This window comes from Rhipicephalus sanguineus, chromosome 8 (assembly GCF_013339695.2).
Source record: "Rhipicephalus sanguineus isolate Rsan-2018 chromosome 8, BIME_Rsan_1.4, whole genome shotgun sequence".
Classification (NCBI taxonomy): domain Eukaryota; kingdom Metazoa; phylum Arthropoda; class Arachnida; order Ixodida; family Ixodidae; genus Rhipicephalus; species Rhipicephalus sanguineus.
The window spans coordinates 21,816,398-22,104,755 of record NC_051183.1 but is presented as its reverse complement, the minus strand read 5'-3'; the positions used below and the strand labels follow the sequence as shown (position 1 = coordinate 22,104,755).

Below are 288,358 nucleotides of genomic sequence, written 5' to 3'. Positions count from 1 at the left end.
AGACGACCTGAAGGGTCCTTCAAGTTAGCTAGCCAACATAAGGCGTGATGGTCACTGACAACTTTGAAGGGCCTGCCATAGAGGTAGGGGCGAAACTTTGACGTAGCCCAGATGATGGCGAGGCATTCCCTTTCTGTTGTGGAATAGTTGGCTTCTGCCTTGGATAATGACCGGCTAGCATAACTGATAACCCTTTCAAGCCCGTCCGTCTTTTGCACAAGGACGGCACCGAGTCCTACGCTGCTTGCGTCGGTGTGTATTTCAGTATCGGCGCAATCGTCGAAATGCGCAAGTATGGGTGGCGTCTGCAGGCGTCGTTTAAGTTCCTCAAATGCTTGCACTTGCTCCGGTTCCCACCTGAATTCCACGTTAGTCTTCGTGAGAAGCGTGAGTGGTTCGGCGATGCGTGAAAAGCTTTTGACGAAGCGTCTGTAATAGGCGCATAAGCCGAGAAATCGGCGGACGGCCTTCTTGTCGGTGGGAGGCGCGAAGTCGGCGATGGCCGCTGTTTTCCGCGGGTCTGGGCGCACTCCAGACTTGCTGATCACATGACCGAGAAACAGGAGCTCGTCGTATGCGAATCGGCACTTTTCTGGCTTCAGGGTCAGTCCAGAGGTCTTGATTGCTTGAAGTACTGCCTCAAGCCGCCGGAGATGCTCGTCGAAGGTCGAGGAAAACACGACGACGTCGTCCAAATACACAAGGCACGTCTGCCACTTCAATCCAGCCAGTACGGTGTCCATGACGCGCTGGAACGTCGCAGGTGCCGCGCAAAGACCGAAAGGCATGACCTTGAACTCAAAGAGGCCGTCGGGTGTTATAAAAGCGGTCTTTTCTCGGTCTCTTTCATCTACTTCGATCTGCCAATAGCCGGTCTTGAGGTCCATCGACGAAAAGTACGTTGCGTTGTGAAGTCGATCCAGGGTGTCGTCTATCCGTGGGAGGGGGTACACGTCCTTCTTCGTGATTTTATTCAGGCGCCGATAATCAACGCAGAAGCGCAGTGTCCCGTCCTTCTTCTTCACTAATACCACGGGTGACGCCCACGGACTCTTTGAAGGCTGGATGATATCGTCGCGTAGCATTTCGTCGACTTGTTTCTTTATGGCCTCACGTTCTCGCGTCGAAACTCTGTAGGGGCTCTGTCGGAGTGGTCGAGAATTTTCTTCTGTTATAATGCGGTGCTTAGCAAGGGGCGTTTGTCGGACCCGCGAGGACGACGAGAAACAGTGCTTGTATTGCAGGAGCAGGGTTTTGAGCTGGTCTTGCTTGACCTTCGGAAGGCTCGGGTTGACGTCAAAATCCGGTTCGGGACCTCTATTCGTCGAAGCAGGTTCGGCAGCATCGAAGAGGGCGAAAGCATCGCTGGCGGCTACACATTCGTCGATGTAGGCAACCGTCGTACCCATGTTGAGGTGCCTATATTCGTGGCTGAAGTTTGTCAGCAGTACCTTTGCTTTACCGTCATGCAGCTCGGCGATACCTCTTGCGACGCAAATTTGACGATTCAGGAGTAGTTGCTGATCGCCATCGATTACGCCTTCAAGGTTTGCAGGTTTTTCAGTGCCGACGGAAATAATGACGCTGGAGCGCGGCGGAACGGTCACCTGCTCTTCTATCACATTCAGTGCATGGTTCCCTGGCGTCGGGTGGGGCGGGAGCGCTTTGTCTGAGGTTAGTGTTATCGACTCAGACCTCAGGTCGATAACGGCGCCGTGGTCACTTAGGAAGTCCATTCCGAGTATCACATCCCTGGAGCAGTTTTGTAGGATTACAAAGCTCGCAGGATAAGTGTGGTTATTGATGGTGACTCTCGCCGTGCAGACACCAATCGGTGTTATCAGGTGGCCTCCAGCTGTCCGGATTTCGGGTCCACTCCAAGCGGTCTTTACTTTCTTCAGCTTGGTGGCGAATGGCCCACTGACGACGGAATAGTCGGCTCCGGTGTCGACGAGAGCTGTGATGCTGTGGCCGTCGATAAGGACATCGAGGTCGCTAGTTCGTCGTCTTGCGTTGCGGTTAGGTCGTGGCGTCGGATCACGGCTTCGTCGATTTGTCCCGCTGTTTCTACGTTGCGTCGTCAGGTTTTCTTCGGGCCGCGAAGTTTCGTCGTGAGGGCTCCGTCCGGTTTGCGTCGTGTTCTGAAGGTCTCGTCGCGTTGTCGTCGTCGGCGGCCGCGGAGGATCTTCGGCATTTCGTCGTACAGCAACCGCACCTCCATCGGTTGCTGCCCTTAGTTTCCCGGATACGGGCTAGGCGACCGGCCCCGGTTTGGGCCAGTGTACTGCCGGCGGTGCGGTGACATGTAGCGGCCGGGCGACGGCGAGCGGGAAGCTCGTCGTTCTTCCCACTGTGTTCCGGTGAGGTAGTCGTCGATGTCGCGAGGCCGTTCGCCTGGCTGCGGGCGCGGCGCGTTAACGGCGAATCCGCGTAGCCCCATCTGTCGATACTGGCATCGGCGGTATGTGTGGCCGGCTTCCCCGCAGTGATAGCAGAGCGGCCGGTTGTCAGGGGCACGCCAAACGTCGGTCTTTCGGGGGGCGCAGCGTTGTCCTGTCGGCGGGCGGTATGGCGTCGGTGGTGGTGGCGGCGGTGCCTGGCGGCGGAACTGCTGCGGCGACGCGGCGTCTTGACGTGGGCGAGGGGGTGGGGCGTTGCGTCGGGCTGCAGCAGCATAGCTCATTGCTTCCGGCTGAGCCTGCGGTGCTTCGGGAATTCCAAGCGATTGCCGGACTTCCTCGCGGACAACGTCGGCGATTGAATGCACTTGATGCTGCGGCGAAGGTAACAGTTTGCGCAGCTCTTCCCTCACAATCGCTCTGATGGTGTCACGCAGGTCATCAGACTGCAGCGCCTGAACCTCCCCGTAGGTCGTCGTAGGAATGCGGCGGTTGTACTGCCTAGTGCGGATTTCTAGTGCCTTTTCGATTGTGGTGGCCTCTGAAAGGAATTCCGAGACCGTCTTCGGCGGGTTGCGCACAAGTCCGGCGAAGAGTTCTTCCTTCACTCCCCGCATCAGGAAGCGAACTTTCTTTTCTTCGGACATGGCTGGATCGGCATGGCGGAATAGTCGAGTCATTTCTTCGGTGTACAGTCCGACGTTTTCATTGGGGAGCTGTACACGGGTCTCGAGAAGGGTTTCAGCCCTTTCTTTCCGGATGACGCTCGTGAAGGTGTTGAGAAATCCGGTGCGGAAGAGGTCCCATGATGTTAGCGTGGACACTCGGTTCTCGAACCAGGTCCTTGCGCCATCTTGAAGGGCAAAGTAGACGTGGCGTAGCTTCTCGTCGCAGTCCCAGTTGTTGAACGTGGAGACTCGGTCGTATGCCTCCAGCCAGCTTTCTGGATCCTCGCATGGTGATCCGCGGAATGTCGGCGGCTTCCTCGGTTGATGCATGACGACCGTTGTAGGCGCCACAGCGGTTGTCATTGTGGCTGTTGTCTTCTTCGTTGTGATGCTGGTCTTGTCCGGTAGGGGTCCGTATTGTGGGGGTAGTCCTTCCAGTCTGCGGCTGGCTCGACTGCCGCTGATGGTGTCGGTGTCTTCTTCGCGACGTGGGCTGGGTTCAAGGCTTGTCGGGGGCGTCCGGAACATGAACGAGCAGCACCTCCACCAGATGTCACGTGGTCGTGACGTCGACGAAGAAAGCAGTCGGCGTTTGCAGAATGAAACTGTTTATTTGGCCGAACTTGTGGCCGGGAAAATGAGAACTAGAACTACAGCAATACACGCTGTACAATGATAGCGGCGAACAGGGCGTCGTCCGTCGATCAACTGACAAGCGGCGAAGTGCGTCGGCTTTTATACAGGTGCTATCGAACTTTCCAGCGATATCGCTGTTGGCGGCGTTATCTCTCGACAAAGCTGGAACATTCACGTGCGGCGCGCAATCTTAACGGATTGTTCCAAAACTATCGCGAAGCTTCCTACACATCACGGCGAGGCCTGCGCAGCGCGTTGCCCACAGTCTTTGTGGGTGAAGCTTGAACTCATGAAATATAAGACTTGCGGCAATATGCACGCACACGACATACAAACACACGCACGAACATAATAAAGTATGATCGACTCCCCACCCCATGATAAAAATTTCTGCCTACGCTACTGATATGTTGCAAACAAACAACAAATACGGAGCTGGGATTATGAGACAGATCACGACTGCTTATTTGTGTATGAGGGGGGGGGGGGGCAGAGGGGGGATGTTCTTGCGGTGGTCTGTAGGAACATTTCAGGGTGCTAGATGACGATACTCAGAGATAATAGCCACTATTTCACTCTCTTCAAAGAAAGAACATCAGCTTATCAATATGCGAGTTACATTTTGACGACATAAAGAATCACGGTGACAAATTCACGGATCAAATTTTATTCGAGAAAGATCGTTTGAGGTACTAGATGCTTGAACAAGACAAGAGAACATGACTACGGAACATTCCCTACGGGAGGGTGATGATGAGAAAGCGGGATTATTCTTGATGCCAGCATAGAGCAAGCTTTCATAAGTAAAGTTTTTCATCACGGATGTAACCGAGCCGCGTAAGTGCTGTCGCCGTTCATTCCTTCACTGAAACTCTTGATGTACCTCCGAAGAAGGTCAGCGTAGGGATATCCAGGTCATTTCAAATGACTCAAAGAGGCCTATCAATAACTTTCCGAACGCGGACGAAAATTGCCTTTGCCGCTGCATAGTGTAGGCGGTGCATACTTTGGCGCGCGTCCTACGGTTTCCGAAGTACTCATTTCTTGCGGGACTGCTGTCTAGTGGAGCGGGCGCGCATTGTATAACAAGTAGGTCAAGGCGATTGCACGGGCGTCTCGCCGCCATTCATCAGATGGACGACGGACAGGACGGCAATAGGCTCGACGGCTTGTGTTGGGAGGCGGTAGTCAGTGTGCTAGGCCTGAGCGTTTTAGGGGTCGTCTACAGTGGTGGTGTGCGCGTGAGACGCTTAGCACGAATGGACCGACGCCTCCGCAGAGGTGTACGTGGCCAGGACAGACCACCCAGGATGCAGCCTTTCAAGAGCAGCGTCTAACATGCGCTGTGGTAGGGAAAGGTGTATAAGGACGCGCCCATATATGTGCTGCAAGTGTATAGGGCGTGCCCGTAGCCCTAAACTGAGCCACCTGCATGACCTCCCAAATTAGTGTATATCTGTCATGTTCGTGTTTTCAGTAATACACAGGCACACGCATACTTCTGTCAGCTATGACGGACCCGCCACGATGGTCTAGTGGATACGGTGTTCGACTGCTGACCCGAAGGTCGCAGGATCGAATCCCGGCCGCAGTGGCCGCATTTTCAACGGGAGCGAAAAAACTTGAGGCCCGTGTACTTAGCTTTAGGTGCGCGTTAAATAACCCCAGGTGGTCGAAATTTCCTGAGGCCCCCACTACGCCGTCCCACATAATCATATCGTGGTTTTGGGACGTTAAACCCCAGCAATTATTATTAGTCAGCTGTGACGGACAGGCCATTAATCTCAGGTATAATATTGGATTATACAATACATTGAAGTGTATACAAGAATGTATACCTAGGGCAAGTACTAACACGAGAGCCCAACCACGAAAAGGAAATTCACCGAAGAATAAAAATGGACTGGAGCTCATTTGGCAGCCACTCCAAAATAATGTCAGGGAATCTGTCACTGTCATTAAAGCGGAAATCATACAATCACTGCATACTGCCACTTCTAACGTATGGGGTTGAAACATAGAGCATAACAAAGCAACTAGAGAAAACGTTTAGGGCCACGTAGCGTGCAATGGAGCGTAGCATGATAGTAGTAACATTAAGAGATCGGATGACGGCGGAGTGGTTAAGGGGACAAACAGGGGTAGGAAATATTCTAGTTGACATCAAGCGAAATAAGTGGACCACACCACTGGCCACATAATTCGTAGGGCAGACAACCGATGGACAGTAAGAGCAACAGAAGGGTTAAAAGGGATGGGAGATGAAGGTGAGAAAGGCAAAGAGTTAGACGGAGCGACGAAATTAAGAAGTTCGCAGGGATAAAATACAATCAGCTCGTACAGCAAAGACTAAACTGACGATTATTGCGAGAGGCCGCCGTCCTGTACTGGACTAAAACAGGCTGAGAATGATGGTCATGATGGTCAGGCTGATGATGAATATATGCGCACGTGCGTGCAGGTCACATTAGAGTTCAGGTCACGTGACAGTGAGCTTGAGGGGGGGACGGCGGATTGACGAGAAGATGCATGTATAAGTGCACTGCCTGTAACTGACGAAACATTGATGTGTGTCCATGGTGTTAATGGCTGTCGCATTGATTCCTACTCGCAGGTGGTCGGAGTGAACCAGCTGACGCTACACCTGCCAAGCGAGTACACCAGTCTACCTGGGGGCGAGCTGAGGGTCGACTACTCGCCGCCTGTCGGCGACCCGGGCCCCAACTTCACGTTCCCGGCCACGGACTCCGTAGAGGGCGTTCCCATCGACGGCGTGCTGCCGGGCACGGACTACAACTTCCAGCTCTACCTCAGCAACGGCACCGTTAACAACCACCGGCTGTGGACGAGCGTTATAGAGACCGGTGCGTTTGCGTAAAGCCTTTTTTCTTTTACAGTGACGCTGCATATAACTAGGCCATTCTTAACTCCGAGAACAGCTACCTACTCAACAGCATATCATCACCATGATGAACGGCATCTACCTTCAAAATAAAACAAAAATGCTACTATGGCCACCCAGACTGAGCTCAAACGTCCGCTGGCGAAATGGGCAAATTGGTTGACGTGACTGCCGCCCTGAGAGTATTAAGAAATATGAACATATCGTTACTACGCGAGCAGAGTTGCCTAGTGAACAATTACCCATTCCATAGAAAACGTCTAGCATGTAAGTGCCACAGACATTGGCAAAGCTAACTGCTCACCACTGGTCCACCAAAAAAAAAGGAAAAATTAATTGAATAAATGTGTGAATAATGAGATGTATGTATACATAAATAACCTTCGCGCTGCACTTCTGGCCACGAAAATCGATGTGGAAATGCTTTAATGGAGCATATGCTCAATTCAAAAATTAGAAATGTGTAACTAAATTAATTAATAAATCCGTGAGCTACACAGCTTCTCTGGTCATCAATCTTCGCGGAGTGGAATGGCTGGCTCATGAATTTTTCGCTCAAGTTATTCGGTGAACATTTTTTGATGGATATGACAAATCGTTTCTATAAAAGCCTGCGAGGTCGAATGATGTTCCTGAAAGAGTGTCGTTGCAGTTCACACGTTTACAGCACGAAGTTACAAAGTGAAATGTGTAAGGATTTTCAGAAAGATGGCTTCTTAGTTGATGAAATCTTCGCCTTGCCCGGGATTCGAACCTAGGACCAACGCCATTCCGGCACTGTCGACCGACGGGTTCCAATGTCGGATCAGCCGGACGATCTTTTCAACTGGGCAACTTTCTTTTTCTCGGAGACATTCATATGAATTTTGTGAATTCATCCACAGTGTTTAAAATTCCGGCGATATTGCAGAAAACTAATTTTGCGGAATTGGTTAGTTATGTGAAAAATTTTATTACTATTATGAAACGCTTGGAACTATTGGCCTGCATCGGAAGTGTTGCAGTAATGAGATACTTGACTTCATACACGAAGCAAATTTTTATATGTATTTTTGAATCAATAATTATTATGCCTAAAGCCAGACTTTTGAAAATAAAAGAAAAAAGTGTTGCAGTAGCTTTCATCGACTCGTTTGTTCGTTCATTCGGTTTATGGTCACTCATAAACCTTATGTCGGCGTGTTGGCCCGAGCTGCATCAACTGTGTACAGTATGCTACTGCGAATATATACGTGGGATTCTGACTTGTGAAGCGTTGTTGCCAAATTAGTTCTTTGTTGATATTTTAGGACTGTACGACAGCTGCCTTTTCTGCCGGACTGCGGGAATCAAGCTCTCTTTCAGGATGGTGAACGCTTCCAGCAAGAGTTTCTTGTACCATTTAAACAAACTTTAGCAACAAAAAACAATCGCCCAAGTGCTTCTTAAGTCATCTAATTGCCGGTTATGACTCTCAGTGCTTGTTTATGGACTTTTTTTCACATGCTATAAACTGAAACATTTAGTAGCGATCTTAGCATATACAGATGTTTAAAGCAGGGGCTTCACCCTTTAGATAAGATCAGTGAGAGTGATTGAGGACAGACTCGCTAGAGATGGCCTTTAAATACTACGCACTTTCATTTTCTACACATACTTTTCATCCAAACGTGTTTTGGCCCATGCATATATTTTTATATCCTTTAGAACGGCTGGGAGAGGATTTAGATCAGCAGCATGGGCGAATGTCATTTCTCATTATGTAATTTGGATTTCTAACGTGTTCAAAGACATAGAGTTCTTACCAGATATAGTATGTTCACCGCTTGAAACGCCGCTAACTATTAATCAGCAAACAATTTTTCTTTCCCTGCGTTAACATTGAGGGGTTGATAAGGTGTGTGGATGTGTGGTGTGTTGTGGTTGTTGGTGGTTTGATGGTGGTTGGCTATCCTGAACACAGATCCCTCGTTATCCCTCAACTTATGTTCATCCTTTTTGACCCACATGCTACGCTCATCTGCACGCTTGGTTTAGGCTTCTACCTCGCACGCTTCCTTTCTCTACCTTTTCTTCATTTCCCAATGTGTGCAGTGTGCTCCTAACACTAGGTAAAAAAAAATGCGTCGCATTTCCTGGCATCACATGCCCCGTTACAAAAGTAAGTATAATATGAATCGTGGGGCGATATACATGACTTCGCTATTGATGCGAAGAATGTTTAGTCACAACGCACATACACTATATATCTTATGTGCGCCAGCTTGTTTTGGACGCCCTAGAGTTGCACGCAGTACTTCAACACCAAAAAACTGTACAGACGTACAACGTGTGCTTACACGAGTCTTCAATCCTTAAGATTTCGTAAATGTTACACACCGTATTGTACTTGCGTGAAGTGGAATAATTTTCACAACCTTTTTAAGTCTTTTTTTTTTGTTAGCTGTTTGATATCGTCTGGAGAGGATCAGAGAATAACATGCGAAAGAACTTCGCTTACTATAGACACCTTAGAAATTTTGTTATCGTTCATACTGTGCAACTTCTCGCAGTGAGGACTTATGTTCGTAGTCTCATGATCTTCATCCGGCTTACCAAGCCGCGTTTATACGCTCCACGTACACTATAAAAAAAGGGATACTTTTACTTTTTTTGTTCGTCCTTCTTGGCTACGTATGGGACTTTCTTTAAAGAGTGAAAGAAGAGAATTTAGGGGCTCGGTTTTCTTTGTTGGACACAGCGCCAAGGGAGGTATCGGGGACGTTATTTGTAGTCTTTTAACTGTATATTAGTAATTAGGATATAAATGTGAAGAAAGCAGTACTCACATGAAGCTGAGCAGCCCTCACTCTTTTATCAGAGAGATTATATGCCTAGTTTTCAAAACGAAACCCGAAAAAGCTATATATCTAGATAAGGATATTTCTCCCACCGTCCAACATTTTTAAAGAGGCATGTTAACTTTCTTTTGGTTCTCACGACTCTCCGACGAGAGTGTAATAATTCTCCAAAGAGAGTTCACGTGTCTTTTAAGGAGAGTCATATACGTGTCACGCCAAGACTCACTAAAAAAAGAGTCAAAATACTCTCTTTTTTGTTAGAATGTACTTCCAGTACCAAACAAAAAGGCAGAAGGGACAATGGAAGTATGGAAGCATGGTGAGATGAAAAATTCGTGAACGCGGGGTCTCGCTTGAGTCAACGTTTCGACAAGCGGAAGTTGAAGCCTTGAAGAAGGCAAGTCCGCTTGTCGAAATGTTGGCCTCAGCGACACTCCGTGTTCACGAATTTTTCATCTATCCAGTGCCAAACAACTAACATTAATCTAGCAGTACTCACTCTTTTATCACGGAGATTATATACCTAGTTTTAAAAACGAAACCTGAAAAATCTGTATAATTTAGATAAGGAACATACTGCTCACACCGTCCAACATATTTTTTCTCTCTTTCTCTTTTTTCTTTGTTTTCTCGCTCTCCTCGCTGGCCTGCACAGGGCAACCCAATTACCGAGCCCCTCTCCCGGCCCTCAACTACCCAGGCTACCAGCCCAGGCATGCGGTACAGGCGGCGCCACCTCCTTCCTCCCTCTATCCCAGTCACTACCACCAACCACCACTCGCCAACACATCACCAATCCCTCCACAACAACCACCACCACAACTACCTCCTCCACTGTACCCTGTCTACAACCCACTGGCCTCCACGGCTGGCCGATGCACGGGGCCATTGCCCGAACCTGGGTGTACCACACCAAGCACACGTGCTCATCCACGATCCCTCCCAGTGCCGTTGCCCGCCCGAGCCGCACTCACGTCCGATGACATCTTCGCTGGTACGATAAGAGAGAATGAGATGGGAGGGAGGGATGGGATAAAATGAGGAAACACTTGTAGAAAGGCGTTAATTGTGCGACAAACCAATTAGCTCAGCCAAGCGCTGAGTACTAAGTCCACTGGCGTCAACAGCTGGTGTAACAACCGCTGCTTTACTAAACGTGTTATTCCTGGTACAATGCTTGAAATATGAAGAAAGAACAGAGAAGAGACAGAGGAGCGCCAGAGAGAGATCACACGTCTTTTTAAAGAGAGTAATATACGTTGCCAGTCAAGACTCACGAAAGAGAGCCAGAATGCTCTTGTTTTTCTTCCTAGAATGTACTTCCAGTGCCCAACAACAAACGTGAAGCGCTCCTCTGTCTCATATCTCTCCTTTTTTCTTGTTTCAAGCATTGCACCAAGGATAACATGTTTAACAAACATAGGCACCAACTCGGCCAGGAACAAGTTTCTCTAAAGAATCCCTGGTTTACTCATGCGGGGGCTTTACCAGAGGACGGAAATTTTCCGTAGTTCTACCAGTCTGTCCTGTCAGATCGAAATGCGCACGAAATACGGTACCGTGCCGATATTGAACAGGTAACGACGGTACTTGGCCAGCAATGCGCGAACTCGAGACTGTTCTAAATGTCGTGCACCTTACGAGTCAAATGCACTCGACATACCGTTTCCACATTGTTCCATACAAAGACTACGTACTTAGCAGCAGATTTAATTAGAGTAATAAAGCAAAATTTATAAATACTGCCCATTCGTTCTAAATGACATACCGAAGCTCAACGACAGAAGATAGATTACAACAAGAACATAGCCTAAATCACATTTACATTCGCACTTAAAGCCTCACATTGAACATAAAGCCTCACATTGAACATTCGGATAAGTCGCTGAAAAAAATACTAAAAAGAGACACCTTTTTAAGGGAACATGTTCTGTCTAATTGACTATATAACTTTTAACCCTGTACTACTACGTTTTCATAAAATAACCAGTTTATTGGTGTATTGGGTATTTTCCTGCATAACACTAGAAATCTTGGTGCCAGCATGAAGGTTTCTATTTTAATACACCTCTGTGTGCAACGTAATCATAGGTCAAGAGGGGACAAAGAGGAGCCTTAGCCTTTTTAAAGCCAAGATTTCCTGCAGGAAACGTGTCTTCGTTGGGTCTTCACGAACACAGGTCTTCTCTACGAAACTTAGGCTCCAGGCTGAGGCTTTTCTTTTTCGAACACTGTTGATCACTTGAAGTCTTCATCTTTCTGTGAGATTTTTCGGAGAATAACAAGACGCAGTACACCCAGGAAAGGACAGGCGAATGGCAGGTGTACTGCGTCTTCTTATTCCACGAAGCATGCACCAACTAGCCCAACAACAATGTTTATTGAGAGATTTTGTCTCATTCGGGTCACTAACGTAACACCTAGCTGTATAATAAAGTTCACGTTGGTTAAACACTTTAATAGAGACCAGACCTGGTACGCTCTGACACTTTCGAGCTGCTCGTTTTCCCAGTGACCTTATAGGAGGATAGCATTTCTCCAGGTAAGTTTAATCTGTTAGTTCATTACAAATGTGTGACCTAAAATCAATGTGTGTCGAGAACAGCCCCGGTCATGTTACGAAACTTTTCATGGGGTTCTTATACCATTGTCATGTGCACAAGCGTACGCAGGGTTCCCAATTAGGGATTAAGGGAGGAGGGGGGGACAAAGGTTAATACCAGCGCCTCCCCCCTTTGGTCGAGTCCCATAGACACTATGCTTCACAGAGACCTGCCTTTGGTCCCTGGCTTTCCGGGATTACAGGTGGGAAGTGAACAGTTCTTCGAATGCAACACCACGGGCCGCCATTATCGTCAGAAACCTGCGTGGCCAAACCCCTGCTCTTTAAACAATTAAGGGGCAGGTACGACCGAGTAAAACAATGGGGCACCATTTGCGCCCCCCTTAGACGATTAGGGGCGGGGGGGGGGAGCTGCCCTCCTTGTGCGCACGCCTAGGTCACGTGGTCCACACTGTGCCCTGCTGATCGCGGATCAAGCCCGATCAGCATCAAATTTCTCAACAGCGATTGGCTCCCTTCTGCGGCTTGCGTAAGAGATCCAGTCACGATCGTGAAATTCGATCAGGCTCCGGCCCGATTGCATAGGTCGGCAAAAAAAGTGTAGCTTACTCAGACTCACTCGAGAAATGTATTTTGCGCTTAGAGCTCACTCGGACTCAGACTCACCAAAGTTCTGCCTCAACCGGAGTCGCTCGGACTCCTTCACTAAAAATTTTTGTCAACCCCTTTCACTTGGACTCAAACTCACTAAAACATTTCTCACTGGACTCACACAGACTTATACTCGCGGCTCGATATGAGTCTGAGGGAGTCAACTCATGGGTGAGCTTGCTGACCTATGCCTGATTGCGATCAGAAGTGAACTTGCCACACGGGTATTTGACGAACCTGCACGTTTAGTTCGTAGGCCGAATCGATTAACGCCGTGTTTGGTTATTTGATTGGGCCTGTGCTTTTGCAGAGCCGGACCCGCCCACTAACCTTTCCATCAAGATTGACACGGGCAAGGTGGCACACGTCTACTGGCAACCACCGGCCGAAGGCAAGATCACCGGATACCGGCTCGCCATCTCTCCGCTCTCGGACCAGGACGAGGCACCCGAGCGCAGCGTTCACTTGAACGACGAGAACCCCCCTTACACCCTCAGGGACCTCACCCCAGGAGGCACCTACCAGCTGCAACTGTTCAGCGTCTATAAATCCCGCGAGTCGCAGCAATCGGCCTCTTCAAACTTCACCACAAGTACGTATTCTTTATTGACCCGTCATGTATACACTGCTGTGTAGTGATACTTACTAGTCACTTCATTTTCTTATAGCTCCGCCCAGAGCCATCGCTGTCCCTCCCACATAGAATATGCATAAATGCTCCACCCAATAGCGCTTATTCACTTTCGTGACGTCAAGCACTTCTCGAGTGTTTCAGATAGTTGAGTTCCCGGTACAGACAAACGATTGTGTTGCTGGTTTTTGGTCGCAAATTTGAATGTCCTGTCAAATTTCGTCAGGGATCCTTACATCGGTGTTCAGCCAAATAAATGTTAAGGTAGTAAATACGAACCTCTAACTCTTAGTTTGTGTACAGTATTTACATTAGCCGAGAAAAAGTAGTTACGGATCGCGCGGAAACCAGCTAGCACAACTGTCTTTCACAGGTGAAGGTCAGGCGTTGCGGCTGTTCATTGGGCGAAGCGCACTTTTTTTTTTTTTTTGTCTTGTAACCGCCTATAGACGGCTTGCGGATGTTACGTAAGTGCTGTGAATACAAAAACATTACGATTCAGCAAAAAAATTTGCAGGTGGGCTTTTCTGCAAGCTTTTTTTTTAAACCATGGAGAAACTCTCGTTCACAGACCGCTTTTCTCGCTCTTTGTACGTTTCTCTCTCCAATTCCCAGTGAGAGGGGTCACCACGCGCATGCTGGGAAAGGTGGTAATTATGAGGCATAACAAGTCTGTATAGTAATTCTTGAAGAGCATTTGTGGAGTTAGCTTTCTGTCACTAGATTCGGTTGGAGGGGAAAGCACAATGCCAGAGAAGAGTTGTCTGTGAACGAGAGTCTTTGGTTAGAAAAGAACATTGCAGCAAAACCGACTTACAAATTTTTCGTGAATCGTCAGCTGAAGACATTGTTCACGACATCATTCCCGTACTCTGACAAAAATTTGGAGGCACAAAGGAACGAGGACAAGAAATGACAGGACTGGTGCCTCGTTCCTTTGTGCCTCCAAATTTTGGCAGACCATACACCAACTAGCCCAAGAACGCGTTTTCACAATTCCCTTAGCCCACCAACAATGCCAAAACATAAGCATTTTCAATAAAATTCACATTGATTCATGTGTTAATTCATGCTTTTCTTTCCAGAACCCAATGCCCCTGGCCGTTTCATAGTGTGGTTCCGAAATGAAACTACACTCTTGGTGCTGTGGCAGCCGCCCTACCCCTCTGGCATTTTCGATCAGTATTTGGTGAGTGAGCTAGTGCCTTTAGGTACGAACAGTAACTGGTCGCTATGTTGTGCAATAGCTGTAAACGTAGTGGGCTTATGTTTAATGAAATCGCACAGGTAAGCATCACGCCAGAGGATGCGTCTCAGTCCATCCTCTACGTCGACAAAGAAGGTGAGCCACCCGGTCCGGCACAAGCCCCCTTCTATGGTCTCGTGCCTGGTAGGGCATACAACATCTCGGTGCAGACCATCAGCCAGACGCAGATCAGCGCACCCACAGAGGCGCAGTACAGAACCGGTGAGTGGTTCGTCACCGGAGGACTCTTAGTGCTCGTCGAAAACGCCCTCGTCAAGTTGAAAACGAAAGTCATGCATATCTGGAATTGGTTTGTCACAACTCTGTCTGGTGTAACATATTGTCGTGAGAGGAAATGACAAACAGTCAACTCAGAGCGAAACCCTTTTTTTTTCCCTTTCGGCCACAGCAGCCACGAACATCTTCCTAATCAACCTCTACCGCCTTATGAGCGTCGCATTACCCTCTACCCACAAAAAACAAAACAAAAAGCAGGCATTGTCTTGATGAAGCAGCTCTAAAGAAGAGTGAGAGCTAGCGCCACAAAACTTAGCGACGGATTAAACAGTACAAGGCGAAAACAAAAGATTCGAGAAAAGGAAGGACAATGGGGCTGAGGGCAGGCTCTGCACTACAGAGTTTGCAACTTGCATTCAGCTATGAGTGGTACGGCTTCATCCTGGGGACGTTACAGCTCTGTGGTGTATGTTGTATCGGCAATATCCTAACACGGTTCGTTTAACTCAGACTTTCTATTTTGCGACACCTACTTCATTTTCCTGGATGATGTCTCGGTTCTGCAACTGGGGATTTACTTGCATTAACATTGTACTCAATCATGACAGTGCTATTGGAGAGTACAATGCAAGGTCCTCTATGTAAGGGTGTGCTAAAACGTTCCATACGCTGACACTCAATCCCGAAACTTCTCACTTCATGTCTTCGAATGCCTATAGTCCTAGACTCCTAGCTGTCCAAATAAAGCAGAAGTTCAAGGCAAGATGGCAGCTTGAAGCGATGAAAAATCCTTGGAGAGGGGGTGGGACTGTAGGCAACGTTTCGGCAAGTAGTCTTGTCTTCAAGCCAGCAGCTTTCTGCCTTGAAGAAAGACAAGACCCCCTGTCAAAACGTTGACTCCAGCAACACCCCGTGTTCAAGGATCTTTCATTCATTCACATTTGTTTCAGACAACCAGTATACATAGTTGCCTAGGGGATCGGCGTAAAGGCACAGAAAGCCTGAAAAGGCGCCGATGACCCGAGTACACACATACGGAAAACCAGCCATACATGACAAAATGAATATAAACATAGATCGGAAAAGCGAACACATCGCGATTTTTCCAGAAGTCAATAACCAATGAAGAGTGCTATCAAAAATGTCACAAAGGTATTAGATTTGATAAAAATTTTGCCAGCATTGTTATCAAACGGTATTCTTGGTTACATGTTTCTTGTATTTGCGCGTTTGTGAAAAATTCTTCGTGCAGAAATGACTGTTGCAAGTAAAGTGCGGCTCTATAGAGACAATTTACAAGTGACTTATGATCGGCTGGGACAACATCTTATCGAACTTTTATGTTATGTTTGCACATTTCATTTATGTGAATACTTGTGTTTTATAAACTTTTGAGTTGAGTGCACGTTTTTTTTTTTTATTGAAGACCTGGGCCTGAGCGCGTTAATGTTCTACCATGTATCTTTGTACAGCTTTGTGCTTGTTCTCTACTTTGCGACGGCAACTATTACGCAATGGAAGAGGAGTAGCTGGCGTCAAGCATTGCCACGAACATTTAAAGGAGCACTGACACAAAATTTCGAAGGCGACATAACCTGTGGGATGGATTTGTGTGGACACACACGCATAATCTACGAAATATCAACGGATAATATAGCCTAGAACATATTTAAAATCACGTTTAAAGTGCGCGTCGCGCCACTGCACGCGAAACGTGCGCCTTTGGTGTTCTTGTAAACAACCAACCGCCACCTGCGTCACGAGTTTGCGTTGGCTGCTACGATTGTTGCGGGCGCTCTCTCCCAGCAGACCTTTTCAACGGAAAGAAGGGGAGACTTGCACGGGAGTACAAAAGCTGGTGTCCTCGCCTCGGCAGTGCGTCTTGGAGGGGTCACGCATATTTACAACGTCTCAGAGGGCATTGTAGCAGCACTATAGTGAACTAGAATATACTCTAGTTCACTATAAGCAGCACCCAGGAAGCCTTCGTTGAAAATAGTTGTCGACGCGGTGCTCATATGCACGCGGTTTTGTGTGCTCACGTAGCCACTCTGGGTCCCGCCTCCCTCGGCGCTCTCTGAAACCGAAACTGCGACTGGGCGCTATAAAACCGTCTTCAAATAATTAACGGTCGCGCGCTCGAGCAAACGAGCTTTACAGCCGTGATAAGCGGGTCGTTAGCTACTTATCGCAACAAAAAATTTTGGTGTCAGTGCTCCTTTAATATCTATGCGTTTAACAAAGGATACATTTAACTTTATACGTTTAATAAAATAAGTGTGCCAGTTATTACATGTAATAAACGTCCTAGCTTTAATGTTATCTCTTTCTTTCTTTCTTTTTACACCTACTCAGTTCCCCTCCCCCCATCCAACGTGACCTTCAACAAGGAGAAGGTGACCTCCAGGTCGTTCGAAGTGTCCTGGTCCCCTCCCAAGTCGTTCTCCGAGTTCGACCGCTACCAGGTAGCCCTGAGCATGCAGCACTCGCTCAGGCAGATTGTGGGCAGAGATGAGGAGCGCGTGGCCAACTTCGACCAAGACCTGGAACCCGGCCGCACCTACGAGGTCATGGTCAAGACGGTCAGCGGTAATGTGGCCAGCTGGCCTGTCATGGGAAACGTCACCACTCGTAAGTATAGCTACTTGAATGGACACTAAAGTGGAACGATGAGTCTGTTTATACTGATAAATTATACTCGGAAAACTCTACTGTCCTTAATTTCACCATCACAGGCTCAATAATACAAGAGAAAATCCAGATCAAGGTCTCATTTTTAAACTTCGCGCCGAAATCTCCGCGCGTGACGTCATGTAGTTCAAAGTGTATTTTCCGTATTTTAGCGACATTGGCCCAACAAAATTTCCTGAAACTTGGTATGTTAAGTCTATAGCCCCCTCAGAGGACACTGCACTTCATTTTTACTTATTAATAACTACGTAGGTCCTAATAGACGCCGTCAAAATCTATGACGTCACGGCGTTTGGTGCGGGGATTTCAAGATGGCGTCGCCGCACGCATTTCTTTTTGCGCGTTTTCTCACTTACCAAGCGTGTTCTCGCAGCAAGCGTGGTGACTTTGGTATTGTGAAAGATTAATTTATTAATACGAGAAGCATCGTTTTTTTTTTTCCTCTTCAGTGTCCCTTTAACTCGATCCTAGACTTCTAGCTAGTTAATTGTTCGGCACGGAAGTGTCGCTCGGCTCAAATTTTCGCCCGTCAAAACATTACCTACTTTCTCTAATGATTGTCTTATTAAAATACAAGAAGTATGAAATTAATAAGCAATAAATAAATTAATAATAAACTTCACAACAATGACGTTTAAGTGAAGCACTTGTTCTAGCTCAACTACTTGCTCGATGTAAGAACATGGTCACTACAGTGCATTCTGTTACTTTCTGACACGAAGGAGTTATTAAATGTAACCGGTTTTGCGAAATACAATTGCAACATGCTTTAACTTATGATCGCCCAGTCCGCCGGCTTATTTGCTTGTCTATTCTTACAATTTTCTTCAGTCAAATTTTTCATGTTTACTTTCCTCCCTGATCGCAGAATATTTACGATCTTCCTGAAGTTCACTGCTAAGCCAAGCTTTCCTTGAAATTTTATCACTTAGAACGCTGCTCAACGCGACAGGGCGACGTGTGTATTCCAAAACTTGGTGAGGCAAAAAACAAAACTATGTTTCATTCAAATACAGTGAAACTGTGATATACTGAATATGGATATAACAAATAATCGGTTGCGAAGAAGTAATGATAATAATCTTGCCATTATACAGTAAGACTTGTTGCTGGGCGAGCTTTATTGACATCAAATGGATACATATTAGCAGCAAACTAGGAAACAGACTCAACGAAGAAGTAGGAGCCTAATCGCCCAGCAACAAGTATTACTCAGCATTAATACAGTGTTGCGAATATACGTTCATAAGGAATTTCCGTATATAATGAAGTCATTCTTATGTCCGACCGCTGCTTCGCTATGAGGTTTGACTCTACCAATACGATATGCATAAGTGTCAAGTACGAATGAAACAAACCAGTAAAGGTTATGAACTGAGCTAGCTAGTTTTAAGTGTGTTACGCTGTTAGGAAACATTCAGTCGAAACCAGCTAGCTGTTTAAAAGGATGAACGCTTTATTCAAAGACACGAATACACGCAGTGAAATTCCTCACTTAACAGTGAAGCAGTGACTAAAATGAATTGGCTAAAATTAGTTAAAAAAAGTTATTTAACGACCTTGACTGTGAGTCACTTTAGGCAAGACTCGATAGGACTTCTTGGCTAGCACAGCTGTTTCATGAAGTCTTGCGCATGATGCAGATCCTTTGCCTGTGGAGGATTTGAATGCAACCTACGGTGATGCTGGTGAAATCCTGGTGCGATGGAAACCTAATAATGCAAGCCTTCAGGATGCCTACATGGTGAGTCCTAGAGATGCAGTGGCGTCAGACACTGCAGTCATAATTTCGAAACTTGTTTTTTAAATCTGTAACTGATCTGAAAACGTTTCCATTCGGTGCAAAAGTAGAAACATTCGTAATTTCTTGTTGCCTTCGGCAGTGGCTCTTATGAATATTTCATTAGCGCTCGGTACACACGTACATGATAACTTGCCGCGGACAGAACTTCATTGTCATAACAACGTAACAACAATAAATTTTTATCATAATGATAAAAATCTATTACTGGTATTATTACGTAAAAGAGAAGTGCTTGTCCGATTAAGGTTCAGTAAAACGTCCAACTCAACGTGCAGGTGGAACAAACAAAGGTTCACAATTCGTTTTTCTCTGTAGGTTCGTTTATTAAGGTTCAGTAAAACGTCCAACTCAACGTGCAGGTGGAACAAACAAAGGTTCACAATTCGTTTTTCTCTGTAGGTTCGTTACAATGAACTGGAGTCCTTCAACAGCGACAGTCTGGAGACAGTGAAGAACAACTCAGTTCTGCTGAAGGGCCTTTTGCAAGGCCGCAACTACTCCATCAGCGTTGTCGCCGTCAGCAAGGGTGTACCGAGCAAGCCAGTCTTCACGTACCAGTCGACACGTAAGTCCACGATGACGTCACTTGTATGAATCAATCAGTCAAATTTTATTTTTGCCGTAGACAGCACATTGCTGCAGCGAAAGTAGTAGGCCAAAGGATAACAGCTGGATTTCTACGTTTCAGGCGGTTTTGTACCTTTTATATGTTTCAAACGACAGAGTTTATGAGTGCCGTAACCTACTGCTAATAGTAATCTTGATACTTGCGATTGTTTTAAACCTTTGTGATATTGAACAATTCGTGAAAAAATAAACATTCACGGTCTACCAAACATTGCTCGTTGCAAATGGTAAGCTTGGCGCTCTTGCTAACTCAAGCTAACTATGAAAAAATGCTGAACTTTCGCTTTTGCTTAACATCAATTTTGATCGAATTTAGTGAAAGGAATGCTGATAAAAAGGATTTAATTACTTCATTCTAATTTATATCAATAGCAGCTTCTGAGGCAGAGTTTTCTGTAAGGGCCTTCTGCTGTCTTTTGCCGTACGCAATCCGCCGCAGTGACTCGCACTACCCTGTGTAAATTATCCTTCGTAATGTTTGTACTTGAAGCAGAACTAAAGATGATATTCATGTTGTGGTTGTTGTTTCAAAAATTCTTGACGAGAGAGGAACAACATCGCTTATTACATCTTAAAGGGAAAAGGAGCTGCTACAAGAAGGCGAGGGAGGTTATCCTACCCGCGGTAGACCTCTTCTATCACCTAAGGATGGCAGCCTGAAATTCGGGTTTGCAGCTGCGCATGGTAGCCTCCCTGTGCTCCAGGATACATAAAACTCTACAAAGGTTAGGGGGAGGCGAGTGGTCTTTGCATTGCCACATAATGTGGTTTAGGTCCGTTCTACTAGCAGGACAAAACTTGCAGGCTAAGCTAGGGTATATTTCCATGGAACACAAAACCTCTATAAAACATCTCTAAAACGTTTTACAGAGGTTTTTGTGTTTCAGGGGTTCCCGCGTGCATTTGCTGACGTAAGGCAGGGCAGAGAAAAACTCGAGTTTCTAGTTTACGCCGTAGCACTTCGCGTGTGCGTGACGACCGACGCGTTAAATGTGGGAGGGTTCCACGACCTCGGCGGTAATGCCCGCAAATGTTGGGATATGTAAGTAATCTGCATTTGGTGGTTTATGCTGAAGGGTCATTACTGGCGTCTGAACCGCCCCCTAAACTAGCCTACGCTCGGTTCGTGAAAACTCGAGCACTTGCGTGGGCCGTTTTATTGCCGATGAGGCCAGCGTGAGCAGGTGACCAGGTTAAACCTGCAGAAGCTCGGATGGCGGCGCATTACAGGATATAATGGTTATAGGGCTGTCCTGCAAACCATACCCGCTCCGAGGTTTTGAGTGGAAGTTAGGCCCACTCAAAACCTCGGAGTTAGTTTTGAGTGGGAGTTAGAAGAATGGGGGAGGGGGGGGGGCTCTAGCCCCCCTCCCCCTTCTTCCGAAATATTGATGGAGGGAGTGTTTTACCGCAAATAAATAATGACAATAGGTGTTTTTCTCAAATAGTCAAGGTTTTCAGCAAGTGCCCCCCCCCCCGAAAAAAGTTCCTGGCTACGGGCCTGATGGGTGTTTTTCAGTCACTTGCTATCACAGAGAGGGTTTGAACAGCAAGTTTTACCAGATGATACGATATCGTCACTCCTTCATCGCAGGTCCGGCGTCTCCTGTGATCGAGGCGCTGGAGCCGGTTGGTCAGCACATGAACGTTTCGTGGAAGTCTGACGTGACGAGCCGCCAGGACTCTTTTGCGGTCGTCTACGTGCGTAACGACACCGGCGAGCGGCGCCAGGAGGACACGCGCCAGAACTGGCTCCTGCTCAACAACCTGTACCCGGGCGCCAGCTACCAGATCCGCGTGTACGCCGTCAGCCACGGCCTCTGGTCCGAGCCGCACTCGTACTACCAGACAGTCGGTGAGTTCTTGTCGCTGTTAAAGCCGAACTCAAGCGGGTCTGTTAATGTACGCAGCATATATAGCGAAGGAGGATGAGGAGGAGGAGAGAGGGTAAACGAACAGTATAGCCATGTATAGGGAGCTTGCACGAACGGCGGCGACGCTATGCACTCTGGGTAGGCAGCCATTTTTTTGTCATAGCCGACCGCGGAGTGCAGTGGCGCAGTCGTGTTTGCAAGCGTTGGCGTAGCTAGCAGGTGTGATCAAGAGCGAGCGCGACGCAAATTCAACTCCAAGAAGCGTCGTGCACGATGTCAGCTACACTGGAAGACTACACCCCAACGCTGTGCCGAAAAGACCGCGAGCGGTACGAAGAAAAGACGAGACTCTACGGGCTGCACCCATTCACGCTCCGTCGGACGACTGTGTAAGCGATGTGGACTTGTGGCCGCGCGTCGACATCGCCGATATTCACGAATTTCTCGTTTTGAGGACGAGTTTTATTACCGGGGAACAGCTGAAGTCGAGAAAGGCCCTCGAGGGCCACAGTTACGAGTGGCTGGGAGCCATGGGCGAAGAAAGTCGCCGCCGACACCGTGATCGTCGTCACTCAAGTAAGACATGTTAATTATTTGACTTTTTCGTAGGTGCTAATGCTGTGATTCGACCAGTTCAATAAGCGTACTGTTTTACACACATGTTTTGCTTCCTTGTTCTTGCCTCGATGCTCCTCTGAGATTTCTCATTTACGCCAAGTGTAGCGTAAATTTAACGGCACCTTCCCGTAAGCTCTTGGTGAGTAGGGGTTAATGCGGATCTGTCGTAAAGCCGACGCAAGTCAGCGCAGAGAAATAAACATCAGCACCTACGAAAAAGTCAAATAATTAACACGTCTTACTTGAGTGACGACGATCACGGTGTCGGCGGCGACTTTCTTCGCCCACGGCTCCCAGCGACTCCTAAAGTGGCCCTCGAGGGCCTTTCACGACTTCAGCTGTTCCCCGGTAATAAACCTCGTCCTCAAAACGAGAAATTCGTGAACATCGGAGATGTCGACGCGCGGCCACAAGTTCACATCGCTTACACAGTCGTCCGACGGAGCGTGTATGAGTGCAACCCGCAGAGTCTCGTCTTTTCTTCCTACCGCTCGCGGTCTTTTTGGCACAACGTTGCGGTGTAGTCTTCCAGTGTAGCTGGCATCGTGCACGACGCTCCTTGGAGTTGAATTAGCGTCGCGCTCGCTCTTGATCACACCTGCAAGCTACGCCAACGCTCGCAAACACGACTGCGCCACTGAACTCCGCGGTCGGCTCTGACAAAAAAATGGCTGCCTACCCAGAGTGCATAGCGTCGCCGCCGTTCGTGCAAGCTCCCTATAGTATAACATATCAAGGGGTGGAAAAGGGAAGTGAGGATGAGGACGAGATTTGAGATTTGGTTTATTTCACCAAAACTGATACATTTGTAACAAAGATGAAGAAGAAGAAAAAAAAGGAATTATGGGGAAATGAGGAGGAAGGAGAGTATGGCATAGTACAGCGGAGACGAGTTCGAGGTTAGAGACATGCAGGTCGTCAAGCGGAGAGGAGGTTCCTTCCGCGCTATGCCATGCCCGTCTTCGCCTTTCTCTGCATCCCTTTGCATTTCATCACTGAGGCTTCCTCTCAGTCGCGCTGTATATTGGCCTTTACGACGTTAAGTAACTTAAAGCCACGCATAATTTTTTTTTATGAATGTGTTTAAGTAGATGTTTACACCGGCTACTCTTTTCCTTTGACTTTCGATATAAAGAGGAGCGGTCTAGGAATAACAAATGACTCGACAAAGCAGTAAAACGCCCAGAAACTTTTTTCAGTAGTCCCTCAATTTCGACACGAGCTGTAAGTGCCGATTCCGAATTCGTTAGTCACGACACCGAAATGCTAGAAAGTCAATGACACAAAAGACAAAACATACACAGAGGCATGGTTACAATATGCAATACGCTACTATTAGGGAACTACAATGGATATGCACGAAGACACTTGATTGGCCGCGAGATCGACCTATAAGAGCCAGCACCGCGGCTGCGTTACTGTGCATACGTCGACCGTGCGGGGCGTAGAAGTGTACGGGGCTGCTCTTTCTATATCGTCATTCTGCACTGCGTAAGTGTCGAAAACGTTTCCATTTCCTATAGGAAGTACTGTTCGCTTCCGCAATGCCACACATATTGCACAGAGCCAGAGATAAGCTTTCATACCAGTCCTGGCGACGCGCAACAACGCCGATAGGGGCTTATCAGGTGTAGGAACGGCAAGGCGCTTTCCGATGGTGCGCAGAAAGCTCTTCGATCACGGTGGGTTCAAACGTTCGCTGGCAGAAAGTCTTGATGCTCATTCAAGTATGCTAACACGTTTATCACTCTTAGTCTGTGCATTCATGCTTCTTGCATGCGTAGTTTCTGCGCGCTGCGTGCGTGAACACCATTGCAGTCCGCGAAAGATCATGGCGGCTTGGCCAGGCTTGCCAGTCATGATTTGCTTGTGCTTTTGCGTACTTCCGAAAGTAAATGATCCCACTCTCCATGTTTCGAATTTGTTCTAGACCCTTCGTGCGCCACATTCGCAGTGAATGCAACGTTTTTCGCGCTACATGCGAGTCCTTTCAAGAGAGCGTCACCAAGCCTTGCTGTAGATTGCGCGTTTTTTGTCGTGCTTACTCAACTACCAGAAAATCGTTCTCGGTGTTCCGAAGTATAAATATGAGCTCCGAAACTCGTCCAGTTTGTGCATGATCTCGTACAGAGTGAAAAATGTCGTTCCGCGAGCCGGAAACGGACGGACCGTGTAAGAGATGAACAAATACGCGCGAGCGAATTTATCGCCACTGCTCGTGCTGATATATTTGTTCTCTGAATCTTTTAAATGGATATTCCAGAAATTATTGAGGCCTGATATACTAGTTGAAGTTACCGTAGCGTATATTTGATTAACAGAAGCTGCATCGCAAGGTGCGATACAACAAGTTGCTGTACGAACGGCGACCAACCATACCCGAACAACTTGAGGTTTTATTAGCATCCTGCAGGGCATGATCAGTTCAATTCTGCTGTTTTTTTTCTCGTCAGTCAACTTGACGTAGACTTCATTGGGTTTTTGCTAAGCCCCGAACGCTGGAGCATGAATGCGATAACGTGCGCGGCATCGTCAGAGCAGCACGTAGAAGAGACGACACTGAATTCAGTGATGTGGCCCGTCGCAACAACTTTGTCGCCATCGACGATAAACGCACGTTTACGTGACACACTCCCCAACGTGAGCCAGAATTGTGTTCAGAGTCAAGGGCACTGTGATACCGATTTATATATGTTAGTCTCAACACGTTGAAAAGAAACAAGCGTACGTATGCGGTGCGGTCGCATTAAACAAATGCTTTTCGCACTGATACTCAAAAAAGCGACTCACTTTACGAACTTTCATTGCAAAAAGGAAAGAATGAGTTTATTCAAAGTCGATCAAATCATCCCCGTCAACTTACATCGTGAATTCTCGAACAACAAGCACAACACACGCTGCTGCTGGAGCGGCGGCGGGCCACCGGCATCCACACTTCGGGGCTTCGTCCGTTCGCCGCTAGGTGCCGACTCTGTTCGATCTCGAGGCCAGTAGGCTATTTACTTTTCCGTGTTTTCTTTTTTGTTCTTTGGTGTATAACGTCGTCTTCTTCCGTGAAGTATGCACCAACTAGCCCAACCACAAGTTTTACTGACATTTCGATTATCTGTGGCATCATATTACGTCATAATAGGCTGATGCTGAAAATATCTTTGCTTTCTTCTGTACGTCTCCCATATGGTATTTTATTATTCTCAGTTCCTTCTTTCTAAAACGGCCTATCGTGTTTTTTTAATGAATTATTGAACACAGTATGTTCAACTAAGTGGTCTTGATTGTGTGTTCGCTTGCATTAGTTTTGACGTCGCGCAGGCGTCGACATCATTTCACAAGCCATCCAGTGTATTGTTGGAGTGTTTAGTACAAAGGCCTTTTAGATACAACTTAGAAGGACAGGACACACATGAGTGCTTGTGTGTGCCCCTTAGTTATCTTGTCTATAAAATGTTTATGCGATAAATAAAGAACACATCGCACCAAAAAGGCCAGATGTCAACCCTTGCTTAGTTAATTTCCTTGTACGGTTAACCAGTGGTCAGTTACTAGTTAGGAGCAAATATATAATGTTGCATTGCGTAACTAATCCTACTGCTTTGACATTTGCAGCCCCTAGGCCTCCACAAAACCTGCAGATAGCGAAGGCTAGCAACTCAACCGTAATACTCACGTGGAATGCCCCAGCGAACTCCTTGGTTGACCATTATGCTGTCCGGTATCGTCCTATTGAATCTACGTACTGGAGGGAATTCGGTAAGTAAAGCACTGAATCAGCTCTTGCGAGAAGTGAAGCATACGTGGTAAAAATATTTTTCTCTTAGCTTCATGTGCGGCTATAATATTATTTGGTATTTCTTACCAAATTCTTCGTGGTACATTCTTATTGTATGGAATTCATGGTTTTGTTGTGCACATTGTAAAGTTGCTATACAATTGTAGATGTAAAAACCGAATTTAGATATAACCACCACGCAAGAACAACAGACCATGAAGCCAAGAAAGGCACGAGGAAAGGTTATTAGAACTTACTGAGAATTTACGGTTTTTAACTAGAAATGTCAATTGAGCCAGTGTCTCGGCCGCAGCACCTCTCTTTGTCAGGACGACAACTCTTTGATGAAAATGAATCCCGTTGTCATAACGTTGCCTCCACCAACATTTCATCTTCAACAGCCCATCACTTCGAACATCCATATTGCCCGGAATTTCTTTCTTCAGATAGTTATATCCAATATTTCTATGTATAAGTGTTCATTATCTCTAGGTGCGACAAAGGGAAAGTGGCCCAGCCAATAAAAAATAGCAGTGCCTACATATGCAAGCCGTTGAGAATTCTCCTGTAGATAGCTGTCTTCACTGAATCCTGTATATCTGTCCCAAGGCACCCGACCACACAGTTGTCATTCTCAGTGGGTTCTCATCTGCAATAAAAAGAACAACAGTTTATTTGTTTTCTTTCGCTTCTGTGTCTCTTTTCCTCCAGGCGTTGTCAACTCAACGTCAGCTGAAATCGACGACCTGATTGCCGGGGAACGATATGTAGTCCGCGTGGCGACAGTCAGTAACAAGGTGGAAAGCACCGACGCTCAAGACGTGGAACAAACGCTGTGTAAGTGTGCTTCATTGCTAATTTATTAGATGCGAAGCATCTTATGGCGGAGTTCAATCCGGTGGTGGTGTGCGGCGTGACCACCCTTACTGCGCATGTGCGAACCCTCTCCACACACCTCCTCTCCACTCCCCCTTTCACGCGCCTCATTCCCTCCTGTGACGAGTAGGCAGCAGCGACGCCTCCGTCGTCTGGACGTGGCACGAGCGGCCGATGGCCGCCTCTGCTTCTGTGGCTCTAGACGCGGGGCGCTCGTGCTCTCCTTCCCTCACTGAAGAATCCCACCACGACACCAATTGCAGAGAGGCAGACGCGCATGATCTTGTGACTTTGCGGGAGTCGAATACCTCGGAAGCCGGCATTTCTACGCAGCGGGAGCTGGATGTAGACTAGAAGACAGTGTTGATTCTACGCCAGAGGAAGGCACAGGCTCTAAGACGCAAGAAAAAAAATTACTCCATCTCCCGCTCAAGCTAACCATCTCCCCGCTGCTTCGCATCCACACATGGTTCGCTTTAGCGGGAAATGGTGTAATTTTTTTTTATACGGAAGTCCAAAAAATTTTACAAAATCTACAATACTCCAGTTAGGAAGATTTCCAGTATTTAAGTGCAGCTTTACCTTGTACATGCTATAGTTGTATGCAAAAAATATTAGCGAACTCTAATACGATCTCGTTGACCTGTGTGCTCAAGAAACACATGTATTGGCCAGTTTAACTATTTCTGTATTATTATGTTGTTTTCAGTTGGCCAGCTATTATGTGCACTACTTCCAAATGAATAGTAGCACACAACTTGGTATTTATTTAAATAAATTGAGATGATTTAGAGTACTGCGCACTCTACAACGTGAAAGAGAAAGTGGTCTATCGATCGCATAGTGGCTCAGATGTAATGCAAAGAAAACTTTCTCTAGAAACTATTGATTGACGCAAAGAAAACAATTATTCAGCAAGCATTGATATGACACTTTCATTTGGACATCTGCGTGTGCACACTACTTCATGACATTCGAGTCCGTGCAAGATTCGTTACACTTCTCTTTCCATAGTAAGCTAGGCATTTTGTACTGATGTACTGTGGCATGTCTGACGTCCCTTACTGGAAATGTTTTTCAGATCCGAACTCCATCAAACACGTAACTCACTTCCTCGACTCCCAAAACATCACCTTCGAGTGGACGGCACCTCCAGGACGTGTAGATTACTACATCATCGTTTATAACCCTCTCAATGACCAGAAGAAGCAGAAATCGCAGCAGGTAAGTGTCCTGTTTAAACTTTTACTAGGAGTAATTTTTACATTGATTGGTTATGTTAATGAATCCATAATACTAGCGACACACACTACAGCCATTGTGTAGTCTGTATTGTGTATTCCCTGTTATTATGGATTTAAGTCAGTATCGACTAGCCGAACTAAATGCATTGACTTGTTATGTTAAAGTTTCTTGGCCATGGGCTTAATATTTCGTCATGTGAGACACTTCCATGGGAAAAGCATCTTGCACTATAAAGAACAATGGTTCAATTGTATGTATTAGCCAGATTTAAGCTATCTCTTGACATCCAACATGTTTTCGAGTGAGTGTAGATGCTTCAATGCTTTAACAAATGAAAAATTTTGAAGTTTGTAGATATCTTGCTGCAATCAAAATGGTGTTATGGTTTGCCAACTTTATTGAAAGTACACAGCAACATTTTATTGTTGATATTTTCTCGAGCTTTGTCGGGCACCATGAATAACTGCTTGCATTTATAACGTCTACGTTTCAGGTTCCAGCTAACTCAACGCGTCCAGGAGACAACGTAAACGTCATCATCGAAAACCTGAAGCCCGGAGAGTTGTACTCCTTTCGCCTTTACGCCGTCAGCCATGACGTCAGGAGTGAAGGTTTCGGCGTCCAGACGAGAACCAGTGAGCACTGTTCTCTCCCTTTCGCGTTTTCTTCCTTCCATTTTTATTCTTTCTTGGCCAATGTATAATGTGTCCGTAGCATGTGGATGTTTTGCTCATGCCGAAATATAAATGTCTCAGACTTGTGGACGAGCGAGAGATAGTTTTATTCTATCAATTGTCCCAGAAGTACGCCGGCTAATAGCTAATACTTACGCCAAGATTGATATCTGCGTTTTGTCTAGTTCGATAGGGATCTCACTTGCCTCAAAATGGAGCTTGACAGATTTTTCCGTAATACCAAACTTATATGTTCTACACTGATATAGAGTCTCCAAGATGCAAAGCTCTGTGCAAGAAATAATACAAGACTTAAAGTTGCGATTTTGGTATACTGGAGTAAAATTTCAATGGCGTATAACTCACCAAACCACTGACTTATTCACTTATGCACATATCACACTCTCATTAGCTCAAAATCAAGGCGAACAACTTGCTCCAATTTTCGAACGGAGTCCCTGCGCTTCAGACAGGTCTAAGTACCAACCAGCCCAGTTCAGCACACTAGAGCTCCAATTTTTCTGCAATAGAACATTCCTTGGGCGTTGCAGAGTTTAATGAACAGTCAGAACAGTAAAGTATACTGTTGCGATTATACAGTTAAACGGCAATACAAAGAACTTCAACACAATGAAATTCTCGATAAGGAAGCACTTTAGTTTTTCTAATTTCGTTTCCACAGAACACCATATATATGAAACCTCAATATAACGAAACCTGTTTATCCGCGATTTCAAGTTTCAATATAACGTAGTAAGCTGCCGATTTTACCGACCCTCATATCTGGTTTTAGGTAAAAATATTCCTGAATCTCAAATCTGTTATTTTTGGGCAAATGTTACGGTTTGCATTCACTGTGTTTTTGTCCTCGGCTTGCATTTTTGCAATAACCGTATAAATTTTGGCCCAACATAGCAGTGAAATATATAATCTTCGTAACTGTTCGATGTTAAATATTTTTTTGCTATGAACATCTTTCGTGGCTTGATTAGTTCTCCTAGTCTTTGTACTCTCATGATACTGAATACTTTGCAAACTTGAATGCTTCCGGTGCCGTGTAACGCCTGCCAGGGTGCTCTTTAAGCTGTTTCATTGCAGCTTTCTGCCTAAGCAGGTAGCCAGACTATTCCGGTCAAATTAAGCCAATTTTAATTTGAATGCCAGCGGGTAATTGATGATTTGCGAAGTAACTCGCAATAAAAAAAAACATACTATACGTTTCAGTTCTGAAAGCGTTGTCTTTTTAGCACTCTCCCAGTCGCACTTTTTTAACAGTGCGATGATTTCTAATTTGAGATTTAAAAATATGTGTCGATACTGAAAGCAATTAAGTTTCACTGAGTGTTTAAGTCACGTGACTTCAACTACCGTATTGACCTGGATGCTACCAGCGTGGGATAGTGGGGACTATATGTAGCTAGTACTATGTTGGCTAAATAATGGCTAATGTTGGGCAATCATTATTGTTAACGCCAGCATTGTCTTCATTCAACTTCAGTCCAATAATTGAGCTGTCTCCCGGTGTTCTTTCTTTTTCATTCTAGTGCCTGTCATCGACTCTGTCATCAACATTGTCGCTGACGAACACGAGACTCAAACCCTGGGCATCAAGTACACGCCGACTCCTCAGCGGCACGTGGTCTTTGACCGGTACCGGTTCCAGCTTAGCGATACCGGTATACCGGCGCAGGAGAAGCTGTCGAACGACACCAACCGGCTGGTGCTCTTCGACCATCTCGTTCCCGGAAGACTCTACAACATCAGCATTTGGACCATCAGCGGCGGAGTCTACAGCGTGCCCATCTACCGACACACCAGGCTGTGTGAGTTGCATTATGGTGTTCGTGTTCACAGGCGTGCGCCTGGTTCTTCATGAGAGGAGGCGAAGTCTCACTGCATCTCCTCCTCCCCCCTGTTGGTCGAGTCTTAAACTAAGCAAGCTTTACAAGGAATGCAACAGTGAAAGTGCAGCGATTACGTACTTGTGACGTCGGCCTGCCTTACGTCCCCCGCCTTTCCGAGGCCAGAGGTGGGTAATGAATAATGAGGTTGAAAGCTGGGCCAGTTGGTGACTGCTCATCACACCGTATGGTGAAGTAACGCACTTTTAACGAGAACAAAGGGGACAAGAAAGACATGACACTCGCCACACTCGCAATTAAATTTATTAGATGCGAAGTATCTTAAGGCGGAGCTCAATCCGATGGTGGTGGGTGGCGGTGGTGTGCGGCGTGACCACCCTTACTGCGCATGCGCATACCCTCTCCACACGCCTCCTCTCCACTCACCCTCCCCACTTCCCCTCTCCCCTACCCTCTCCCCTTCCCCTCTCCCATACCCTCCCCCTTTCCACTCTTCCTCTGAAACGCGGGCTAGACATGCCGAAATTCTCTCCTGCGCAACGCCACGATGAGCTCGAGCGCATGCGTGTCCCCTCCCCTTCTCTCTCCTCTCCTACGCTGCCCCCCTCTCGCCCGCCTGTCGACCGCGTTCCCCGCTCGCCCTGTGAGAATTAACGGCCAGGCTAGATGGAAGATACGTACGACGCGCGTAGCGTCCCTCTTCGCGTTCCACGAAGCGAGGTCGGTAGCATGCCCAACGAACGCCAACGGAACGCGATCGTGCAAGTGCTCCGGCTTCACATCGCCTCATGGTCCCCTTTAGCGGGAGAGGGTGTAATTTTTTTACTCTATCAAGAATATGTTAGAATAGAATGTTAGTTTCTCTATGAATATGCGTGTAAAATCTGGTCAATGTCAACTAAGAGACTTGCATGCTTGTTTCGTTCACCAATTCTTATTTAAAAAACTGAGAGTCGATCTTCAGTGAGACTGGGAAAATTTGTCCGAAGGGTGTGGTGTCCACCATTTCTCACCCACCTGGTTACTCCAGGTAGATATGAAAAATGAAGTAGTGTAAGCAGTGCGCGACAGATAAGGAACTCTCTGGCCCTTACCAAAAAACACCATGCATAATCGTAATAGCAGACACAGGACATTCACAATGCTCGGCGAACTAGTATTTTACTAGTGGCAAGAGCAACGAGTGGCACTTTATTTTTCTCTCCCAAGCATTTCCGGTCGAGCACTTACTTCCGTTTTTCCGAATATTAATAAGAGTTCCTCTAAAAATAGAAATCGATGGTTCTGATACAAGTTAAGAGTTACATTGGATTTGCATGGTATCGGAGCCTAACTTTACTTTATATAAGAGCTAAATAACTGTCAGAATAAAAAATGACAATCAATTGATGGAGTTCATTGAAAGACTGTCAGCAGCTGTGATCGTTGCTACACCTGGCGGAGCAGATCTCAACCACGCGCTTCTTTCAACGTGGCCTCCGAGGTCCGCCTCGGCTGTGTGACAAAACACACAGTTAACCCAAATACCAGAGCGCACGAACGCCGACATGCTAGTGTCAATGCCAGACATCTAAGTCAAGAATTAGAGTCGCCTCCAGATTTCTTGCAACTACTGCCTCTAGTGATTGTACAAAAGTGCTGATGATTCGTGGGATGCAAGAGACAGCGTTAGTCCATGGCTCATTTTCGTTTCACGCTCTGTTCTCCTTGCGCGCACAGTCCCGGACCCGGTGAAGGAGATCAAGGCGCTCACGGTGACGGACACGGCCATCTCGCTGGTCTGGGAAAGCGCCACGGGCGATCGCGACGGCTACGAGGTGCAGTACCTCGACCACCGAGGCGTCCTCGTGCAGAACTTTACGCTGGCCGAGCGCATCTCGTACGAGCACCTGCGGCCGCACCACAACTACACGTTCGTGGTGGCCGTGATGAGCGGATACGACACGTCCACCGTGCGCCGCAGTCTGCCCGTGTCCCGCACCTTCCAGACCCTAGAGTCCGGTATGTATCTGCATTTAATGCATTAGCATGATGAGATAAACGCCATGGCGAAACGAGAAGCATATGAGAGGTGGTGGTGTTAACATTATTGAGAACTCGGGCAAATTCGTGGCGTTGGCCTAGGCCGCCCCCAAGGAAGTCTGGAGGGTATGTCTTCTTGCCGCCTCACGGGTTTGCTGGATGGCCCATAGTTTGATCTTGACGGTTCGAGCTGCGCAGAACGGCTGTCCGCCGCGCCGCACCTTCATCCGGGGAGACAGCCTTTAATATGCCTATAACCTCACATTCCCAGACAATGTGTCTAAGAGATGCAAGAACCCAGCCGTACAGATTGGAGTTATCTTCTGAAGGGCTGTCTGGATATGTCCTCCTGAAATGAACGGGGCTGGGAAAAGTCTGCATTTGTAATTGCCTCCAGTCTACTGCTTGGGCACTGTCAAGGTTTTGTCTAAAACTTTGTGAAGCCCGCCGCATCCATGGTAATAACAGCACTGCCTGAAGTGTGCTTGTTCCTGACCATAGGGTAACACATGTTATACCGTTTTTAATGCATTAGCATTAAGAGAAGCAAAATGAAGAAAAGAAACGGTGTGCGAGTGTGAAGCCTGCTGTATGAAGCCTACTGTACTAACTCGCGTGATGCCGGCACTATTTGGTGTTTGCTAGTGTTAGCTGATTCTAATCCTGTATATTACTGTTCTTAATGCACTAGCGTTAGAATTAAAAATGAAAAAAAAAATAGTGCAGGAGTCTGTCTGAAGCAGGCGGTGCCGAGACAACCGTATTTTCTTGCATAAAATTAGCGCTCGCTAATGTTAATTAACCATTGCCTATTATTGGCTAATATTAACTAATATTGACTACATTTGATTATCGGAGTAATTATCAAGGCATAAAGATCATGATTCTCATAGGCTGATCTCGTTCAAATAAATTTCAGTGCCAGGGAAGGTCCAGAACTTCCAACCATTCGAGCTGAAACCGAGCGAAATCGTGCTGCAGTGGTCGCTTCCATCCAGCGAGCAGAACGGCGTGCTGACGGGCTTCAAAATCACTTACTACATGAAGGTGAGCGGTTGCTGTGATTAATGCTCTGTATATAATACATAATGATTAATGATATGCGTATACGAATGACTACGCATATATATATATATATATATATATATATATATATATATATATATATATATATATATATATATATATATATATACTATATATATATATATAATATACTATATATAATATATATAATATATAATATACTATATAATATATAGTATATATATATATATATACTATGCAGATACATAGCGCTTACGGCTATGTACAGTCAACCACAAAACTTTGTGGACCATGCGAGCGCGTGGCCAAGAGCCTCTTCGCTACATTTCGGCTACGTGAGCGGCGATCGACAGCAGCACAACGCCAAGACGCATCCAACCCTAAATCGATGGCCTGACTACTTTCCCGCTGGGTACAAATATTAACGCGATAGCGTTAAAGAGCTCGTTTCGCAGAAATTCTGGTGTCAGTGTCGGCGTCGTTGGTTGTGCGTGAAAAATCATCTTGTCCGTGACCGAAAAATCGAGAATGATGCAAAAAAATTAATAATAAAAATATTAAGTTGGAGTGAGAATTGAACCCAGGCCGACTGCGTGACAAGCAGGTGTTCTACCACGTAGCCTTCCTATTGCTTGAAACTGCTTCGGAAAAAAATATGAAAGCCATGTAGTGACAGGAGTCTTATTAACGCATGTAACACTGCGTGGCGGAAGCGTAGAATCGCGCCAGGCGTCAAAACATGTGAATTGCGCAATGAGTGGCTGTTCTGAAAGCCCACCCATTACAAAGCGCTCAGACATATTTAATCATCACCAGCTGCAAAAGCATCAACAAAATGAGCAGCTGCGTAGGTTCGCGTCTTGCCTTACGGACGCGTAATGGGCCCTTCGCTGATTCGCAAAAGGAAGAATTATGGTACTTGCAGTAGGCATGCTAGGATAGTTTCAAACGGCCAATGTTTACGCGCGCATTCGTTCGTTTCCTTACAGCACGGTTGAGGCATGCACCGAGAGCCGAAGCTAGGCTAGCAATTGAGAAGGCGATGCGCACGGGGCCCGATTATGCTATCGCGGTCTACTCTTGAAGGCGCAGCTCAAGCAGCCACCACGGTCCTTCCACATTTTAACGCTACGCGCTCTTTAGCAGCGTACTATTGGCGTAGTGGCAAGCACGAACAGTGGCAAGCATTGGCGTAGTGGCAAACGCGAACAGTGGCAAGCATTAGAAATCGTGTAGTGTGTGCCCTCCAGTCATCACCGTTGACAGGCGCGCATCAAGCCTGTTTGGCAGCACTGCGCATGTCCATGGTGATGACTGGACGGCGTGCACTATATCATTGCTAATGCTTGACGCTGTTCGCGTTTCATATGAGGCCGATAGTATGTCTATCTCGAGAGCAGTCTATCAGAATAACTGTCATCAGTCACAATCTTGCTCAAAAAGTGATATCTTCCTAATGGCACACCGTTCGAAGCACGCCGCGATAGCTTTGATTCTGCTATCAAAATAGAAGTGTGGGGCTCATACCGCAGTTTAACATTTTGCGTGAAAACAACGAGCAATACGCTATTCACTGGTACAATTGATGCACCAGTGAATAGCAAGAAGACCCGTTGCCGGCCCAGCGCTGCGGTCGACGGTATGGGGCGTCGCTAGGTGGTGCGGACAGGCAGTTTGGCACGCGCTCGCGTGGTCCATAAACTTTTGTGGTCGACAGTACGTATATAAACAGTGTTAACATAAAACACTCGATGAAACATTCATTACTGATGTAGTTGGTTTTGCGTGATTCAAGGTCTAACCGTGCAATTTCTTAGCATATCGTGAGGAACCCGTTAGAGACGAGTGAAGGGCTACGCCCTTGATAAGTTACTGCTTAAAGTACCACTTATAGCCAGGAAATTAGAACATAGTTCTCGTTTCCTGGTTGTGTCTAGCATATTAGGATCTGGCCGAGAGTGTTCGTGCATATTGCCAAATGGAATTATTCCATTCGCTGCATTGTATATCTCTGTGGAGAATGTAATGTAAATGCACTCAGTGACTGTTTTTTGTACTTGTACAATTACCAAAATGAGACAGTTATTACATCATCATTCCAGTCACCAACATTTTAAAAAAGCTATTGTATATCACTGATATGTTTTTTTTTTTTGCAATCTGTACAAGTCTATGAAATAACAATCTAATTTGGGCATTATAAATGTGATTTGTGCTACTACTGCCAGCATCATTAGCATGAATGGCATGAAATATAACACAGGGGTTTTTATTGTCGTTGTTCTTTTTTTTTCAGGGTTCCTTGACCTATCGCCACAAACTCTTTGAACCGACTGAAACAAAAGGAGTCATCTCTAACCTCATACCTGGACGAACCTACGTGTTTGAGGTAAAGATAATATATATGTTGAAAGCTCTGCAGAAAACGAACTCAGGCATGCGAGGATTAACAAACTATGAAGGAAGCTTCAAAATGCGAAAAGAGTGCTTTCATACGAAGTATAGAGCTCAACCTATTAAGAATTACCGAAGGGGGCATGAAACAACCATTCGTAAACGCTGCATGGCTGCTGAATGCACATCAGAGAACCTTAAAATTTAAGGCACATATTTTAATTAAATATGTTAGCCTGAAATAAATCATCACATAGTTTTTTTTTCTTTCACTGCACAATATTTAATGACTGCCAAAGTGTCATGTTGAATAACACATTTACTTGCATCACAACCAGGATTTTTCAACTGCGAACTTTTTTCTCAATCACTCGTACAAATTCGCCGTGCCTGGCTTGTTCTTTTAAATCGTCCCGAATAAATAAATCTGGAATCTGTAGCCATCATTACCACCATTCATATGTTCAAATACGCTTACCATTCCAGATTCAAGCACACACGAAAATTGGCCCTGGGGGAAAAGGAAGATGGGAGGAGACTATGCCTATCTGGGGTAAGTGATAACAAAGGCATTCTTAAAGGGATACTGGCACCAATTTTCGAAGCTGACTTTACTTTGCCATACAGATTTCTTGTATACAGAGACGGCGCTGACGAAGTGTGAAGCTCAGGAAATGGTGATGAGATATGTTATTGTGACACTGAAAGTCACTTTTCGCATAGGGCACCTGCTAGCATCGACAGTCGTGATGTCAGTTTACGGTATTAACTCTGGCGACTTCCCGCACCAGCATGGCTAGTTGTGAGGATGTGAGGTCCCAAGATATAGAAAATCGCAGCTCGTGCGTCGCCAAGGAAGAGGCCGTGGATACCTTGTGCAAGCACATGACGAGAAGCTCATACCGTATAGTGACATCGGGGTACATTACAGGAACCGAAACCAGCTTTTAAAAACATGTTGTAATTAATTTTTCAGGGTGCACACGCGCTTACCGGTACAATTTTTAGGCGTTTGGGGGCGCGGACTTTCATTTGACGTAAGAAAACGACAACAGAACTTTTGTGCCGGTACCCCTTAAAGCAAATACCGAACCATGTCAGCACCGAAGGTAACCGTGTCCTTTACATTGCAGCCCCACCAAAGCCAAGCGATTCAGTCTTTCCGAAGTCGCTAACCCACACGGCAACAACCATCCGGGTGAGCTTTCGCAAGAACTTCTTCGCCAACAGCCACGGTCCGATTCACGCCTACACGCTCATCGTGGCTGAAGACGTGTCGAAAGATGCAACCAGTGCTAGTCTGCCAACGTGGTCTGAAGTGCAGAGCTTCCATAGTTGGCCTCCGTACCAGGTAAGAGTCAGTAATTAAATGTCTAGAAGTTCAGCGGAAGATGTAAGCTTGAAGAGATGAAAAGTTTTTCAACACCGGGTGTCGCTAGAGTCAACGTTTCGAGAAGTGGTCTTTTCTTCTTCGAGGCAGTTGTTGCCTTGAAGACAAGACCACTTGTTGAAATGTTGGCTCCAGGGACACCCTGCAGTTCAAGAATTTTTCATCAAATCAAATTTTTACCGTTTCTTTAAGAAGACATCTTCCTTTCTTTTTCTTTCTTTCTTTCTTTCTTCTTTCTTTCTTTCTTTCTTTCTTTCTTCCTTCCTTCCTTCCTTCCTTCCTTCCTTCCTTCCTTCCTTCCTTCTTCTTTCTTTCTTCTTTCTTTCTTTCTTTCTTTCTTTCTTTCTTTCTTTCTCTGGTACCTCGGAGGTCCGGCATAAAGCAATGTATACGGGGTGAGCATATGAACAGCATTTCTAGATATCAATTTGTTTACTAACAGCTGTGAGCGCGTTATCATGAATGCAACAACTGGCGCATCGGGTCACATTACATGAACTTTCTTGCATATCACATCCATGCAAACGGTGGTAATTTCGCTAGAAAACCGCGTCGCTCTAATGCGCCAGACAAGGCGAGATTCAGACTATTAAGCCGACTTTCGCAGTGCATGTAAATGCGGTCGCGCCGCATTAGGGGTACAGGGGTACGGAGCGTCGCGCTGGGCGGCGCTCCGTACCCCTAACGTTTCGAACGGGAAGGCAACGTTGCGGCAACGTTGCGTCAACAACTGGTGCTACAGGGTCGCGACAGGCTTACATTGGTAACCGATCGGTATGCAGGTGACAGAGCCGTACTACCCATTCAATGGCACCCTCACCGAGGATTTCGTGATTGGATCCGAAGACTGCAAGGGAGACAAGGGCTACTGCAACGGGCCCCTGAAGCCTGGATCGACATACAGGGTCAAAGTTCGTGCCTACACCGCGCCGGACAAGTTCACGGACACTGTCTACTCGTACCCAATCCAAACAGGTGAGATCCCAAATCTGTGTGGAAAGTGGAAGTACCCTAACGACTAGGGGAATGCGGAGAAGATTAGAAATGGCCTGTCCTTTGTTGGAACTAAGCAGTCATCCCTGCAAAAAACATTTGAACGCATATCATGGGGATTATGAATCTTCCAGGAATATCAATCCCGATTGTTGACTGCCTGATAGGCTGTAGCGTTGGGATAGTCGCGACTGTGGTTTATATTCCTCTTCCTTTTGAGTGAGTTGTAAATGCGGTGCTGGAGATATGTGCTACAGCACAATTACCTGTGTGTTTCCTTGACCACTTTCTGCATGATAATTTCAACATGTACGTTATTTGTAAATACCGTCCAACACGCTCTACTTTAAAAGGAGTTACTGGTGCTGTTTATAAGTATACCTACATAAATTAATAAATAAAGAAAATAAATGTGTAAATGAGTATGTTGTCTAATTATAATACATGGATGCAGGCCTTGGTTTCACATATATGAAAAAGAATATATCACATTTAAAATAATTACGCATTCTTCAAATTTCATCTAAATATTCAGATGCTAAATATTGGCCAATCTCCCAGAGTGGGTGTGTGCCATAGTTTTGAGGAAGTGAACAGCCTTCAGTAAGCTGCGGGTATGAGCCATGTTTGGAGGCCACAATGACAACAATAACCTGCAACTTCTTTGTTGCTGCCCTTGTTCTTTCTTTTCCTAGATCCGGACAACACTCCCCTGATTGTTGGCATCCTCGTCCCCCTCTCATTGTTGGTTATCCTTGCCATCCTACTGGTTGTCCTAAGGCGACGGCGACTAGGACCTTTCGCACCCCACTCCAGAGGCGACCCGCATTCCAAGGACCACGACATCGTGTCTATAGCTGAGAGCGAAATGGCAAGTAGCACATCGTTATAAGAACATGGGGTAGAAAAATTCTGAAACTTAGCTCTAATTTAAGTTAGATGCTTGCTGAACGAACCAGTGACACTTTTCAAGTGCCCTTGGCCTTCCATTAGTTATACGTAACCAGTGAGAACAGTTGCCTGGTCCCCTCATCGGTTTACATCCATAGGACTTCTTACAGTTTGTGGAGTAATCTTTGTGCCCAGATGTATATACATATATCTTGTATACATATATCTTCGTAGAGTACTGAGTACTTTACGAAGATATATAAAATTTAGAAGTAAAATTTTCCAGAACTCGCGATATCAACTCCCTAACTTCCTTGGAAAACAATCAAATTCTTTTTTTACCCATGAAAAATTATGTAGACCACAGCAGGCAGCATCAAAATCTATGATGCCATGGCGAGTGGGTGCGGAACTTGAAGAGCAAAGTGAGGTATTGGGCTAGTTGGTTTTTCATGATTATAAAAATTGCACAACAGTTACTGCGAAATACGAAGTTAGGGGGGAGACACAAAACCACTTTCTGGTTTCGTGCCTCCTCCCTAACTTTGTATTTCGCAGTAACTGTAGCGCAGTTTTTTATAATCATGAACTTGTGTGTCATACTTCTATTTTCTTTTTGTGCGTTTTCTCGCTTACCCAGCGTCTGCTCGCAGCAAGAGTGGAGTTTTGGCATTGGGGAAGGGTAATTTATTAAATTCAAGCTTCATTCTAATGAAGTCACATCTGATCCGAAAATAAATTCGTAGTATACATAAATGCGTTATAAAAGTATATTCTTAATGCTATTAACCGCTGGGCTGCACCTAAATGCCTTCTCTATAACCGATAGTTCGTTATATCAAAGTTCATGGTGTAGAGGTCTGACTGATACGAGTTAAACCGTTGTTCGCTTTAGTACACGTTTAACGAGTACATGAAGCCCACGGTGATCACAAAAACTCACAAGGGTATCTTATGCATTCGCCAAAGACGACTCGAAGGCGAAAGCCATCTTCTACTTCTTCTTATCAGTCAATGTACTGACTCTCCCCCACCCCCTCCGAAAGCTGCAATGCAAAATTATGGTTTCGCATTGCCTTCAAAAACGGAGGAATTCCAAACTTTCTGCATCTTATGTGGTTTTGCACTGTCTCCGTGATCGGTCCACCTTTTACAAAGCAACGATGTAATGTGACGACGTGATCACGTGACGTCACGTTATGTGACGATGTGATGTCACAAATTTGGGGATTTGTGACATCATGGTGACGTCATATGGTGACAATGTGATCATGTGATGATTTCTTTTTTTTTTTGCATTTACACGCCGACGCCGCTAGACGACGGTCACTCTTCACGTTTCATGAGGCATCCAAGGCCTTCGCCTTAATACCTATACGTATTCTGGATACAGGTGACCAGTCGTCCCGTGAAGCTGAAGGACTTCCTCGAGCACTACCGCATCATGTCGGCCGACTCGGACTTCCGCTTCTCCGAGGAGTTCGAGCTGCTCAAGCACGTCGGCCGAGACAAGCCGTGCGGTGCAGCCGACTTGCCCGTGAACCGGCCCAAGAACCGGTTCACCAACATCCTACCGTACGACCACTCTCGCGTCAAGCTACTCCCTACCGATGACGAGGACGGATCGGACTACATCAACGCCAACTACATTCCAGTGAGCTTTTCCTTCACTACTGCCATTACAGCGACGCTGTATATGGACTAGGTTCTTGCCCACCACGTCCGCGAACAAAACGACTGCGTAGAAAACAGTTTTCGAGACCCTTCATCCCCATAGCCAGCGCCGTTGACTCTTTCACAAGTGTCGCGATACTCGGCGGCGGCACTTCCCACCAATCGTTGTGCACTTTTGTGATCGTGACGTAGAGATGTCGCTAACGCTATTACCAGCAGTTGCCCTTTGGTCTCGCTATGGGACGGACGCGTGTCGTTCGCTCGGAGGAACAAGAACTGGAGTTAGCGCAATACAGCGTGCCACTATGATTAACGCCGAGTTTTACGCTGTGCAGTAAAATAAATCAGTCTTTTGAGAGTTTAACAGCCAAGCTGTACATGGCTAGGTTCTGGCGGAACGCGTCCGCGGAAGCATAGAATAACAGTTTTCGGCGCCCCTCGCCACCGCCGATACTACATTCGCAAGTGTCGCGATACTCGGCGGTGGCACTTCCCACGAATCGTTGTGTCCCTTTGTGATCGTGACGTAGAGATCGCGCTAGCTTTGTTATCAGCAGTTCTGTGGAATCGCTATGGAACGAATGCGCGTCGTTTACTCAGAGGAAGAACGGGAATTGAACGGCCAGACAGCGCTAGCAGACCCTTTCATTCTACAGACACTGCTCAGAAGTAGATTAGGGATGATGATGGATGTATACAAATGTGAAAGATGAAGATATCTTCCCTATAGCTTTGTTCAGCTTTCCTTGTCGGTGCCTTTCTCTATTGCTTAATTAATCTTTCTTTTTTTTCCGCCTCTACTACCCGTCACGCAGGGCTTCAACTCTCCCCGCGAGTTCATCGTGACCCAGGGCCCTCTGCACAGCACTCGCGACGACATGTGGCGCATGGTGTGGGAGCAGAACTGTCGTGCCATCGTCATGCTGACGCGGTGCATCGAGAAAGGGCGCGAGAAGTGCGACCACTACTGGCCTTTCGACACGCAGCCCGTATACTACGGTGACATACAGGTCACCATCCTCAACGAGTCGCAGTACCCCGACTGGACCATCTCGGAATTCAAGGTTTCCCGGGTGAGCAAGGATTCAATTTTAACAGCAGAGCTGTTTCAGCTTTTCGTTCCGCCGGTTCGCGTGACCAGAAAACTAAGCTGAGCCTAGCGCGCGCAACGCAATAACTTGGCCGGCACGCGCTCTCTTCGCCCTCTTCTTCTTCTGAGGATTGACTATAAATAACGAGTTTGCTCTTGGCGACGCACATTCCAGAAATCAGGATACTGATAGTGCATTTTTTTCTGTATCGCCTGGTAATTTGGTGGATAATAAGTCCTGTGGCCACACACCAATTGAGGTTGACGCGATGAATGTGCAATGTAGGCGTTTCTTCAACGCGTGTGCCTTCTGAAGAAAACAAGAGAGAATCACAGAGCAAGCAAACGTCATGTAAAATTGTTATTGATGTTAACCGTCTGTGATAAATAAATTTTTCTAAACACATAAACGGAAGAAAAAGGGGAGAGTCAGATAGGAAGAAGAAGAAGAGCCTTGCTAATTAAAATATTTCTCATTAAAACCGTGCTAATTAGAACCATGCTAATGAAGGTCTTGCTAATAATCTAGGTCAGCCAGGAGCTCCGCTGTAATTCCAGCCTTGTAACACTAGTGCAAGCAGCCCACATTTTTTGATATTATCGGCGATAGCGATTATATGGACGCTCCAGGCGCATTTTCGCCGTCGGTGTAGCCATGAGGTTCCGTAAAAAGTTCAAGGACGATAACATCGTCCCGCACATCGTATGTTCTATGTGCGAGTGAAAGCGTGCGGTGGCAGCCTACAATGGAGGCTCAAGCGGAGAGGAAATGCTGCCGGCCGTCTTCCATCGCACAAAAGGCCTATGGGGGGTCCCAGAGGGTGGATGCGTGGCTCCGGCAGCAAGCTGCGAGCTTTGATCGGCCGCGAGGTGGTCGCGCGCGCCCAATTTTGACAGGGATCAGCACACGGCTCATACCGATGTACGTTATGTGTTCTCAGCGCCCAGTTTGCGGTGAAGCGGTAGACAGCACGAAGGCCGCTTCTCTCGCTGCATCAGCCGCGTTCCGTTACGCCAGCGTTTTGTTGAGTTACGTCAGGTCGGATGCAAAAGGAGTCAGCTGCTAGCCTTACTTCGTATAACATTTCGAATTGTGGCTGTCGCATTTATTGCTTCGCCCTTGCGGCAAAACTGTAACATTTTTGTCCACATATTTGTTATAATACGCATGTCTGGGCCTGTGCGGATATTCGAGTGCTTCGAATATTCGAATGAATATTATAGTATTTGAAACTGGCGAATAAACGTATTTTGCTGCATGTAACCCACCTGGAAAGGCAGTTTCAAAGCAGCTTGAAGCCGCTATGCTGTGAAACTAACTATTCAGGGGAAACCCGCACGGCCGCGAAGTTATGCTCTGTAATTTAGTGCCCATATTACGTGCACACAGGACTATTTTTATTTTTAGCGCTATAGCTCCGTTCTTCTCGGTACAAACCCAGAAAACAACTTTGTGCATGCTGTTGACCTTGAAGTTCAGCCGACGTGCATGCGTTTGACCTCGATGCTCAGCCGGATGCAACAAGACATTTTCGTGTTGGGATAAGGTTTGACTATTGAACATATAAGGCAAATGCATCAACGTAACTGGAATGTAAAGCAAACTGCTAGTGATGTTTTATGTGTAATACTAGCGAGCTTGAATAACCTTTAAAGTTTGTAGGACTCCGCAAGTTGGCAGTCAGCCTTTTGAAACAGTGAAAGGATGTCATACATGTCATAATACAGAGTTACGTGTTAGAACATGTACTTCAGTGCTCATACTGTTTTGAGCTGCTGCATTCTGGATTTATCGCTAAAGATCGCTGAGTATTTCGTGTTTTCTTTACAGGGAGACCAATCCCGAATAGTCAGACACTTTCACTTCACAACGTGGCCGGACTTCGGAGTGCCCGACCCTCCGCAAACGCTGGTGAAATTTGTCCGAGCATTCAGGGAGCGGGTCATCCCTGACACCAAGCCCATCGTAGTCCACTGCAGGTGATGGATACTTCTGGGTGACAAATTGATTGCTCAAGCGTTTCTTGATTGTGTCAGAAAACTGTTGTGTAGAAATAATTTTCCACATCCGTTATTGCCTTAGTGTGTTATGCCAATTAGTAGTTATCTGACTGATCAAAATTTCTTATAAATTTCTTAGCCGCCTCCACCAAATTTTTTTACCTGCCCTCTTTTTTCCCCCCTCCCAAGAGTAAACACAGTCAAAACACAATGCATAAGTTCCCTGCCTCTGGCCCCCCCCCCCCCCCCCCCCCCCCCCCATACTTCCACCATATGGACTCACTTGTCGTGGGTACTTCCCAGTAAAAATATCCCGGTACCACCCCTGCTTAAATTTTTAAAAATGCCGCCACCTCCCCGAAGGGAATCGTGAGGAAATGCGAATGCATTTCTTGCGCCTAGAGAGGGTACCGTTGCCGTCAGACATTCGCCTTCACCGACTTCTGCCATAGCCTTGAGAGGCGCCCAGCCAGCGAATGGTCGAGAGTGAGACGCGAGCGGACGGGAGAGTGGGGCGCCAGCGTTCTCGGCTTCGGCGTTGGCGTTTCACAGCGGCGTCTTCGAGCACACATTTCCGGATGTTCTTGACAGGCGCCCAGCCAGCGAACGGTCGAGAGTGAGGCGCGAGCGGACGGGAGAGTGGGGCGCAGGGAGGAGAGAGAGCGAACGGCGAGACAAGTAGCGGCGAAGCACTGCACCTACCCTCTCCTACACTCTCTCGCACCACATGCTCCGGTTGCTAGGGGCGAGGATAAGTGCGCGCGCCCGCAGCTGTTGCTATGGGAGAGGGCGCCGCGGACAACGCCGGATGCCTTACATAGCCCGACTAAGAAATGCATTCGCATTTAAAAAAAAGAAGTGTGATGATTGGTTGATGCATGTGTGGAACGTTTAAGGGAACTAAGAACCATGGCAGGTGAATAAACATACCACTGATTCAAGCTGACATTCCCGTTCACAACACCTCTTTTTCTGCAGTGCCGGTGTCGGTCGTTCCGGCACGTTTATTGCGCTGGACCGAATTCTACAAGGCCTGCGCAAGTACGACTCGGTGGACATCTTCGGAATTGTCTACGAAATGCGTCGCGAGCGGGTCTGGATGGTCCAGAATGAGGTAAGGGGGCCCTTGTCATAGGCTTTTTCATTGCAGGGTAACATGATACTTGTAGCTTTTAAATCATAAATACCAGCAGAACAGGCTAATGTAAAGAATTTGAATGCTTACTGCAAACTGCACTGACACAGTGGTCACGTATTCCCGGATCTTTCATCCAAAAAATGTCCTGTTTAGTAAACATGGGTTCAGGTACATTAATTTCCCGTTTCTTTCGTTTGTCTTCCTGGAAGTTTAAGTAAAAAAGAAAACTGTGGCAGTATTTACGTTGACTGCTGCATAACGCCACTAAACACAATAAAAGTGTCTGTTGAGTGGTGTTGTTTTTACAACGGGTGGCAAAATTGCATGTCACATTTCACCACCATTTGGCCAGGTGGCTAATGCCACTTGAGAAACTACATGTGCCAGTCCACTAATATATCGTTGTATGCGGAGCTTTTTGCCAAGTAACAATAATCCGTCACAATGCTTCCTTGCGTTTCCCTTCTTGAAAGCTGTGCATTCGCTACTTTTCTGTCGTGTTTCTTGCATTTTCTTGCTTGAGCAGCATTTGTACCTACAGACTATGACTGTTGCAGCTAAGAGTGCGGCAATTAAGAGACAATGTGCAAGTGCCTAATGATCTACTGTGAGAGTGTCTTGGCAAATTTTTACGTTATGTGTGGACATTTTGTTTGTGGGAATATTTGTGTTTTGTGAAATATTCTGTTGAGTGAACGTTTATTTCTATTGAAATACAATGAAACCTCGATATAGCGGACACGGATATAACGAAATATCGGTTATAACGAAGTACATGAAGAATAGTCTTGCAATAAATGAGGTGTTAGGAATATACATTTATAACGAATTTTCGGATATAACGAAGTTATTTTCGTGTAATATGTAACTTCGTCATTATGAGGACTGAGTGTACTGTGACTAAGTGCGTCAGTGCTCGTCCAGTGCCTATTTGTATAGTTTTGTGACTGTCCACTACTTTTCGACAATTGTTACGCAAGAGAAGAGAAGTAGCCAGTGCCACACATAAGCACGAACCTCTCCTTAAATACATTTATTAAAAAAGAAAGAATGCGATGTCATGTTCATAGCACAGGCCGTGCGCCACCGAAAAGCACCGGACTAGAATTAAAGAAAACAGTGATTCTTGAAACTGTTTAGTTGAACGCTTACTGGTTGAGAATGGCTCTTCTGTCTAATAATTAGAGAACGGTCCGGTCTGTATTCGCATAACAGCTAAGTGAAAGAATGGCAATGTTTTGCGTTGTCACTTTGCAGCAACAGTACATCTGCATCCATCAGTGCCTGATGTGCGTTCTTGAAGGAAAAGAAGACGTTTTAGACTCTCCACGACCCGAAGCGCATGACAACCAAGGTTTTGAGGGTAAGTAATTTGCGGCATACTCAAGCATGCAAATTGAATATTGTAAGGAGGTTTCGAGTGCAGCATATCTGCACATAAAGTGGGTTATAAAAGTTGTACAGGTTTCTTTACCTTGCATGTCATGCTTAGCAAATAAGCATAACAAATAGGAATTACTGAAGTGTCATTTTCCTGGTATAATTTGTGCTGCACAGATGGTAGCTCACGCAAGAAGCGTTACAAAAGAAGCATCGTCATGAAAAGTTAGCACAATGTCAAAGTAGTTGGTGCTCACATGTATAAGTAGTAAAACCTTGTTAACATACACAAACAAAACGTTGCTTTGTCTTCTTTCAAACCAAGATGAAAATAACCTCAGCGTTGCCGTGTAAATATGTTCGTTGGCTCCACAATATTGTAGAGCATGTTACTGTTCGACAGAGCTGCCAATGTATGACTGTTCTGACGTCCTAGCAGAAAATTCGTAATTAAAAATCTTGCTATTTAAACTTCGTAGTGTCAGGTATTCACTACGGGGATTCGTACAAAATTTAGTTCTCTCTCCTGTTTTTACTAACTGGTGGCACGTAGTAATGCCTGTTTTATTGTGAATTTGTGCTATGCTACGAACTTTAGTACCGGGCTGTCGTGACGGGCACCAAAATATATCTACTAGCCTGTTCAGTTCTCTAGGTTGATGCTATTTCAGATATATGGGCAATGCAATGGGCAGGGTTTTACATGATAACGAGAATGAGAAGCCATGAGCACAAAGAAATAATTTGCATAATTGGGGATTTGGAAGTTGTACACGTGCACCGCGTAGTACGAGTTTTAAAATATTATTAGTGTACTGCCTCCAATGTTTTTTTTATTGAGCTATAAAATTACTCACGAAATAATGCTAGCATTATGAATTTAGACTTTTGATTATTTTAGTCTCTTGCTGCAAGAAGCAATCTTCCTTTATTAACCCCTGTGTGACATTGTCAGATTACTTATGTCCCTGTTTACAATTTTACTGCATTGCTTACTGACAGTGTGTGCTGCTTACAGCGAAACTGACCAAATTATGAAGTGACTTGTGTGAGCCACACCTCTACACAGTCACATTGGAAGTATACAAGCGGGTTTCCATCAGCGAGAAGACGAACGGAATGTTTCATGCATAACATGACGGTTTAACATGCACTAAGAGCACAGCATGGGCCAACAGTTCACTGATGTTCCATATTGCTACAAATTCTGGAATAGCTTTAAGAAAATAGCTTCATCTAGGGGCTGGTTGTTGTGGGTCGTGGTGTGTACCCTCACCACAGTTGATATTTCTTGTCTAAAGCATCTGAGACACCGCGATCTTCTCCAGAAGCAACTGCCAAAAACTTTCTGCCGCTAGAATATGACATATTGTATGCACTAATGCGTTAAGGTTATGATCACATCTAAAAATACTTGCTCAAAGCCCTGTACATCTCAGTGTGACAAACAACGTAACATACACCCAAAGGAATTAAATACATAATTGCTGAAAACGTGGTCAATTGGTTGTCAACGCCATTCAAGAACTTGTGTCTTTACTTTTTTTTTGATAATCATAGGTATAACCAGCCTTTTAGCACCTTGCGCAGCATCTTTTAAGCATGAATTTCACCTAACTTAGCAATACTGGCACCCAAATAATCGTTTTCAAGGCCTTCTAGATTTAACCTAAAAGAATAGCTAAACAATGTACTATAGTTCCTAAGCCAGAATTCTTTTTCTCTACTGTGTGTTAAATGGGCACAATTAGGCAATAGGGGACGGGACCTCTTACATATAGTTTCTTTCCCAATTTTCAAGCAAGCACTGTGCATTTCTGGGAAAGTGAGAATTTACATATTTAAATCAGCTGCATACGTACTTAGGTGCTGTGATGTTATTTCTCTCTCTCTCTTTCTCTCTCTCTATTTTCAGCCCGAAGCTATTAGCCCGCCGCTCTGTAGCTCTGCAAAACACGGTATCTATTCTGGCAATCTTTCTAGACTGCCACCTCCCAAACGACCTGCAAGCTTAGTTTCCCATACCTGCATCCCAAAACATGCTCGAATCCGGGTGTCACATTCCAAACTCATCTCTCTGGCAATGCTTTCAGGCTCTTACACTTTTGAGGGATGTAATGTATGAGTTTATTCTTCGTTGTGACATCGGTTATTTCATGTTGTCACGGCATCCCTGCTGCCCACTCTGTTTAATATTAAGTAATATTTACAACTTTTATTGAATAACGAGAATTTAACAACCACGTGACATGTGCACCTGTCTCTGAGATATCTATTCCATATCGACTTGTGTAAGTTTAGCCGAGTGGTTTGTGCATTGAAGAATGCAGTGTGCCTGAAAATTGTCGTCCGCAGTGTAGTTTTCAGCGTAGCGCTCGGGACCAAGATCAGGGAATATATTTCGTCACAACATTCGTTTGCTAGAGGTTTGGGAGCATACTGCTCGATAAAATAAGCCTGCAGGAAAGTCCACTGTTATCCACTTTTTCACATCATATCAGGTGCGTCGACAACATGTCTTGAGTAATGTCACAACATTGATTAATGCCCGTTATTGTGAAATTGGACGCTGTGGGAATGTCACGCTTAAGTATCGCCAGAGAGAATGTGCTGCAATATGACCCCAGATTCTCCCCCTTACATCTCCATGACCTGAATCGTATCAAGTGAAGCATGATGCAAGATGCCTGCTTGAGTTGCACTGTGACCGCTGGCTGAAGTTTAGTTTGCTTAAAATATATTTATTAAGTATACGTTTGATGTAATATCATCATTCACCGAAGTAGTCATGAACATGGATAGAAGAGGGCAAGACAGATCACGCACATGTAGACTTTCAGCTCAGTTTATTTTTAGCATTACCTAAGTGTGGCACTATTCAATATTTCTGGCACATCTAAATGCCAAATTATCTTTTGTCAATCATCACAGGAGTGGTGTTGCCAGTACGTTGACGTCATTTGAGTGTACACATCATTCCCTAAGTACGCTACACATAACACTGCTTAACAGCATTAAGGCCTTGTGACAATGTCACTATCTTCGCAATTATGCAAAATATAGACCACACATTCTCAGTAGAGCGGGTCCATTCACTACAGCGATATCATTTAATATATGTAGAACGTGCGTTATACCAGAGCATTATATATCGCAATGGATCGTAAACAGAAATGTGCTAATGTGTCACAGCAGTATTACAAACCATTTAGGTAACAAATATGTAGATCACTCATTTGGACAGTATTGATGTGTCGCAATATTTTCATACACAACTCACATAAGCGGTGCAGACCAGACATCTAAAACAGAGGTATAAATAGGAGCATGGTTAGTGTACGAGGTGCGCATACTATGAAGGCTGATATTTCATTGCCTTCATTACATAAACCACTGCAAGAAAAATGATCAAGTAAAGAATTTATACAATGCCCCGTATCTTTATTTTGTGAGGTGTTTTTTCTTATACTCTATTTATGACACTCAAGCCATACTAATTTTTAGTTTGATGATTCTGTAAGGGTTTATAACTAAAATCATATACAGGGGCTCTCAGAGACCAAGATCCTAGCTGATTCCTCTCCCAAAGCAATTATTTTTTTACTGCATGGCAAAAGTTGGCATAATCCTATCTATATGCCCTTGTGCGCTTGCCTGTTGGATATTTCATGTTGTGGCTGTACACCCTTGCATGGATTTGCATTTGGGACTCTGCGGCATGTGCCACTTCTTATGCTTGTTTTTTTTTTTGCTTTCATGTTTCTCTCACTTTTGCGATACTGTGAAGTTCACTTATAGCAGCGCAAACTATAACAGTAACCTGTTTATCATAGCGATAAGGTGTCTCTTGATTATAATATCAGCATATTTCTGTACAGTCAAATATCAATGTAATGAAGTTCCTTCCAACACCAAAAATACCTGATTATTTCGCTTCACTCTGTTATCACGGAGAAACATTTGGTTCACATCATTGCATAACCTATTTCACTGTATCCAGTAATTCGTTATATCAGTGTTTTATGTGGATGATTGCCTGTACTCCTAAGCGAAGAAAATTATCTATATGTATTGTCAGGGTGTACATAGTTGTTATGATTGCATTTTTCATAGCTCTCATTTTCAATGTCTCTGGACTACACAGTATCTTCTTATACCCCAATAGAATTCATCGTTGCCTTTTCTGCACTCCCTATTTTTTGCAGTGTCTGGCAGTTTCTACATTTTATGTGTCTTCATTTTACCATGCAAATATTGATGGCTGGCAAATTTTCTTGGAACGCACACAGAAAAACTTTTGTTCCAATAATGATGCATGTATGACACTAAGATCAATGACAGCATAACCTTTCGCGGCTATAAATGTTCGTGACATTCTGCTTGATGTTCTTTATGTTTCATAGCTAGATTTTATTGCACATGTCATCTATTCAAATAGTTGCAATGTTTCAAAAAACAATGTAAGCATTGGTAACTGCAACATGTCCATTTAAAAATAACATGCACTGTCCATTAAATGCAAATCCATTGGCATGTAGTAGCGATGAAAATAATTATTAAAAATATGGCTGTATCACTTGCTTTCTTATTACACGACCTGGAAACCTTTGTAATATAACTTGCAAGTAATTTTCATTTATAGTGTTCTCCATCGCAGCTCCAAGTTCTTCCCACATAATTTATTTACTGCGTCATAATTAGCGCACTCGCAAATGGCACAGTTTGTCATTTATAATCCTTTTTTTTTTGCCTAGAGAAAGTTAACAAAACGAAAGTTTCACTTCATGTTTGCATTTTGCTTCTTTCGGCAGATGACGAAGGGATAGCCGAATCTGGAATATGACTTCCCTAAAGCGCCGCCCTCCTCACGATTCCCACAAAGCGACTTGTTCGTGCGATCTACGCAAGCCAAGACGACGTTGTTTCCTCATAGACTTCACTCACTTCCTGGCCTATAGACCCTTGGCTGCCATATTGCAGTCGACTCGGGAGCAATAATGACCACTCCCTCGTCCTTCCGTTAATTATTCCCGAAGATGTGTTCGTTAGTTTGTATCCAAGCCAAGGACAAACAAAAAGCCAAACAGTGCTGTGTGTGGTACAGACTGCAAAGAGACCCACATTTTTTTTTCAGCGCTGTGACTTTGGAGGTGGCGTCGAAAAAGGAAAAAAAACTTCGCACTACCCTTCGAGGCGGAACTTTTTTGTGCTTGTGTTCGAGTGTGTGCGTGTAAATACAACGAGTAATTTATCGCTAAACTTTATCTATGACGTGCCAGAACTTTGCGTGCATATAACAGTATTGTGTGCGGGACCCTCTGTGAATGCTGAAGGCAACTGGAATGCCAACAGGTTACGTGGACGAGTGTCGAGATACTCAAGGCTTCTAAAGACCGCCTAAAAATCTTCTAAAAACATTGACACTTTTGCAAGTGCCGTTTACTGCAGTGTTCGAAATGTTAAGACGAGAACAGCACCATGACAAATTAAAAATGTTATCCTCGTTAATATACCATCCTATAAATCTCGTTTGGTGAAATTACTGTCGGTTCCTTCGAACAATTACACGTGCGCAGGTGCGTAACGCAACGCTCTTTATGGTACCGTAATTTAACTGAATGCTCAGACATTGTGTTCATTATAAGTATTATAAGTTATGAATTTTTTTAGTGAGTAGTACTACGATCTAAGAAATCATGCGTTCATGCACAGCTTTTCAATATGCCTAATTCAAACCATCATTTCAAGAGGAACATCAACTTATAGGAAACATAGAGCTTCACCTAAACATAGCATTAAGAGCTGCAGAGGCTTTTTGAAGACAGTACTTACACCTGCAGCCACTAATATTGGTTCCTTCTTTATGACGTTTAATAGTTACATGACGTAAAGTTTGCCACAGACACATCTATAACCACAGAGTGTTTATATGTAAAATTTTCACACATTGTTACACGGTTGTACAACACCGTACAATGAGATCAAGCGCACGGCTGACTTTAAACATGGCATCATAATAATAGCTTCTAAAAGAAGCTCTAATGGAACGGTTGTCAGCATTGGTACATATATGATTTAATATTAGCTGCTCAAAAGTCTAAGATACGAAGCAATGCTCAAAGGAGACAACGTTACTTATTTCATGCAGTCTCTCCTTACTGAACTTAAGTTCAGCTTAAAATATTTTTGATCAGTATCTTTTTTTGTGCATTGCAATTAACTGACGGCAATTACAATCAATTAACGAGAACAATGTAATGTTGGGTTATCTTTTTGCATTTATGATCGTACCCAGCTGTTAAAAGATGTCAATCTCAGAAGTGTGTTCTAGCCATGGCATACCAACTGGTGGCCTGCTAAAGTTTTCGACTTTTTGTACTGAAATGGTCTTTTTAACGCAATATTTCATGCGTTTGCTTACAGTATAACAAGTGGGCAGTAACTTAGTGATAGGAGGTAGGCTCTTGTACAACCTCGAGTAATAAGAGACAGCATGACACCCGTTTTCTTGTAAAACGACTGTACGTGCTTCCAACGTCACAAATCATGTTAATTAACATATCAAGAATACATAATGAGCTTATGTAATATCTACAATAGACTTGCATGACTATAATAGGCTAGCTGTTCGGAATGCCGTGTTTTCACGTGTACAAAAATACCTTGTATATAATCCCAGGCTCGTATTGCAACAACTAAAGAAAAGGATCTGTAATTAAGCCTGCGTAGATTTGATTTCAACGATCACGCAAGATCAAAAACGTTCAACTTTTTTGAAAAAGCAGTGCTGCAAAAGTGCTGCCGCGAGATAACTTATGTGACTTGTTAAATAAAAATAGATGGTATGAAGAAACGGTAGAATCAAGTGCATATGCTAGTAACTGCTTGAAATTGTAATATCTCAATATCAAACAGCAGGCTTTGATATTGTGAACAGCAACAGCTACACCCACGCATGTGGCCTCGTCTCGTGCGTGCAATATTTTAATGTCTAAGCAACATATAGGATATATTTGCATGTCGTTCTGTTAGCTAGTAAACAAAAATGCAGTAGACAGTTGTCTGCCAACTTTTCTTAACCACAGTTATCCATTTATATGTAGTAGCCATAAGTAAATTTGGGAATAAAACTAAGAATGGCGGAACTAGAATGATGATATAGCACCAGTGATTGCACTGTTGAACCAGCGTTTTTGAAACGAGGCTAAAGTTAGCGCAGCTTCTGATACTATTCAGGTTATTTTATTTTTTCTTCCATTCAGAAGGAATATTGAAGATTTTTTTTTACCTCTGAGAGCCACAACTTTCATTAGAGAAGGAAAGCAATGAGAGTAGCTTGTAGGTTATCCCAAAGTTACGCATGTGTACCTAATGTTAAATAGCCCAGCCTCTATTAATCATCTATATACTGATGAGCCTATGGCAAAGCTGTTCGCTTAGGTATGTGCTTTTCTGTTGAGCCTGATGAGCCTATGGCAAAGCTGTTCGCTTAGGTATGTGCTTTTCTGTTGAGCCTCGAAGAAACACAGCATTCCTCTCTGAAATGTACAAAAAATATCATGTTCCCCTTGTATTTTTTTCTTCGCGAGCCAAGTTTCCCATTTTCTATATAAGTTACAACTCTTCCTTTATCTCAGTTTTGCTGCTCTTTTGCCCAGCAGTTTAGGTTAATATTTTTTTTCCTGATGTTTTTCACATCTTCTTCATTATAGGTTCTCAGTGAGTTGATCAGAGGTGATGCACGTTGTCGAAGATATTTGATTTGCTAAATGTTTTTAAGAGAGCTAGAAGTGAACATTTAGGTCAAAAAGATAGCTGACATTCTGTTTTTTTTAGGCTGTTAGAAATGCTTCATATACTATACAGTGTAAGTGTTAATTACAGAAAAAATGCAAAACTTCAGTGAGTTGCTCTGGGGTGAGGCACTGTATCGCGGAAACTTGATTTGTCATATCTTCTTAGAAGAGCTACAAGGGAGCATTAAAGTCTAAAGATAGCTGATATTCTGTTTTCAAGCTGTTAGAAATGTTGTATTAGTATGTACACAGTGTCATAGTTTATTAAGGCGACATCTCGTGAAGCTTATATTTTGCTCTATAGGTCTGGCTATGTACTCTAGCATCAGTGCAGCCTAAAGTGAGCCTGAAGGTGTTAGATTATATCGCACAGACACTTGTGCTTTTCGCTGGCAGGTAAGGTGGCGATGCAAAGCGGCAATAACAGCCACTGTTGTCTCTCATTAGATCCGATAACACGTGTTCATTGCTGTCCCAATAGATCAGTTGTTTACCAATTAAAAGTGATTGCTTTACTAGCTACATTTTCCCTCTAACGCTGTATAATTCAAAGACCTCGGACAAGTCAAGCTTCTTACTTTCAAGGGTTAAGCAGCGTGGCTGAAAATGTCGGAAGTAAAGGCACGTGTTGACAGTATGGGAAATGTGAGATTATGAATAAGCTTGATGGGCGAGTCTATGTGAATACTGACAAGTGTTGATTCAGATCTCCTCCAATAACTCCATCGTAAAAGCTTACAATGTTCTAATCACTCAGTTCAGTGACTCAGTCATTGGAGCCTAATGTGACTCCAGTGACTTTGTGAAACTCAGGAATGCTCAGTTGATTTCTGATATACAGTAAGCTTCGTTCTTATGGCAAGTACGTAACTGCTAATAATGTCAATTTAATTATGCTTCTTTTACATTACTAGATGAACACAAAAGAAGCACATCAGGCTGGCATGGGGCATCATGCGCTGTCATATATGCCTTCATACCATAATTAAGCTCTAGCTTTTATGCAAATCACTACTGAATGTTCCATTTAACGATGGGTTACGCGGTACAGTTGGTTCTGCGCATGTCTGTTCAAATGGACATAACCAACGGAACTTCTTAGCGCATGTTATCTACATTTTCAGATGATTCAAACTAAGACCTGTAGTCTTTGTAAGTTCTGATTAAGTTGTGAGTAAACTGTATTTACACATAGCGGCACAATTTAACCGAAGTTCGCTTATTGTCTTCCAATTAAAAAGTGAACAACACTTTTGGTTCTACACATGCTATAAGCTCATTTGCAATATTGCCAAGCGATGCTAGTTATAGATAAGCTTAGAAATAGGAGTAGGTCTTAAAATATGTGCAACCTATTAAATGTGCGCATTTTTCCTTTGAGCGGTTCACATCACTGTACTGGATCCAAGTAAAATTTATAGCTGCAGTGTTTAAAGTAGTGTAAGAATGTACGAGCTTAGAGAGATTGCAAGTGCTTGTCTTTAGAAAAGGGCGGCTTTGAAATATTAGTTTTCATAGCGCCTTGCTAGAGTGTCGTGGGCTCCAAAATATGCCGAGATATACTACGCCACATTTGAGCGCAGCTGCAAGCACATGTTACTTACTCTATTGAGGACGTGCTTAAGAGACCACGATATGTAAAAGTGAACTCCAGAAATTAGCTGGGAACCACCTTTATAGCCACTTCGTTGCACCGGTTTTGTCTAAATATATTTATATTGAAATGCACAAGAATTTTGTTGCAAATATTGGTACCAAATTTGCAATTACCTTAATTACTCTCTTCAGCCTTTTGTGCCAAATTCTCATTTGTATATTACAGAATGTTTGCTTTGCATTCCAGACGATAATGCCTGACGTTAGCGACAATACTGAGGAAATAGCGGATATGGCATCACTGATGCCGAACTTTCACTGAAGCTCGTTTGTACTCAGTGCAGCAGTTTTCGCAAAAGTTTTGTGAGATGCCTTCCTTTTCTTTGACTGATTATGCAGAAGGTATGCTTGCGCTGCTGACCAATGATTAGAAGAATGACTTGTAATGAGTCACTGAGTGTTGTCATATTTACGATTACCAAGTTTTCGAATGATGTCAAAGAGCATTTAATTGAGAGCCAATTGTCAAGTGCCAACACTACCTGTTACTGTAACGGCTGAAAGCTCAGACCTTTTTTGTCATATGAAAACTAGACAGAGTTTAGAGGCAGGTTAGACGAAGCTAATGGCAGAGTAGTTTAGCGTGTGTCATTAGATGAGTGCTGAAACGAAACACTAAGATGTACGCGTGACACTTCTTACAGCTTTCACTTCTTTGTAGTCACAGTTGAAGGACTATGAAGCAAACTGTTTTATTCCCATTGTTCGTGTTTCAAATGTAGCACTAAAAAATGTTGACTATTTTTGTTAAGTTTTAAGCCTTGTTTACCCTCAGTTCGCCTTTTCCATTCATTTGCGGAGTACACTTGCTGGCTCCTTCATTTCTTCTGTAAATTTCACCCAGTTGACCTCTGTGAAGATGAAGTTTAAGATTTGATACTGCCCATTAATCGTTGAATACTTTGACTAGCGAATGCAAGTATACGTGATGGGAATGAATGAATGAACAATAAAAGTGAACTGCTGAGTTAGACTTGAGTGTGCAATTGCTTCGCATAAGGATCAGCAAAATATGAACATTCCAAGCACGAGATCATTCAATTTCCTCGCCTTGCCACGTGCACGTCCGCCAATGACAGTGCACAGCGTCAGCTACGTGGCACGAAGTTCGTGCCTTCGAATGCCACTTGATTGTATTGCCCTCCGCGAATCTAGCGTCAAAGTATTTATCAATGATCGAGAAAAGATTGTCTTCCTAAACATACGTTTTCAGCGGCCTTTCGGAGAGCATAAATGAAACTGCGATTGCCAGAGGTGACAGAAGAGTGGAAAAATGGTGGCGGAAAACTGGGGAATACATGGAACAAAAGCACTTCACAGTAACAGCAGGAAAAAGGAGGGATTCAGAATTGATAACTCATTATAGTAGAAATTACTGATTGCAACGGTATCCAAAACCGTCTTGCATAAGCCGGCTGATGTCGATGACGATGGTGATGATATCTTACTCCTAGTCCGGCCCGTAGCCCGAGGGGGGGGGAGGCTAGGGCCCCCCCCTCCCGAAATTTCGGTGAAGTATGTGTTTTTACCAAAAATAAATAAGAAAACTAGGTGTTTTTCTGAAAAAGTCAAGGTTTTCAGCATGTGAACACCCCCCCCCCCCCCAAAAAAAAAAAAAAAAAAACATTCCTGGCTACGGGCCTGCTCCTAGTGGGTTGCACGTCTCCGCCCACTTCACTCCACCCCATGGTTACAGAGAGGAGAAAACTTGATGCTTTTTTTTTGCTATAGTTGGTTACTAATACACCTAAGAAAACTCGCAGCATTCGCCCAAGATGACTCGAAGATGAAAGCAAGCTTTTTCTTCTCAGTCAATTTTATTGATCCCACCCAGCTCCCCAAAAGCTTTCTGCACCTTGCGTGGTTTCGCACTGCCTCCGTTATTAGAGGCATTACACGTGAGGCCGCCGATCCCGGAGGCATCACGTGCCTCCGGGATCGGCCCACCTATGTCCGAGCGAGTATGTCGTGAGATGACGTCATCAGACGACGTCAACTTATACGTCAGAGTGACGTCGTGACGAAGTCACATTTTTTGTGATTGTAGCGACATGATAACGTCATCGCATGATGATTTTTTGCATCACTCGTGTAGACGCCGACGTCGGACTCGCGGAAAATCGTCAGGACTTGTGAAATGTCGAAGATGCCGATGGTCAATTTTCGCGTTTGATGAGGCATCTGGGGCTTTCGCCTTAAAAAGAAATTGGCGGCACTAGCCATTGCCTTGATTCGATGGGGACGCTCCCTAAAGCCCAACCATCTATCTTAGTCGAACGGCTGGGCAGGAAGTGTAGGGACGGCGGATGTACTTGGACGACAGCAGGGTTGTGCTCTCTGTTATCTTTATTTCCCACTTCCCCTTCCCTTGAGATGGCGCCGTGCTCCCTAATTGGGCCGCAAAATTACGCGTTATTTCCATAATAAACCCCTACTCTCTAAGACCGCCATTGGGTTCGAGTCGCCGCCGCGTTTGAAATCGGGTCGGCGTCGGCGCGGCCGACTCTTGCGTTGCAGCATACGCGTCTCGTGGTTCCAGTGTTAGGGTTCGCGTGGTTTTCACGTTCCAAATCACCTGTCACGGCCGCTCAGTAAAAAAAAAAAAAAAAAAAAAAAATTGCAGTGGCTTAGCTCGGTTATGCCAGGATATACGTAGCGTTAGCAAAGGTTCAGCTGATTGTTCTTAACTTTCCAGATTATCTAGGATTATTAGCCTTCTGTTCATTCTTCGTACGCTGAACCGCTAATTGCCAGGCAACTGCTTCGGGATCCGATGAGATAAGCTTCTCGGCTCTTCTGCGCCGTTGAGCAGCATTTGCGCTCACCTTCTCCCTGGCGTTACCCACCTGCAAACGCCAGTCAGAGGCGCTATCACGCGGCCCTAGCGCTGTGTCAGACAGCGACTGCACAGCGAAGGCGTATAGCTGCACGCGCGCTGGCGCCAGTTTGTCTACCATGGCTACGACGTCACTCCTCTCGAATGCGCAACCAGCAGCGGCGAGTCGCGCGCGGTGGCGGAGAGCGGTGAGCCAGCTGTGTGACATTACTGAACCTTGCGCATGCGCAGCACGGCTCATGAGGATCCACGCGAAATCGGCTCCGGATAGGCAAGTGTAGCTAACGCTACAAAACTCTTCTTATCGAGCGGCCGTGCACCTTCACATCGTTTATCAGTATTTTGAACGCAGCAGGTATCCAGCTCTCTTATCACGCCAGTGTCGTTATCGGGCGAAAGGTGCATGACGGAGAATAGCACAGCGCGCGAACATGGGAAAAAATGGTAGAGTAGAAAAAATAGCGCAGCTGATTATACCTGGTCAGGTTGTAGGGCATTCTTGGACACATGTTCAAGGTGATTTGGCTTCACGGTGTTCTGATTAGGCTCGTACTTATCGTTTTCTTCCCAAATATATATTTTGCTCTTCTGCTAAATAAAGGTCAGTTGGAAGTCACCGCTAAGACTTCCCCTTCCCCCCGAATTTTTTTTCGGTTTTGCATGCTTACATACACGCACACATACAAACACACGCACGTGCACACACAACGTTGGTTGAACCGCCTCCCCCTCCCTCCCCCCCAAAAAAAAATTATGACTGCGCTCGTGTTAGCAGGGGCAGGTTAAAGAGTTAACTTTCAGCGAACAAGTCAGAGTGTTTTTTTAAGTGCGTATCACTTTAGGTGCGTATCACTTTGAACCGCCTCCCCTTCCCTCCCCCCCCCCCCCCAAAAAAAAAAAATTATGACTGCGCTCGTGTTAGCAGGGGCCGTGGGGGCCGGTTTTTCGTCCTTCCATACATATCCCATGCGGCGTGGTCACGCTCACAATCAAGTGGTTGATACAGGCCTAAAACAATGCTAGCAATGCTCAAAACCAGATTAAAATAAACGAACGAGGTCTAAAATAATACAATTAGCAGAAAAAACCAAGAAGTAATCGCAATAATTAACTTAAAACTGCTAAAAGCTATTCGGAAGCATGCGGTTGTCTCCTGCGCCTCTCAAGAGAGGGCGCCACTACTTCGCAGAGTGCGCGATTTCTTCTGTCGCCGGCGTTCCTACGGCTCTACATCTGAATGGGGAAAACACCTTGACGGAAGTCGCTGCAGACGACATGTGTTTTAACTGCCATAACAAGCAGGAAGTCGGTAAAGCGCATCAAAGAGTAGCGCGTGTGTCGCACGGCGAGCTTCTACTCGTGCCGGGGAAACTCTACATGCTCACCTGAAGTGTTGACGTCATCGACGGTTTGGTAAGTGTAGCAGTGGGAACTCTACGAACGGGAATCGCTGGGTGCCCGTGCTACGCGTTTTCTCAGGTTTCACAGAAGTGGAGCCACATTTAGCGCAGGATTTAGAACTACACCCATCGCTGCGTAAGAACGGCATTTTTTTTTCGTCGGTAATTCTTTGCCGGAGCTTCCTCTCCAGCATTTATTTATTTAATCTTTTTTAAACCTCCTTGTTCCAGCTTAGCATCATTTCTGCAGAAAACATATAAAAAAAACACGATTTTGACACATGACACCACGATCTCTTGCCGGCTCTTATGACCACGACAAGAGCCGTTCTGGCGAAAGGCCAATATAGTCTCGAGAAAAGGACAGCGTGGCTGAAACGTTGGCACCGTGGCAATGTTACGCAATCGACGCACGCTAAAAAACGAGTGAACGATAGCTCTTCGGTAGAGAACAGGCTTTCCGTGAAAGTGGTGAAACGGGGGCGGTCGTCCGGCGCCGTGGCTTAGTTGGTTAAAGCGCCTGTCTAGTAAACAGGAGATCGTGGGTTCGAATCCCACCGGTGCCTCGTTGTGTTCTTTCTTTTTTTATATATACAAGCAGTTTTGCTATTACATTTCTGCAAATTTCTATATATTTTACGTTTTTTTTGGTAGCTTTAGGAGGAGGCCCGCATGAGTCCATTTCAAGCCATTTTTCGGTAAAGTGGGGCGCCGCGGTACCGACTGAACAAGCGCTACTAACGACTTTGAACATTTATTGGAAAACACTGCCACAGCTTGACAATATGCGCACGAGCGCAACATCTTCGCATGGCAACATTACATGCTTTACGTTGTCATGAGGGTTTATCACGCCTGCCTCTGTTTTTTTTTTTTTTTGCGCTGTCACCGAGGTTTTGCGTCCATGCGCATATTGTCCAACTGTGGCGATGTTTTCCAATAAATGTTCACACTTGTTAGTAGTGCTTCCCCGCCTGTCTTGCTTTTTTTGTCCCGTCATTTGCGCTTCCCACCAAACACGCATAACCAACTGGCCCAAAATTTTACTCGTTTCAATCAATAAATCAATCTAATTTTTATTGACAAATCAAAGAAAAGATTACAAGATATCTGGAACGTTAGCCTTCATTGGCTAGTGATCGGTCCATATCGGAGTACATAAAAGCAGATTATCAGAGCACATATAACAATAAACACATATATACACACTTATTTATGCATATACCTATTCACATATGTACATACATACATATATACATAAGCGCATGTATATATGTATATTTAAAATCCTAGCCATTTGTATGAGCTAAAACTTCAAAAGCAGGTCAATGTCAAACCGCTATGGAGGTGCGCACCAAAAAGCTTGCGCTGTGGCTTTGTCATCAGACTGTACTATCATTACAATCAGCATAACCATCACCACATTCTTGTTTGCATATGCAGGACGATGGATTCTCCGAGCGATCACCAATTGCCTGTCTTAGTCTAAAAAAAAAGAGTCATTTAGCTCTTTTCGGCGAGTCGTGACTTGCCGCACATATAACTCCTTCTAGAGATACACGTTGGCTCTTATTTAGGGTTTATTATACTCCCTTAGGAGTGTTCGCGAGGCGCATCTCTCCAAAAGAGAGGATAGTTGTGCCATACACTCTAAGAAAAAACAGGTATTTGGGGAGTATTTATGCCACACAACTTTAATCGTCATCTGGCTGGCTCGCGTTTCCTTTCTTGAAAAGCCGGCTGTCGCCGCTTTCCTATCAAGAACCCTGTGTCACGCTGATAGCGCGCACGCCGGTGATAACGCAAGGAAAGCACGCGATGTAGATGACGATTACAGTTGTGTGGCGAAAATACTCTCCATATACTCGTTTTCTTCTTAGAGTGCACTCTAAGAAAAAAGGTGTCTTCTTTGCTACAGATGTGACTCTCCCATGTATAACTCCCTTTAGAGAGGCACGCTGACTCTCTTTAGGAGAGTTGTGGCATGTATGAACCTCTTTAAAAAGGCACGCTGACTCTCCTTTGGAGAGTCGTGCGTCCCGCGACACTCCTAAAGAGAGTAAACGTGACTCTCTAAAGAGAGTTATACATAGGAGAGTCACATGCGTAGTAAAGAAGAGTCAAATGACACCTTTTTTTCTTAGAGTGTGTACACAAATTTTTCGATTGCCTGAATAACGAAAAGGATGTGATCGGTTGTTGAACAACCCTTACTGAACCTTCTCTCTCAAGTCCTTTCTCTTAATCAATTGAAATGCATCCTCTATTCTAATAAGCGCTCAGGTTGATGTTAGTGGTGGTCTGTGTTTCCTTTTTTCCTACACCGTTTCGCTGTACTATATCAACGAGATTAGCAACTGGTCCAGTCACACAAATTGCTAACCTTACGTCCCAACCAAAGCTTATCCCAGTTAAATGTCTTTTTATATATATTGTAGACTTCCGAGACATTTGTTCCAACATTAACGAGGTAATCAAGACAGAACGTAGGCTTGGCTATGCTGGTAATCCGTTTTACTATTTTAGCGTACTGTTAAACAAAACAGAAAACTTACAGAACTTACAACAGAGGAAAACAGAACTTACAACATATGATTTATTTCAGTTAGCGTCACAGCAATAAATAGGCTGAAAGGAAGCGCACGCAGGCGCGTTTGTAAAAAGAAAAGAAAAGGAGAATTTGCAAACACGTGTACATCTTGAATTACAGATTGCTGACAGTGGATTTTAGATAATATGTCAGTAGGCGAGATGATGAGGCCTGAAGATTTGTCCTCGATTTGTCATTTAAACGAGCATTATTATTTTTTAAAGTAACTAAGCACTACTACCTTGGCAGGTGAATCTACTCTCCCCCACACGGTAAACTAAACGGAGTAAAGGCTATCACACTGCGCATGCTTCAGACAGGATCGTATCCAAACTTGGCTTTCTTTCACTGCATCAGTCCACGCGGCTTTAGTCCTTGCTGCCCGAGCTGTGGACAGAGAAGTGCCGCAGCAGTGGCGCAAATCTAGAAAAATCACAAGGGGGGGGGGGGGGGGGGTATATCTTGCCATGGCAGCCGTTTTGTTTTTATAAATATGGGTTTTATTTGTAATCAGATAAGAAAATGAAAATCACTCATCAGAACAAAATAAGCTTCAGAAGGGTGTCCTGAGTGTTTTTTTTCCGCTGCAAAGAACAAAAAAAAAACGAGCATTATTATTTTTAAATAACTTGATCATAGTTAAGTAATCGGATTTAAACTTTATCGGTCGTGGCTTCCGCCTAATGGTCGATATGAATACATAACGGTAGATGATCGGAAATTCTCGTTTACTATGCATCTTAAAGCCCAGAATAAAACATTTGCGGCGCATCAGCCCGTAGCATTTCAGAAGGCTCGCGTCCTACGCTGCCTCTTGAAACGAAAAGTGGCTTTCACTTTTGAACTTCGTGCCTGCTCCTTGGAAGGGCTTCAGGCTTCAGAGTCGGTTTTACGGAGAGTGTCAGTGTGTTTACGGAGAGCGTCACTGTCAAGCAATTTAAATGTGATGTTTGAAAGATAAACCTCAAGGTGGGTATAGGGGGGACACTTGCAAGGGGTGTCCTCCGCAGCCTCTGGAGAAAGCGCGAAAAACTACAACACACAACAGTTTGTCTGTGTTGCGGTTCTTTTTTTCGCACTTTCTTCAAAGATGAATTTGCACCAACTCGCCCAACTGTCCCTGTTACGTCAAGTATGGGCTGTCCAGAGCGCCCACGCTGCGGCGGTGAGGCTGGGCGTCCTCGACCCAACATGGAGGAGGCTCGGACTTCATCACATCCCTGAAAAGGGGGGCATCACAGCCTCTCAGGATCATCCATATCTTCCTTATCTATCTATCTATCTATCTATCTATCTATCTATCTATCTATCTATCTATCTATCTATCTATCTATCTATCTATCTATCTATCTATCTATCTATCTATCTATCTATCTATCTATCTATCTATCTATCTATCTATCTATCTATCTGTCTGTCTGTCTGTCTGTCTGTCTGTCTGTCTGTCTGTCTGTCTGTCTGTCTGTCTGTCTGTCTGTCTGTCTGTCTGTCTGTCTGTCTGTCTGTCTGTCTGTCTGTTTATATATTCACAGAGACTAAATTTTAATGGTGCGGCCTTACAGCATAGAAGCAAGGCTTCTAGTAAAAATACGACGCGATGTAGTCCCTTCCTTCTGCTTCGATTTCATCTTCGCCAAGTTTTGTGGAGGGAAATCCGGTTCCAGCGCAACCGCGACCCAGGCGCATCATCTGGATCAGTATGGTTGTGTGCATAAAGACGGCGCCGGCGAGCTGGAAGGAATAATTGATTGACATCAGTATGATTAATTAATAATAAAGATTACTTTACATATCATACGCTCATTGACATATTGTCACGTGGTCGTGACGGTGAAGTACGCAGAATACAAGCTGGTGCGGATGAAAACTCCTTATTGGGCGAACTTGTGCGCATCAAACGAAAAGTCAAACTACAAGCAATAAATGGTGTACACTGATAGCGGTGATCGCAGGCGTCGGCCGTCAGAAAGTATGATCTTTGGCGGAACGGGTCGTATTTTATAGACCAGATTATTTCTACTTTCGCACTGACGTCTAGGGCAAGCATAGGTAACATTGACCCAGCTATCACCAGTCATCGCGGCCAGCGCTGTAGGGTTTACGGGCTTGGTCACGTTATAAGTGATGGCGAGCCAGCACTCACGGCCAGCACAGCCAGCATGCGACAAGGACAGGCCGGGCATTATCGTGGTCGTCCGTTCCACGTGATCAGCAGCCCCCCACGAAAGATGGCTGCCCCCTGCAAGCGATTAAAATTCTGGTCTGTACAGAAACCATCGAACCTTCCATTGTTATCGATGGTGCTCGCGTAAGCTCTCGAATAAACTTGGCTGTTCTCGTTCTGCGCGTAATCTTAAAGGGGTGCATGATCACCCAATAGTTTGTGGTTTTCAGCGAAAAATAAAAGTAGAGGGTCTATTGTACCTGTATATATACAAAAAATGGACTGTAAAGGAATATTTCAGCGCAAAATGAGCCCTATAGAAGTCATCCGCTATAAACTCCGCCCAACGACGACGACCGCCATTTTGGCATGGTGTGTGTGACGTCATGTGCTGCATGGAGCGGAGCCGTGGTCTTCTACCAAAGATTCAGCCGCTGCAAATCGTTCAATTTCAATATCAAAGCTGAAGAAAACTGAAATAGCTCGATTGCACGCTCAGCTGACATCGGAAAAAGAATGTTTTGCCGGAAGTCGGACACTGGCACAGCAAGCATGCTTGTTACGTCACGGCTCGCGGGTGCGCTAGTGTTGCCCGGCCCTACGGCCGCTCGCGTGCTTATAAGAATATTCAAGCATAAATTAAGCGCTCTACCAATTGTGCTAAAATTTCGCCAGCCTGTTTGCGAACGCGCAAACCCACATAGTGCAGATACCCCCCCCCCCCTTTTTTTTTTCCACCGCAGCGCCTTCGGTGCATTTGAAAGTGGAATAAACGTGGTTTCATTCATTCATTCATTCATTCATTCATTCATTCATTCATTCAGATTATGATCGAAAATGGGGTAACATGGCTCCTTTAACAGAGCAATCTCAAACAATCGCGAAGCCTCCCGGACATTGCTGCGCGGCCAACGCTGAGCGGTGTTAGCAATTTTGTGGGCGAAACCCTATCCCATCAGAATGAACATATAAGGGTGCGTGGCAATATATGATCAGCGGGGCGACACTTTACCTAGTAAGCTACCACGGAGGACGGTGCTTATAGATCAAGTTACCTTGGACAGTAGAGACACCTTCAAGTCGAAAAATCCGCTTGCTGTGAACAGGAACTCCTTGCTGTTTAATGATAGCAGAAATGTCTGGAACTAAAGAGAAGGGGGAAAAAAAAAACTTAAACGGACCCACCGCAATCGTTGAAGTCTATGGGAAATATATGGGAAACAGAAATTTGTTTGAATTATTCCTATTGCCCGTCGATTATCACCTAGTGAAGCGAACAATTCATTTATCGTGTATGGCCTTCTTTTCGCTGTGTTGTGTACACTAAGCTCTAGCGCCCCGCCACTATCTCGCCATACCAATCGCAGCATGAATGAATAAATAAATAAATAAATAAATAAATAAATACGTCTCAATATCACCATTGAAAGACACGACCCACCACTAGCGGCGATGTGTAGTTCAATCAATCAATCAATCAATCAATCAATCAATCAATCAATCAATCAATCAATCAAATCAGATATACTTATTTCTCCATGACAAATATGGAAAGGACGGTAGTAAACTGCGGCTTCAAAACGAAGCTTTCTGGTTACCTTCAGATTGTTTAGTTGTTATTACCTTCCATTACTTCGTTATTACCTTAATTGTTTGAGAGTACAGAGTATTACTTTTTCATTACGTTGTGATTGATCAATTGCGATATCACTCCCACTATTAGCAGCATGTAATCTCATTCAATATATGCGTTTGTGCACCGCAACGGGCTTTGATTTCTATACCTCTTTCTATACCTCTTTCTATACCTCTTCTACACCCCCTCTTCAATGATTAAAAATCCTTGAAGAGGAGGTGTCGCTGGAACAAACATTTCGGCAAGTGGTCTTATCTTCTTCAAGGCAGCAGCTGATTTTTTTATCTGCGTGCATCTGTACGCTTCGCTCACACGCTCCAATTGGCAAAAAAAGGAGGAGAGAGAAAGTGCTACACAAGGCTCCCAGTGACATATACTTCCATGAGGTGTCGTATATGTCCATTCTGGAGGTTTAGCCAGCACTTTAACCCAAAACTAGAGGCTCATTTTGGGCACCTTTCTGCTACACAACACTAATCATATCATCTATCTTCTGGGCATTTTTATTAATAAGGCGAAAGCCTTAATTGCCTAAATTTACCAGCGTCCCGCATCGCCGCTTCTCGTCGGCGGCGTCCACACGAGTGATGCAAAAAAATCATCATCACACGATGACGTCAACATGTCACAGATTGCCAAAATTTGTGACGTCACGTGACTTACAGGGACACTAAAGACAAATAACAATTTATGTCAGAGTGAAAGCTCAATGTATGACAACGTCTAAAACGGCAATATTATCAACAGCAGTGCCCTACTTACCGAGAAATTAAGCTGTATCACACGATGAGCGCCACGAGCGGGACATTTTGGAAATGATCCCGATGACGTGAGAGAGTCCGACTACAATTATTCACTCGTAATCAAACTGGCTGCAATAAAAAAGAACCTTCCGTGCATCAAGAGGCGTAATAAAATGCTGCTTGTTGGTTTCTGTTTGATTCGTGGAAAAAAAGAACTTCTTTGGCGTTGCCATGGGGAACGGCGCGCGTGGTTCAAAGGTTCCGTTTTCGCCGAGCTGCGCTTCGCCCGGCACCCTGCTTCGCTCACGCGGTCGCGTCTCAGGGGTAGTTTCGGTATCGCGTACTGCCACGTGTATTTTGCGCGCTCGTGAAAGTCGCTCCGAAGAAAGTTCGACAAAATGCCGCATGCATGTTATGTTGCCGGATGCCCGAATGGTGCACGCCGCCAGTGCGCGCCACTGATCTCTGTGGTGCACGCCGCCGCGCAGTAAAGGAGGGCAACGTTGGGCACGGCAACAGTGACGTGAGAAAGACCCTTTCAGGCGGGTGATTTGAAGTGCGCTAACGCGATGCGGACCACTAAAACGTCATTTTATTTCAAAATAAGCACTTCCTTGGCACAAAAGTAGCACTACGAGGTTTCTGGACCGCTATTTCAACAATCAACGTCGACTTAATATTTGCCTTTAGTGTCCCTTTAAGTTTGCTGCCTAGGTGCGGCTCCGGATACTCCGCTTCTCTTACATATTAATTTACATGATGAAGTTGTGAATGACCACGAAAATGTTCACTCACAGAAGCAAAGTTCACACGTCTTAAAGAATGTTCACACGTCAACAATGTTCACGCGTCTTAAATGGTCACACCCTTGCGTTATCGCCGCGCACCCTGTACAGTCGCGCGCGATTTGAAGGTTATCGCGCGAGCGTCGACCAAGAACTACAACAGCGCCATGGTCCAGAATCCTGTTTCGAGGAGAGGGAAGTATCAGGCGAGCTGCACTCACTCTCTTTAAGCTGTGATCACTCCCGTCTGAGGAAGGCGCATTTTCACTTCATTTCTTCTTTTTTTTTTATGACGACGCCATATATTTTGTGCAACTTAGTAAGTCGTTCGAATGACGCAGTGCCAATCAAGAGCTTTACCATATCTTTCCCATCAGTTTCGTTATAGTCCGCAGAAATAAGAGCCAACAAAGTACACGCTCGATCGCAATGAATGCAAAGCTTAATATAGAGAGAAAGGGTGGATAGTTTGTCAAAGGGGCAATTGCGGTAGCATGGAAGATCCAGGAATAGAAGAGTGCGTAATCTGGCACCGTTCCGCAGCGTGCCGCTATAGGCCCCTGGGATGATATATGCATGACGGTCGACGCTCGCGCGATAACCTTCAAATCGCGCTCGACTGTACTTTTCGGTCACGAACGGCGTGCAGCTATCAGCGTTATATAGCAGTCTTTATAAGAAAGTAGCGCGAGCTTGCAGTTTCAGAACAAGGAAATGCAAGAGGGCCAGATTACGATCATTGTTGCGTGGCAGAAAGACGCCCCAAATCTGACAAAGCGAATCTGACACCCCGTCTGACAAAGCGAAGACAATCTGACACAACCAGTGGCCCACAGCGAATGCCTAAATCACGTGACGTGACGCGCAAACATAAGGCTGTTCGACACATAACGAACAATTGCATTTATTGGTAAGGTGCTTCTTACTAAGAACTGCCTACTGCGATACCTCTTTCCTTGATCGTGGGCACACGAGACCGCTTTCCACGTATGAGTCGATGTTGTATTTGAGTTTCTCCACCTGAAAATAAAGATAAAAGAAATGCTAGGGCCATTATGGCACTACGCAACATGGCATCATATAATGACGCCATCACACGACATCGTCGCTTGCTGAAAGGCGGTCTGATCTCGGAGGCAGTGTAAAACCATGTGCACACTGTACAGAAATACTTATCTTTCAGTCAGTGTTCATGCAAGTTCGCGTTTTTCTCCCAATGAGGGAACAATAAAGTGAAACACTAAGTTACCTTACACCGACTAATTATTCTATGACAATTCTATTACTCTTCATTTCGTCACCATAGGTTGTTCATTAAAAGATCAAACTAAGGCCAAAGCTTCATTTTTAAATTTCTCGTTTAAACCTCAGCACCTGAACGGCAGTATGTCGTCACCAATTTCGCATTTCTGCCGAAGTGTATTTAGCAACTTTAGGTTAATTATTGTTTGTACTTCTGGGTTATTTTTCGTAATTATATTATTTTAGACCTCGTTCGTTTATTTTAAGCCGGTTTTAAGCATCGCTAGCCTTGTTTTAGGCCTGTATTGACCTCTTGATTCTGAGCGTGATTAAGCCACATGCGATATATCGATGAACGACAAGCCGGGCCCCCTAAAAGGGACCCTGCAACACTTTTTCAGCATGGTCAGAAAACGCTGCCGATCGGTAGTCGAGGCTCCTAAGAATACGCGAGCCAAACATTATAGCGCAGCACGGGCCCTGGAATTTACAAGTAACTCTCAAAGTCAGCTAGAAATCGCTCTCTCTAGAGGACGCCTGAAGGACGGCAATCACCAGCTCGGACCGGGAGGTCCAAATCCCGGCTGTCCAGAGGGCCCGCAATTTGGCGGAGGGGCTCGCTCTTCCTGTCCCCACGTGGGTGCGGCCCGCAGCCGACCCTCCCTCTTGAGGGGAATCGGCTCCTCAGGACAATTCATAAATAAAGTTCATTGACTGACTGACTGTCTCTCGACAAATGATGCCACAAACCCAAATGGCCGCGCCATAAACCCAAACTCCACAGCCATTGGCTGATCTGAGCATCTTGAGCTGCATAGTTACTGCGGTGGCCGCGGGATGCCGTCACGTGCCCGCGCTCGCACTCGTGATCACACTGAAAGTAAACCGCGCGTTCGAAGAAAAAAAGGAAAAGAAAGTGCTGAAAGCGATGACGCGCGTTGACGAAAGGACGCACCTTCTTGTCCCCTTGTCGTCCGCCTCCCCGCGTAGCTTTCAGCGCGCTCGCTGGTACGGAAAGGAGAGAGATAGCTCCTGGAGCGTGCGACAGATCCCTGTAACTCTTCTCGTTCTTGACGAATTCTAAAATTTTTTGCGGCAGTCGACTTGTGAGCCGATAAGCTTTTTTTGGTGAAGCCATTCGACGATTAATTGCAAAAGTGCTGCAGGGCCCCTTCGAAAGAAGATGATGGCTTTCGCCTTCGAGGCGCGCCTCAATGGAATGTGAAAGGAACCATGTGAGTTTCTTTGTCGCACTGATTCCCGGTGCAGGTGTGGCACGCCAACTCTGACGAACAGATCAGCACCTGCTTGGCGATGTCATCCGAGCTCCAAGTGGCCACGAACAGAACGACACCGGCGAGTGCCGAGCGTACCAGCGCCTGCGCCACGACAAGCATGCTGTGTGCTTGGCCGGCCAGCAGAATGTACAGCGCGGTGCACATGCCCAGGGAGTCGCTGGAGAACTGCGCCAGCAGTCCTGGCTGGAGGGAGCCGTTCCAGGCACGCAGGATGCGTCGCAACTCCGATAGGTCGCGTCGCGTCGCCCCCAACATTTCGGACGTGAAGAGCGGCCTCTGCGGGACCCCGGTGACGCGATTGCTTCCTCTGTGCTGCCTCTGCGCAGCTAAAACGGAAGAATTATAAGGTAAGGCGTTTGTGCATGTGGCTGTGCATGGTACCTCAGAAATTATAGCGCACTAAAACTCGAGACCAGATGAAGACAGGACATGCTCTATACACTCAACAAAGGTTTTATTGCAGAGCCTGAGCATATATAAACACGTGCCACAGTGTCTTCCTCTTTTAATCAGACAGTTCCGTATCGCCGAGACAAAAAGATTACTAGAGACATTGTAGAGGCATCTGAGATAGCCAGGGCAGTAAATGAATGTGTCAGCATACCGCCTGCTCTTTTATCTAAGAAAAGATTGAATTTTCGGCTTCGACGACACGTGTCCATTTACATTTTTTTCTTTCTGCCAGTTGTTCCCTTTTGCAGTTTCAGATGCGTGTTTATGTATGCTCAAGATCTGCAATAGACCATTTGTTGAAATTCAGTAGTAAGAAGAGCCGAGCTATAGCTGGTATGAACGCATTGTGTAATATAGCTCAAAAACACGCAGGCACACAGGCAAGTGAGACGACACCAAGGAGGTTCTATAGAACCTCTGGAGTGGCAGTCCCGGCCGCCGCCAACGGGAGCAAGTGAAGCCGCCGGCGGCCATGTAGCTAGAGGAAAAACAGGGCGCGACCGCCATAGACGGCAATGGAATACGCGCGGCGCGCGCGTTGGTTTGCAGTCCCACAATCAAAAAATGAGATGGAAACTGCTTTAAAGTTACACCCACGAACAGTTGTCTCTTCTTGTTTATGAAACAAATTATCTCATACACCCATTGTCAGCTGCAGACTTTCAGAATAATCTGTATTGTCGAAGGGGTGCTTCGTATATCGAGCGCGCTGGCGCACTGTAATTACATATGTGTTACTAGGAACTGGGTTTTTGTGATGTAACGGCGTCAGTGTTCAAGGGGTAACCACAAGCTAACGTGGAACGCACTTATTCTCTTTACATAAGCACACATCCATCACGCGAACATTTGGCCAGAAGGAGGATTCGCAAGCATTAACCTACGTGGGCGACGTGTGCCATCACGGCAAGCGCAGCACGCACAGCTTCGAAACGAGCACGGTTATTTTTCTTACACCGTGGAAACGAGGTAGCTCGACCTCTCAGACTAGACGCATAAAAAAGTAAAGCAGCCGCGTCCTTCGGTGTTTCGGTTTCGGTTTGGTCGGATTTCAAAAGAGTTACATCTTGCTTTTGCCGCAATTTCTTCTTTTCGTAACTATTTGTGTTGAAGCTACGTCAAGGAGGTAGAAACTAACAGGCTTTTGTAGATGCGCTGGGAAAGCAGGAAAAATTGTAGGTACACTGCCAGGCCGTCTGCCCCGTTCTGTCGAAGCAGCATTCTGCGAAGTGAATAGAGCAGAGGTGGTTGGTTGGTTGGTTGGTTGTTCCTTGGCAACCTGGCGCAACCCACCGCGGGGTATCGGCCATGAAACGGGCGGCACCTTATTTTAGAGATAAAATTGTTTTACATGGAGCAGAGCTGGTCGAGCTGGTCACCGTCCTTAGCTCTCTAACCACTTCTTCGACCGGCACGTTCCCAGGTAGAACGCTGCGCGCAGTCTTTTGGAAACATGTAACACGGATAATCACGTCATGGAATGTTGCGTTTGCCAATTCCTCGATAAACATGCATCAAATTCGATATCCATGCACCGGATAAATATGCATGCACGCCGTCAGTCTTGACTTGCAAGAAAACACCAGAAAGCTCGGAATTCTAAGGGTGTTCAGACTTCCTACTCGTACCAATAATGCTCGGTACGTCCAGCTAGACTGCACCCACTTCGTGTATACACTTAAAAATCACGTACAACGTCGTGTCAGCGAACATTTAAAGCGTAAAATTTTCGTCGTTACAACTGCACGCATGTATTACATGTATGCGCACCTTTCAAATTGTTTCCAGTTTAACAGCATGCACGAAAAACAGACAATCGTCAGCGAACGAAGTGAGGACACTTACACGTGAAAAGTGATCCCAGGCGTCTTCTTATTGCGATTTGTGCAGCCATAAGCGACGCACGAAGTCGCCATGGCCTAGTAGAATGTTTAACTGCTTTACAAAAGCATGCCACCGTCCCCAAAGACAACTGCGACGGCGGGTCAACGGAGCGCACTCCATCGTCTGCTTCCGAGTTTTTCCTTTTGCAATATGGCGGCGACCGGCTTCACTTACGGGGGCGCCACTTCCACTCCAGAAGAAATAGTATATAACCTCCTTGGACGACACAGGCGTGAACTTTCGACTGACGTTTATTTTTCGGAAAGACAACATCTACGCATACAACTGGTCATGTGCAATAACTCCGTCCAACAGCAAAACATAATCTACATTTCAACGTCAGTTGAAAGTTCGCGCCTCTGTCGTCTTACCTATCCCTGTCCCTGTGTGTTTTTGCGCTATTACACAATGCTTTGTTGAAAGCAAGCGCCCGTCCTGTGTTCATCTCGTCTCGTGTTCATTTAGTACGCTATGGTTTCTGAAGTACGAGAAACGGAAGGGGCGTCGCAGTGCGCTCAAAATATCTTGTGGTTAATGTAGTCCTAATGTAGTTATTGGGTAGATCTTGGTGTAGTTCTAAAACCCGCACTAAATCATGCGTCAATGTCGTTCTTCTGTAGGCCGTGGTATAGTTCTGAATCCGGTGCCTAATGCAGCTCCGCTACCATGAAACCTGAGGAAGTGCGTAGCGCGGGCAACCCAGCGATTCCCTTGGCGATCGCGCGCCTGTCGAGGCGGTGGCGCCCTCTCTTGCGGGGCGCGGGTATCAGCCGGATGCTTCAGAAGTGTTTTTCGCGATTTGAGGTGAAATATTGCGATTAATTCTTGGTTATTTCTGTATTTTATAGTTAATTAGGCCTTGTTAGTTTATTTTGCACTGGTTTTGAGCATTGTTAGACCTGTTTTGTGCCTGCATTAGCTTGACCACTGCGTGACCATACGACGTACGATGGTGGACGACCAGCCGGGCCCCCAAAGTGCTCCGCACTTAAAAGTCACAGTTCCGCCGCAAGGTTGAAGCAATGAATGGTGGTGGTGGTGGTGCAACTTTCATTTCCCAAAAACGGGTCCTGAAAGACACCCGGCTGAAAGCTAGGTGTAGAGGGCACCTCCCACGTTGGGGTAAAGAGCCTTAGGGTCTATGTTGTGATAGCAACAAATTATTATGTTATAAGAGGAAAGGCTAACAGCTCACTCCTTTAGCAAACACCGCCGCTGTAGCGAGCGAAGTGACCTTCGCGCGGTCTATGACTTCAACGCAAGCTTTTCGATGAAGCTGCACGTACGAAGCTATTGCCATCTGTTGATCTCCCTCAAGAGATAAACGCGCGAGCATGGGCGACCACGTCCTGTAAGTCAAAGTACGAGGCCACGTTCGCAGCAAATGACTGCGTTAAATGAATTCGCTTGCCTTTAGCTTCGACGACCGAGCATTACGGATAACTTAGCGAAGTTTCTCAGATCGCTTCCAATTTCGAACGCTCCTTGTTGTTGTTGTTGTTGGGGTTTAACGTCCCGAAACCACGACCTCATTATGAGAGACGTCGTGGAGGGCTTCAGAAAATTCGACCACCTGCGGGTCTTTAACGTGCAGCTAAATCTAAGTACACGGGCCTAAAGCATTTTCGCATCCGTGGAAAATGCGGCCGCCGCGGCCGGGATAATTTCAAACGTTTCTAGGCCTAAAAGATCGGTGTAAACTAAAGTCCCTAGATTTTTTCCTTTTTACTTAAGTACCGACAACTGCCTCCTTTCCCAGCCCTCTCTCACGCGCAGCTGGCGTCTGCCGCCATTTTCTCCCTAACTTGGAACATTTACAAAGCCATATGCGTCTAAGTTATAGTCTAAGTACATTAGCCACGCATCTTTCAGCGGACAATATGCTAACGCGACGCGCCTTTCTCCTCCCGTCAACCCCCTGTCATTAGTGAAAGGTGGACGCGTTTCACCGGATGCTTGAAAAGCATTAGGAAGAACATGGCTACCGAAAACGAGCGTTAGCCAATGAGATTCATCGGCGGCGCTTCATTGGTTGTCGGTACTTAAGAAAGAACAGGGAAAAATCTACAGGGAAAACACTAGGGACTTTAGTGTAAACAAATCTGCAACACATAAATTTTCGCTTTTGGTTCATATTTATTTATCTTTATTATTTCTAAAAAAAGTAGTAATATTGCTGCATGCAGGGATACAGGCGAGCATTTCCAGATTTTTTTCTTTTCCATTTTTTAACGTATTCGTCCAACGCTAGCTGACGCCGCTGTCACAGCTTGGGCACGTAAACACTATCCCGCTGTACAAAAACGCCAGGCCTCCACGGAAAGCGCAGCACAGTCGCAGCGAAAGCTGGAACAGCGGCATTTCTAGAGCCCGTTGTAAACTCTCTTGGCGCTACTAATACAAGTACACTAGCAAGGTAGCCACTACGCCATAAATCATAATTTTTGTGACGTTGGGTAGCATCGACTACGCCATTATTCGTCATTCTGCGGAGTGGCGATGTACCAGCTACACATCTGTAAGGCATTATGCGCACTTTGTTGATGCGACGACTGATGCATGAAGAATTATGGCTGAGCCCATTATAATGGGTTGGAAGCTTTAAACGACCCATTAGTTACATAATTCGCGTTGTGTGACGCCCGGTCTCTATTTCACTTTCCCACCAAGCTATATAACATACGTTGACGCGAGAAAAAGAGAGAGAGAAAGAACTTTATTGAAACTCTGAGGAAATGGATCATGGGCTCATGGGCTTCCTTGGCAACCAATACAAGTGCACTTGCGAGGAACCCACTACGTTATAAATCATCATAATATTTGTGAGGTAGGGAAGCAGCCCCTGTGCCATTTTTCGTCATTCTGCGGAGAACTGTGGTACGCGCTAAACACCTCTAAGGCATTATGCGAACTTTGTTGATGCTGTGCATTGTAGCGAGGACAGTCGCAGAAGATGTGCTGTAGTGTCTCCTCGCTACCAGGTACAGTGGTCACAAAACGGGTTGTCCGCTATTTCGATTCGAAACGAGAATGACTTTGTGAAAGCCAGAGAAATCACTCGCAGTCGCTCTTGCTCGTATAGATCCCAGACCGATGACGGCAGAAACCATTCTGGAATGTCGTTTTGAGAGGTCATCGCGGGCGAAGGCGACGAAGGTAGTGCTCAACTAACTTCTTGAAGGCCTCAGACTTGCACCGGCGGTTATAGACTAACGACGTTAGCATGACTGTGAGGTGCGTGCGACTTTTTGTGCGCGCGTGCTCTCCTTCTCTCCCTCTCTCTATCTTTATATCGCCCCATCCCTTCCCCCAGTGTAGGGTAGCATACCGGTCCTTCTAGACTGGTTAACATCCCTGCCTTTCCTTTCTATCATATTCGTTCCTTCCTTGTTGATGCTGTGCCTGATGACGATGAAGAATTTTGCAAGAGCCATTTTGTAATGGGCTGGAAGCATTCAACAATCCACTCGTTGTGTATTCGCATTGTGTGATGCCTAGTTACAGAATTCGCGTCGTGTGACGCCTGGTTCTTATTTTACTGTTCTACCACGCTATATTACACATGTTAATGTGGTTCCTTCCCGACATGAAGCCTGTAGGGTCTTTTTGCAAAGGAATTTCAGGTACCGGCGTGGTTCTGTGGTAGAATATTGGGCTCCACGCAGAGGGCGAAGGTTCGAGGCCCGTTCCATGCTGGATATTTTTTTTCTTATTTCGTTTTTTCTTTTTCTTATTTCGCGCGATAGTGGTTACGGACACAGGAGGCGGCGGCGGCGGACTATACGGCGCCAAAAAACGGCCGTTGAAATGATCCCATAACAGCTTTCGCTGTAAAACTCGCTGTCCACAATGAATGTATGCGGCGCATGGTAACGCAATGCCCTTAACGCCCGCTATTACGCTCACGCTAAAATAAAATTATCCGATGAGAAAATAAGCGTAGTCAGTGGTATACTGAATAACAAAGCTTCGTGTGTCGAAGAGCGCAATCCTGATCGGCGTAATACTTTATGCTCTGCGATATCACTCCGTGCCAATTTCTGCGCCCTTAAACTGCGACAATGTTTGGAAATATTCTATTTACGTATATCTTGAACGTTCATCCAATTTGAATAAAAAAGAGTTCTGGCTCATTTCAAACAAGAAAGGTAAGGCCTTTGGAAATCTTCAATTTTTTCGATTTTGTGAAGTTCTCTACAATTTAGACAAAATTGGTACTTTCGCTGTTTTTCACCGAAATGGTAAGTTTTTGAAAGTCTTGATTTTTTCGACTTTTCAAAGTGTAGTCACATATTGATGAATTCGATATTGGGAAACTTTCGGCCTAAATGCAAGCCGATAACCTTCGGAAATCCTGTACATTTTTTATTTTCCGAAGTTATGTCGCGTTTTCATTCATTTGATGTTGAAACCGTTTCGAGCCTAAAGGGCAAGCCTATAGCCTTCGGAAATCCTGTATTTTTAGATGTTGAAGTTTCGTCAAATTCTAATGAACTCGATTTTGGGACAATTTTCAGCCTAAATGGTAAGCCTTTGTTAATCTTGTATTTTTTTTATTTTTCAAGGCTTCGTCGCTTTCACGTGAACTCCATTTTGGGACCATTTTCAACCTATAAATTGCGAGCCTATATATAGCCTTTGGAAATCTTTCTCTTTTCTTTTATTTCTCAAAGTATTGGCCTAAACGGCAATTTTTTTTTTTATATCTGAATGTTTCGTCAAAATTTAATGATCTACATGGTGCGGGTGTATTTTTAGCCAAAAACGTAAAGCTATAGGCTACCTATTTATAATTTTTCCAGTTTTCAATGCTTTGCACAATTTTCAAAAAACTTCTTTGGCGTCTAATTTTCACCAAAACGTTAGGCTATATGGTTCCCTTTTTGGTCGAAAATGCTTCCATGATTTCTTTATTGAATTGCAACGATATTATAAAATAGAAAAATACACGGTTTATAGTGGCTATAGCCTTCATCATGAATAACACCAACATATTTTCAAATGTTACGTGTACCGAGGCTTGCACTAACAACCCTAACATTAAATTTTACGATTATGGGCTGCAATAATGTACAGTGGCGTCCACTCTTAGGGTGAACACGGCTCAGCGTGACTGCGCTCTGCGGAGCGCCAGTGCATCCAGCGCGGCCGCGCATCAAGGCGCAGTGGCGCAGGCGCACGAGAACCCACAGGAGCGACTACATCGCATCGTCTGCTGCCGGGCTGGCCGGTGCTGGCACGCCCGCGATTGTTTCGCTGTAGTACAGCAAGAGCAGTGGGTTCCCGTGCGCATGCGCAGTTTCGCATGCGCACGGGAACCCACGCTGAGCCGAATACGGCTCAGCGTGGCCACGCTGAGCCGTATTCTGTACAATTGGCGTCAAACGAAACCCGAACAGCGGCAAGAGTTCGCAATGATACAGTGCGCGCCGTCCTGTCATCACCATTGACAGGCGCGCACATCCGGTTTGGCCGCACTGCGCATATGCACGCCTGCCCATGGTGATAAGTGGACGCCGCGCACTATACCACTGCGAAGTCTTGCCGCTGTTCGGGTTTCATTTGACGCCGACAGTACAGACCAACTTGTAAGCACCCTTCGCAGTGTTGTTCCAGTGGCTGAGTGGCTAAGGCGTTAAGCTCCTAACTGATAGGGCGGTGGTTCGAATCCCACTGCGGGCATCGCTGTCAGAAAGGTAAGGCAGCAACACTCAGAATTCATAATTTCATCATGGATGCGACTGCGGCCGTAGGTTATCCTGGATTAAGGGACCCTCTCACCGAGGGGTGACCCTGAGATTGCACCGTCAGAACACTCTTTCGGAAATGAACATTCGTTTCTTTCAATAAATTCTTTTTGCGCTTCGTCGCATTCTCATGCAACAGATATCTTGCGTGTTATTTACTTGAGCCCTCACCGCAGCGGTGGCGAAACGCTTGGGCGTCAGCTTCCGCTACGGGAGGTGCTGGGTTCGATCCCCAGTGCCGGCCGCCCACCCAGCGGTTTCAAATGGGTACAACCGGGCTTCGTAGTGGCGTTACAGTGCCGCTGTGGTGCGGAGCTTAAGACGGTTGGAGGATCCGAACCCGCTGCACGGGACCAAGGGTAGCTTCCCGTGCAGCGAACCGGGGGTCCTCTTTTTCTTTTTTCATTGAAGAATTTCGCAAAAAAAAAAAAAAAACGACGACGTTTTTCAGCCCAGGCCGAGCCGAGATCTCCACAGCACGTAAGAGACGGTCTGTGCGATATTGCAGCGTTTGCTGACAAATACCATGGTGGGCGTGTCAGTGCGGGCCTCGATGGACCCATCAGAACATCACTTTATACTCAGCGACAACGGCAGTGCGATACGAAGCGCCAGCGTACGAGGTGCGAACTGCGCTTTAGGCATTGTAACCACATCATTGTGTAAACTTTTTTTTCTTCGCAGCGGTACCGCCAGCAGGATTCGAACCTGCGCCCCTTTGGTTGTGAGCTGAACAACTTACCAGCTCGGCTACAACAACCACACAGGAAACGGCTTTTAGAAGTTGCTCTGCACATTACTTTAGCGCATGCGTGAAGAAAAATGCTGCGCTTGCGAATCATCCTTAGCCAAGTTAACAGGTTCACAAGCAAGTTCTGTTGTCATTTGTGACCAGAAAAGTAGCGCTATAGCCTCCTGAAATCTTTAATTTCTAGATTTCTAGATCTACAATCTAGAAAGTTTCTAGATTTCTTAAACTTTTGTCGCGTTCAGATGCAATTGATTTTGTGCATATTTTTGACTCAAAAGGTAAATCTAAGGCCTTTGGAAATCTCGAATTTCTGGAATTTTAAACGTTTCGCCGCATTTTGACGAAATGGATTTTAGGTTATAAGAATTTAGGCGTTGTCTAGTTGGTTTGTAACAAGAAATTATTCAGCGCACAAAAGGAAGGTCCAGATGAGTGACATAAATACACGACGAGCGCTGACTTTCGACTGAACACTTCCTCACAGAATGCGAGACATACCTGCTGTAGGAGCCACGCCCCCACTAGCTCGCTTGATAGCACCACGTGATGCGTACTAGTGATTCGCGTGTCCCATCCCGTGCCCTTAAAATGCGTACGCCTTGACGCATCTACGGGAGATGATCGTCTGGCTGCAACAACAACCGCACGCTGCCTGGAGCTCCAGCTCGCCTGCCTCTCGCTTCATGCCGACCCTGCCTTGGGCGCCTTCGGTCGTCGTGCTGACGTGTGAGCGTTCAATAAATCGTTGCCCGTTGTTCTGTGCAGTCTACTTCTGCCTTGGGGTTAACTTGCGACGGGATACAGCCAGCCCAATACCCGCAATGTGTGCCGTGACGCTGATGGCATGCTGTAACGGCTACTTCTTTCTAGTTTAAGAAAATATGACTCTATGATTACGCGTCAGAGCTTATCATGCGCCCGTCGAAAAAGTGTGGTTGTACATGGAAAGCATCATTGCATTCGCACAGTTTGCAATAAAAAAGAACTCGCCACGAGATTCGCTCGTAATATCCAGTTTGTGATGACGTGCGCGCTGCTAGCTCTTTTCCATAACACCATGTTTTCATATTGGCCGCATTGTATCTTTCAACGCAGAATTATGGAGGCACATATTATTAACCTTTGCGCAAGTACTGTGAGTACGCCATGATATAACAACTGAAGAACGAACTTATTTTTTACACAATTCGCCTGATTTTCGGATGGTGTGTGCACATATATAAACGAAACATTTTCTAAAACTAAACGTCATCAGTGTAACGTCAGGGCTCGTACCTTTTTTGTATCTCTCTTGTCGTCCTTGTGTTTTGGTACTGCACAATTTCGTCGCTAATATTACTCTATTTTCACTGAAAATAGTAAACGTATAACCGTTAGAAATTTTGTATTTCTCGATTTGTCAGAGTTTAGTGAAATTCTCACGAACCTCATTTTGACACCATTTCCAGCCTAAATGGCAAGCCTTTAATGTTGCATTTTTCTATTTTTCAAAGTTTCGTCAAAATTTCACTATCTATATGTTGTGTGTGTAATTTTAACCAAAAAAGTAAAGCTTAGCTTAGTTATTCTAGAGTTTTTCGACTTGGCAATGCTTTGTAGCTGTTTCATCCAATTTATTTGAGGGGTGATTTTCACTAATAGTAACACTGACGGCTTCCCTTTTTAGTGAAAAATGCTTTCGTGATTTGTTTTATTGAACTGCAACGATATTTTAAAGAAACATAGAAATAAAGACTTATAAAGGCCTGCACTGTGAATGGCACAAGCATGTTTTTCGAAGTGGTACGTGTACCGAGGCATGCACTAACAACCCTAGCATTGAATTTTACGATTATGGGCTGCAATAATGTACAGACCAACTTGTAAGCACTCATTGCTGTGCCGTTCCAGTGGCTTAGTGGCTAAGGCATTAAGCTCCTGACCGAGAAGGCGGTGGTTCGAATCCCGGTGCGGGCATCGCTATCAGAAAGGTAAGGCTATCAGCCTCGGAATTCTTAATGGATGCGACTGCGGCGAGAGGGTTCCTAGAGTAAGGGACTCTCCCACGAGGGGTGACCCTGAGATTGCACCGTCAGAACACTCTTTCGGAAGTGAACATTCCTTTCTTTCAATAAATTCTTTTTGCGCTTCGTCGCATTCTCATGCAACAGATATCTTGCGTGTTATTTACTTGAGCCCTCAGCGCAGCGGTGGCGAAACGCTTGGGCGTCAGCTTCCGCTACGGGAGGTACTGGGTTCGATCCCCAGTGCCGGCCGCCCACCCAGCGGTTTCAAATGGGTACAACCGGGCTTCGTAGTGGTGTTGCAGTGCCGCTGTGGTGCGGAGCTTAAGACGGTTGGAGGATCCGAACCCGCTGCACGGGACCAAGGGTAGCTTCCCGTTCAGCGAACCGGGGGTCCTCTTTTTTTTTTTTTTTCATTGAAGGCGAAATTTCACAAAAAAAAAAAAAAACCAACGACGTTTCTCAGCCCAGGCCGAGCCGAACCGAACCGAACCGAGATCTCTACAGCACATAAGAGTCGGTCTGTGCGATATTGCAGCGTTTGCTGACAAATACCATGGTGGGCGTGTCAGTGCGGGCCTCGATGGAACCATCAGAACATCACTTTATACTCAGCAACAACGGCAGTGCGATACGAAGCGCCAGTGTACGAGGTGCGAACTGCGCTTTAGGCATTGTAACCACATCATTGTGTGAACTTTTTTTTTTTTTCGCAGCGGTGCCGCCAGCAGGATTCGAACCTGCGCCCCTTTGGTTGTGAGCTGAACACCTTACCAGCTCGGCTACAACAACCACACAGGAAACGGCTTTTAAATGTTGCCCTGCACATTACTTTAGCTCATGCGTGAAGAAAAATGCTGCGCTTGCGAATCATCCTTAGCCAAGTTAACAGGTTCACAAACAAGTTCTGCTGTCATTTGTGACCAGAAAGGTAGCGCTATAGCCTCATGAAATCTTTAATTTCTAGATTTCTAGATCTCGAATCAAGAAAGTTTCTAGATTTCTTAAACTTTCGTCGCGTTCAGATGCAATTGATTTTGTGCATATTTTTGACTCAAACGGTAAATCTAAGGCCTTTGGAAATCTTGAATTTCTGGAATTTTAAACGTTTCGCCGCATTTTGACGAAATGGATTTTATGTTATAAGAATTTAGGCGTTGTCTAGTTGGTTTGTAACAAGAAATTATTCAGCGCACAAAAGGAAGGTCTAGATGAGTGACATAAATACACGACGAGCGCTGACTTTCGACTGAACACTTCCTCACAGAATGAGAGATATACCTGCTGTAGGAGCCACGCCCCCACTAGCTCGCTTGATAGCACCACGTGATGCGTACTAGTGATTCGCGTGTCCCATCCGGTGCCCTTAAAATGCGTACGCCTTGACGCATCTATATACGGGAGAGGATCGTCCTGCTGCAACAACAGCCGCACGCTGCCTGGAGCTCCAGCTCGCCTGCCTCTCGCTTCATGCCGACCCTGCGTTGCGCGCCTTCGGTCGTCGTGCTGACGTGTGAGCGTTCAATAAATCGTTGCCCGCTGTTCTGTGCAGTCCACTTCTGCCTTGGGGTTAACTTGCGACGGGATACAGCCAGCCCAATACCCGCAATGTGTGCCGTGACGCTGATGGCATGCTGTAACGGCTACTTCTTTCTAGTTTAAGAAAATATGACTCTATGATTACGCGTCAGAGCTTATCATGCGCCCGTCGAAAAAGTGTGGTTGTACATGGAAAGCATCATTCCATTCGCACAGTTTGCAATAAAAAAGAACTCGCCACGAGATTCGCTCGTAATATGCAGTTTGTGATGACGTGCGCGCTGCTAGCTCTTTTCCATAACACCATGTTTTCATATTGGCCGCATTGTATCTTTCAACGCAGAATTATAGAGGCGCATATTATTAACCTTTGCGCAAGTACTGTGAGTACGCCATGATATAACAACTGAAGAACGAACTTATTTTTTACACAATTCGCCTGATTTTCGGATGGTGTGTGCACATTTATAAACGAAACATTTTCTAAAAATAAACGTCCTCAGTGTAACGTCAGGGCTCGTACCTTTTTTGTATCTCTCTTGTTGTCCTTGTGTTTTGGTACTGCACAATTTCCTCGCTAATATTACTCTATTTTCACTGAAAATAGTAAACGTATAACCCTTAGAAATCTTGTATTTCTCGATTTGTCAGAGTTTAGTGAAATTCTCACGAACCTCATTTTGACACCATTTCCAGCCCAAATGGCAAGCCTTTAATGTTGCATTTTTCCATTTTTCAAAGTTTCGTCAAAATTTCACTATCTATATGTTGTGTGTGTAATTTTAACCAAAAAAGTAAAGCTTAGCTTAGTTATTCTAGAGTTTTTCGACTTGGCAATGCTTTGTAGCTGTTTCATACAATTTATTTCAGGGGGATTTTCACTAATAGTAACGCTGAAGGCTTCTCTTTTTAGTGAAAAATGCTTTCGTGATTTGTTTTATTGAACTGCAACGATATTTTAAAGAAACATAGAAATAAAGGCTTATAAGGGCCTTCACTGTGAATGGCACAGGCATGTTTTTCGAAGTGGTACGTGTACCGAGGCATGCACTAACAACCCTAGCATTAAATTTTACGATTATGGGCTGCAATAATGTACAGACCAACTTGTAAGCATTCATTGCTGTGCCGTTCCAGTGGCTTAGTGGCTAAGACATTAAGCTCCTGACCGAGAAGGCGGTGGTTCGAATCCCGGTGCGGGCATCGCTATCAGAAAGGTAAGGCTATCAGCCTCGGAATTCTTAATGGATGCGACTGCGGAGAGAGGTTTCCTAGAATAAGGGACTCTCCCATCGAGGGGTGACCCTGAGAATGCACCGTCAGAACACTCTTTCGGAAATGAACATTCGTTTCTTTCAATAAATTCTTTTTGCGCTTCGTCGCATTCTCATGCAACAGATATCTTGCGTGTTATTTACTTGTGCCTTTACCGCAGCGGTGGCGAAGCGCTTGGGCGTCAGCTTCCGCTACGGGAGGTGCTGGGTTCGATCCCCAGTGCCGGCCGCCCACCCAGCGGTTCCAACTGGGTACAACCGGGCTTCGTAGTGGTGTTACAGTGCCGCTGTGGTGCGGAGCTTAAGACGGTTGGAGGATTCGAACCCGCTGCACGGGACCAAGGGTAGCTTCCCGTGCAGCGAACCGGGGGTCCTCTTTTTTTTTTTCATTACGAAATTTCACAAAAAAAAAAAAAAATACGACGCCGTTTTTCAGGCCAGACCGAGCCGAGATCTCTACAGCACGTGAGAGTCGGTCTGTGCGATAATGCAGCGTTTGCTGACAAATGCAATGGTGGGCGTGTCAGTGCGGGCCTCGATGGACCCATCGGAACATCACTTTATACTCAGCAACAACGGCAGTGCGATACGAAGCGCCAGTGTACGAGGTGCGAACTGCAATTTAGGCATTGTAACCACATCATTGTGTGAACTTTTTTTTTTTTCGCAGCGGTGCCGCCAGCAGGATTCGAAGCTGCGCCCCTTTGGTTGTGAGCTGAACACCTTACCAGCTCGGCTACAACAACCACACAGGAAACGGCTTTTAAATGTTGCCCTGCACATTACTTTAGCTCATGCGTGAAGAAAAATGCTGCGCTTGCGAATCATCCTTAGCCAAGTTAACAGGTTCACAAACAAGTTCTGCTGTCATTTGTGACCAGAAAGGTAGCGCTATAGCCTCATGAAATCTTTAATTTCTAGATTTCTAGATCGAGAATCTAGAAAGTTTCTAGATTTCTTATACTTTCGTCGCGTTCAGATGCAATTGATTTTGTGCATATTTTTGACTCAAAAGGTAAATCTAAGGCCTTTGGAAATCTCGAATTTCTGGAATTTTAAACGTTTCGCCGCATTTTGGCGAAATGGATTTTAGGTTATAAGAATTTAGGCGTTGTCTAGTTCGTTCGTAACCAGAAATTATTCAGCGTCAAAGGGAAGGACTAGACGAGTGACATAATATCGGGACGAGCGCTGACTTTCGACTGAACATTTTCTCGCAGAATGCGAGATATATTTGCTGTAGGAGCCACGCCCCCACTAGCTCGCTTGATAGCACCACGTGATGCGTACTAGTGATTCGCGTGTCCCATCCCGTGCCCTTAAAATGCGTACGCCTTGCCGCATCCCAGGGAGATGACCGTCTGGCTGCAACAACAACCACACGCTGCCTGGAGCTCCAGCTCGCCTGCCTCTCGCTTCATGCCGACCCTGCCTTGCGCGCCTTCGGTCGTCGTGCTGACGTGTGAGCGTTCAATAAATCGTTGCCCGCTGTTCTGTGCAGTCCACTTCTGCCTTGGGGTTAACTTGCGACGGGATACAGCCAGCCCAATACCCGCAATGTGTGCCGTGACGCTGATGGCATGCTGTAACGGCTACTTCTGTCTAGTTTAAGAAAATATAACTCTATGATTACGCGTCAGAGCTTATCATGCGCCCGTCGAAAAAGTGTGCTTGTACATGGAAAGCATCAGTGCATTCGCACAGTTTGCAATAAAAAAGAACTCGCCACGAGATTCGCTCGTAATATCCAGTTTGTGATGACGTGCGCGCTGCTAGCTCTTTTCCATAAAACCATGTTTTCATATTGGCCGCATTGTATCTTTCAACGCAGAATTATAGAGGCACATATTATTAACCTTTACTCAAGTACTGTGAGTACGCCATGATATAACAACTGAAGAACGAACTAATTTTTTACACAATTCGCCTGATTTTCGGATGGTGTGTGCACATATATAAACGAAACATTTTCTAAAACTAAACGTCCTCAGTGTAACGTCAGGGCTCGTACCTTTTTTGTATCTCTCTTGTCGTCCTTGTGTTTTGGTACTGCACAATTTCCTCGCTAATATTACTCTATTTTCACTGAATATAGTAAACGTATATATCTTAGAAATCTTGTATTTCTCGATTTGTCAGTGTTTAGTGAAATTCTCGCGAACCTCATTTTGACACCATTTCCAGCCTAAGTGGCAAGCCTTTAATGTTGCATTTTTCCATTTTTCAAAGTGTCGTCAAAATTTCACTATCTATATGTTGTGTGTAATTTTAACCAAAAAAGTAAAGCTTAGCTTAGTTATTCTAGAGTTTTTCGACTTGGCAATGCTTTGTAGCTGTTTCATACAATTTATTTCAGGGGTAATTTTCACCAATAGTAACGCTGAAGGCTTCCCTTTTTAGTGAAAAATGCTTTCGTGATTTGTTTTATTGAACTGCAACGATATTTTAAAGAAACATAGAAATAAAGACTTATAAGGGCCTTCACTGTGAATGGCACAAGCATGTTTTTCGAAGTGGTACGTGTACCGAGGCATGCACTAACAACCCTAGCATTGAATTTTACGATTATGGGCTGCAATAATGTACAGACCAACTTGTAAGCACTCATTGCTGTGCCGTTCCAGTGGCTTAGTGGCTAAGGCATTAAGCTCCTGACCGAGAAGGCGGTGGTTCGAATCCCGGTGCGGGCATCGCTATCAGAAAGGTAAGGCTATCACCCCTGGGAATTCTTAATGGATGCGACTGCGGAGAGAGGGTTCCTAGAATAAGGGACTCTCCCATCGAGGGGTGACCCTGAGATTGCACCGTCAGAACACTCTTTCGGAAATGAACATTCGTTTCTTTCAATAAATTCTTTCTGCGCTTCGTCGCATTCTCATGCAACAGATATCTTGCGTGTTATTTACTTGTGCCCGTACCGCAGCGGTGGCGAAGCGCTTGGGCGCCAGCTTCCGCTACGGGAGGTACTGGGTTCGATCCCCCAGTGCCGGCCGCCCACCCAGCGGTTTCAAATGGGTACAACCGGGCTTCGTAGTGGTGTTACAGTGCCGCTATGGTGCGGAGCTTAAGACGGTTGGAGAATTCGAACCCGCTGCACGGGACCAAGGGTAGCTTCCCGTGCAGCGAACCGGGGGTCCTCTTTTTTTTTTCATTGAAGACGAAATTTCAGAAAAAAAAACGACGCCGTTTTTCAGGCCAGGCCGAGCCGAGATCTCTACAGCACATAAGGGTCGGTCTGTGCGATATTGCAGCGTTTGCTGACAAATGCAATGGTGGGCGTGTCAGTGCGGGCCTCGATGGACCCATCAGAATATCACTTTATACTCAGCAACAACGGCAGTGCGATACGAAGCACCAGTGTACGAGGTGCGAACTGCGCTTTAGGCACTGTAACCACATCATTGTGTGAACTTTTTTTTTTCGCAGCGGTGCCGCCAGCAGGATTCGAACCTGCGCCCCTTTGGTTGTGAGCTGAACACCTTACCAGCTCGGCTACAACAACCACACAGGAAACGGCTTTTAGAAGTTGCTCTGCACATTACTTTAGCGCATGCGTGAAGAAAAATGCTGCGCTTGCGAATCATCGGCAAATGCACAGCTTCACAAACAAATTCCGGTGTCATATTTTTCGGGATTGTTAACGTGTTCTGGATTTTTAGTGATTTTTATTATGAACATAAGCTGTCACTTGATCACAGGGGTGAAGCAGCAATGAATGTCCGCGATGTGTCAAGATAGCTCAAATAACCCGACAAAAACGCCATCTCCTTTTCAAGAAGATCGATTGACGGCTAGCTAACGCACGCATTCTCTTTTTTTTTTCTTCTTCATGAAAGCTTCGTAGATTCAGCGCTCGATTCGATTTGGATATCGTGTCACGGCCCGCAGTTTAAGAGTTGCCATAAATTGGCGCTCAGTCGTTCGTCAGCACTTGTGTTGTTTATTCTAAAAAGACAGGGCTTGCAAACACGGACACAAGAAAGAAGTCAGGACACCACAAACGCCGACTTTTTTCCGTTTTCGCGTTGTTTTCATCGCAGTAACGGAGAAAAGGCTTTCCTTCGACGATGACACACGTTTATTTAAATTAAAGACGGGTCGGCTGGAGTTTCCAAGTGGTGCTGTACTAACAGACCTCTCACTGTTGTATTTGTGTATACGTGACATTATTTAATATGTGCACAGTTTGTTTCAGTTTGTTGTTTACTTAATTTGGGTGGTTCTCAATATACATAGATGAATATGTGTTTTAGTTGAGATGTGCAAAATGTATATGCTGTTCTTCCTTGTTTTGTTTGTTTTTGTTTATGTACAAACTACATGTACAATAAAACTTTCCCTTTCGTTCGTCGCTGAAAGCTATCGCTTTAGTCTGCCCCTACTGAGATGGTGGTCGCGGCCGCCATCTTAGGGTGCGTACGTTTTACTCTTGAGGCATACTGTCCACTGCAGTAATTCTTAAGCATCCTCGTGTTTTTCACAGCTTACCGACAATCTCCATGTTTGCTCGAATGAGGCGGATGTGGGCGCTGAGCCAGCGACCTACAAGGGTTGCGCAGATGGCCGGAGCACCGGACCAGACGGTTGCAACGGACACGATGGCCAAGATGGCGGTGAAGCGAGCCACACCGGAAGGCTCGTCGAGCCCGGAGATAGTCATCACCAGGAAGTAGACCTTCATGGCGATCTGGCCCACGATGAAGACTACCACTGCCACGTAGGTCCGGCGAAGACGTCGCTCGTACAGTTCCGGCAGGCGTCGTCCGGGCCTGTAGGATGACTTAGAGCGGAGACTACATGTATTAATGTGAATCGGTTCTGCGGAATTCCGCAAGGTGACGAAAGGGTTAACAAAGGTAAATGGACAACCACCCGTATGTAGCACGAAACCACCATTGACATCCTACCATCACTGCCATGGTGGCTAAACGATCGCAGCGCCAGAGTTCCCTGTAGATATTGTAGAAACTATGCTTGATACGCCCATTAAAGAGACCTATCCGTAAAGTTACCACCTAATTGGGGCGGCAATAAATACGTAACTGCACAATACTTCCTCGACTGAATTCCGAAAATATGAATGACATGGTGCACTTTGTCCACACATATAAATGCACGAAAACTGTGCTGTGGGTTTTCAAAGCCAAAGCTTCCGATGGCTCATAGAGCGGAAAAGGCCGGCGTCTGTCTCCTTAAAAAGGTGCCTGAATTCTCATTGGCTGCGAGGCCACGACACGTGAGCGCTTGGAGAAAAGCGCTATCCCCCCAGCCCCCCCCCCCCCCCCCCCGGTGAGCACGCCTATATATGACCATGCAGTTACGGGCCTCAAACTAAAGCGCTTCTAGTGAGAGTGCTCCCATTCACAGCGTATGACGAGAGCACCTGCTATATTCCTCAACAACCTTCCTCACCTTCTCTCGGCCAGCTTCGTCCAGCGGCAAACGGCGACGCGGTTTCTCAAGTTCGAAGCGGGCACTCTTCACCAAGGCCCGCTCGATTGTGGGCGCATTGAAGAACGCCGGCCCGACCACGCTCGTCAGCTGGACGATGTACATGAAGCAAGCGATGGCCAGGATCTCTGACATGATGGAGCCGTCGACGAGGAAGCGCACGATGTTGATCACCGCGGTAGTCCACAAAGCCGACAGGACGAACCCGCTGAAGGCGATGTACCAGCAGGAGCACCGGTTGGCCTCCAGCTGAGATGGGTCGTCGGCGAACAGACCTTCCACGAAGCAGCAACCCAGGACGCGTAGCAGCTTCAGATACTGCCGCACCACGGCGCTGCCTTCTTGAGTGTCTCGCCAGGCTTGCACGACTGTGACGGACTTCATGCCCGCGGCTGAGTTCATGGCGAGTGTTGGTGATTCTGCTGAGGAAGAAACAGGGGGTTCGGCATGTACGATAGATGTATCTCGAAGAGGACACCTCAGCCGATATGCACACAGGGAAAGGGGATGAAAAGAGGGCAGACAGAAGGAAAGAGTGGCGAGGCCACCAGCACTGCCCGAGCATCAAGCAAGGAAAGATGGAGAGAGTGGAAGGAGGGGATAGGCAAGGCGAACCAGACGAGCGTTCGGTTTGCTTCCCCACACTACGCGAAGATCCTTAAGGAAGAAAAACGGGACTTCTGGTTCATGGTGCTGGCGAAAAGATTTGAAGATCCCAATGACTGATAAACATAGGCGTGCGCAGGGCCAAGTTTCCCCGCTGCGCACCCCCCTCCCCCTTTTAGTTGAGTCCGAAAGAACACAAGCTTTGCAGAAGTGTTGAAAGGCGGGCTAGTTGGTATAGGTTCATACTGGAATATTGGCAGCGCAAACTGCGCTTGTTTGTGTTCCCCTTCTGTGTCCCGTTAGTTTGCGCTGCCAATATTCCAGTATGAACACAAGCTTTGCCATGGATGCAAAAATAAAAATGAAGCAATGACCTACTTCTCACAACGGCCTGCCTTTGGTCCCCGACTTTCCTGGAAGGGGGGGGGGGGCTAGAGGTACTGGCAAGTAAAAAGCTCCTACAATGCAACATCAGGGGGTCCTCGGCTGCCATTGTAACAAAAACTACATGGCCATAGCCTTGCACTTTATAACAATTACGGGACAGGCCCTACTGAGTAAAGGTATGGGGCAGCCTCGGTGCCCCACTTTGACAATAAGAGGGGCGGTGGGGAGTCACCACTCACCCCCCCTCCCCCAATCCATAGAAAGTGTTCGGCTCTAGTCCACCAAGCAAGCAGTCCTACTAAACAGGACATGGGCGTGCGTAGGGTTTACCTTCACTATTAGGGTGGAGTCAAGTTTCACAGCCATGACCCCCCTAAATTGGTGTAGTCCGAAAGAAAACAAGATTCGCAACAGATGCAAAAATGAAAATGAAGCGATCGCATACCTCCTACAGCAGCCTGCCTCTGATCCCCGGCTTTCCGTGGTTGTGGTGGGAAGTCAAAAATTCTTATAATGCAACATCGAGGGTCCTTGTCCGCCTTTAACGTTAAAGACCAGGATGGCCGTAACATTGCACTTAAGTATGACGACACTGGTCCGAGACCAATGTCGGTATAAAGGGCAGACATGACAAGCGTTATGTCATGAAACGCAGTTCGATGGTGGAGGAGCAGGGCCCATATTCACACAAAACCATCGTGCACTAAAACTTTTTGCTAGAGAATATTTCATCCAATCACGATGCAGACATATAAAAACGCACTTACAAAAGAGAAGTTTTGGGAATTCGTCTCTAGAAAAACAGCCCCCCGCAATGTCCCACGTAGTAGACAATGACGGCAGGACTAACCAAGAACGACGCGACGAGTCAGTCCGGGAGCAGGAATCTAATCGCAGAGTAAGTCCAGGACCAGGATCTAATCGAAAACTAACGAATATATTGAGAGCGATGTACTGTAACAAGGTTTAACAGTTTGCCGAGCTATGTAGCTTTGTATGCCTTACCCTGCCGCGTGGTATGGCAGCTCTGAACGCAGCGCTTGTATTATCGCTGACGAAAGTATTCACACCCTTTTCTATTCTCGCTTTCGTTTTGTTTATGTTGCTATTCGAATATACAAATGATATTTTCCGAATTCCCGGCACGAATGCCGTTCACCATTGCCTGACGTATTGAGCGAAGGTGTGACCGTTTGATCTGCTCGCAAACGCCCCGGAAAGCGCTTCGCCATTGTTTGCATGAGCGGACGCAAAAAAAAAAAGTTATTTACATTTCAAAGTTCGACCAGTAAAGGAATGCCATTGATCATGAGTCATTTTTAGAACTTTTCTTGGCTGTAAAGTCTGAATCACACTTGTCTACAGCAGTCGAGCGCGTGGCTCTGGACGCTGGCAATGTAGGTAGCTGCTATCAATTGCATTAGCTACAAGCTTTCGTTCATGCTTGAATTAAAGCACGATGACTGAGCATGCTATATGACTATGTTTCGTATCATTACGGTGTCGGTTTCTGCATAATTTTGCAAAAAAAAAAAAAGAACGGTGGCTGAATTCGTGGCCGACTGGCTGCTCTACAAGTGTGATTTAGACTGTACTGCTGGAAGCTTTGTAGCATTAAAGTGCATTTTGAAGCTTTGCGCCTTTGAAGCGGACAAATTCGATGAACAAACTAAGTTCATGGTACATGTGAAGTCCTTGCAATGTCTGCGATGTTTCTCAAAGTCTTAATCGGGCATTCATACTATGTTGTGGAAGACTGCAAACTCATCAATTCTGCCTACTATAGCATATTTCGTATGTGCTTTAACGCACCTATTTTATTCGCTTTAGATGCATTGTCAGCTTTCATTTACACAGTTGCGATGCTATCTTCGATTGATGAGCATAGTTTCGTTTCTAAAGACCTCAAATTTCTGACTTATTTATGGAAGATTCGCTTCCCAAATAAAAAGCTCTAATTTAAATTCTGAAGTCACTATACTCTAACCTTTCATGTTGCATCCAACAAACCTTGGCAAATGTGGCGACGTTAATGAGAAAAAGAGCATCTGCATGGTTTCCCATGTGTATGGATAAGAAACGCTCTTACCCGTAACAAACTAGCCCCCCGCCAATGTCGTCCTGAATGTTAAGTCCAACGTGTGCGGAGCTTCCCTAGACATAACTTAAGTGGGTACTGCGCCGTCAGCATTTGTGAAAATTGTCATCTACGTGTTCAATAGACAATTGTGTCGTCACACAGAAAAAGAGAGCTCGTTAACACAGAATAATTTAAATACCATGCGAGACAACACAATAATGCACGTGTAGGTTTAACTATGCAAGCATCCCACGTAATGTTAATGTTGATCTCTGTGCTTCGATCAAGAAAAAAAAAAGAATTCAGGAGTCCTTTTGCTATCGGGAAAATTGGCAGCTTTTCTTCTGCGTGCCTGACGAGCTACTTTTATTTATTCATTTATTTATTGTTTATCCACTGCCATATTGAATTCAAAATAGAAAGAATTTTGTTATAGGTGCCGCATATTTCTCAAAATGGAGGCACCAAGCTATCATGAGAACGCAACTGAAACAAATTACGGACTTAATTCAAGATGTGGGCAGATTAGCTATTCGTGTCTTAATAATTCAGAATAAAAAATGGCGATCTCAACTAGGTGTGAGTTGTAAATGATTCACTTCCCTTGATTATATGGTTAATGTTTTGATGATATATTTGAAAAAAAAAATAATGAGCGTAAAAATAACCTACTCTCTGGAGTTCCCAAGCTTTAACTCAGAAATAAAAGCGGGGTGAGTTCATTGTTTGAAAAGAGATGAAAGCTGCTTACAGCTAGTACAATATAAACAACAATAAGCACACGATGTTTCTTATGGTGACAAAGTGCTCACACACGCACAAAGAGCGCTAATCTAAAAGGAATCTTGAACAAAAAATGCTGCATGGAGTACATGAAAGAATCTATGCAGTTGCACTCAACGTGAAAGCTGTGGGAAGCGCGGAGTAGCGATTCGCCTGCCCTCCGGCGGCGCTGCTGGCGTTCCAAACGTGCACCCTGCTCGGCGTCCATGGCGGGAAAGGAAACCCTCATTTGTGATGCAGTGGCGCCCTCTCCCCTCCCCCTTCTTCTCACGCTCACTTCCCTTTCCCATCCCCTTTCTATAGGTACAATATAAGGCTATGCTATACTTTACTCTCCCCCTCCTTCTTTCGCTCATCCTCACTTCCGTTTCCAACACCTTGTTACACTATAGGGGAGAAGGTAAAGTATAGCATAGCTATGCTATACTTTACCTTCTCCCTTCCTCCTTTCCCTCCCCCTCAGGCCACGCCCGTGATCAGACGTAGGGCCCGGGAAGGTAGTGTGGTCGAGTGTCATTTTGTGCTCTTTATCCCATGGCAGAAAAACAATTTGAAGCGGGGGGGGGGGGGGGGCACGGGCCAGGTGTGCCACCCGCTGGCTATATACGCCACTGCCCTATGGGCTTCCCAAGCAAGGCTTAGCGGCGCTGCTGCTCTTGACAGGCAGCGCCATCTCTGGCATAACAATTCAAACTGGGTGCCAACAACGCGCGCTTAGGCTTCCCAAGCAACGCTTAGCGGCGCTGCTGCTCTTGACAGGCAGCGCCATCTCTGGCAGAAAAAAGAGAAACTGGGGTGTAAGCAGCGAGCGTTTTCCCTTCTCTCCACCGCGTTGCCGCTCGTTTCTGTGCACGTGCAGAGCTCTCGCGGCGCCTCACAATGTACCGCCTGCAGTGCGGGTTCAAAAAGATCTCACAGCAGGACAAACACTTCCGAAAAGCGAACTTGATAAAAGGAGAAAGGCTCGTCAATCACGTTAACGGTGAAGAGCAGACGATCGACGACAACGACGCCCGACTCAAAGCGAAATGCATTTCCTCTCATTCTGTCATGTTAAAGATGAATAATGGTCTACATGCACTCCAAAAAGAAGCCGTACACGCTATGGATGTTCTGCGGTGTGGACTACGAATCATATGATTGTTGTTTTGATATGGCATGCTTAACAGTAGCAGCCGTGTACTTTCGTGAACAAATGTTTGCGGCGTGCGAAAAAAAGAAATTACACGGCCATGGCACTGTTTCCTGAGAAGGTTACAGTCAAGTCCTCCGTGCCGCTGGAGAATCACCCGCCGATTAAGACGAGAGGCAGCTAGCTGAGCTTTAACCACTGTGAAGCAAGATGAACTGCTCGCCTAGTTTTTTCGGCTCTCCCGTCATGCTTGCACTCTCTTTTTATGAGGATATCGACTTGACAGGCAATGCATATAAAACCTGCTGCGCGAACGCGGCTAGAGAATCGCACAAAGTCAGAAGGTGGTTACTGCAAGGTTGCAATTGCAAAGCATGTATTAAGTGCCAGTTATTATTTATCGGCTTAAATATCACCCTAATGAAGTGACAAAAACAATGCAAACCTGCAGAACGATGTCAAAGCTTGCTGAAAAGGCATAGACGTCCGTTCGGGCGTGATAAAGCAGCCGTCCCGACGCGTGAATTGCAGGCGCCAAACTTCTGACAATGTGCCGAGTTCAATTGAATTCAACCAACTGCGCAACGCTTGGTATAACGCGAGTGTGAACGTTCAACAACGACGGGTAGGTCTCACGAACACGGCGAATCAAAACACAATGTTGTTTCACCTACAACCACAACTGGACTTTTACAATGCGAGCAGACAGCGAGTAATCATTATACTGTAGTCGCTGCGTGCATGCGCCGAGTTACGTACTGATTCATGTAGTCGAAACGAATGAAAGCGATGAACTCGGACAGCCAAAATAGAAGGCGAGACAGCGCTGTCAGCTATCCACGCTTGCCGCCTTTATTTCTCGTGCGACATGCCCGAGAACCGATACAGTTTCACACGTGAATCGCGTGCCTTGGTGTTGTCTGCACTGTTGTGGCAGGCCACGACACAGCAATACTTCGGACCTCGCTTGCGCTTCCGCGGGATCGCTTCTACCAACGTGGAAATGCAGCGTCGAACTGCAGCCACAAACAGGAAGTTTCTGGATATTTTTGGGAAAGTACCGTCTTTCTTTTAACCGAGCCGCCACGCCGAGCACCCTCCTCTTCCGCCTTCCACCTCCCCACTTCACGGGCCGTCGCCCGGAAAACCCGCGCGAACCTTTCTTTTTTTTCTGATGTTTTAATTTTTTGCCGAACCCGGCTCTCGCCACGATCTATATCAAGAATGCCATGTCACTGAATGAACGTTGCGCACGCTATCAGCGTGACATCGCATTCTCGATAGGAAAGTGGCGCGAGCCGGGTTATGGGGCCGGCTCCCGCACGGTGGCCGTTTGGGAGAGGATATAGATAAGGTTTGGACACTTGGGAGAGGAGGATCGGACACTTTGGAGAGGATATGGAGGAGAGTGTCGCTACTTTCTTATATTAAGGGACTTCAGGCTGAGCCGGCCGCGCGTGCACCTAGTTGCACCAGAGCTTCTTTCCAGAGCCGCAGCGCGGCGCTGTCGTCGCGCCGCAAACTTGAGCTTGGGTTCCCTATTAGACATCCGCGGGCCGCGTGTTTGAGACCCCTGCTATACAAGATCTTGCCTGGGCGTGACGCCATACATGGCTGTGCTATACTTTACCCTCTCCCCTGCCCCTTTCCCTCCTCCTCACCCTCACTTTTCTTAACCATCCCCTGCGTGACGCCAAGTGATGACATATGAGATGACAGCATACGACAGCCAGGGTCCCTAAGTGCTCCGCACTTAAAAAATGTTGTGACTGAACGCGGTTATACGAAGTTTCAACTATGATATCCTTAACCCCCGTTTGTTCCCTGACCCACTCTGCTCTCTTCCTGTTTCTTAAGGTTACACCTATCTTGTTACACCTTAAGGTTGAAATCAAGAAGAAATGGATAGGGGCCGGGCACGTAGCACGTCGGCAGGATAACCGGTGATCATTAAGGGTAACTGACTGGATTCCAAGAGATGGCAAACGCGTGAGGGGGAGACAGAAAATTAGGTGGGTAGATGAGATTAAGTTTGTAGGTATAACGTGGCAGCAGAAAGCACAGGACCGGGTTGATTAGCGGAATATGGGTATATGGGAGAGGCCTTTGCCCTGCAGTGGGCGTAGACAGGCTGATGATGATGATAATGATACGAAGTTTGTCGAGCGAGAGCTCGGTTTTGCTTGCTTTGGACGACCCCAATTCTTCTTCCTTCATGCATGGCTCTGGCAAAGCACGGCTGACAGACAGCCAGTTTTGTAACAGCAGCTACCACATCTACAATTACAGCACACAGACGCTGCTCGCCGCTGTCGGTGCGATCGCGCAGTGAACTTGGATGCAATCAGCGCCTCTGGCGGTAGCGGCACCAACGACTAAGCTTGAGCCACGGCCGCCTGGATCGGGACGCGCGGCCTTTTGGCCAGTGTCGCGACGACACGCGAGGCGCGTTGAACTGAGCACGTGATAAGGCGCTGATACGGGGTACTATTCTGGACATTGTAAAATTCTGCCATTGGTGAACTCTGATTGGCCCGGAGGGCCGCTACGGCCTACGTGACTGGCTTAAATTGCCGCCATTACGAAATGTGACAATATGGCGGAGTTTGACAGTGTCCAGAATAGCACCCATGGTGGAGAAACATCGGCGAGAACTTGTCCCCATCTCGCGGGTGATGTGTAAACATTTATCGGCGGCGCCGACGCAGCTCGGAGACGCTGCCACGACCTTGACTGGACCTGAAGGTCAGAGACACGGAACGAGGCGTTGTCTGGGTTTTTACCAAAAATTACGCATGCCTGAATTCATGCATATGGTGTAAAATTCAGCCAAAAATCCAACTGACATGTTCGAAAATGATCTAGAAAAAATTTTCCTTCGGTGCAAACTACTGCCTAACAATAATATTAACGAAATGAATGAAAAAGAAACAGTGACAAAAGAAAATTTTGGATTGACAACTATTTATTTACTTGGCACTCTTCTGTACAAAGTGTGTTTATGCAATCCCTGTTGCTTTACAAGTTGAACATTCTAACAAACACACGAAACTATACAAATAGTAATTGTACACTGTGAACAGATATATAAAGCCTGCCTTAAAAAGCACAGTGCTTCAGCAGGGGTCTTAAGTGTGCAACTCGCAATTATTTTATGTGCTTGCCATGGAAATGCACGACAAATCACAGGTTAGTGCAAATACAGATTGCACAGCAGCGTACAGCGCCACTGGTACATGTTTCGGAGACACAGTTCATGTGCACCTTATGCATAGTCAGGGGGTGTATTGAATGCACTCGTTTCAGCATTTTTACAGCCAAAGACCACAAAGTCACAGGACTGATAAAATATTGGCACTGGTTGTCGGGTATGAGGTTCATCGCCACTATATACAAAGTGCATTGTCATGTAGCGTATTACTTATTCGCTGCCTGTTTTATCCCTCATTCACAACGTCAGTACAAGGAGTTCTGAAACAGTAAATATTATGTAGTGAGCACAAAAACTGCGGTATCCTGTGAGCCCCAGTGAACTTAGGCCATGTCCCAATACAACACATAATCTTCATAGACAGCTGAGTAGACAGAGGTAATCTTGTCATTATTTAAATTCTGTTGAAGTCAGCAGAAAACAAGACAGTCACACAAAGACAGCACTGAAGTTGGAAATTATTTCCAAACATGATGACAGCCTACCACTATAATGCTCGCAAACTTCACACAAAGATTGCCTCCTAAGCCCGAGAAAACTCAGTCACTTTTTTATGTTCCTAACGTAACTTACATGGTGCATTCAATAGATTTCTGCAAAAAAAAGTTATAAGATAGCGGCAATATGGGTTTTTCTAGGGTTTTTCTTGTCAATCCAAGGTGGTATCAAGTCAAAGAGATGTTTTCCAAATGCACCCAACTACCTGTGCTCGAAGCCACCAACTTAGACTGTCAGCAAGAGCGGCCAGAATTGGGATACACATTTAGCATATTCCTTGACTGGGAAGCCAAGTTGCACGCACAGTAACAATATTCGTACTGTTTGAAAGACGTCAAGAGAGTCATGTTCAACCAGTGATTAAGCAGAAGTAGCAATCAGGGAAGCATCTGAGCTACCAGCCGCCACTTTTGATTTAATAACATTGTGGTATTTATTGTTGTGCATTACTCCACACCGTTTGAATTGCGGATTAGGCATGCCATTTTCTCATAAATACAAGGATGTCTCTCTATAGATTTGTGTGTTCTTGGCTCTAGTGGCTGCTATCCAGAAGATTTTGTAAACCTTCTCGCTTGATTTATGCAATGTGAAATTATGAAAAATATACAGGGTGCAGTGAAGAGATGGCTTAAAATTGATATATGTGTATGAAGTGTTTGTCCTGTTGTTTGGCCATGGGGAAACCACTCACAAACAAGTGAATATCAGTGTCAGTATGCGCCTCCAATAGTGCAGATGGTACACAGTTGACATCACAAAACAATGAATAATGACAACTCGTTCCTAGCCTATGGAAAATATTATGCCAGTTAAACCAGCCAGTCTCATACAAATTGTGCCGGAATTGCCCATATTTCCTCGAATTAGGTTGGCTTACTAGGCAAAAGCTTATGCAAGAATCACTACACAAATTTGTTGACCTGACCTATCTAATTTCATGCACTCGAAACAGTAACACACAAAAGAAAACAGTACCAACATAGTTCATGATGCCCAATGACACAATTTGTAGGCCATTTCTCATAGAACTACTAATACCATCTGGCCCAGTGAAACATTGAAGTATATTCTTGAGGCCCTAAGCAAACCACACATTTAAAATATGTGGGAGATGGCTAGCAATGAACACAGTAGCCTTCACTGTGTTTGCTGCATCAGGCAACGGGCGCAGTTTACACTGTCGGAACTGTACACAACGCTAACAGTCAATGAGCTAAGGACAAGAACATCCATTTTCCATACATACAATCAATGAATAATGAGTGCTTTTAATGAATTGAAAATGAACTGCCTTGTTCTGGTAATACGTCAAGTTTATTTTGTGCCACAAAGCATCAATGAAAAGATTACCATGGAGTACACTTCAGCTGCCTGTACGAAAACAAAAAGCGGCCTAGCAGTGAAAAGTACATGATTGACATTTTATGTTTTGCATGAAGTGTATGAATAATTAATATGCATGTCAATTAGCTCACGAATCAGCACACTGTTTGACCTGTTTAAGTTATGCACTCATATTTTGAGTATCACCAGAGGCAAAGCTATTCATTTTTTGCCATTCAATACGTAGTTCAAAGGAAAACATATGCTTTCGCTACATTACAGAAGATAAACAGGTCAAACAAACTATTGAAACAGCTCATGTTACTGATGACAGTTTAGCTGCAATCACATTTTCGATCATGAGATTATGTCATCCCTGCTGTGAGCAAATTATTTGCTCTGTACATTTCAGCAAAATTAACACCGTCTTATAGTGTTTGGCGAGGAGAAAGGAAATGACACAATTTAAACTGCTGTGTTAAACATGACAGCCGCATCACAAGATGGCATACACAAAGCTTCAAAGTTGAAGCAATAAACGCAGACAAAAGATGCTCACATGAGTGTTGGCGCATTAGACAAGGATCAACGTGATATTCAACAACAAATTATTATATGGCCTCAGGATAGTGTATAACTACGCACTTATTATAGACGCCAAGTAATGAAAATTATAACATGGTGATGTTAAAGTTGCGTAAGAACTTTCAGTAGTGGAGCATGTTTGCATTAGCCACCGTAAATTGCAAAGGAGCATGCATTCATCACCACAAAGCAGGCTTAGGGTGAGGTGCAATGTTTAGAAAGGGAACGAGCGAGATCAAACACAGTATAATTACACAATGGCACATAGTGTAAACGTAAAAGATAATTACCATGTGTTCACAGTTGGCACGACAAATATCAATTACCCAACATGCAGGCTTTCGTTGCAATCCATCGTCACTGCTTTGACAGCAGTAGAACTGTCATCAGCAGTACAAAACAGGCCTTGACCGAACTGTATTAATACGTGGTACAATGGAACATAAAATGATGATAGGAAAACATGCAATGCGGTGTAATAGAGTGCTTAATAAATGTTGGCCAAGTGCAGGAGATATGTCAAACTGACCTCGAATATATCTATGTGCCCCTAACGAGCACTACGGGTATTTGTTCTTGCACGCGCTGCTGCCCAGTCGCACGAAACTTTGCATCTCGTCAGTGAACATGCTGCTTCATACTCTCGCAATGTACAGGATAAACTGCTTCTACACAAACCTGCAAAATTAAGGACAAAAGAAAGAACCAAGACAGACCTTTTTTCGACTGCAGATCTCCTTTTTTACGATATGAGTTTCCTTTGCAGCTTTGTGCTACCGTCAGGTGGGAGCTAACTTCCATCTCTCATTTTTCACAATGTGCTGCAAATTCTTAAACATTACACTAAAGATTCACAGTTCTGGAGAGCTTTAATAGACCATGACCTCACCAGCAAAATCAGTAAAATATTAAAGGAGACTTGTGATAGCTTTTCTTCAAAACTGAGAACACACGTATGCCTTTTATTGAAGATGTCCCCATAAAAAATTTTTTAAACATGAGCTGATAATTGAATAGGGATATAAAGGGCATAATGTTTTCGTTGCACATTCCACTATGTTTCCTTTCAGTTGTCGTAGCATCGATAGCAATGCTCTACCTACTGCTCCTTACTTTTCATTTCGCAACCCCTCGAAGTAATGTAAGCAGGGCTATTGCCAGGAATTATTTTTAGGATATGTTTCGCAAGGACAGTGGCAGCCATGTTTGAAAGTCTTTTCAGAGAAAACTAATGTTCATGTATGAAACAAACACATCACTCACATGATAGGGTCAACATACAATATGTATATACCGAGAGGTATGTATAGTATGATAGCTTATTATATGAAAGTTCTGCTGAGCAGTACATCGGCGCTGCAATGATTAAAATCCTAGCCCACCCATGGTTGCATGCCCGTAAAATTTGAGTGCGATAATAGTTCCAAGAGCGATAGAGAAGTGGCAACAGGATAGGTTGATACATATTAACGATCGCAACAACCGGCTTGTCAGAAGTCTTGAGATGCACACACGTTTATGTTGGGAAGAAATTTAGCACGAACATTATGAGCAGTGCAGCACATAACGTTAAGACAGCACTGTATACAGATCAAGGACGTTTCTATCCCGGCCGAGGCAGTCACATTTCGATGAAGGCGAAATACTAAAAGCCTGTGTGTGCTCAGATTTAGGTGCACATTTAAGGGACACTAAAGAGCAAAACGATTTTTCTCGCATTAGTAAAGTAGCTTCCACGATACCAAAAACACCACGCTTGCTGCGACGAGACGCTTAATAAGCGAGAAAACGCGCAAAAAGAAAATACAGGTGGTGACGCCACCTTGGAATTCTCGCACCATTTGCCGTGACGTCCCATATTTTTGACGGCGCCTGCTTGGGCCTACGTAGTTCCTAATCGGTTAAATCGAAGTACATTGTGCTCTGAGGGGACCAGAGACTTGACATAACGAGTTTGTGGAAATTTCGTCGAGCCAGTGGTGCCAAAATACGTTAAATGCTCTTTGAAACCTTTTACGTCACAAATTACAAAGTTTGGCGCGAAATTTAAAAATGAAACTTTGAAGTTGGTTTTCTCCTCTAATAATAAACCTATCTATGGTGGTGAAATAAACTACACAAGAGTTCTCCGAGCACACTTGATCAATCTAAACCAATTCATTGTTTCTCTTTAGTGTCCCTTTAAATCCCAGGTGGTCGAAATTTCCAGCGCCCTTCAATACGGTGTGCCTCGTATTCATATGATGGTTTTGGCACATAGAAACCCAGGTATTAGTATTAGATCATGGATGTTTTCTTACTGCATTCAAAAAGTGTCACAGTTCTCCGATAATCGATTTGACAATTATTCTCTGGGCAGCAGCGCAACACTTGTTGCCCCCTAAAAACGTTTACAAAGGTGAACAACATGAACGCCATGCTACAATCATGAACAATTAGATGCGATCTGCGCAAAACATGATTAGGCCAGTGAAACTGTACGGAGAGATGTTCCATTCCCAAGTTAACCTCATCTGGTAACGCATGGCTTGACTCGGGTGCCAAGATGTGCAGTTAGGACTTTTCTGTGCTTAGAAATATACTATAGAGCGATGATATGTTGAATTTTTATGCAGTTATGTGCAACAGGCTTTCTGGTCAGCAACCATTTGTTTTTTATGTTTCAATTTACACTGACGGCACTTACGTGTACGACAATGTGCTGCTCATCAAGGCAAACTCTTTGTCTTCAAAATTTAAGCGCACATATGTTGTATTCAGGGTTTGAAAAAGAATGCATGGCAGAGGATAAGTGCACAAATGTTAATGGAAAGCCTACCTCGATGTATAATTTAAAATATGGGGAAATGGCGTCATCAGGGTTCAGTCCGTTGACTGTCCCATAATCAGACAAATGACACCAACAACCAGCAAAAGCTAACCACTGATATTATAAGAATCTTACAAAGCTGTCTCTTAAGGTACGCAGCCACCTTTTATGTAAACCTTACCTAAGTAAAATAAATGTAAGTGGTAGTTACAGCTATTGAATGAAAGTGTAAAGTCTGCATTATCAAAAAATTTGAAAGGTTTAGAACATTTAATAGTTATTTACCATCTCTATAAACCTGGTGTTTGCAAGTGAGCAGTGACTGCTTGCACAAGTCCAATTAGCCATTCATGCTGTGATATGTCCCCAGGAGGCTGAATAGTTTGAATGAACAGAAATCTTTGGCCTAGTTACTGCTATTAGAAAATTTTAAAATGTGACAATGTCAGCCAACAAGACCTTAGGACTTGCTTGAATCAATTAAAAGTAAGCATAAATCAACCTCGCTTGGATTATTGCCACAAGCTTTGAATTGTCATGCCCAAGGGCTCTGAGATTTTATCAATGCAAGCAAAGTAAGCATGATGATAAAATGGAAAGTACAGCAATAACAAATGCAAGGATGATGGCAAGCAGTTAATGATTACGTCTATAGAGAATGTGGGGCATTCAAAGCGTAGTCGGCCCCGCCGCGGTGGTCTAGTGGTTGTGGTGCTCGACTGCTGACCCGAAGGTCGCGGGATCGAATCCCGGCCGCGGCGGCTGCATTTTCGATGGAGGCGAAAATGTTTGAGGCCCGTGTACTTAGATTTAGGTGCACGTTAAAGAACCCCAGGTGGTCGAAATTACCGGAGCCCTCCACTACGGCGTCTCTCATAATCATATGGTGGTTTTGGGACGTTAAACCCCAGATATTATTATTAAAGCGTAGTCAGAAAGTATAAGCGTGCACTTTGTCATGAGAAGAGCTGAGCAAGTCTTCTATGTTCGATTAACTAGTATTACAACAAACGAGAGTTCACAACAGTAGCTCAGTATTACTTGGAAACAGATTCTAAACAGTCACAGTCTGGCCTGACAGGGAAAGCACCCACACCGACAGCAATGCATTAAACATTCGTGGATCAAAAACAAGGAGGCCTATATATTGGAGTAAATATTCACCGATTAATTAACAAGCATGTTAAATTAATGAACATGCCTGCGTGCAAGCAAACAGGAAGACACAAACACATCGAAACCAATGACTTCAGTGACGAATTTACAACACTTGCATGACGAACAGCGTAAACAAAAGCGAGCAAACTCACTGCATCACTTCCCACTTCCTTTTGAGATAACGCGACCTACAGCAATAGGAGCGTTAAGACGGCACGCACATAACAACCAGACGCCTCGGCTTGCTCAGCATTTGCACCCACCACCATCTTTTACGAGCATCACTGCACAGAGCAATGGCACAGCTAAGTCATTGTTCCGTGCAGTGGTGGTGCAGCCACTGCACACAACTGCACAAAAAGAAGGCTCCATAGAACAATGTTCTGTGGAGCCATCCATTGCTCCATTGAGTAATGGCAGAGCAATGCACAACTGCTCCATGGCCAGGTTATTACTATGCAGTGGGAATGTCCGGCAAGGCTATTGCTCTGTGCGGTGTTCTAGGCTAAGCTGAGAAGAGAAGACACATGCTCTATATAACTGTCTACTACTATTACTATCACAATAAAGTAGACATTCCAAATAAGCTGCATATGGTGAGCAGTGCAACACTGCCATGAAAATGTCCCAATGCCATGCCGAAAGTGTTTCTGACTGTGTAAAAGCTTACCCATTGTGATCCTCAAACAGTCGCCAACATACATTGACTAGAACTTCACCTGCTTGTGTACACCAAGAAAGCTTATTGAAAAATTCTTGCGCATCTTCACAATTATGCTGGACCCTGCATATATATCATCTGCATCCCAAATTACAACCACTGGAAAAGGATGTCCTCAGTTATAAACCGCGTAAAACATAGGACAGGAAAATGGCAATATGAATTACAGAGTACTCATGAATATCTCATACAGTATCATGTTTCAAATTAGAGGAGAATATTGAAACTGGAAACATTGTGTAATATATGTAGAAGAGATAACCATCCTGTTAGTATTACACCAATAAGAGAACATGTGCCATGGGAGAGGAAACACCATCGAGACTGGCAGTGCAAACATTATTTGTGCGAAAAGGTGATGAGCATATACTTAGAAAACTTTTAGTTACATGTACAGTTGGACATGGAGCGGAGGTCAAACGGACATTGTCAGGAAAGGCTCTGCCAGCCTCGCAGGCTTATTGATGAGAATGACGACCTACACAAATGATCACATACAACAATGCTGGAACCTTGACAAAATGAATTCAGCGCAGCTGGGAGTGAAAATGAACCTTAAAAATGAATTTCATTTTGTACATTCAGCCACTTTCGCTGCTGTTACGTGCAGTTAAACGTTATGGCAATGCAAACTTCGCCTCTGGGTACGTCTTCGCAGCAATGCCTAGCGTACTCCCACAAAGTCCCATTTATAGTACGTACAACGTGCAGTTTTAGTGTCTACAGTCAAACCTCAATATACTGAATATGGATATAACAAACGATCAGTTATAATGAAATCATTAAATAATAGTCATGCAATAAATCCAGTGTTACGAATATATGTCTATAACAAATTTTTGGATATAGTGAATAAATTTTTGTGCTAGATGTGGCTTTGTTAGAGATTTGTGTGTGGATAAATTTCAGCAAATTTTCGCACGGGCCAAAAGCACTAAATATGTATATAGGGGTGTCCCTTTGTAATGCACGCAATGGTGACATCACAAAGCAAAAATGAATTGTACTTTATGAGTCGCTGCGTATAAGTAAATGAGAGGGGACATTCTGTGACAGGATTTGAGAGGAGGTACATTATGCATAAACTTGTCCGATTGTTGAAGCAAATAAAAGTGCTTACCTTCTGACACAACTCACACTGGTCAAGTTTGCAACTATGGCAATCATTGCCTACAAATAACGAATCTGCACCTGTCGTCTTGCGTAAATGGCCAACATTTGCAACAGCATTCAACATACATATTTGCGACATCAAAAATTTGTAACGTGCCCAAGAGGTGTGGCTTAAGCATGATCTCCCTGTACAATAGCGCCTTTCATCTTGTAACTCTTGGCCTGCAGCTCTTTGTCATGGTCAACCGATACAATACACGGACTGCACATACATGTAATGATAAAAATGCTGGGCTATAGCAGACCATTAACACAAAACACTTCTAGCCATTTACTTATAACGGCAATGTTGAATCCCAATTCGCAGTTATCCCCTGTAAACATCAGTTCATTATTTGATTGAATGATCAGGTTTGATGATCCAAAGCGGCATCTGCGCTACGAGATACACTGTACAGTAAAGGGGTTGCAACGTCCATACTCTTTAACATGCGCATAAACGTAAGCAAACGTAAGCACATGACTTTTTTTGCATCCCTCAACAGCAGAATGTGTCCGCAAGAATCAGATTCTTTACCCAACACAGCGTCAATCCATCCAAGCGAATGAACATCATAGTTCAGCAATGTTCTAGTAAACTTCTCGTGACATCCTGCCCATAAGTAATGCTAGTTTAGCATGATTTCAGACTGCAATTCCCAACTGGTGTGTGGGTATCGCATAGTGATACTTCGAACCAGGCTCTAAACCTGTTGCTAATAAATAGTCCATTAGGGCTGGACAAATAAATAGTAGGTGCATGAACATACGCTGTGTTACATAACAATCAACAAACTTAACCCGTACCCCTTCTCACATCTGCTGTAGAAGCCTGCCTGCAGTGAATCTGTCGTTGAATGAAGCCTTCATTCATCACTCCACCAATGAAAAACGCCGGTTGATCACGCACACCATCCGCTCATATCTCCAGGCACCAACAGGTTCAACAAACTTTGTAGCTTGACGGCTGCACCAAGCAACAACTGAGCATCCTCCTGAGCTTAGCGGGACCCAGAAATAAAAAGGGTGCCGCAGTAATCACAGCCATCGCGCGTACGGAGAGTTCCAGTCTCGCTCGAACACCAAGTTCAGCTGCTCCGTTATTGGCTGGGACAAAGTCTCGTTTCCCGACTGGTCCATAACGAGACCGACACCGCCGGTGTTGATGAAATAGTCGGGCGTCCAGTTTGACGTGCCTGCAGATGAGATTGTGGACAGAATTGTTACACTACATGCTGACTACGTGGGGTGTACCAAACGTTTCTGGTGAAAATGTGCAAAAAAGAACAGCTTCAAAATGTCTAGTGGTAAAAGTTCTGCCAATTTGGATGTGTCTAAAAAAATTGCTGTTTCACAAGAAAAGAAAAGAATGGACAGCGATAGCAATGTAATGGATAACTACACAATGCAAGGTTATCCGTAATATGTATTGCCGTAAACATTAGCTTACTGATTAAATTACAATACACACTCAGTAAATGGGAATTTCTTAAACGAAATTGGCCACCTAAATGGAATAACTGCCTCTGATATGATTGGCTTCATGCTTGAATGCTGCACCCCTGTTCTCATTTCAGTAACTGGAACTACTGTTAAATGGAACACATTTTTCTGGTTCCTTCAGGTTCCATTTAGCGAGATTACTGTAGTAAACAGGCTTTCAAGCATACAAATACAGACAGGAAAAGACCTCACTCGATCGCCACATGCACATATTATCAAGATAAGCAGTCTACTAAACTGAGATGAGCGAACACGTTGCGTAGCGTCTCGTTTTAACGCCTCTCCAAAGCTTGAGGTTATGCGGTATCCAAAGCTACGTGCACAAAAAGACGGAACACATCAAGCTACCAGACATCTTGACTTGCGAATCCTTTTGTACCCACCACAGATTACCTCCACGATAAAAGCGCATGTGTGACCTACACGCTCGGCAACACGGAGAAGGAGACGTACACTCTCTGCATGACCCCATAATACTCAAATACAAAAAAGACGCGTACCATCGAGGAAGAATTTTAAGACAGAACTGAAAAGGGCGTCACTTAGGTACGCATCTTTTTGGTATTTCAGTAAGCATGTACCAACTAACCCAACAACAAGTTTTCCTACCCCATAAGGCCGGGCATTCGGATCACTGTACCGTGCACTTGGCTCACTCCCACCTGCCTTGCCTTGCACATGCTTCATCACGTAACATCCAACATTCTCACCTACTCACCGCTCTTTCTATCTCAACCATGCAACCACAGAAGATACAGGGTCTACATAAAAAGAATCAGCAACAACATTTTTCTGATGTCACTGTACATCCCAGCACGCTTGCACCACACGTGCTGAGGCGGGGGATGTGACGTTCAAGACGTGCCAAGGCCCAGTCGCCTGAGTGCGTTCGTTCTGGCTACATGTAGTTGGTGTTTTTAGTGAACCCCCTTGAAGTGACTTGGTTCAAGTGCAAAATGCAGCAAACAATTGAACAGCGGTACAACATCAAATTTTGTGTTGGCCTAACGATATCCGACTACCTGATGACAAACGACATCGCAACGATTCTACAAAATCCCTTACAGCTCCGACTTGGTACCAGAAGACTATCTCCTATTCCCAAAAGTGAAATCCTCCCTCGAAGGTCACCACCATGGGACCCTAAGTGCTGTCAAAGAAGCTTGTATGTGTGCCCCTAAGGGCCTTCCGGAATCCACCTACTGGGAAGCCTTCGAGCCATGGAAAAACCGCTGGCAAAAGTATGTCAACGCTCAGGGGATCTACTCTGAAGACTTTTGAGTAGAGCAGTGCGAATAGTAAAATTTCGGGTGTGAAGTGAATTCAAATACGAAAGTTTGAGTGCAAATTGAATAGAATATTTTCCTAATATTTCTCGAACATTCTTCTAATACTTGGAAGCGAAATTACAGAAAAAAAGGTTGCAGAGAATCTCTTAGCATATTCTTATGAGATAGGAACACAAAAGCATTTCTTTTGGTTAAGTTGGTGAAGCACTGGTGGCATATGCTAGGTGTTGTTCCCTAGTTGTCTTATAATGAGGCAATGTACCGGCCGAATTGTGTTTATTTAGATGATTTGGTACAACCAAAATGGTTTCGACAACAATTTACACGGGAAAGGGAAAGACATTTCCTCAACCTCTCCCCCTCCTTCAACTACAGCGGAGGCCCAACTGATGTGGCGGACAAGGGCACGCTCCCTTTGAGTCCGGAGTTCCTCATCTGCTGCTTGGACTTCCCTCTCCTACTCCACGGCTGCGAGTGGTTTCTGCGGCAGTTGTTGGCGCCGGCGTCAGTTCCGGTGTGAAAGGCCACGTGTTTCCCACGCACCACATTTGCGGACACCAGACGAGCGCATGCCTTCGCAAAACTTGGCCATTTTAACGCTTTCGCGTTCAAATGTAGTGCGAAACGTGGCCACAAACAAATCAATTCCTTTTGCGCAGTAATCTGCAGACCTGGCCGCAGCGCGCTGTCTGCCGTGTGAAAACGAAACTGTGCTGCTGGCCGTGGTGTAGTGACACGGGTGACGTAACGAGCAATATTGGCACGAGCCTGGCAAACTTGATATTTTGCCTTTTTTAGGGCGTTACTAACGAATTTCATATCCTAGGCTGATTTCGTGGCGCCAAGACATTATAAGGAAAGCACACTTCGCAAAATGAGTCAATCAAGTACAAAACTGAAACAACGTTCGCGGAATTAACAGCTGACCGTCACTGGCTGACATAGTGACACTGCCATCACAAAATGGCGACAGAACACATTTTACAGCCAGCCCGAACATTTCGTGCTTGACTAAGGTCTGTCCGCGTCTAACTTGTTCCCAGCAAAGTGGAAATGGTGCGCGCCCCTTTCGTTATGGAAGCTCATATCAAAGGAAAGTTATTTCGCCTGCCGCGGGTAGCTACGTCGCATATATTTTGCGTCGAAACCTATGTCTGAGCGGTGCAAAGAAAGGAAGATCATCAGCTATACAAGTCCACCAAGAAAAGTTTCTACGGGCCAAAAATGACAAAATATCAGGACCTCGATAAAGAGCTTGCCGGCATTCTAAAGCGACTCCGTGTAGACCGAGCTTGTCAAGGAAACGGCCCTTGAATCGGCACGCGATCAAGGTGTATCCAAAACTGGATAACCGAAGGAAAGGAACTGCCAGCAGAATGAACTTCATTCTCAGTGAGCGCGAAACATGCTTGCCTTTTTTTTTTAACAGCGAAACTGTTTAGCAAGTCGTTCCTTGTGAGTCGACTGCAGAAAACTATCATCATTTTAATGGGCATGTGCCACTGTGCGGCTACCTGAGAACGAGTACCGAGTGAGAGAAAGAAAGAGAGAGAGAAACAGACAGACAGACGGAAAGAAAGATATAAAGAAAGAGAAAGAGAAAAACTATCGCCGAAGAAAATTCTTCACGATGCGGGAATCGAACCATGGCCTTTTAAGTATAGTGTAGCAAGGGGACGAGAAAGGGAAGTGAGCGTGAAGAGGAGAGATGTGATGGCGAGAAGGAGGGAAAGGAGGATGTGAGAGAATAAATCGTAGCACTGAAAGAACCAGAAAGAGAGCAATAGAAAGAAATGCAGAAAGAGAGAGAACATGAGCGTGAGAGAGAGTAGAGAGAAAAGATAGAAAGAGAAAAAAAAATTGAAAGAGGAAGCAAGCATCGCGTCCTCTAGCGACCAGATACCACACCACCTGGCTGAGCCACACGTGCGCAGTAGCTAAGCCACGCCCATTGACGGAGATATCACACACGACCTCTACTCTATAGTGCATAGTCTGACTACGCACTCCCGAGGAGGAAGCCGCACATCTCAAAGCTAGACGTCAACCGGGTGACGGGCCCGTTCTTCACTTTGTCAAGCTTTGCGCAACTTAGTGCGAACTGCCCGCGATTTTTCTTCTGGTTGTCAACGTTGGGAGCGTGTTACATTTGATGAAGGACAGTACAAGCAGATGCTGCGCTTCGAACTTTTAAGCTGCACTCTTTCTAGTCTGTGCACTGATCTCGGGCTACCTTGTCTAAAATGGCGTCAGGGTGCGGTGACGGCCGTTAACCCTTGCGATAGGTCAAAGGTCGCGAGGAGAACTTGGTTTACGCACATCGTTTAGACAAGCTGCGATATCATTTTGAGCTAATGAAACTGCTTTACTTATTGTCCAGGAGTTCGAATGTTTCGTATAGTTAAGTTCCAGTGCAAATCGAATCGAATAGCAAACACTATTAGAAAAATATTCGAAAGTTCAAATATTCGAACACCTCTACTTATGAGGCATCGCAGCAATATCTCTAATAAATCTACTTTTCCTAAACATTTCCCGATACTTTTTATACAAACCCTGTAGAACGTGGGGTGTGGTATATTATTATTTCTCTTTGACTTTAGGCAGAACCTTATGGCAATGGCAAATGTTTACTTGGAGATCCCTAAAGTTGCAATCACAACAAAAAGCAGTAGAGCAGCCAGATGCTGCTATACAACAAAGAAATTTTCTGGATGCACTTACCGATGTATGCCTTGTTATCAGTGACCATGTACTTGTTGTGGTTCACTCTCCCAAAGGGTATCAACTCTTGCTCTGGTGTAAAAGCTGGCACCTCAAACAGTTTCTGTGAGTACACAAAAAAGACAGGCATTGATTAACAAATGCAGCAAGGACATGCAGCAAGGCATGTGTATAAATATCGAAAAAGGGCATCCAAAAATGCACGGAACTTTTTTTTTCGGTTATCACGGACAACGCAAACAAAGATTACAGCAGAAGACGGGAAGGGCATTCACTTAAAACTGGAAAGTTCTTATTTGAAATCGACATATACTTCAAGCCGTGCACATGTCGAGTGACAGCTTGTTAGCACACTGACGTGGGTGCTTTGCGTACCCCTAAACACTCACCAACACGACCTGTTCGCCACCACCATTTCAATGACATTTGTACAGTTACTGCTACAAGAAATAGTAAAGTACTCCTTTATCCATCAGGTAAATTCATCTGAAATATACGGTTTTAGCTTGATGTCCCTTTATCTTCGAGGGCACACGGTGCAACAGCAACAACACTGACAAAACAAAGAAATGCAGAGGAGGGCTGTCCACGTCTATTTTTTAACCCTATTGCGGTCACTGCACCGTGCACTATTGAAGAGAGTATACAGTGCAATGATGGCAATGGGGACCACCTAAAACGAGCAAACACTTCACTAACTCCCTCCATCTTCAAGTTCTGTCGAACTAGAATGCGGCTTCACAGCTCTATCATTCATTACACGGAGCAATGCAACACAACAGGGACCGAGAAAGAAGACACAAACAGAGCGCTAACTTTTAAAAAAAAACAATTTTTTTTTGCGATCACACATGCTATTTATACAAAGGCAGAGGACCGATAACAAAGCCATGCAACAACAAACAAAGAATGACCCGTGAAATTAAAAAAAAAAAATGAAAGAAAAATGCGTGAGTGTGCCGCCTTTGGCTTTGTCAGATAAAGAAAAGAGGTTTCTAAATTCCTCGCTCTGGACACATTCTGCTCGCAGTGATAACATACGCGAGTTCTGTACACTATCTTTGTTTGCTGTTACTTGGCTTTTCTATCGCTCTGCTGCCTGTGTATAAATAGCATGTGTGAGTAAAGCTTTTTCTTGAAAGTTAGCGCTGTCTGTGTGTCTTCACTCTCTGTCCCTCTTTTGCTGCACCGCTCCATGTAATGAATCCCAACCAACTAGCCCGGCAACGTCTCCTAGCAAATTTCTATATTCATGTTCTCTCGAACTATAGTGTGGCTTTACAGCTCTCTGCATGCATCTTCAAATTCTACTGAACTAAAATGAGCTTCACAGCTCTCCGTATCTTCAAGTTCTGTCGAACTAGTACAATGCACTTCAGAGCTCTTTCGATTTGTTACGTTATAAAATGCTTATCTTTTGATAAAGTATTTCCCAGCACATAATCACTGAAACACAGAGCAAGCACATTTCGTGGAAATGTCCACCACTGTCCAACTTACAACGTGGATGTTCACGTAATGTGACCGCAGCACCGACAGGGAACGGAGGTAGCTGTACATGGCGTGGTGGGTGTGGTTCCACTTGCTGATCAGCAGGTGAACCTCAATACCCCGCTCAATAGCAGCCGCTCGTAAAGCGTCATCGATGCGAGGCCAGAACCTACGTTGAACAAGAAGTGGTTCAAACGATTCATTTTTTTTCCAGCAGAATGTCTTTTAAGTGAAACAGTAAGTTAGTTTAGACTGATAACTTATACTCTGAAATCCCTAGCGTGCTTCATTTCACCATCATTAGCATATTATTAGAAGAGAAAATCAATGAGAAAAGTCACACTTTTAAATTTCCCGCCAAAATCTCTAATGGTGATGTCACAAATTTCAAAGTGCTTTTTTCCTGTATTGGCCCCCCCACACTGGCTCAACAAAATTTCCTGAAAATTGGTATATTGCCTCTATGGCTCTATGGCTTCCTCAGAAGAGAATGTACTTCATTTTACAGCAAAAGCTGTTATGAGATCATTTCACCGGCCGTTTTTGGCGCCGTAGTTGTCCGCCGCCGCCGCCGGTGTCCGTAACCAGTATCGCTCGAAATAAGAAAAAAAACGAAATAAGAAAAAAATTCCAGGATGGAACGAGGTTCGAACCTGGGCCCTCTGTGTGGGAGCCCAGTATTCAACCTCTGAGCCATGCCGGCGCTTGAAACTGCTTTGCAAAAAGGTCCTATGCAGGCTTCATGTAGGGAAGGAACCACATTAGCATATGCAATATAGCGTGGTAGAAGAGTAAAATAAGCACCAAGCGTCGCACAACGCGAATTCCGTAACCAGGCGTCACACAATGCGAATTGCGCAACGAGTAGGTTGTTGAATGCTTCCAACCCATTACAAAAGGGCTCTGCCATAATTCTTCATCGTCATCAGGCACAGCATCAACAAAGTGCGCATAATGCCTTACATGCGTTTAGCAGGTACCACGGCTCTCCGTAGAATGACGAAAAATGGCACAGTGCCTGCTGCCCTACTTCTCAAAAATTACAATGATTTATAGCGTAGTGGGTTCCTCGCAAGTGCACTTGTATTGGTTGCCAAGGAAGCCCATAAGTGCATGATCCCCTTCCTCGGGGTCTCAGTAAAGTTCTTCGCCCCCCCCCCACCCCGTCTCTATCCCATGTCAACGTATGTTATACAGCATGATGGGAGAGGGAAATAGTGACCGGGCGTCACCCAATGCAAATTACATAACTGGTGGGCCGTTTAAAGATTCCAACCTATTACAAAGGGCTGAGCCATAATTCTTCATCGTCATCAGTCGTCGCGTCAACAAAGTGCACATATTGCCTTACAGACGTGTAGCTGGTGCCTCGCTCTCCGCAGAATGACGAATAATGGCTTAGTAGGTGCTTCCCAACTTCACAAAAATTGTGATTTATGGCGTAGTGGGTACCTTTCTAGTGTACTTGTATTGTAGCCCCAAGAGAGCTAGCTTACAACGGGCTCTAGAAACGCCGCTCTTCCAGCTTTCGCTGTGACTGTGCTGCGGTTTCAGTGCAGGCCTGGCGTTTTTAATGATTAGGAGCCACATAGGCCCTAAGTACACGCTGTCAAAATCTATGACGTCACGGCACCTGGTGCGGGAACCTCAAGGTGGCATCGCAACCCGCATTTTCTTTTTGCGTGTTTTCTCGCTTAGCAAGTGTCTTCTTGCGGCAAGCATGGTAATTTTGCTATTGTGAAAGAGTAATTTACCAATACAAGAAAAATCGTTTTTCCCTTTAGTGTCTCTTTAAGAGGAGAGTTGGGTCTCAAAAATGTTTTTTATTAAGTTGCGTGAACTGAATGAAATTTAATATGTTCAACAGTTTCTTTCTGCAGATTCCAAATCTCCAAGTAGACTTTGAATAGCTGCAATAGAACAAAAAATATGGTATTTCTAAAATGTGCATTTCGCATATTACTCACGGGGCTTCTCGGCAACATCTCTTTGTCAAACACAAAAACAACGTATGTGGCGAAATTGCCAGAGCTGGCCTAGCAGGTGACGCTACTTATTTTCTTATAATGTTGTTAACGAAATTATAATTCTGGATAATCTAAAAGTTCGTTGAAACCAATAAAATTAGCATCACCAGCTAGACCATCTCTCTGGCAATCTTGCCACATACTTTGTTTTTGTGTTTGACAAAGAAAAGTTGCCAAAAAGCCCCACGACATATGCTAAATACATATTTTATAAACTGCGTATCTTTTATCCTGCAGCTATTAAACATCTACTCAGAAATATGGAATTTGCAGAAAAAGCTCATTAAGTATGTTAAATTTCGTTTGGTTCACACAACAAACAAAATAATGTTTTTAAAGACTGACGTCTTCACTTAAGACGTACACAGAGACAGAAGAGACTGATGCAGTTTGGCAAAAACACGAGCATTTAGATGATACCAGCAGGCAACTGAAAGACATGTATGAAGTCTACCACATAGCCCGAGAACACGACTGTGTAAGTTCGCCATAATGACTAAGCTGGACATTACATGTTTGACTGAAGACCAATGAAAGGACACAAAAATTTTCACAGCACTAGAACCAAGAACACAGAATCCCACGAGTGGCCCAGGAATGGGATCAACTGCCGCAAAGGCTGTCAACGGAGGAGAAGGGTTGGACAAGATTTAAGACGCTTACTTTGCTGGCTTCTCGTACAGAGTCACGGGCATGTAATCCATGACCGCGATGTGGATGAACTTTTCAGCGCTTGCGATGACGTCTAGGATGCTGTCAATATCCGTGGTACGGCCGTCGGGACAGAAAGGTGGCGGGGAACTCTGCATGTGCGTAAAGTCTAGCTGGGTTATGCGCATATATGTGCATATCAGACAAGAGCACCTGTTGGCGACAATGAAGAAGGCGAGAGACAACAGGCAGAGATGAAACTGTTTATTGGGCTAACTTGTTCCCTAGAAAACTAAGTAACTCGAACAAGCAAAGCACGCTGTACACTGATAGCGTCGGCCATTGGTAATTTGTTTATCAGCAGAACGAGTGTTTCATACATCAGTGATCAAACTTTCCAGTGTTATTGCTGGTGCTCACGTAAGCTCCCGTATAAACTAGACTACTCGCGTCCAGCGTTTTCTCTCAGCAGAACAATCTGACACAATCGCGAAGCATCCCAAACACTGAATTTTCCCTTTCTCATCCCAAACATTGTGGCGCGGCTTACACCGAGCTGTGTTAACAGTTTTTGTGGGTGAAACCTGTTAACATCAAAATAAAGAAATAAGAAAACGTGGCACAGGCCCTAATCACAAAAAAATATTTTCCCTGTTGTAGTAAATTACCTTTCAGCAATACAAAGGAAGCCAATCGTACCTGCAGCATGTAGCCTCTGTTGGCACAAGGTTTGCCATGGTCGGCAGCATTGAACGAATCGATTTTCATGTGCAACGTGGGCAGAGGAAACGGTGACTAATGCAGTACACATTGAAAGCCAAGAGTGAATGCTAAGATCACAATGATCAGGTACCGGAACGCACAGGAAATGTATAAGATATGCGTGTTTGTGCATGCAAATTCACACATTCATGCACGCAGCTTGCAGATTTTTGTATGCATGCAAGCACAAGAAAAAAATTTGTTATATGCAGTTGAGATAGTTGCTAGGTGGCTGCCCATGTGCCCGAAACCACTTTATTGGCCATCAAAACTCAACACAATATCAGGCGAACAATCCCCACTGAGCGAACCATGCTAAAATATATTACTGGCTAGCTTTATGAGGCGGCTTGTACGCAGTTGTCACACCAGCAGTGGCAAGGTTTTATCGCAGCTACACTGCTTAGACAGTCAGGCCTACATGAAACTGCTTCCTCCAGTGTTGGCAATTAAAGTGACGGTAAGGAGCTAAACCAATGCAGATACTATATCTGCCGCAGCTGCATAAAACATGGAGAGTTGGAAAACCACCTCGCCGACGAAAGTTGAGTCTGTGGGGTGGCGCCGACGTTGTTTAAAACCTACAACATTGCGATAGACACATTTGTAGATGCGCATTTATCTCTCCTTAACCCTTTCAAGCTAAGTGATCCTAATTAGAATTTGTAGGTCAGTTAGCAATCCATTAGAAAATAGAACGGGTTGTTCTTCTGCTAGAACAAATATTTAGCATCTGCTCTACATATGCCGCCAACCTGGTACAGAAGACCGTGAGTTACGTGTAGACTTGTGTGAATAGTACATTTTAGGTTCGAAGTGCTTGGTCGAATAATTTCAAATCAAATTCGCATAGTACGTATCACATATTATAAAGAAAAAAGACATATTTGTCATGACCAAACTAACCTGAACAATATATTTTAAAATTGAAATAAGGCATGTGCACATGTCATTCCTTTTGATTCAAAGGGAAGTGAAAGCAACTTTATAGCAGCAGGATTTGATTTTCAGTAGAACGCTAGTGATAACCTGTAAAATATGTTACATTTTAAAATTTACTTAGAGCATATAGGCCGGTATAACGAGCTTTTAAACTTGAAAACTGCTGAATCGTTGAGAGGGTACTTTGATCATTTAACCTTGAAGTGGGGCATCACGGCAGTGCGGATTTCACCTGGATAAGTGTTTTCACGGCATAGCACCCCTCCTGCGCTGCAGTGAAACCACCTTTACAGGGGGGTTTTATGCAGTTTATATATGTCTATTCGTTCATTTCGAATACGTCGAAATTTAGAACAATTTCAATTCGTTTCGAAGCGAATTCAAATACTGTAATATTCGTTCGAATATTCGAACTGCTTGAATATTAGCACAAGCCTAGTTATGTGTGAACGAAGCAATTACAGAAGTGGTCACACTGCTCCCGCAATTCGTTGAGGCAGCTGCTTCTTTCACCGTGTAGAGGTAGGGCAATTGATTTTAGTTCTGCATTGAGAAATTGAATTTTGACTATTGGATGTTATGCTACCCCATAGAAATAATTTCTTAAGTAATAAATTGATAAGAAATAGTCAATATATTATTAAATAACTAAATTATACATTAATCCGGTAACTAATTATTGTGATTCAAAAGTGTGAGCACAGATTTTTTCATAATTTTTTTGGACTAACGTGATCATGTGCATCTCAAATTGTAAAAACCAGTTGCTTACAAGAAACAGAATTATTATGAGCTCGACAGGGTTCAATCTTTAAGGCAGTCATCAAAAGAACAGCTCTGAACTTACATTCATAATCCAAAAAGTCACATTACTACAGTGAGCTAATCATTCAGCTATGAATGCATTTTTGCACGGACTGCATGTAGGTGCAGCCGAAATGGGGATCGTCACGTCACTTGCCGTGACTGCCCAGATGAAAGTACATTTGAGAAGCAGAAAACGACGGTGAACGCTACCGAGAAACGGTGTCTGCTCTCACCGAAAAGTATGTCTGTGTTGACGTGCCGTTGAAGTCAACATGGGCCGGTGTCTCGACGTTGATGTCAGTGCTGAGCTCCGCAGGCCAGTGGGCAGGAACTGTGGCGTTCGGAACACCGAGGTCCCAGTACACCTGGAACACCTTGTCCAAGTCCTTGGCAAGGCAGCCGCAGTTCAAGATCAGAGCACCAAGCTCCTTCACCTGTACAGAATAAAACAATAAAGTTTCAAAGACCAAATCCTCTTTTTTTATATATTTACGCATTTGTGGTCCGTATATACCTATAACCTATAGCTAGAAATCATAATCTGGAACTTATTCAAATGATTCTGTACATTTCAAGGCTTGCTATAAAGAAGTTACATCAGGCACAGAAATATCCTATATTTGTTACAGCAAAACCCCTCTAAACACTTTTCACAAGACCACAGAAAAAGAAATGCTGTAGCCGGGAAACATATACAGTCGAACCCGCTTATAACGAACTCGAAAGTGTCGCGAAAAGTGGTCGCTATACCAGTAGTTCATTGTATATGGACTCGCCTTTAAAAACGCGCGCTTAGCAGCCAAGCCTTTTGTGCACTTTTATTAAAGTGCACCCAACCCCTCCGGTGACAAGCTAAGCCTTTTCGCGTCGTGAAGCCACGCCCGTTACGTGCTCACGAGTGATTTACTCGCCTTTGCTGTGAACTGACACCGTTTCACCAAAGCGCGGTACTGCCACGTGGAGCCGATCATCCCTGGCCAGTTGCGTGCAGCGCGTCCCCTACTCGGCTGCCGGAGTCACTGCCGGGCCGCTTGCTGTACGCCATATGCGCGTGTTTGTACGTTCTTCGTGCCTGCTTCACTCCGGACCGTGCACGGGTGCGGCGAGTAGCATTTTGCAAAACAAGCATTTTGCAAGCAATGCGCACTCTACCCGCGATGCTCTCGCGGCCCTGCACGACGATGCGCGGCGCACTTGAGTTCTCACGTAGTCAAACACGCAGTATACGCTCGCTGTCAGTGCATCGATGTTTCTTGGTGCCCGCACCGCTCAACAACAGTGAGCTACTTTCGTTTCTACAAAGCGACGCGCACTTTAAAGCGGTCTCGCACGACGCGGCGGCGGCGAACTTGCGAATGGCAGCATGGCGCGCTAGTACTGCCGTCAATCCGCGCAGTGTACGGTGTATGTCACACGAGCAGCCGAGCAGATATCTACAGATGACTGTGATATAAAGTTGTCGGCTATAAGTCATAACTGCACGTTCATCGACGGCCGCCACCTCGCTTTCGCTCTTTTCTGGTGCTTATCCGCGAAGGCATCGCCGTAATCACGCGGAAATCTTTATCAGCGATCGACCGGTTTCTGCCGTTACCGAGCGGGGCACGCACGAGCGCGCGCCCCTCTCACGCTTTAGAAGGCCTGTTTTAACTTTTTTTCGCTTCGTATGCGCCATATTTTTACCGCGACCGTGTCTGAAGTGTTCATTGTGAAAGTAGGAGGCATTGAAAAATGTTCACTATATGTGGACACAGCTTCAATGTTTAGCATTGGAAAATCGTAAGTGCACCCAAATATGGTCATTATAACCGATAGATCGTTATACGTGGGATCGTTATAAGTGGGTTCGACTGTACACTCAAAACTCGATATAACGAACATGGATATAACGAATTATCAGTTATAACGAAGTAAATGAAGAATAGTGTTGGTATTAGTCACAGTGGTTCGAATATACACTTATAATGAATATTCGGATATAGCGAAGTTATTTGTGTCAAATTCAACTTTGTTATAATGAGGTTTAAGTGTAATGCGAACAAGCGCTTAATCAAATGTATGGGCATTAAAGGTTCTCAAGAACAACCAATAACATTAACAACCATCATGCACTGAAGCTAAGCTTCTAATTTTATGTGGTCGGCATAAAAAGATTACTAATGGTCAGGTGTTTATGCAAGCACTTATAATGGAGTATTCCCTAACCTGAGTCAGAGACCTCCAGTCCATGTTGGCACTTCCCACATAGATGTGCTTGTTGTCCACTATCCAAAATTTCGTGTGGAGTACACCAGCACCCATGAGGTGGTCGAAGTCGACACTCCTCACAGTTGCGATACCTGAAAACATTAACGACCTCGTGCTGCAAAACTGTAAAGCTGAAGTAAGGTTTGAAATATAGGTTCCATTTGGAGCTGCACATATTTTCAAGGAATAGCACTTGCCATCACTAGCTCAGTTCCAACGACTTTCAGAACTTGCTAAGACAGTTTTGATGTCCTTGGTTTGGCATCAGTTGCTTCGATTTAGACATGCATTCGTCTACATTAGTAAAGCATTCTTTTTTCAGCAAGCTAGGTGGAATTCCAGCCATTGAGACAGTGCACATGTTTGCACAGTGCTGGCAACTAACTAATCAATCAATTAATCAATCAACAAGTTTTTATTGTTTCTGACAGATATATAAACAGGTTATTTGTATACAGGCCAGACCCCACAGCCCTATTAAGGGCAGTAGCAGGGATCCATTTTCTTTTAACAGAAGTGGCTACAATTGAACTACACTGCGAAAAAAATACAAACATTACAAGAGCTTTGTCACAAATGCAGGCAAAAAAATTTTTTTTGTGATCCTGCTTACTTTTGTACCTGAGTGGTGTAGATGGATTGGATTGGAATAAACTTAATTTGTCCAACAGTTATTGCTGCTGATTACTCCCGTAAATGAAGCAATTTCAGGAACAATTAATCAGTTACTGACACTTCAGAGCGAGAAAATCAGTAGTGGCAGCTATCATACAAATCGATGCAAAGTGCCTGTTTCCACAATGTGGCATCTGCCTTTTTTGTTTTATAGCTATTTTATTTACCCCTCTGTGTCCTAGATGTTAGTATGCATACAACAGTAAAGGTGACATTGAAATTTGCAGATTAACTTCTCCACAAACACACTGATGGCCTCGGCAAGTTTGTCATACAAGAGCCTGCATCTGCATTAGGCGTAAAGTAATGATGCAGAACTATCGATGGTACCATCCATACTATCGATAGCTGAGCCACTATCGAGCTATCGATGATAAAAAATACTATCACTAGTGATATCGATAGTAAAAAACTCGATGGCACTATCGATAGTATAAAGTCAACAGCACGAACTCATTGCAGAATAAACTTGCTTCCCCTTGCGCGTGGTACATAGAGGAGCCAGAGGAGCAAGCTGAAGGGCAAGAAAGTTGACATGCTTGTGTTCTTTACCTGAGTGCTTTGCTGACACACGATCATAAAGTCAAACTTTTCAGCTGTAGCGGAAAGAAGGTGTTACATGTAGTGGAACTGCACGGCTTCAAATTTATATTGCATTTTATGATTTCAAAACGAAAAAAATATATTGAACTAAGTTTGTTAATTGTAAGGTGTAACTGGTTGCTTTTGGATGTGAATTTATTGATGGGCATATTCTGCCATTTTCACTGCGGAAATAATTCATTTCTTTCACCAAGGATCACTCATAAGCGAAGCTTCTAGTAGGCTATCGCAAGTGTTTTGGCAACATGGCCGGCCCGCAATGGCATCATTAATAACACCACTCTCGACAGCATTGTCACGTGGTTGCGACGGTGAAGCAGGCTGCAGCAAGAGTGGGAAATACGGAGCTCTTTATTTGGGCGAGCTTGTGCCCAGAAAATCAAAACTCAAAATACAAGCGCTACACGCTGCGCACTAATAGCGGCGAGAACATTCGTCAGTCGTCGATTAATCTGATCATTGGTGGAACGCGTCGTCTTTGATACATCAGTCATCGCATCTTCCAGTGTTATCGCTGGTGCTCGCGTAAGCTGTCGAATAAACTTCACTATTCGCGTCCGGCGCGTATTCTTAACAGAATGATCTCAACCAACCGTGAAGCTTCTCAAACATTACGGCGCGGTCTGCGTCAAACATTGCTAACAGTCTTTGTGGGTCCAAACCCAAATACATCAAAACAAAGCAGTAAACACGCGTGGCAGTAATATCGCTAGTAATATTAACCATGGTACTACCGATTGCACTATTGATAGTTTGTCTACACTATTGATAGTTTCAAAAGAACTATCGATACTATTGATAGTCAATTTACCGATAGTTCTGCATCACTAGCATAAAGTACATGAATTTTTTTGTAAACATCTGTGCGTGTGCATCAAAAAGCACATCAGTAGACTGTTGCACGACAAACTCACAAAAGGGTTAATTAACACCATGGCATCTACTCAACAAGCAAGCCTGCTATGTAAATATCCTTTTTGAACTATGTAAATACATCAGACCTAGTTGAAAAGGTCCGTCCTTAACCGTGCACGACAACTTATTTCTAATTTTTCACTTTTCAGTGGCACGCAAGTAAAACTCACCTTGTTTAACGAGGTCTTGTGTATCGAGATTTGGTTCCCTCTCTTTTGGCATGTTCTGAGCAATTTTGATGTCAATGGACCGATTCTTGCCGGCTGCGACGATTTCCTTAAATATGTCTTCACCCTGTTGTACATTATAAATGAAAACATGTTTTTTTGTAATGAAATAAAAAAAAAGTGAAGGAGTTGTTGTCGCCATTTGTCGGCGGCAACACGGAAAAAAATTGTTTCGGGCGACACCCTGTGATCGGTCACCAAAACTGTCCTTATCTCAAATGAAGGAAAGGATATAACTTTAAGGGCTCGTTTTTCTTCGCTAGGCACAATATTAGTGATAACTAACAGACAATAATACACATATGTACAGCATTAATATAATAATACACATCTACATATTATAATACAATAATACACATTTATATCCTAATTACTACAAATAACATCCCCTATACTTTCCTTGGTATTATTTTCTGTTAGTTCTCATTATTTTAGTGTATCTTATCTCAAACGGTCACTTCAAAGGGACCTTGCAACATTTTTTGAACACACAACAAATTCGTGTTTATCCTCAAATGGTCACTTCAAAGTGGCCTTGCAACACACTTTTTGAACATACTCAGTGTTCACTGCAGATCAGTAGTAGAGGCTCTTGTGAACATGTGAGACAAACATAGCCCTGCACGGCGCACGTAATTTGCACTTCCATTTCAAGGAGAGTCGAAGATGGCTCGCTCTCCTCTCAGCAAACTGAAACGGACATGGCCAACGGCTGATTCCATGATCGCGAACACAACCTCGGTAAAGTTTATATTGGTAGCATAGGTCGGCAAAAAATGTGGAGCTCACTCAGACTCACTCATGGAATATATTTTGACCTTAGGGCTCACTCGGACTCAGACTCACGAAAATTTTCCTCAACCGGACTCACTCAGTCTCAGACTCACTAAAATTTGTCTCAATCAAACCCGCTCGGACTCAAACACACCGAAATATATTACACTCACTCGGACTCACTCAGACTCAGGCTCACGGCTCGATCTGGGTGAGTCTGAGTGAGTCGACTCACGAGTCCGTTAGCGTATAATTAGCTTTTTCTATCGGATGTCCACGCAGTTAATCGTCAATATCTCGCATAATCGGTGCTCTACGATATGCATTTGGATCTCGTACCTTCACATACGAGCTATCAGTGATTGCAATCCAGTAAGTGTATTTTTATTAAAAGATATTACTCACATGAGACAGTTGAGTTAAGAACTTGAACTTCTTTGAATAGTTTCGCAAGGGGCGGGAATTTAAGGCACGCATGTGATTAATAAAGTTGAGCTGGCGCATGAACGCTAGTGCATTGAAGTACATGTGAGTAGAAGTGAGTATCGATTTGAGCCGTCATAAGGCCAACAGTAATGCTGAAGTTGAGTACTTATCATCGTAGGTCGGTGAAAAAATTTGGAGCTCACTCAGACTCACTCGAGAAATACATATTGTGCTTAGGGCTCACTCAGACTCAGACTCACCAAAATTTTTCTCAACCGGACTCACTCGGACTCAGACTCACTAAAATTTGTCTAAATCGAACCTGCTCGGACTCAAACGCATTGAAATATTACTGACCCGGACTCACTCAGACTCAGACTCATGGCTCGGTGTGAGTCTGAGTGAGTTTGCCGACCTATGATTGGTAGTTTCGAGTTCAATAAACAACAGATATAAATTTGTCTCACTTCGGAAACACCTAAGTACTATTAGTTTCCTGTCTCGATCAATGGTCATCTGTTTATTTTGTTTCTTCCCATGTTCATATGAGGCGGAACGTGGCTTAGTATAGCTCGTGCTATTTCGACCTCTGCGGTCCTGAGTAGGTCATTTCCTCACACTGAACACACTACCACAGTACTTACCAACTTTATATCGTCAGTTCCAAATCAACCGGCAAGATGGCCCGTGCATGCTTTCTCTTTTACGTGCCTCGCAAGCTAGGCGCCTTGGCAGACATCGCTTAGTGCTTGACTAATTGAAACTGCTTCAAGATGTGCCATCTGGGTTTCGCTACTATCTCTCAGTCAACCTGACGCAGTACAACACCGGTGAACACCAAGTGCTCATAGAGCGCGGCCATACTTTAGAACAGCCAAAGCACAGTAGTTTCAGAAGTGTTTGTGTGCTGCACAGTTACCATGGGCACGTCAAGGGTGCCGCAGCAACGGTCCCGTGATTACTTGCGATCGTACTGATACTGTAGCTTTCTTTTTTTTTTTTGAAACTGGTGTAAGGCAGTTTATCGGGAGATTTATGGCCGCGATCGTACAACTGGGAACACAGGTCGGAAATCGGGAGTCTTCCGGGCAAATCGGGAGAGTTGGCATGTACGCATATCCCACCTGCCAATCGGAGGGGTCTTCGTAAATGTCGCTTCCGCGAAGAGTCCAGTAAAAGGAGGCTATCTTGATCTCTTTCGTGGCCAGCTGTAGTAGAGTCTTCCAGCCGTCATAAGTGCTCACATGCGACGGGGATCCGGAAGGAAACGTCAAGTTCTCGGGTATGCTTTCCAAGAGAGTGAATCTGGAACCAAGCATATAAAAGAACACGCATCCGTTTGATATTGCACAGAAATAGAAAGTTGAGGAGGTAAACATTTCATACCATAACTGTAAATGTTAAAGAAACACTAAAGATAAAAAAACGATTTTTTTTTCTCACATTAGTAAACTGCTCTTTCACAATTCCAAGATTACAATGCTTGCCGCGAGAACACGCCTGGTAAGCGAGGAAATGCGCAAAAAGAAAATGTGGGTGGCGACGCCACTTTGAAATTCCCGCATCAAACGCGGCGACGTCATAGATTTTGATGGCGTCTACTAGGGCATAAGTAGTTCCTAATCAGTAAAAATGAAGTACATTATTCTCTGAGAGGAACACAGACTAAACACACGAAGTTTCATGAAATTTCGTTGAGCCAATGTCGCCGAAATACGAAGAATACACTTTGAAATCCGTGACGATCTGTGATGTCACATACCGAGATTTCGGTGTGAAATTTAAAATGAATCTGTAACATAGGTGGCCGCATGGAAAGCGACATCAATAGACCTCCTATGCCTCCCAGGCCCAAGCACGGCCCGTTCCTTGTAACCATGTATGTTAATAAACAGTTATAACGACATCACATATAACATCACATGGTGTCAGAAGTGGGATCGTGACGGCAAAGCCACGAGGAACACGCAAAAGCGAGCGCATGGGACCGAGAACGGCAGCTGCAAAGTGAGCCGACGTAGTCACGAAGGCGCGGTAAAAGAAAATGGCAGCCTACAATGGGCTCCGCCCGCCAAAACCTCTGGACGTCACGTCTCTCAGCCCCAGCGAGTGGGAAGATTGGCTCCAAAGCTACAATTGGTACGCGACAGCGGTGCAACTGAACAAAAAACTGCCGTAAGTGCAAGTCGCCAACTTCATGACCCGCGATCGGGTCCGAAGTGCAGAAGATTTATGAGACGTTCACACTGCGCGAGGTGGAGAGCAAGGATGTCGAAGCAGTAAAGTCGAAGTTCAAGAAACACTTCACGCCGAAGATCAACCCCGCCATGAGCGGTACAAGTTCAACAAGATGAAGCAACAAGAAGGCAAGAGCTTTACAGATTTTCCTGGCAGCAGCGAGGTTGTAGGCTAACAAGTGTCAATTTGGAAACCTGACCGACGAGCTGCTGAGAGACCGGATCACCGTAGTCATTTCAAATGATCATGTCCGCGACAAACTTCTTGGTAACCCGACCATCGACTTAGAGAAAGCGATCCATTTGTGTTGAGCAAGTGAACAGGTGACGCTACAGCTGAAACAAATGTCAGCAAAAGAAAACAAAACAGTGGACGCAGTCTACGACAAGAAAAAGAGAAGCCCAAGCAAGCATACAGAATTCAAAAAGCATTGCAAGTACTGTTGATACAAACACCGCAAAAAAGAGTGCCCAGCATATGGCAAGACCTGCACTGCATGTCACAAGGTAGTCCATTTTGCTGCGGTGTGCAACTCGAAAAAGCAAAATCAGCAAGTCGTAAGTGCTGTGGAAAAGCAAGGCTCGGACAGTGATGAATTGTACGTCTCAGCCCTCGGAACTGCAACCAACCACAAAATGTCAGAATGGCAAGAAACAGTTCGGTTTAAAAGAGGCAAGACTGTCACTATGAAGCTGGACACTGGTGCACAGTGTAACGTTCTGTCCAAACAAGAGGCAAACGAAGTGGGCTTGAGGACGACACCTTCAAAGATAAAGAACACTGTCTCCTATACCAACCACAAGCTTTCTGTCGTGGGAGAAGCCCAGGAATTGCGTGAAGTAAGGGGACAGAGAGCAAGACTGACATTTATTGTTATGGATGCACCAGTTACACCTGTTCTAGGACAGACAGCATGTAAAAGTCTGAACTTGGTGAGGCGTGTACGCTCGATTGAAACACCGAAAGATGAAGACAGCATATTTGAAGGGATAGGCTGCATGAAAGACTATGCTTATGAAGCTGACATCGAGGAAAGTGCAGCACAAAAGCTGGAAAACAAGCCACCAAGAAAGGTCCCATATGCCTTGATGGATGAAGTAAAGGAAGAGCTCAACAGCGAGGAACAGTCAAGAAGGTAATGAAACCAACACCATTCTGCAGTCAAATGGTGGTAGTTAAACAGAATGGGAAACTCAGAATCTGCCTAGACCCAGTCGAACTTAACAAAGTGCTGCGGAGACAACATTATTAGCTGAAAACACTGGAAGAGGTAGTTGCCCAGATCCAAGGGTCTACCCATTTCACACTACTGGATTTGAAAAAGGGGCTTTGGCAACTCAGAGAAGACGCAGAGACGCCGTGTGGAAGGTAGTGCTTCACAAGAGCGTCGTTCGGAATAGCTACAGCACCATAGGTGTTCCAATAAGTAATAAGCCAGCCATTGGAAGGTCTCCCAAACGTGGTGAACTCCATGGACGACATCTTGCTCCATGCCAAGACCAGTGAAGAGCTACAAAAATATACAGACGCCGTCCTGAAAGTGCTGCGAGAAGCAGGAGCAAAATTAAATCGAGAAAAATGTGTGTTCAACCAGTCCACAGTGAAGTTCCTTGGTCATGTGCTCACGCAAGAAGGGCTGCGAATTGATGAAGAAAAAAATGCCACTGACAGGATCGGTGAACCAAAGAACAAGGTGGAGTTGTTAAGGTTGCTGGGAATGCTACAATACTTGCAAAAGTTTGTTCCAAACCTGGCTGAAAAAACCACAACCTTAAGAAAACTTGTCAAACGAGACGTTGACTGGCTGTGGACGGAGGAACAGAGCACTGCTCTGCTAGAAATCAAAGAAGCTCTAAAAAAGGCTCCTACATTAGCCTATTACGACGTGAATGGAGACATGACAGTATCGGTTGACGCAAGCACAACAGCACTAGGTGCGGTGCTCCTACAAAAGGAAAAACCAGTGGCGTATGCCTCAGCAGTCAGCAGCACTGACTGCAGCACAACAGAACTATCCGCATATAGAGAAAGAGGCACTAGCCATAAGGTATGGATGTAAAAAGTTCCGTCAGTACATATATGGAAGACCCTTAATTGTGGAGACTGATCACAAACCACTGGGAAAAGCCCCACCACGTCTCCAAAGGCTGCTGCTTGATGTGCAGCACTACGCACCAAAGACTGTCTACAAAAAAGGCAAAGAAGTGGTTATTGCAGACAAGTGGACTGTTCGTCCACTTTAATTTCTTCACATTCACATAATAATTACTACAGATAACATCCCCTATACTTTCCTAGGCTTGATTGCCTGTTAATTGTCATTAACGTTGTGCCTAACAAAAAAAAACAAGAGCCCTTAAATTCCCCTTCTTTCGTGGCCAGCCAACCTTGTAGTTCTACTTGGGGTGTATTTACACACTAAAACAGCTAGTCAAAAGAGTCAAGATGGCCAACGAACACAGTCACATACAGGCCAGTTTTTCCAAATGTCCTTCTCCCTTCAGGAACTAACTTTCATTTATCTATAACAATATAAAATGAACTCACGAGCATGAGTCGAGGCAGTTGATAGGTTTGCCGTCATTGCCGGCGCTCTTGGACGCGAAGCCACCGTCCCGCGAGTGGCCCAGGAGCGGGAAGAGGACGACGAGGACAATGAGCAAGAGGATGATGGTGATGGGAATGCACGACGGCTTCAGCCAGCTTCCCAGTTTCACCGAGTCAGATGTCTGCGACCGCTTGTTCATGTAGCGGCTGTCGAAGAGCTGCAGCTCGAACTCGCCAAAGTCGAGTTTCCCAGCGCTGTCCAGGACAGTCTGTAATTCAACAAAGTGGCAACGGCTGGCATCAGCATTGAGTAATAACCACAAGAGCAGTGTCTGTAGTGGTATACGCGTTCGGCAAGATATCTAAGAGGTGTTTGTAGAAATGACATGGTGAATCACACTGGCATAGCCAAGGGGGGAGGGGGTTCGGGGGGTCAAACCCCACCCCCTTCCCGAAATTTTTAAATTTTCAGAATTAATATCTGGGGTTTAACGTCCCAAAACCATGATACGATTATGAAGGACGGCGTAGTGGAAGGCTCCGGAAATTTAGACCACCTGGGGTTCTTTAACGCGCACCTGAATCTATGTACACGGGCTTCAAACATTTTCGCCTCCATCGAAAATGCAGCCGCGGCGGCCAGGATTTGACCCCACGAAAATTTTTCAATGTTGCATGTGCACATATATATGCACACGTGCAGTGCAAATGCACGCATGAGTACATACACAAAGACGCCCGCCCCCCTCCTCGAAGAAAATTCCTGGCTACGCCAATGGTGAATAAGGCTCGCTGTTATTAGACTGCTCTGCACAAAAATGTTGACACAGTAGTACACATAGAAAAGACTAGGACCAGCGCAGGTCCTCGTCAAGTTGGTTATGATTGACACAAGGCATTTTGTCACAATGAAGGAAACAAGATGACTAATGTGCTGGAAGATGAGACAGCGGACAGGATGAGCACGTTGAATTAATAATCAAGCTGGGCGTGTTCATGATAGGATTCATTTCAATGTGTAAGGTTAGTGCAAACTCAAACAAACAGAAAGAAAAAAAAATAAAATCTCACAACATGCTTCAAGTAACACGCCGCTGCTCTTCGATAATGTTAGTGTCGTGTTGTTGTCTTCCTCTTGCTATTTCTGGTTCCTGTTCGTTTGCGATGTGTTGCACATTCGTAAGGCTAGGCGTTCATAAGTTACAACTATTGTATTGTTTGATTGTTAGGATAAACCCCAGTAAAGCATTTGAATGTAACATTAAGGGCAACATTACAAAGGTGATGTCGACAGCCTTACTTGAAAATTTTTTTCTGCAACCTTGCTAAATTTTTCGTCACATATAAGCAGAAACGATGCGATGCTGTTAAAATATCTACCACTACAAATGTGGGAACGCGAACATATAACACTAGACACAACTTTGGATAACCATGTTGATGTGACGTTAACTGGTTACAAATACCACCGCGGAACAAGGCTACTAATAAAAGCGCCTCTGTACTGTTAAAAAAAAAAAAAAATTAGCGACAGTTGTAACACGAGTTACGAATGTTCACAGTTATATCGTTTCAACAATCGCGCGTCATCTTTCTTCAAAGGCAGCTTCACGAATATCCATATCTTCGAAGACAACTGTGTTGATTCCATAGATGCGACACATGTGGATATGACATATTAGCATGAAGCACATGACTTTGTCTACAGTAAACAAATACGACACCGCGCGCGTCAGAGTAAAAGTGCTGCTTCACGAATCGTTAAATCAAAAGACTGAACCTTTTTACGGGTGTCACTCTTGGGCACGGTCATGGTGATTGCGTAGTGTAGGCAAAGGAGACCTTGAAATGCATACACCGATAATAGCTTGCAAAGCGCACTGTTGACACAAACGCGATTGTCTACGAGCCAGGCGCTAACAGCTGCTGCTTGCGCTTGCACGCTCTGCTGGTGACATCACGCAAACAGCTCATATCTTCACGGTAACCCGTATCAGCTGTCGTAAGAGCAACTCGCGCGTTTTCGTAAGATGTGAGGAAATTCTCAAAACATATGACTCGAGACGCTCGAGACCTTGTCGGCCTGCGAGCGATCGCCAAAGAGTGTTCGAAACGGAAACCCTGCATATGCTGCATACGCGAGACCACGGACAACTGTTAGAATGCGGTTAGTTTCGCTTTCGGATTTACGCGTGCCGCTGGCGCCATGTTTTGACACCCGCGAAATTCGAAGAACGTTTAATGTAAGAAAATTAAGATTCGTCTTGCGCTCTTTGCAAGCTTCACATTTAGCTGCTGGAGTCACATTTCAGACAGGAAGAGAAAAGAAAATCATGACAAAGTTTTCGCAGGGCAAAACAAGGTTCGTCGAGGTGAAGAGACCAGGCGAAGTGATTAATGTCACTGCAGAAAATTGAATAGTACACAAAAACGCGGTCATCAGTTCTTATAGCACCAGAATGTCTTATCTTTGTATGGGAAATCAGTACTGAGAATCAGATCTCTCTAGTCAACAGTAAGAAATCTCTGAGGCAATGTTTTATTTCGTGCCGTGGATGACGTCTGAAACAGCTGTTTCCATGACGTATTTACAGCTCCGAAATTGTGCCTGGCACACGTATTAACTAAAGGCGTAGCTTTCGAAAGATCCTTGTGTTATCTTATAAAGAACCGTCAAGGAAGCCGTCGTTACGGCAATGTTAAATGATGTCTCTGAAAAACGTTGCTTGGGGCAGAAATTTGAACATCACCCAAGACAATGCAATAATTTCAGAGGCACCATGTTTGCGTTGGGAGATCAACGATCAACTTAACAGTAAAAGCGAGCTCATTATAGTGCGCGTTTGTTAATTACTTAACTTAGTACCTACAGCCCAAAAAGGCATTACAGTGCAGGGGGGGGGGGGCACATACAGTTTGACAATCTTCATCCTTGACAAGTGTGATTGCGAGAAAACCGCGCTTCGGCGTCTAAAGTCGCCAGAGAAAAAAGAGGCAAAACAAAGCGCCCATGTCAAAGAGAGTGTTCTCTCCCACTCACGTTCTCTTCTTCCCCGTCGTTGCCGAAGTCCTTCGATGCGCGTGACATTTCCGCGAGTGGTTCAAGCAATTTACAACAGTGATCTCAAGCGTGCGAGAAACGCATGTTAGACTTCTAATATAGCAAGAAAATGTAATTCTACGTATTTTATTTGAATATAATGCACACGCCCCGATACAGAATCTACGTATTCATTTCTTTATTCATTAATCCTTTTTTTGTTTTCTTCATTTATACTCATGAGCCGTCAGAGCAAGCATCTATAGACCAGAACACAGCGAATTTTATGCGTATCGCCATATTTGCATCGCGCGTCGCGCCATCTATCGCACACACGACGAAACAACATGCGCGGGCCACGGCCACCTGGATCGGGGCGCGCGGCGCAACACCGCCGCGCGCCCCGATCCAGGTGGCCGTGCGCGGGCTGCCACGCCAGCAGACGCTACACAGAGCAAACGTGAAACTCCCGAAACTCAGCCCGTCGGAGAGCGTGTTTCGCGTCTTTTCTAGCCTGGACATTTTCGCTGATTTTATTGGAACATCAAGAACATCTTCCTCATGCAAGTACACAATGTATACAGTACGTGCTGAGTGGGCTGCGGAAGCAACCTCGTCAGATACGTACGTACGCTGTTACATTTGTAAAAAAACGTTCTCGCAGTAGTACGCGTGAATCGTAATTGCAGTGCAACTCGCGAAAGAGTGAAACGATGTTTTGTGGCCCCATATTACAAGTTGTCCACAAAGTTTTGTGAAAGCTCATCATTTCAGCATGCATCGCGTAATAATTAGAGTATACGCTTTACACGTAGTTTCGCGGAACGTAATTTTTGTTTCACGAGCGCTCTTACAATAATGCGTCTTGCTCACAAAAGCGTGCTATCAGAGAGTATAACCTGCAGTATCGTTTAGCGATCCCTTTTGGAAGCTACCTGCGCGATTTTATTCTTCTAACGATGGTGCTTTACAAGCGAAACCGTGCTACTCTTACGCCGGTTAGCTACGCCTGCGACGTGAAGGACACTGGCGCGAGTACTGTTCACTTACGTGCCAATATATGTATTATGTGCAGCTCGGTGCCTCGTGCCCAAATAAATTTGGGGACACAAACACTGAAATGAAAACACGAAATTCTGGCCAGCTGTTGAGGAGCACCGTGCCATTCATTACCTTTTGAAGACGAAATCTCGAAGGCTTGGATGCCACCAAAAGCACTAAAGCTTAACACTACGTTGAAAGTGGCAAAGCATGCTGATTGCTTGTGCTTGAAAGCACTACCTTGTGCTAGATTTTCGTCAAAGGAAACGCTCAAAGATATGAAGTGCACCCCCACACAAAGCTCGCGTCTGCCTTCAACCCAGCTGCGTGTCACGCAAATTACGTTCGCAAAATGAAATAGGTGGGCATCACACTGCAGAATACACGCAGTTAGTGTACTTACTCGCGCATTTACACTCGGCTCCTAGTTTTTCTGCTTAAATCACAGTTATCTACTCGCGGCGAAGCTGAAAACACCACACCGGCACTATTTCCGTGGCGCGTCGTAATCGTCGCAGACAACGCTAATATCCTCTTGTTGCGCTGCTTGTTTTGACATCCAAAGACGACGCAGTAGTGCCCAGATCAGCTCTTATACGCTGAAGCGGCGTGAACGGGTACTTTTTCGCACTTTAAGGCCTCTGAAGTGCAGCTTGCCCTGTTTACTAGGTGCAGCCCGCACGCGCCTTGGCAGCCCCGGTCAGCCCGGCGTCTGGGTGCGAGAGTATCCGCTCGGCTCGCCAGCAGCCTGGGTGCGAGACAGGCGTGCTCTGGTGTATAGCGAGGTCGAGTTATTATGAGGAGTTGGAGCCATCAGACAAAGAAAAATGAACATAATAAGAAACGCAGCACTGCAAGCGTTTTGCGGAAACGCATCAAGGGTATCGCACAGACCGCTGAAGCACTTGTCGAGTTCATGACGCATAATATACCGTCGCATGTCACTGTGTCATTTAGTGGCGCGTACAAACGAGTTCTGGATTACTGGTGGACGGGGTGTCGTGCACATATGTGGCCGAGAAAATAAACCAGACAAGAACAACTGTCCGCCATCACTAAATAATTCATTTACCGCCGATGGCGCGATGCGCGCGTGTCGAGCGGCGAACGAGACGGCGAAAATTTGCGCCCACACGAAGGAATATTAACGCAGCTTCATAACAGCGCGAAACACGTGACGGAGTCACGCGTTTTGTACGATTTTATTTTAATGTACTGCAGGCCCGTCACGGCCCGCGCAGGAGTGAGTACGTGTATACACGAACGTGCATACATTGCTGCAAATTCACGGTGAAAATTCAATACACTGAATGAGGATTCCTGAAACGGTCAGTCGTAGTGCGACACACAATCATCATCATCAACATCCATCATGCTCATAAATTGTTCCTGTGGGAGATAGCCGACGAAAAAAAAGGGAGTGTTTGTGAGCGTTAACACCACTTAATAGTTGGCAGGTAGCTTCAGAATGATTTAGTTTCGATGAGCGCTTAGGCGGCCGATCTTTAATGAGAACGCGATATGTGGAAATGACCGTAATATAATTGGTAAACGAATTTTAGTCGTGAAATTAATCACCGTTGTGAAAGGGGTTAAGGTTTCCCCTTGCGAGGTAGTATGTGGCATTACCGTGAGACTACCTCGCGTAATCCGAGAATACAAACCTCACTGCCACTTTCTGCATACGTACTATTTTATCGGTGAGCCGTTTTTGATGGGCACTTCAGAATAAATCTGCGTACGTCTGATTAGTGTTTTGTAAGCACATAGATAGTTGCAAGCATTTAGTGCTTGGCGCTGAGATTGACCGAACCTTCCGAAGAGTTATTATTGGCAGCAAAATTACTGATCCTCGTAATGCGACCTTTCGGGGTGCTTCGTATGAAAGTTACGGAAGAACCTCTAAATACCATCGTTGTTTGTCAGCGCCCAAAGGAAGGATTAGAGAGGCTCAGCCTGACCTTTACTGGCATTTCTGTTCAGACAACAGGGAACACGACGGCATGGTGTACACAATGCTACCCCCCGTGTGTTAATCGGAAGCCCAGGCTACTGCAAGGGCGGTAAGGTTGATTAAAGTGGCGACTTGGGCGTGTTGGCACATTTTTTCAAAATACTGCAGCGCAAAGCAAACATACAAGGACGAAATAAGACAACGACGAGCGCTGAATTTCTAACAACTTTTTTTTTTTGAATTTTCACATGCTATATATATATATGCATGCCGTCCATATATACGCCATACTGTATGTATGCGTACGCAGGATAACCGCTGGTCATTAAGATTAACGACTGGTACACCCAAAGAAAGGTCAACATGACAAAGTGCGTGAACAGCTTGCAATTTCACCGCTCTGCTGCAGTTTATCCGCCCTCAGTCCGAGTTTGTTGTATTCGCCGATCTAATGTTCCCGCTCATGCGGCGGCAGATGCCGCTTGCCGTCCTTTAAAGGGACACTAAAAAGCAAAACGATTTTTCTCATATTAGTAAAGTACTCTTTCACGATGCCAAAAACACCACGCTTGCTGCGGGAAGACGCTTAGTAAGCGAGAAAACGCGCAGAAGCAAACTGTGGGTGGCGACGCCACCTGGAAGTTTCCGCACCATTCGCTGTGACGTCACATGTTTTCACGGCGCCTACTTGGGACTGCGTAGTTCCTAATCGGTAAAAGTGAAGTACATTGTCCTCTGAGGGGGCCATAGACTTGACATATTAAGTTTGGGTTAATTTTATTGAGCTGATGGCGCCAATATACGATAAGTACACTTTGAAATCCGTGACGTCACGCGGGGAGATTTCGGAGCGAAATTTAAAAATGAGACATTAAACTTGGGTTTTCTCCTCTATTAATAAACCTGTGATCGTGAAATTGACGACATTAGAGTTCACAGAGCACAGTTTATCGATCTAAACCGATTCGTTGTTACTCTTTAGTGTCCCTTTAACGGTCACGTGCCCCTTACCTCTGCTCTGCAGGTGCCACCTTCTGACACTGTGGACATTCACAAAGAAAACTATTCGGCGCGCCACGCAAGCTTCCATGCCTCCGCGTGGTCATGACCTCCCGAGTGGACTTACTCGTCAAGAGGAGGTATCGCTCCGAACAGTTCGCGTGAGTGCGGCTGTGAGGTCTCCGATCCGCGCCAAGTTGGGGCACAAGGAAACAACTTCGAGCTGCCCATTTTGTCTTGCGCCGGTGCGGGAAGCACACCCGAATCACCTCTTATGGACATGCCCTGGGCTACAAGCGGCTCGTCGACGCCACCTGCGGCGTGCAGGACCTCAGCACACCAGGCCACCGGACTTGCAGCGCTGGATATACGGTCCGAATCATAGGTCCCTCCTGGACTTCATGGACGAAACACGGTTGCGCAATTTTGTGTAAAGTGTATTGATGCCGTAGGGTAAACTAACGCAAAACACACACACACACACACACACACACACACACACACACACACACACCACACACACACACACACACACACACGCACGCACGCACGCACGCACAGAGAGAGAGAAAGAGACTGGATTCCAAAAGATGGCAAACGCGTGAGGGGGAGACTTATAATTAAGTGGGTAGATGAGATTAAGAGGTTTGTAGGTATAACGTGGCAGCAGAAAGCACAGGACCGAGTTCATTGGTGGAACATGGGAGAGGCCTTTGCCCTGCAGTGAGCGCACTCAGGCTGATAAGGATGATGATGATGATATGATGATGTATGCTGTCCACTACAGCACGCCACCCTCAGCGCATGCGTGAAAACGCCAGCTCTTTATCGGAAAGCGCACCGGAGGCAACGCTAACGCAACTCTTCCAAAGATCGGAGATGCGCTCGGCTTCAAACTATTTCTCGCATCAGGCTCATTGCGTTAGCGCTGACTCCTTGGAGGGCGGGGATGAATACATCGACCGATAAGAACATGGTTTTTGCCTTCGAGTCGTCTCAGTAGGCAATTGCATTAAAAGAGACCCTTTGAGTTTTTATTCCAAGAAAGCAGCAATACCGAGTCCGGTTGCGCAAACACCGCTGTCACAGACGACGCGAGCGTACATCAGATCGTTTTTCAAGAAACACACACACACACACACACACACACACACACACACACACACACACACACACACACACACACACACACACACACACACGCACGCACGCACGCACGCACGCGCGCGCACACACAAACACACACACCACACACACATACACACACACACACACACACACACACACACACACACACACACACACACACACACACACACACACACACACACACACACACACATTGCTTTTTTCCTTCAGGAGACACGATGGTTTCTTTCACGAGAAACAAAACACTATTTTTTTTTCTCAACGAGCGCCGTGACGAATGAAGCAAATTGTGCCTGCGTGTTCTGGAATATAAACTGGAACGAAAACACCCACGCAGCCATGTCCGCGTAGGCTCATGCGGCACGCGCCGGATTACGACAGTTATTGCGCAGCTGTCAAAATAGGCTATATTTTTGCCCGTGTTTCCATCCACGAGGAGCAAAAGAGTACGGATACGTAGAGCATTTTCTTCGGTTAAAATTTTTAAGGCGAAAGCCTTCGATGCCTCATCAGACACGAAAAGTGACCGGCGGCGTCGGCGGGCGGCGTCAATACGAGTGACGCAAAAAAAAAATCGTCACGTGATAACATCACCTTCTGAGGTCACAGATCGTCAAAAACTTGTGATGTCATCATGATCGTCACTACGACGTCACCATGACGACATCATCATACGACATCGTCGCTTTGCACTGCCTGCATGATATTGTTACAGGGAGAAAGCCTACAAGCGCCTGTACCACCAGATTTATTGCATATGCGATCACCGAATCACGCAAACAATTTAAAGGTGAATTCTTTGGAGGTGCTGCAACGCATGCCTTTTTATTTGTTTGTTTCTTTGTTTGTCTGTTTGTTTGCTTGACCAGTTTCAGCGGGAAGTTATGGCATTTGAGGAGGAGGCAGCTTAATCACCAGACCCTTTTAAACCAATAATAAAAGAAAACATGTCAGACAGTTATCGTTTTTTTATTGTTATTTTTACGTTGGATATTAACGGACGTGGGATCTTTAATAGAGCACTAGCATCTGAGACGGGCGTCGAAGAATACTAAGAAAGAATAAACCACCACCAAAACACCCGTCCGCACGAGGAACAAAAAAAAAAAAGGAGTTCGTTGCTATCGAAGTTGGCTCGCTCAATAATGCAAATTCACGCAAATTCCTTTCTTGCACCCTTTTTCTTTTGCGCTCCTGCACTCTAATTAGCGACACGCCGTCGCCGCATGGCTCCACGTGTCACAGAATATGCCAAAGCAAAATTCTCGCGAAACAGTTATGCCATTGCGCCATGCTTTGGGGAAACGTTTACGACAGCACCCTAATTAAAGACAAAAAAAAAAGAAGAGAAAATGTTTTGACGTGCTTAGCGGCTGCGCTCAAATTTCCGACAGCTACGCATTCGCTTTCGATAATTTGTTTTAATTTTTTTCTCATTTGTGAGAATGCAGTCTTAGCTAGCATAGTTCGCAGTTCAGCAAAGTCGAGGCAAATAAGACCACACGCTGACATGACCGCTCATTAGAGTCTGTGTGTCGGTGTTTGTCAGGGGCGTAGCCAGATTTTTTTTTTTTTTTGTGGGGGAGGGGGGTTAACCAGACTATTTCAAGGATGGGTTTCGGTGCCGCCATATTGGGCTGTTAGCCTAGCTGGTTTGTATATTGAACAGCGATAGACTAACAGTGCTACGGTGGACGTGCACACGTGAGAACGGTTGGGTTGGTGCGTTCGACATTTCTTGATCTTATCAATTCACGCCACACGATAGATAAAATAAAAAAAAAATTCGGCAGATCCCACGCCTTGTGGGAATCGGTTTCATGCGAAGCAATCAGCGAGTAGTAGTCTATGCTGCATTTTTCGGCTTTGAGCCAAGCGTTACGAGGTGGATCGACCGGTTTTTGTAAGCGTAGTAGTTGTGTGCACATCGTGGCCTTACCAGGCACGTCGACTACACTGGCGTTTAAAGGGTAACTTATGGTCTGACGTAACGTCAGCAATCGCTTTAGAGCACAGACCTGAGTATTATCAAAACGAAGTGCACTTTACAGTGCGATGATGTGAATGTCATACGTAACATTCGTTAGCGTATTACTCCGAGGTCGAGCAACGCTTGAATATAGCTTCTTGAATAGTAGGAATACAAATGTAATGTTTATTAGACTTCTATGGCAGCGGAACCAACGCTGGAACCACAACTGACGTTAACCCGGCATGACTCCGTTGTCATAGGAGTACATATATAATGTTTATTGCTTTGTTATAAAACTAGATAGCCAGTGCTGCAACCACTTTTGGCGCTGCACCGACATTACTCCTGCACAGGGTCTTTTTCCAAAGCAGTTTGAAGACGTGGCGTCTCAGGCTGTGGCAGAATGCCTGACTGCTGCGCATAATCCTCGGGTTCGATTTCTGCTGGGATCCTGGTTTTTATTCTTTGCATTCGTCGGGTCAACGCTGCCGATGCCGGTTTTTTCTTTACGCTCTCACATTTGTTACCGATGTCTCTTCTCGTCGTTCCTGGGTAGATATAAACTCTCAATCACCAGTGGCGCATACCCGCTTACCACGGCCCGTGGTGTATACGGGTATGTGCCACACGTGTCTGGAGGAAAGGGTTTGACGACGTACGCGACAGGATTTTCACGTTATTCAGGTCATGATCACGCAGTCATATTCGTCACGCCTTCTTACCCTCCCAGGCCAATTTTGGTCGACACCAAGCAAAGGAGGCGATCACGAGAGCACCCAGATCGTAGGCGGATAGATAGATAGATAGATAGATAGATAGATAGATAGATAGATAGATAGATAGATAGATAGATAGATAGATAGATAGATAGATAGATAGATAGATAGATAGATAGATAGATAGATAGATAGATAGATAGATAGATAGATAGATAGATAGATAGATAGAAACGCTCAAAGTGCCTTAGGTTCGCTAAGAAATGCTTCGCATTTAACATTCTTTTAACAGTCCAAGGTAGCAGCCCCCTTATGTCTTACGTAAAATGGTCTATATATACATGCAAAATCGAAATATTTCGGGTGGGAAAAAAGCTTTGCTTCCTCGACTGCGTTTGCCATCACTTGGTAACCATTCTGCTTCGTTCTTACTGTCCACCGGTTGTCTGTCCAACACATTACGTGGCCAGCCCAGGTCCATTTCTTTCACTTGATGTGAACTAGAATATCCCCTACCCATGTTTGTTCCCTAGAACATCAACGATGATCAGTTCGACAGTGACACATCATCAACAGTCAACGAGAAAAGAGTGATCGAAACGACCGAGACATTCACTGACCTGTTTAAGCGCTGGCGGCATTTGAATGGTCGCGCACTGCATCACAACCAAAACGTGTCCTGTCCGTTGCCCCGTTAAATGCCAACGATGTTTTCTCTCACAAAAAACACATACACAAAAAGAGTACGAACGAAGCAAGACGCGGCCGGACTATCGAGGGGCGCCCGCAAACACACACACTTAAACACACTGTTTCCCACGAGCGCAGCCAGTATCGCAACTGAGCTTAAGACTCCCCATCGTGAGAAGGGAATTCCCCCAGCAGATAAGCCCCGCCTTCTTGAAACGCACACAGCACGTAGACGTAAACAAGCAGAGACAGAAAACAGAACAAAAAATAGCATTCAACTAGAGAGAAAAAATAAATAAACAGAGACAAAAACTGAAAGTCTGAAAGGACCGGGGAATCTCTGAAAGTCAGAACCCTCGCCGAGGCTGCGGGAAGCTAAAGAAGATCTCGTCCGACTTCTGTTTACGGGTGTGCACAAAAGAGTGGGGGTTTCTAAATTAGAAACCAAAAGAGGTCGCGTGCTATGCTTGTGTTCCTTTTATTTTATCTTTGCTTCGGTTACAAGCGCATGTATACACACGAGTGGCCCCTGCAGACGCGGCCAATGGCCACGAACACACTGCTTGGTGGCAGAGAAGAAGCCCTGTTCAATGTCGCGCGCATCTATATATATAAGTGCGTGTGTGTGTGTGTGCGTGCGTGCGTGCGTGCGTGCGTGTGTGTGTGTGTGTGTGTGTGTGTGTGTGTGTGTGTGTGTGTGTGTGTGTGTGTGTGTGTGTGTGTGTGTGTGTGTGTGTGTGTGTGTGTGTGTGTGTGTGTGTGTGTGTGTGTGTGTGTGTGTGTGTGTGTGTGTGTAACACCGTGTGCTCATAAAACTGTGCAGCAAGGCGAACGCTTGGAAGCATAGTGTAGGTGCAAGGTCAAAACCACCCAGAATTGGCAGGCGACTGCAAATCGTCGACTCTCTTAGTAAGCTCTACTTTTTTGTGATGTGCCTGTGATGTGTCACCATCATAATCATAATAATAACCATCGTAATCATGATGACACATCACAGGCATATAGGTCAGCAAAAATAGTACAGCTTACTCAGACTCACTCAAGAAATATGTTTTGCGCTTATGGATCACTCGGACTCAGACTCACTAAAATTTTTCGCAACCGGACTCACTCGCACTCCGAGACACCGAAATATTAGTCACCCGGACTCATTCAGACTCAGACTGACGACCCTACCTGAGTCTGAGTGTGTCGACACACGAGTTAGTTTGCAGACCTATCGTCACAGGTGCTTTTGACACGACTAATTATTTGACGATTTGGTTTCCAAATTCTGTCCCACAATACGCCCGTATCAAAAGAAAAAAAAATAGTGGATAGACCGATGTAGGGCAATACTGGGTCTACCCTTGGTAGAGGTAGCGCAATACCGTAGCTTACCATATATAGCGCATTGCGAGGGAGGTAGCGCAATACCAGGCGAGCCACAACCCAGTATTGACCCCTTTTCCCAGTACAGGCGTAGAAAGTGCAGTTTGAACTCGCTGCGTGCTGCGCTTCAAAGCGATCGGCCTAAGTGTGGTGCGTTAGAAAAGCGTAATGAAGTGTCATATCTTTGCGCCCACACGTGCGTATTCAATGCGCTGGGACCATTTAGGCGCAGATCGAAGTGGGGGCCTCAGACAAGCTAACACACGCATGCACACATACGTGGAGGACTCTTAAAGGGGCACTGACTCAAAAATTGTCAGTTGACTTGCGTCAAATGAAAAGCCAAGCCCTCAAGAACGTACTGGCAAGCGTTAGTGCGCCCTCTAAAAATACTTGCAACACGTTTTTAAAAGCTAGGCGGGCCGATGGCTTGTTGCTCTGAAGCAGGGTCCTCGCTCCGCAGCGGGGCTTCCCAGGCATCTCTACAATTTATATTTGATTTAGGTAGCTATCGCACTCCCAGATTATGTGATCGATGGTCCCTCTCGCCCGCACAGTGCTTGCACTTATCGTTTTGCCTATCATCTGGCACCATTCGTGACGCGAAAGCGGCCATTTTGTGTGTTTTGACACCCGAAGCTGTCACAACTAGCCGTGGCCATAACATATTCTAGCCTATATATATCCACACTGGTGCGTGAATTCCCCAGGATTCATAGTGTAGCCTGACGTCACGCTAGTGTTGATGTCAGTATAGGTGCGCCATGCAAAAATTGCCTTCAATGTCAAAATAAAATAACCCATCAGCATTTACTGAGCTTCAGACTTGCTCAGAGCCGTCTCCGTACGTATACAGGAGATTCGTAAGACGGAGTAAACTCAGCCTCGAAAGTTGGTGTCAGTGCCCCTTTAAGTGGAGCGGTACGCGTACCCTCAGCTCCGCTGGTCACACGCCTTCACAGAGTGGGATGGCTCCAAGCTTTTCTTTTTTTTTTTCAACGAACGCATCGTTGTCTTTGGACATCGTTCATTCACAGTCATATCTCATACGGTATTATACATATTGAGTGGATTCAGTGTGACGCAACGAGGACAGAGGTGAAGAAGGGGCACGAACACCAGCGCTGTTCAGCGCAGAAACACATATTTTAAAGCACAACCTATAGCCACGTGACCACGCGCCGATGACACAAAAAATGCCCTAGTTGTGTAAGCGTGCCTTCTATAGCCCTGCACGGCAGAGAAATTTCTTTCCAGAATAGTTTTGTCACATGATACAAGTTGTTCATGGTTAGTCCTAATCTTTTGCATTTATCCTCCGTTTGACGCCATCGGCGTGTGGTCACGTGGTTATAGGTTGTGCTTTAAAATATGTTTCTGCGCTAATAAAGTTAGTTGTGAGAACAGCGCTGGTGTTCGTGTCCCTTCCTCACCTCTGTCCCCGTTGTATCTCGCTGAATCCACTCAACATGTTTAACAGAATCCAATTCGCCTAAATGTCAGTTCTGCATACGGTATTACTTCCTGGGCAAACACATAACGGTCGCCACTCGTCTAGTAGACGCAAACCTGATAAACTGTCTGTAACTGCCAATGCTGTGTTCCTTGTAATGTTAACGGACACGTCTAATGATAATTTCGTCTCTGGCCAGATGGTCGCTGCAAGCGTGTTTTATTTTCGAGCACTCAATTTCTGAAATAAGGATGTACGTGATACAGCCGCGGGGCGCTTGTAACGTAAACATCGGCATTTCACCCTCAACGGTGTAAAACGTATTATTGTGTGTATCCCAATGAGCAGTGGCTATTCAAAGGGCGTAACGCACGTGTTTTGTTAGGCTGGTTCAGAAAACCGCGTGCACGTGCAGGTTCAATCATGGGGAGGGGGGAGGGGAGATTTATAAGCATAAACGTGCGCACAAGGAAAGGGGTGGGGCGGTGATTCCCCCCCCTCCCCCTAATCATCTGAGGGGGGCGCCAACTCTGCCCCACGCTTTCACTCTGCTGGACTAGCCCCGTCTTAGATTAATGTCAGTGGTTATGGTCATGCAGGCTTTTGACAATAACGAGAGCTGAGGGCAACTGATGTTATATTCCGACAACAGTTTACTTCCCATCTTTAACCCCGCAAAGCCATGAACCGTGAATAGGAGAGGCCGTTGTGAGAAGCGTGTAATAGCTCCATTTTCAGTGTTGCATCCATTGCAACGGCGGTGGGGAGAGGGGGGGGGGGAGGTCGCTGCGGTGGGACCCTTCCCCCCTTTCCTAACGGAGAGCTCTGCGCACGCCTGTGTTCGTAAACTTTCGCGTCGTCAACCAATAAGGGGGGGGGGGTTGCGTAAAAGCAACTCCCCCTCGCCCTACCCTAATTGGTTGTTTGACCACGCGAGAGTAAGCTTACGCACCGATGCATGCAATGGACAAAGGACCTCGTCACTTTAGCCCGCAGGTCTTTGGCCTGACCGCTCGCTTTTCAGAAAAAAAGAAAAAACAGCACAGTATGCGGCGCTGCGCTTGCTTGCGAACCGATGTGCGATCTCCGTTTATTTTCCAGTTCGGAATTGCCGGCCGCTTCGTGTGAGGCAGTATGACGTCACAGAAGGAGAGGACGTCAGTCGAACCAGGGGGCGGGGAAGAAATAAACAACCGCTTCTTTTAAATCGACACTGAAGATGTCAGTGAGTGCGCTGAAAGACGAAGAAAAGGCACGGGAGACGAAGAAGCCAAGGAGGGCTGAATCAGGAGGAAGGGATCGGGCTTCCTGCCGTGTTTTCCGAACCGCAGTCCGCAGCGTTACAGTGTTCTTCCAGTGGATAGTCGGTACTGGGATGTCAGAGGAGGCCGCAGTGACACACACACACACGCACATGTATGCCCACATACGCGCACACCCACACAAACACACACGCACACGCGCGCAAAATTTAGAACTTGTTAATTTTTGCATGACTGTAGGCTATGTAATCTATAATTACATTTTTGTTTAATTAATTGCTAGCAGAACAAACAGAGGTAGCCTAAATTCCAGTTGATATTAAGAGGAAAGTGTGGACCTGAGCAGGCAACGTAATGCGAAGCACAGTTAACCAATGGTCGGTTAGAGCGACGGAAAGGATACCATGGTAAATGCGGCCGAGGAGAGCATATACGGGTTAGGTGGAGCTACGAAATTAAGAAACGTGGTGGCATAAAATTGCGTGAATCGGCTCGTACAGGACACGGGGGGGGGGGGTTGAGATCACTTGGAGAAGCCTTCGTCCGGCAGTGGACGTAAGATAGGCGGATGAAATCAATCAATCAATCAATCAATTAATCAATCAATCAATCAATCAATCAATCAATCAATCAATCAATCAATCAATCAATCAATCAATCAATCAATCAATCAATCAATCAATCAATCAAATCGTTTTATTTCAGGGTGTTTCCTGTGGAGACAGACGCTAAAGGGTACAGCAGTCTGACCAGGACCTGCAGCTCCTGTTCTATTCATACAGCAGTGACAAGCACGTATGCATTAGGGTGTACTATCGTGAGCAATATGAGCTGGAACATCTAATTCGCGTTTATTCAACAATTAATTGTAATGTACTCATACAAATGTGACGTACTGAGTTTGCAGAGATACCTATCTGCTTGAGCATTCAGTGTCATGAACACCTTTGCGCTTAGCAACTGCGTTTAGCCGCTATGACCTTTAACAGGTAATTTCTGTGTTCCAGCTCATATTGCTCATGACTATACATTATATGAAATTTGCGGTTTGCGCTCAATGTAGAGCGAAAAAAGACAGCAAAAAAAGTTACGATGATAACGATGATAACAGGTGCCTTTACAAAAGAAAACACACACACACACACAAAAGATGGAATAGTAAATTAAAGAACCGGAAGTTTCTGCAGGAAATATTGTATTACATTGACTCGTACGCCCAGAGGGCCGGAAGCGGTGCTATGGCCGTCGTCCAATGAGGGCTGTCCTCGAGATTGAAATAAACGACACGGAAAGGATGAGCGGATGCGTAAGTTAGCCGACGCCCCTCGGCTGTAGACATGGCGCGCAAATATCGGTTCAAATTAATTTCCAGGTCTACGCCTCGCGGTCGAAAGAAAGTAATAAATACGAGAAGGGATGAAGACTTCTAGGATAATATTCATCATTTAGGTGCAAAATACGTAAACATTCCCACGATATTTTTATTGCATATTGAGCTGTCGCGGTCCAAAGTGTATTTTTTTTTCTTGCCTCTTCTGTTTCTTTTCTTGCATATCATCTAACGCAATATTAATTTACCTTCCAACGTATGTTACTGAAGCTTTATTTTCTTCTTCTGATTTATGTATACCTTGTTGCACGTGCAACGATATTTATACCCCTTCCTTTTGGTTAATTATTGTAATTTAAAAAAAAATTTATTGCATTACACCCTTACGCAATGCCTCTAGAGATCTGTAAGGTACTTTTAAATAAATAAATAAATAAATAAATAAATAAATAAATAAATAAATAAATATGGGGACATCTATACGTGGTGCCATCTCTCGGCGGCGCTGGCAACAGAGCCATGCCGTAACTGAACGGGAAACAGGAGAACAAAAATCACAGGCTTACGAAAAAAAATCGAGGTTATCATAATCGACTCCCGGTTATACACAGTGGAGTCGTATCGCGAATCACGAGATATTTGTTATCGATTAGAATCTGCAGCCGATCACGTGTTACCTTCGCATATCCTCTGATGCACAGTTGCGCACGCTACTTAAGCCTCGTCTTGCGCGCAGTACAAAATTTGTTGTAAGTCGGCGCTCTTTCTTGCTAATCGTCATTCCTTCTATCGATTAATAATTTTTAGGGTTTTACGACCGAAATGCTGCCGCCGCGGCAGGGATTCGATCCCGCGACCTTCAGGTCTACAGTATCGAGCGCCATAACAACTGGACCACCGCGGCGTGTGATCCATTTCTATGGCATTCGTTTATATGAGCATTCATCTTCAGAACACAAATGCTAATACCAGAGCAAAAAGCCGCTATTATAGCGGCTTGACAAAGGCCCCTGCCCCTAGAGAGTTTGGTAGCACATAGACCGCTATTTTCACCCGTGAATACATAAAGAAAACAGCAGTGCATCGACACACAAATTATGTTTTGAAAAACATTGCAGATGTCCCACTAACGTGCGTTTTAAAAATGTACAGCATAACCAACAATGTTTTTTTTTTAAAGTACACACCAAGGCACACCTCTTTTTTTTTTACCCCAATACACACCTTTTCCGAACAGAATCACAAACAAATATACCTCGGTGAAACCGTACATATTTCCGGATCGATCGTCGAGCTCTCTATTAAAGATACAGATGGGAACGTTTACACAGAGAGCCGACAAACGTCCGCGGAAATCCGTAAACCTGTAGTCGGTTCGGCAATGTGTACACAGAGGATGCTTCCATTCGCCAGTGTGTTGACACGTCGCCTCAAAAGGAAGTTCTCTTCGTAATACGACATTTCCAACGATGGCACGTTGAAGACACCGCTGTATACCGTTACCCTGCCCGAAAGCGAACGAACGCGTCCACCGTGTCGACAACCCCACTGTTCGGCCGCACCGCACGTGTAAACATTGGTCTGGGTCACGCATCGTCTCGGGGTGTAACGAACTCTCTAAAAGAAACACTACGCGAAGGGTTTCCCCCCGGAGTCTTTCAGTGCTGCACCTTTCCTCGCTGCCCCCCTCACTCAGTCACGTGACTCTCATTTCCTCCTCACGCCCTCTCCCCACCCTCTCCTCCTTTTTACAGCGAAAGCTGTTATGAGATCGTTTCAGCGGCCGTTTTTGGCGCCGTAGTTGTCCGCCGCCGCCGCCGATGTCCGTAACCACTATCGCTCGAAATAAGAAAAAAAAAAATGAAATAAGAAAAAAAAATCACAGCATATCCACGGAGTGAATGATGATGAGTGGGCGAAGCTGCGGAGGTTCATCGGTAAACCGTGAATCTTCCGTGAATTCTGCCCAGTACATCATCACCGACGTGAGATCGAGCGCGTTTCTACTAAAGGTTCGATGAGTTACGACGACTTGCAGCTCACTTTAATTTTACATGTACGCTGTGAATTTTCATTGTTTAGAAAACCATTGCTTTAGAAAACATCTGGCGTCTTTCGTTAAGCAGCTGGCGTCTTTTCGTTTTGCTTTAGAAACATCTGGCGTTCTTTCGTTTTGCTTTTACAAAACATCTGGCGTCTTTCGTTGGTTTATTTCATCAATCAACGGCGTTTTGAACAAAATTTTTATTGTTTAATCACGCACAGGAGAAATCTCACCAGGCACTACCTTGGAGGTAAAGAATGGCTGCTAATGGGAATGAGAGACAGAATAAGTCGGCTTTTAGCTAACGCTGCGAATTTTTTATTGTTCAACAACGCACAGGAAAAATCTCCCACCGGCACCACCTTGGAGGTCAAAGCGTAAGACTAGTTACGCACTACGACTACGACTACGAGGGACGAACGGGTGCCGCCTTAAGGAGCTTCGCCCCTAAAATTCCAGGATGGAACGAGGTTCGAACCTAGGCCCTCCGCGTGGGAGCCCAGTATTCAACCTCTGAGCCATGCCGGTGCTTGAAACTGCTTTGCAAAAAGGTACTATACAAGCTTCATGTCGGGAAGGAACCACATTAACATGTGCAGTATAGCGTGGTGGAAGAGTAAAATAAGTACCAAGAATCGCACAACGCGAATTCTGTAACCAGGCGTCACACAATGCGAATTGCGCAACGAGAAGGTTGTTGAGAGCTTCCAACCCATTACAAAGGGATCCGCCATAATTCTTCATCGTCATCAGGCACAGCATGAACAGAGTGCGCATAATGCCTTACATGCATTTAGCAGGCACCACGGCTCTTCGTAGAATGACGAAAAATGGCATAATGCCTGCTTTCATACTTCTAAAAAATTACAATGATTTATAGCGTAGTGGGTTCCTCGCAACTGCACTTGTATTGGTTGCCAAGGAAGCCCATAAGCGCATGATCCATTTCCTCGGGGTCTCAGTAAAGTTCTTCGCCTCCCCCCCCCCCCCTCTCTGTCCCATGTCAACGTATGTTATACAGCATGACGGAAGAGGGAAATAGCGACCGGGCGTCACCCAATGCAAATTACATAACTGGTGGGCCGTTTAAAGCTTCCAACCCATTGTAAAGGGATGAGCCATAATTTTTCACCGTCATCAGTCGTCGCGTCAACAAAGTGCACATAATGCCTTACAGACGTGTAGCTGGTACCTCGCTTCTCCGCAGAATGGCGAATAAAAGTAGGTGCTTCCCAGCTTCACAAAAAATGTGATTTATGGCGTAGTGGGCACCTTGCTAGTGTACTTGTATTAGTAGTAGTATTAGAGCTTACAACAGGCTCTAGAAACGCCGCTCTTCCAGCTTTCGCTGTGACTGTGCTGCGGTTTCAGCGCAGGCCTGGCGTTCTTGTTCTCCTCCATTCACCTACTGAGGCACGACTCCTATTGCCAAATTCCGCCATGTTGTCAAATTCCGCCATTGCTAAGCTATGATTGGGTCAGACGGCTGCTCCGTGCTCCCTGGTTGGCTTAAAATGCCGCCATTACAAAGTTCGACAATATGGCGGAATTTGGCAGTGTCCAGAAGAGCACCCCTGAAAAGGCTTCGGCTTTGTTGCAACCCTAGCACACCTGCCATTCGGAATACACTCTAAAAGTCAGCCTCCGGGAACCGGCGAAACTCAAACGTGCGGCCCCGGTGTTAGTCACGACCTCGGACATATATAAGTGCCTTCTGTTGTAGCTTTTGCTCTCTACCACCACATTTATGAGATGCGTGCTTCGAGCTTTGCGTTTGGTGATGTTAGCTTAAGTGATAATAAAAATGCCTGAATGATATTATGAGTATCCGTGGGCGTCGGCAGGGAGTTGCAAGAGGGGCACTTGCCCTACCATGTGACGTCGAGTTATGTGACGCCACCGCACGATGATTTTTCACATCACTCGTGCTGACGCCGACGGTCACTTCTCGCGCTTGATGTGGCCCAAGGCTTTCGCCTTAAACAAAATATTCTCTTGTCTATACTTTTACGTTTCTCGTCGGTGCGAATTTTCTTGATTGACTGTAATCCCGACGGGACAAGCTTTTGTCAAACCAGTGACTTCGTACATTGCAGTAGTTGCCTACTGCGTTCTCGACTAGCTGTCTTTTCAGAAGGATGGTTCCCTGGTCCATTTGCTTGAGGAGGACAGAAAGAAAAATGAGAGAGAGAAAAAAAAATTACTTAATGCGGCTCGATGAGGTTGGACACATCACTCCTCCCTAAGATGGACGGAAATCGGTTTACCTTGGGTTTTGCCCCACACATAATCTAATTTCGACTCTCTCGCTTTCGTAGCTTGCGATGTACGTGGCACACACAAAAAAAAACGCAGTGAGAGCGTTCCTGAGAGCTTCCCGCAAGCTAAGTGTTCCGCATCGCTGTCAGCCTCGCCCGTACGTAATTCGTATCTTGTGTAAGTTCCCACGAGGTCAAATCCGATTTGGTCGAGACGTCGGCACCCTTCGGTGAGTGCTGCCGGCTCAGCTTACGGAAGTTTGCTTTCCCAGCGAAGCTCCTTGCGGATCCTGTGGCGGCGTAGTTCGCTAAAAAAAAAAAAATTGTTGCGTGACCAGGGGGAAAGGAGGAGCCTCGTGCGAGGGGATGTGTAAATCAAGGGTCTAGCCATACAAAATATCTGAGTTTGGACGTGCACATGTGAACTTACTTTACCTGTTTAAATTTGTGCTCGTCTCATGTGGTGTTCGATTGCACTGTATTTGCACATCATACATGTGCTCGACTGTATAACGTTTCGTGCCTTTAGGGGTCCGGGCTGTCGTATAGGCTGTGATCGCACGCAGTCGTCGTAGCCTTGCCTAACGCACGCAAAACCATATATAGCATAGACATCTGAGCGTACGCTCGCGCCAAAGAGAAATGTTCTTCCTCTTGTTCATCGATCTCACGGAAAACCACGTGTAAAAATTGAAAAAGAGGAAGGAAGCGAGAAATAGAAAGAGAGAGAAAGAAATAAAAAATAGGAAGAAAAATAGAAATAAAGAGAAAAAACAGAAAAAATGGAAAAAGAGAAAAAGAAAGAAAGAGAAAATCGAAGAGAAGCAAAGGAGGATGCCCAGCTTCGCACTTCCTTCAGGCTTGGCACCACTAGTGCTTGGCTGCCTTAATTTTTTATTGAATATTTCGTCTGCTAAGCGAGAAGGTATAGCCGATGCCATCATAAAGGCACCAAACTCTCCTATTCATCGTTTCAATAAAATAAAAAAATGGGGGGTAATTAAAAAATATTAGCAGTTATTCCGTGTACGAATACAACCGATGAACGAAGCTCCTTAGAAATGGGATGCAAACGACTATGCGCCTGATCTCGCTGCTGGCTTTCATGAAGGCGGTAGGGTGGGGAGAGCGTCTGCTGCGCTCGGTGGCGGGAACGACTGAGCGAGTGAGTGCGGCGTGCGCGGCGCAGGGAGAGGAGACAGATGGGAGAGGGGGTGCGAGCTGTGATGCGGCGGGGAGCTTCGACGGCGCCGACATACCGCCGCACGCGGCATTCGGAGCTCGCAGCGTTCCATTGTCTTTTTGCGCCGGCGCCGGGTGGGGAGAGCGTCTGCTACTACCTTCGGCAAAGCGCCCGTAGTGCGCTAGAATGGTGGTTGTCATTTCATAATCCACAATAAAGGTGGTGAAAGTGACGACCACCATTATAACCAGTTGTGCACAGAGCTTATTTCTTTTAACCTCGAATTTCTGGTGCGCTAGAACCTAACCGCTCAAGGCCTATACATTTTCTCTTAAATCACCGGCCACTGCAACCCAAAGCTATGCTTAAGAGAAGGGAGCTTCAACGGCGACGGCGGGGTGCGGGGCGAAGGAGCTTCGCTCCTAATAAATAAATAAAACAAAGTTTATTTGGTGCGGCGGGGTTTGAACCCGGGCCCTCACGGTCCGAAGCGTCGCACCCACTGGGCTTACACCGCACGCTTGGGCAACATGAATTTGTGGGAAGCATAGGAATGCGATGTACCGACGATCACGTGACCAGGGGGAAAGGAGGAGCCTCGTGAGAGGGGGAAAGGGAATGAGGGCACGTGATCGACCGCGGGGAGGAGGTGTGTATGGACGAGGTATGCGGCCGCCGTGGAACGCTACCAGCGCGGCCGATCAACAACAGCAGCGCTTGCAACGCTGAAATATGCTTTTTGGGGAGCGGCGGGTGGAATGAGGCGTGGCCGCACTGGAATGCAACCGTAGCGTTTCAGCGCGACCGTGGATGAGAATGTCGTCGCGCGGGATATCCACATGGCTTCACCTTAAGAACAAATAAACAACAAAGAAAACTTTAGTTAAAACACTGCCGAAACTTAGGGGCGAAATGTAAAGGCCCGAACACACGTACGCGTTGCAGCGCGTCAACGCGTGACTTGTTGACGCGGCGTCGCGCCCTCTCCCTATGGAGAGGGAGGGCGCGCAGCTTCGCGTAGCCGCGCGCCCTCTCTCCCCATAGGGAGAGGGCGCGACGCCGCGTCAAAAAGTCACGCGTTGACGCGCTGCAACGCGTACGTGTGTTCGGGCCTTAATGCCTGAAGAAAGGGGCGACAGCTTTTCTGTCTAACGGTTTTCATGGCGTGGCAGTGGCTGGAATTTAAACAACAATAATAATAACATCAGGGGTTTAACGTCCCAAATTCACGATATGATTATGAGGGACGCCGTAGTGGAGAAGTCCGGAAATTTCGACCACCTGGGGTTCTTTAACGTGCACCTAAATCCAAGTACACGGGCCTCAAATAGTTTGGCCTCCATCGCAAATGCAGCCGCTACGGCCGGGATTCGATCCCGCGACCTTCGGATCAGCAGTCGAGGGCAGGAACTTAAACGGTGGAGCTGTTATACGCTAATTTCTAGCTGATCGCTGCACGCGTAGAGCGAGCACGTCGTCCAATAGCAATAGCAGTTGCTGTCTCGCCAATGGCCGCTGCGGTGGCGCGCCTGTGGCGGCTGCTGCTCGTTGTTATACGGTGGTGCAATGAAATGTCTTCGCAGCACAACATGCAAAGCCGACATGGAGAATCGCACATGTCAAGAATATTCTGGCTGTGCGAAATCTTGATGACAAACATCCTTACGACATGCGCTCTTTAAGGGAGCCGCTAAAAAAATCGCACCACCTCCCGCTAAAGGGGCCCATGAGGCAATGCGAAGCAGCGTTTCGGCATGTTGAGCTCGCGCTTCAGAGGGGGAGATGGGAGGGGAGAGGAGGTGTGTGGAGAGGGTATGCGCAGTAAGGGTGGTCACGCCGCACACCACCACCACCACCACTGGTTTGAACTCCGCCATAAGATGCTTCGCATCTAAAATGCTGAATAACGCTAGACAGAAGACGCAGAGCCGATGCCTCCCGAAAACATCGTTCTAGAGAAGGCAGCAGTTTAAAATGAAATTCTGCGCTCGCGTATCCCTCCGACGAATCGCGAAAGTTTGAAATGCCTCCGACCAAGGAGGTAGTGTAGAAGCACGTTACAGGCAGAAAACTTTCCGCGGAGAGGAGGATCGATAGAGTCGACTGAAAAGTAAACAGAAGAAGAACAAGACTTCCGCCTTCGAGTCGTCTTAGGCGAATACGTAAAGGACCATCTGGTTCATTTTTTTTTTGGCGCATGTTCACAAGTTTAACGCTGACATTTCTTAACCTTATCAGACAACTGGTAGTCGCTGGAACAAAGTTTTCACACCCCTAATGGAGCCCCCTTCTTTTGTCGATGTCTCTCTTAATTTGCCCAATCTTCGTTGCGGGTAATAGCCGACATCAAATGACCATTTATATCAGCTTCTGCGCACTTAGAGAACAAAAAAAGAAATAGCCAAAGAACGAAAGAAAGACACTCAGTAACGCTGCGTCTCCAAAGCAAGTCCTTGTTAATTTAAGACAGCGCCTAACTTCTTAATGCACCGCCATTAAAGAACTCTGCAACTAGAACAAACTCCGTTCGGAAGAATAATTGTTAAGCATAAATGATCAGACGTCTAGTAAGTAGAAGAAATATAGAACACTTAGACAAATAGTATCATTAGGATAAAGGAAGTTGACACTGTTTGTACGGTGTGTTATGCATTTGCCTAAGACGACTCGAAGGCGAAAGCCATCTTCTTCTCTGTCTACCGGGCCGAAGATCACGGCCCGTGCAGCGCTCTAAGCCAGGCTACGCTAAAGTCCCTTGATATATAGAAAGTAGCGACACTCTCCTCCATATCCTCTCTCAAGTGTCCAACCCTCCTCTCCCAAGTGTCCGAACCGTATCCATCTCCTCTCCCAAACGACCACCGTGCGGGCGCCGGCCCTATAACCCGGCTCGCGCCACTTTCCTATCAAGAATGCTATGTCACGCAGATAACGCGCGCGTTTCCCAGGCGACGGCCCGTGAAGTGGGGAGGTGGAAGGCGGGAGAGGAGGGTGCTCGGCGTGGCGGCTCGGTTAAAAGAAGGACGGTACTTTCCCAAGAATATCCAGGGACTTTAGGCTATGCACCATAGAGTGGAGGTAGCGCGCAATGTCTCCGCTGGTGGGCGTGGCTTAGCAACTGCGCATGCGCGGCTTGGCCTGGTGGCGCGATATCTGGTCGCTAGACGACGCGATGCTTGCTTCTTCTTTCTTTCTATCTTTTTAAAATCTTTCTCTACTTTTTTCTCTCTCTTTCGTTGATGTTCTCTCTCTCTCTTTTTCTTTCTGAATTCCTTTCTCTCTATTTCTCTCTTTCTCATTCTTTCGGTGCCACGCTATACTCTCTCCCCTCCTCCTTCCCCTCGCCATCAAATCTGTCCTCCTCACTCTCACTTCCCTTTCCCAACCCTTGCTACACCATACTATAGAAAGCTATGCCATGCTCTGCTAGCGTGCCTAGATAGCCGAGTGGTTCGGACGCTCGCCTTCGGATCGAGGGTACGCGGGGTCGAATCACATGTCGTGGAGAATTTGTTTTTCGGCAAGTATTTTTTTCTTTTTCTTTCTTTATATATTTCTTTCCGTCTCTCTCTTTCTTTCCTTCTTTCTTTCTCTTTCTTTCTTTCTTTTTCTCTCTCTCTCCCGGCACTCGTTCTCAGGTAGCAGCACAGTGGAACATACCCGTTAGGATGGTGATAGTTTTCTGTGATCGACTCACAAGGAACAATTTGCTAAACAGCTGCACTGCTAAAAAATCACGCCATATCCACGATGTGAATGATGATTGAGGAGCTGGCTCGGAGATAATCGGGTAAACCCTTGAATGATCCGTACAATTCCTCTACTGTCATATAAAGACGTCATACGTTGTTATAGTAGCGATTGTGGTCAGGTTGTTGTCGAACCGCAAGCGGTCGCAGACCTTGCAGCTGTGGCCTAACGTGTGGTCGAGGAAATCGCGCTTGAAGCGCGCGTCGGCACCACCAACTTCAAGTAGCGACCGCTTTCTGCGCTTGGCCGCTGCATCCCGCGCCCGTACCTCCTCGAGGTTCTCTTGCCACCGCTTCCGCGCTGCTTCGGCTTTGCGGGCTTGTATCTCGGGTTCCGCACGACGCTGACGTCTCTCTGTGGCCTCGCGAGCTTTCACCGCAGAGTCTTGGCGGTGAGCCCGCGCTGCCGCTGCCTTGAGGTGTAGATGTAGATGTAGATCCTATATCGCTGGCTCACACCCACTCAGGGGGATTGGCCAAGAATCGGGTAGCTTATAAAAATATTTAAACTAGAAATGAGAATATATTCTCGTTTTGTACAACAAAAATATTTTTACAAGTTAATTTTGTGAGAATAATAATTTAAAAAAAACAAAAGAAAGGAAAAAAATTACACCATCTCCCGCTAAAGGGAACCATGTGGGGATGCGAAGCAGCGCATGGGTCGACTTAAAGTTCCGTCCATCACGGGAACCTTGCTCGATGTTAACGCGGCCTTGCAAGTGGAGCCCACCATGAATTCACTCTAGCTGATGTCGCTGTTACTCGTCCCGAACTCTTGTTGGACCACGCCACGCGGGTTCATCGCACGTCTGCAGAATCTCGTTCCCCAACGCCATCACGTGACTGCTCAGAGAGTGTGAGGGGGAGATGCCACAGCGTCTTACCCAGCCCCTTACACAGGCCCGAACACGCTAGCGCGTGCCAGCGCGTTCTGACTAGGATACAACGCGTTGGTTCATCGCTCGTCTGCAGAATCTCGTTCCCCGACGCCATCACATGATTTCTGAGAAAATTAAGGGGGAGAGGCCACAGCGTCTTACCCAGGTCCTTACACAGGCCCGAACGCGCTAGCGCGTGCCAGCACACATGGTTTTGTCTACGTTACGCCAAGCTAGGACAGCATACGGCAGCCCGGGCCCCTAAAGTGCTCTGCACGTATCATCATCAAGGCGGTCGAAGAACAAGAGGAAGAAGACTTCTCCTTCGCGCGAGCGCGCGCTCAGATGGCTATGCTGGGTGGTAGAAAGCGGACGCCACCGCCGGATACAGCCCCGACAAAAAGCTGCTTCGCATCTAAAATGTGGGCGGAATTAATTCTCATCGAATAAGCAATAAATTAATGTAGAAAAGAATCTTGCTGTAGTTTACTTTTGGTTATCTACGGTACTTTGAAAGAGCCCTCCGCTCCGCCGCCTTGTCTTCTTCGTTCATGTTATTAGTATCGAAGCGCACTGCCGGAGTGGAGCGAGCGCCGCATGCTATAGTTGGCTATGCTATGTGTGGTTTTGCCTGCGTTAATATCATCATCAAGGCGCTCGAAGAACAAGAGGAAGAAGATTTCTTTTTCGCGCGAGCTGCGCCTGTAGCAGTTGCCTATGGAACTAAGTTTCCCTTTATAATTGTCAGTGTGGCCAATCCCCCTCGTGAGTATGAGCCAGTCTCCTTTAGGCGACAAACAAACTAAGGTTATGCTTACGGCGCGGGACTTAGCCCCAGCTTAAGTACCTGGCAAGCCAGCTCCGAAAAATGCAAACGATTTGGAGTAAATTTTCCTCCGCTATGGGAGAACTGCATGTAGCTGTCCCGGATACGCATTGGTACCACTTAGTGAGACGGCAGTATCACCAGACCGGTATTGCTCATGGAGCCAAGTTAGCTTGGTACTTCAGTTGACACTTCCATTATTTTAGCTGGACGTGTAGCGCAAGGTCCTTCCGCAACTTTTCTAAAGCTATAGATAGCATGATTTGTGAATATCTGCGGTGATTAACGGAATACGCTCGCTCGTGACAAAGAGCAACGTTTATAAATTCAAACGCTTCTATTGCGCGAGCACTTAGTGTATACTCGGTTACAGTGTAAGAAAAAAATTCACTGACGATTACGATACTGCCTAATGAGAATTCTGAGCGCAGCTTCGTGTTATGGCGATGCCACTGTGTTTGCTCTCCGCAGTCGTAGCAATGTAACATTCGTTACATACTGCCGCAAAAACTGCCAGCGTTCGCTCTCTTTCGTCCTCGTTGGCTCTATCGGTTACGCCGACGTCAACGGCGACACCGCTCAACGCAGGAACGGGCGTGTAAGAGCTGCGCTTAAAACGCCAGGGCTGTGCCAAGAGCGTGTTCAAGCGCAGTTTGCTTGCGCTATGACGCGCAAAATGTAGACTCAACTATTTTTATGGTAACATGCATAATAGACAAGGCCCTAGCACGTGCAACTAGGACCTCGTCTCCACTTGAAGCACAAGAGGTGCTGGGTGAATATGCAGCGCACGGGAGCGCACTTGCGAATTATGAAAAGGGTCTATTACTGTACTATAGTTAAAGGACTGCAAATAATGTCCCCGATACTTTCCTTGGCTGCACTGTATGTTGGTTTCATTAGATTGTGTCTCACAAAGAAGACGAGAGCTTGCCCCTTCTTTCGTTCATTCATTCGTTTATGGAGTATAGCCGCCATTCCGTTATTGGAACGGGAGGAACCAGAACGGTCTGCCGCCTTTTGGGTCTATTTCCGGAAACGCCGAAGTCTCGACCCCGGCGCGTGGCCGCTCGTTGGCTATTTTTGGTGGTACGTTATCTGGCGCCGAAAGTTCTGGTCGGCGGCGCGTTCACCTACGGATGACCCAGAACGAGCAGGAAAGAGGGGCGTTGATGGGAATCCCGAAAGCTGCCGTTGATTAACAAGCTCCTCAATCTTCGGGACAAGGGGGGAGGTGGTTGCTTGCCGGATACAGCGTGTGGAGAATAACCTTACTCTCTCAACGAGAGAATTGATTTGATGTAGCTGGCAACATCTCATCTCTTCCGTTAGGTCAGTCTTCCCCGGTTGTTCCTCTTCCGTGGAATCGCTCGACCAGACGGGGTCTAGAACCAGGTCACACTACGGTGACCTGAATTAGAGTGCACGCTTTCGAGGTTTCCGCCTTTTTTTTGTTTTTCAAGCGAACCTTGTTATGGATCACAGATTTCGGTGGCCGCGTCGTACGAAAAAACCCGTCGCCGGCGAGCGTACAAAAATGCGGGCCTTCCAACATGGAACAACTTCAAATCGCTAAAAACAAGGACAGACGAAAAAGAGTGCACACAACGAGCGCCATCTTGAAACTGAATTTATTACAAAAAAAAAAAAGAGTGCGGAAAGGTAAAACACATAAGATGGCGCACATGCTTGCACACATGCGCAGAATCAACTCGCCCAAGCTTCCGTGCTTCTCGGTCTTCCAAAGTGTGCCGATGTCGAGCGTACTTGTACGCGCAGTTTTTTTTTTAATAATCGATGCTCTCGCGATCGTGGGCCTCTCGGCTATGAGCCGTTTTCTGATATGGCAATCTGTTCGTCTATCGAGGTCACTCGTCACTTCATGTTGCCACGTTTCGTTGTTGCCTGGATATGAACGCATGACCGTCGTTGTTGCCCGTAGCAACTGAAGTGTTGCGGTGCTAAGCACGTAGATGAAGGTCCTATTTCCGGCATGGACGAAGCAAAACGTTAGGAGGGAGCATTTCGCAATTCGATAGAAAGAAAGAAAGAAAGAAAGAAAGAATGAAAGAAAGAAGGAAAGAAAGAAAGAAAGAATGAAAGAAAGAAAGAAGGAAAGAAAGAAAGAAAGGAAGAAAGAAAGCAAGAAAGAAAGAAAGAAAAGCAGTCATGAGGCACGCACACGCCAATCTTCACTTGTCAACATTGTCCCAATAAGACAAGGGCTCCGGACAATTTATTTTTTTTTTCATAATTTAGAAAAAGTTTCAAACATCGATTTTGGTTCTCATACCACGACTCACGTGACTAACGTAAATACAATAGCATCGCTTATCTACTGCAAGCTTTATGACGCTTACCTCCGAACACCAATACACTTCCAAACGCGAATCTAATATCGCTTAACTCAAGCAAGACGCACGGAGAGTGTCACGAGACTCAAGGCAATAATAGTAATTGCAGATAACTGCAGAGGAGGCATGTGTCTGTACTTTGTTCTGGACGTACCGTAAAATTGATAGTGATGGACACTTCCTGTGTCGGAATGTTTCATAGAAAAAAAGAACAGAAAACATGCGAAGACACAAGAAGCCAGCGAAATATAAGTTAAGAATCAATTTTAGCTTTATTTGTTGACGGGCCTCCGGTCATGTATAGTTAACGTACAAGTATCACCGCTTTCCTTCAACAAAGCCTTTTTACTTAGGTGCGTCAATACAGCGGCTCTTCAGAAGAGACAAACAAGCTAAAGGTAAGATAAGAAGGTAAAAAAAAAGAGGAAGTAATCACAAATCCGAGTTTATAAGCTAACCGAAGAGATGAAAGCCAAATTACAGATGCATACAAAGAAAATTATTATTTATTTATTTTGTTTGAATACACTGAGAACGCGAAGACCCAGAGGAAATACGGAGGGAACAGGCTGACAACTGCCACCTAAAGGGGCACAACGCCTGCCTGCTCATTTGGGAAAGGGGAAACATAGGAGAAAGGAAGACAGGGGGGAGAAAAGAAGAAAGAAAATAGGAAATAAAAGATAAACAAAAATGTGACCACTTATTTGCAAAGAAAAAGTGTCTCCTTACGTAAAAGATCAGCAGAAGCTGCGATGTTGCAATGGCAATTTAGTCGTGTTCGGCAGATGCTCTCTCTCGCTGATTATATATATATATATATATATATATATATATATATATATATATATACTTGACCTGGACAGGTGTGTTGCATTGCTCCTAGCAACGCACATGCTATGCTCCTCAGCAGTCTCTCTCTTTTTTTTAGGTTTAGTGATGACCTTATGATTTCCGGTATCGGTGTAGTAATTCCCTGCCGCGGGGTGCAGACTGGCTTGGAAGAAGTAATAACCCGTCCTGCCCAGCGACAGATCGAGGGGTGTGGTTGGGTCGAGATAATCTTGCTCTCTTTGCCCCGTTCGTCTTTGGACACTGCGTTGCGTTTTCGCGCGTCGCAATGCTTCCTCGTTTGACCCGATCTCCCTCGAAGTTCCGAGCACGCAATGATTGTTATTCGCGAATTTTTCACTTTTAATATATTGTCACGGGGTCGTGACGTCGACGAAGAAAGCAGTCATCGTGTTCAATGAGAAACTGTTTATTTGGCCGAACATGTGGCCATGAAATGAAAACTCAAGCTACAGCAATACACGCTGTACACTGATAGCGGCGAACAGGGCGTCGGCTGTCGATAAAAAAACTGAAAATCGCTGGGATGCGCCTTTTTTTATGCATGACGCATCGAAATCTCCAGCCTTATCACTGACGGTCGCGCAAGCTCTGGAATAATCTTGACTATTCGCGTCATGTGCGCAATCTTAACAAAAATGATCTACTACAATCTGGAATCTTCTCAGACATTCTGGCGCGCTTTGCGCAAGGCAGCAGCTACACGTGCAATTGGCCGGCAACAGGAAATATAGAAAGAAAAAAGCGTGTATAGAAATTATATATATATATATATATATATATATATATATATATATATATATATATATATATATATATATATATATATATATCCTTTCTCTTTTTATTATTTTGTTACGTAAGCCGCTTCACTTTGTTCAGCAGGTGCATAGAGTCGGCTATGGAATTGAGCTCACCTGAGTGGTTGATTTCTCTGAAAGAACGGCGCAAAAAACGAGAAGACGCACAGAATGAGTCACGCATGGCGCTGACAAATATCTTTTGCGCTTCCTGTAATTTTTTTTTTTGCGATGTACCTTTAAGGCCTGCATAGCCAACGAGCCCTACTCACACTTTTCTTGATGAAAGAACCTATCTTGGAAAGTAGCGCCTGACAGAAGTCCCCGTCACACGTGTAAGAGTTAAGGAATGGGAAATGCATCGAAAGGCCTGTTTTCACAACGTAAGCTGTTTTGAGCTAACAAAAAAAAATAATAAACAGTGAATTTTGGTGGCGATATCGTCCACCGCCGCCGCCGCCAGTGTCCGTCGCGGCTATCGCGCACAATGAGAAAAAAAAAACAGAGAGAGAGAGAGATGGAGAGAGAAAAAAAAGAATGAACGACCTTACTTCATATCAGAATGTTTCACGATGAAATAGAAAGACTTACCGTAGCAACGCGGTGCTAAGAGAGCACTATATGCGGCATACTCGAGGAAATCTAGTTCACGCCCGCAGGGTTCTTGTTTCCTGTCCTTCCATCAGATGCTTCGAGGCAGACATGTACCTCGCATCAATCCATGCTCGCGAGACACTTCTTCCTTCCTGCTTTCCCTTTCTCCACTCTGTCTTTTCCTCCTCCTCTGCGCTTCCAAAATTTGACCAAAATGACGGTGTTTCCGATGAATCGATATCGGTGACACCAAAGAGGCCCTTCCCCTTCCACATCAGTCCTCAAGGGGCGGCAAGTGCGGGTCCCAGATTCTGTCGCCTCGCATACATACATACATACATACATACATACATACATACATACATACATACATACATACATACATACATACATACATACATACATACATACATACATACATACATACATACATACATACATACAGTAAAACCTCGGTATTATGATCACAGCTCATACGAATTTCGGGGTGATACCAATTTTTCGTTGGTTCCGGCCAAGGCCCATTGGCCTCAATGTAATGGAGTACGATTGTTGCGAACCGATTTTCACCCAGCGACGTTTCATACGAACGATCGCTACCACCCAGGTTCGAAGAGGTGCTGTCCGCGCTGTCGCGGAAGACGCGCCAAGCACGTGCGAGCGCGCGAATGCAAACGTGGGCATGCGCGCCACACCACCAAATCGTCAGAATCACGGTGTAAGAAAAACACTTCAGAGACGCGTCACGGCCTCCGAGTGTCGCGGGTCACAACGCACCTTGTTCATTAATTAAATGCGCGCGTACGGGCCGCATATTTACGAGTGCTGGTATGATTGCCGACATCTAAAAACTTAACTGACAATTATTCAGGATTCTTCCTGACGTTGCCGCAGCCCTGACAAACAACAAATGAAAATGTACGCCAGCTTTCTTTTGTCGCTTGAAAATTCTCCATGCTTTCTGGTGATACGAATTTCGGATGATACGAATATTTTTGATGGTCCCGTGAGATTCGTATCACCGAGGTTTGACTGTACACACACACACACACACACACACACACACACACACACACACACACACACACACACACACACACACACACACACACACACACACACACACACACACACACACACACACACACACACACACACACACACACACACACACACACACACACACACACACACACACACACATACATACATACATAAACGTGTGTATATGTGTTTCGATGTGCAAAACACAATTATTAGCCTGTCAAGAGACGACCGTAAAATATATTTATCTACGGGCGTTGAACGAACCTGCAGTCTACCGCACGCAAAACTTTGCTTTTTTTATTTTCTGGCTACCTTTTCTTTTGCACAATGAACGCACTGATGCCATAAGCTGCATGAGGAACGAACAAGCGTGTTTTTGTGATCAAGCATTGCTTGCTGTTTCTTAAACAGTCTTCTTCGCACCTAACAATGAGCCACAGCTCGCGGGATCGAATCCTGGCCGCGGCGGCCGCATTTCGGTGGAGGCGAAATGCTAGAGGCCCGCGTGCTCAGATTTAGGTGCATGTTAACCAACACCATATATATGGTGAAAATTTTCGCAGCCCTCCACTACGGCGTTCCTCGTAAGCACATCTGGGTTTTGGGACGTAAAACCCAGAAAATTATTATTATCATTATTTCGCACCCAACACCTTAAATGGTATCGATATGATGTTGAACAAATGGGACTGTAAAATATGGATTCATGCTGGTATCAGCGCGACGTAAGTTCTCCTACGCGATGCATGGGGCTTCGGCTTACCCCTTGGTGCTTTCCGCAAGCCTTCGAAGCGGTCTTCACTGAAGGCGGTGCCATCTCTCCCGAAGGGCACACTCAGAATAGCAGCGTCTACACTGAGCGACACTCGATTTCTAGCGATATGCTGCGCCGAACGATATCACCGTGTAGCCGGATAAATCGGTGATAAGCGGCTTGCCCAAGGATCATATCGGCCGCTGATATTGCCGTAACAAAATTGCGTTCGTGCACCTAATATAAGTGCTCTGCGCTTCGCGATGCGCCTTATCGGTAGAACATTGCCATTTTATCACTCTTCAGCGCTGAATGCAGAGAGATAAGAGACAAGAGCATCCCGGTGAGATGGCACCGACGACTCATGCAGCTTCTGCGTGATGGGAATTCACGGGCGTAATTTTCCATAATTACTGAAGACTAGAGCTGTTTATAGGCACTCTAAAAATGATTACCGAAATAATTCTCGTACGATTGAACAAATGAATTAATTAAGTACTATTCAAACGAATCAATGACGAACGATTTGACAATTGTCCTCTGTGTTGATCTGAGCGCATTCAATGTATAAATGATAACAAAAGCCGCCGATAGCGCCGTCGTACGCATGAACGCTATCCGCTTCGCGATGCTGGCGTCTTATCAGTAGAACATTACCGTTGTCTCCCTTTTCAGTGCTGAATGCTGAGAGATAAGATAAGAGCATCCCGGTGAGATGGCACCGGTAACTCATGCAGCTTCCGCGTGATGGGGATTCACGTGCGTTCATCATCATCATCATCATCATCAGCCTGTCTACGCCCACTGCAGGGCAAAGGCCTCTCCCATGTTCCGCCAATCAACCCGGTCCTGTGCTTTCTGCTGCCACGTTATACCTGCAAACTTCTTAATCTCATCTACCCACCTAATTTTTTGTCTCCCCCTCACGCGTTTGCCATCCCTTGGAATCCAGTCAGTTACCCTTAATGACCACCGGTTATCCTGCCGACGTGCTACGTGGCCGGCCCATATCCATTTCTTCTTCTTAATTTCAACTATGATATCCTTAACCCCCGTTTGTTCCCTGACCCACTCTGCTCTCTTCCTGTCTCTTAAGGTTACACCTATCATTTTCCTTTCCATCGCTCGCTGCGTCGTCCTCAATTTAAGTTGAACCCTCTTTGTAAGTCTCCAGGTTTCTGCTCCGTAGGTAAGTACCGGTAAGATGCAGCTGTTATATACCTTCCTCTTGAGGGATAGTGGTAGATTACTATTCATGATTTGATAATGCTTGCCGAATGAGCCCCATCCCATCCTAATTCTTCTAGTTATTTCACTCTCATGGTTCGGCTCCGCGGTTACTACCTGTCCTAAGTAGACGTACTCCTCTACAACTTCCAGCGTCTCGCCACCTATCGCAAAGCGCTGTTCTCTGCCAAGATTGTTCCACATTACTTTAGTTTTATGCATATTAATTTTCAGACCTACTCTTCTACTTTCCGTATCCAGTTCAGTAATCATGAGCTGTAATTCGTCTCCCGCGTTACTCATCAATGCAATGTCATCAGCGAATCGCAGGTTACTGAGATACTCTCCATTAACTCTTATCCCTAATTCTTCCCAATCTAGGGCCCTGAAAACCCTCCTGTAAACACGCGGTGAATAGCATTGGAGAGATCGTGTCTCCCTGTCGTACGCCCTTCTTTATTGGGATTCTGTCGCTTTCTTTTTTATGAAGGACTATAGTGGCTGTGGATGCGCTGTAGATGTCTTCCATTATGTTTATATAGGCTTCGTCGATGCCCTGATTCCTCAGTGCTTGCATGACTGCTGATGTCTCCACCGAATCAAATGCCTTCTCGTAATCTATGAAAGCTATGTATAGGGGTTGGTTGTATTCCGCGCATTTCTCTATCACCTGATTGATAGTATGAATATGGTCTATTGTTGAGAAGCCTGTACGAAATCCTGCCTGGTCCCTTGGTTGATTAAACTCTAATGTCGTATTAATTCTGTTAGCAATTACTTTTGTAAATAGCTTGTAAACAACGGACAGTAAGCTGATGGGCCTGTAATTTTTCAGGTCCTTGACGTCCCCTTTCTTATGGATCAAGATGATGTTGGCATTTTTCCAAGATTCTGGTATCCTGCCTGTCGAGAGACACTTTTATTTATTTATTTATTTAATATACCTCAAAGGCCCCCCAACAGAGGGCTTTACATGAGGGTGTGGGCAAACAATGTAGGGTTAATAAAACAATGATTCTATGGCATTTCGAAAGTTATCCGTGTTGGAATGATGGATGACACTTGGGGGAAGATCGTTCCAGTCCCTGGCTGCTTGGGCGAAAAAGGAGTGATGGTGGGCTGTGGTGCAAGCAGGGGGTGGGTAGACGGCCTTGAGGTGACTTGTGCGGGCTGAAGTGCGATGGGCTGATTGAATGGGAGAGTTATAATGAAACGCATGATACATTTTGTGATACAATGATAGCCTAGAAATCTTACGGCGTAGTTCAAGGTTAGGTAGACCTGCTTTTCTTTTAAGGTTAGTAACACTGGTATGATATGAGTAATCTGAGTAGATGAACCTAACTGCGCGGTTTTGAATTACTTCGATGGACTTACATAGGTTAATTTGAGGTGGGTCCCAAATGGCGGATGCGTACTCTAGTTTTGGGCGAATGAGTGTTTTGTAGGCTAGTAATTTGACTGATGGAGGCGCAAGATGTAAGTTACGACGAAAGTAACGTATACAGGGTGGCCAGTTTCTCTAACATAATCTCTCCACCGTCTTTCAACAGGTCTGATGTTACCTGATCCTCACCAGCGGCTTTGCCTCTTTGCATTCCCGCCCCGCCACGGTGGTCTAGTGGTTATGGCGCTCGGCTGCTGACCCGAAGGTCGCGGGATCGAATCCCGGCCGCGGCGGCTGCATTTTCGATGGAGGCGAAAATGTCTGAGGCCCGTGTACTTAGATTTAGGTGCACGTTAAAGAACCCCAGGTGGTCGAAATTTCCGGAGCCCTCCACTACGGCGTCTCTCATAATCATATCGTGGTTTTGGGACGTTAAACCCCAGATATTATTATATATTATCTTTGCATTCCCTTTAGGGCTTTCTTTACTTCTCCTGTTAATACTGGTGGGATGTCAGATTCCTCTGGGATATTACTGCTTCTTACATTATCATCCTGACTGTCTCGGCTGCTGTACAGATCTCTGTAGAACTCTTCCGCTACCTCAACTATTCTATCCATATTGGTTGTGACCTTGCCATCCTTGTCCCTTAATGCATACATCTGATTTTTGCCTATGCACAGTTTTGTCTTCGTAGCTTTGAGGCTTCTTCCGTTCTTTAGAGCATGCTCAATTCTCTCCATATTATACTTTCTTATGTCGGCTACTTTACGCCTATTTATCAACTTCGAAAGCTCCGCCAGCTCTATTTTGTCTGTTGCATTTGAGGCTTTCAACGTGCGTTATTTTCCATTAATTACTGACGACTAGAGCTGCTATGGGCACTTTCAAAAATAATTACCCAGTTTATCAGGTTCAATCACGTACCTAATTAATCAGACAATTGTTAATCAATTTATGCTTACCTGATCGAAACAGGCCAGCCCGTATCATTAATTCATATCATTCTCACACAGCTAGCGTTTGAAAGTTATGCGTTTAATGGTTGCGCTATCGCTAGGGAAGCGACTTAGCAACAAAGTGATCAGGCCTTGCCGCCTTTCGTGACAGCGGGAACAAAAGTTGTCGAGTGTTGCGAATGCCGCGTGCGAATTGTTGCTTGATATGAATTATTAAGCGGTACATCCGTACGAAACTAAACACGTTATTCATTCAAAGGTGGCCGTTGATGTCCTCACGTGTATTGTTCTATGTGATGAAACTATCGATCAGCGCTGGCACTGTAACAAAACTTGTTCTGTCATTTTCCCGTATTCCGTTGCCGCTCGAATTTTCATCGAGATATTTCGAAGGTTATTCGTGCAGGAAGAGAAGGTCGCGTAATGCATTGGAAGAAGGAAGCGCATTCATGTTGAAAAACTTGTCGATATATGGACACGAAGAATTAGACGTAATTTTTGAAACATTTGTCCTGTAGAAGTTCTCAAACATGCTTCTAGCGAGCTCATCTCAATATATATTACCCAGTATACATTTGCTATAGGCACGATATCATGCATACTCGTTTTTGAACGTACGCGATATTGTCTATTAAGGCTAAAGCCATAAATATCTATGTTTCAAGGTCTTGTGAGGTTCAACACGAATGCACCCCGGCGTGGTGCGTGCCTGTACTATCTATCTATCTATCTATCTATCTATCTATCTATCTATCTATCTATCTATCTATCTATCTATCTATCTATCTATCTATCTATCTATCTATCTATCTATCTATCTATCTATCTATCTATCTATCTATCTATCTATCTATCTATCTATCTATCTATCTATCTATCTATCTATCTATCTATCTATCTATCTATCTATCTATCTATCTATCTATCTATCTATCTATCTATCTATCTATCTATCTATCTATCTATCTATCTATCTATCTATCTATCTATCTATCTATCTATCTATCTATCTATCTATCTATCTATCTATCTATCTATCTATCTATCTATCTATCTATCTATCTATCTGTCTGTCTGTCTGTCTGTCTGTCTGTCTGTCTGTCTGTCTGTCTGTCTGTCTGTCTGTCTGTCTGTCTCTTTCTTCATTTCTTTCTTTCTTTCTTTCTTTCTTTCTTTCTTTCTTTCTTTCTTTCTTTCTTTCTTTCTTTCTTTCTTTCTTTCTTTCTTTCTTTCTTTCTTTCTCTTTGCGCAATGCTCCCACCTAACTGTTTCCTTCTTGCAGGTCGAGAATCGTCCCTTCATCCGCCCATTTGGCAGCGCTACACTTCACTCGCTACAGGCAACAACGACGGTCACACGTTCCCGTCCAGGCAACAATGAAATGTGTGCAACGTGAAAGGACAAGTGAACTAGACAAAAGATCAGACTTCCATATCAGAAGCGGCTGACCGCCGACGAGCCAACGATACGCGAGAGCACCAAGTATTGGAAAACGGCGCATACAAATACGCATTCGACCGGCACGCCTTCTAGGACCGCGCATCTGAACGTTTCGGCAAGATGGATTGTCCTCGTCAAGGCGCTGACTGGTTTGTTTGCATGTTGTCGCGGTTTACATCACCAGATCTTAGCTTTAGCTCAGAAAACTTGCTTTATTGCAGACATAAATAGCTACTTCTGAAACGCTACTGCACACTTCTCGTGGCATGCATTGCATTATTAATTATCTTAAATGATTAAACTCGAGTTCGGCCATAAGGATACGTTTCGGACAGGTGTACCGAACACCTGGCGTTCTCAACAAAAACCAAGGAGCCTAGCAATATTGAAACAACTAACGATTAATTAGGGCAAGCGTACATTAAAGTGAAACGACGCGAAACATTATTCACTACTAACTACTAGTACACTGAACAGTAAGTACAAAACAATAAATTTCACCCTCAAACGCGTGCAATATTCATCGCCTTGGCAGACGTGATCCTGAAGCTCGTAGTATGTGAATAATTCAAGTCCCTCGTTGTCCTCTGTTTGTTTGCTTGCTTCACGAGAGAAGCAGCGCTCTCTTGTGGCGTGCTTTGTGGCTTTCTCGGTAATAATTTATGGCTCAAGGGAGCACGCGTCCAGACCCACTTAGAGCACGTCCCCAAAATGACCGCCTAATGGGCGCCTAGCGTTCGGCCATCCTGCGTCGGCAACAGTGTCGTTGAAGGTAACACATGCTTGCCGCTTTCGCCTTCGTTGACTTGCAGTTTTCATGGACCGATGACCTGCCACGGTAGTCTAGTGGTTGCGGCGCTCGACTACTGACCCGAAGGTCGCGGGATCAAATCCCAGCTGCATTTCGATGGTGGCGAAATGCTAGAGGCTCGTGTACTTCGATTTAGGTGCACGTTAAAGAAAACCAGGTGGTCGACTCTTCCGGAGCCCTGCGATACGGCGTCCCTCATAATCCTGTCGTGGTATTGGCCCGTGAAATCCCAAGAACTATTATTATTGCCGGATAGAAGTTTAGGATTGCACTGGGCCAGACGTCACATCATGTGAATTGCGTAATGAGTGGTTAGTTTTTAAGCTTTTTAGGCCATTAGAAGAAGCTCAGCCACAATTCGTAATAATCGTCAGTCAAATAACCAAATGTGCAACCCCGTAGGTGTGCATGTTGCCTTCCAGACTATTAATTTGCAAGCAATTACCAGAGGCCGCTCTTTCAAAATCTCAAAGCGGCAATGGGTTCTTCGCAGGAAGTACTTCAACTCTTTCCTTTGACCCAACCGCTTATTTCCACTATTTGAAAAGATAATTAACTTAATTTCTTCAACTGTTGCTGGAATTGATGTCTCTAGTCATCTTAAGATGTGTACCGCTACAGAAAAAGTGGTTATGAAGGCGGCGAGCAAATATTCCGTTTCTGTTATTTCTGGGGATTTTCGGACACGGTCCGCGCCACGGCGCTATAGCGGTTACGGGGCTGGGCTGCTGCCCTAAACGTCGCGGGTTCGATCCCGGTTGCGGCGGTCGCATTAAGGCCCATGTATACTGTACGATGTCAGTGCACGTAAAGAACACCAGATGGTCGAAAATTCCCGAGACCTCCACTACGGCGTGCCTCACAATCATATCGTAGTTTTGGAACCTAAAACCCCACAAATTAATGTATTTTCTGACACATTTTTTTAAACACCCTCCATATGAAATTGACGAAATGGCCACGGGAGCACTAAGATCGTGTCATGTATATCATGACGTACATGTCATGTATGAGACGATTTTCATCTTATGACGTGTCATGTATCTTCGTCCTACAATTATGTCAAGCCATACCAATTTTTGTATATATCAAATCAACGAAACGGCCACGAGAACACAATGGCGTGGGCGGCTAAAGTTGCTTACCAGCTAAGAATAAATGTGGTTGGGACAGTCGTCGCTGTCCCAACCAGAGAGAACTTCCATAGATACCTCATCCAATCGCACTGGCTCATTCCCGTGACGTCAAACCCATCCCGCGTATTTCAGATAGGTGATTTTCTCATACACCAATGTTCGCGTCGCTCGTTTTCGGCCGAGAACTTGAACTTTCTGGTAAGTTTCAGCAAAGATCTCAACATCACTGCTCGGGGAAACGCAATATTTCAAATAGGGCAGACAAACTTTTGATTACTAATATGCGTAGTAGTATTCACATTAGCAGCGACAACGTACTTATAGTTACAACGGAAACAACCTAGCACGACTCTCCCGCACAGATGAATGGCAGGTGCACCGCAGTTCTGGCGCTTGTATAGGTTGTAACCAATGTGGTTTAAAAAGAACTGACACCTAAGTTGTAACCAACGATAGATAGATAGATAGATAGATAGATAGATAGATAGATAGATAGATAGATAGATAGATAGATAGATAGATAGATAGATAGATAGATAGATAGATAGATAGATAGATAGATAGATAGATAGATAGATAGATAGATAGATAGATAGATAGATAGATAGATAGATAGATAGATAGATAGATAGAAACGCTCAAAGTGCCTTTGTTTCGATGAGGAGTTATTTGCAATTATTAAAAGGGAGGCGGTTCCTTCCTTCAGAAGAAAATTTTTTTCCGAAGCGGGTGATCGGGGATTCGAACTTGCGACCCTTCACTACGTGGTGTCGCGTGTTGGTGTGCTTAGAACAAGTGGAATGCTATTGAGAGCTGTACACAGTTGTCCCTCCGTCATCTCGACAACAGAAGAAGCGAATGCGAAAATCGTGTTCAGAACAAATTGTGAGCGTTTTATAGTAAATTATGCACTCTACTATGGGTGCAGAGATTCTTGACAGTTGTTCCTGAACATCTTGAAGCGTTTTAAAACGTTCACCAACACCACGAACACGAAAGTAATTTGCTCGGTACAGCAAGTCTTTGCAGTCCGTTGCACACGAGGGACATTTAGTCCAGTACAAAAAATATTGCGCTTGCTCTCACGAGGTTGCAGAAGGGATCACACCTTTGCTGGTTACATATATTCTTTTATTTAGGGTTCTGTTCCTACTCCTGTCCTTTGAGCATGAGGTGTTTTGTTACCCTATGTCACAAACGAGCGCGTAAATAAAGCGCGCGCGCGGCCACTTTCAAACGGCAGCAGGATAGAACGGCGCGAGCCGCTCGCCCAAGAAGCGCGAACGACGAAAAAAATCACAGCATATCCACGGGGTGAATGATGATGAGTGGGGCGAAGCTCCGGTGGGAATCATCGGTAAACCGTGAAACTCTTCCGTGAAATTCGCCCAGTGCATCATATAAAGAGTGTGAAACACCGTGTATATATTAAACATCCAACTTTTATTGTACTGTTGGTTTACGTGGTCCCTTCATTATCACCGCTTTGTGATCGGTGAAATGCAGGGAAAGTGTCCGGTCCCGAGCGAAAGAGAAAGCGCGCCAAGAGCGAGCGCCTTGTCTGCCTCCATCCGGCGACTCCGAGCGAAAGGGAAAGCGCGCCGAGAGCGAGCGCCTTTTTCGATTGCAGGCATCCAATGACATGCGCCATTCGCATTAAACAAGTGCCATATGTCACCTTTAAACAGCAACTCTAAGAAATACATGAAACGCCATCTAATGAGCAGTTCATTAAACTAGAGCTTTAAGAAATACATGAAACGCCATCTAGTGAGCAATTCAATTAATTAGAGCTGGCTACATACATACATACTACAGAGGAGGGAACGACCCACACCCTAAGGAGCTTCGCCTCTAAAAACAAGTATCAAAAGACGCCGACGCGCCGTATACTCCTCACCCACTCGAGCCAGACGCAGACAACCTGATCAAACGCCCGGCAAAGCCTGGAAACATCTGGAAGAGAAGCATGACGCAGCGCCGAGCGACGCCGCCGCGATTCGAACCTACGAGAAAGTTCTCGCCCTTTTCCTAGCCTTGGCTGTACTGCACGCCGAAGAACCGTCCCGACGCTTCTGGAAACCGGGGCAAAAGGGATAAAAGCGTGCAAACGACGACCAGCGAGGAGTCAGTCAGTAAGTGAGTGAGTCAGTCAGTCGGCCCGGAGATGGTGAAGTTATGCTGAGTGTGGCTCGGTCAGCCAAAGAAGACGTATTTATAATGTTGTGCGGTCAGTCGATCGTCGATCTGGAAGGATCGGATGACGACGCCCTGTGAGCCGTGACAAGTTACGACGACGGAGGGAACTACGCGATCACCGCTCTCTTTCGTTTATCTTCTCTTTATATATATCTCTCTTTCTAATTCTTGCTGTGGTATGCTTTACTCTCTCCCCTCCTCACTTCCCATTCCCACCCCTTTGCTACACTATACTATTCAAGGCTGTGCTATACTCTGCTAGCGTGCCTGGATAGTTGACAGGTTTTAAAGGGCCCCTCACCAGGTGACCTAACGAATTTTAGTTACACATTGCAAGTTGTTGCGAGCCCAATAAAGAGCATTATGCCGCAAGAATTTTTCTAATCGGTCATTTAGAAGCTGAGAAAAACAATAATTTGTAGCGGCGCGAAACCATGATGCGAGGAGGCGAGCTGCAAACCCTCGCCGCTCGCCCCGCGTAGCCTTCGCAAGCCAAATCCCTTCCCTGCCCTCTTCGGCACGCGAGCGGAAGGATCACATAACGCATACGCATGAACACGTCATACGCACAGAATGTCACGAGCGCATGACGCGCCCGAACCAGCCCGAGCCCCCGAGACGCGAGCGGTGTTTGTGGCGGCGTTCTTAGCGCATCTCTGCAAGTTATGCCGAATGCGCCCTCGCCGATCACTTGGCTTTCAACCTATTACTGAGCACGAAAGCTGCAACATTTGTACGGACGCGAGACTAGCGGTGTGCCGCATGAACATCTAGTTAGACGCGGGAGGATAAATGAGCCTAATGAGCGCTGGAACGCAGTAGAAAATTAGTTTCGTTGTAAAGGGTGGCGTCTGCACGATGCGCAAAGCGCGAGAACACGAACGCGTGCGAAACGGAGGTAGATTAGTCTCGAATCTCGCTGCGATTCGCAGTAAAAATTAAAAAAAGAAAACGCACACATTCCGTTTGTGTGTTTTATTATTGCTCTCAAGTTTTATTCATCCATTCAAGCAACAAATTACAAAAACTACGCGTCGTGTCAAATAATTATCGCAGTGTAGTGCTACTGTTGGCGACGTCAGAGCACACTCGTCTACGTAGAGGAGCGACGTCACAGCACTACTATCTACGTAGGGCCATTCTCTCATGCACGTCATCCCCTCATTCTCTGGGCGCGTGGACGCGAGAAGAAGGGCAAGCAGCGTTCAGCTTGAAATTTGACCCATTTACGCGGCGCGTAGCGTTGCAAATTTTGGCAGACGTAATGGTGAACGCCTAGTGCATGGATTGCGTTCGTCAGCTCAAAATTGTCAAACCTGGTGAGGGGCCCTTTAAGACGTAAGCCTTCTGATCGAGGATTCGCGGGTTAGAATACCACCTCTTGAAGAATTTTTTTTCGGCAAGAATTTCTCTTTTTCTGTTTCTTTATATCTTTCTTTCTTTCTGTCTCTCTGTTACTGTCTCTCTGTCTCCCTCTCTGCACTTGTTCTCTCACCCGTCAGGGTTATTACAGGGAGCGGCGCATAGTGGGAGTTTAGTGATTACAGCATTGTACCTTCGTATTAATACGCTATTCACAGAATCTAACGCTTGCCAAGTGGCTTCCTTAGGGGCACAAGTCGTAGTGGCGTGCGTTTTGCGTTTTTCGGTTTTCTGAACAGAGCGACTTCCGTTTAGGGACGGAGGGAAACCAGGCAGCGGATAGGGTAGTCCGAGGGTATGCGAACCGAGCACCTTCCAACTCCGCTTCTGAGGAACCCGTCCCTTGCGACTACTTGGCCATCCTAAACCGTTACAGGGGACTCAGGCAAACTTACTCCCTACCACATCGAACATTCAATAAAGAGGAATCGGTCAGCTGGAGGCAAATTCAAACCGGCACGTTTCCAAGTTTGCACACCCTCAGCAAAATGCATCCTACTGCATACTCTTCTCACTGCCCATGGTGCCCAGCAATAGCTACCCTGTACCACGTCACGTGGGCATGCCAGGCCATTACAGCCTCACCCCCAATAGAAAATACCACAGCGGAGCGATGGGAAGAGCTGCTGGCCAGCGAGAACCTGGGAGATCAGCTGAGTCTGATTGACCGGGCCCGTAGACCGGCTGCTGCAAGCGGAGCCCTGGACTCAGCCCCTCCCCCCCCACCGCAAGTCATGAACCTCCGAATACCCGGAGCTTCTCCGCAGAAATTCTATTAATAAATGTTTTCACCACCACCACCACTTCCGTTCGGATTTCATGCGCGCAGAAGGCTTAGTTGCGGCCGCGACCGCTTTAGTCACGACCTTCTTAATGCACGGCATCTTCTTCTCTGCTCCAACTCTTTCTGACCCGTTAAAAGCTGGAAAGATTTTGCCACACTTTTGCCACTGTGCATGTGTCATGCACAGTGGCATGTCGGTTGCATTTTGCATTTTGCCACTATGCACGTGTCAATGCCGGTTGAGGAGTCACGATAACACGTGCAATATTGCGTGGCAGAAGCGTAGAGCAGCATCAGGCCTCACACCACAGGAATTGCGTAACAGGTAGGTGATTGAACAGTGATATTCCGTACTACGCCGAAGAATTCCCATTCCGGGTCATGAAAATTCCCTATCTCGGGCATGTTTCCCTGCCTACTTCAAAGAAAATCCCAGCATATTTCCCAGCGCAATTGTGTAATGCGAGTACACACACACACACACACACACACACACACACACACACACACACACACACACACACACACACACACATATATATATATATATATATATATATATATATATATATATATATATATATATATATATATATATATATATATATATATATTCAGTCGCAATAAAAATCATGACTAGCGCCTGTGCTTCTGCACAACACAAAGGCATGGCCTTCGTACGTAACTCATGTGCTGTAAGTACATTGATACGTGATTTCCGAGTCTAACACCTACAGTGAACCAGAAATCGCTCCATGTAATTATCAGAAAGAAATCTCAAGGGTTATGCTTTTGCGTGCTGCATGCGCCAGAACCGATTGCAGAAGTCAAAACGGCACTGTGACCGCTGTATTTTGGTGATCATAGCGGAATTTTACCATTCCTGAAATTCGCGGCAAAATCGCAGAGGCTCGCCTTTTCCCTTTCGTCCAAAATGACGGATTAGAATTCCCCGAGAAAGCGAAAACTCCCTGCACGAAACATCACTGTGATTGAACGCTGCCGACCTATTACAGAGGGCTCTGCGATAATTCATCATCATTATTATCATCATCATCATCACCACCACCACCACCACCACCACCACCACCACCACCACCACTTTCATCCACAGCATCAACAAAGCATGCCGCTGGGTAGGTGCGCACTTTGACTTACAGACGCGTTGTAGGTACTTCGCTACTTCGCAAAATGATGACGAGTTATGACGTACCGGAGTGCTTTAACCTTCGTGTCATCTTAGGCGAATGCGTAAGGGACTCTGTCAGTTTTCTTTAATAATTTCGATACCTTGGGAACCCGACACGGTGGTCTAGTGGTTATGCTGCTCGACTGCTGTCCCCAGGGTCGCGGGATCAAATCCCGACCGAGGTGGCCGCATTCCGACGGAGGCGAAATGCTTGAGGTCCGTGTACTTAAATTTAGGTGCACGTTAAAGAGCACCAGATGGTCAAAAATTTCGGAGTCATCCACTACGGCGTCCCTCGTGACCATATCGTGGTTGTGGAACATAAAACCCCAACAATTATATACGTAAAGATACCTCGGAAAACGAGGCCAACGAAAGAGCTTGAATAAGAGAGCGAGAAATAGGCTGATTATATTCTCTGACAGGATTATCATTGCTCTATGGACGATATTTTCCGGGGCTCTCAGACTTCGTCTTGCAGAGCAATCTAAACCGGACGTGCACACCACGGCGATACGGTAGCAATCAATCTGAGAGTATCCTTCATACGGCACAGCGTCTCCAGTGGGCCCGGCTTGTTGCTATCAGGCGCGATGTCCCTAGGGTAAGAGAGAGGCACGAAAAAAAAAAAAAAACGAAAACGAAACTGCACCTTCCATTCCACGGCTGCAAACTGCCCATTAATTCGAGTTGCTGGGCACTGAAAGTGTAGGCTTGCGAACAGGGGGGAGGGTGGGGGGAGGGGGTGACCACTCCCCCCGCCCCCCATACCTCGTATTTCCGCTGTGTTCTGGTCGTAAGAAACTCCGTGAAAGGGGATCAGGAAGAACGGGAGACGAGGAGGGAAGTGCTGCCGCAAAACTTCGCCTCCCCCCCCCCCCCCCCCCCCCCCCCCCCCCCCAATGGAGAACCGTGCGCATGCCTACGACTCGAGGGCATGTAAGTTCGCTGAGGAGTCGAAGGGATGATCGGAAAGATAAATCAAGATAAAGAGAAATAGATTAGAAGAGATACTGCCCAGCGGTGATGCGGAACGCCATTTGGGAAATGAAAGCATCTGGCCAGGTGGTGGAGGTGGTTCGAGTTTTTTGTCCGTGTCAGACTTGCTTTTCTGACATGCCAGCTAATAAGTCCGGTGTTTCGCTGGAGGATTCTCGGCTTAGAGGCTTAAAGATGAGATTGAGAAGAAAATCCTTGCAGGGTTCGGGCGGTATGTCCGGGAGTTGATGGGATTGAACGCTGCAACCTTAATTTGTTGCTGCCGTTAGCTAGAATACGGTGTGTTATAACGCTCAAAGTTATTCGGAACAGGACGATTAAAAAAAAGCTTTTATTTGAACATCGCGCTTGACAAACTATCAGACGTTTGTGATAAGAAAATGAATCCATTTTCCTGATCTTGACAGCAGCAGCGCAAATTTAAGAAGTACGGGAAAAAAAGATGGCTGATCCCTCCATCATAGGAATCGGTATAACACAAAAGTGAAACGTGTCGTCACAGAAGTAGTTGATTGTTTATAGTGCATTGGTATATGAGAGCTTGTACAATGTCTACTGTTGTTTGGCAGATATAGCAACGCTTGATGTGGACGCACTCACGTTGACGCCTGGTGACACATCTCCGTACCAACGACTAGCGCCCATGATCATGATTTAACCCTTGCGGTAGCTGAAGTTGTCAAGATATACCTGGACACCGCGTATGATGAATCCCGCCCAAATAGGACATCAACAAGCACATAATAAACACTGATACTCGATATGCACTCCTTCAAAGCGTCGTGAAACGCGAAGAGAAACGCTACGCGCGTCGTGTCTTCCCTCTAGCCTGGCCGTTATATCTCACAGGGCGAGCGGGGAACGCAGTGCGACAGCTAGGCGAGCGTCGGAGAGCTATTTTTGGATATGGATGGATGCTATGAGCGAAGCTTGGGCTAAAGCCGCCACCTCGCGGTGTGTGAAATCGTTGACAAAAACGCGCTAATCGGTCGTAGGAACGGCGTGTTTTTTTTTGTTGTTTTTTTGAAGCCTGGTGGCACACATGTCACCGCCCCGTTATAAAGGGGACGCTCATAGCATCCATCCATCCAAGAGCGCTGTGAGACGAAAGTGCGAAAGATAAAAGGCGCGTTCATGTAGCCTCCGTTATGTATTTGGCGGTAGCTCAGTACAATAAAGAAATAAAAAAATTGGCGGTAGCTCAGTAGGCTAAACGCTCGCTAGCGATCGTCGTGGACCGAGAGGTCATGAGTGCGACTCCCGTTAACGGAACTTTTTTTATAGTTTTTTTTCTTTGCCATCTGATGACGTATTTTCGTGACGGAAATACGTCATGAAAGTCTTGGTGGGCCCCGGCATAAAACACTTTCGTGTTAAAAAAAAGCATTGACACGCACAACACAGGCGCCTGACTACAACTTAAGATTCGACATACATGATCGAGCAGTTCAAAACTGTCTACGCACCTAAGCCATCGTCTGCCCCCCTAAGCCATTAGCTTGCCAAAGGTTGTAGTAACGAAAGCAGTAACCGCAAGCGAAATTCCTGTTTTTCTGCAGCGCACTTCTCACACAATGGAAGAACGACAATATGAAACTGGATAAGAATGTGCGCTAAGGTACTGTGCAGAAAAAAAACAAACAAAAACAGAGCAATGTGATAGCAACTCACCCCAGTTGAAGCCTTTTTGAAAGCGATATTCTTACGGAGTTCGGCCTTTCAAATAACAGTGTACAGTCGAACCCGGATATATCGAATCTGAAGGAGATCACGAAGGAGATCTATATGTAGGTAATGCGATATATAAAATACTTCAGACATTGAAAATATATTCAAGGGGATTTTACATATGTTCGATATACACAATAATTTGTTATATACGCATACATTGCAAGCTTTCTGCTCCTCACCTGGTTTTGCTGGACTGCAGGATCGGCCCACCTTTGACCAAGCGACAATGTTTGTGATGACGTAATAACGAGACGTCACGTGATGTGACATGATAGTGACGTCATATGGTGAAGTTATCACATCACGATTTCTCGCATCACGCGCGTCAACGGCGAGGGTCAATTTCCGCGTTTGATGTCGCATCTAAGGCTTCCGTCTTAAAAAAAAAAGAACGCACCAGTGTATGTGCTTCTGCAAGTATACAACGTACCAAGGAGTAAATACTGGTAAAGATAGCAAACCGAGCGATCTCTAACTCTAAAGGTAATCGAGTGATTCTATTGTAGAAGGTGTTTTTTTTTTCTTTTTTAAATCATGCAGGAAACGCGCCATCAGGGTCAGGTGTGAAGGCTCCTTGGGAGTTTATTGGAATCGCTTACGACTCGAGGGAGCAGAGGGACGATCTGACTGTGGAAGGGCTGAAATAATATTCACGTAACTCGCGGCCATTCTGTCGTTCGTGCAGCAATAGTGGTCCGCCTTATGCAAAGTAGTTCCGTAGGCCAAGGAGACTCGGAGAGTGGTTACATATATATTTTTTTCTTTGCATGCGTTTTCGGAGGCCACAACAGGCCAATTCAGGAGATGCGAAAGCGCGAATTTATGCGCAGCGCACAGGAGTAGTTATTAAGCCGAAAGCCTTAGATGCCTCAGTACGCGCGAAAATTGACCGGCGTCCCGCGTCGGCGTCCACACGAGCGATGAAAAAAAAAAATCACCAAGTGATGACGTCACAATATGACGTCATCGTGACGTCGCAGATAACAAGAATCTGTGATGTCATCGTGACGTCACGTGACGCGTCGTCACATCATGACGTCACCGCATGAATCGCAGCTAGGTCAATGGTGGGTCCATCACGGAGGCAGTGTAAAAACAGGTGAGGTGCCTCCGATCTCGGAGGCGATGCAAAACCATATTACGTGCAGAAAGCTTGCGTAGGCTGGCGCGGCAGGATCAATACATCGACCGAGAAAAAAAAAAAGAAGATGGCTTTCGCCTTCCAGTCGTCTTAGGCGAGTGCATAAAGGACCCTGTGAGTTATTCTTCGAGAAATGACCAAGCCTGCTGTAACAGCCTGCTTCTGTTGAAAGGAAATGACTTCGCAAGAGAAGGAATAAGAGTCCACTGCTTTAAGAAACAAAAATCTCTCCTTGCGGCCTACGCATAAATCACGGAAAATTGAAGGGAGGTGGCGGCGGAAGCAGGAAGTGAAGCTGATTATTCATATACTGTTATGCATGGCATAAGGACCTCACTGTTTATCTTGGCGGTCTTTAAGTAAAAGTGGGAAACTTTCATCAAGCCGCGAAGCACTTCAACTTGGTATACACGTCGCCTCATTCATTGCGATTCCCTAATGCACTACAGCGATGACCTACATCTTCGAATTCCAGCAAGTCAGCTGCCTCACATATTCAAGAGGTCACGCTAAACGGATTACTAAAGTACTCCAATGAAAGCACTTGAGAGTTGCGAAGCACGAGCGAGAGGCGGGCCAGTCAAGCAGCTCTACTTTGAGGAAGAGTGCAGATGTGTGTAAAGTGAAAACGCGACAATAAGGTCGAATAAGAAGTGTGCTGCCCGTCTTTTTTAGGAACGTATGGGCAGTGTGACGTCATTAATATGGATCACGTGCACAGTGGTGTCATCTAGTGGGAGTTCCTGACAGTAAAAGGTCTTTGCGTCTGTATGCAGTCTTCAGCCCTGATGGTAGCTTCAGGAGGAAAGCTCTCGGGCGTACGCACGTGTCGGCAAACTACGGATGTCTCACTGACCATCATTGATCATCATTATCGTGTTGTGACATCTTGTTTTGAAGAAGGGGTTTTCGGCGCGCTCAGCTTGCGCAGTCGATGAACACGGGCAGTGGCGTAGCTTGGGGGCTAATTATGGGGGTGCAACCCTGTCCCCCTCCCCCTCACGAAATTTGCAAAACCGCGTTAGTTGCAGAAAGCTTTCGGACGGCGGCGAGGCAGCTTCAATACATACCGGCTTTGAGTAACTACCGAAAGTACAAAAGGGAAATAAGGAGGGAGGCATCCTATGATAATTCAGGGGGAAGAGCTTTACTGTTTGAAGCGAGGTCGGGTTGCCTTAGAACGCGTAGTTATAAAGCGAGATTCAGTAAAGAAGAAAAACAATGCACCTGCTGTGGGAAAGATAGGAAACGGCGGAGCATGTTCTGATTGAATGTGGAGATATCCACCCAGGTGTACGTTTAGGCACGAGCCTACAAGAAGCCTTGGGTTTTAGGGACAACAATGGAAAGCTGAACACGCCCGCGATAGAAATATGTAAGAGACGGTTAGAGTATTGGTGGCAGAAAACTAGAGAGAAAGGACAAAAATAAATAGTGGGAAAAGTAATGACATTTTGCCGTACTGAGGGGCAGAGAACTGGGCTGTTGATTTAATCGTAGTAGCCAAGGCATTACGCCAAGTCAAGAAAAAAAAGGAAAAAAAAATAGGCTCTTTTTCTTTTATTTGTCGAGCCTGGTGGCACACATGTCACCGCCCCGTTATAAAGACTAAGCCCATAGCATTCATCCATCGATCCATCCATCGACTTAGAATAAAAAGAAGATGGCTTTCACCTTCGAGTCGACTGAGCCGAATACATAAGGAACCCTGCGAGTTTTTTGAGAAATACAAATGCTCAAATGAAGAGCAAAATTAGGTACTTCTTTATGGCGCGCTAGCGGGCATGCGTTTCGGTTCTCTAGCTTGTATAGCCCTGATAAGAGAAGTGCCCGAGTATATACAGAGTGCACAGAGGGGGAAATTTTACGATGATGCCGCCAGTGTAACGCGAGGAGTAAGAAAGTTATTAACGGGTGTGAAGTAACCTTACGAAAATGTCACCCGCGTCGTAAATGACGTTGACCTTTTGTGAAGGGACAAAAATGAACAAAAGAGAGGTACTCCGCGCAAAGTTGTCAAGATGCCCCGTGGGGGACAGTAGATGCAAGAAGAGTTCGCCGACGAAAGGTCACGCGGTAAACGAATTACTCTTCGTGGTAAGTTAATCTGCATTGCAAAGTCGTCGGCACGTGAAGAAAAAATCACCGCTGACGTAAAAGAATATTGAAGAAGAAAGATGGTGGTCATGCGTCTAAGAGCGATTACAGAGGTGAACTCAAAGGAAAAAAGGAAGAGTCCTTTGACTCTTTTTTTGAAAGCTCGGACCTGCCACGTATATGACTCTCTTTGAAGATACACGTAGAGTCGTGGGACCCAGAAAGAGAGTTAACGCGCCTCTTTAATGGGAGTACTACTATAAGTGGCCCCAGAGGTCTCACCGTAAAGAGTTACACGCACTCTTTTTTTTTATTAGATTGTGGGAGGTGTGGGTACCGAGGACAAAGAGCTGTGAGAGCTTTAAAACGGAGATGTAACTATGGGAAATTCAGGGAATATTCAGCGTAAAAACTGCTGAAAAAAGAAGACCAAAAAACCCACAAGCCCCTTATGCATTTCTCCAAGACGACTCGAAGACGAACGCTGTCTTTTTCTTTTTATTTGTCGATTGTGTTGATGCCATCCTTCCACCGAAAGCTTTGTGTACACAACGCGCTTTCGCACTGCCTCTGGGATCGGCCCACCTTCGACCGAGCGGCGGTCACGTGATGACGTCATCACGTGACGACACGCAGTGCGGAGTCATAATGACGTGGTGATGGCGTCGTATATTTTGGCGACCTGTGACGTCATGATGACGATGTTTTGCATCACTCGTGTTAACGCCGCCGACGTCGACGGTCCCTCTCGGCGTTTGATGAGGCATCTAATACCGATGTCACGCGGTGCACTGCTCATCACGATTAAGCCCGATAGAAATCATATTTATCAACAGGGATTGCACTTTGCGTCAAGGGGACAATTACGATAAAGAAATTCGATCCGGATCAGGCCCGATCGCGATGAAAAGTGATCGTGTCAGGCCGGTGTGAGGCTTTCGCCTAAATAAGGATAAAACAAAAACAAAAGCAAGCAGGAGTCTACTGAGCAGGCCCGTAGCCAGGGGGGGGGGGCGCCCCCCCCCGAAATTTTTATGATACATGGTGTTTTACCGAAAATAAATAGTGAAAATAGGCGTTTTTTCTGAAATAGTGAAGCCTTTCAGCAAGTGCGGGCCCCCCCGAAAAATATTCCTGGCTACGGGCCTGGTACTGAGTACAATAGCGGTAACCCGAAAAGCGGAGCCACTTAGCATAATCACGTCGAGAATTTCGTAAGTGCATTTATTATGCAAGCGTGAGGTTGCGGTCAAATAAAAAAAAAAGCCCCGAGCAAGGCTTTAGCTTAACGTTAGGGTCATTGGCTTTGTGAAAGACGAATGCACAACCTCGATGGGTTGTGCATTGAAGCCTCAACGCCCTTTTGTGCTCACATCCCGAGTGCCACGAATTGTTCGACAAGTAGCAAAACTTTGGGCTGCTTTCGCATTCGTGGAATTCGGCTGTTTTGTTGGAAATGCCACGACTTATTCGAGTTCCATAGAGCGGCCATTGAAGTACCTAGCTGCGTCTGCACCGCATCGACTTTTTGAGAATAGTTTCCTACAAATTTAATTAGGGCAAGCGTACGAGACGGATGATCAAAAATTCGTGCCTGTCGGATGCTTCGTGGCTTTAACGCGATTACGGTTACTTATCGCGTGGCACAGCTTCTGTGGACATAATCTCGAGTACCCCGGAAAGGATAACGAAGTTACTTACAAGCTTGGCAATAATTATATTCAAATCATCATCATGCCGCCAAAAGCAAGTGGTACGCCTTTGGCAGAAAGCTTATGTGTGGACAAGAGACGGTTATCTCGGTGTTGAATTACTTAAGGTTTGAATATCTGCAAGAAAAGCGTATACCTCCGGAATTATTAGGGTCGGGAATCCATTAAAAATTATAACCTGAATGCCTGGAATCACTTTAATGAATAGCTATTGGGCTAATGTGATTTAGGATTTGCGTACGTGAACTTCAACTGATTAATAAGTTAATCGTTAAAAATAGCGTCATATGCTCAACATTTATTTAATCATACTGTTAACCCTCACTTGCGGGTCATTACAGGGAGGGTGAAGTATTGAGTTGCACAAGATTACATAAATATTTGAACAGCACTTGTAAGATAATTTCCGTAACATATAGCACACTTTTATGAGACACACAGTTACATGGTTTTCACTCATAACATTTGCAACATAATATTTATGACTTATGGGACATTTGTAAGGAAACACATATGAACACTAATAATCTATACATTTTCAACAAAATACCTGTCAAGAGCAACCTTAAATTCACTCAAAGTACTTTTTTGCACCACATCATTCGGTAATTCATTCCACATTTTAATAGCATCAGGAAAGAAGGAAAATTGGAATAAATCTGTTCGAACGTGTATTGGTTGTATGAATGTACTGCGTGTTGTTCTTGGAAACCTTTTGTAAGAGCACGTCAAATAATCATCCCTGTTTATTTTCACCCCTGCATGTAAAATATGGAAAAGCATTTTCAATCTCTGTTTCCGCCTTCTTAATTCTAGCGTGTCTAATTTACATACTTTCAACATTTCAGTTACAGAGTCCCTTCTTCGATATTTCGAGCAGATAAAGCGAGCTGACATTCTCTGAATGCGTTCTAGTTTATTTTTTAAAACCTTTTGATGTGGACTCCACACAGCGCTAGCGTATTCCAACTTCGGACGGACATACGTTTTGTAGGCAAGCAGCTTGATATCTTTTAAGGTTCGGCCTAATTTCCTTCGTAGGAAGCACAACTTTTGATATGCTGACTGACAAATGTTTTCGATATGAGTACGCCAGTTCAATTTATCTGTTATAGTTATACCCAAGTATTTAAAACTACATACTTTCACCAGCATATTATCACCTATGTTATACGCAAACGAAAGCAGTTCCTTCTTTTTTGTAATGTGTGTGTAAGTGGATTTCTTAATGTTGATTTCCATACCCCATTTAGAACACCATAAGTTTAAGGTTTGTAAGCAAACACCATAAGTTTAAGGTTTGTAAGCACTGATTGATTTTAAGTTGATCTTCTCTGCATGATACCGGACAATAGATTAGGCAGTCATCTGCAAATAGCTTAATTTTTACTGGTGCTTGGACAACTGATGAAATATCATCTATGTACAACAGGAAGAGTAGGGGCCCCAATACAGACCCCTGAGGCACTCCCGAATACACGTCCCGATTTTCCGACATAGCATCTCCCACTCTAACTGCTTGTTGGCGATTGCACAGATAAGCTCTGATCCAATTGAGAACATTCTCACCAATACCGACGTTGCGAAGCTTGAACAGTAGTTTACGGTGTGAAACTCTGTCGAACGGTGTGAAACTCTGTCGAACATCGAATTTTAGGAGGAATGTGGAAAGAGTCTTTACAGTAGCATGCTTTTCTCAGGCGTTAAAAATAAGAGTTGTACAGGAGCTTCCCGCTTAAGCATAGAAAAATACGAAACCCTGCTATTCGACCAAAGATTTTGTTTTTTGGTAATGCAGTGGCGACACCTTGCTTGGGCGATTTTACACACATACACACTCAAACAATATACATATATATATATATATATATATATATATATATATATATATATATATATATATATATATATATATATATATATATATATATATATATATATATATATATATATATATAACAGAAGTGACAGTGGTGCTACAGCACCAATGTCACTTCTGTTATTCTGACGAAGGCCGGTCCCACGGCCGAAACGTAAAGAAACCATTCTGTTTTTCGACGTGTGTCTTCTTTTTATTCATACCATTTACCGGCGTCCAAGAAGTTATTCCCTGCAATTATATATATATATATATATATATATATATATATATATGCATAACAGCCGCACGAAATTATGAGACTTATTGTCGCATGTTTTGTGACTTGTACCTTTTCCATAGCCTTATATGCTTGTTAAGCCTGTTTGTTGTACTAGCATATTGCCAAACTATTGTTCATGCTTACATATCCTTTTTTTTTGTAGTTGCTTAGATTGAAGATGCTATTGTAACTACTGTTCATGTCAACATCAAACATTATTTTGTGTGTACTGTTATTCCCACCTGCTATGGTGTCGAAATGATACCGGGGGAATGATAAACAAATAAATTAATAAATAAATAAATAAATAAATAATAAATAAATAAATAAATAAATAAATAAATAAATAAGACCTAGTTTCCAACCTCGATTCTGACTTACGTTTCTTCAACTGAGATGCTTATCGCAACAATAAAAAAAAGCGTGCGGATAGTCCGCCCTCTGCGCATCTGCTTGCATTCGTTGCGCTGTTTACGTGCCAAAAATAGCACTATGTAAACAACGACAGTTTGACACGGTGTTCACGCAGCCGTGAAAGTGCCCGCTTTAAAATTGCGTGGTCGTACAGATGCGGCGATGTGCCCGACAAAATTGTGGCTGTATCTCTGGCACCTTTTTTTCTTAAGGAAGATCGAGAAAGTTGAGAAATATACACCCAGGCATATTCCATCGCTATTTCGGGGCAAATTCCGTTGGTCGTTTCGGATTCCACTGGCTTCCCGAAATGCCCCACGGCACGGAAAGTCCGACTCTTCGCCCTTGTTGAACCGGAAAAGGGGATTTACGCTACACACAGTTCGGAGGATCAACTTTGATCCGAGGTGGATTACTCCGAAACTTTGATCCGTTTTCCACCAAGACTCAGACGTCACCGAAAGGGCGCATCGTGTCAACAAGGTCTTCTTGGTTTATTCACGTTTTTTTTTAAAGCGTACGCCTACTTCAGCGCTACTAAGATATAGCACACGCAATCAGAACGCTATCGCTTGGAACACATTGTTTCAACAATATCAAAAGATTTGACATAAAACCTATGATTTATATAAAATCATGATGTTCTACTGATTTATCGTGATGATGTACTTATGTTCAACTTATCGTGATGTTATAATGACTTTCGACTTATCGTGACGTTCTCCTGACTGATCACGATGTTCTACAGGACATCGCGATCAGTAACTTACTAGTGTCGTTACTAGTGTCATATCAGCCATTCTATATCTGTTTGTGCTTCATACGCTGCTTGCCCCGGAGAGTTCCCTACAGTATTCACTACAGGGAACAGCGGCGCTGCGATCGTTCAGCCGCCATGGGAATTATAGTATATTCTAGGCACTATAATGGGAATGATGGGTAGTACAGGGGTCTGCCTAATCTTCGTGCTTGCGGCTTCGAACGCACTTGTGGCTTTGTTTACTGTTGGGTTTTGGCTTTTGTTTAGGACAAAGGAACGGTTCGTTCTGAACCTAGTGAGCTGATTTGAAGAGGTAAGCCTGAAAGGGTCAAGACGGTGAAGTCAAGACTGCTGAACTTTTGCTGAACTTCGTCTTGGGACAAAGCGGCTGCAAGCTACACGGAGCTGAAAGAGCGAAGCTTACACAAATCCACGTACTATCCATCATTCCCATGCTGGATCGAGTGCCATGCGCTGTAGCTCCCGTAGACGCTAGCGCCATATTTCACTCTAGTGTAGTATCACAAAGCTCCATGGCTTGCCCTGCTTTTTCGTTAATGCCAATAAGGGTCGGCAGTTAACTCATGAGCACGGCAAAAACAATAATAAGAGCCGACCAAAGGGGAAAAAACCCTTCTGCATTCGCCTAAGACGACTCGAAGGCGAAGGCCAGCTTCTTTTAAGGGCGAAGCACCTTAGGGTCTCGGCGTGCGTCGGCGTCTGCTGTCGTGACGGTCCATTTGCTTGAGCGCAAGAGAGGGCGCCACCGCCTCAGCGCTCGCCGTGTGGCGACCGAGAGAGAGCGAATGGCACGCGTTTGACTAGGGAAACGCTTTTTCTGCAATGAACGCTAAACTACCAGCTCTCAAGGAACGAGAGCGCGCCCTCGCCTGCGAGAGACAACGCCGACGCAGGCAGCGTCTGCTAGCGACTTTCTTTATTGAAAAAACAGACTGCTCGCGCTGCGCAACCGTTCACCCGCCCGTATATATAGGCACTGGATCTTGACCTGCAATGTAGTGCCGGTCGGAGATTTCTCTTGTGCGTAGTTGAACAATAAAGATTCGCAGCGTGCACGTTAATTAAAAGCGGACTGCGGTTTTCTGTGTGTAACCTTTCTTCTGTCTCTCAATGCCCATTCGCAGTGATTTTGCTGTGGGAAACACCGGCGCGCACTACATGCTTCGCCCCTACACAGGTTTCACGTTAGTACAGCTGAAACACCTTTCCCTGCATGCTTCGCCCCTCCCCAATTTTTTTCTTCCCAGTCGAGGTATGGATCCTCCCCCGCTCCCCTCCGAAAGCTTTCTGCACATCACTTGATTTTGCACTGCCTGAGTTATCGGCCCACTTTTGACCAGGCGACGATATCATGCGATGACGTCCCAAATATTGTCAATATTTGACGTCATGATGACGTCATTCAGTGATGTCGTCACGTGATGATGATTTTTTGCATCACTCGTGTTGACGACGACGCCGCCGACGGTAAATTTTCGCGTTTCATGAGGCACCTAAGGATTTCGCCTTAGTAAATCTTGCAGTGCAGTCAGCATGATGTCTCATTAGCGGTTTAAACGACCGGCCAACAGGCGTGGGTTACGTTTTGATGAAAATATCGATTTCACCACCTCAAAAACATGAGCTTTCTAAGAGTGTTTGTAGAGCGGGTTTTAGCGAATGTTTGCGCGCTGTAATTTCCGGTGTCGTCCGGCACTCGACCGGTGGTTATGTTTACATCACTTTCGCGCGTCTTTTCTCGTTGTCGAAGCTCGAGATGTCGCCGTAGGAATCGACCCGTGGAATACTCCGCTACAGAATGAAACGCAGTTTCGTTTTCGCGAATGCTTCTGCGCGAATTTTACGACGTCGATATCACAACCCGAGTGAAAGAATTTTCCGAAAATGTAATTACGAGACAAGTGCGCTGACTGAAGAATTGCGTGATCACTCTGTAAAGAAACAAAAACAAAAAAGCCACGCAGTCCCTTATGAATTTGCCTAAGACGACTGGAAGTCGAAAGCCATCTTTTTTCTTTTCAGTCAATAATATGGACCCCCCCCCCCTACCGAAAGCCTTCTGCGCCCCCAGTGGTTTCGCACTGCCATGGGAGTAGCAATATTCAAACGCGAAGGATTTCTTAGCAAACCAAAGGCTCTTTAGCCGTTCCTATACAACTTTTTAGATATCTATCTATCCACCTTGCCGCCTACGTCTTGGCGCCCTCATTGTCGTCTCCTTAACTATGCACATACCAGAATTGGTGCAGGTGAACCGGAGTGTATGACGAACACGATTCCCAAGTCTCGGCATGTCGCGAACGTCACGAAATCCTTTCCTCCAGTCACGAGCGCTACATACCCGCATACCGCGGCCCGTGATGTGCGGGAATGCGCCACAGGGGATTCACAATCTGTATTAACCGATACTTTGGAAAACTTAACACGACTGCATGACGGAGCTCTTGTCCCAGAAGATTTGGCGCAAGCGCCTGCGGCGTTGTCTATGGGCGAAACTTCCCTATGGAAGCAAAGAGTCGGCTCCAGCTGGAGCCGAACCCAGACATTCTGCATGGCAGTCAAATAATCTACTACAGAGCCACTACATTGCTTCAAACTGCTTCGGAAAAACCGCTATACAAGCGTCGTGTCAGGAAAACGCCGATTGTCGTTGCAGTGTTGGCTATCCGCTTTTATGTCACTGTAAGAAACATTGCGTATGCACACCCATCACTCCGCAAGCTATAGTGAAGCGTTGCGCGAATACGCTTACGATCTCTACTTGCGATATGTACACCCGTGGGCAAAAGTATACGGACCACGGAAGCGTGAGCCGAGATCGCCATCTGCGCCGTCTAGGGGCGAGCCGTCTGCTTCCGAGAGCATTGCTTTGACGGAATAGCTGTCGAGAGCATTACTGTGACGGAATTCGTCAGAGAAATGCTCTCGACAGCAGACGGCCCGCCAGTAGACGGCGCACACGGCAAAGGTATACGGACGGCAATGGTCCGCATACTTTTGCTCACGGGTGTACATATCATAGCACCGTAGCGTGCACTTAGTGGCAATAGAAGTGGCGTCCCTGCTCTGATAGGAGTGCAGACATTACGTGGGACTGTGAGCTACTGCTTACAAGGCAGTGTACTCGGCGCGCCGTGTAAGTCCACGACATGCGCACAATTGCTCACGTCGATCCACCTCGTAACGCTTGGCTCAAAGAAAAAAAATTCCGAATAGGCTGCTACTCGCTGACTGCTCCGCATGAAATCGATTCCCAAAATACGTGGAATCTGCCGTTACGCAGTCTCGTAATAAACATTTTTAATTTCTTTCAACTATCCTGAACACGCGACTTGAATGCCAGCACGCGCGCGGTTCAAGCACAGTGCTGAAACAGGTTGCTGCATGTCCTGTCTAAACAAATAAGAAGTAAATAAGTATTTGCAGAGCAGTCATTCTACCCCGTGATCTCGCGCCGCACTTATAAACAAGTGTGTTGCAGCCCTATAGGAGATCTCTAGGATGCTGACGCGAGCCTCGTGTAGTGACATATACTTTCTGTGACTGTCCCCAAAACGCTGTACCTATATATATAAACATAGTGTTCATGAAGACTATACTGCTTGTTATGGCTATAAAAAAAAAAAAAACAGACACGAAAACAAAAGCGCGGCCACAGCGCAGAGGTGATGTACCGCTTACTGACGTCATTCTACCGCTTGAATTTTGAGCCACGTCTGTAAACAAGTATGGTGTAAGCCTCCGAGACCTCTGGAAGGCTGGCGCGAACCTTCCAGAGGATGCTCTCGGGATGACGTACTTCCTGTAACTGTCGCCAAAACGCTGTACAAGCATAGTATACAGTATACTATTGATGCTGGTTACGGCTGCGCCAAATACACGAAAACAAAAGCGCGGCCACAGCGCAAAGGTGGTGTTCTGCTTACTGGCGGCAGTGCGTCACGTGATATCGAGCCACATATACACTAAGTGTGGCATGGATTCTTTTTTTTTTTAATCTACGAGACGACGAGCCGTCCGATAGCATAGTCCCAGACGCGCGTTGCAGGCGGACATTGCAGAAACGCTGCCGCAACAGAAATCCAGCAGTGTTTCTCTAAGGTGGCGATTACGTCACAAGAAAACTGCTACACGAAGCGGCGGTCAGCAAGTGCTAAAATGATCGCGGCACTCACTAAACGTGCTTAGAGCACACACAGACGCAATTGGTCGGATACCACCGCGAGCAAGCTGAAAGAACGGTGAGGCATAACGCACGAGCGGCGAATTGCGAAGTGGCTAGGGTTATTTTCTGAACTATACACAGTCGTAAAGCCGAGGGCGCTGTGTTTTTCTTTTTTTTCTTGTTTTGTTTTGGGTAGTGGGGATTCCTCGAAACATGCTTCAAAGCTCGGATGATATGCGCAAGGCGAGGTTTTTGCATTGGATATTTTTTTCTCGCAGACAATTTGGGCACCCCCCGCTGCGCGGGCTCTTGACGCTATCAATAGTAGACGGCTTGCCGCAGCGAAGAGCGTACCTTCACCTCGGCCGTAACTCCGTTACCAAAGCACTGAAGGGGGTTTTCCCGGGTTGAAGATTTAGACTGCGTCGCTGTTTATGTGCCTGGCATCGACGAAATAACACACAAAAACGGCCGGCCCGCAGACCGGGAGCCTCTCGTAGCGAGCGTTGAGCATTCGTCAGCGGCAGCCTATAAAACGATGCAGTACGGATACGTTGTAGCCTTACGTTGATGTAGCTAGGAATGTTTGTTTGCTTTTTAGGGAGCCGTGGTGGGCATTTCTGGGCGCGTTAGCTGGTTAAGCAGGATTGTCCAGGGGCGTTCCGCAGTTAGCTCGCAATTCGAAAAAGATCCGCGCCACTAACAACCTACGAATACTGGATAGTGCAACATTTACACTGCGCAAAAAAAAAAAAACAACGCAGCGGAAAGTGCTGCCAGTTCTTGCAGCTCGCGTATCCACAATGGATCAATATGAACTGACTAGCCCAGCAACGAATTTTGTTGACAGCTTATATATAAAGAAAATATTCAGACCTTCCCCTACAGAAACAAAGAAGAAATTGGGGTAGGGCGAAGCATGTAAGGAAGGGTGTTTCAGCTCCACTAACGTGAAACCTGGGAGGGGCGAAGCATGCAGTGTGCGTCGGTGTTTGCCACAGCAAAATCGCTGCTATTTGGCAATGAGAGACAGAAGAAGAAGAAACAGAAGAACGGCCTGACCGAGTTGATTCGCCACATTGTTTTGAGAGATTTCTTTGATGAGGTACCAGTGGTGCCAAGCCTGAAAATGGACATGCAGGGAAGGGTGTTTCAGCTCCACTGACATCATCTGAAAACTGCGTCCGAATGCAGCTTACCCTAAGGTGTTTCTTCTTATTCTGTCTCTCACTGCCCATTCGCAGCGATTTTGCCGTAAGTTGTCTTCCGGTTACACACCGCAACATTCTACGAAGTATGCTTTACAGCAGAATTTGGCATTTGAAAGCAATTTTGAGACAGAATTTAACAAATTTCTGTTAAGTAATGTAATTAAATCCTGATACGTCGTCGGCTTTTTGCTAGGTTAACTGTGGCCTTCTTCACTTTTAGTGGACCGGTGGCGAGTAGCAGGATTTACCCAAATTTTTTTGGCGCATACCCGTTTATGACTGACCTTGACGACGACATGACACGCTGACAAGCCGAGACCCTAATGTGCTTCGCCCCTAAACATGGAGGCAAGAGACGCTTGGCGTGTGCGTACCTGGTCTATTACTTTTCTTTCTTTCTTTCTTTCTTTCTTTCTTTCTTTCTTTCTTTCTTTCTTTCTTTCTTTCTTTCTTTCTTTCTTTCTTTCTTTCTTTCTTTCTTTCTTTCTTTCTTTCTTTCTTTCTACTGCATTGCGCAATGCTCCCTCATAACTTTTTCCTTTCTTCATGGCTTGAATCGGACCTTAACCCACGTGCTTAGGAGCGCGTAACACTTTAGTTGCTACCGGCAACAACGGCGATCATGCGTTCGTATCCAGGCAACAATGAAATGTGGTAATGTGACATGAGGAGTGACCTTGATAAAAGATAAGACCGCCATATCAGAAACGGCTGATCGCCGGCAAGCCCACGGTCGAGAGAGTGTCAGGTATTGGAAAACGGCTCACACAAATGCACATGTGACCGTCGCTCCTTCGAGGGCTGCATTTCTTTACGCTCGCCGGCGCCGGGTTTTTCGTGTACGATGCCGCCGCTGCCGCCGCCACCCGAAATCTGTAATTCGTAACAAGCTTCACTTGCAAATTGACGGCTAATATTCATAAGCGGTGCTGCCCTGTATCAGTTGCGAAGCATTTGATCAAGCGAAAAAGGGGCATCGGGGAACCCGGTCGAGCGTTATTCAAATGCGAATGGCAATTTATTCGGCTAGCAAAACGGATTCCGGATAGACGGACGATCAACATTTTACTGTGACGTCACAAACACACGCAAACGCAAATTACGTCAGCGCTGAGTGACATCAGCGTGACGCATATGTACTGTACAGAACTCACGAATTCAAACGCGACATCAAATTTTTTAGTATAACGACTTGTATACGCAATTGCTCGAGATAACCACGTCATGTCGCGACGAATCTGGTCTCTAAAGATAATGTTGGCTCTTATCTACGCGTTAGAGTTGAAATTACGCCCTTATTACCCGAACTAAAGACGGTATAGACGAAAACATGCGCATTACTTAGCCCTACATTGTCCCATTTCAATCCGTGAGTACTGTACACCGTATAGTAACAAATGAAAGGGCTCTGACGGTGCACGCTCTGACAGCGCTCTGACGAAGGTGAAAATGCTCTGACGAAGCACGCGGCCACTAGTGCCCAAGCCCGAAGCTTGAAACTGATTCCGCCTGGAATCAATTCCAGGTGTCAGTTCCGCCTGGTGAGGAATTGACACTTCGCTGGCGCATGCCCCACCTGGCGGAATTGGACGCCCTTAAGAATGTCCCTCGCGCCAGCCAGCGCGTTGAGTAGCACAAGTTAATATTAGCCAACATTTAGCCAGCACTACACTAAGAAAAAAAAAGAATCATCTCACTCTTTATGGTGAGTCCTGATTTGTCACATATTTCCCTCCTCTTAAAGATACACGATACAAAAGAACTCTTTTGGATATTATTGTACTCTCTTCTAGGAGTCGTCGAAGGCACGATTCTCTAAAAGAGAGTTAACGCATCGTTAAAGTAGTTAAATATGCGGCAAATCAGTGCTCACCAAAAAGAGTGAGGGGACTCTTTCTTAAATTGTAACCAGAGATGGTGTTTTGTATCCAGGGGTCCCTCACACCTTCTTTAAATCCTGTAATCACTTCCTAGTGCGTTCTTTATAAGTATAGTCATTCGTGTCTTTCAGACTTGGTTTTCGTTATATTTTTGTGCGGTAGCTTTTGTGTCTTTACTTAACTTCACTAGCGCTTTTCTTCCTGCAAGTTTTAGCTCTTAAAATTGTTTTTAAGTGAACCCAAGGACTGCTTCTGTAACCCCTGATGGAATGTTTCGCATCGAAAAGAAAAAAAATAGACGAGTGCTAAATACTTTAGAAAATTACATTCTTAAGAGTATTCCGTCTCGCAGCTAACACCATCATTTATACTAAAAAGGCTATGCTAAGATTTTATTACATTCAACAAAAAGCTACCTTCAGGGTGCCCTATTGTTCTATGGGTGAAACCTTTATATTTACGGCTATAAAAAAACTCTATTGCACCCTACAGAAACTACTATTAAGAGAAACTTACACTCTTAAGTGTGTTTTGTGGTAAAATGGGTAACACCCATGATACAACACGGCTATCTTTACGGCTACATCTACATTTATATCTACGGCTATATCTCTATCTTTACGGCTACATGAAGATCTAATCAAAACGAACAGCGAGCTATACCAGTGAGTCTGTCCTATTCTGTGCCCATCTGGTGTCAGTTTGCTCGACTATGTTTTCCGCACTGAACCAACAAGAAATCCTCCCGTCAGACGCGACGTTTCCAGTAGGCACAGTGTTGTTATTTTAGTGCGCTACGCCTGAAGGCGTCGGGTGTCTCGGAGCCCAGACATGTCCGAAAGAGGTTTCACAGAGGAAACGTACAAGCTGGACACACGGATCAGAATGACTCAGCCTGCCGCGCTCAGTGTTGTTACACTGTCTGTCACTGCCAGACGAGAGGAAAGAAATTTGAGAGGCAAACTACGCTTCACAAACGACATTTCAAGCGTCTCGCCTACGGCTTCGACACGAAAGGTCTTGACCACATTTTATGCTTACGAGAAGCACAATGCGAAGAACCGTACTTCTACGATGTTATACGTTGTGCATGTGGGCAAAAGAAATTGCGCTGTTTTCAAGTCCTCTGCTTCTCGAGAACAACATAATCGACTGAGAATAAAAAGAACATGGCTTTCGCCTTCGCGTCGTCTTAGGTGAATGAATGTACAATGTACCGCATACCTTGTTTTCACGTAATCACAAAGCATCTAGACAAAAAGAAAAAAAAAATATTCGCGTAGCTCCCACAAAGGCGCAATGCTAAAAAGACGGAGGAGCTGATGGGAAACTATGTAGTGCGGACTATTGCTGTTTTTTAAGTGTTGCCAATTTTCTTTCTTCCTCTATTTCTTTCTTCTTTTCTCTTCTCTCTGCTTCTTCTATCTGTTTTCCTCTGTTTATTTTTATGTATTTTTCTCTCTCTCTTTATTTCTTTCTCTTTCTTGCTCTTTCTATCCGTTTTTCATCCCTTTCTTTCTCTCTATCTCTCCCCTCTCCCGTTTTCCCTCTTTCGTTTATATTCTCTCTTTCTTTCTCTTTCCGCATTTCTTTCTCTCTATTTCTCTCTTCCTCATTCTGTGCTACGCTTTACTCTCTCCATCCTCCTTTCCCTCCTTCTCACCATCACATCTCCTCTCCTCACGCTCCCTTCCCTTTCCCACCTCCTTGCTACACTATACTATACAAGACTATGCTACGGCCTGCTAGCATAGCTGGATAGCCGAGTGGTTAGGACGCTTGCCTTTGGATCGAGGGTATACGCGGGTTCGAAGAATTTTTTCCTCGTGAATTTTTTTCGAAATTCTCTTTCTTTTTTTTATATATTTCTTTCTTTCTCTCTGTACATGTTCTCTCACCCATCAGGGTTACTACAGGCCACGCCGCAGAAATCGGCGCAGGTGTTCTGGGAGCGAAGCAGAAGAGGACGAAGATGAAGAAAAGAGCACGTACTGGTTCATGATGATGATAGTTTTGGGTCAAGACATTTTACGCCGAGCTAGTACAGCTTCGCTGTTAAAAAAGAACAGTAGTGGAAACTGAAAGTTACGTTTCGTATCATTTCCGTAACGGAAATGACGTAGTTAATCCTTGTTATTTTCTTCCTTTTGGTGCATCTGCTTGCCCTTTCTTGTTCGCTTTATCTTTTTATTTTATCTTTCAACATCCTCACCTGTGCTTCAGTGTAGGGTAATGTACCACATTCTTCCTTCTAATTAACCTCCCCGCCTTTTCTTCTTGGTTTCTCTCTTTCTTTTCGAAGTTTGGATGTTCATGGTCTTGTTTAGCGGATAAAATCCCGCTGCTCTCTTTTTTTTTGCCATCGCTAATGAAGATCTTGTTATTTATGGATAGCACTCCGAGCTTGTGCGATTGTTTCTGTGTTTTTCCTTTGCAAACACAAACAGCGTTCCAACCCGCACTCGTAACACTCTGTACAGAATAAACACTTACGCTCTGCTTTCTGGCCCCCGAATTGGTGCGCAACCAAAACTTGGTCATGAGCCGCCGTCACAAATAGTTAAAGTTTGCCTTGAGCAAACAGCGCTTTGAAACGCACAGAAATACGCATACGCGGTCAGTCAGAGAAATAATGCAGAAAATTTTTTTGTCGTACATGGAAAAGAAAAAAAAGAAAAAATGTTTTGACGGAGTCGAGAACTCACGTGGTCTCGTCTTTTGGCATGACCTAGTAACCCAATGACCAGCTGACATAGTGCTCGTTAGTGCGTTTGAAGGCAAACTACGCAAAACTAGACGATGTGCGCAATATAGTTAAAAACCAGGGGGAGCGTTGTTGATTTCAGATGGCCTTCTGCTCAGGGTTATATTTAGCAGAAACGTCACGCTTCACAGAATATCTAGTCCTTATTAATAAACCTCCGCCAATATCCGCATATTAAATTTCATTTTTGATTTATTTGCGTCCATTCACGTTCTTTAGGACGAGGTGGAAAATGAAATGGAGAAAAGGCAGGGAGGTGAACCAGACACGCGTGCGGTTTGCTACCCTACACAAATGGAAGGAGCTAGGGGGATTTGTGCATGAAAAGATTACACAGCTTTCTTCTAACATTTTTCTCAACCTTTAATATCGTGGCGACAGCACAGCGGCACGCTTTTCAAAACCTGAAGCGCTCGAAACAGGACTTACGCGGCCGTATTCGCATATGCGATTGAATAAAATGTTGCTTGGTTAAAACCGCGTGTTAAAACTTCACGAGCCGCCACTCCTGCGTTGCAGTCAAAGTCTGACGCCTCTCATCGAACACCTCTAGAAATGACGTCTTCATTGAATTCCTTAGGTGCCAGCTATATTGCGATCGTTACCGAACCTGACCTTCCCAAAGAAGTTGTAAAGGTATACCTTGAAAGTACACGAGCACTTCATCATAAAGGTGTTTGACTGCCTTTTTCTGTGAATACAGCGTAAAAACAGTGACATTGAGATCAATGTGCAAGCACAGGGCAGTTCACCATTTATATTCTTTTGCTACACACAAAATTTTAACACCCTTCTGGGTGGTTAATAGGTATTTCTTTGTGCCATAGGTAATCCTCTCGTATTTAACTGGTATGATGAAATCTTAAGTGGGAACAACTAAAATTATCTTGTTTACCGACATTTCACCGCAAGTAAAAAAGGATGATAATTGCAACAACGACACGAAAAGTGCGATAAATAATCTATTTTAGCTACAGCTGCCAAACTTTCTCGTCAAATTTCCGTGCGGACCAGGTAATAATTACAAATATCGCAGCGACGTATTTTTCTAACCGTAAGCGTTGTGAGACATCGCTCTAGCGTGTACTATCTCACAGCCCCAAAGGTAGGGTGTGATTAATGGGAGGGAAAGAAACGCACCATGGATAAAAAAATTGTAAGAGTTTACGCATCGAAAGCACTGTCAGCATTTGTGTTGTCTCTCCCTTTTTACACTTGTACTAATTTTGCTGCACCCTCTACCTCAGTAGACACGGCCGTGGTTTCTTTTTTTTGTGTGTGTTTGTGTGTTTTAGGCAAAGAGAGAGAGAGAGAGAGAGAAGAGGGAGAAAGGAAAGACAGGGAGGTTAACCAGAAGCAGTCTCCGGTTTGTTACCCTGCACGTGGAAAGGGGAAAGGGAATGTAAAAGAATGAAAGAGAAGAAGAAGAGTTTGTGACGACAGCACGCGACAAAATACAACAACAACAACATGCTTCAGGCAAGCTGTACATGGACCAGTTATGCTAGACAAAACAAACATATAATTAGCGCCGTTCTGTTCCATAAAGAAGCCAGGAGTGAAAACAAAGCTTGTTCAACACGATGGCCTTACTTAAGTGAAAAATCCCGGCGAGACCGGAAGGAGGTCGGCTATTTTTTTTCTTTTTAACTCTGATTATGCTCAGCTATCTTTAGCACGAGGCATGTGTTGCATTTCCATCGCCAAGGATGCGCCCGCTAATCGCGCCATGGTCCCGAGTGGGTGAAACTTCCTGAGGCAAGGCGGTCGACAAACGAAGCGAACCTTGTTGTTTTAATCGGGAATGAAACGTTGCACGTGGGATCAGCGTGGGCAGCTGTCTGCGTAGGCTTTTGGTCCTTCTGCAGTACACTCACAGAATAGATCGAGTAAAAAAGGCGTCTTTTTGCCCCACGACCAATCATCGTCATTTAATTTACCTTCTTTCCTTGCATTATCGCCGCGCACCCGGCACTTTCTAGTCACGAAATGCACGTGCGCTATCAGCGTGACATAGCATTCTTGGTAGGCTAGTGGCCAGCGCCGAGTTTTCAAGAAACGCAAGCAAGACAGATGACGATTATTGTTGTGGGACAAAAAGATCTGGACTCTTTACTCGATCTATTCTGTGAGTGGACCTTGGCAAGGGAACATTGGTAACCTTGGTAGCCTTGGCAACCTTGGCAAGAGTAAACTGTTGGACGTTAGATCAGCGCCCACAGTTGTCGGCGTAGGCTTTCGCTCCTTCTGCAGAACCTGGGTGAGGGAACCTTGGTAACCTTGGTAAAGGAAATTTTCGCAGAGACTTTACTGCTATTGTCAATTTCCCCTTTCATTTTCTCTGCAACATTGCTTTCGGCATCATCATAAGCATTACAATCATCACTGCCAGCCAGTTTTATGTCCCCTGCAGAACGAAGACCCCCACCAATGACCTTCAATTTGCCCCACCTTGGGCTAGCTTAACCCGTTTTGTCCCTGGGCACTTATTAATTTCGTGGCACCATCTAACCCGCTGCCGTTTTCGGCAAGGTTCTCCACCCCTTGCTATTCGTTTCCTTGCTCCAACTAGCCACCTACTCTTTGTCCTACGCATTATTATTGCGTGGCCGGCCCGGCACTTTCTTTCGCCTAATATCAATTAGAACATCGCCTACACCGTTTCTTGGATGACCCATTCTGCTGTCTTCCTTGCTCCTAAAGGGGTACAGACACGAAAATTTTCATTTGCATTTTTTTGCGTCAAATGAAACGCCATGCACTCAAGAGCCTAGAAAATTTACTTCGAAGCGTGAGTGCATCCTGAAAAAGTAATTACAGTATGTTTTTAAATGCTAGTTTCAGTTCCTACTGCACCCTAACGTCCCAACACGGCATGAGCTTCCCGGCACATGCTCGCGCAAGATATCGTGACGTTTTCACGGCCACTCCGCACCGTGGCTCCGTTGGTGGCGCACAAGCAGCCATTTTGGAAGTTTTAGCACCGATGTCATCACAACTAGCCAGATTGCTGCGTGGAGTCACCAGAATTAGTACTGTAGCTTGACGTCAACCTAGTGACGATGTCTGTAGGTTCGCCAAGGTAAAATTGTCTTTAATATAAATACAAAAGGTTATCAGCATTTAATAATATCTGGGGTTTTACGTTCCAAAACCACGATACGATTATGAGGGACGCCGTAGTGGAGGGCTCCGGAAATTTTTACCATCTGGTGTTCTTTAACGTGCACTGACATCGCACAGTACATGGGCCTCTACCACCTCACCTCCGTCGAAATGCGACAGCCACTGCGGGGATCGAACCTGCGACCTTCGGGTCAGCAGCCGAGTACCGTAACCGCTACACCACCGCGGCGGACTCATCAGCATTTGCTGAGCTTCACACTTGCTCAGAGACGCCTCTGTATACGGGATATTTGTATGGCCGAGTAAACTCACCTTCGAAAAATGGTGTCAGTGCTCCTTTAATGGTGTACATTTCGTAATGCCTCAAGTAACTAGAAACGCTGCCACGAACGCATTGTACGATAACCATTGTAATGAAAGAGTACGTTTGACACGACCGACACAACCTGTGATAATTATTTGGCTTCGTTTGCAGCGTATTTGTTAAGTGTCCTTGATGCAGTCCTGCCAAAAAATTTGGGGCGTTTGCAGCATAATGCCATGTCGCTGCAGCAGTCTCATGACGCGAATGTTGTCCTAATATTTTGGTTTTACTTTGTTTACTACTTGATGTAATTGACAGCTCCAACCTACCTGCGTAGCTTATTCGTGAAATAACGATTAATGGCAGGAATGTTTATTGAAGTGTGCTGCCGGAGTCTGAACATACAGGTGTTTAGGGAGCTTTTATGTTCTGTGTGAACATTTCACTTGCGTGAATACTTGTGTTTTGTTAGTTTTTATGTTGAGTGGAGACTTTCTTAACTGGATGCATGAGTGCTCCATGTGTCTTTGTATAATTTTGAGCTTGTTTTCTACATTGCGACGGCAAGTATTATGCAAGAGAATAGGAATGGCCGGCGCCATTCATTGGCACCAACCTCTCCTTATATACGTTTAATAAAAAAGAAGTACAACACACGGCGCTAATATGTATTGAAGGCAATCTCGTACTATGCCTGTTCCACCAACTTTCTATAAAGAGGTGTGATAATGCGCGGTTGTGATAATATCCGAACACGCTCAGCCATCGCAATTTACTCTCCCGCTACCATCACTAGTTCATGGTCACTAGCACTGGATATCGTCGGCTAAATGTTGGCTAAAGGTGACTATTGTTGGCTAATTTCGGCTGTATTACGGAAATTGTTGGCTACTCTTCCTGTCAGTTATTACAAAAGAAACATTGCATACATTCAAGGTCAGTCCAAAGATGGAGCCGTCTACGAACTGTTGTTTCGCATGTCGAAGCGTTAGAAATACAGCTGTCACGGCCCTGTTTACTTGCGCTATACCTGTATGCTTAAATCAGGAACCACGTCTTTCCCGGCAGCTTGTACTGCTCAAACATCCTCGGGGGGGTCTGGCTTAATTATTTACAGCGATGTGTCCTTGGTTACCTCGGAAACCAAAATAACGTTGCCTGTGTACGCCTTCCGGCGGTTTGTCTCGCTTGCAAGACGGAGAACTGCGTAAGGAACATAAACAGTTCGCGGCCGGAAGGCGTGAAAGTCAACAAGCCACGGATATTCCAAGGTCACCTCCGACCCATCACGCTCTGCGGGGGGCCAAGCCGATCCACAGTCAAAGCCAGGGTTTTTGCATCATAAACGTTGCAAAACTTTGCGCGTGTCTCGTTTGCTCGCGAAGGGGCGTAGGACGCAAGACGCGCAAGCTTGCGTCGGGTTCTGTATCCTGTTTTTTGAAGACGAACTCTTTCTTGGCATCTTCCATACACATTCTACCGGGGTAGGATGTCCGGTTTCCAACCAAGAATGTGGGATAAATGCCGAAGGCAGCGCATTCTAAGAAAGCGTTTCCAAGAACTGGCTGCCGTAAGGGGGGATTCCAAAAACCGGCCCTGATTAGCATTGAGTAATATTGACTGGTGTTGGCATTTTTATTCCGCAGGGTTACGGTTATGGATGTTTTTTGACAATAATGACGACAAAGGACACCTGATGTCGCATTCAAATAACTGCTTACTTCCCACCTTTATCCCGGAAAGCCGGGAACCAATGGCAGGCATTCGTGATAACCACGTCATCGCTTTATTTTAAATTTTTTTTACACCCATTGCGGAGCTCGTTTTCTTTCGGATTCGGGCAACCGGAGGCGGGGGGGGGGGGGGGGGGGGGGAGGGCTGCGGTGAAAAGTGGCCGCCCTAATGAAAAACCCTGCAAACGCCAATGCCCGCACCCTTACTTGTGAAAGTGTCTTTATTCGCGCAAGTTTTTACTTTCAATTCATCGCATATGCCGTGCTGCTGGAGGTCTCCTTCCCGGAGCATTAAAAAAAAATTCAGGAACAATAACTGCATGATTGCAGTCCCGTTTATCATTCTGGCTGTACCCTACGCACTCAAGCGACTTCGAAATACCGCTACTGCAACTCTGGTACACCAGTGAACCCCGTTACTGGGACTCTGCGAGCACCTCCAGGGTTGGAATACCGACCGTGAAGGACCCTGCGACCACCTGTGGTTATATCGCAGTGCCGAGAAATGGATTTCCTTCGACGCGATAGACACGTGACAGACACGATGAGACATCAAATTGGATAGGGCTGATGAGAGGAGTAAACATGACAGGCAAGAGGTGACGTACGTACGTACGTACCTATGTACAAACGTAGCGTGTTGCTATAGCCTAAAGAGCGCAGCAGTTGAACTTACGGCCACCGTCACGTGCGGGGCAGTCACGTGACCTGTGCAGAAACGTAACGCATGACGTCATTGGCAGGGTGGTGCAGGTCGCTGTCGACTATGGTTCTGGCAGTGATGCCGGCAAAATAGTGAGAGCCGCAAACCAGCACGGCGTACATGTTACGAGCCCGCCAGTTACAGGAGCCAATCACTCACACTGGCGAAATAGCGTTATTGATGTAACGCAGGCACAACTTTTGGGTTTCATTCAAGTTTTGTGGGCGTTGGTATGACGTCATACGTGACGTGTCTGCTGAGGTCACGTGACCCTTCCGCGGAGGATGGCTACCGGATTAGAAAAAACAGCGCAAAACCACAGGACACACAGGAAGGGAACGCACACAGCGCTGAACTCTCAACAAATTTATTGTGAAAAACAAAATGCATCGCCTATAAATACACAAGAACCACTCGCATAATAGTGTGTATTTATAGGCGATGCATTTGGTTTTTCACAATAAATTTTGTTGGGAGTTCAGCGCTGTGTGCGTTCCCATCCTGTGTGTCCTGTGGTTTTGCGCTGTTTTTTCTAATCATGTAAAACCAACAAGCCCAGCTCTCCGCACTTTTGGCTACCGGAAGTTCGCTATGCGCTCGTTAGATGTAGATACACGCAAACATGCACATGTCCAGTCGCGCTCGATAGTACTTGCAACACGGGAGCGCGTGGCCTCACGAGTTAAATGAATGCGCACAGCTTCAACTTGCTTCATTTCCGTAACCTAATATTATTTTCTTATTTGGGAACATCCCCCAGTGAGAGAACAGCGTTTAGTTGTAGAAATAAGGGCTAGTGGAAGGAATGCGAAATCTTTAAACTCGTTAGGCCACACGCCCGCGTGTTGCAAGTCATATTAAAGGGACACTAAAGGCAAATAACAATTTATGTCAGAGTGAAAGCTCAATGTATGACAACGTCTAAAACGGCAGTATTATCAACAGCAGTGCCCTACTTACCGAGAAATTAAGCTAAATGTATCACGCGATGAGCGCCACGAGCGGTACATTTTGGAAGTGATCCTGATGACGTAGGAGAGTCTGAATAGAATTAATAATAATAATAATAATAATAATAATAATAATAATAATAATATTAATAATAATAATAATAATAATAATAATAATATAATAATAATAATAATAATAATAATATAATAATAATAATAATAATAATAATAATAATCAGCCTGTCTACGCCCACTGCAGGGCAAAGGCCTCTCCCATGTTCCGCCAATCAACCCTGTCCTGTGCTTTCTGCTGCCACGTTATACCTACAAACTTCTTAATCTCATCTACCCACCTAATTTTCTGTCTCCCCCTCACGCGTTTGCCATCTCTTGGAATCCAGTCAGTTACCCTTAGTGACCACCGGTTATCCTGCCGACGTGCTACGTGCCCGGCCCATATCCATTTCTTCTTCTTGATTTCAACTATGATACCCTTAACCCCGTTTGTTCCCTGACCCACTCTGCTCTCTTCTTGTCTCTTAAAGTTACACCTATCATTTTCCTTTCCATCGCTCGCTGCGTCGTCCTCAATTTAAGTTGAAGCCTCTTTGTAAGTCTCCAGGTTCTGCTCCGTAGGTAAGTACCGGTAAGATGCAGCTGTTATATACCTTCCTCTTGAGGGATAGTGGTAGACTACCATTCATGATTTGATAATGCTTGCCGAATGAGCCCTATCCCATCCTTATTCTTCTAGTTATTTCACTTTCATGGTTCGGCTCCGCGGTTACTACCTGTCCTAAGTAGACGTACTCGTTTACAACTTCCAGTGTCTTGCCACCTATCCCAAAGCGCTGTTCTCTGCCAAGATCGTTCAACATTACTTTAGTTTTATGCATATTAATTTTCAGACCTACTCTTCTACTTTTTGTATCCAGTTCAGTAATCATGAGCTGTAATTCGTCTCCCGCGTTACTCATCAATGCAATGTCATCAGCGAGTCACCGGTTACTGAGGTACTCTCCATTAACAATTAATCACTAGTAATCAAACTAGCTGCAATGAAAGAAGAACTTTCCGTTTATCAAGACACGTAATAAAATTCCGCTTGTTCGTTTCTGTTTGATTTACGGAAAAAAGAACCTCTTTGGCGTTGTCATGGGGAACGGCGGGAGTGGTTAAAAAGTTCCGTTTTCGCCGAACTGCGCTTCGCCCAGCGCCCTGCTTCGTTCACGCGGTCGCGTCTGAGTGGTATTTTCGGTATCGCGTACTGCCGCGTGTGTTTTGCACGCTCGTGAAAGTCGCTCTGACAGGAAGTTCGACAAAATACCACATGCATGTGATGTTGCCGGATGCTCGAATGGTGCACGCCGCCAGTGCACGCCGCCGCGCAGTAAAGGCGGGCAACGTTGGGCACAGCAACGGTGACGTGCGAAATACCGCTTTCAGGCGGGTGATTTGAAGTGCGCTAACGCGATGCGGACCACTAAAACGGGATTTTATTTCAAACTAAGTACTTCCTTGGCATAAAAGTAGCACTGCGAGGCTTCTGGACCGCTATTTCCACAATCAACGTCGACTTAATATTTGCCTTTAGTGTCCCTTTAAGCGCGACTCTCTGTATGTATGTATGTATGTATGTATGTATGTATGTATGTATGTATGTATGTATGTATGTATGTATGTATGTATGTATGTATGTATGTATGTATGTATGTATGTATGTATGTATGTATGTATGTATGTATGTATGTATGTATGTATGTATGTATGTATGTATGTATGTCATCGGTCCATGAACCACGCAGCAGCGTGCGCTGTTAAGGCATACATCTCCTCTTACCACAACAGTTGATATGTCACGCTGCCTACCCCATAATTACGAACAAGCGTGACTTGAGTTAGCCTTCGGATGGCGGCCCCAAAGTTCAGCAACACTAAGATGAGAAAAAACAAGACTAGTTTTTAATGTAGTTTACCTTTACTACGGGTAAAGACGATCGAGGAAAGCAAGATTTCCCGTGTATAACGCGATAGAGTTCGCACATGTGCAAGAGGGTAGCATGACTGCTCTCTGAAAGGGGTTCAAAACAGCACCGGCGGCGTAGCTCACGCTAAGTTAAGTTCAACGATCCACCAAACGCAGCTTCCAGAGAGACGAAAGAAAAAGTTAGTTGTTGTGCAGGACTTGGTGTTGTTTTAGATGCCGCGCTAATATCGTTCTTCTGTAGGCCGACATAGTGCTAAATCCCGCGCTAAATCCTGCGCTAATGTCGTTATTGTGTAGGCCGGTGTAGTACTAAATCCCGCGCTAAATCCTGCGCTAATGTCGTTCTTGTGCAGGCCGGTGTAGTACTAAATCCCGCGCTAAATACTGCGCTAATGTCGTTCTTGTGCAGGCCGGTGTAGTACTAAATCCCGCTCTAAATCCTGCGCTAATGTCGTTCTTGTGCAGGCCGGTGTAGTACTAAATCCCGCTCTAAATACTGCGCTAATGTCGTTATTGTGTAGGCCGGTGTAGTACTAAATCCCGCGCTAAATCCTGCGCTAATGTCGTTCTTGTGCAGGCCGGTGTAGTACTAAATCCCGCGCTAAATCCTGCGCTAATGTCGTTCTTGTGCAGGCCGGTGTAGTACTAAATCCCGCTCTAAATACTGCGCTAATGTCGTTATTGTGTAGGCCGGTGTAGTACTAAATCCCGCGCTAAATCCTGCGCTAATGTCGTTCTTGTGCAGGCCGGTGTAGTACTAAATCCCGCTCTAAATCCTGCGCTAATGTCGTTCTTGTGCAGGCCGGTGTAGTACTAAATCCCGCTCTAAATACTGCGCTAATGTCGTTATTGTGTAGGCCGGTGTAGTACTAAATCCCGCTCTAAATCCTGCGCTAATGTCGTTCTTGTGCAGGCCGGTGTAGTACTAAATCCCGCGCTAAATCCTGCGCTAATGTCGTTCTTGTGCAGGCCGGTGTAGTACTAAATCCCGCGCTAAATCCTGCGCTAATGTCGTTCTTGTGCAGGCCGGTGTAGTACTAAATCCCGCGCTAAATACTGCGCTAATGTCGTTCTTGTGCAGGCCGGTGTAGTACTAAATCCCGCTCTAAATCCTGCGCTAATGTCGTTCTTGTGCAGGCCGGTGTAGTACTAAATCCCGCTCTAAATCCTGCGCTAACGTCGTTATTGTGTAGGCCGGTGTAGTACTAAATCCCGCGCTAAATCCTGCGCTAACGTCGTTATTGTGTAGGCCGGTGTAGTACTAAATCCCGCTCTAAATCCTGCGCTAATGTCGTTCTTGTGCAGGCCGGTGTAGTCCTAAATCCCGCTCTAAATACTGCGCTAATGTCGTTATTGTGTAGGCCGGTGTAGTACTAAATCCCGCGCTAAATCCTGCGCTAATGTCGTTCTTGTGCAGGCCGGTGTAGTACTAAATCCCGCTCTAAATCCTGCGCTAATGTCGTTCTTGTGCAGGCCGGTGTAGTACTAAATCCCGCTCTAAATACTGCGCTAATGTCGTTATTGTGTAGGCCGGTGTAGTACTAAATCCCGCGCTAAATCCTGCGCTAACGTCGTTATTGTGTAGGCCGGTGTAGTACTAAATCCCGCGCTAAATCCTGCGCTAATGTCGTTATTGTGTAGGCCGGTGTAGTACTAAATCCCGCGCTAAATCCTGCGCTAATGTCGTTCTTGTGCAGGCCGGTGTAGTACTAAATCCCGCTCTAAATCCTGCGCTAATGTCGTTCTTGTGCAGGCCGGTGTAGTACTAAATCCCGCTCTAAATACTGCGCTAATGTCGTTATTGTGTAGGCCGGTGTAGTACTAAATCCCGCTCTAAGTACTGCGCTAATGTCGTTATTGTGTAGGCCGGTGTAGTACTAAATCCCGCGCTAAATCCTGCGCTAATGTCGTTCTTGTGCAGGCCGGTGTAGTACTAAATCCCGCTCTAAATCCTGCGCTAATGTCGTTCTTGTGCAGGCCGGTGTAGTACTAAATCCCGCTCTAAATACTGCGCTAATGTCGTTATTCTGTAGGCCGGTGTAGTACTAAATCCCGCGCTAAATCCTGCGCTAACGGCGTTATTGTGTAGGCCGGTGTAGGACTAAATCCCGCGCTAAATCCTGCGCTAATGTCGTTATTGTGTAGGCCGGTGTAGTACTAAATCCCGGGCTAAATCCTGCGCTAATGTCGTTCTTGTGCAGGCCGGTGTAGTACTAAATCCCGCTCTAAATACTGCGCTAATGTCGTTATTGTGTAGGCCGGTGTAGTACTAAATCCCGCGCTAAATCCTGCGCTAATGTCGTTCTTGTGCAGGCCGGTGTAGTACTAAATCCCGCTCTAAATCCTGCGCTAATGTCGTTCTTGTGCAGGCCGGTGTAGTACTAAATCCCGCTCTAAATACTGCGCTAATGTCGTTATTGTGTAGGCCGGTGTAGTACTAAATCCCGCGCTAAATCCTGCGCTAACGTCGTTATTGTGTAGGCCGGTGTAGTACTAAATCCCGCGCTAAATCCTGCGCTAATGTCGTTATTGTGTAGGCCGGTGTAGTACTAAATCCCGCGCTAAATCCCGCGCTAATGTCGTTCTTGTGCAGGCCGGTGTAGTACTAAATCCCGCTCTAAATCCTGCGCTAATGTCGTTCTTGTGCAGGCCGGTGTAGTACTAAATCCCGCTCTAAATGCTGCGCTAATGTCGTTATTGTGTAGGCCGGTGTAGTACTAAATCCCGCGCTAAATCCTGCGCTAATGTCGTTATTGTGTAGGCCGGTGTAGTACTAAATCCCGGGCTAAATCCTGCGCTAATGTCGTTCTTGTGCAGGCCGGTGTAGTACTAAATCCCGCTCTAAATCCTGCGCTAATGTCGTTCTTGTGCAGGCCGGTGTAGTACTAAATCCCGCTCTAAATACTGCGCTAATGTCGTTCTTGTGCAGGCTGGTGTAGTACTAAATCCCGCGCTAAATCCTGCGCTAATGTCGTTATTGTGTAGGCCGGTGTAGTACTAAATCCCGCGCTAAATCCTGCGCTAATGTCGTTCTTGTGCAGGCCGGTGTAGTACTAAATCCCGGGCTAAATCCTGCGCTAATGTCGTTCTTGTGCAGGCCGGTGTAGTACTAAATCCCGCTCTAAATCCTGCGCTAATGTCGTTATTGTGTAGGCCGGTGTAGTACTAAATCCCGCGCTAAATCCTGCGCTAATGTCGTTCTTGTGCAGGCCGGTGTAGTACTAAATCCCGCTCTAAATCCTGCGCTAATGTCGTTCTTGTGCAGGCCGGTGTAGTACTAAATCCCGCTCTAAATCCTGCGCTAGCGTCGTTATTGTGTAGGCCGGTGTAGTACTAAATCCCGCGCTAAATCCTGCGCTAATGTCGTTATTGTGTAGGCCGGTGTAGTACTAAATCCCGGGCTAAATCCTGCGCTAATGTCGTTCTTGTGCAGGCCGGTGTAGTACTAAATCCCGCTCTAAATACTGCGCTAATGTCGTTATTGTGTAGGCCGGTGTAGTACTAAATCCCGCGCTAAATCCTGCGCTAACGTCGTTATTGTGTAGGCCGGTGTAGTACTAAATCCCGCGCTAAATCCTGCGCTAATGTTTGTCTTGTGTAGGCCGATGTAGTACTAAATCCCGCGCTAAATCCTGCGCTAATGTTGTTCTTGTGCAGGCCGGTGTATTACTAAATCCTGCGCTAATGGCGTTATTGTGTAGGCCGGTGTAGTTCTAAATACCGCGCTAAATCCTGTGCTAATGTCGTTCTTGCGTTGGCCTTTGTGTAGTTGTCAACCCTGCGCTTAATGTAGCTCCAACACCGTGAACCCCGAGGAAGTGCGTAGTACGGGCCACCCAGCAAGTACCTTGGGAATCGCGCGCTTGCCGAGGAGGTGGCGCCCTCCCTTGCGCGGCGCGGGCACCAGCCGGACGTTTGAGAAGCGTTTTTCGCGATTTTAGTTAAAATATTGCGGGTAATTCTTGGTTATTTCTGTAGTTCATAGTATTTTAGACCTTGTTAGTTTATTTTGCACTGCTTTTAAGCATTGTTGGCATTGTTTCAGGCCTGTAATGACCACTGCGTGACCATGCTACATGAGACTGTGGATGGACGACAATCCGGGTCCCTAAGGTGCAACGCACTCAAAGAAAGAAAGAAAAGGACTGGATGGCAGACATTCTAAGGGGAGCTGTTGTACTACCCAAAGCACCTCGTGAACTAGGACAGAGACTTAGTGGTACACGTTCGTTTATTTATTATATTGTTGTAATAATCCATAGTCAAAAGTAGACAGCACCTGCGGTACATTCGACTGTTCGTTTTTCAAGCGCTCGAGAGTGCTCTGGTGACGCGCGTAACGTTCGGATGGTCGAAATCGAATGCTCTAAATACGTTGAGATGGTTCTTTCAGAGGACCACGCTCCAACTCAGAGCGCTCTGAGGCGCTCTCATTTTTACTTTGGAAGGTGACCGACATTTCACCACGTGACTTCCGCACCTCATCTGTTTGCAACAGAAGACGCGGTGACGTATTTCCTCTTCCGGCCTCCGATTGCTCTGGCGAACGGCTGCACGTTCGGCTCCGATATGCGTCATCTGGCTCGGATCAAGAGCGGATTCAACATTGTTGCAATATTTCTTTTTTTTTTAATTTCGGAGGTTTGACCAACGGCACACACAATTAAATATTAAACGGAGGCCTGTTTCCGCGATGAAAATCTTAAGTACTTTACGGTTGGGCCCATAGAGGCACGAATCATAGTCTCGTGGTCTTGTTGGACCGATGCCCACTATGTACAATCTGAGTCGGAATGCGGTGGAGCCAAGCCGAATGTGCCAATAGTGGTACACGCGTAATTATTTATTACATCGGTATAACAATCCACAGCCAAGATTACCGGACATTCACCAATATTAGCCAAGAGTAGTCAACAGTGAACAACGCTAGCCAGTGCCAGCCAGCATAATCAATGAAGATATTATGCGAGCAAATTTATTTATTTATTTATTTACTTATTTAGAGCATAGTGCAGGCCCACATGGGCGCAGTAGGAGGGGTGAATATACAACAGAAAACACAGAATTCCGAAAGGAGAAAAATAAACACTATCATCTCCATTACAAAGTTACCATTTCAAAAATAATCAGGTAAATCGAGTCAACAGAGTTAATCAATGATAATGGTAAATAGGTTAGGCTTTACCCAAACAGCACTCTTTTTCAAGAACGCTGTGGTATGCATCCCGTCTCATGTGCGTCGGCAGGGGAGTACAAAAGGGGCACTTGCCGCCCCCCCCCCCCCCTGCAATGCAACACGGCTTTGCACCATCCAAGACAAAGTCCTGCTGACGGCCACGTATTGCCTTGATTATAATTTGATGGACTAGTTCGGGTGTCCTGGTCCACATCTCTAGAGGTCCTCCCAAATTTAGCTCAGAAAACAAGTTTTTTGGATGCTACTGCAAATAATGGCGAAAGAATATCCCGGTTAAGTTCCTACAAAAAGATTCGCATTAATAAAGAAACAAGGAAAAAAAATAAGGATGCTTTTTTCGATGCAAGAATACGCTTTACGGGGACTGCGTCACAACACAGCTTAAGAAGTTCTTGCAAGATACTACTTGCCCTTTCTTTGCGCACTATTTGTCCAGTTTTCTTCGTCCTTGGTCCTTCGTGCATCTCGCTAAGCTCAACTACATTAGAATTTGCAAGCTAGTTTGGACAGCGTGTAGTAAAAGGTCAATGGGTGTCAGTGTTCGCTGAGTGCAGCCGTTGACTGCGAGACATCAAGTCCAGAGGCTTGTGCAGTTTACTCGGAAACTTCGATGGCATGTTGTTCAGTCATGAGCCGGCTATAGTGCTTCGAGCCCTCGCCTGGTTGTAGCGTATACCCTTGTTACGACAGTCGGAGACGCAGGCGAAGTGGCCGTTGCTTAATCGAGCGTGAGCTGCAGCCTTAATACCTGCTCGCCGCTCCAGCTGAGTTCATTTTCTATTGACCAAGGCAAAGAACGCGACGTGGTAGGTCACTGCGCGTGGCTTACTGCCGCTGAACGCGAGGTGGCGGGTACGATTCTCTGTCAGGGTGACTCGCCTCCCAGCTAAATGTAAGCAGGCCGTTCAAGCGCAGCGGTTTAGTTTTTTCCTGATGTGTTGCCCTACTACGTAATAGATTCAACGATTAAAGAAGAAGACGCGCCACACGCATCACACGAACAACTTTTGTTTATAAAAAGGTTTAGCAAGGATTGATGAAACTTCTACTTAAGTGTAAGTGAAAGGAGCGCTATTTCTCAAAATGACATCTTCGCAATTATACTGATGCTGTCGCTTTGGCGCAAATCAATCAATCAATCAATCAATCAATCAATCAATCAATCAATCAATCAATCAATCAATCAATCAATCAATCAATCAATCAATCAATCAATCAATCAATCAATCAATCAATGATACTTGATTCAATGCGATTGATACCACGTATCTGCTTATGTGTTTATTTCATATGTGTTTTATGGTATCGCTTGTTGGTAAAGCGTGCCTAGATACTGGAAAATCCTGCTTACAAGGGTTTAGAAACTCTTTGTGTATTATCAATATATACTTGTTCTTAAACCCCGCGTTGTGATTAAGACATAATGTGCGGCACTAAAGGCCTATCAAAGGCCTCCAGTACCGCACATTGAATTGCTAATGTCAACTTTTGTCTGCTGCTTGATGACGATCCTGCATTGTTAATAAAGCAGATTTATACGCAAATCAATCAATATCAATAAATCATTTGTTAACGTGTATGCCCATTTTCTCTCGGGCATCGTCTGGAAAACAAGGTATGCCGGTATATAACCGTCAAGGAAGTACCATGCAGGAAGACGTCGGTATTGCTGCATTTGCTACCCTAACTGATTCCTGTGCTCATACATACTATGCTCGGCTGATTAGGAGATGTCTTCGCATGGACTACATAAAGCAGGGAAGTAGTACTACAAGGTCGAGTTGTCTCCACGCTAGCGATACGCTGACTGATTGCCCGAGCGGCTCCATTCCCTGACAAACGGCTCGCTTTATTAACAGGTCGATAACGTAACCAATTGATTACCCGACTCCTCACCAGCTTGTGGCAGTAGTGTGTCGATCCATAAAAACAGGAACAGGAAGACGAATCATACGTTCATGCCCCTTATGTACGAGCACCCCTTGAGAAGCAATCTATTCCATTACCCCCTGTTCCGGCACATTCGACAGCCAAAGCGCGCTCGTTGATTGATTGATGAGCAGAATCCCGCGTAGTGGCGCGCCTCACGGGCGCGGTGCTGTGCAACCTTACCCCGTCCAGAGCAGTGAAACCATAAAGTCGCAGCCACGCCTGACAGCATCGCCATTTCTGCATACGCTCGCATTCATTTCTGTCGTGAACGTACGGCGGACGGGGAAAATGACAGGCCTGCATGGGAAGGTGAGCCTGGATGTTGGAGGGTGCGGGAAGAGTTCGGGACAGAATTGGGGCGGCCGTGCGTCTGGAAGTAAACGAATTACGACTCGCCGGAACAACCATAACCTCCCCCCCCCCCCCATCTCTCTCTCTCTCGCACACACACACACACGCGCACACTCTCTCTCTATTTCGCTCTCACTCTCTCTCAGACCAATGCGTGCAGAGACTACAAAGACCAACGCACAAACGAACGCACTGGTGCACTCGCGAAAATGGCACGTGCGTGCAGACACACGCGTACAAAAGAATGAACACCATAGAGCTAGTGTAGGCACAGCCGTCACCGTCTTGGCAAGCGGAGGGGAGAGCCGCGAAATGGCACGTGCACACAGACACAGGAACACAGTAAACAAAAACATTTATGTGTATGTGAGTACGCACATAAGCAGGCAGGAACACAAACAGAAAGAATATGGAGATGAAGTGTGTACGTTGGTAGTGCGCGCATAGGCGTCCAGGCAGACAGACAGACAGACAGACAGACAGACAGACAGACAGACAGACAGACAGACAGACAGACAGACAGACAGACAGACAGATAGACAGATAGATAGATAGATAGATAGATAGATAGATAGATAGATAGATAGATAGATAGATAGATAGATAGATAGATAGATAGATAGATAGATAGACAGACAGACAGATAGATAGATAGATAGATAGATAGATAGATAGATAGATAGATAGATAGATAGATAGATAGATAGATAGATAGATAGATAGATAGATAGATAGATAGATAGATAGATAGATAGATAGATACGAACGCACATCTATAAAGAAGCAGAGACAGTGTGTTCTCTTGTACCCACACATACTCACACAAATGGACACCAAGACACACACGTAAAGATGCAGATATAGAAAGCGTGTACGTTGGTACGCATACACACGCACACAGAGGAACGCACCGAGGAAGGAGGGATAGAGTGTGTTCTTTTTGCCCACACACACTAACACAAATAGACATCAACGCACAACTCTAAGAGAAAGAGACGTAAAAGCACACTCACAAAAGGGCCGTTTATGTATTCAAGCGTCCGGCATTTCTCCTGGGTGCTCTATCCCGGTCACCTAGCGGAGAGTCATTCGAACGCTCGCCCAAGGTGGACTGAGCGTTATTATCCTTTCACCGGGAGGGACGCGAATGCGCCGCAAACGCGCCGAGCCTCGCCTGATGGTCCACTCACTGTGGACTCGGGAAGCGTCCACGTCCGGGTATCGCTGTGTCGTCTCCACAGGGTTTTAATATTTTGTCCGTTGTTCTGTGCTATCTTTGTGTCTTATTACTTGTTTTTTGTTTATGACACGGCGCGAGAGGGACAAACACGGCCCTGGCGTGTGTTGCGATAGTTTCGGAGGCGATGGTGTTATTTACCGTGGGTGTACACGTATATGAAGGGCACAGAACAGTGAATAAGGTACGAGAGGCGAGCTAACATTAGGGGACAAAACGCCTTTCCTGCATCGCGTGCGTGGTCGAGGTAATATTGGCATAATAAAGAGACAAAGCGATGAAAGCCGCTGCGGTGGGCCCTAATATAATGTAATGTGTAGTGTGGTGTGTAGGATAATAGAGTAATAAGCGCTTACATGAGACAGCACCTCCATAGGTACACTGTAAGTTCATTAATTCCATCTGCACTTGTAAGTAGTTACTTTCAAACAACGATTATACAAATATTGAAGTAAGGGCGTAATTATTAGAGAGAAAACAAAAATAGAATAAAGGACTATTACAGAAGTGGCTACCTGCTTGATGTTCAAAAATGTAACCGTGTTTGAATGAATGAATGAATGAATGAATGAATGAATGAATGAATGAATGAATGAATGAATTTATGTCGTTCCCAACAGAAAGGAAGCAGAAGCTAAAGACCGTGTGGCCTAACAAGGCCTTCTGCTCCTACAACAGTTTGGCCCGCAGGCCGTGCGTAGCGTACAAATCATAGAAAAAATACCGTGCATACGGTATTAAATTGAAGTGTCGCAAAAAAATGTCAACAGCAAATGTAAAAAATCGAGAAAAATACAACATTTTGCTTTGAACCACGACTAAAGCCTGGGACAGAATCAAAATATTTACAATATATACTATAGTTCTTGTCAGAGAAACTCAGTGTGTGGGTAATTATAAAATTTTCACAAGACTCCTTTGAGCCCTTCATAACCTCATCATCAAGCTCAATGTTGTGTGTAATTAGAAAATTTTTACAATATTCCTTTGAGCCCTTCATAACCCAATCATCAACGTTGCAGTCGTCTAGTCAATTAAGTAGTGAAGACAATGGTAGTATTTATAGTAAGAGCGGTGGAAATTCCTCCGGTGAAAAGCTCGAAGCGTCAATAGTACTGTAATAAAAACTATATTTATCTAAGTTTCATTCTCTTTCCAGTGCTCAGTGAACCCCTGTTGCCGCCGAGCCAATAGAACGTGGCGGATTTCAATGTATGCTTTTTCTTTATTCAGGCCACAGTAGCATAGTGAAAACTCTTGAAACAAGTCATGTCTCTGATGGCTTTCTTGGGAGACAACGCCGCCTGTTTTTACGAATAAATTGTTAGCTATGTAAAATTAGACGCTTTAGAAAATCCATGACGTCATGGCGAGCTTATATAGAAACTTCGAAAAGACCTTTCGTCATTCGAAAAGCCTTTCGTCATTGCTTCCATGTAGATTTACGAAATCTAATTCCGCTATAAGAATGGCTTTTTGGTATTGTTGGAAAGGATTTCCTCATAGAGCTCCAAAGATATTGATATTGAGAATCTCTTTACCCTGGATAGGATAACATATAGAAATAGAAAGGGAGATTGCAGGCAAGACGCAAAAAAAATCACAGCATATCCACGGGGTGAATGATGATGAGTGGGGTGAAGCTCCGGAGGAAATCATCGGTAAACCGTGAAACTCTTCCGTGAAATTCGCCCAGTACATCATATAAAGAGTGTGAAACACCGTGTATATATTAAACATAAAACTTTTATTGCACTGTTGGTTTACGTGGTCCCTTCATTATCACCGCTTTGTGATCGGTGAAATGTAGGGAAAGTGTCCGCTCCCGAGAGAAAAAGAAAGCGCGCCAAGAGCGAGCGCCTTTTACGATCGCAGGCATACAATGACATGCGCCATTCGCATTATACAAGTGCCATCTGTCATCTTTAAACAGCGACTCTAAGAAATACATGAAACGCCATCTAGTGAGCAATTCATTACACTAGAGCTCTGGATGGATGGATGGATGCTATGAGCGTCCCCTTTATAACGGGGCGGTGACATGTCTGCCACCAGGCTCGAAGGCGAAAAAAAAAGAGAAAGAAGAAAAAAAGCTTCCTTGTTTCATGTTGTCCTAATGCCTTATCTACATTGATTAAACCTATGTTATTATACCAAAAAATATAAATTCACGGTCCATCTCTCTGCCTCTTAAGGCAGAATGACCTTATTTTCCCCCATTATTTATTTTTGTACTTTATCTCTACTTTTCTGCCACCAATACTCTAACCGTCTCTTACTTATTTCTATGGCGGACGTGTTCAGCTTTCCATTGTTGTCCCTAAAACCCAAGGCTTCATGTAGACTCGTGCCCACACGTATACCTGGGTGAATATCGCCACATTCAATCAGTACATGTTCCATCGTTTCCTTAGTTCCCCCGCAGCATGTACAATGTTCTTCTTCGTTACTGAATCTCGCTTTATAACTACGCGTTCTAAGGCAGCCCGACCTTGCTTCAAACAGTAAAGCGCTTCCCCTTGAATTATCATAAAACCTTTCCCTCCTTATTTCGTTTTTTCCTATTCGGTAGTTACTCAGAGCCGGCTTCTTTTCCATCGCTGTCATCCAATAAGTCATCTCCGCCTCTCTGACCTTCCGCTTAATGCTCCTTGTTGCCATATCGCCCGCACTGCCAGCCGTATATTTACTGGTGAGCCTCCTAGTTCTTTTTCTCCACTGCGTGTCAACGCTTTTTCTATACAAATACCTGAAAAGCATGGAATAAGAAATACATGAAACGCCATCTAGTGAGCAATTCATTAAACTAGAGCTGCATACATACTACTACTATTACAGAGGAGGGAACGATCCACACTCCGAGGAGCTTCGCCCCTAAAAGAACACGACGATAACAAATTTGCTAAGATGTGCTCCAACGTCTGACTAAACATCCGATAGGGTCGCATTTCACGAAAGAACTTTGTTTCCTGTTTTATTCGAGTGCGTTAAGGAAAGTCCTTTCGAACAACTCAGAAACTTAGTTATGTTGGGTTTTATGGCGCAACTCAGAAACGTATAAGCGCAAAAGGGTGGTAAGCTGGGCTAGTTGATATGGACGCATAATAACAAACAGCATAGTAAAAAAAACGAATGACACAAGGGAAGGACAACACATGACGAGCGCTGACTGCCAATTGAAACATTTATTCCGCATAACCCAGCTTAAACAACAGGGCTGCATACCACGCGCACATGAGGGTCCGGTTAGAAAAAAAGACAAGTTACGAAAAACAGCAAAGCGATAACTATCTTCCTAAGCTCAGATAATCCAGCTCTTTGTCAAGTAATGCGATCGAGGCCTGAGCGACGAATGCATCGGAAAGAACGCTGATGTCTGCAGCCTCCACAATTTCCCGCCCCCTGTGACGGTACAAAATGGTGCTGTTGCCAAAGGAAGGAACACATACACAATAACGACAGTGTAGCAACAAGTACGAGCTAGCTCGGCCTTTTTACAGAAATACTGTGCTCACGCAGGCGTAAATTAATGCAACGCCCCGTCTGCCCAACATACACACGGCCACATGAAAGTGGGATCAAGTACACCACAGACGTACAGCAAGCGATGTACATATTAGCGTGTCTGATTTGACAGGCAGGTTCTTGAGCTTACGAAGATATAGCTTTGCTGTTTTTTGTAACTTGTTTTTCTAACCGGACCCTTATGTGCGTGTGCTATGTGGCCCTCTTATTTAAGAATGGTTATGCGCAATAAATGTTTCAGTAGGCAGTCAGCACTCGTTCCGTGTTGTTCTTACATTTTGTATCCCGTTTTTCCGCGCTCTATATTACTATGTGTTAAAGCATGTCTTTTTAAAAAGTATGAACAATAAAATTTTGTGAACGTTTATGTTGTGTACGAATTTGTGTTTTAACACTCTAACTTCTTTCATGTGAATGTCCACCTATGCATTACTTTCTCAAAATATACATATTTTAAGCTTTCTCGTGTCATAGCCAACATATCATTATGAAGCATGCCGTCAGGGGCACTCCAGATTGACTTTGACGACCTAGAGTTCCTTAACGTTGACCTAACTTTAAGAAGACGTGTTTTTTTAACACGAAAGTGTTTTATGACGGGGTCTACCAAGATATTCATGGCGTATTTCCGTCACGGAAATATGTCAGCAAATTGAAAGCCATCAAATCTCAAAGAAAAAAAAACTTTAAGAAAGAGTTCCGTCGACAGGAGTCGAACCCATGACCTCTCGGTCCGCGACGATGGCTGGCGGGCGTTTAGCCCACTGAGCTACCGTCAAACACATAGGGGAGGTTTCATGAACGCGCCTTTTATCTTTCACACTTTCCTCTCGCAGTGCCCTTGCATGGGCGGATGGCTGTTTGCTATGAGCGCCCCCTTTATAACGGGGTGGTCACATGTGTGCCACTAGGCTCGAAAAACAAAACAAGAGAACGCGCCGTTGCTGCGATCGTCCCATTCGTCGCGTTTTCCATAGAAGTGTAATTTCGCTTAACACACCGCGAGGTGGTATCTTCAGCCCAAGCCTCGCTCATACCATCCATACATATCGAAAAATAGTTCTCCGACGCTCGCCTGGTTGTCGCACCGCGGTCCCCGCTCGCCCTGTGAGGATTAACTGCCAGGCTAGAGGGAAGAGACAACGCGCGTAGCGTTTGTCTTCGCGTTACACGACGCCTTGGAAGAGTGGATATCGAGTATCAGTGTTTATTACGTGCTTGTTGATGCCATATTTGCGCGGGATTCAGCATATGCGGTGTCCACGTATATGTTAAAGGGCCCCTAAACCACCCAGAGGTCGAAATTTAGTTGTGGCGTTGCAGTTGTGCACGAGTCTACAGCGAACGCAGGCGGAGTTGCACGCGTTTTCTCGTTTCGCTCTTTCCTTCGCTAGGCTGCGTTCGCCGGCTCGTCTATCCACCTCTCCGAGTGCCGTTACTCAGCGTCCAAGGTGGAAAACGCAAGAAGCGCGCGCATCCCCTAGCAGAAAACAGGCTCTTCTAAGCCCATTGACAGCGTCTGTTGGTCGCGACATCGCTTAATCATACAGGTGACATCATGACGGCTGTTGTCGATAGAGGAAAGGCACGGAGAGGAGCAGGCCAGCATCTGTTGGTGGTTTAGGGGCCCTTCAAAAACTTCAGCTACCACAAGAGTTAACTCCTGATCATGGGCGTTAGTCGTCGGTTCGGAGATGTGCCACTAGGCGTCAACGTGAGTGCGCCCGCATCAGGCGGCGGCGGTGGTGGTGGTGGTATCTTTATTTCTCTCAGAACAAAAAAAAAAGAAAGTTTGCGAAACAACAATGGACATTATACAAGCTCTGATATACCAATGCAATAAAGCAATCAACCACTTCTGGGACGACACGTTTCACTTTCGTGTTATACCGATTCCTATGACAGAGGGATCAACCATCTTTTTAAATTTTACCCCCATCGGAATGCGGCCCCCATGGTAGGGAAACGAACCCAGGGACTTGGCTTTAGCAGCACGACATCTTAATCGCTAAGCTACATCAAAGGGTTACTACTTTCTCAACTTTCATACTTGTTAAAAACATCACGGGGAAAACTACCATGCCAGAAAAGAGAAGCAGTGGTGCAAATTCACAGGCACCAATTTCTTCCTTACATACATTTATACGCAAAAACTGCTTCGAGGTAGACTGCCCTAAATATAGTATCCGGTTTCGCGCTAATTCGTTTGCATACGTAATTTGCATATCTGCGAGAACTCCTCAGTAACTTCCTTTTCCTCGAAACGACATCGATTCTAATCGAGTCTCGGAGTGTCGCTCTTCAATATACAAGTAGCCGGATCTGGTGGAATTAAACAAAATCTGCTTTCACGTCGTCCACTTGTACGCAAATGAAACATGCATGCAAATGCGTCACGCCTCCTGACAGCACCATCACGACATCGCAGAGTCAATCGAATTGCAAAACGTCCCGATAGCATAAGTATTTATATTTTTACATATCGTCTGACTGTCTCCCGTAAGAAATGAGAAGTTCTAAGAACTTTGATTATGGTGTAAGAAGCACTCCTTGACAAGAAATTCTGGGCGCTAGCCTCGTGAATAACAAATTTTCGATCGTTTCATATTCACAATCTACCTTTTTGCCAATGAAGCTTAGAATAAGCTTCATAAGGTTTTTACTAGGCACGTAGCGATCCGTCTATTGTGTCGAAAGGCGTTGCAAGTTGTGATTATTTGCGTTCGCAACACGGTTATTCATTTTCGGATCAGAAGAATGTTATTATTGAACCGAATGATTGTTAGCTGCCATTATATATTTTATATAGCTTCTTGTCGCAGACACAGAGGTCGCTCCTGTCAATTTGTGATCGAACCATTAAGTCGAATTCAGCTATTGAACCAAAACGTGTTTCCATAGCCTCATTCTTTAGGGAGCAAATAATAATGAATTGACATATGAAAATGCTATCTGCAGAAGAAACGCAAAAAGAAAAAAACACACGGCTCCTTCGGCATTCGCCTAAGACGACTGATAGGCGAAAGCCATCTTCTTTATCTTCCCAGTCGATTGTATTAATCCCGCCCGAAAGCTTTCCGCACCGAACGTGGCTTTGCACTGCCTCCGTGATTGCAGGCTTTGAACGCTTTCTGCACATCAAATGGTTCTGCACTGCCTCCGTGATCGGCCCACCTTTGACCAAGCGGCGATTTCATGTGATGGCGTCACAAATTTTGGCGACATGTGACGCCATGTTTTCGTGTTTGATGATGAATCTGAGGCTTTCGCCTCAATAAAAGTTAGTAATGAAATATAGTTGTGAAGTATAGTTATATAGGTATTAAATATTACGTGCGAAAATAACGACAGGGTTACGAACCATGTCACACTGTGGGAAACATGATTAATTTTAACCACCCGGTGTTCTTGAACGTCCACACAAATCTAAATACACTTGCGTGTTTGCATCCCACCTCCATCGACATGGGGTCACCATGACCGGGATTCGAACCCGTGCGCTGACGCTTATGGCAGCGCAACGAATTAGCCGCTAAGCAACACCAGAAGGTACGCCACGAAGAAGATACTTCGTTGCACGAAAATAAACATAAACCTGTCAAAAACGCTGCTGTTTAAGTCACTATGGCTAACTGAAGATCATTAAAGCATGCGCAATAACATCAGCAGACGAGGCTGCTCCGTGAATTCAAACAAAAAGCAAGCCTTCCGTCACGGAAGCGCCGTGGAAGCTGAAGCGAATGGCGACACAGCTACTCCAGAAGAGCCGAAGTTGGAAAAAAAAAGTTTCAGCTTGTTAAATATTCGAGAAAATTTAGTTGCTTACAATAAAATATTTGAAGCGTGTTTACTTTCAAAACGGTTAGGTAGAACATTGCAGCATTGCCATTTCGCTAGCGTATAGAAGTGAAAACGTAATGAGAACGTTACGAAATATCTTTCCAACGTTGGGCATACTTTGTCGTATATGCTAACTATACGTTTTCCATTCGAGAAAAATGCTTCAACTACGCGACTCCCGTCTACATACACAGAAACGGGCAAATTCGTTTTCCTACAAGCGAAGAACTGGTATTGGTCCGGTTTGCATAGTTTAAGCACAAAGGAGGACGCTGGAAAAGAACGCACAGGTACACACATGAAAGGCGCGAACTAACAACTGTCACAGTTGTTACGTCTGTGTTTGAGCAACGCGCGCTGTTAAGTGTCCGCTATGCAGAACCCGGCGCTTTTAGATATTTCTTTTTCTTCTAAACTGCGGCGCGTGGACTTACCCTTTTGCGTCTCGTGCCACGCGGTGGCGTCTGATGCTATATATATATATATATATATATATATATATATATATATATATATATATATATATATATATATATGTACATCAGTATGAACGCGCTTCCACATGGAAGTGTTTCTGAATACTGGTAACAACATTACGCGTGACCACAACTGCACCGAGCAACGGAAGATCGCTCAAACGATAGGCATAGACAGGGAGATGCAGGTACGATCTGTCCTGTGGAACTCGGTCACTACACAAGCATAGCTTGTGTAGAGACCACCCGGATAAGCTCTTATGGAGACGAACAGAACCGTGTGTCCTTCAGATGCCACTCTATACACCCATCGAATGTGCGATGGCCAGATTCATCGATATCGTTAGCATCTTGTGTATATTTATCATTCAACTTGCTTTTCTAAAAACTATTGCCAAAGAATCTTGAACGCTGCACACATCATTTATCTGAGACTAATATTTTGTATGCGTATGCCCCGTTTTGCACGCGTGTTCAACGTTCGGACGTGTTCGCACAAAAAATGCAAAAGCAAGCAGAAGCTTTGCATGTAGGGTTTTTGAGGACATTGGTTAGTTAGTTGGTTGGTTAGTTACTAATGTTACTAAAGTTAGGTATAAAGGCGCAAAATTTTGAGAACAACGGTGTTCATGTGGCTCTTACATTCCCTTTCTGTAAACAGACCGGATGTCGACGATGAACTCTGAGGAAAACAAATACCACATTTGCTTGCATATGCATGCTCATATCTGCTCGTAAAGTAGCACTGGCACAAGAAAAAGCAATGAAGTATTGTTTAAATTGTCACTTCACTATTATACTATTGATGTAATAATTAATAATCAAATAATTAATTGATTGGCGGAGCTAACTGTGAGTAAAGACTTACGCCAGGTTACTGAAAGTGCTACATTACGGAATAATGTTTTGTTTCAAATGAGTACATTCGAACTTGTAGATATGGAAACTGCATAGCGTATGTGCTACAATGGCCGTCGCAGGTTAACTATCATTAGCTAAAAATTGACTAACGTAGGTTAGGGTTGGTTAACGACGGTGAATATCGGCTATCCGCTGTTCTAAGAATTACATGGTCTGCATTCAATACAATGATTAAGTTGTGGACCGAGTTGTTCCTATCAGCCCAGTACTCCTATCTGAAGTACAGTTGCGTTAACACGATGCATTCAGGTAATGCAAGACCACCAAGCAACTAAGACCAGCTATTTGCTCTGAGAGCTCAGAGCACTCGACGTTACAAACAACGCATGTGCATAATTGATCGGCACCCTGTAGCAAGTGCAACGGTAAGAAAGCCCCTGTCACGTGGCGACCTTTCCAGGCAGCGTACCCTCGAACGTCCTGAAAGAAACATGGACGTTTTACGCTTCTACGTCTTGCTATCTTGAGAGGCAATAAAAAAACTACAACAAAAAAAGAAGACATTAGCCTAGTCTGCTCTGCGTGTGACGTTTTCGGGGAAAACAGTGTCGCGGCTCCTGAAACAGCCGGCATTGCACGAAGTGCTCAATAGAGACACTAAGGCATTGCAACAAAATCCCGTTGGATGGAGGCAGACGGAGTGGGATTTAGGTGGGATGGGGTTTTCTTTACTGCGGACGATGACGCTGTTCTAGTCTATCTCAGCTAGTTTGCGCGCTGCTGCGACAGCTTGACACGTTTTATTAGTGTGCGCGCAAGACGGCCAGAAACAAAGTGCTTTGAAGTTTATTCATAGAAACAGTGACGATAACACTGGGTGTATGAAGCACAAGAAAGTTTTAAACCAACAGGAACGAAGCAACTGAGTACTTGTTTGAATGAATCCTTCCTTTCAGTGAAAGGGTTGTTCAGCGTTCACGTCATTCAAAAGTGAATCGAAAAGTCCAGCTTGAGCAACTCAAGAATGGTTTGTGCCAACTAAAAATGCTCTAGGTAACTGCTATAGATATGGTATAGATTATGGCTCAATATAAACTATAATTTCCATTAAAAAATATTCACTTATGTCTGGGTAGGCCCCTGGATTAACATGCAACGTTTCATGTTGTAAGTTCCAACCATACGGGAATAAAAGAAAATGCACGACACTGTCCACTGTCGTAATGCGCAGGGTTTGGTGTACGACATTTAGGGATGCTGCAGTCAGGAGGAGTTGCACTGTAGGCAATTCTTAACGCTTCCTCACGCCAAGAATGACGCGTTGCTATAAGACTAAATAATTTAAGGACAGCTACTTAAGAAGGGTTCGGTTCTGGTTATTTGTACATATATGTTACTAGATTTAAAAGACAATATTATAATTTAGAAAGTTATGGACTGTACTTAAATTTATTGCAAACGGTTTGCATTGTATGACCCTTCCATTCCGGCCATATAAGGGGCCCGTGGTTTCTATAAACAAAACACCTTAGTAATTATGTTCACGCTTTCGATTGTCATCCGTAGACTACAGATTTTGTTGTAATCAGAGCGACCATGAGGTGAAGTGCCAGAAATCAACAGTTCGAAGCGTAAAGTTTGCTGTAACTTCGTAAACAGTATACAATGCAACCGAAATTTACACTTTATATACGCTACCTCGATGAACATTTCTCAGTGTTAAAATATTTCGAACCAATGAGATACAGTGACTAAAATGCACTACAAGATTTAAGGAATTGACCTTAACTGTAACATTGTAAATAACACTGTGCAGGGTTCAGGAAAAGCCTAAGGTAGGGCCGTTTCCTTTTGCACTCCAGTGATGCTATTTCAAAAATTCTATGTCACAAAAAGCTTCTAGATCTGACATACTCTGAACCGAAAAATATCCTGAAATTTCTTACAATATTGTTCTCAAATCAGTCTGAAAAAAAACGACAAGAAAACAATTGAAGGACAAAACTTACAAATCCGCAGCTCTGAACCAAGAACAGGCATAACAGTTCCGTAAACTATTTTCTTTAGATCGCCGGACAAATTGATACATGAATTCACATATCACGCGAAAGTATGAGAAAGTTCACGAGGATTTTACAGTGAGGAAAATTTCTAACCTTTGCATGAACCGGAAGAACCATGTGTGACCCGGGATACTCTCGGTGATGTGAACAAGAACTTAAACGGGGAACGAATCCGAGAGCGCTGCAGGAGTCCCAGGATTCGTCATTGTCCTTGCGCACATCCTTCAACACGGTTAAGTTGATTTCGTGTGCCCTACTACGAGCACAGGTGCGGCCGACACAGAATGTCGACCAGACGCTTTCGGAGCCCGCACGCATTCGCGACGAAAAAGAACAAACAACGACGTTTTTAGACCGTCTCGCCAGGAGAGCACGTATACAAGTGTTAAGACGTGGCCAATGTCACTACGTCCCGTAGACGTTCAAATGAAAGAAGGAAATGGGCGAGGGAAATAAACGGAAGAACAATAAACTTACCTCACGGTATATGGACGATATGCGAATTCCCATGATCCAATTAGGAACCCGCGCCCTTTCCCTCAGACTGAAGGAGCGGCCTGCCGGAGGTGGAGGTAGAGAGGGGGATTAGGTTAATCCTAATCCCCTCGGACGATCGGTCCCAAGGGCAGAAACACACAGTCACTGCCTGAGATGTCAGCGGAACGTCACGAGTCCGCTGCCAAGGGCCGGCATTCGGGGGACGAGATTCGCTGTGTAAACACACCCCGTTCACACAGGAACGCGATTCGAAACTCAACGGAACACGATGTTCAACGCCGCATAAAGCGCGACGAAACTCGAGTCACACGCCGAGAACCGCATGCGCGCGACAGATTGGTGCTAACAGTGAAGTCACGTGACACGCAGCTGGTTTCTGGCGAAGTTGTTTCGCCGCGAAATAAACGCGACGTAGCGATCATTCACGTTGTTAGACGGCACTGAGCGGGGTGAGACGCCTTAGCGTTACATAGAACGAGTGTCTTTTAGGAGTTGTTCTGGCGCGCGGAACTTGAAGAGGCGCATGCGCGCCCTTTGAGTGATGAAGCGTTACTGAGACAGCGCGACTGCGGGGGGAGAAAAGAGTTTTTGTCGGGTCGGCGCGCCTCGGAGCCACTAAAGAAGCGCCGGCGCTCGGCGCGAGAAGCGCGAGAGAAGGAAAATATTGAGTGAGGAGGTTGTAGAGAGAGTGGTAGAGGGTATATGCTTAGGAGACAGGTGAGCAAAGAGAGAGAGAGAGGTGAGGACGCTACTGGGATGTCGGTGATCCCGGCGTTCGGGTACGAGTCGTGAATGGGTCCCGCGCGCCATCTCGTGAGTTAGACAGGAACCCTGCTCTTATTCACCCGATGGAAAGAGCTCGTCGCAACGGAATAAACAGCGTGAGTTTGCGCTTGTCCGGGTACTGTTCTGTGTGAAAGACACTGTTTTTTCGCACGACCATTCACTTTCTAACTATCAACTTTTTTAACGTTTAACCTTTGACTTTTTAAACTAAGTCGTCGCATATGCCACGCTACCAGCCGTCTCCTTCCGAGGTAATTAAAGAAAGAAAATTAAGAAAGCAATCGCTGAATGATTGCACTGCGGTTTACTATTCTAGTTGTACTCTACACGTTTACGTGGCTTGGGAGTGCCCTTACAGGGACCTTTTAAGTTTAATCGAGTGCATTCTAATCTAGTCAAGTCAATATATATATATATATATATATATATATATATATATATATATATATATATATATATATATATATATATATATATATATATATATATATATATATATATATATATATATATATATATATATATATATATATATATATATATATATATATATATATATATATACATATTACGGAATATTTTCAATGAATGAATAAGTGGTCCTACTTGCAAGGCGCTGGGGAATAAAAAATTGGCATAGGTGATGGTGGTCACGTATTTATGATTATGCCTTTACGATGTTCGACTGCTGACCCAAAAGACGCGAATTCGATCCCGGTTGTGGCGGTCGCATTTCGATGGAGGCAAAATGCTAGAGGCCCGTGTACTCTGCGTTGTCAGTGCGCGTTAAGGAACACAAGGTGGTCGAAATTACCGGGGCCCTCCACTACGGCGGGTTTTGACACGAGAAACCCCATATGTTGTTGGTATTATTATTATTATTGTTATTATTATTATTATTATTATTATTATTATTATTATTATTATTATTATTATTATTATTATTATTATTATTATTATTATTATTATTATTATTATTGTTATTATTATTCAGCAACGGTGGGTACGTTTCTTTTTGGAGCTCGTTTATGCTAGCTGCGTAAACGTAAAAATTGGGCAAGGAAGAGAAGGAAACATTGAGCTTTAGATGAATTAATCTCCTGCGTAATCAATATGCCTTTATTTAACTTTATTTGCCAGTGTGTTGCTGCAAATGATCACTTTGCTGAATTCAATACTTGCCGCTTCCAGGGAGCCACGCCAAAAGTGTAATTTTGTTTGTTTGCTGGAAATGAATATAACCAGTAACAATTCGCAGAAGTATTTCGAGCCTGCGATTTGATTATTTTTATGCCAAAACAGAACATGATTGATTTCATCATTATCTTCATTTATTAAAAGCTTAGAGGCCTATACAAGGCATTATCACATAAGGAGGGCGGTGTTCAGATAAACATCGTAAGGACAAGTCGTGATACAAATGCAGTGTTTCAGCAATGACTGTGAAGGTAAATATACTGCAGACAGCGTTGAACAGAATAGACAAAGTAAATAGGGAAAATGTAAGGACTATACACGCGTGACGCTGTTGGTAAACCAACACGCGAACACCAATAAATACCATAAGTAGGCTTTCAGCCGACACTGTTGGCTGAAAAAAAAAAAGCACTTTATTGAAGAAGATACGGTTTATTGAAGAACTGGTTGGTGCGAGGGTCAGCTAAAAAGAGAAATAACAAAACTTCAAATTTCACTGGGTCGCGCTCCAGAACAGCAGATTCAGGAAGATTGTTCCAATGTTCAATGGCTGACGGCCGGAAGGATTTGTTAAACGCGTGAGTTGAGCCATGAAGACGTTGAGCACTTTTTGAGTTGAGCAGTCGGAATAAGCATAGTGCCGCGCATGCAGGTGAGAAAAATAGCTATTTATTTACGCTGTAATTAAGATGCATTAAAGAAAAGCGAATAATTCAACGCATTACCGTCTTTCATTTGATGCAATAGAATATCGATCACCTTGAAATAGTGTTGTGCAAATTTGACGCATTTGCAGACAGTCCGTCATAACTTCCGATTCGCGCCTGAAAGGATCACAACAGCTGCGATGCGTGAGCCAATACAAATACCATTCCTTTGAACAAACGCATCATAGTTAAAAATCAATTGTAGATGATAGATTGAAATCTGAACCTTTCTAGAAAATTGTCAATAGAAAGACCCGAAGCACTACGAAAGGCAACAGGATAGTGATATTTCTTGCGTTTTACGTTCCAAAACCACAATATGATTATAAGGCACGCCGTAGTACCTTAAATTTCGACCGTCCGGTGTTGTTTACGTGCACTGACATTGCACAATACATGGGCCTCCATCATTTCGCCTACATCGAAAATGCGACCGCCGCGGCCGGGATCGAACCCGCGACTTTCGGGTCCGCAGCCAAGCATCATAGCCACTCTGCCACAGCGGTAGACAAGGCAACACGACCTAAATCTTCTAAGTGATCCCTAACCACACTAAAAAATTCACAGCATATCCACGGGTGAATAATGAAGAGCTTGGGCGAAGCTCCTGAAGCAATCATGGTTACACTGTGAAATGTTCAATGGTTTCGCCCAGCAGTAATGAAAGCGATACGCCGCTTTGATTACTGCAAGCCATCTAGCGTGCAGGGTGCCGCTGCTTTTTTTTTTGCACACATATTGCACACATCTCTATGGGACAGCGCCATCTAGTATATCGTCACCCAACTGCAGTTTGCATACATCTCTATGGGACAGCGCCATCTATTGAATGATACGGGAGACGCGACGGCGGGGACACGCCGCATGGAGCGATGACCGACCAGGTGATGTTATAAGGAGCTTCGCCCCTAAAAGCTGAGCCCGCGGAACCGAGTAGAACTGGTCTTCAACGCCTTCCGAAAAAGCGAAGAACGACTGTCCCGGTTTACGGTGTAAGCTGTTATGCGCTCGAAACAGCAGTCGATTTTGGTGGCGTAGTTGTCCGTCGCAGCTGTCGGGCACGTGAGAAATAAAAACAGGGTTCGAGGCGGATCCGAGCTCGAGGCTTTCTGCGTGGCAAGCAAGTGCTCTATCACAGAGCCGTGCCAGGACTTGAACCTTTAGACCCCATACGAGCAGCATGTACGGCGAGTAACCACGTTAAAAGATGTAATATTGCGGGGCAGAATAGTAGCATCGCACCAGATGTCGCACCAAGCGAACTGCGAAATGAGTGGGTGGTTCAATGTTTCCTCGAGATTACAAATGGCTCAGCCGTGAATCACCATCCTCATCGTCATCGTCATCCACCCGAGCAACAAAAAAGGGTGCCGCTACATAGGTGCGCATATTGCCTTAGAGAAAGACGCAGTGAATGTTTCGCTACTTCGCAAAATGTGGTAATTTATTGCGCAGTGGTTATTTCGCAACTGTACTGGCAGTAGGCGCCTTAAGAGTGTTTACAAGGGACTCTATGAACAACGCTCCGCTAGCTTAAGGCTGTTCACAGGCGGCGATTGCAGCGAAAAAAATTCGCGCCGTTAGCTCTATTCGCAAACGCCGCTAATGGCGTTTTTTTTTTTTTCAGACGGGCTGCGACTTTTAGCTGCGCGATTTGCGCGGCGAACAAGGTAGCTTGCTGCTGTTCTTTGTGCAAGACACTGCATATTTTTTTTTTAAAGTAGTGTGAAATCTGCGCGTTATGATACTGTTAAGCTTTCATGAACGGTAACGAAGAGCACGCGTGTTTTGTTATTGAAGAACACTTTCCAATTTAAATTTACTTTAAAGTGCGCAACAGCGTCCATAAACAAAACAGACTCGTTGGCGCAATATTGACGGCTCGGCCGGCTCGGCGCAATTTCGACGTCTCCCGACCAAAATATCGCTCCGCCACTGCGAATAGAGCGAAAAATGTCCGACACGTCCGTCATTCGCCGCTCACAGCCGCGGCGCGAGTGATCGGCCGTTTTCTTCTTCTTCTTCTTTTTTTTTTTTTGCTACGAGCAAACCGCAGCCTGAAAATCGCTGTTTTGAGTCATGTGAATGCGCTGCGCGTCCTGCACAGGCCTGACGTGTATATTAGGGGCGAAGCTCCTTAAGGCGGCACCCGTTCGTCCCTCGTTGTGCTCGTAGTAGTGAGTAACAAGTCTTACCCTTTGACCTCCAAGGTGGTGCCGGTGGGAGATTTCTCCTGTGCGTTGTTGAACAATAAAAAATTCGCAGCGTGCGCGTTAACTAAAAGCCGAATTCTTCTGTCTCTGTAGAAGTGTAAGTGTTAGCTAAAAGCCGACTTCTTCTGTCTCTCATTCCCATTAGCAGCCATTGTTTACCTCCAAGGTAGTGCCTGGTGAGATTTCTCCTGTGCGTGATTAAACAATAAAAATTTTGTTCAAAACGCCGTTGATTGATGAAATAAACCAACGAAAGACGCCAGATGTTTTGTAAAAACAAAACGAAAGAACGCCAGATGTTTCTAAAGCAAAACGAAAAACACGCCAGCTGCTTAACGAAAGACGCAAGGTGTTTTCTAAAGCAATGGTTTTCTAAACAATGAAAATTCACAGCGTACATGTAAAATTAAAGTGAGCTGCAAGTCGTCATAACTCATCGAACCTTTAGTATAAACGCGCCCGATCTCACGTCGGTGATGATGTACTGGGCAGAATTCACGGAAGATTCACGGTTTACCGATGAACCTCCGCAGCTTCGCCCACTCATCATCATTCACTCCGTGGATATGCTGTGATTTTTTTTTGCTTTTCCATGCTCTGACAAGTACTGAATAACAGAACTCGAGTTCTACTCAAGCAGAGGATCGTTACATACAAAAAAATTACACCATCTCCCGCTAAAGGGGACCATGAGGCGATGCGAAGCCGGAGCACTTGCACGATCGCGTTCCGTTGGCGTTCGTTGGGCATGCTACCGACCTCGCGTCGTGGAACGCGAAGAGGGACGCTACGCGCGTCGTATCTTCCATCTAGCCTGGCCGTTAATTCTCACAAGGCGAGCGGGGAACGCGGTCGACAGGCGGGCGAGAGGGGGGCAGCGTAGGAGAGGAGAGAGAAAGGGAGGGGACGCGCATGCGCTCGAGCTCATCGCGGCGTTGCGCAGGAGAGAATTTCGGCATGTCTAGCCCGCGTTTCAGAGGAAGAGTGGAAAGGGGCAGGGGTATGGGGTATGGGAGAGGGGGAGGGGAGAGGGAAAGTGGAGAGGGTATGTGGAGAGGGAGAGTGGGAGGGAACGTGGAGAGGGGAAGAGGAGATGGAAAGTGGAGAGGGGAAGGGGAGAGGGTGAGTGGAGAGGAGGTGTGTGGAGAGGGTATGCGCATGCGCAGTAAAGGTGGTCACGCCGCACACCACCACCACCACCACCGCCGGATTGAGCTCGACCTTAAGATACTTCGCATCTAAAAAAAAATTCGGCAGATCCCACGCACTGTGGGAATCAATGTAATGCGAAGCAGCCAGCAAAGAGCTGCATACGTCGCCTTGTTTGCCCTTGAGCCAAATGAAATCATTCATGCCATGGAATCTAGTACACCATATATCACATGTTTGCCATGCACGCATGGATGCACAATCTAGTTTACACCATGTCAATGAAACGCATATTCTGGTATATAAATGCATGACCTGTCGTTTATGTTCATCACGCACTCGTGTCATGCCATACCAATTTTGGTATATATCACGTTAACAAAACGGCCGGAAGCGCACCATGACAGTGGCATGTAAAATACCGTACATGACATGCATAACATGATTCGCATGTTAAGACCTCCCATTTATGTTCGTCATACAGTCACATCGCGCAATACCAATTTTGGTGTATATCAAAGGAGCGAAATGGCCGCGAATGCACCATGAGCGTGGCATGTGTGTCATGACATACATGGCATGCATGTCATAGTTTTCATGTTACCACCTGTTATTCATGTTCTTCATACAGTCACATCGCGCAATACCAATTTTGGTGCATATCAATCTAGCGAAACGGCCACGACTGCGCCATGAGCATGGCATGTAAATCATCTCGTACATTTCATGCATGTCATGATTGTCATGTTACCACCTTTCATTTACGTTCGTCATACAGTGGCGTCGCGCAATACCAATTTTGGTGTATACCAAGCTAGCGAAACGGCCGGGAATGCACAATGAGCGCGGCATGTAAATCATGACATACATAACCTGCATGTCATGATTTCCATGTTACCACCTCTCATTTACGTTCGTCATGCAGCCGCGTCGCGCAATACCAATTTTGGTGTATGTCAAGCAAGCGAAACGGCACGAGTGCGTCATGAGCATGACATGTAAATCATGTCGTGCATGTCATGCATGTCATGATTTTAATGTTACCACGTCTCATTTACCTTCGTCATACAGTCGCTTCGCGCAATACCAATTTTGGTGTACATCGAGCTAGCGAAGCGGCCGCGAATGCATCATGAGCGTGGCAATTAAATCATGACATGCATGTCATGGTTTTCATCTTACCAACTGGCATTCATGTTCTTCATACAGTCACATCGCGCAATACCAATTTTGGTGTATATCAATCTACTGAAACTGCCGCTAGCGCATCATGAGCGTGGCATGTAAATCAGGTCGTACATGACTTGCATGTCATGATTTTCATGCTACCACGTCGCACTTACGTTCGTCATACTGTCGTGTCGCGTAACACCAATTTTGGTGTATATCACGCAAGCGAAACGGACGCGAATGCACCATGAGCGTGGCATGTAAATCATGACATACATGTCATGGATGTCATGGTTTTCACGCTACCACCTGTTATTCATGTTCTTCATAAAGTCACGTCGCACAGTACCAATTTTGGTGTATATCAATCTAGCGAAACGGCCGCGAGTGCGCCATGAGCGTGGCATGTAAATCATGTCATACATGACATGCATATGATTTTCATGTTACCACGTGTCAGTTATGTTCGTCATAGAGAAATGTCTCGTCATACCAGTTTTCGTATGTATCCCTTCATTTAAACGGCCGCGAGCGCCCCGAGACCATGTCATGTAAATCATGCTGCACATGACATGCGCGTCATGATTTGCATGTTAGGACCTGTCATTATGTTCGTCATGAACTCTTGTCACGCCGTACCAATTTTGGTATATATGAAATTAACGGAACGGCCGCAAGAGCCCAAAGGCCGTTGAATGTAAATCATGCTGTTCACGACATGCGTGTCATGATTTTCATGATGTGACCTGTCATTTATGTTCGTGATAAGGCCATGTTATGACACACCAATTTCGGTACACATCCGATTAACGGTACGGCCAGGGAGCCCAAAGGCCGTGGAATGTAAATCATGCTGTTCATGACATGCGTGTCATGATTTTCATGATATGACCTGTCATTTATGTTCGTAATAAGGCCATGTTATGACACACCAATTTTGGTATACATCCGATTAACGAAACGGCCAGGAGAGCACAAAGTCGTAGGCGGCTAGATAGATAGATAGATAGATAGATAGATAGATACGCTCAAAGTCGCAGAAGTTCGCTAAGAAATGCTTCGCATTTAAAAATGACGTGCTTTTGAAGACGCTTCTAAAGCTCACTCTGCCAACAGTCCTTTTCTGTAAGAATCGTCCTCAGCGGCATCCTTTCATTGTGCGTGTTGATGGCGGAGAACAAGCTTAGCTTGTCTTTTCGGTCGAGGTTCATTTTCTTGTCCAAGCATATGACTGTCTCCTTCACCTGTGCAGTACAGTGCTCCCGGATTGAAACATCACAGTGGGAGCGCGTGACCACTGATACGAGGAGCGTCGCCCGTGGCTACCAGTGGAGGCAAGCTGTTGCACTGGGGCATCGTGCGAGGGTGAGAGTGTTCTTGAAGCCAGATTACTTGTCGACAATTGGCTATTCTATATTTCACCGTGGAACTAGCGGCGCGCTGTAATCTCGGCGCGCTCTCACACGCTGACCGAAGTGACACAGCTTCGCGCAACCGCAATTTTCAGCGTGCCATGCTGGACGCGCACTGTTTGCGCTACCGCGAACCGCAGAACAACCCGTTGGCGACATGTAATCATGCGTCAACAACACTCTCGTCCGCACGCTTTTTTTGCAAACATTCTGGGCGCGAAAATCTTAGATACGAATTTTCTTTTCATTGCTCAACATTTCCACCACAAAGCTCCCAAACGCCTTTACCTCACCTTTAAGCTGAAGTTGAAGCCCTACGTGATTGGCTCACATTCACCTTGGAGTATTGGCCAAGAAACAGACAGTGTAACAGAAATGAACACAGATAAATTGTATTACCTTGGAAAATGATTTGGATAAACTTACAGGGCCCCTTTTTGAATTCGTCTAAGACGACTCGAAGGCGAAAGCCGTCTTCTTGTTTTTCTTCTCAGCCCATGTATTGATCATCATCCACCCCCTTCCGAAAGCTTCCTGCATCTAACATGGCTTTGCACGGCCTCCAGGATCGGAGGCATTGCAAGCTTTGTGCCCCTCACAAGGTTTTGCACCACCTCCATGATCGGCCCGCCTTTGACCAAGTGACGATGTCATGCGATCACATCATCATGTGACGTCACGTGGCGCAACGTCATAGTGACAATATCACGTGATGACAATTTTTTGCATAATTCGTGTTGCCGCCGACGCCGCGGGACGCCGACGGTCAGTTTTCGCGTTTGATGAGACATGTAAGGCTTTCACCTTTATAATCTATATAAATTGTAATGGTAACCTAAGTTTAGATAACAGCTGTTTTTATTCAATTATTTTCTTTTTCTACAGCGCAGAAAACCTCCGTATGCCAGTGTCCTAATGAGGAGGTTCCCAAAGGCGTAATATTTGGTGGTCATGTCCCTCTTTCCCATAGTCTCCGTAAAACACACCGATTTATGCAGGCTAGCGCCGCTTCTTTTGTTGTCCTGCCATCTTTCCACGCAAATTTCAACGAGATAATCTTTGCTATATCCTCCAAGATGGTTGTCGAGGTTGTGCACAATCTTGGAGCCAACGTCTTCACATTTGGCCTAGTTTGCGAACCAAAGTACAGATGGCGCAGCAGCTCTTGACGACTGTTCGATGGGGTTTGCTTGGAAATGGCGCGAAAAGCGATCGAATTGCCCGAACATGATTTGATGACGTCGCAGTATTTAACAAGAGATAAACGCGAATGCAGGTGCACTGGCTAGACACTAAATTAAATAAGTAGTGAGGGGAAGGGGAATTATTCTGGGGCAGGAAAATGATGGTCAAGCACAAGGCAGAAAACTGGGTGAGTGACAGACGGTTTCACTGTTTGTAAACGAACTGGCATGTGCCGAACGGTCTGCCCAAAAAGACTTCCGGTGCAGCTCTTCCAGTAATACTTTCTCAACGGTCCCGGCGGTGTCTGTCTGGTGTGTTTGAGTTTGTTGCTCTATTATTTCTGGCGCATTACTTCGGATGTGTTTAGAGCGATGTCTAGAAACTACATGAAGGCGCTCGATAACGTCTCACGGGAGTGGTGCAAGCAGAAACTGCAGTGGCGAGGAGAAGAGTTGCCTGATTCGTTGGATAGGGAAGTTGCGCAATGCAGCTTTTCGACTGGAGCTAAAAGCTGCCTCCTTTCACAGCCGCAGACACATTTATGTAGTTTGGTCTGGGCACACAACATCACGGTAAAATGCTTATTACGGCACCTATGTCACACTGGGCACTTGTGATATAGAGGAAAAAAAAAGAGGGGGGTTGAACCCCTCCAACCCTCCGCCTCTTCTCCCCCCCCCCCCCTGGCTTCGCCAGCGGTGAGTTTGTATGAATCCGTAATGTTCTTTCGTTTTTGTCGTCCCTCCCTGCTTCCGCGCCACCTCTCCTGCAACTGTCTTGTACTTGTCTCTATTGTGGTCATGCTTAACTTTCCAATGCTTTCCATAAAACCCAAAGCTTCGTGCAGGCTATTGTCACTGGCGTAGTCATGGAGCATGAATGGGGTCAACCCCCTCGCCCGGAAATGTTTAATTTTGCGCGTGGATATATATACGCACACACAAAAGCACACGCATGAGCATACATAAAGGGTTGTAAACCCCTCCCCCAACAACCCCCGAAAACAAATTTCTGGCAGTGCTCATGGCTAGTGCCCAAACATACACCCGGGTGGATATCTTCACATTCAAATAAAACAAACCCAGTCGTCTCCTTAGCTTTCCTACAGCAAGTGAATCTGTCTTCATCTTTACTGAATCTCGCTTTATAACCACACGTTCTAAGCGCAACCCGGCCTCGTTTCAAACAGTAAAGCTCTTCCCTGAAGATATGAAGGTTCGCCATCTGATGACGCTTGTGAGAAACACACGGAATGAAAGGCTTGCTTTGGTAGCACGCCGATAGATGGCGACAAAACACCAGTGATTTGTGATATTCAAAATTGACGACGTAACGCGGAGAATAACGGCGGGACGGTTGCGGTCGTCTTAGAGATGCGCAAGTTAACAACGATACCACGCGGAATAGGAAACGCTCTTACAGGATTATAGCTTCTTGAGGTTCTTATTCTCGTTAATTTTGAAGTCTCTGTTTCCATGGAGGGGAAATGCTAGAGGCCTGTGTTCCGTGCAACTTCATTGCACCTCAAAGAACTTCAGATGGTCAAGGTTTGCGGAGCTCTCCGCTACGGCATCCTTCATAGCCTGAAGAAGTCGTCGTCGCTTTGGGTGTTTGCACTTCGTAAACCAACCAGGCAATCTTAATTTTCTTAGTTTGATGCGAATAGTTATTAAATATAAACATTTCTCAGAAGCGAATATTTATCAAATGTAAGCGTTTGTTAGTTAGAGCGAATATTTATTAAGCGTAAATGTGACGTTCAAGTAGCTATAAACAACGCTGGTACCTATTCGACAATCGTAATACATAAAGAGAACTAATTAGTGTTAAAATGCACAATAAAGTGCCACTGAAACACTATCCCGCATACTTTATGAGTATTTGTTTCACTTTGCGCTATCAACGTATATTTTGAGCTACCGCTACCACTGTTAGTGACACACACAGCTGAACGTCGAATGAGTTGTAAGAACTCATTATTCATAGGTGGTAATGCGTTGTGGTGGCATTAAACAAGCTCGTGACACACGATGTTAATGGCATCAAACCTTGAACTACTATGCAGTTAAAGTTCGTTCTGCCTGGCTGTGTGTCGTCAAATGCAATGTGCCGGCAAAGTTCCTGGATCCAAGGATCCAGGAACATTGGACTTTTATTGGACGACTTGACGATAAGTGTCCTTGACGAAGACGATTCCTCTTGTCAAAATGTTGACTCCAGTGATATTTCTCCTTGTTCAAACTATACTAATGTCAGCTAGCGTTGGCCATACCTGGCTAATTCTGGCATATGTTGGTCAAGGTCGGCCACCATAGACTAGTGTAACAACTGTATAGATAATGTTAGCTAAAGCTGGCTGATATTGGCTTGTGTTGACCACCATGTGCAAGTGTAACATAACTGTATAGCTGACGTTGGCTAAAGCTGGCTGATGTTGACTTGTGTTGGGCACTATCTGCAAGCGGAACATAACTGTATAGCTAATGTCGGCTCAAGCTGACCCATATTGGCCTGTGTTGGTCACCATGTGCAAGTGTAACATAACTGCATAGTTAATGTTAGCTGAAGTTGGCTGATATTGCCTTGGGTTGGCCACCATATACAAGCGTAACAACTGTATAGCTAATGTTGGCTGTTATTGGGTTGTGTTTACCACCATGTGCAAGTGTAACGTATAACTATATAGCTATTATTGGTTAACGTTGAGCGATATTGGATTGGATTGGCTACCGTGGACTAGGGTAACATAGCTGAATTGCTCATGTGTGCCGGTACTGGCTGATATTGGGTTGTGTCGGCCACCATAGACAAGTGTAACTTAATTGTATATCTAACTGTGGCTGGGACTGCATGCTGTTAGCATATAGTTGGGTTAACATCGGTTTGTATTCACTACTGTGGCCCAGTGTTGCCAATACGCAAGATGAGCAGCGCGCACTCCAGTTCCTCTAGCGGAAATTCGCAACTGTTGGCGATGGTTGTATAACTATTTGCCGTATGATGACAAGTGCTCGATACTTTAGGCCTAATTCTGGTTACTGCTGCCTATCTTGAACTAGTGTTGCCAGTATGTAGGCTGCCAAGTCTCCTTTAATTAATGCGAAAGCCTTATGTGTCTCAAGCGAACATGACCTTTAACGAGAGGAAGCTAACGCCTTCGCATGCACGGCATGCCCCTTTACGGAAGTGCGCCGCAATTACCTATTGACAGACATCGTACGTCACTTCCGCTTCCTTAAGTTTAGCTTCCTGGTTTTCGGTAAAAGTCACGGAACGTGACGACTACTCGCAACAAGATGACAGAGGTAACCAACGCACTCCAATAAACGAGTTCGGCTTTCGAGAACACGCCTCGAATAGCGATGCCCGCAGCGTCTCTCTGATATAGTAAGAGGGAAGCTCCTCACTCCGGCTAATGGGTCTTTTGTTTTGTTTTTAGCTACGTTTGGATAGACAGCTACGAACAGCGATTGTGAGAGGAAGTTCGTAATATCACAAATTCCTTGCTTCGGGTGCAAATACGAGTGCGTGACCTGAAACCGGCGGCAGGCGAGTCTGACTCTTCTTGACGGGTACCGCACGTGGGCTACAACGAAAATAACACAAAAAATCTCACAAGGGTCCCTTATGCATTCACCTAAGACGACTCGAAGGGGAAAGCCATCTTATTTTCTTCTCAGCCAATGTATTGATTCTGCCCCGCCACCCTCCGAAAGCTTTGTGCACCTAACGTAGTTTTGCAGTGCCTCCAGGATCGGAGGCACCTTTCCTGGTTTAGCGCGGCCTCCGTGATCGGCCCACCTTTGACCAGGGTACTATGTCATGTGATGACGTCATCATGTGACCTTACGTCACCGGACGTCACAGGGATGAACGTCACAATGGTTGCAGGTCTGTGACGTCATGGTGACGTCATATGCTGACGTCATTACGTGATGACGATAGGCCATAACGTGAGGCAAATTTTCGCGTATGATGAGGCATATCTAAGGCTTTCGCCTAAAAAGTTAGCCAGTTCCACGCTGTGAAAACCACCGGAGAGCGAAGCTCTGAGTGCACGAGTGCATGTGATTGGCTAGCGAGATCGCGTGCATCTTGATACTCATCATTACTATCATCATCATCATCATCATCTTTACGACCATCATCACCACCATTTTGTATTATATGGTGCTCAGGAGATGTTGGCATTTCTGTATAGAGCCGGCTACCCCTTTTCACAGATATCATGATACATGCAAATCGCAGCAACGAAAAAAATACATAAAATAGCAGCTAGGCAGAGTTCACGAAAGTCCGTTCACATAATAACACGAAAAAAAAGCACGAAATACAGTCTCGTCACATAACACTACAGCTCTCATAAAATGCAGTTACACGAACATCGCATATGCTGAAAATAGCACCACACAAGGTCCAGTCACATAACAGCGCTGCAATTGGCAAAGTCCAGTCATAGGGACACAGAATGAGTTCGCACATGAAGCTACACATAACGCGTCATGGTCAGGTCTAATTGTACGCACAAAATCAGCCTAAAAAGGTTATCTTCCTTCTAGGAACTTGTTGACTGCTAATAGTGCATATTTTTGCAAGGCATGTGTTGATCATCATTCGTTTTATTTATTTCTTTATTTACTCCGCCTTGTGGTCATGTGAAGTGCGTGACGCCTACTACTACCACCACCACCACCACCACCACTACTACTACTACTACTACTACTGCTGTTATTACTGTCACCACTACTACTACTGCTACTACCACTACTACTACCGCTGCTACTACTACTACTACTACTACTACTACTACTACTACTACTACTACTACTACTACTACTACTACTACTACTACTACTTCTAGAACTACTAATAATTACTACAACAACTACTACTTCTACTACTACAACCACTACTGTTACTAATACTACTACTACAACTACGACTGTTACAACAACAGCAACTACTACTACTACTACTACTACTACTACTGCTACTACTACTACTACTACTACTACTACTACTACTACTGCTACTACTGCTACTACTACTACCACTACTACTACCACTACTTCCGTTACTACTGCCACTATTACTACCACTACTGCTACTACAACTCTGATCACTACTACTACTACTACTATTACTACTGCTACTACTACTACTACTACTACTACTACTACTACTACTACTACTACTACTACTACTACTACTACTACTACAACCACTACTACTACTACGACTACGAAGACGACGGCATAGAGTAGAAGACACCTTCATGTAAAATAGAGAGAATGTTGATAAAAAAGACGGCGTCAGGGTTGCTACCCTAAACTGGGGCAAAAAGGTGTTGAGTTACCTTCTAGTAGTTTTGTAGTTTGCGTACCAGGCAAATAAAAACTTGGAGGACGCTTGAGCTTCGCCTTCAAGAGTAGGACGCGATAGTGTAATCTAGCCCCGTACGCATCGCCTTCTCAAATGCTAGCCTAGCTTCGTTTCTCGGTGGATGCCTCAACCGAGCCGCAAGGAAACGAACGTCTCTGCGCGTAAAATTGGCCGTTTCAAACTATCCTAAATGCCTACTGCAAGTACAGTTGCGAAGTGACCACTATGACCTAATTCTTCATTTTGCGAATCACCAAAGCGCCCACTACGCTTCCGTAAGGCAACACGCGAACCTACGCAGCTGCTCACTTTATTGATGCTTTTGCTAACGATGATGAATAAGTATGTCTCAACGCTTTGTGATGGGTGGTCCTTTTTAAAACACCCACTCGTTGCGCAATGCACATGTTTTGACGCCTGGCGCGATAACACGCTTCTGCCACGCAATATTACACGTGTCAAGGAGACTCCTCCCCCTACATAACATTCATATAGTGTTCTTTTTTCCGAAGCATTTTCAAGCAATGGTCTGGCTCTGTGGTAGAACACCTGCTTGCCGCGCAGATGGCCTGGGTCCGATTCTCACTCGATCCCGAATATTTTCATTATTTACTTCATTTGCTGCACCCTTCTCAATTTTTTGCTCATGGACAGCGCTGATTTTTAGCTCACATCCAACGACGCCGACTGCGGAATTTCTGCGAAGCGAGCTCTGTGACGCTATTGCGTTAAAACTGATCAGCAAGATGGCTTTGCCGCATAAAGCGTGTGCTTGCGGCGGTGCACGCTCTACAGGGGAAACAACGCGCCCGACGCGATGCATAATATCCTGTAACAGGGTGTGGCTGGTGTGGCTTTGTCGCAAGACGGGTATGCTTGCGGCGGTGCATGCTCTACAGAAAAAAACCACAAGCCTGGCGTGCCGTGTGCAGCAGTACTAGAGTGATAAAAATAATGACATGGCGATACCGTTATAGAGACAAAGGCTGACGGAAATGTGACTAGATAGATAGATAGATAGATAGATAGATAGATAGATAGATAGATAGATAGATAGATAGATAGATAGATAGATAGATAGATAGATAGATAGATAGATAGATAGATAGATAGATAGATAGATAGATAGATAGATAGATAGATAGATAGATAGATAGATAGACTGGCCAAAGCACTAGAAAGGCACAATCAAAAGAACTAGGGAGATGCATGGTCAAAAGGGCTGTCTTTTGCGTGTCAGCCCTGCAGTACAAACAAGCCCGCCTTGATACTCTCAGAGAACAATGGAGGGAGGCGGAAAGAGAGGGGTTCTTTCATTAGTTCTGGAGAGGTTTTCCGGGCGGCACGCCTGGCATGTTGCTTTAGATGGGTACGAGGAAGGGAGAAGTGGTATATATATATATAATATATATATATATATATATATATATATATATATATATATATATATATATATATATATATATATATATATATATATATATATATATATATATATATATATATATATATATATAGTCCGCGATAAAATGCAGAACATGCACAAAACATCATCACAACGCTCAACAAGCTAGAGTACTTCAATGAGCCTATTGACTCCGCTCTCTAAGAAAGCTCAACAGGACCATTGTAGCGTGAGATTCAAAGATAGTGTTTGTCCATGGGTCAGGCACCTCCCTGAGGTCAATAGATGAGTGCCTTTAGCTATTATTTAGCTCAAACATTAAAGCTTTTATAATGAAATAATCAGACCGCAAGAGCAGTTACGTAGGCTGTGTCTTCCAGTAGGACGCACACTTGGGAACAGGGGTGTCATTGTTCGTTTGACTCTAAGCAAGCAGCGATTAGAGCTGGCGATATTTATACGAATTCGCTGTAACCATGCCCGATCGCGCCTATTCAAGTAACTTGGCATGGAGAGGTCTATGACCTCTGAACTCATACGCATTGAGAAGAACGTCAACATACGGCATACGAATGAATGGAATGGGTGATAATAAAGAATGCACCTTGATCGTGTCTACGATTAGAATAAACGTTGAAATGATTATACATTGCAAGGGCTGTCGTGGTAAGTTTAAGGCGAAAGCCTTAGATGCCTCATCAAACGCGTAACGTGACCGCCAGGGTGAACGCGACGTGATACAACAATAATCATGTGATGTCATCATGAAGTGAGAGGCCACCATAATTTGTGACATCATTATGACGTCACTACGACGTCACCTAACTTGACGTCATATGAAGATGGCACCACCGTGACGACATCGTCGCTTGCTCAACGGTGGACCGATCCATGAGGCACTGCAAAGCCACGTGAGGCGCCAAAAGCTTCCAATGCTTCCGATCTCGGACGCAGTGTTAAGTCACGTTAGGCGCAGAAAACTATCAGAGAGGAGAAAAAGAAGAACATAGCTTTCGCCTTCGAGTCCTCTTAGGCGAGTGCATAATAGATCGCGGGGGTTTCTTTTAACACGAAAGTGTTTTATGCCGGGGTCCACCAAGACCTCAGTGACGTATTTCCGTCACGAAAATGGCGTCGAAAAAATTTACTTAATCAGATGGCAAAGAAAAATACCTCCGTCAACGGGCATCGAACCTACGACATCTCGGTCCGCAACAACAGATGCCGGGCACGCTAGCCACTGCGCCACGGTCACAGACCTTAGAGGCTTTACAAACGCGCCTTTTATGTCTACCACTCTCCCGGTCGGCGGGGCGGTGTTGCCCTCTGGGAGCGGTAAAATAAAGTAATTCGTCATTAGTGTGGCCTCCGGGATTAGCCCCTGCAACGCGTTACACGTCCGTACCATTCGGCGAGTTTTCAATAGAAGTTCAATTTTGTCAATGTTTTACACACCGCGAGGTGGAGACTTAGCCCAAGTGTTGTAAAACGTCGGCGTCGCTCATAGCATCACGCTATTCAAACCAAAAATAGTACTGCGACGCGCGCCTGCCTCACCTGGCTGTAACACCGCGTTTCCCGCTCAAGCGCTCGCCCCGAGAAAAATCGCGGCCTGGCCAGCGGGGCGGCACAACGCGCTTTGCGTTTCCCTCTAGTCCAGCCGTGGTGTTCAATCACATTTTAACATGCCGCGGGATGGCGACCAAGTTCTGCGTGCAATATGCAACGCTCTTCTAGCTATCACACCTCGTTTTCTGATTACGCTTTCACCGTTAACTACTACAGCTACCACAAGTGTTTGTTTAATCATTTAACATGGACGTTAGTCGTCGGGATGGGGATTTACCACTAATCATCAAAGTGGGTGCATCCACGTTAAACGGTGCTGTAGCTGCCAGATATCAATACACGTTGTGCAAACTCTCTTATATCAATGTAGAGTAAGCATTCAGTTACTTCTGCAAGGGCACGCTTTACTTTCGTGTTATTCCGATTCCTATAACGGAGCGATCAACCATCGTTTTTTACTAAAAGTGATAAATGCTCTTACATTTCAAATGTCCACTTTTCTACTAACGGAAAACTCCAATGAATTGACGGACAAGTGTTGACCCTGACGAGGTACAATACTTGTGTGCCCAAAAATCCCGGCTGAACACAAACATAGGAAAAGGAGCAGAAAGGTGAGAATGATTCGGGGTAGCGTGCCACTATCCATGCTCTTGTATGCTCATGTTATCAAATGTGTTGCTTTAGTCAATGTACATTTTTCGACACGATAATGAAAAGCGATGCCGATTTTACCGATTCTAAACGTAAGAAATTGATACTTGCCAAATGGAACGTTTATGTTAAAGAAACGTTTATCGCTATTAGTGATCAAAATTTTGCGTGTATCCCGACACTTGCAATGTGTCTTGTGTTCACTCCTAATATTCTTGCGAATATAACGTAGAAGATCGGTAACATCTGCGAGGTAGATCACCAAGTCATGGTGAGGCATGCAACGTATCCGCTGCGATTCAGCACCTTTTTGTTAATTTTATATAGAGTGCTTGTCAAAAAAAATGGCGAAGTTTGCCCTAAGCACTAGGCCGCGCTAGCCTTCAAACATCGAAACTGGATGATTCTGAAGACTAATGTAGTTGCTTCTAGGTTGATTCTAGGACTTAGCTAGGTGATGCACGTTGTTTCTAGGTTGCCTAAAGGTCGTTGCTAGGCTTTAACTAGGTGATGCTAGGTTGTTTTTACGTTGATTCTCAGCGCAGAGAGGTTTGAGTTAAACCACACACAGTCACAGACAGAACACGGATGTCCAAACACCAGAGGCAGAAACTCGCGCTGAAACCGAGCGCTCGCACCTCGCATAGATCTACGGGCATGTCGTCATTGGCGTAAGCCTTCCATCGCTTCGTGGTCGTCTCGTAACCGCCGTTGCTTTTCCTGTTCGCTAGTGCTGGGCTAACTGTTGCCTTCCTCCTTTTTAGTGGACCATTGTTGAGTTGTGGTATTTACCCAATTTCTGTGGCACATACCCGTTTATTTTTCGAGATAGGGTCGGGCACATTACGGCTAGCGCAAACAGCTTTGCTGTTAAAAAGTATGCTATCTTGTTTAATGTCTGTTATAGTGTGAACCTCTTCCTACAAAGCTTCTATTCGTTTGTTATCATTTTCTTTATTATTTGCTCCCTCCCATCCTTATGTTCTACCACATTTATTATTTTTTTTGACAAACATAGGTGCTGAAATCTTGCTTTCGCTTGTGTGCTCTGTACTTGCTACGTCTCTTTCTTGCTCGTACTTGCTCTTTCTTATAAGCATTCGCTCCATTAAAGGTAATTTCAATACTGTTATACCCCCCCCCCCTCCCCCGCCTTATGTAATGCCCTGTCAACGGTCCAGACGCCGTCTATGAAGAACTGTCTGTAAATTCGTCAAATTGACACAACAATATTTCAAAGAACTCAATATTCTATTTTAACAAACAATGTATAATACCTTGATTTATGTGTGTTATAGTAATTATTTCTAATTAAATTCTAAATGAATATCTATTTACCCTTAAGTCATTTATGCTCTATTTTTGCATGAATACAATCAGATCTCAGGCTAGAAATACAAAGCAAATTTGTTTTCGGTTATGTTTATTTTAAGCAAGGAAAAATTACATTTTTTTTGCTCGCAGGAAGCGGGACGTCGAACTACTTGTCGAACATGGTAGTGCCTTCAGCAAAGTGTCTGTATTCAACAATACACTGCCAAAATGAAGTTAAATGAACACACATTTATTACGCGGGATGTTCGATTCACCAAGAGGTCGATGTATCTTGGGCTTTCTTAGCCTCTAGTCGACACAGTTGGCAACAACAACAACTGGTGTACAAAATTGCGTACAAAGCTTCTTAAAGGATTAAAGGACAATAAATGATTACGATAATGGTCATGCTGTGAGAGATATAGCATCATTTCTACTGTCGTAACCGCACAGATGGAGCTACCTGCGATACGAAGACGCCCCCCGAATGATTCACACGCAACGTGGCTTCAATATGTGGCACTTTTACGGCTTTCTCATCGTTTCAAAAAATCACACGGCCACGTGACGTAGAAAGGTTCAGTCGAACAACCATTGTGGCAGAAAAAGAAGCACCGCCAGTAGCTACTAAGCTGCCGCGATTTCAAGAACGACGGCAAAACGCTAAGTTATCTCCACGAAAAACTGCGACAAGGCGGGTCTAAGTAAATTCTCAAGGCCCTCAAAACATTAAAGTTAGACGTCTACCTTGAAACAGCACGACGGGGCTCAGACGAAGATATTTCGGAACTTCTGAACCGAAATGCCGTCTCGCCTCCCCCCTCCCCCTCCCAACCACCTTGGGGGGCCATCTGAACTTTTCTACATAAAAATTTGTGCTTTTTTTTTGTTTCACGAACCAACATACTTCATCGATGGTGTTCGCGGGAAGGAGAATAAACAGCTGGAGGGCATGCGGAGATAGACTAAGATAAACAAGGATAATGTTAACTTAGATGAACTTGAAGCGTTTCAGAGCAGTGGCGCAGCCTTTGGGGGTGGAGGGCGGGAGGTTCATCCCTCACCTCGGTATTTTATATACACGCACACTTACAAACATCGAACACACGCATGAGAATACACAAAGGTTGCCTGACCCCCAACCTCCTCCTCTCCCCCCCTCCCCGTTAAGAATTACTGGCCAAGGCTCTGTTCCTCTGCTTCAAAGTCTATGCCTTTATGCAAGCAAGGTTAGATGCGTCTAAAAAGTCAAGAATAGTAGGATGAGGGGAAATAAAAACACGAGATCAGATAAGCTCTCAGATAGCGAGCAGCTTAAAAGCACCGCATAAAAGCGAGTTTAGGCCTTAGAAAGGTCGCGCCGTAATGCCACTGCGGAGGCTGGCAGCCTCCTCGGAGACAGCTCTGCATAAGGAAAACCGTTGCCTCGGGCTGGGCCCAAGCTTCACTTTCACCTGACCGACCAAAATCTCATTTGCAAGTCCAGAATCCGGAAGGTGATGGCTGAAGCGTGAGAGCAAAACAAAATTTAATAATGCTGTTAAGAGACGGCGCGCCCTACTTGTCGCCTTCACGGCAAAGCTTACCGCTTCTCCCCCCCACCCTCCCCCTTCCCCGCATCTTTCACGTTCTTTCTGCGCTTCCTTTGCCGCGTACCTACCGAGAGTGCTACGCCATTCTAAAGCTCAGACAAAAAAATCTTTTCTAAATACGAAATCGAACTTTCAGCGACGCTTTTAAGGGGATGACCCCAAGAAAAATAAAGGAAAAAAAAAACAAATCTGTTTCGTGAAAAGAGAACAGCCGGTTCAGGCTTGTTTGTTCACACTTTTGTTCTTCTTTGTGTCACACTTTTGTTGCCAACTTGTGAAGATTTCGCTCGTGCCTAACATAAAAGTCCTTTATACGCGCGATTCGCATTATGGGCCATCCATCGACCTCAGCTATGCAACGATGCCGTCGACTTTGCCGAAGACGATGCTTTCATCAGAGACTAAAGCGGCTTTTAAAGAAACAAACGAAAGCAAACAAAGAGCAGGCCCCTTTAAAATTGTGGACAAAATTCGTTGCGAAGCGGAATAGGAGCTAAAAGCGAACCACTATAGAGTAGCACGGTTTGGTAGCCGAATCAATCCCTATTGTGTGGGCCGCCTTGGTACGTAAGCTCACAGTCATTCACTGTGACTCTCCGTTATTTTTCGAGGGAAGCATTTTAAGTAGAGATAAAAAGATCCAGCCAGTTCCACAGCGTGAAAACTGTAATAACTACAGAGCAGAGCTTATGATTCGCTTCCCTGTGTTGACGCTTGGCTTGTGTTTGTCAGAGTCGAAGCTGCGGGTTCGCCCGTCTTTTTTGGCGCTCGGCTTGCGTCCGAGTCTTCCTAAGCTCAGGATTACCGCGCATTCACTGGCGTTTCGCCTACGCTTCTCCTCTCCGTAGATGTGCGGCTAACTCCAAGCGCTGGCGTTTCTCTATCGCTCGCTGGCGCGGACAGACGAATTAGCCCTTCGGCGACACTGGCGTTAACGGGCAAGCAAGCGCTGGCGTTCCAAACGTGCAACCTGCTCGGAGTTCATGGTGGAAAAGGAAACCTTCATTTGTGATGAAGTGGTGCCATCTCTTGGCTTATTTTGGTACTTTGAGCTTGGCGCTAAGCGACGACAGCGCGGGCCTCTAAAGTGCTCCACATTTAAAAAGATAGCTGGTGAAGGGCCCGCGAACGCTTTGAACAACAGTGTCTCTTGTTAGCTTGTAGCGAGAGGGAGACGTGAAGGCGGCCGACGTGGCCGTGCCGAAGTCTCGCCACTTTATTCGAAGGCCCTGGTACAAGCAGAGCGGCAGCGGCTGCCGGCGTCCAGCTTCCAGGAGCGTGAGCTCGTTCTCCTCTGCTCGCGCCTCGAGCGCTAGGCATGAGCTGCGCGAGAGACGCGGCGCCGTGGTTGGAAAATGACGATGATGATGAATGGCGATGATGATGACGCTACAGATTACTCCCCCCCCCCCCCCCCCCGCAGAAATGAAGCCGAAATGAAAAACTATGGGGGCGTATATACAAGGCTGGTGACGCGAGACAAAATGTCCGTGGGCAGTCTGGTGAAGGACTTCACCGTGGGCAACGGTGAAGGCCTGTCGGGAACCATTGGGTCTCTGGCGGGCGGCTCTGGGAGAAGCGTAGAGGGCGGGGGTCGCAACGAATGGACGCTGTAGGCAGGAGCGAATGCACCCGAGGCCGTGCACGTCGGAGCCGAACCAACAAAAATGGCTGGAGGCGATGACAGACGCTACACCGGCAAGATCGGCGAAGGGAACCACTGCGCGCACTCGGTGCACGTTGTCTCCGGCGCGAGACGAAACGCCGTCGTGTACGGTGGGCGTGAGCAGAATGCGGCAGCTTGCGACGGAATTGGGGGCTGAGCGCGGAGGATTGCGCTGGGGCACATCGAAGGCGCCGGCATGCATGCGGCCCTGCACAGGTTCTGGCATGTCGTGTCGTAAGACACCCAAAACGTCGTAGCATTGTGTGCTGTACGCCTGTGGTGCGATTGGTCATCGTCGGTACTGCGATCAGCGCGCTTGGATGGTGCTCAGCTGTCGTGTGGGCGGTGTCCTGCGTCAAGAGCTCCGGAGGAAGCCCGTGGTGCAACCGAGCAAGCGTAGTCTCTGCAGGTTCTGACGGTGCACCTGCGCTCGGTGAAGCATCTACGGTAGACGGCACATGAGGGCCCGTGCGCAGGTCGGAATGCTGCACGTCTGCCGTCGTGGCAGGCATGACATTTGCTTGCTGTGCTGCCTTTGGTGAACCAGCAGGCATGTCGTCCTCAGGCGCTTCCGTCATAGTAGCAGCGTCCCGCAAGTGCGGCCAGAGTTGGGAAGGGGCACGCAATTCTGCTGCGGTAGACGTCGCTGGCGACGCTGGTCGCTGATGGCAAGAGGCGCAGAGCTTGGAAGTCGGTGAAAGGTCGTGCTCGGGTACCGTCGACGGCGAAACCTCCGCGAGCGAGGGGCGAACAGCGGGCGAGAGGTTGTCCGTGTCAGCTGCCAGGTCGTGCGGCAAGGTAGCCAGCGTGAAAGCTGAGGTCAGGGACGCGTCGTGAACGGGCGAGGACAGGGACGACGGGCGGATAGCGGGCATGCCTGATGGACCGTCGGCCGGGGGCGTCGAAGAAACGCGGCTCGTGGCGGACTGGTCGATGGCAGCAGCAACGTCGTAGGGCGCGGGAACCTCGGGCGTGGGATCCTGAACATCGTCGGGCGGGTCGTCCGGCGCGGGAACCACTGCGCTGGTGGCCGGCGAGGAGGTGGATAGAGACGTAGCCGGGGAAGGTAGGTCGTGGGTCATGGAAGGGCTGCGGGCCGGGTGGTACCGCTCGCGTTGACGGAGGGGAAACCCGGAACTCACGGGTCCCGGTAGCGGGCGGTACGTCTCGCCGTAGCGGGCCAGCAGCCGCAGCGCAGAGGTCGTCATATGGCTGCGGGCTGGAGGACGACGCAGGCGGACAGATGACGCAGCTCAGCCGGGAGGGCGTCAAGCAGGATGTCCGTGCATCAGTGGCTGCGCGGTGACGCCATTCATCGCGAGGCAGGCGTCGAGCTGCCAGAACCACGCTCGTGGGTAGGACGGGTGAAAAGGGTGGAACTGGAGGGCAGAGTCGCGGAAGCATGGGCAGCGGGCCGCTCGGCGAAGGGCGTGTTCTCCGGGTCACCAATTGTAGCGAGAGGGAGACGTGAAGCGGCCGACGTGGCCGTGCCGAAGTCTCGCCACTTTATTCGAAAGGCCCTGGTACAAGCAAAGCGGCAGTGGCTGCCGACGTCCAGCTTCCAGGAGCGTGAGCTCGTTCTCCTCTGCTCGCGCCTCGAGTGGTAGGCATGAGCTGCGCGAGAGACGCGGCGCCGTGGTTGGAAAATGACGATGATGATGAATGGCGATGATGATGACGCTACAAGCTCTTGGCATTTGGCATCTCGTTCTATAGGTGAGCAGGAACACTGTTGTTGTTGTTAAGTGCCATCCCACTGCTGGGGTCATGGGCTGGCGGGTCAACCTTGCAACATGAAAGGGGTCAGCCCATTTTCATTTCATGCGCAAGAGCCAATGCCCCATTTGTCAAATCGCTGTCGTGGAGTGTCTCAAAGCCACCTTCGCTAATGCAAGGATGCGTTCTCTGGCCAATGCAAAATGGGCTAGCACCAATCCGCTTGCGCGTAGCCCGCGTTCACAGAGTGAAGCGTCTTCTGTAACCTTCCACGGATTTCGCTAGTGGCGTGTTGTACGCGAAAAGCCCGTCGCCGGCGAGTGTATAGAAACGCGGCCCTAGAAGGTGAGCCGGTCACTTGTGTATTTGTATGCGCCGTTGTCCAATAATTGATGCTCTCTCGATCGTTCGGTTGTCGGCTATCAGCCGTTTAAGATACGGCAACCATATCTTTTATTGAGGTGACTTGCAATTTAACTTTGCTGTATTTCAGTGTTGACTGGACATGAGTGCACGACCGTCTTTGTCGCTTGTAGCAACAAAAGGGTCGCGCTGCTAAGCACGCGGATGAAGTTCTAATTACCGGCATGCAGCAAGGGAAGTAGTTAGGAGAGAGAGAGAGAAAAAAACCTTTATTTTCGAAACCCAAGTCCGGTCTGGGCTCTAGGGTGAGGCTGTACTGACCTCCCCTAAGATGGTTAGTATGTGGTTAAGGAGAGTGCCCACGAGGAGGTGGGTTTCGCCCAGATTCGCAACCCAGGCCTCCCATGTAAGTATGTTAGAGCAGAGTGAATGGCGTTGTGGCGTGTTGGCTCTGGGGCAGTGCCAGTATGTGTGGGATAGGGTCGGTATGGAACCGCACACTTGGCAGTGAGGTGTATTCGGGGCTTGTTGTATTTTATGTAGTGTGAAGTCATTCGGTAGAGAGTATGTTTGTGCTTGCCTCAAGAGCGCGGTTTCTTTTCTCGAAAAAGCCTCGGGCGGTCTAGGGAGCTCTCTTCGGGCTATTCGGAGGGATTTCAGGCGGGCCCTTCGTTCCTTATGGCGTTCTGCGCGGTCCACTGTCGGCAGATAAATGTCAGGCCAACCCTGGGAGGTATGGGAACACCAGGGTGTTGCCATAGGGAGCATTGCGCAATACGAAAGAAAGAAATAAAGAAAGAGAGAAAGGAGGAAAGAAAGAAATAAGGAAAGAAGGAAGAAGAAAGGAAGAAGGAAAGAAAGAAAGAAAGAAAGAAAGAAAGAAAGAAAGAAAGAGAAAGAAAGAAAGAAAGAAGAAAGAAAGAAAGAAAGAAAGAAAGAAAGAAAGTATTCCAGGCACGCACACTTCACTTGCCCCCATTTTTCCAGTACGGCAAGGACATCATAATTTTGTCGTTCCTTAATTATGTCCCGTTTCGCAAACGTAGTAAATCGTAAAACCGTACGGGACTATGGTTCATCTCCTCGAGTTTCGACTTTCCCTCTCTCTCTCTCTCTTTTTTATCTCTCCATGTTCTGATTTCGTACTCATTGCAGGATGGAAAGCTTCGGACGCTTCGCGGCACGGTTTCTTGCGAGGTCAATGCGCATGAAACTCTTATATGAACGCGAGAGCTCTATAAATAACCGGGGCTCCCCGTACGATTGCATCGAGAATCGAATGAATGCGTCACTTCGAACCGGATTAGCTATCCGCACGTCATGCCTCGGGGCCGTTGCCCTCACCTGTTGGTCTTCGGAGTCACGCAGTCTCATTATTTCGTTGTTTACGCAATCCGCCACTCGCCGATGTCGATGCGATTATATGCTAATTCTCGGACAGCGCATGGGTTATCGGCACTGATGATACGTAACAGGTACAATGTTCTAACGTTCTGGTGTGAAGAATGCTTGCACTGAGACTCGCATCGGAAAGGCCTTACAATAGAAACAATGAAGTTTCCCGGAAATTGAATTTCAGCCAAATGAATGCGCAAACAAAAGATATTTTTTAAACATCGGGGCTGCTTAAGCCGAGCGCCTGTTCGTGATCTGTGAACAAAAACTGTCATCATCATGAATCGGTGCGAGCTCTCTTCGCCTTCTTCTTCATTTCCGCTCTTCATCTCCCCTTCTTCTTCTTCGTCTCCGCTCACAGAACACAGAACATTACTCTGATAACTCTGATGGGTGAGAGAAGGAACACAGAGAAAGATAAGGAGAGAGAAAAAAAGAAAAAGAGAGAGAAAGAAAGAGAAAGAAAGAGAAAGAGAGAAATTCTTACAAACTCGCATACCCACCATCCTAAGGCGATCATCGTAACCACTCGGCTATCCAGGTACGCTAGCAGAACATAACATAGCCTTGTATAGTATAGTATAGTATAGTATAGTATAGTATAGTATAGTATAGTATAGTATAGTATAGTATAGTATAGTATAGTATGGTATAGTATAGTATAGTATAGTATAGTATAGTATAGTATAGTACGGTATGGTATGGTATAGTATAGTATAGTATAGTATAGTATAGTATAGTATAGTATAGTATAGTACAGCAAAGGTTGGGCAAGGAAAGTGAGGTTGAGGAGGAGAGATGTTAGTGTGAGGACAAGGAAAAGAAGGAGGGGAGAGAGAAAAACATATCATAGAAAGAAAGAAATAGAGAGGAAGAAGGGGAAAAAAGAGAGAAAGAGAAATAAAGAGAAATAAAGAAAGACATAGAAGGAACGAGGAAGCGAGAAGTACAAGGAGAGACAGAGAGAGATAGAGAAAAAAAAGGATATCAAGAGCGAGAAAAAGAGAGCAAGATATTCACAGCGAAAAAAAAAGATATAGAAAGAACTGAGAGAAATAGAAAGAAAGAGAGGAAGAAAGAAGTGGAAAATAAACAGGAACAAGGAAGGCCGCCCAGTGCCGCTGTTCCTTCAGGCTCGGCAGCAGTAGTGCGAAGCTGTATATTTAGAGCGCTGCTCTTAAGCGTCTGCTCCTTCGTTGAGCGGCGTCGCCGTCGCCGTCGCCGTCGGTGGCGTAACCGACAGACATGAAAAAATTAAATGCGAAAGAAATACCCGGGATCGAATGGGATTTGAGGTTTTGAACCCGGGCTCTCTGCGTGGCAGTCGAGTATTCACCAGAACCACGCTGGTGCTTGAGCTCACTTGTAAGAAGAACCTATACAGACGTCATGTCGGGCAAGGAATCGCGTTAACCTAAGTAATGTAACGTAGCAAAAGATTAAAATAATAATCAGTCACAACACAATGCTAATTGCGCAACGAGTATGTGGTTTAATGGTTCCCAGCCACTACAAAGTCCTCAGCCATAATTCTTCATCGTCATCAGCCACATGCAGCATCAACAAAGCGCACATAATACCTTACAGATGTGTAGCGGGTACGCCGCTTATCCGCAGAAAGACGAATAATGGCGTAGTGGGTCCTGTCCTACATCAAAAAAGATATGATTTATGGCCTAGTGGTACCTTGCATGTGTACTTGTATCAGTTGCGCCAAGAGAGTTTAGAACGGGCTCTACAAAGGCCGCTCTTCCAGCTTTCGGTGGGACTGTGCTGAGCGTTGCGCGCAGCCCTGGCGTTTTAGAGTACAGCTCTTAAAGCACGAACACACGTACGCGTTGCAGCGCGTCAACGCTTGACTTTTTGACGCGGCGCCGCGCCCTCTCCCTATCAGGAGAGAGGGCGCGCAGCTTCGCGTAGCCGCGCGCCCTCTCTCCTGATAGCGAGAGGGCGCGGCGCCGCGTCAAGAAGTCTCGCGTTGAGGCGCTGCAACGCGTACGTGTGTTCGGGCCTTTAGGCCTCTGTTTCTGCGTTGAGTGGCGTCGCTGTTGGCGTCGGCGTAACCGATAGAGCCAACGAGGACGAATGAGAGCGAACGCGTAGCACTTGAGCGCTGGCAGTTTCTGCGGCAATATGTAACGAATGTTACATTGCTGCGACTGCGGAAAGCCATAACTGCTGAACCGAAGGTCGCGGGATCGAATCCTGGCTGCGGCGGCTGCATGTTCGATGTAGGCGAAAAGGTTTGAGGCCCGTGTACTTATGTTTAGGCGCGTGTTAAAGAATCCCAGGTGGTCGAAATTTCCGGAGCCCTCCACTATGGCGTCTCTCATAACCATATCGTGGTTCTGGGACATTAAACCCCAGATATTATTATTAATAAACGCAGTTGGCGCCGCCTCAACACGAAGTCGCGCTCAGAATTCGCATTAGGCAGTATCGCAATCGCTGGTGATTTTTTTCTTAGATTGTAGCCGAGTATACACTAAGTGCTCGCGCAATAGAAGCGTTTGAATTTATAAACGTTACGCTTTTTTACGATTGAGCATATTCCGTTAATCACCGCAAGATGTTCACAAATCATGTTAGCTATAGCCTTATAAAAGTTGCGAGAGAACCTTGTCTTACACGTCCTGCTGCAATAATGGAATTGTCAATTGAAGCAACACACAAACTTGACTCCATGAACAGTGCCACCCGACCGTGTCGCCGTGTCACTAAGTGGTACCAATGCGTATCCGTGAGTTACAAGCAGTTCTACCATAGTGGAGTGAAAATTACTCTAGTAAATCGTTTACATTTTTAGATGCGAAAGCATCTTGCTCAGGGCAGTGTCCGTTCTGCGGCGTCCGCACCCATACTGCGCATGGGTCAACTCTTCCCCCCTCTTCTCGCGTCAGCGCAAGGAGGTGGGAGGAGGTGGCGGGAGCGCTGCCTCCACATCGTTTCTCCTCTCCCGTTTCTCTCTCTCCGCCACAGCTGTGCGCCCGTATATAATGCGGCGCTCGCTCGCTCCCGTTGCACTCTCCATCGCAACGGCGCTATGGACGCTCGCGAAGCTGAATGTAAACGGCAGCGCCGGCAAGCGTTGCACTCCTTCGCAACGGCGTTATGGACGCTCGCGAATCTGAACGTAAACGGCAACGCCGGCAAGCTAATCTCGAAGCTGAGAGGCTCCAAAAGCGCGCGTTCGCTGTGCTTTTAGTGTAGCTGAAACATCCTTCCTTGTACGCCTGGTTTCAGTCTTGGCACCACTAGTGCCTCATCAACTATCATAAACCAGCTGTCATAAAGTCCCTAGATTTTTCCCTTTTATCGAAGTTCCGACAACTGCCTCCTCTCCCGGTCCTCTCTCACACGCAACTGGCGTCTGCCGCCATTTTCTTCCTAACTTGGAAGATTTACAAAGTCACGTACGTCTAATACAAAAGGGATAACTGCGCTACCTGACACACACGTAACAACCTTAGACACACACGTGTGTGTCAGGTAGCGCAGTTATCCCTTTTGTATTAAAATGCACCAACTCGCCCACCAACAAGTTCTTCAAAATCACGTACGTCTAAATGCATTAGCCACGCTTCTTTCAGCGAACAATATGCTAACGCGACGCGCCTTTCTCCTCCCGCTAATTCCCCGTCATTAGTGAGCGGGGGCCGCGTTTCACCAGGTGCTGGAAAAACGTTAGGCTACCGAAGACGAGCGTTGACCAATGAGATTCGTCGGCGGCGCTTCAATGGTTGTCGGTACTTAAGAAAGAAGAGGGAATAATCTAGGGACTTTAAGCTATCACGATTGTCCTTCACGGGTGTAGAGTACGCGCGCGTTGGTTCCATGGGCACTGCTGACATTTTTTCTTAGATTGTAACCGAGTATACACTAAGTGCTCGCACATTGTAAACACTTGAATTTAGAATCGTTGCTGTTTGTGACGAGCGAGCATATCCCGTTAATACCCGCAAGATGTTCGCAAATCATGTCAGCTATAGCTTTAGAAGAGCTGCCGAAGAACCTTGTTCTTCACGCGCTGCAGGGATAAAGGATGCGTCAATTGCAGCAACTGTCTAGATTGTCTCCAATAGCCGTGCATCCCCATCGTTGCATCTTCCGGTTTCAGGGACGGTTCACTACTCTCTCACATACTACACTATATTTGTTTTTCGTGTGATTGTGGCGCACATAATTCTGAAAAAGTGGAGTGGGTTGTTACCATTCTCCCACGTACTACACTAAGTTTTTCAGGGGCGAAGCACCTTAGGGTCTCGGATTGTCGGCCTGTCATGTCGTCGTCACGGTCCATCACAAACCGGTATGTGCCACAAAAATTGGGTGAATCCCACTACTCGCCGCCGGTCCGCTGAAAGTGATGAACGCAGCAGTTAGCCCAACAAATAAAGGACGTAGTATCAGGATTTAATTACATTATTTAACAGAAATTTGTTAAATTCAGTCTCAAAATTGGTTTCAAATGCCAAGTTTTCTCCTCTAAAGCATACCTCGTAGCATGTTGTGGTGTGTAACACGAAGACGACTTACGGCAAAAAATCGCTGCTAATGGGCAATGAGAGACAATATGAAGAAACACCGTAGGATAAGCTACATTCCGACAGAGTTTTGCGACGACGTTAGGGAAGCTGAAACATCCTTCCCTATATGCCTGGTTTCAGGCTTGGCACCACTATATAGTGCCTCATCAGAGAAATCTCTCTCAAAGCAATGTGGCGAATTACCTCGGGCAGGCTGTTCTTCTTCTTCTTCTTCTTCTTCTTCTTCTTCTGTCTCTCATTTCCCATTAGCAGCGACTTTGCTGTGGGAAACACCGGCGCACACTGCATGCTTCGCCCTCCCTATTTTTTTCTTATGATCATGGCGTACATAATTATGAAAAAAAAAATGGAGTGGGTTGTTACCATCGGTCACTGTATGGCCGGGAAGGCTTCAACAATTGAACAGCGCGCGATGCGGGTCTTGCCAATACAATTGAGACCAGCTTAGGGCCATCCAGAGGGCCCGCAACGTGCCAGCGAGTTTAACCTCCCCGTCGTGGGAGTGGCCCACCGGTGTCACCCCCTAAGGGAGGTCGAGCGCCGCCTCCGGATAATAATAAAGTTCTTTGCCTGCCTGCCTGGTCTTGACGTAAAGTTAAATGTATATATATTTTTAAGGCGAAAGCCTTAGATCCCTCATCAAACGTTACAATTGACCGTCGTCACGGGTGGGCGTCCCTCGGCGGCGGCATCGACACTTGTGATGAAAAAATGATCATCAGGTGATGACGTCATCATATGGCATCATCATAACGTCACAGATGACAAAACATTGCGACCCCATCATGATGTCACATAAAGTGACGTCGCAGGGTGATGTCATCATAAGGCATCCCAGCTTGGTCTAAGGTGGGCCAATCACAGAGGCAGTCCATATCCAGCCGAGCTGCCTCCGATCCTGGAGGCAGTGCGGAAAGCTTTCAGAGGGTGGTGGGGCAGGGTCGACACATGTACTGAGACGAAAAAGACTTTCGCCGTCCTGCCGTCTTAGATGAAAGCATAAGGGACCCTGTGAGGTGTTTGTAAAATTTTCAATGTTTTTTTTTGTTCCTGAGTTGATACAGACTCTTAGAATTCTCTCACGTGTAGCCCACATCCGCGTTCCCCAGTCTGCTATGCGTGTCGCCGCACGGTGGGGGAAGACGGTTTCATGTAGGTGGGGAGACAGACAGACAGACAGACAGACAGACAGACAGACAGACAGACAGACAGATAGATAGATAGATAGATAGATAGATAGATAGATAGATAGATAGATAGATAGATAGATAGATAGATAGATAGATAGATAGATAGATAGATAGATAGATAGATAGATAGATAGATAGATAGATAGATAGATAGATAGATAGATAGATATTTTTAATGGTATCTCCGGATACATTAGCCTGGCTTGCTACTCCAGGTGTCGGGTGAAGGTCATGCCGAGATACTTGAGTTCTGTTTTTGAGAAAGACAGAGCGAAAATGGGAAGTTGGGAGAGGCATTAAGGCGTCGTTTTCATAGAAACTTATGCCAACACAGCCTCGTTCGCAGAAATCCAAAAACTCACCTGTATCTGAGCTGCCCGTTTTTAAGGCTAAAGCCTTAAATGCCTTATCAAAAGAGAAAATTGACAGTCGGCTTGAACGCGAGTGACGCAAAAAATCACCGTCACACGATGACATCACCATATGAAGTTGTGACATCACTGATCACAAAATCTTTACATCACTGTGACTTCATATAACGTGATGCCAAATTATGACGTCAAAGCGTGACGCCGTCGCTTGGCAAAAGGCGGGCCGATCACAGAGGCAATGAAAAAAAAAACATGGTTGATCCCCCTTTCATAGGAATCGCTGTAACACGAAAGTGAAACGTCTTCGCAGGGGTACTTGAGCGTTTATTGTGCATGGTTTCGCCACAAGGGCAAAGTATTTAATGCTATTGAAGCAAATTGTAATGTCACGCGAAGAACGGCAAGCAGTTCGAAACTTGCAGCGCGCTCTAAAGCAGAAAGGACGCACGAAAAGAACATACACTGGACGAGCGCAAACTAACAACTGTCACAATTGTTACTTCTTTGCGTATGAGCAGCACGCTCCTTTCGGAAACGCGGCCGCTGCAGCGAGCGAAGTGATCTTCGCGCTCTCCTTTAACGTGGACGGAAACTTGCGGTGAAAGGACGAGAGGTACAAATCGCCACCATCGCGAGGTAAACGCGCGCGTACGAGAGGCACCCCCTGTAGAAACGCGTTCGCATTGCGATGCGCGGAGCGACGACATTCAAAGCGCGCCCTGCTACGCCCTGCGCGCTCATCGCGCCATCTCGCTAGTGATAACAATAACACGCTGAAGCCACGGAGCTCCGTGTACCGCGAACGGTAAATGGGGTATATAAATGGCTTGCCGTTAGAAAGCTTGAGAACGTACGCTCTGTAGCCGAGTGGTTGGCGCCGCGCTCTGCGGAGCGAGGGGTTGTGGGTTTGACTCCCGGCTACGGAACTTTTTCGTCTAGTTTTTTTTTCTTTGCCATCTGTTAGTGTATATTTTACAACGTCATATCCGTGACGGAAATACGTCAGTGGAGTCGTGGTGGACCCCGGCATAAAACACTTTCGTGTTAAAACCTGCTAAGGTGCAGAAAGCTTGCAACGCTTCCGGTCCTGGAGGCAGTGCGAAACCACGTTAGGTTCCGAAAGTTTCGGGGGGGGGGGGGGAGGAATCAGTACATCTATTGAGCAAAAAAAAAATGAAGAAAAGGATTGCTTTCGCCTTCCAGTCGTCTTAGGCGAGTGCAAAAGGGACCCTGGGAGTTCTTCTCTCCTCTTCATGAACGACAGAACTAAGGTTCACACACACGACTGCGTCGCAGCTAGCGGCTAACAAAAGCAAACGCTGACAGTGCTTGCATGGCCACGCCGAAAGGAAGCCGCATCTCGCGCCCCCTGGAGGCGCTCGCTCGCTCGACGACGAAGCATCGCCGAGGCGACTCACGTACGCACTCGGAGGCACCGGCCACCTGATCCGCGCAGAGAAAGTCTTGGGGCTTTTAGGCCCTCGAGCCGGCGACCTTTCACCGTTTTCATTCTTCTCACAACCCGCGACACCTCGCGCCGGCACTCAGGGAATGTCACTACGAGTGCGGAGCGAGAACCCAATGCGCGCCGCAACTGCTATGCAGAACGCGCGGCTTTCTATTTCTCTGTTCGTAGAAGTGCAAAGATCTCGCCGCCTGGATAGCATTAGGAGAGAAGAAGAGCCTGTGGCGCGTTTGTATGCTTGTGCCAGTCTGTGCGCATTTGTGTATGCGCATGTATGTGTGTGTGTGTGTGTGTACTCCTCTTTGTCCTAGCCTATTTTTGTGTTTGCACGTGTGTGACAGTGAGCGTGTTAGTGTGTGTGTCTCCCTTTCGTGCTTGCCTCTTTTTATGTTTGTACAAGTGCGCGTGTGTGTTTTCGTCCTTGTGTGTGTGTGTGTGTGTGTATCCCCTGTTGGTGCATGCGTCGTTATGTGTTTTCACGTGTGTTTGTGTGTATGTCTGCCACCTCAATGGGCGCGCTTCTCTTTATGTTTACACGTGTGCTTGTGCGTTAGTGTGTGTGTTTGGCGTGTATGTGTGCGTGCATCTGTGTTCTCCTTGTGCGTGCTTCTTTTTGTGTTTTCACGTGTGTGTGTCTGTGTGTGTGAGAGAGAGAGAGAGAGAGTTCGCACGCAAGCCCACTTGATGGGGGAGGGGGTGGTGAAGCCGAAAATTCGATTTCAGAACGAATGCAAGAGCACTGTCGAAGACGGGAAATAAAAAGATAAGTAAGATGACCTTCGGTTTCAAAGCGGCGCGTTTTCTGTCAGAAGAATATCTTCCTACCGACAATTCTTACAAAAGAGGTCGAGGGCGTAGCTGAGAGTTTCGACGCATTCAGTTATCGTTTTACTCAAACCTAGCGGAAAACAAGATGAGAGAGCAAGAGAGAAAATAAAATCGAGAAAAAAAGAAACATGAGGAAACCGAGCAGTTTTACAAAGTGAACAAGAGCATCGCCAACACGTTTTGGACCTGCATCCAAAACTGGAGCTGTTAGAAATGGCGGAACGCGAATCCGGATCTTGTTTTGTGGAACGACACAACGACGTTTGCCGCTTGGGGCTTGTCGCCTGGAGCGTTGCAGGGCGAGCACTCTCGCCTGCACGTGTGTTGAAGAGAGGGGACACCCTCGACAGTGTCCATTGTGACACACACAGAAATCCACACAGAATTTCCTGCGGGAGTCGTCTAAGTGAAGCGTAAGGGTAGAGTTCTATGGTACGCTGTACCCTTTCTCCCAGGACAAGGTGGAATGGAGATCATTGGTAGAAACCTTCATCCTGCGGCGAACCAAAAACAGCTGACAATGATGATGATGATGATGATTTCTTCTTTCGCATTCTCCGCTTCATGCATCAGTTGCAACGACGTGGAAGCTATGCATAAAGTTTGGTCAGCACAATATGCAACTCCGCGCGTCTCGTGTTTTGGCCTCCGCGATGAGCTCCGGCTGCGTGCTACAGGAACTGATCCCGGAGGCCACGATACGAAAATAAAGAGAAGCTAAACGACCCAGAACAGCCTACTGAACACCGTTTAAATAACAGGGTTTGTTTATATGTAAGGCGCAAAGCATTTTTATACGATACTCAGCCCAAAAACAAAGAAAAAATTTACACCATCTCCCGCTAAAGGGGACCATGAGGCGATGCGAATCCGGAGCACTCGCACGATCGCGTTCCGTTGGCGTTCGTTGGGCATGCTACCGACTTCGCGTCGTGGAACGCGAAGAGGAACGCTACGCGAGTCGTGTCTTCCCTCTAGCCTGGCCTTTAATTCTCACAGGGCGAGCGGGGAATGCGGTCGACAGGCGCGCTAGAGGGGGAAGTGTAGGAGAGGAGAGAGAGGGGGAGGGGACGCGCATGCGCTGGCGCTCATCGTGGCTTTGCGCAGGAGAGAATGAGGCGCGTGAGAGGGGGGGTAGTGGAGAGGGGAAGTGGGTGTGGAGAGGGAGAGGGGGCAGTGAAGAGGAGGTATGTGGAGAGAGCTGGCGCATGCGCAGTAAGGGTGGTCACGCCGCACACCACCACCACCACCACCTTATTGAACTCCGCCATAAGATGCTTCGCATCTAAAAAACCCCATTAGGGATGGTAATTTACTTGAACTATTTCGTCGTTCGAACGCACCTACTTTAAGAAGTCTCGTTAGCTTCCACAGCGCTGCACCTTATGTCGGAAGCCAATTATAGATTATGCTTATCGGGCGGCATCGCCGTTACTTTTCAGACGAAACTTATATAACTCACAGACTTCGGTGGCGGCGTCGTACGCGAGAGACCCGGCGCTGGCGAGCGCACAGAAATGCGGTCCTCGAAGCTGCGCCGGTCCACATGCGTTCTTGTATGCGCCGTTTTCTAATAATTGGTGCTGTCTTGGTTTTGGCTGGTCGACGATCATCCGTTTCGGATATGGCAATCTGATCTTTTATTGAGGCCACTTGTCCTTCCGCGTTGCCACATTTCATTGTAGCCTGGATATGAACGCACGGTCGTCCTTGTTGCTTGTAGCAACTGAAGTGTTACGATGCTCGCGCAATGTGATATAAATAAATAAATAAATAAATAAATAAATAAATAAATAAATAAATAAATAAATAAATAAATAAATAAATAAATAAATAAAACGCCAAGCACGCACACGCCAAGCTTAGCTCACCTCCATTTCCCCGATAGCGCAAGGACTCCTGAAGGACCTCCATTTCCCTGATAGCGCAAGGACTCGCCAAGCATAACCATGCTTAGTAATACTAGCAAAAACTTAGCATCTCTAGCAAAAGCTTGGCATCACTAGCAAAAACTTTGAAAAAGCCAGGTCGAACACTAGCTCCACTGTTGGTTCCAGCCTTGCGCCACGAGTGCAGGCCACGCTGTTTTTTTAGTGGCACGAGCAACGAGTGACACTCTTGTTTCTCTTCAAAGCACTTCCGGTCGAGCTCTTACTTCCGGTTTTCTGAATATTCAGAAAAAAGTCATCTAAAAAATAAAACTGGTACGAGATTGGTGGTTCTGATTTAATTTTATAGTTATATTGGATGCATATTATATCGAAGCATAAGTTTACGTCAGATAAGCAACAATCACTTGTAATGATATTAATAAAATTATTTCAGTGAGTTGACTGAAAAGGTAGACACTTTTCTTGTGAAAAGCGGAGATCGGTGCTGCACCTGGCGGAGAAGATCCCAACCACGCACTTCGATCTACGTGGTTTCTTAGATCAGCGTCAGCCGTGCTACGAAACACTATGCTGACCCAAGGAATACACCAGGGCATTCCAACACGGATGTTCGAATGCCCCTACCAGACACCAAAGTCAAGAATCCGGGTCGCCTTCAATTTTTTTTCTACTGGCTTGATCTCTTTGTTAAAACTATGTCCCAACGTCAGGATTGGTTGCCACCTGCTATAACGAAGACTTCCAGAGTAGGAGCGTTTTCCGAACGTGCGCTTTCGTTAACGTATTCAATTGCATGTGAAGCGCACGACCGTCTTAATTAGGTCGAGTCTAAATTGCCGAACTCGGAGAAAATAACTTATCCCTTGAGAAAGAAAATACTGATGCAGAACATCAATAATTTTATCCAGATCACCAAACATTAGCGACGAAACACCACTGAACAAGTTTAGGAAAATTCAAGTGAAAAATCTATAAAGGAACGTAACTTCGCACCAGTAGTAGCTACTACGCCTCTCAAACTCACACGTGCTGTGGAGGGTAAATTAAAAAGAAAAGGTTAACATATTTAGTTATCGTCTAAGTAAAACAACTGTTCTACGCTTGCACGTGTTCTGTATATTTGTTTTGCAGGATTTGCTCGTAACAATCAGATATAATAGTAAAAAAATTCCACAGGATATCCACGGGGTGAATGACGATGAGTGGGGCGAAGCTCTCGTACGGCAGGATCTTGGCGGCGGCGTCGCGCAGCTTCACGCCCAGTACATCATCAACGACGTGAGATCGGGCCGGTTTATACTAAAGGGTCGATGAGAGTCATGGCGACTTGCAGCTCACTTTAATTTTACATGTACGCTGTGAATTTTTATTGTTTAATGACGCACAGGAGAAATCTCACCAGGCACTACCTTGGAGGTAAACAATGGCTGCTAATGGGGAATGAGAGACAGAAGAAGTCGGCTTTTAGCTAACACTTACACTTCTACTTCTACTAACGTTTCCTACTGGAACATGCCAATGGCTGCTAATGGGGAAGGAGAGACAGAAGAAGTCGGCTTTTAGTTAACGCGCACGCTGCGAATTTTTTATTGTTCAACAACGCACAGGAGAAATCTCCCACCGGCACCACCTTGGAGGTCAAGATATGGTACTAGCGTTAAGACTGGTTACGCACTACGACGGGGACGAACGGGTGCCGCTTTAAGGAGCTTCGCCCCTAAAATAAACATACTGCTTCGTGCTTTAGGCGTCCTGACGGGGGCACAGTTAATAAAATTCTGATTGCTGTTTTGGAACAAAGCTTGAGTTATAACCGTGAGAGCTAAATAGGTCTACCGCAGTTCTCCTTCCGGTAAGTCACGAATAAAAAAAGATTAAGTCATAAACATGATTAATAAAAGAATATTTTTTCCCTTAATGTCCGCGTGGAGATTTAATGCACTGCTGCGCCGCAATAAACAGTTGAACCACGAATGAAGTAAATAATAAAAGAGTCTGGGCATTTTGACGTGCCACTGCGGCGTTCAGCTGTCAGATATAAATGATCGCAGCTTGAAATTTAATTACGCTGCAATAAATTTTGTAGGTCACGGCTTAGACTGTATAAAAGTAAAGAAAACGAGGCAAAGTTGCAACGTGTACTGTGTTCAACGGAGAAGTACGTACTCTCCAGGTAGACATCGCTTCACTAATTCTGTGCAGTACAGCGTAAGCCGCTTGTCGCGTCCACCACCCAGACGCAAAAAGTAGGACTCACACTCGCAAAATTGTCTTTAGACTAAAGCGGCATGCAAGAGCCCACTTTTCCAATTGTATGACATGAATTCACCGTGGCCGCTCGGTCAGTGTCAGGAAGAACTAATAGCTTACTAAGCAAAACTTTTGTCAGTTTGCCCTCCCCCTTCCCCATCAAGAAAGAAAGGGTCACTCATTTTCCTACTTTGATTACCCAAGGCGTCACACCGAATACTTACATTTTTAACGTAACAATCAGTAAAGTACAATGGGCGGACCCTTCTTAATGTTTTTTCGGGAAAACACATGCAGTTCTTGATAATTAGTCGCGTTTCATTGCGTTGCTAGAAACTAGAGCTTAAGATAATATATAAACAGATACTGATACAATACTGCTCCGTATTAAACGCGAAGCATTTTTTAGCGAACCTAAGGCACTTTGAGCGTTTCTATCTACGTATCTATCTATCTATCTAGCCGCCTACGTCTGGATGCTCTCGTGGTCGCCTCCTTAACTTGGTGTAGACCAAAATTAATCTGGGAGGGAAGAGGGTTTGACGAATATGTCTGGCTGGTCATGACATGAATAACATGAAAATCCCGTCGTGTACGTCGTCAAATGCTTTCCTCCAGACACATGTGGCACATACCCGTATACTACGGACCGCGGTATGTGGGTATGCGCCACAGGTGATTGACAATTTATATCTGCCCAGGAACGGCGAGAACAAACATTAGTAATTTAAGTGCGAGGGCGTTAAGAAAAACTTACATCGGGAGCTTTGACCTGACGAATGCAAAGAATAAATATCAGGGTTCCAGCAGGAATCGAACCCAAACATTCTGCGTGGCAATCAAGCATTCTACCACAGAGCCACGCCAGCTCTCGAAAGTGCTTTGGAAAAAGAACCTACGCAGGCGTAATGTTGGCAAAACGTCAATTCTGGTTGTACTGCGGTCCATCTAATTTTATAAACACTACATATGTACTCCTATGATACAGGTGTCATGTCGGGTTAACGTCAATTGTAGTTAAGCGCCATCCACTGAAGTTGGTCTGCGTAGGACTATCCAGGGCTAGCATCCTCGCAAGCACAAGCGCTACATATCAGCTTACCGCTTCTGGTGTTCGTAGTACCCATGTCTCCGCTGGCATCGTTACGCATCTGTAAACAACTGGTTATATAAAAGTTATGTGACTGTTCAACATGTCTGTGCGTACAGCATTTGTACATATCATTAGCATCATTTAGTAACAGTTCGCTCAATAAAAAGTGAAACACCACAGTCACCTTCCCTCCAGCGAAGGGGTAACAGCGCGAACACACACCCACAAGAGAGACGACACGGACATACAAGTGCTGAGTGTCCAGCGCTTGTGTGTCCGTGTCGTCTCTCTTGTGGGTGTGTGTTCGCGCTGTTACCCCTTCGCTTTACAATGAACCAACTCGCCCAAACAGAAGTCTTGATGAAGTCACCTTCCCACCGCATGCTTTGCAGAACATCGATTCCCATGGTACGTGGGATCTGCCGAATTTTTTGACAAAGGGTTTTTTTGCCTGTCTGCGTCTGTGTAGAGACAAAAGCGTTGTTGTGTCTGTGTCTGTATCAGACAAAGAGCGTTGTTGTGCCTGTCTGTATCAGACAGATGAAGAAAGTCGTTGTCTCTGTGTGTATCTGTATAAGACAAAGAACGCTGTTGTGTCTGTTTGTATCTGTATCAGACAAACAAAGAGCGTTGCGAAGTGTGTCGGTGTCTGCATCGGGCAGACAAAGACCGTTGTTGCGTCTTTTTCTGTGCCATTTATACATGATAATTTGCGCTCTTACATTAAACAGCGCCAGTACAAACAAGACCAAAGCATCAACTCCATAGCAAGACCACAAAGCAGCGCAGTACGGGACGAGTAAGGGAGCACAGGACAGAGCGCTAACAACCAAACGCTTTGTTACGCCGAATCTTTATATGGTTTGGTTCTAGTGGATCACGTCCATATACAAAAGATGCGCACAACAACAATTTTCGGCTCCCCTCGCCCGTTCCCCACAGGTTCATCTCGCCCCTCTTCTATCACCTCCACACCCCTCACGCGGTCACTACAGATACCCCTCGACCCCTCGCCGTCGCCGTTGCCTCTTTCACAAGTGTCGCGATACTCGGCGGCGGCACTACCCACCAATCGTTGTGCCCCCCTTTGTCTTGCGGCGTAGAGACGTGCTACCGTTGTTATCAGCAGTTCCCCTTTGGACTCGCTGTGTTAAGCACACATGTCGTTCGCTAGGAGGAAGAATTGAAGGAGCGCCAACGCGCACAGAAGCGAGAATTGGCGCGAAAACGAAGTGAAACCGCTGGCGCAGAACGTGCATCCGCAGCCGCTGGCTTCACTGGCGTCTAGGTTTACACCAGTAGAAGGGCTGTGAATTTTTTTTCCAGAAGTGGTTCATAAAGACATCTCGAAGTTCAAACAAAAAGAAAAAATTGCAGTGGCTTAGCTCGGCAATGCCAGGATATACGTAGCGTTAGCAAAGGTTCAGCTGATTATTGTTAGCTTTCCAGGTTGTCTACGATTATTAGCCTTCTTCTGTTCATTCTTCATACGCTGAACCGCTAATTGCCAGGCAACTACTTTGGGATCTGATGAGATAAGCTTCTCGGCTCTTCTGCGCGGTTGAGCAGCATTTGCGCTCTCCTTCTCCAAGGCGTTACCCACCTGCAAACGCCAGTCAGAGGCGCTATCAAGCGGCTCTAGCGCAGTGTCAGACAGCGACTGCACAGCGAAGGCGAATAGCTGCGCGCGCGCTGGCGCCAGTGTGTCTACCATGGCTACGACGTCACTCCTCTCCAATGCGCAGACCAGCAGCGGAGAGTCGCGCGCGGCGGTGGCGGAGAGCGCGTGAGGCGGAGAGAGCGCGGCGGCGGAGAGCGCGGAGAGCGGTGTGCCAGCTGTGTGACATCACTGATCCTCGCTCATGAGCAGCACGGCTCATGAGGATCTACGTGAAATCGGTGCCGGCTAGGCAAGTGTAGCTAACGCTACAAAAAAGGAAACAGAGAAGAAAGAAAGGAAGATGGGCATTCGTACCGTGTCACACTGTTTTATAGTCTTCTCATGAGTTACCAACAGACCCCACTGAACACGCTGTTAACACCGACATATGTCTATGCTTCGCTGCCCTGCACCTAACTAGTGAGACGGAGCTAGGCAGCGAAACTCTCCGCAGCCTCACTTCGCAGGCGGTCTCAAAGAGTGTTGAATCGTAAGCACGGGATCGAGCAAGGCTGGAGTCTGCGGAATTTTTCGCTGAGCATGACAGTCCATTCCTTACTTTACAAACCAATAAGCGAACAAATAACCAAGGAAGAAAAAAAAAACAAGCAAGCTGACGAACAAACAAGTACGCAAACAAACAATCAAAACATCCAAGAAGTGAACAAACAGGTAAATAAACAAATGAACTATCCTTCGAACGAGCGAACGAACAAGCAAGTGAACATGCGAGCAAACAATCTGATCAGAAGATAAACCTACTAGCAAGCATAGAAGGAAAATTAATTCGAGAAGCATTTGTTTCGCGAACGCCCAAAGCCGATGTCAAGAAAAGCCAGAAGCTTAAGGGACTTCAGTTCGTGCTGCATTGAGGTCACCGTATGTCAGTTCAGACCACCAACACTCATAGCTGGTGAGGTCAGAGGGGCACGCTCGGAGAACATTTTGTATAAAAGCTTTATTAGGAATTTCATCGTGACCTTATTTTTAACAAAAAGGTTTTTCGAAGGCTCTCTGTCACTGTACATCTTCGTAAGGGTAACCCCTCACGACAGAGGCGCTTAATACAGATGCTCGAAGCGCACTTCTTATAAGTTTTTTTATTTTTGCACTTACAAAATGCCTTAAGGGAGTCGCACTACAGGCCAAGCCCATCCTGGCTGACTCTAGCTTTTCAAGCCGATAAAATTTAGAACGGAAAGAAAAAAAAAAGTGCATGGGTCATTGGTCGAATAAACGGCGACCTAATGGCCTTTAACATGTATCAGTGAGGGTTAGAAAATGATCTTGAAAGAGCCATTGAGAGACATTGTCAAATGCTCCTTTCACATCCAATGCCAAGACTAAGCTCTTGCTGTGCTTGCCCAGATGATCGATGACATCCTCCTTCAGCTGTAATAAAATGTCTTGCGCTGATAAATAGTGCCGGAATCCATACATGGTGTCAGGCAAGTATCGCTTTTCTTCCAAGTACGGAGTTAGTCTGTTAAGGACCATATGCTCATACAGTTTACCGGCACAGGATGTCAGGGATATAGGTCGCATATTTCCTATTCCCAGTGGTTTGTTTGGCTTCGGAATCATGACGATGTCAGCATGTTTCCAGATTGCTGGAACGCTCCCACTTTCCCGGCTGTCGTTGATAGTTTTTAGGAGATAATCTTCCTCTTTCTTGCCTAGGTTGCGGAGTATCTTGTTATTTATGCGGTCTTTACCTGGGATTGTGTTTCGAGTGAGTTTTGCCAGTGCCGCTGCCATTTATCCCAGAGTGAACGGGCTATCGAGTTCATCATTTGGTTTTCCTGTGTAATCTAGGTGCAAAGCAGGAATCGCTGCAGCTTGGGCACCTCCCGTCAGTTTCTTCCTTAATTCTTGCAGGATTTCACTTTCCGAGCTCCCGTAGTTGTGAATGAGTGCTGAAACGATTTTTTTAGGGTGGAGGGGGGGGGGGGGAGAGTCACAACACAATCGACCAAGAAGAAGAAGAGAAGAACAAGATGCTGACTTTCACGTTCGAGTCGTCTTAGGCAAATGCTTAAGGGACCATATGTGGCTTTCTTCCTCTGAGAAATCGCCTTAAGAGAAACGCTCTATAGACGAAGCCAGGCTTGGCTGAGTCTAACTTTTCAAGCCGATAAAATTTAGAATAGCTAAAGAAACAGGCACAGGTCAGTGATCGAATAAACGGCCACCTAATGGCATTTAACTTGGGTCAGTGAGGTTCAGAAAACGACCGTTTCTCTCAATTTGAAGTTGACTGCTCTTTAGTGTACTTCTTTCGTTCATAGAACTTCTGAAAGAGGTGCCGCCTGCAGTCGGGAGTCTGATGAAAGCTTCTCGGGCGCAATTTAGCGAAAACATAGAACACGGCGTCAGGTCTACGCGTTTGCGAAATACCGAATCGAGGCCGCTCATTTTGTCACTTTTTCTGCTTTCCCTGGTAAAGCGATCAACGCCTCACAGAGGAACAAGGGCTCAGGAACAGTTCGTTCGATTGAGGACGACTAGGTCACAGCGCAAACAGGTCCACGAAAGTGCAAAAGAAAACCGGGAGAACATAAAACAGCGAATCAATCTGAAGATAAGCTCCGTGTTCACGCTAATGGCTGTCGTAAATTACGGGAACCTGCGTGATTCGGCTGACTGTGGGATCGGGTTTGTGCGTGTGTTCTTGCCTAGTTTTCTGTCTGCGTGTGCCTGCTGTTGTGAGTTTAGTTGTTTTGTTTACGCGTTCCCAGGTTTGTATATGTTTTTTTATGCCCAATGTTGTTATGCGTTTGTGTTTGGCGTAATTTTATGCGCAGGTGTTCATGTTCTTGTGTATTTATTCGTGTTTTCTACGCGTCCCCAGGTCTGTATATGTCTTGTTATGCTTAATCTGGTTTGTGTTTGTGTTTTCGCGTAGTTTTGTGCACACTGTATGCATGTTCTTGTGTGTTTATTTATTTTGTACACACGTCCACAGTTTCGTATATCATTTTATTCTTAATGTGGTTAGCGTGTGATTGCGTGGCGTCTTTGGCGTGCTTGTTTCAGCAGCGCTCATGTGTTTCTTTTTACGTGCGAAATAAACTTTGCTAGATGTGTATAGTTATATGCATGTTCATGTGTTTGTATGCGGATGCATATGATAATGTGTTCTCTTGAGCGTGCGCCCGTGTGTTTCGATTGAACGTTTGTGTGGTTTGTGCATATGTGAGGTAGTAATCTTGCTGTGCTTGTATAATTATGCGCGTGTTCATGTGTTTGTCCGCGGATGTATATGACAGTGTGTTTTACGAGCGTGTGTCCGTGTGTTTCGAGTGAGCCTTTATGTGTTTTGTGTATATGTGAGGGAGTAACTTTGCTATGCTTGTGTAGGTTGTTCATGTTCATGTGTTCGTTTGCGGATATATGTGACAGTGTTTTCTTTAGCACGCATCAGTGTGTTTCGCGTGCGCATTTCTGTGTGTTTGTGTTTACCTTGGCACGTGTACGCTGGTGCGGGCATATCTGTAGTATATTTACGCTGCATTTTATGTGCACCATTTTTTATGTCGTTCAAAAGGGAAAGCATGGACACTGGAAAACACTTACAGAGTGTTTGTTATGAAATCTCCCCCCCCCCCTCCCACCCCTGTTTGCTTACATTCTGATCACGTTCCCGTGTGTACATATTTATTGCCCCCCCTCCTCCCCCTAACAAAAACAAAGACACATAAATAGATAACAAGAATGAGCGTCGAATGTAAATAACTCCGTTACATTTCATAATGCGTGTGGATTTCGAGTGCGCGTTTGTGTGTTTGTGTTTACACGAGCACTTCAGTGCTCGTGTGTTTGCGTAGTCATATTTCGCTCTCTCTGTGACCCGCGCCGTTTTAATTATCGTCAAGAGGAATACGAAGAAAAAAACACACTTACAGAGCGTTGTTTTCATGGAATTCTCTCAGCCCGCTGAGAAATTGTTTCTGTATCACCCCTTGTTTATAAATATCTCGCCCTACCTAGACACATCGTCTCCCTTTTTCCAAAATAAAACACGAGTAAATTTAGTTATTTATTTAGTTACAGAATACCAGCGTTGCCTGGAATGCACTACGCAGGGGAGACTGTTTGAGCACTGCGCATTACATTTTTGTAGTAATAAGGAACCGAACACATAAAACATATTGCATAACAATCAAATAAGAACCAGCCGCAGAACGCAAACAAATTCGATTCGTTTGTTTGCTCACCAATTCCAACATGCCACTGCCTTATCTTTTCAACAACGCAAAAATAATAATAGTAATAATAAGAACAAGAAACCCAAGTCGGAAATGCAAGACCTCGTAGATGCGCTGTCTTTTTTAGCACGTCGCATCGAATTTCGTTCTTATCACGGTATCTAGCTTTTTTACTCATTTGGACCATCTTTGGTAAACAAAGGTTCACGGTGACTCGACTTCCGGCAAACAGGTTTACGCTTTCTTTAGCTTCTTCGAAACCTACATGAACGTGTAAAACTTGCGCGTTTTTTTTTTCTGTCTCTCTCTCTCTCTGAACTCGGAGCTCTCATTTCGTTTAGTCACAGTCGCTTCCGTTGAACGCTATTTCGTAAAGTTTTAGCTGAACTACGCTTATGTACATAGTGCTTGTGATTATTTTCTCTTTTCTTATGCTTTTATTCTTTCAATTTGTCTTGCTTTTGTGTGTTTCTATACTAAAATGTTGTTGAGCGAATAGCCGGTTCTAATATAGCCTACCTTCACATGCTTTTTTTTCTTTCTTGTATATAAGTAAATAAAACAAAAATTTTCGAGCGAGGTTGTTTGTTGACTCGGCTAAAACAAATAGCAGGGGCATAGGTGAAGTGGCTGCCGTCGTGAGCAAACAGACCTCGCCGTTGCTTCTTTCTTTCTTTCTTTTTTTAACTGCGAAGCAGTTTGAGGGACTGCCCTGTCGTAGTCTCATGTCTCGCGTTGGCGTCACGCAGGTCCCCACGTACGATACTCATAAGAGGAGCAGGGTGCACGTTTAGAACGCCAGCGCTCGTTGCCCCTCAACGCTAGCGTTGCCGACGGCTGACTCGTCTGTCCCATAGAGTTTCCCAAAATTAACTAGAGGGGACTCTGGCGCTGCGATCGTTCAGCTACCACGGGAATAATGGGTAGTACACAAATTTGCCTAGTCTTCGTGCTTGCGGCTTCAAACGTACTTGCGGCTTTGTTTATTGCTTCGTTTTGGCGTTCGTTTCGGATAAAAGAATAGACCGTTGTGAACTTCGTGACCAAGTTTGATTTGGTGAGCCTAAAAAAGTTAAAGTGGTGAAGTGGAACTGCTGACTTTTGCTGAACTTCGTTTTGCGGCAAAGCGGATGCAGCCGACGCGGAGCCAAACGGAGCCGAAAGAACGAAGTTTAGACAAATTTGTGTACTACCCATCATTCCCATGCTGGCTGAAGCGTCATGCGTTGCAGCTCCCATAGACACTAGCGCCAGAGTTCCCTCTAGTAAGTATTGTAGGAAACTCTATGCTCTGTGCGAGCGAGCGAAACGCCAGGGTCTGGAGTTATACACAGATTCGAGGGACGCGAGAAGTGAAGGCGAAACGCCAGCGTCGGGAGTCAGACGCACCATGCTCGGAGCAGTAAACAGCAGAAAAACAGCAGAATAGAGACCATAAAACAGAATATATATGTCATCTCAAAACAAACCAGATATTCACAACAAAAGAACAGAAAATGATACAAAATATCACATAATAACACGAAAAGAACACAAAACAGCCGGATGGAGCAGATAAACGTAAGAAGAAAGCACACAAAAAGCGGAGAAACACAAGATGAACACAAGATAAACACGAGGAAGTCACAGCTGGATCCGAGCTCCGCAATTCGTTCTTTCACTGGGTGTGAAACTTTCATTTGTTGTGGAACTGACTGTGATTTCTTTTACAGTCCAGATCTTAGGCGCCCGCTCCTGCGTTGAGCGACGTCGCAGTTGGCTTCGGCGTAACCGATAGACATGAAAAAATAAAATGAGAAAAAAATGCCCGGTATGGAATGGGACTTGAACAATGGCCCTCTGCCTGACAGTCGAGTATTGTACCACAGAGCCATGCTGGCGCTTGAAACTCACTTGCAAAAAGACCCTATGCTCTTGAGTGCCGGCTATGGGGAATTGTCCAATATATTGGACAACTCGTTGTCGTCTCGGCAAATAGTGGGTTCTGCGGTTGGAGCAGACGACAACGAGTTGTCCAATATATTGAACAACTCGTTGTCGTCTGCTCCAACCGCAGAACTCCCACTATGTGCCGATGAAATCTATTTCTTTTAGTTTTTTTCCAACGTCTACTAGCGCCCTCTGTCAAGTGTGGGCAAAATCAGTGCATCGGCGCGCCTGAAACACTAGTCCGTAATGGCAGTGGTCAGCAGTGGCGTGTTCTACGGCCCGCACTCGTCAAGCTACGTAATTTGGCTCGCATTTCTGAAGTTTGTTTGCTTGCTTCTCATTTTTAAGTACCTTATCATTTTTAAAGTACCTTTTAAGCACGTTATTTTCGCCGTGTTATATGGTCCTGATGTCCAGTATATTGGGAATAAGGGCCAAGTCAAGGCCTGATGTCCAATATATTCGACATTGCACCACATACAAACCCCAACTTTTACTAGCTAAGCTTTAACACTTTTTGCCTACGTGGTCTATTCGAGCTATACTGAACTTTCATGAAAAAATTTCGTGCACCTAACTTTAACCCGGGACTCGGGAGGCTATACGGGCGTCATATCGGGCAAGGAATCGCGTTAACCTATGTAACAGAGCGTGGCAGAAAAGTAAAATAACAAGCACTCACACAATTCTAATTGCGCAATGACTGTGTGATTTAAAGCTTCCCACCCACTGCAATCTGCTCAGCCATAATTCTCCATCGTCATCAGCCGCATGCAGCGTCAACGAAGTGCGCATCATACCTTACAGATGTGTAGCGGGTACCTTGCTTATCTGCAGAAAGACGAATAATGGCTTAGTGGTGCTTCCTACTTCACAAAAGTTATCATTTATGACGTAGTGGATACCCTGCATGTGTACTTGTATTAGTTGCCCCGAGAGAGTTTAGAACGGGCTCTAGAAAGGCCGCTCTTCCAGCTTTCGCTGGGACTGTGCTGCGCGTTCCGCTCAGGCCTGGCGTTTTAGAGCGCAGCCCCCATTACTACGTTTAGCGGCGTCGCCTTTGGCGCCGGCGCAACCAATAGAGCGAACGAGGAGGAAAGAGAGTCTGTCGATATTGTCACGTGGTCGTGACGTCGACGAGGACAGCAGTCGGCGTTTTCAGAATGAAACTGTTTATTTGGCCGAACTTGTCGCCGGGAAAATGAGAACTAGAACTACAGCAATACACGCTGTACAATGATAGCGGCGAACAGGGCGTTGTCCGTCGATCAACTGACAAGCGGTCAGGTGCGTCGGTTTTTTATACAGGTGCTATCGAACTTTCCAGCGATATCGCTGGTGGCGGCGTTATCTCTCGATAAAGCTGGAACATTCGCGTGCGGCGCGAAATCTTAACAAAACGATCTACTACAATCGAGAAGTTTCTCGAACACTGCTTCGCGGACAGCCTCGAGCGTTGATAACCGCCTTGCTGGTCAAACCCAAAAACATCAAAATAAAACAAGAAGTGGGCGTGGCAATATCAAGAGCCACTAGCCTCGATCTAAGCTTGCTTTCTTCCTACGTCACGCGCGCTGCCCCTTCAGTCGCAGCTCGTGCGCATGCAGGGCTGAATTAACGGGGCTGTCGGCGTTCCGCTTGGTTCGCGATGCCGGCTATGCACAGAGTGGTATGCTTAGCGTTCTAGTGCTGGCAGTTTCTGTGGCAATATGTGACGACTGTTACATTGCTACAACTGTGGACAGCCAAAACTTCAAACATAGCAGGCGTTGCCCCAGCACGAAGCTTCGCTCAGAATTCGCATTAGCGAGTGTCGGAATCGTCGGTGAATTTTTTTTTTACTCCTCCATCCAGCGTCTGGAGAGTGGACCTAGGGTAGATGCGGGACTAGCACCGCGATACCATTTCGTGCAATAAATGTTTATTCCTCCTCCTCCTCCTCTACCACCCACCACTCCCTTTGAGCACCTAACATACGTCGTTTGATTTGTTTGCATGTATCTTTATGTGTTTTCTTCTGTACAGTTTCTTACTGTCAAGTTTTTTACGGCACACTTTTGCACAAGGTGGTGTGTGTTTCTGTGTAGTCAAAAAGAAGCCACACACAGGCTCATGTCTTTGTACTTGTGAAAAATTAACCATTCAAGGTGTGCGGGGGAGCGATATATCAGGATCAACGTTTAGCTACCCTACTGCTCCATTAGGCACCGCCATTTACCTAGAAAATAGGAATACAAAAACAGTGCCCTCCTTCAGCGCAATCAACTATATCTATGGGTTATTGATTGCCTCGCTTTGCAGTTCAATCGAATCAGTCCACTTCACTAGATCTTCGATGAAAAATGACTGTGAAGACCATTAGTGAAAACGCGCGGGTATACGAGGGCCTTGGGAAGCATTATTGGCTTTGAAGGTGCCGTGGGTCGCCACTAGGTGTCGTTTCTTGCGCAATCTTAAACGTCTTCGCAACCATTATGGGTTACAAATGGCCACTCTTAGGAATAACGCTTAACTTGCGCGCTTGTATACGTAAATATACGACGACAGAGACATCGTTTTTTTTTCCCCCGGCGCCCCCTGCAGTGATTCTGACGAGTGTTGTCGCACTCAAACACAGTTGAAATTTCGTAACTGTAAGAAATACACTTCGTGCTAACGACCTTCGCTTTTTTTGTTAGCTCTTCAAAATGACGAAAATTCAGAAAGTCTAGGAACAAACATCGAACCGTGTAAATAAGAAATAATGATCGAGTGGAACGCTTGAGATCTACAGGGCAAATGGACGTTTGCTTGCAGAGCGGTCCACCTTAGCAGCTCCTCGTAGATGAGCTATGAAGCATTTATTTCACATCATAACCTTTTATCAAATGGCTTTTATTCTTACTATTGATTTGCCGATCCAGATTTTTTTTCATTAGCAAAAAATATCAATTTAATTTATTTCACCTTCAGGGCATCCGCCGCGGTTGAGCAGTCGTTATGGCGCTTGGCTGCTTCGGACCTGAAAGTCGCGGGTTCGATACCGGCCGCGGCGGTCGCATTTCGATAGAGGTGAATTGCTAGAGCCCCGTGTAATGTGCGATGTCAGTGCACACCAGATGGGCGAAATTTCCGGAGACCTCCACTACGGTGTGCGCCATAATCATATCGGTGTTACGCCACGTAAGATCCCAGATAATATTATTAATATACGCAGTATTATTCTACATACGAATTGTAACGCGCTTGTTTCTCTCCTATAACAGCCTGAGTAGTTTTACAGTACTGAAGTAAATCAATCACTAAATAAAAAAGACAGAAACAATAAAAGATGGAAACGCTATGTGAATGGGGGCTGTCAGTATGGAGCTTGGCTGGCCACTTCAAGGTGCGCATGTCCGTTGCTATGACGACCCAGGAGCGAGGAGGAAATTGACATTGGCTGAACTTCAAGGTCAAACGCATGCACAATGTTGCTTACTGGGTTTTGTACCGGGAGGAGTAGGGCTTAGAGCACTGCACGGGCCGTGATTCTCGGCCCGGGCCCGGCCCGGGCCCGGGACTCGTTCAAATTTACCCGCCCGAGCCCGGCCCGGCACCTCAAAAAAGAGACCCGGGCCCGGCCCGAACCCGAGAAAAAAATTTCGCCTACCCGGCCCGGCCCGGCCCGACCCCAGATCGGGCCGACAGAGGCCCGAGCCAATAATCTAGGTGGTGTTGCCTGAAGATAGAATCGACCGCAAGGGCGTTTTAAGCGGCAAATATCTACGCATGCTTGGCGCATGCTTCGCTAGCAAGTATACTTTAACCTATGGTACTTTCTTGTAGAAAGGGCTGGCTCACCGTGGAAACAGTTGAGAGGACATACTGGATACGATGAACGTTTGTTCGGCAATGGTGTGCTGTACCCAATTTTCTAGGAATACCATCGGTATCATCAAGAGCGTTTTGTAGCAGATATTGTAGGAAGAAAAGCGATTTCCAGCATGAGTCCGGTTTTGATAAGGAGCGCAATAAAAACAGAGGGGACAAAAAACAGAACGCTCTCTTCACTTTGTTTTTATTGCGCTCTCTACTGAAATTTATATGGACACGAAAGTGAGACAATGAATCGGCTTAGATTGATGAATTGTGCTTTTAGAAATCTAATGTCGTTAGTTTCACCAACAGAGATTCATTAATGAAGGAGAAACTCAAGGTCAACGTTTCATTTTTAAATTTCGCGACAAAATCTCACGCGTGACAACACGGATTTCAAAGCGTATTTTCGTATTTTGGCGACTTTGGCTTGTCGAAATTTCCTGAAACTTCGTATGTTAAGTCTGTGGCTCCCCCTCGGAAGACCAATGCACTTCATTTTTACCGATAATAAACTGCGTGCGATCTAGTAGACGCCGTCACAATCTATGACGCGTTTTATGCGGGAATTTCATGGTGGCGTCACCAGCCGTAATTTCTTTTTGCGCGTTTTCGCGCTTCCATGCGTCTTCTCGCGGCAGGCGTGGTGATTTAGAGTAATTTGCTAATGCCACAACAATCGTTTCCTCCTTTAGTGTCCCTCCAAAGCATGCTGTAACGACAAAGTCCACCCTTTCTGGATGTGTAGCACATGTATCTTCATCGTAGTAGCACCTTGCCATCAAGAGAAGTACAGGAAAAAATTCAAATGTATTCGATTTCGTAAATACACTAACCTAGATAAAAATTATAACTAAAGCGCGCAGCACGTGGACTTTGGAAATATGTAAAAGAAGCCGAATGGAAAAAGAAGCAACATATTTGTCACAGCATTTTTTTTATATACCACACCACTGCTATTATAGACACTCAATAAAAATTGTGGCAAAGTTTATAGCCTATTTGTTCGCATGTTATTGTACAAAAATCAAATTAAAAAGAGATTCCACTTAAACACATCATGCGCCCTTGCATCACATGTCTGCCGCGCTAAAGTTTCTTGCACTGCTTGCGCTAGGCCAGGGGGCGTAGCCAAGGGGGGGTTCGGGGGGTCAAAACCCCCCCCCCCCCCGAAATTTTTCAATTTTGCTTGCGCATATATGCCACGCACACATACAACGCACGCACGAACATACATGAAGTATGGGTGAACCCCCCCCCCCCCCCGAAAAAAATTTCTGGCTACGCCCCTGCGCTAGGCGCAGGGGCGCACATGTGCCTTGAGAAATGTGAAGGCGTCGGTAGTCGTAGTTTAACTTGCACGCTGGAGCAAATTTAGGATGTCTTTTGGACCTCTGCAGAATGAAAACAGCGTCCAGCTGATCCCTTCATTTTCTATTTCGGAACGTGTGCCACTCTTCATCATTATAGATCTGTTTATATAAATTGTTGGAATACCCATGTTCGATTTTACAGCAGCCGGTTTTACTAAAGTGATGTAAATTAAACACATACATTGGTGTTTTTTTTTTCAGTTCAACAACGTAGATTAGGTAACTGATTTGGTAGTGCATTTGTATATACTGCGGCTACATAGACTTGCTTAGATGTTTCGTCCTGTCACTGCTGCTGTAAGGGTGACCAGTGCTTAGTCAAGCTGCGCAAGCGCAGCTTTTTTCTCTGGTCCCCTATTTTCCAGTGACAATGCACTGTATTGTCTGAAGCGAAAATTAAAATTTGATTGATTGATTGATAATCTATAAATGCCTCTGAGGGCTTCTCCTGCACTTTTCAGCAGTATTTGTTATGCACGGCTTGCACAGGGCTCTTTCTGTCTATATTATAATGGTGTATGCCTTCCTAACGATGTTGTACCTGTAAAGGTGGCCTACGCTGGTAAGACTGCATGGTAGGACTGGCAATAGGCGGACAAAGAGATTGCAATCTATTTCGGGGTTCATTCCAGTTGGTAATAAATGTGTGAATAAGCTTCGTGACGTTTACTCATGGCTGCATATATTCGAGGTAAGGGGACATTCCCCGGCATGGAATCGTGATTCTTATTGCAGCAGATTTCGTCAAGGTAATATACTTTGCCTTTAAACATGATGTACATGTTTGATGGATTATGCTATTCCTGAACATTCGAACGCTGCTGTGGCAGTATCAAGTAGCATTCGCACTATATAGTGCAGGGGTCGCAAAAAAACGCAGACCGCGGACCTTTCGCTAGCGGCCTGCGGCCCGCACATGACTGTCTTCGTCCTATTTTTATCTTTTATTTATAAGTACGTTCTCGAGCTACAGGCATGCAGGTCTAAAGCATCTTTTTGTGAGGCACCACCAGCAGCCACCATGTGTTGATACATAGCCGGTGAACAAAACTCTGTGTTGCAGAATTGGCGTCCAGAGTTTAGTCATTTTAGAGATAGGTATCTATATATGGTGGAAACTTGCCGCCAAATACCCTTCAGAAATGACCCATATATGAAATCTGAAAAAAAGGTGTTTAAAATTTCAGCGTTAGCTGACATCTGCTAGAACCTATTCTGCCCTCCCCCCCCCTCTCTTTCACTCCTACCTTCGTCACTATCCTGGCCTTTGCGGAAGTAAATTTTCGTGAATGCAGGACACACAAAGCAGGCTGTGCATGTCCAGCTTGCGTCACATGATCTCAGCGAGCCTAGACGGAGCCACGGAAAAAGAATTTCTTTATAGGGATTGTATGCAACGAGACTACGCGCAGTCTCTTCGTTTTAGTGGAGGGCTGGAACTTGCAAGAACGCTTGCCCGCCTTGGGCCTCCGCGATCGCACTTGCGATGATAAGTTATAGCTATAAATTTATTATATTACATTTATCACTGCGACTACAGAATAATATTTGAGATATAAAATAATAACGAATGCAAATAAAGCACGGAATAGCGAGATGTTAGCTATATAAGCGCCTGGTCTATTTACTTTCAGTTCGCTCGTTTTAGATAAATCAGGTGGCTCCGTATGCAAGAAACGAAAGAAGATCAGTACTTGTCGCTCATAAAACTTCTCCAAATAGCTTGACCCACATAAAAAAAAAGAATCGTTTTATCGAGATGAAAGTGAAACGTATATGTACGCGCAACTTATGAGGAACGCACTTGAAGGGACAGACACTTCAAAAAAGAAAATGTGGGGGGGATCGGAGATCTCTGTTCGTTCCGCGTTCGTTCTGGCGGTGTTGCGTCGCAAAAGTGGGCGGTCCGCAGCTCTCTTCCGCCGAGAGGAAGAGGACAGCCAATCGTCAAGCGGTGAGCGGCGAGCTTTCCGGAAGTAGACGCGCATCGTTTCTCCTCGGCAAGGGGACCGTATATTTCAAAACGAAGTGTTTCTCGCCTCCTAATATATACAGTTGTTATACGAAAAGATATTGTTTTTCTTCTCAAGCTCAAACAGTTTCTGAAACAGCAATAGGTTTCAGTGCTGATATTGATTGGTGTTAATTTTTCTAACCTGCTCGATACGTGAAGTCGTGCACGCGAAACAAAAAAAAAGTAGCGGTCGGCGCAGTTTTCCAAATGTCGTCCCACCGGAATGTCTGGCTTGGCTCCCGGGTGTCGGATCGTCAAAGGGAGCTTCTGCTGCCTTTATGAAAGAGCACCCACAGATCGCTACGCCGTCGTGCCCGCTGGGGCCATCGTACACGAGTGAGGACCGGGAGGACGCGTGGCAGTAGCTGGTAGCGCTTTGTAACTACGTCCCTGCGCGTATGACTACAGCCCAGTGGCAGGCCCGTTCATTTCGTTCGCACTGTTCGTTTCGAGAACAGAAAGCGACGCCGCACTCGCTCATATCTTCAAACGCATCTCGCACCTCTAACCGCAAGGGAAGCACACGTCGCAAGCGCCATTTTCTCAAAATCAGCTCTTGCGGCCGCCGCAACCGCTGCATGATGCCGTGCGAAGCCATTTGTTCGTTCGAGAGAACGCGTGCGAACGGTCTCGCGCTCCGTTCGTTTGTAGCAGACGACATGCTCGTTATGACGCGGTATAACGTCATCAAAAAATAAAAGATCAAGCAAAAAGAAAAATGGCTACGCCCCTCAGAGACGTAGTTCTTTCCGGCTTCGGCCAATCGCGTGCGCCGCCTGCAGAATGGGCGCAGAACGAACGGCGCAGAACAGAAATCTCCGATCACCCCACTCGTTATGACGCGGCATGACGTCACCAAAAAGAAAACCTCAAACAACAAAAAGAAATGGCGACACCCCCCGGCCTTGAGTGGCATCTCCCGCTTCAGCCAATCAGCGCGCTTGTTCTTCCCCAGGAGAATGAACAAGCGGAACGAACAGATCTCCGATCGCCCCCCGGGTGCCGACGCCACCTTTAAAATCGTGCAAAAAAAGCAGTGACGTCATAGCTTCTGACGGCGACTACTGGGATCTACGTACGTTTCCTAATCGGTAAAAATGAAGTACATTGAGTTCTGAGAGGGCTATAGCCAAGTTTCAAGAAGTTTCGTTGAACCAATGACCCAAAATTACGACAAATACAGTTTGAAATCCGTGATGTCACGCGCGGAGATTTCGGCGCGAGATTTAAAATGGAACTTCACCCTTCATTTTCTCCTTATGATGGTGAACCTAATTACATTCGAGTTCTCAGAGTACACTTTATCAGTCTTAACTGATACTGATGAGCTGAGCAGAGTCCAAGCCTGGCCCGACCGAGCCCGCCACCTCAAACCCGGGCCCGGCCCTAATCCCGGAGCCTCAGGCCCGAGCCCGGCCCGGGCCCGCCATGAAAACTACTTTACCCGGCCCGGGTTTTCGGGTAGGCCCGAGCCCGTGCAGTGCTCTAAAATAGACATATATAAATCGCATGTAGCCCCCTGTAAAGTTGGTTTCACTGCAGTAGAGAGGTGCTGTACCGTGAACACGTCTATCCAGGAAAAATCCAAACTGCCGTGAACCTCCACTTCAAGGTTAAATGAACATGTTACCTTCACATCATCATTTTTGATGTTTAAAGCTTGTTATACTGGCTTATACACTCGGAGTATAGTAAATTTAAAGCGTAACGTATTCTACAGGTTATCACTTGCATTCTACCGAAAGTCAAATCCTGCTACTGTTCAAAATGGCTTTCACTTCCCTTTGAACCAAAAAGAATGACATTTGCACATCATACGTAAAGTGCAGCGCGCACAGGAAACGACGGACGAAAGGGAAGAAGCAAACAGGACTAGCGCTGGCTCTCAACTGAAATTTTATTGGAAAGGAAACAATATAAATATCTAGAATTATCACAACCATGTCGGCAAAACAACAACACCGAATAAAGTAAATAAATAAAAAGTAAATGCCTTGTTTCAATCTTAAAGAAATATTGTCCAGGTTAACGGGGTCATGACAAATATGCTCTTTTTTTTATAATATGTGATATATACCAATCGAATTCAATTTTAACTTATTCGACCAAATCTCTATTTGCTTCCAACCTAAAATTTACTATTCGCACAAGCCTGCTAATTAATGTTGTGTCTAGCAAAGAAAGATGAGTCCTTCCATCTTTGTATTATGTAATTGTTTCTGCCTGCCATTGTCATATTGCATTGTTTCATTTTCATTATTGATTACTCTTTATTGTATTGCATAATTAATGTACTTTTTTACTTTTGTTATGAAAACATGTTTTTTCAATATGTTTGCGCGACTCACTGCCACACTTTAAAGGGGTCATGAAGCACCCCTTGGGCTGATTGAAAAAACACATCCTGCGGAAAGCTGACACGGCTATGAACTGCTCTGCCAAATATTACAGTTGTGCGCGCCGCGTAATGGCCACAAGCGGAGCGCGAAGTTGCCGTTTCCCCAGGCACCCTCTTTTCAAACAGAGGCCGGTTCTCACTCTCGTCGGTGGGCGGGGCGTCTGTCCGCTGTACGTAGCAAGAGACATAGCATGCTTATTGGCCGATAGCCGACGTAAATCGAGAGCGGCGTTCGGATCAGATGCGCTTCTTGCCGCGGGTGCCGCCACTTGCCGGCGCCGCACTCCTCAGTACACGGTAGCCGCACTCGCGCAAGCGAATCACAGCGGGAGAGCGATCGCGTTTCATGACGCGCGCTGGCGTAACTTCTTTCCCCCATGCCATCCCTCCCTGTCTAGCTTCCAGTGCGCTCGTCGGCACGAAAAAAGAGAGAAAGCGCTGGGAGCGTGCGCCAAACCCCCGCAACTCCGCTGATTCTTGACGGATTCTAGAAATTTTTGCGGCAATCGATTCGGGAGGCAGTACACTCCGATACTGAGGCCATTAGATCATTACTTGGAAAAGTGGTTCATGACCCCTTTAACGCGGGGGCTAAGGGCATCTCAAGCTGTCTCATTGCAGCTTTTACCTTGGTCACTGCCACTGCTTGATTGTTTCCAATGAAAACAAATAAAGAAATGAAATGAAATATATATTCATTTTCTTCAATAAAAGTTCACTTGTTAGTATGGGCTTGTCCTGTAGCTTTCCTCCCTTTGTGCCACATTCTTCGCACTCTGTTTAATCACCACGTATTTTCCGGCATTCCTTTTTCTATATTGGATATATAATGGCTAAGAAATGCGTCGCATTTAAAAGATGACATATACAGTAGACTCTCAGTAAATCAATCTCTTAAATGGAAGTGCTGCTTAATTGGAAACAAGTGCTTCTGACAAGATTGGCTTTGTACTTGTATTCTGCACCCCCTGTTCATCTCTCAGTAAACAGATTCCTGTAAACGGAACATATTTTTTCTGGTCCCTACAGGTTTCGTTTAACGAGCGTCTACTGTATTAAGCAGAGTACATAAAAGTGATAAGTATGTATGGAGAGCATATATACGATAAAACCTCAATAATTCGAATTTCATGGGACTGAAAAAAATGGCCGAATTAACCGAGATGCCAAATTATCGAAAGCATCAAGAACACAATAAACAAAATTGTAATGCATCAGCACACTTTAATTTTTTTTATGAGATCCTGTACTTATTTTGCATAATAGCAGTGTAACATCCACAATTTTCATCATCCCGCAACTTCATTCACAATGCAAGCATGGCACAAGGTTTCCATGTCTTCATAATCAGAAACGTGCTCTGAATCAGAAACGTGCTCCACCCCCCTTCCTGTATTACGCACCGCCACCACTAACACCACCACGTGCATGTAATGCTAATTTTCTCGCCCGGTAAAATTTGCCAGCGTCTGGTCGTTCATTCATCACGATGCGGCAAACAGAGTTTGATGCCAGCATGCAGACCACGGCTTAAAGCTCTTTATACAACAGCCTGTTTGAGTCGTGACATTGCCACGCACATGGAGTGCATGCAATGTCATATTGAGAACTTCACCGAGTGCCGCTTCTGCTGTGGACGTTTAGGCAGCGTCTGCACATTTCTGAAGGCACATGCACAGCCTATACAAACAGAGTCAAAGCAAAACTGCCAAGCGCCGCAGCCACTGCGAAAGAAACCTAGCTGATGACTACGCAGTTCTGAAGACACGTAGCAAGAACGAAACTACTGCTTGTTGCAGCCGCTGCAGACGAAACCACAGTTTTCTATCGACTGGATCTTTAATAGAACCCCATGCAGTTTATGTTGCACCAAGTAAAAATGAATACAAAACAAGTCTGCAGCATCCACTGAAATCTTGGTTGCCAACTACGCAATTTTGGATGGTGATCATGCCTTTCTGAAAGCCAGTGGCGAACGGTGTGTGACACAGGATGATAAACGCAAGTAGGCAATTAAGCGTTTTGGCTCTCCTGTCTTTACCGTAAGGTTTACACTGATTGTGGTGGCAATGCGGACTATGCCGCCTCACTTCGTTGTCCGCGGATGCCGTTTCGCTCTTTTGTGTCACACATTGCGGGTGCTATCGCGCTCGGACACTCCGGGATCATTTGAACTTACCGGGTTGCACCCAATATGACCAAATTGGTGAGAGTTTGATGCCATTAAACATTGCATATGCCTGTTGGGACCAGAGGACACGTCTGAAATATCCAGTTTCTTAATTAATGAGGGGCAAATTAACGAGGTCTTAGTGTAATTATAAAAGAGAACACCAAGTGGTACAAGTGACATGCACCAATATGCATAGTTTTACGGTAGTTGGAAGGGTAGCGCTAGTAGACACGGACTAGAGGAAGACACACGGACACACAGATGGAAGCACTCTAGCAACTGGTTTTTTATTGAAAATCTGCCCTACGGTAGTGTTTTGCTTATTTGACTTCAACTAATTTCATTTTCTGCTCCTGGTCATGGTGTTATTGTGATCTCTATGCTTTCGTTACGTTGGCGCTATCCGTCATGGTGGTCTGGTGGTTATGGTGCTCGACTAGGGCTGCCACCTTTTATCGAAAAAAAACCAGCCCTTCGACGGGTGGGGGGGGTTAACAGTAGATACAAATAATGTTGAACAATAGATGCTATGTCAATTCTTCGGCATGCAGTGCCATTTAATGTAACATTGCTTTCATTGAGCCAAATAAACCCAATGCACAAACAAAAGCAGCACACTCAGCTAACCAACTAGCCTAATTGCTGACATAAAAGTACCCGTGATTGGAGTCCCGCTTCGCTCATTACTCTGAATGTGCTGCACTGAAAGGAACCACAATGCTTCATCCATAAAAGCTCTTTGCGTCTGAATCCAACAGGCCAGTGGCATTATAGACACAAAGGAAACATCAAAATGTGCATATGCCACGGGAAGAATGTTGGATATTCATGTACCATACACGTGCAGTACTATGCTCTATTCCAATGATCACTAGACTTGAAGGGATCCCAGAAAGTGTTGACTAATAGCGTAGGAGTTTTGGTGATTGACGATAAATATTTACCGTCGTAGTTGTTGAGCTGACGCTTATAAAACACCAAAAAATAAATAATCGCGATATACGACAAAAAAAAACACCAATGGCAGCCGGGCAGAACCGGCAACCAGCCCGCCATCTGAAAAACCGGCCTGCCTGGTCTAAAACCGGACAGGTGGCACCCTATGCTCGACTGCTGACCCGCAGGTCGTGGGTCGAATCCCAGCCACGGAGGCCACATTATCGATGGAGTGAAAATGCTTGTGGCCTGTGCACTTAGATTGAGGTGCGCATTAAAGAAACGCCAGATGGTCATAATTTCCGGAGCCCTCTACTACAGCGTCTCTCATAATTAAGTCGTGGTTTTGGGGCGCTAAACCCCAAAACTTATTATTGTAACATTATTATGTATGTTGCCCTGGAATTAGCCTTCACATCATAATTTGAACCTGTCTACTCGGCATGAATGCATGGCTTCTCAGAAAAATATGTGATGCTGCTACTAACCATTTTTCAGATGAAACAACTACTTTTGGAGCTGCACTGTGAAGGCAAGCAGGACATTATGTGACTTGCACAGGGAAAGGGAGGACAGCCTGAGGACCAAACCAAAAAACATTCTAAACAGAGGCATCATTTCTGTCACAGCAATCACACGTGCAATATCAAAGCAATTGATTAAGTTCAACATTGCAGAATGTTTAAGGGTGGAGGTAAAAAGCATTGAACAGGCTTGGCTGGATATGTGCCTTCAAGAAGCAAAAATATTCCAAGTCCAAAAGAATGACACTCACTAAGGAGGCGATGATGTTATGGCAGGTTGCATGCTGTCCTTATCTGTTTGCGTCAATGTGGTGCATTGAGTGGCACAGTGTCGCACGTGCCTGCAGCTTGCATATATGGATGTGCAAATCAGATTTGAGACGTATCTTCTCGTTCTTGTCAGTCTAGTTGATGCATGGATGTTTTTCACTGACCCATAAAGTGTCACCTCACATCACTGTGGATCAAGGAACTGAGCATTTAGTCAATGGCCTGAAGTGGGTGTCAGGAATCTTGAACCAAGGCCATTCTATACAGCTTGCCCTGATCTCATTGTCCATGTACGTGAGCCACAGTTGCTTCGAAATAGGTGGCATGTGTCTGTGGACACCCGTAACAAGCCGAAGAAGTGGGAGACAGCATTAAATTCTGAAACTGCAGCCTTGACACATTGGTAACAAGAACACAATTCCACTGGACATTGCAAAAGAAAATGGCAAGCAGTGCGCCTAACTAGTTATGCAAGA

At 45.6% G+C, this 288,358-nt stretch overlaps 3 protein-coding genes and 3 non-coding genes across 9 annotated transcripts in view; 2 read left to right on the top strand and 4 right to left on the bottom strand.

The window, feature by feature from the left end:
* Positions 1-51,890, top strand: part of LOC119401542 (tyrosine-protein phosphatase 10D) — a 188,610-nt gene extending 136,720 nt beyond the window's left edge. Inside the window, exons 2-28 of one of the 2 annotated variants that reach the window (XM_049418787.1) lie at positions 6,318-6,567; positions 12,949-13,230; positions 14,355-14,458; positions 14,557-14,737; positions 17,108-17,383; positions 19,087-19,187; positions 19,647-19,812; positions 21,469-21,729; positions 25,973-26,116; positions 26,847-26,972; positions 28,093-28,235; positions 28,750-28,891; positions 30,475-30,753; positions 32,512-32,793; positions 33,734-33,861; positions 36,158-36,250; positions 36,742-36,808; positions 37,389-37,606; positions 38,428-38,620; positions 39,334-39,509; positions 40,923-41,183; positions 42,019-42,276; positions 44,125-44,273; positions 45,273-45,408; positions 46,690-46,795; positions 48,728-48,770; positions 51,624-51,890. In XM_049418787.1, coding sequence (XP_049274744.1) covers positions 6,318-6,567; positions 12,949-13,230; positions 14,355-14,458; positions 14,557-14,737; positions 17,108-17,383; positions 19,087-19,187; positions 19,647-19,812; positions 21,469-21,729; positions 25,973-26,116; positions 26,847-26,972; positions 28,093-28,235; positions 28,750-28,891; positions 30,475-30,753; positions 32,512-32,793; positions 33,734-33,861; positions 36,158-36,250; positions 36,742-36,808; positions 37,389-37,606; positions 38,428-38,620; positions 39,334-39,509; positions 40,923-41,183; positions 42,019-42,276; positions 44,125-44,273; positions 45,273-45,408; positions 46,690-46,795; positions 48,728-48,741 — 4,536 coding nt within the window. In that variant the 3' untranslated portion in view covers positions 48,742-48,770; positions 51,624-51,890. The remainder of the gene's footprint in view (positions 1-6,317; positions 6,568-12,948; positions 13,231-14,354; positions 14,459-14,556; positions 14,738-17,107; positions 17,384-19,086; positions 19,188-19,646; positions 19,813-21,468; positions 21,730-25,972; positions 26,117-26,846; positions 26,973-28,092; positions 28,236-28,749; positions 28,892-30,474; positions 30,754-32,511; positions 32,794-33,733; positions 33,862-36,157; positions 36,251-36,741; positions 36,809-37,388; positions 37,607-38,427; positions 38,621-39,333; positions 39,510-40,922; positions 41,184-42,018; positions 42,277-44,124; positions 44,274-45,272; positions 45,409-46,689; positions 46,796-48,727; positions 48,771-51,623) is intronic. The other variant, XM_037668432.2, reaches the window with a different exon arrangement.
* Positions 51,891-60,992: 9,102 nt separating this feature from the next.
* Positions 60,993-61,066, top strand: Trnat-agu (transfer RNA threonine (anticodon AGU)). The gene has a single exon. It is a non-coding gene; the product is annotated as a tRNA-Thr (tRNA).
* An 8,236-nt stretch (positions 61,067-69,302) lies between these two features.
* Positions 69,303-71,295, bottom strand: LOC119402628 (uncharacterized). The gene is made up of 2 exons (XM_037669752.1): positions 70,965-71,295; positions 69,303-69,438 (listed from the first exon to the last, which is right to left on the bottom strand). The coding sequence occupies exons 1-2, from the start codon at positions 71,211-71,213 to the stop codon at positions 69,355-69,357; spliced, it is 333 nt and encodes a 110-aa protein (XP_037525680.1). The 5' UTR covers positions 71,214-71,295; the 3' UTR covers positions 69,303-69,354.
* An 11,220-nt stretch (positions 71,296-82,515) lies between these two features.
* Trnav-cac (transfer RNA valine (anticodon CAC)) lies at positions 82,516-82,588 on the bottom strand. Its single transcript has one exon. It is a non-coding gene; the product is annotated as a tRNA-Val (tRNA).
* Positions 82,589-88,038: 5,450 nt separating this feature from the next.
* Trnav-cac (transfer RNA valine (anticodon CAC)) lies at positions 88,039-88,111 on the bottom strand. The gene has a single exon. It is a non-coding gene; the product is annotated as a tRNA-Val (tRNA).
* An 18,953-nt stretch (positions 88,112-107,064) lies between these two features.
* On the bottom strand, positions 107,065-226,076 carry LOC119401539 (5'-3' exonuclease PLD3). Of its 3 annotated transcripts, none has more exons than XM_037668429.2 (10): positions 163,685-163,763; positions 129,357-129,625; positions 125,696-125,876; positions 123,315-123,438; positions 120,910-121,043; positions 118,938-119,138; positions 116,206-116,345; positions 113,525-113,684; positions 112,025-112,127; positions 107,065-107,704 (listed from the first exon to the last, which is right to left on the bottom strand). In XM_037668429.2, the coding sequence occupies exons 1-10, from the start codon at positions 163,736-163,738 to the stop codon at positions 107,547-107,549; spliced, it is 1,524 nt and encodes a 507-aa protein (XP_037524357.1). In that variant the 5' UTR covers positions 163,739-163,763; the 3' UTR covers positions 107,065-107,546. The 3 variants fall into 3 exon arrangements, with proteins under 3 accessions (XP_037524357.1, XP_037524359.1, XP_037524358.1); XM_037668431.2 differs by lacking the exon at positions 163,685-163,763 and adding an exon at positions 226,029-226,076 and having other exon boundaries at positions 107,066-107,704; XM_037668430.2 differs by lacking the exon at positions 163,685-163,763 and adding an exon at positions 131,137-131,370 and having other exon boundaries at positions 107,452-107,704.
* Positions 226,077-288,358: the final 62,282 nt, after the last annotated feature.

Bases quoted from the DNA above. Each gene is read 5' to 3' on its own strand.
- LOC119402628 (XM_037669752.1), bottom strand. From the start codon at position 71,213: ATGTTGGGGGCGACGCGACGCGACCTATCGGAGTTGCGACGCATCCTG. The intron at 69,439-70,964 runs GTGCTGATCTGT...CTTTATTTTCAG, and splicing joins CGGATGACATCGCCAAGCAG to GTGGAGAAACTCAAATACAA.
- LOC119401539 (XM_037668429.2), bottom strand. From the start codon at position 163,738: ATGGCACCGCCTTCAGTGAAGACCGCTTCGAAGGCTTGCGGAAAGCAC. The intron at 121,044-123,314 runs GTGAGTTTTACT...TAATGTTTTCAG, and splicing joins ACAAGACCTCGTTAAACAAG to GTATCGCAACTGTGAGGAGT. The intron at 112,128-113,524 runs GTAAGTTGGACA...GTGTACTCACAG, and splicing joins ATTACGTGAACATCCACGTT to AAACTGTTTGAGGTGCCAGC.